The 288358-nt window shown below is 38.2% G+C and overlaps 1 protein-coding gene across 1 annotated transcript; it reads left to right on the top strand.

The window, feature by feature from the left end:
- Positions 1 to 65001: 65001 nt before the first annotated feature.
- On the top strand, positions 65002 to 231076 carry LINGO2 (leucine rich repeat and Ig domain containing 2; the record flags this gene model as incomplete). The annotated part of the gene is made up of 2 exons (XM_080362863.1): positions 65002 to 65091; positions 229220 to 231076. The coding sequence occupies exons 1-2, from the start codon at positions 65050 to 65052 to the stop codon at positions 231074 to 231076; spliced, it is 1899 nt and encodes a 632-aa protein (XP_080218989.1). The 5' UTR covers positions 65002 to 65049.
- Positions 231077 to 288358: the final 57282 nt, after the last annotated feature.

Genomic DNA, 288358 nt, shown 5'->3' with positions numbered 1-288358 from the left:
ACTGTAAGCTTTTGACACTCTCTCTTATTTCTTTTAGTCTGGTCCTTACTGACATCTTTTCCAAAGACAACTTATAGCAACTGATGTGTAACTTTAGAAGTTACCAGTATGGTTATTTGAGTTTACAGCTGTACTTGATTGTTATCTTACCTTAAGGAAAACAAGAACAACTTTATGGATGTAATTGCTTCATTTCCAAAAGCAGAATAGGAGAATACTCTCTACATGTAATAGGTACAATGATCAAAGCAATAATTCATCTCTGATATAGTTTACCAGAAGTCAAAGAAATTACATCCAAGATAAATCTGGCCAACCACTGTTTGAAGGAAACACAGAGTAATTTGATTAGAGAGCTATCTCAGACCTCAGAAGTGATTAATCTTAAAAGCGCTCCTGCCAATAAGTCATGGAACATGTAAAAAGTATTGCTAATGACCATTTAAGCCATTATTTTTATCTACTTAAAAATATCATCTAATTTCTGACATTTATCTTTTCACTTCCTGCCTGTATGAATAAGTGTTAACCTTTTTTCCTGACCTTGATCTTCTTTTGGCATTTGTAAAACACCTGTCACGTAGTAAGGAATTCATTTGCAGCTGTAACAGTGATTTATAGTCATTAGCTTTTTTGCTGTCAATGTGTTTCTAAGCATGCTAATTGGAATAAGAAAGACAAAGTGATCTGGGGAAACAGTATCAGTAAACACTATAATTAGGTATAGCATGTTGTTTATTTTCGTAGTCTAAAAATTACTATCAGTTTAATGACCAACATTTCAAACATACTCTAGCATTAAATATTCCTACAGGAAACTAGAAAATTTCATCTTAAAATATAACTACGGTCTTTTGACATACCAAAAAGCTATATGACATTAGTCCAGCAAGCAGTATTATCAAGATGAATTCTTGTTTGTTTGTTACACATTTCTGGACTAAGAAAACAGAAGTACTGAAGTTAGCTGTCTTTCCACAGGTACAGTTCCATAAATAGCTTTTGCACAAAAAGGAACTCATCTTATAAAATGCTGTGCTGAGACAGGTTTTTATTTATACCTTATCTCCTTCATGTTGTTCTGGCTGGGAAAAGTTTCTGTTTAGTGTAAAGGGTTTTCCCAGAACTGAATATCACTGTGATTCTTGAGTGTAATCTAGACTTATACACTGGCATCAGTTGTGACGAAATGTAAATATGACTGAACAAGAATGAAGGTTACTGGAGCTGTCTTGTCTACTTTCCTTAGCTGAAAAGAGCAGATAAGTCTACCTGATTATTACTGTAGTAATTATGTGAATGTATTTCTTCAAAATCAGTTTCACAGGGGACAGTTTTGCAGGACTATAAGAAAATCAGATACATATCTTCATGATCAAGATCTGCTTTTATTCCCAGATTGGTAAACTGGTATTTGACCTAACCCTGGAGTAAAAGTGCATGTCCTGTTCACAGCACTATATTATTTCAATATAGCAGCTACATACACTTCTGTTACAATATTATATTTCTGCATATTAACTTGCAGAAGGTATTTCTAGGAGTGTTCAGTTTCTCAGCTAGTATAGGTTATCAGTTCCAATGTGATCAGAGAAGCTAAAATAATTTAAGTTAGCTGTTCTCTGATCCTTTGATTGAATGTAGATTTCTAGGGCTTTTTTCTTATTTTCAGATGCTTTGAATGTAGAGCTGAGGAATCCCCTGGTTTCTCAGGTTCTTCATTATTTCAGGTTTGTTTCTTCATATTAGTTTTCTCTAGCTGTCTTTGAGTCATCTCTTTGGCAGAGGATGTGTTTTAAAGTCAGTGGGGGACATGTTACTCTCTGATCTGCTAATTTAGTAGAGGGATGAAAAGATGTTTTTGAGATGCTTTGCAAACAGTAGGTGTGGGTGGGTGGAGAAGTAATGAAAGACAGGGAGAGCCCAGGAGCTCAGAAAGTGGGGCAAGGGTTGTAGCAAGAGGAAGTAAAACAGGATACAGATGGAAAGAGAATGAAAAGTAGACTGGTAAAAATGTTACAAAGCTGGTGAAAAAGGGAGAGAAAAGCCTGACATTAAACAGCATGTAATGTACCTTTGGTATGTGATTACTCCTGCATATTAACAGTGGTTTAGTTGTGTATTAGTCCTATCATAAACATCTTAAATCTGAACATCTTAGGAGCAAGCAAATGACACATTATGGTTAAGTTATTTAACAGAATTTATCCGTTCTCCTCTGCTTAAAAAATACATGAAGCACCACAACAACCACTGTCCACTGAGCTGGACACATAATTTACAAAAAAGGCATGTCAGCATTCCCTTCCCTGATATCCTAAGAAGTGCATCATTCTCTTCTCACCAAATAAGCTTTTTAGTTTTGGGACATCATGCAGATGTGGTGTTACTATGTATTACTCTTGCCAGTTCTTGGCCTCTTCAACTGATGTGCCCTTCTGGAAAGGTTTTTTGGGATGTTCACATGATAGGAACATGAACTAGATCTCCTGTGGCTTTCATCAAATCACAGAACAGTAGAGGAGGTAATTGTTGAGCATTGATAAGGATCATGGCTGAAAACATTGTGACTAGTTCAGCCAGGAGAAGACACATTCAGGGCAGGGGGAACTTCAATCTACACATCAGCGACCAGCTAAAGAGCCACAGATCAGGCTGGCTGACTGACAGGAGATGGAGGATGTGCTGGAGGGTACATAGCCCCATCTCCTGATATGCCCAGCTCAGCAAACAAAGGGAAAAAGTTGAGACCCTTTTAACATGGCCCAGGGCTTGTCAAAACTTGTTCATCTTTTGCAATCACCACTTCCCCCTGATTTCTGCATGACACGAGGGGCAAAGGGGAGACCCTCAATGTGGCCCAGGACTTGTCGAGATTTGTCCCTCTTTTGCAATCACCACTTTCCCCTCTCCCCCCCAGACTTCCCTCTACTCTGGGAGCTATAAAAAGCTCACAAAAACCAGCACAGTTTAGGGAATACCAGTCTCCTCTAAGGGCCTGTCCAGCCCCACCAAGGGAATACCAGCTTGGCATCACCAGAGAAACCTACCACTCTCACCGAAGGGAATACCAGCTTGGCCTCACCAAGAAAATGCCAGCATCCTGAGGACCCTCACTCGGAGGACGCTGCGCTCCTGACCCCAGCATCCTCACCGTGGAACACCAAGGCTATACATCATCGTACAAGTCCTGTCATCCACACTGCGGGGCCATAAGAGACTGGATCCCTCACTCCTTTCTTCCTTTCTCTCTGCTCTTTCCTTCTCTCCTTTTTTCTATACCCCCATTTCTTTGCCTCTTCTTCCATATATATATGTTACTCTCTTTCTCTCTCCCTTATACCTTAGTTTTCCTTTCTTCTCTACCACTCTCTTTCCCTTCTGAACATATAAGGATAACACCATCTTTAAGCTCTGCTGTTGATTTCTGGTTAAATTTCCTATTATAGCTACTGACGGTTGCCAGTATATCGCTCGTAGTAGGATTTTTGCTGTTAATGTGTTGGTAAGTTCTGTTATACTTTTGCCAAGTCACCATTCGCTGTAATCAACATTCTAACAAGTACTTTTAGTAAAACTCACAATTGAATTGGACCCCAGAGGTGATTGTCTGTCATTCACTTCACATAACCGCGCAGAATTAACCCAGAGTTAACTCACACTTGGTCTCATCTGTTGAGTTAGGGCGCGTGTCGCGTCTGGAGTTAACTCATCCCTCATCCCATCTGTTGGGACGGGACAGTAATGTCAAGCATTAACAGTCTAGAAATACAGAGGTCAGAATCTTTATGTTGAAACCCCGCTGAGCTTTTCAGTTCATGTACTGTTCTTAATTTTACCATTGTTTCAGTTCTGTCTATAGGGAGAAGAGGTTAGTGCATTGTCTGAGCCCTTCTTCTTGGTCTCATTGTCCAAATACAGTCTTAATAGAAGTTCTGTGAAAAGAAGTCTGATTTGGAGAAACTCTTGTTTTACTTTTAAGAATTTCTCCATATTTTACAGGGTTGGGTTTAAACCTTCTTATTCATATGCTTTACCATATTGTTGAATTGCACCCTGTCTTTGATAGGTTGAGAGAAGTTATAACAAGTAAGTTCTGATGAGTATTTCTATGCAGCAGATGAAGAGAAGAATGTTCTGTTAAGGGAGTAGAGTGTCCCAGGTTTAACTGTGCTTCTGGTACTGAGAGACCTTTATATTGAAAAGTAGTTTTACATTTGAAGCGTTGGATATATGCTGGATGTTCTATGAACTGAGTTTAAGAATGATTTACTGTTCTTTTAGAGGAGTAGCCTTATCAGTTCATAAATACATGCTACAACAACTTTCCCAACAGATTTATTCCTACCTAGAGGAAATCCTGAAAAACACTGCTCAAAATCAGTAATTATGGTCCTTTTTGTAATTTGCCTTGTAAAATATTCTTGCTGAAATATCCTTTGTTGTACCCTGCCTAGATAGTTAGTTCTTTTCAAAAAGAATGCTTGGCTACATTATTAATAAAAATCTATGCCTCCAGCAACCATTCCTACAAGAAAAAAAAAATAATAAAATGGAGAAATGCTACAAATGAAAATTAAGTTGTAGTACCAAAACGGTATACAATGTTGATTCTTTTGATTTTACCTAACACAAAAACATTCTATTGTCAGCAGTAATGCATACAATAGCTCTCTGGATGGCAAGATGGCAATATTGAAGGAAATTGCTGACAACAGTGAAGATTTAAGTTTGCACTTCATAACTTAGCGTGCTTGATTTGTCAATAGGTTGAGATTGTTATTCAATAGTGCTATATATTAACAAATTTTAATTAAAGAAACTTTTCAGTTTGCTGCCTCATGCCTTGGTACTAGAGCTGATTTATTGTTTCTGGAGGAGTCATGAAGTACTTCTCACCTTGTAATATATTCACAGAGAAAAACAGGAATGTTTTTCCATCTTGATGATAAGGAATTTGTCTCACCATTACTGGCCAAAGTATTGCCTCCACAAGTCAATGTTTTCCAATGATATTGGGTGAAAAAGCAGCACTGCTGCCACAATAAGATGTGTTTGCCAAAGCTAAATGTAATCGAAGAAGAAAATGGAGAAGATTGGCAATATCTACTCCAGCACAGACAAGAGGGGTGGCTTTCATGAAGCGTTTTTCAGTGTTAACCTCAGTGCTGGTTTAATGAGGAAGTTCGTGGAGGCTCTTTTTTTTGTTTGTTTTATAAGCTGCCATGGGTAGCATGTATTTTTTTTTTTCTGTTATGATAAAAAATATTCTAACAACCCCAGAAATGTTTTTAATAGCACAAGAATTTTTTATCTTCATCCTTACAGCTTCCCATCTGAAAAAGGCCTAGAGTACTTTGTTTACATCGAATTGTCCCCATGACATGTTAATGCAAGGTCTAAGGAAAAACTAATGTCAAGGCAAGAGCAAGAAGCATGTTGGCAATCCATATGAATAGCCAGCATAAAAATCATTGAAGTTACAGGGCTACTGCAGAAGTGGAATCAAGAGTGAAGAAAGGGGAGAGGGGAACATCTCATGAAAGGCAAGAGCCCATCCGTGTGTCCAGGACAGTCTTGCAAAAAGGAACAGAGAATACACTCTCAGGTACTGCCTCACCCGTCTGAGCGTAGGACTTAGACCACAGGATACTTCTGCGTAGTTAATTAAGCATTGTTGACTGTGGGGGAAGTCTGAGAGTATGTAGGTAGATGTGAGGACTAGTTTTAACATGTGCCTGGTTCTTGAAGTCCTTTATGCTGCTATCCTTCCCTGTACTTCTGTAAGGTGATAGAGAAGCATTTAACAGGTTGCCTAAGCCATTTTAAAGCGTTCTTAATTGACTGTATTTAAACTGAAAATTCTGAGCTCTTCTCTTTCCTTGTTCCCTAATCATCTTTCTCTACCGAAATGGGTCTTGGCTCAGGACATTGAGCCTTATTTCTGGTGCTCCTTTTAGGGACATTCCAAGTAAACTTGTAATTTTCTTCTATTCCCTTAATTTTTATTTTCTTTTTTAAAATCTAGTGCACTCACTTGCCATCCGCTCTTTTCTTTCTAATGGACCATATTATAATCAAAATTACAAATCTGTTACACCTAAAAGCAAAGGAATTCATTTAGTTAATGCAGGACTAGGCAGATAATGTATAATAATTATGGCTAATGTGTCACAAGAGGCAATAAATATGGATAGTAAGACATACAACAGACATTTCCATTAGTGTGAAAACCACTGAATATATTACTTGTATCTTTTCTAGTTTTTTTCAGTATGTAAATTTATCCTTTTAAGAATATGCAGCTGTTGTCAGATTAAAAATTTATCTGCAGCCTACCAAGATACATCCAGATTTTCTAGCATTAAATATTACAGAGAGGAAACAAATAGAATTGATAAAATCAGAATATTCATTGGAAATACCACTCCATAGGAATCTACAGATGTCTAAAGCATATACAAACATACCTACATTCATGGATGCATGCGTATTTGCTTTTGTGAAGAACCAGATTCTCTCTAGGTTGATAACATCTTTAGGACGCTGATCAGAATGCATTTCTTCTCTGCTTGTTGATTGTGGGAAAAATATCAAGCAAAACAAAAGGAACTTTGCTTCAATTATGCAGTATGAATTTCAAATCCAAATTTAGAATTGTATCTGAAGTAAATTGGTGAAATCTTTTGAGAGTTTTTCACCAGCATGTAATTTCATTAGAATTCATTCAGTCACTGTAGAAGGAAAAAAAAAAAAAGGCAAACACAACCCCAGGGACAGTTGTTCTTTTTAGCATTTTCTTCTCCTTTAAATTACACACTTGAAATATTTTTCTGTCTCGTATTTCATGGTGGTTTATATTGCTATTGCATAGTAAGGCACCACAGTTGAATTTAAAATTTTTATCAAAATATTCTCAAGCTCTGAAGAGATAAAAATGTAGCTTTATATCTTATCTCTGCACTCCAGTGAATGTATTGTAGTTCTGTTTAACATAATGTATTTGTATGGCTGTAAATCACTGAGGATTGGCACATATTAAATATTTGCTGCACTATCAAAATTAAATCCTTCTCTGGATCTTGGTGTGCCAAAGCATTAACATTTAACTGCAAAAGTTTGGTAGCTTCATGGAGGGTTTTTTGTGCATTTTTGTTTTGCTTTGTTTCATTTTGTTTATTTGTTTGTTTGTTTTTTTCTTATTATTGCACTGCTGGTATATTCAGAGAATACTGAAATTTGAAGAAGATCAGTGTAATCTCACTTTTTATTTTTTTTCTACTGCATTATAATTCCCCTGGAACCCAAGACTGCTGCCTGAGTCATAAGGCTAATAGTAATTAACACTTGGACTGTGTGATGTGAAGGTAAATCAATCTTCCTCTAATACTGCATCTTCTTGAAAGAGAAAATTTTGGAAATAAGTAGCCAGGGAGTCTTTTGACAAAGTCCTCTCTGGCTGCAGACTTAAGGAAGTTCTTTGTTCGATACAATGGAGAAAAAGTGGCTTACATCTTTGAAATTATTTATTTATTGATATTGAAGAAGAGGCAAGAGGCTTGGTCTCACAAGACTGGTGTTGTGTTAAATTCTCTTTATTTCTGTTTAGCTTCCTTGAATTTCTTAAGAAAACATGGAAAGTTGTCTGACGGGCTTAAAATGGAGACCAAGGAAAAACTTGTTTATTTCTTTGTTTTAGAGAGTCACTTAAGTTTAGCAGATATTAAACTCAGCCCTTATACACTTCAGCATACTACTTCCTTAAATCGTATTCAGGTTGTTTTATTGTAGAGCCTTAGAACCCCAAAGAGAGTTACTTGATTTACTAAGTCAAGCAATTAAATTGTGTAAATTTGTGTGATCAGACAGCTTGGGGACAGGCACCAATTTTGTTTCGTCATGCTGCACATACTGGGGTACTCATGCTCAGTATGTTTTCTGATATGAGCTAGATAAGATGGAATTTGGTTTTTTGACTAATCAGAGTACACCAGACCAAAATAAAATTAAAAAAAAAAAAAAAAAGAAAACAAACAAACAACCCCAACAACTACCAGCTTTTTTGGCACTATGAATGTTCAAGAAACATTTCTTTGGAAATTACATGACTCTATTATTCCTTCAGGAAATACAGAGGCTCTGTTGAACATCTAGGATGAAATATTATGATGTTCTAGCTCTGATTAAAAATTGTTATAGTTAGAAGTTACAAGAACATAACAGGCCGACACACAAAAGTTTGTCAGGTAGAAGAGATGACAGCTTTGTCTTTCCCATCCCCTATGAAAAATAGGATTTTTTTCAACATTATTTTTAAGGGATATTTTAATCATAAAACAGTTTCAGCAGTCACTTGCTGATCAGCATTAGTTAGAACATTAGCTTGGATGAGAAGATAGCAGTTACACTCTCTTTTTCTATACGGGCAATATATTAATATATTAACTATAGAGTCTATGCCTTCTTCTGAAACTGCAGGAAGTATTGTGACCTTTATGTCTCACATCCCAAATTACACAAAACTGATAGCGAAGCCCATGCAGAATGTCTCCCTTATCCATGGCAATTTATTACAAAATTTGGAAAAAATAATTTGATAAACCCCTTTACTGACCTGTGATTATTTTCATGCTCTAAGAGTGCTTCACAGAATTTTCTCAAATTCTCGTAGTAAAATACAGAAATATTTTGTCATCTCCATATGTAATTTGAAGTGATACATTAGAGAGGTGACATTCATTATTAATCACAGGTATAGTTCTCCTTTCATATTCTGGCCAGCCTCTTTTTCAGGCTTTATGAATGGACAGCAAATAGCAATTAGCTTTTCAAATAGGGTCACTTAGGAGTATCGAAGCATCTAAAATTAGACCTTTAAGTTAAAAAGTCTTGCCTCAAAATTTAAACACTTGGCTTTCTCTTGCTGCTACTAATGTTATTAATAAACCTCAGGACCTTAAGCTCTCTTCTCATTTACATTTTCTCTTCTTCTCCCCTGTGAAAAGTGTGTTCCAGATGAATCCTCTTGCCTTATTAAAGCCACTGCATTCCTTCTTTATTATAACAGACCGCAGTACAACTCCAGTAATTGCTGAAGACAGCTAGACAGAAAAGCTTAAAATGCTATCTGTGGAGGCAAAGCTTCCTGACAGAGTCTTACCTATTGTCTTCTTACAACTTTATGACTACAGTTCTTTTAGAATAAGGACTACATTTGTTGGTGAGCTTGTTTCTTAAAGTTTCGTTTTTATTTTCTTGTTGGTTGATTTGTTTGTTTTGTTTGGGGTTTTTTTGTTTGTGTGGGGTTTTTGTTGGTTTGGTTTGTTGTTTTTTGTTTTGTTGTTTTTTTTTCTGACTAGGAATCTGGTTTCATATGCTATCTCAGCTTGTCCATGAGTTTTCAGTCTGAGATGTCTCTCATTCTTTAGAGGTATCAATTTAAATAAACAAATAAGTCATGTCAAATGTCAAGCATGTCTCATAGAATCATAGAATCATTTCAGTTGTAAGAGACTCTCAGGATCATCAAGTCCAAGCATAACCTAACTCTAGCATGAAACTATGTCTGTAAGAACCTCGTCTAAACACCTTTTAAACACCTCCAGGGATGGTGACTCCATCACTTCCCTGGGCAGCCTGTTCCAATGCTTGACAACCCTTTCCATGAAGAATTTTTTCCTAATATCCAAATAGAACCTTCCCTGGCACAACTTGAGGCCATTTCCTGTTGTCCTATCACTTAGTACTTCGGAGAAGAGAACAACACCCTCCATGATAAAACCTCTTTTCACAGAATCACAGAATCAGAGAATGTTAGGGATTAGAAGGGACCTTGAAGGATCAGCTAGTCCAATCCCCCTGCCAGAGCAGGAACACCTAGATGAGGTTACACAGGTAGTTGTAGACAGCGATAAGATCTCCTCTCAGCTTCCCTTTCTCCAAGATAAACAGCCCCAGTTCCCTCAGCCACTCCTCATCAGACTTGTGCTCCAGAGCCCTCACCAGCTTTGTTATCCTCCTCTGCACTCTCTCTAGTACCTCAATGTCCTTCTTATGATGAGGCGCCAAAAACTGAATGCAGGATTCAAGGTGGGGCCTCACCAGCACCAAGTACAGTGACACTATCACTTCTCTAGTCCTGCAGGTCACGCTATACCTCATACAAGCCAGGATGCTGATGGCGTTTTTGGCCTCCTGCTGGCTCACATTCAGCTGGCTGTCAGTCAACACCCCCAGATCCTTTTCTGCCAGGCAGCTTTCCAGCCACTCTTCCCGGAGCCTGTGGCACTGCCTGAGGTTGTTATGACCCAAGTGCAGAATCTGGCGCTTGGCCTTGTTAAACCTCATACAATTGGCCTCAGCCCAACAATCCAGCCAGTCCAGAAGCCTCTGTGTGGCCTTTCTTCCCTCCAGTAGATCGACATTCCCACCCCATTTGGTGTCCTCTGCAAACTTACTAAGCGTGCACTCGATCACTTCATCCAGGTCATTGATAAAGAGATTAAACAGAACAGGCCTCAATGCTGAGCACTGGGGAACACCACTTATGACCAGCTGCCAACTGGATTTGGCTCTGTTCACCACAACTCTTTGGGCCCTGCTGTCCAGCCAGTCATGGTCATTTGTGTTCCTTAGGAGGATGTTTAAATCTCCAGTTGCTCCTGGAAACACACCCTCCACATTAGCCCCTCTCTCATGATCAGCCACTTTCATGGCAATGCTCTCAGCAGCACCACAGCTCCAAGATCTCCTCCTTGTCTCGTCAATCTCCACAATCTTCCCAGTCTCAGCTCTTGTTGTAACTGCTGCTGTGCATGTTGGTTCACCGTGTTTAAATCTCCTGTGCTTGCCCTGCAGCCGCTGCTGTACTTGTCACTCATTACTGTCTTTACTCTATGACCCTATGAGCAGCCTTTCTGCCCCTGAACTAATTAGTTCTTTCAAGTTCAAATGGTTCTGGTTTTTTGGTTGTGTGGGTTTTTTTGTTTGTTTTGGTTTTGGTTTTTTTTGTTGGTTAGTTGGTTTTTGGTCTTTGGTGGTGGTGGTGTTGTTCTTGGTTGGTTGGTTGGTTGGTTTTGGTTTTATGTTTTTGGTTTTTGTTTGGTTTTGGTTTTTTGCTTCATTTTGGTGGGTTTTGTTTGTTAGTTTGTTTGTTTGTTTTTCCTGCACTAATATTTTCTGTATTTCAGACAGAAGAAAACACAGCTTAGAACTTCAGGTGTTTTCATCTGTGAAAGTATGATTGATCTGAAGGTCGTTCACCTTATAGTAATGGAGGCATGGTCAAGATAAAGTTAGTTTTGGTTATCTGTGGAATTCAGTAGCAGAAATGAAAATAATCAGAATTAAATTCAAACACCAGAATCTCCAGGTCTTAAAAGTGTAATTAATGTCCTTAAAATGTATCTCTTAACAGCATTTTTCTTCTCTACAGCAATGATTTATGTGACTGTAAATGTAGTGAAAATAAGGATAAGCTCAAGTTCTGAAAGCACTTAAACTCTGCTTAATTAGTTCTAAAGCTGTAATTACTTTAGTGTATGTGAATTCATTTATTGAGTACGGATTTGAGCTGTCATGATCTCAATCACAGTTAACCTGAGCTGGAAAAGATTATAGTTGCCACTTTTGAGCAATGACAGCATAAGCTGCAATACATAGGTTTCTAAATTGACAAGTTCCCTTTTCTAAATGCAAAAAAATGTGGTATTTAGGTACAGTTATGGTATACGGCAAATATGAGATTCCTCAGGGAATTCTGAATAGTTGACTGAGAATGTTTTTCTTTTTACTTATCTTTTTCTTTGACATAATTTATCAAAAGAAAATAGGGTAGTCATCAGAATTACCACGTTAATTTGAATTAGTTGTAAATCTATTTTTCTATTAGTTTTCAGACAATATTCTGGAACTACATATTCTCTACCATGGAGTAGTTCTTTGATTCTTCAATACTTAAATAACACCAGTAATGAGAACGTGGGTCAACAGAATCACAGAATGTCAGGGATTGGAAGGGACCTTGAAAGATCATCCAGTTCAATCCCTCCACTGAAGCAGGAACACCTAGATGAGGTTACACAGGAACATGTCCAGGCGGGTTTTGAGTGTCTCCTGAGAAGGAGACTCCACAACCTCCCTGGGCAGCCTGTTCCAATGCTCTGTTACCCTTACTGAGAACAAGTTTCTTCTCAAATTTAAGTGGAGCCTCTTGTGTTCCAGTTTTAACCCATTTCCCCTTGTCCTACCACTGGTTGTCACCGAGAAGAGCCTGGCTCCATCTCGTGACACTCACGCTTTATATACTTGTAAACATTAATGAGGTCACCCCTCAGTCTCCTCTCCTCCAAGCTAAAGAGCCACAGCTCCCTCAGCCTTTCCTCACACAGGAGATGCTCCACTCCCTTAATCATCTTTGTCACCCTGTGCTGGACTCTCCCCAGCAGTTTCCTGTCCTTCTGGAACTGAGGGGCCCAGAACTGGACACAATATTCCAGGTGTGGTCTCACCAGGGCGGAGTAGAGGGGAAGGAGAACCTCTCTTGACCTACTAACAACTCCCCTTGTAATACACCCCAGGATGCCACTGGCCTTCCTGGCCACAAGGGCACAGTGCTGGCTCATGGGCATCCTGCTGTCCACGAGGACTCCCAGATCCCTTTCCCCTACGTTGCTCTCTAATAGGTAATTCCCCAACTTATACTGGAACCTGGGGTTGTTCCTGCCCAGATTCAAGACTCTACACTTGCCCTTGTTACTTTTCATTAATATTTTCCCTGCCCAACTCTCCAGCCTGTCCAGGTCTCTGGATGGCAGCACAGCGTTCTGGTGTGTCAGCCACTTCTCCCATCTGGGTGTCATCAGCAAACTTGCTGACAGTGCACTCTAGTCCCTCATCCAAGTCATTGATCAATATATTTATGTTGAAAAGAATTAGTGTTAAAGATTTTTTAACCTTATGGCCTCATTGAAAAGTTGCTGAAGTCAGTTTGAAAGTACCCACTGACTTTAAAAGGGCTCTTTTTCTTTGTTTCTAGGCTTGAATTACATATGTTTACCTGAGCCCAGTGCAGAGGTAAGATGGATTGCAAGGCAGCCTTTCACAGTCTGGTGACATGCTTTCAGCTGGCTCTGCTTATAGTATCCTGGAAGTTTTTCCCAATAGTCAATTTTTCTGCCACAAAGGTGACAGAAGTTTTCCTCAAAAAAAAAAAAAGAAAAAAAAAATTAATAACATGCAAATAGGCCATAGATTCTCACAGTCAAATTAATTTCTGGAAGAATATATTTCAGTATATCCTGTGCCCTTCTTTGTGAAAGCCTGCTTAGAAAATCACTATGCTTCCCTTTGGGTCTTGCATGCTACTTCTCTGGCATTAGTAACTTTAAACTTGGCAAGCTTAGCTTTGTTGTTGATTTCTTGAGTGTGAGGCCTAAGGGTAATACATGATCAGTATAATTTTATGGACAGAAGAGATTCAAGTTTTTCTGAATAGTGTAAATCCAACATTTTGCAAAACTGGGCATCATTTCTTCTTGGAGGAATAGTGCAAACATTTTTTTTTTATTCCAAAAGTACACGAAAAAAGACTTTGCACCATTTTTCTGTGTTAGCACCAGGTAATTCTTCATGCCCTGCATGAAGAAGGACGTGCCTTTTACAGAACTTGGTTTGATCAAGGTTTGCACTTTCTGAAGTTGCACATTTATGTTGAAGTTTGTGGTTGTGGTGTATGGGGAAATATGATAAGCAGATTATTTATTCTGGTGTACTACTTTCCATTTCAGCTTTTCTCTTTCATGCATAATTTTCGTGTAAATTGTTCAATTTGATTATTGTTGGAATGGATGAATGGCCCTAGGAACCATCAAGCAAGAGTTTAATTTAATTCAATTGCATTTATGTAATGTTACCTATCTGATACAAAATTTCAGATACCATTGAGAACAAAGGAATGAGACAATGGTATAAAAAGATACTTACTAAGTGAGGAAAAAGAGAAAAGATGAAATCTTTATGGCATAAATGGTTTCTAATTAGTCTAGAGGGAAAATAATTGAAGAGCCCAGTGTTTTCCCACATGCAAATGACTGGATTTTGATGAAATGGTAAGACTGGCACAGACCTAAGACAGGGAGCAAACACCAAACAAGACAAGAAGTATCAACTGAAATACTAACAAAGAAGTCGGTGCAAAAGATCTTGTTATGAAACAGGCAGATGATAATTATCTGTCTCACTGTATTTTGATTGTGCTTCTGTTGGTTTGCTGTCACCTCATCTTCCTTTGTTGATTGCCTTCTGACTATTATCAGTCAGTTTAAAAAAGTTATAACTGCTTCTTGAATGTCCACTTCCATTTCTGGTGCTTCAGACAACCCTATTTCTTGGTAATACTTCAAGAAGTAGTGGGACAAGTTCAGTACACAGCCTTGAAAACCATCCAGGGACCAAAGGGGTTTTAGTGCATTAGAAAACAATACAATGAAGTAACTATGTCCAAGCTGGTCACTGAATTGAGGAAGTTAAGATAACACATGAAGTTGAAGGTGACTTGGTTTTTAAGTGTGATAAGAGTAGGTATCTGAGTTTCATCAGACTTACAGTAGAATCAGAAACTTGTTAGGAAACCTCATCTTCCAATAATTCAAAAATGTATTTAAAAAATAGTTAATAAGTGCATCACTTCAACAAAGTTCAAAAAATAAGTTCCCAGTAAAGTCAGGGTAGATGCAGTAGAATAAAAGATCTTATCTCACTTTTAATCTCTTCTTGATTAGACTTAATGGTAACATTCTTTTCATCAATTTGAGAGTTCCCCCCTCCCCTCCCCTCCTTTTTTTCCTTTTTCCTGTAACATGATACAAACTTGTTAGATGTGTCATTTACTAAAGGCAAGGTTCATTTCAGGTGTCTCTTATTTTTATGTAGGCTTCTCTCTGAATTCCAACCGTGAAACAGTTAGCATTCAGTTAGTGTGCTGATTATACATGTCTTTTCATGTGGAAAATTAAAAATTGTAGTCCCTTGCATTGTAGCCTTCTAGAAGAATTTAAACGTGTTCTTCGCTGTTTTAATTACATCAGCATTGCTTCAAGTAGATGGATGAAGCAGTAGTGATATACACCAGATGAGGTTCATATGCATGCACATCTTTATCTTCTGCTCGCCATCTCTTCATATATATAATTTGTAATTTAGATTTTGATACACAGCCCCTTCATAAATAGTAAAATACATAAAATGTATGTTAGGTGGTTTATGAAAAAAAGTCCATTGCCATGTTCATTGCACATTTCTACTCTGCTATCCTCTTGTGATCTGAGTACATTTTAGTTCCAGATTTGACATAATTCTTATTTTCATCATAAGTCTTGTTCCTGCTGGACAACTAGTTGTGCCTGTTTTGATGGAGCTGAATCACAGAGCCATGTTCTGAGATTTACTGTCCTTCATGAAAACTAACATTTTTATGAAATATAATATTTTAAAAATATTTTATTTAAAACGTGTCATATGAAATATTATTACTATTAAATATTATTACTATGAAATATCTGCCATTCAACATATAAATATTTAAGGATTTCTTATTTTGTGTTGGCAAACTTCTGATGCTGAAACTAGGAAGATTTAAATTCTCTCTTTTATCACTGTTTCATTCCCTTATGCAGCCTAGGTTTAATTTTTGCGTATAACTTTGCACCACAGCCTAATGAAACTGCTTGTTTTTTCTCACATTTATAAATAGTTATTTTTCTCTTGTGTGGCCTTACAGAAGTAGCAAGCAGGATTTTATTATACAATATAGTTTTTGCAATTCTCATTACTAATACACTGCTGTAATAAAGCTTGTTTGCTAGAGTTAACTAAATCATTCACAGCATTAATGCCCACAGAGCATCTTCATTTTGATGATCATTCCTGAAGCATTCCTGAAACTACAGAAATAAGACTGAAACAAACAATGGCAATTTTAAAATGAGCACATTTTATTTTTTTTTTCTTTTAATTAATATGAATTGATTACCTGTGATCAAAAGGTTCATTGTCAAGTTGTTTCAATTCCAGAACATTGACTGGTTTGTCTCTATTAAAACATTTTTTTTTTTAATTGTAATTTTACTGACATTTGTATTAATATTGAGTTCAAGGATTAGTCTGATCCAGGAATTTGGTCATTGAAAGCAGCCCAGAATTTTGGAAGGAAAGTGTTCCAGAATCTCACAAAAGTGAGTAAAACACATGCTAAAATGTGGAAGAAAAGTTTGTGCAAGGTTTCTGAATTTTTCCCCTTTAAATCTGTGAATTTCACACTGGTTGTGTTTTGTTTCGTTTTGAATATGGGTTTCTGGGTCTCTGAATTTCAGAGCTTTCCTGTTGCATCAGAATTACAAATTCAAAACTGCTTGTGATGCATGCTCGACAGCTTTATTGTATTTCTCTTCCCTGAATCACAGAGTGTCATAAACAAAAAGAATAGTTGGAAAAAATGTGCAGTTTCATTCATCATTTAGGAATCATTGCATTAGGAAGATGTGTGGTTAATTTGAAAATACTGTAACTAAATCAATGTAATAATTATAATGAAGAAATATTACTTTATCTGATATGTCCTTGTATAATACTGTCTTCCCAAGTTATATAATAAAATACCTGTTTTATATAATAAGTATACTATGATATATGATATACAACATGTGATATATGGTTGATATATCATGTGGCATAATATAATATACAATGTAACATAACGTAACATAACATAACAATATATGTCTGTAGTTTGAATGACCTATATTATGTGGCATATGGTCTATAAGCTATGTGTGATAATCCATTCACAGCTACTGAGCAATAACAACTTTCAAGCATTACAGATTGATCATAATTTCAAACTGACATACTTCCCTGTACATTTATGCCATATTCCTCTCAATATAGGTATAGCCTTGGTGTTTACTACAAAAGAAAAAACTATTAAAAAAGACATGTAAGTCTTGAGCTAATTAGGCTAAAAATGGAGATATAATAGGCAGATGCACTTTTCAAACAGGACTAAAAGATATATCAACAATTTTAGGGCAACATTATATTATATTAGTATGAGTTAAATGAGTAATTTTATTTCTGTACCTTTTTCTTTTTTTATATATGCTATTAATTAGAACACTTGAATGCAATAGTTACTTTGAAACTTGCACATCAGATGTTGCTTTTTAAAATTTTCTCAGAACTAGTGAACACCTTGGTAGGTAGAAGGATGTTTTTGAAAACAGATAGAACATAACTGAAAACTTGACTTGTAGTTTTATTTCTTTTGTTTTCTTTTATACTTCATATTCTGTGATATTTTGCACAGTGAGCAAATTACAGTGAGAACTGAAAATATGATCTTGAAATGTCTGTCTATAGGAAAAAAAAAAACCAACCTGGATTTTAGTTTTTGACATTTCCCTTGTTTTACCTCTTCTCAAAGCACTTATTGACTCCTAGTTTGGTGTATAGGCAAACCTAATTTCAGATGTTCAAAACAATCTGTGAAACTGGGAATTAATTCCTTGGGAAATTAAAGATCTTTTGATCAGTTAGATTGAAGAAGGTTATGTGATTCTAAATCTTAAACTGAGGAAAATAGAAATTTCCAGAAACATCATGTGAAAACTGGGGAGTTAAAAGTTATTAGCATCAAAGACACTTAAAACCTTTACCTGAAATAAGAATGAAAGCAATCCTATTTTATCAGAGAGACTATTCCTTCTAAAGTTCATGATAGTCCTTCAGAGGACAGCTTGCAATGCCTTGTTTGATTTTGAGTATCACCCACAAATATGAGCATCAGTTTCTTCGTTGGAAACAAAAGGATAAACTGTCATTAACTGAAGTAAGACAAGGATTTTAGACACAATCCTTGACCACATCTTGTAGTTTCATTGTGGTTTTCATTATTTCTTTATTAATATTTTCATAGTTAATACTTGGTCTGTAATTTCCAATGTGCTGCAGATATACCTGAGGAGCTTTGGATACTGCTAGAAGAATCTGTAGAATCAGTAGTCTATTGAATGAAAAATATTCACTTTTATCTATATTTATATTATTAATGAAGCCATGACATCACCACCCACAACAGAAGACACACGTATAAATAATCCTCATGTATGAAATCTCCTCACATTCCATATAATATTGTAAATGGACTGTATCCACCTAATAAACTACTATGAAGACTGAGATAAGATTAGGCATGCTTTTGTAAAGGTTATAAAATCTTAACTTTAATATGATAAAATAAAAATTATATTTCAGTTTTTCAGTTTACTAATACTTTGTACACAAAAGCTGAATTGCATTTTTGAAGCAATATATTGTGGCTGAACCTAGGCAGAAAGGTTTTTTGATAAGTTATTTAGAATTTTTAAAAACTTCTAAGAAACTGTACCACTGATCAGATTTAGCCTAATGTGAGATAATGTAGTTATACCACACAAATATTTGACTTTTTGTGTCTATTTGACTCAAATGTGGTTTTCAGCATTTAACCAATGTTTCCCTCTGTGAAAATGGTTCACTTTGAAACCATTGTGAAATATAGATGCATCTTTCACAATTTTTTTTAATCTATCAGGAAAAATAATAAAAGTGAATCTGAAAATCTTTTGTATGTCAAGCTTAAGCAAGAATTTTATATTGGAATCAATTACTTACAGGACTAACCATCCGATTTGCTTATGCTCAAGATACAGAAGGGTGAACCGCACAAATATCTGCAAAAGCTTTTTTTTCCTTTTTCTCAACCTCTGAATGCTGCAGAGGAAGCCCTTTCTGCTTAAAATTAAAATTTTACATACATAAAAAATATTGCAGACTAATAGAATAAAACCAGATTTTGGTACACATGGAGATTAATGAAAATCAGTTATGTTCTTTTATCCTTGAAATTAAGTCTTCCTAAAATAGAAATGTTTCCATACCCCTTATTTCCATCCTTCACTAGCAACAATTTTATTCTGTGATTTCACACTTGGTGCTATGGGATGCAAATTAAAAGGCACTTGTCAGTAAATTGGTAGGTGCTGGAAACAGATTACCAATCTCCCACTCATATTAACAGAAGGCAAATTCCCATGAAAAGGCTGACGAAACAATTTCTGCCTTTCTCAACAGACAATATTGTGATCGAATTCAACAGATAAAGAAAAGATTCTTAATATAATATATGTCTTTTCATAAAGCAACACTAAAGTTTACCTCCCATTCATTCCTAGTGGAGCGAGAGAAAGAAAGCACTTTTATTATTCCAAGCAAAAATAATATCTTTTTTGAACTTTAAAATATCTTTTAAATTAATGCTGCTAATTTTGATTTTCTTTGTCTCTGATTGGTAGAAAGAAGCCTGAGTTCTCCTTGACTTTGTAAGACAGACTTGCTTGGCAATGCAAGTTACTAAGAGGGCAACCAAATGACGTATAGGGATTAATAATGAGACAGTATCTTAAATAATTCAAAAGAGGAGTTAAAATTTCATCTCTGTAGGGGGGTAAATGAAAGTCATCAACATTGAGAAGACATTTGCTATCCCATCCATAAAGTTTGCAAACTAAAGAAAACTGTCATAAAAGTAGTCAGCATCGCTTCCATTTTTCCCTGCTGGCCATCATGGCAGAAAAGCTGAGTAGTTTTAAGTATGCAGGATTTGTATCTCTCAGTCATGTTATAAAAGCTGTGGTAGACCAGCACTGGAAGTATGGCAAGCTCCCTGGTCATACAATAACTGGAAATTATTACATCACAGGAAATAAACGTGATAATATAACGATTTCCTCATGTTTTGGATGCAAAGGCAGCTCAACTTTGTAGAAAAACAAGACAACCCAAATAGTAGAACAAAAAATGATAAATCATTACCACAGAAAAATTGTCGAGAGGAAAGAAAAGATGAAGGCTTGAGGAAAAGTTCAGTAATAGGGATTAGATCTCACTGAAGCTTAAAAAGCAAAGTACTGGGGGGGGGGAGAAAAACAGACAAACAAACAAACAAACAACACCCCACAAAGCTAAAAAGATTTGCTGGAAAAAAAGATGTTTCTGTGATTAGTGCAGCATTAATAATTGTAAAACAGCTAGACAAATTAAAAATTGTATGTGCAGAGTGCCTATACTGTTTCTTAATTTCCCCTTAAAATAATTGGTTTGACCTTTTTAATATTCACTGCTAATTTTCACCTGAACATAATTTGGAAGACAACATAGCTTCACAGAATTCTCTGCTGCAACATTCTCTGTCTTGATATCTTTATCATTCAAGCAAGTCAAGGCTTGAAAACAGTCAAGCCAGCATGATTCCATGAAGAAAGCTTGCAGCAGTCAGTGTAAACTGTTTTGCTCTTTTAAACCCCGAAACCCTGGTCTTTTCATCCCTACTTGGGATGGACAGAGACCTTTCTGCATTTCCTTTGTCTAAATGATAGAGGAAAACAAACTCTAAGTGTTGTGTTTTCACTGTCTAATGGAGCTTTCTGCATGCTTTCCAGAGCATACACAGTGTGTTCTACAGCTAGATTATAGTATATTGATTATACACGTTTTCTTGCAGCTGTGAGGTAGGCACGTCACTCCAAGATGCAGATAGATGCTCAGACAACAGATGTTTCTCCACATACCATCTGTTTTGACATCTTTCAGTGACCTTGAATGCTGCTGTTTCTTTAAGTGTCAGTTATACCTACCAGTAGATATAATGTTTGATCCAGCAGTGTTTCTGATCACTTTCTGAAAGAACTACATGAAAAAAAACATACCTTATCAATCCTGAATATATGCAATAAGCCATATATTATTTGAAGGTTGTGAATCCTAGTGGAATTTCAGTACTGAATGCTGACTCAACTAGCTAATTTAGCAGCAGATTAGCTTTATGCATGCAAATATTCCCATTGACATCTGCAGGCTTGATTGCGGGTTTACATTTAAACAGTGAGCACTTTTATGCATTAGAGACCAATAGACATTATTTATGTCTGAAACTTTGCAATTAGTAATAGTTATTATTTCGGTATATTCTTGCTGTCCCACAGGTATAGCCTATTAAATCTTCTTTGAAAGTTGATAAATTGCTAAAATATTCCATTAAAAATTGTAGTTATGACACACTATCCCCCTCTTTGTACACTGAATTTGACAGCCTGCTTGTTTCAAGATGCAACAAAAAATGTGATTCAATTGTGAAATGGATATTTTACATTTTCAAAACAAGACAAAGGGAGGGACAGAGTCATGATAATACTTGAAATGTCAAATTTTGTGTTTATCATATTTGCCAAAATAAGGCATTCATGGCGTGTACTTCTTTGAATACAGCCTCTAGATGTGTAGGATCTGTGAGGAGACAAACATAAGTTTCCCTTATCGTAGATTCCCTCTAGCCAGCTCTGAAATAGACCTAAGAAACCTGGGGATGGTAAACTAGCTTGGAATTAAGACTTCGCTGCTTTGCTAGTGTTGAAAATGTGTATATAGTGTCTTAATGAACTGAAATATCTTGATTATTTAATGTCTTTTGCATACCAGATAATTTCAGTTTCTGGCAACAGTAAACATTGGCATCCTTTGAACCATGTGAACTATATTTGAAGCATAGCCTGAACTCAGGCTACTTTACCATAATTTGTCCTTCCAGTCTTTTCCATAGAAGAAGCTGAATTACACTTTGAAATCACATACATAATCAGAGACGGTAACAAAAAAAGCTTAAAAAAAACCCAACCTGTCTCCTGAATTAAGAGGATTAAAACAAGTGGTCTAAGATTTCAAAATTTTAGGTGCCTTTTGCCAATTCAGTATCAACTTTTCATATTCCAGTGTTTTCTTATCAGTAAAAATAATGCAAAATCCCTTATATGTTAGTTATGTTCATATCTCCCTCATAAGTAACAATGATAGATTTATGACCCATATTTTTTTTTCTTTCTTCATTTTCTTCTTTTCCACATATCGTGTTCTGCTGCTTAGATGTGTCACTGCTGATTTGCCCATTCTTCTGTTGTTCCCTGCACATTTTATAATATGCATAGGAAACCTCCTCTAATTGGTAACACTGATTAGAGCAGGACTTGATCAGCAGGAAACAGGAGGGAGCTGATTTCATGTCACCCAGCAGCCTTCTGCAGTCTATCATTTTTGGTCACTCTTCAGCATCCTTTACCCCAAAGAATCATTTGAAATATTGTGTTCAGTTGCGGCCCCTCAGTTCCAGAAGGACAGGGAACTGCTGGAGAGAGTCCAGCATAGGGCAACAAAGATGATTAAGGGAGTGGAGCACCTCCCTTATGAAGAAAGGCTGAGGGAGCTGGGGCTCTTTAGCTTGGAGAAGAGGAGACTGAGGGGTGACCTTATTATTGTTTATAAATATATAAAGGGTGAGTGCCACGAGGATGGAGCCAGGCTCTTCTCGGTGGCAAACAATGATAGCACAAGGGGTAATGGGATCAAGCTGGAACACAAGAGGTTCCACTTAAATTTGAGAAGAAACTTGTTCTCAGTAAGGGTAACAGACACTGGAACAGGCTGCCCAGGGAGGCTGTGGAGTCTCCTTCTCAGGAGACATTCAAAACCCACCTGGACATGTTCCTGTGCGATCTCACCTAGGCATTCCTGCTCCAGCAGGGGGATTGGACTAGATGATCTTTTGAAGTCCCTTCCAATCCCAAACATACTGTGATAGTGTGATACTGTGAATCTAGAAGCTACATTTGCTTTTCGTGCAACATGGAGAATTATACATCTACACCGTGATATCTAGGTTAAACACAGTGTAGTTATTCTGGGTTAACTTTTTTCCCTGAAATTCATAAAACACATACTTGATACATGCATATTCTATGATAGAATAAAATATTAGTTCAGTTATGCTTCCTCTCTTCAAAAGAAAGAAAAACAAAAAGCCTTTACTGACAGTTCTGTGAGGCTTATAAAGGCAAGTTCAGATGAGCCGAAATGAATGGTTACTAGAAAGGTAACATCTGACAGCAGAAAGATTAATGTAAAATCTAGAGTCAGATAATGTTGTTTAACATAATTTTACGTAGTAGATTTTCTGTTAGATACTCTTCAGATGAGACACAAAACTCATGTTCAAATGTTCCCAGTGCTCTGGGGTGACTCAGAAGGCACTAACTGTGCATCAAAGCTGAGGTCTTGCATGAGTCTTGTAAAGGTGGTGTACATGTAAAAGACAAGTGGGAAGAAGTTATTTTAACTAGAAAGAATTGCATGGATCTTGGAGACTGTTAATTGAGCATAAGGCATGTTGCATATCTCCTACAGCATTGTAAGTGAGCAAGAAGAAGCCTTAAGAAATTATCCTTTTTTGTCAGAAGATTTCAGGAATTAGTTGGAATTTAGTATTTATTATTTCCTTTAAAACAGCAAGGAAAGGTCTAGTTCTACTTCTGGTCATACACAAGAGAGCATAGGTATTAGATCTAGTTCATAGCTAAGATTCAGTCCACAGCCTTTTTTTTTTTTTAATATTTATTATTTAACTCCTTGTATCATTGTCACATATAATACAGTCTCTTTTACAAAGAATCACACAGTATTTTCAGTATAAGAGAGGTAAAATATCCATGGGCAAATGTTGGCATGATGATACTTCTTAATAGTCTATACCTCTGGCATGAGAAGTCTTGCATAGAATAAAAAAGCAGGAAGAAATCTTACAGTTTCTATGTATAGCCAGCATTGATTCTTGAGGAGGAAGTCCTGCTTAGCTAATTATTTCCTTTTACGACAAGCCCACCCATCAAGCTGACCAAGGAAAGCCAGTAGATGTGTTTTTAGGCATTTTAGCAAAACTTTTGATAATCTTACAGCGTCCTCCTGGATAAGCTGTCCAGCACACAGTTGGACAAGTCCATAATACATTGGGTGAGCAACTGGCTGATGGATTAGGCTCAAAGAGTTCTAGTAAATGGGGTTACATCAGCCTGGCAGCCAGTCACCAGTGGGGCTCCCCAGGGCTTGAATTTCCATGATTCAATAATTCTACTGTACAAGCTCAACTACAGAAGAAAGGTAACCTCGGGAACCTGAAAAGTTATGCACAAAGTTGACACTATGTATCCTCAAATCAAATTGGAGAACATGCCTAATAATTATGACCAGTTCCACGTGTGTTTAGTCCAAACTTGGTGCAAGTCTAAATTGAGTCATCCGTGTTTAAAAGGTTGCACAATGCACTGTTCTGGGCAATCTCCCAGGATGTCATCATTTACACTGAGGAGAATGCCTATGGTAGATATTGAAGTTTAGTCAATGCAATGACACACAATAAGCAAGTGCTGGTTTGTTTTTTTAGATTACTATTAGCATGCAACTGGTGTCTTGTATAGAATGAATACAGCAAAAACCCACCTATACCTTTATACAAATGGTCTCTTTGAATCAAAATATCTTCCCAAGCCAATATGTTTTATTAAAAAAGTATGAGTCTAGAATGTGTCAAAAATACATTGCAGCACAGCTACCATATCAATATGTGTCAGCTCTATAAACCTTCTATCTCGATTGAAGTCTATATTATTTTATTCAATTAAGATAATAAAGATATAGCATAGAAAACAGTTGCTATTGATACCAACATTACGCCTGCTACCAACACCATTCTTTGCTCTTGCCTGGCAGTGTTGCAATGGGCTTTAATGGATTTCCAGCAAGAGTGCATGTCTAAGTATAGTGAGCAGTTTGCCACATTACTGCAAACAGTTTACATCACAGAATGTCATGTTTATGCCTAATCATATTTAACTCAAAAAAAATGTAAAAAGCCTGAGATTCTGCAGTATAAAAGCAGTAAAATAATAAAAGTCCAGTATAAATTCTATTTTTCCCCTTTCTGCATAATATTCAACATAAATTTGCATTGGATTTGGTTTTGATCAGGATTTATTTTCTGGTTTAGGACAAATAAAATTGCTAATGGAGAAATTAAAATTTGTTTTAGGACTTGTGTAACTGTATGCACTTTTGTAACTGTATTATTCAAAAGAAGCATCTTCTTTGGGATAAATTAGGAAAGATGGAGCAAGAAACTGGGGGCGAGAGGGGGAAGGGGAAAAATACCTAGCAAAGCAAAATAGTATCAGGAGAAAAACAAGGGGTTTATTTTTCAGGTAATTCATACGTGTCTCAGTGATTGTCATTCCTGGAGATGAAAAGGATGAGTTGCATAATTTCTAAGCCTTTTCCAATCCAGCTAAAGCCTTAAACTGAATTCTTGCACTGTTCAAGAAAGAATCTATGCTTAAAGCTTTCTGTCAAACATGATATATAAATATTATTTTTTACATTCTGATAACAAGCACTGATTCTTTTATCAATTTTAGAAAATAGAAATGTATGTTGTAGCTTTTTGAGATGACTTTTGACTGCCAGGGTAAAAAACATTACCAGATTTGAGGTTTCGTCCAGGAAATAGCTCATTGCTAAAATATATGAAATGCATTTTTCTATAAATAGTAGAGATCAAATGACTTTATGTGGTGAAGAGCTAGCATCCACATTCTGACTGTCTAGAGAATTTGATGTAGTTATAAAGTTTTCAGCTTTGATCTTGTAGCTGTGCTACAGACATATCTAAAATTCTGAATTAACTAAATATAAATTATATAGTATCTCTAGTTCATTTTCAAGACAGTATTATGTTATCTTTCTATATATATCAAGCCAAGAAACTTCTAAAGTACTTTTATGATATACACAGTAGAGTGTGGGTATATCATGAATAATATACGTATGTGTCATTTTATCATATGATGAGGTAGAAAGTGATATGGTAGAATTTCTCCATGCTGTGAAATGATCTGGTTAAGTACTTTGCATTTATTTTCTGGATGGCATTTATGTGTTTAAGATAGACTTGCTTAGATGAATATACCTATGGGAGTTCAGTGTTTCCACAATTCAATGAAAGACTAATTGGCAGAACCTATAAGAGAGAATTATAAAGTCTGTAGCTAAAAAGAAGAATTATTGCTATTTTTTTTTCCAAATAAAATTCATTATTGAGTTTAGAACTTAGTCATAGAGATAAATGTGATGCTTCTTCCTTTCTTGCCTGGAAAGGTTGTGAAACCTGTACACCTGAAGGTCTTAAAATCCTGTCTGGACAAGGCTTTGAGCAACTTGATCTGATTTGAAATTTTTAAGCAGGAGATTTAATTACATCTAGAGTTCTCCTCAACATATATTTCTCTGTGAAAATATCGTTATCTTTTCTCCTCTTCCCTTTCCCCTCCCTGCCAGATATCTACACAGCACTGATAACTGCTGCCACACCTGAAACAGTAGGTATAAACAAGTATTTATTTTTTTTCTTATAATTATATATGTTATCATAATGAAATCATTATTGACTGCATAACACATAGTGTGATTCTGAAGATGATGGATTGTAGCTCGAAGAATGTAAAAAAATTATTCCAGAAACAGTCTCTACATTTACATGAGGCAAAAACTTACAGATTATCCAAATTCTAGATTAATATAAATCAATGTCTTTGAGCTGAAATATTGAAATCATATGAATTTAAGATTTTAAAGTGGAAAAAGAAAAATATGTTTGAAGTCTATAGATTCACTATCACCTTCAAAGACATAATGGAAGAAAAATGATGTTATCTACTCTATTGTTACATTCCACACAGAGAGTGTGTCCTCACAAATTCACAGAAAGACTGAGTTTGGTGACACCTCTTGATGCTATCTGGTCCAACCCCTCTGATCAAAGCACTTCACCTGGAGCATGTTGTCAGTTAGCATGTCCTGTCAAGTTTTGCATATCTCTACGGAAGCAGACTCCACAAACTCTCTGGGCAATGGATTCGTGTGTTTAAACGTCCTCATACTAGAAAACAATTTTCTTGTGTAGAGATGAAACTTCATGTGTTTTAATTTCTGCTTATTACCTCTTGTCCCATCAGTGGGCACCACCATGGTAGTCCAGTTCCCTCTTCTATCCCTCCCATCAGGTATTTAATCAAAGGTAAGCTTCCCCTGAACTGTCTTTTCTCCAGGCTTAACAGCCCCAGCTCTCTCAGCTTCTTCTTGTATGACAGATGCTGTATTCATCTCCTTTGTGGCCTGCCACTGGACTCAGTCCAGTAAATCCACATCTTTCTTATACTGAGGAGCCTAAAGCTGGGCCCAGGACTTAAGAGAGGAGAGGAATCACCTTCCTTAAACTGCTGGCAATATTTTTCTTAATGTAGTTCAGGTAGATTCTTTGGTCTTTTTTGCTGCAAGTGGGGCTCACAGTCAACTTGTCCGCCAGGACTCCACCTTAACTGGTGCATGAGGTTATTCCTCCACAGATGCAGGGCTTTGTATTTCCTTTTATTATACTTTTTTCCATTGTCTGAACTTACAATTTCATCTTACTAAGTAATTTCTTCTTCCTTTGTATCACTACATAGTGTCATCTTTGCCATTTGAAGAATGAATTTGTTTAATTTTGTGAATACTTGACTTCTAAAAATGTAGTGCTTGGTTATAATCTTCTGTGAAGACTCTTAGAACCATCTCAGATGTGGGAAATGGTGCATATACAAAATAGAGAGAATTTATAAAGCGTAAACCCTGTAATTTTAAATCTATCATTCGGTCTGAGTGTTTCTCGTCATAATTTCAGTGCTTAATGGCAGGGTTGTTTGTTCTTTGAGCGATGCTTAGAAGTGAGTGGGTAGTTGGGAATACCGCCAAAGTTAATGGAACAGTAGACACTTCAATCTATAGGTGTTATATCTTGGCATTAAAGTTAATGAACACAATTCTTGTACCCAAAGAAGGTCTGGGTGATGCTTTTGGTGTTTGCTTGTTTACTTTCTTTTTTTCCCAGTTAAGATGAACAAAAGGAAAATACCCTGTAGGTTACATTTGCAGGATTTTATAAAAGAATATTTAAAAGTTTAGAAGATAAATTCTGGTGTTTAAGACTTTCCAGAGTAAGCTTTCTGAGTGCTTGGTATCATTCTCTTGTTTTGATTTCATAATAAAGTTTTTAACATTCCTCTTTTTTAAAGCCAGTCTAGAGACAATTTTTTGTGGACTTTGTTGCATTATCAGACCATGAGAAGCATGAAGGGACTTGGCTTTCAAAGGAAAGAAAAAAAGAATGAGAGCTTTCTTGGTGGCTTCCTTAAATTATTTTAAGAAACCAAGTAATATTTTCTATATTTGTGGGTTTTTTCCAGGGGGAGTAGATTGAAGTTCCATTAGTTAGTTATTCTAGATGTGACAAAGTTGGCAATGCCTAGCATGTTAAGAAGTCTAATCTTGGGATGTGGACACACAGTAGTTTACTTCTGCAATTGTGAATTCATGAAGGCTTGAAAACATCTGGGTGTGGATGTAGTGACACAGAGAGCAGAACAAGTTGCAAAACCGTTACCTAAAAATGGATGTCCTGTGCTGAACTCTAGCAGAGGCTGTACTGTTACCAGAGATCAGACCACCTTGGATCACTTCTGCGAGTGTGCATTCTTTCTCATTCCTTATAATTGCTTCACTGCAGTGAGGCAATTACACTAGCATGGCTAGGTTTCTTTGTGTTTCACTGCCCTCTTTTCTCAGGAAGAGTGCAAGAAGAGTGTTGATGGATGATTGAGTTGCATTCCTCTCATGAAACCATTAAAAATGTTAATGTAAACCTTTTCAGATGTCTAAGAGACTAAGTCAGGAAAAGTAGGAGGGTGATACAGTAGAGGGGAAGGAAAGGTTAAGCTTATTTGTAAAATGCCAAGTTGTGAGCATTATGCTTTTCTCAACAAAGTTAATGAACAATCTGGCATTTGGCTTGTGTGGAATACAGAATAGAAGAACGAAGGGATTGGGGTATATACTTGTAATAATCAACAGGGAGTATCCTTTCTTGCTCTACACAGAGTCTTCAAGCCAACAGATATAACACAATTAAGTAAATTGTAGAATTTTGTTCCTAAAGTGTTCTGTTGGTCATCTTCCCATCTCTCCTTTTAGAAAAACACAGTTGAGTAATGAAACAGTCTGGTTCTTTAACAGTAGTATAACTTACCTTAGCCGAAACCTTTGGGGGAAAAAAAAGGAAGGGGGGGTCAGAAAATATAAACACATTTGTTACTCAGAAGCTTTCTCACAGCTGACTCCTTTCCTCCCTCCGGCCATGTTAAATGTCACATTCTGCTGAAATACAAAGGAGTTTTTCTGCAGTGCTGTGCACTGTTAGCTGTGAGCTCATAGGAGATATACCTGCTTGTCTTTTCCCTGTCATATTTAAAGGGATATCGGTGAAGGGTTCTGGTAGGGGTACCTTCCAATAACATCTGCTGAAGTAGAACCTAAGGTATGTAGTGCTGAAAAAAAGTCAGTGTCATCTTTGCAAGCACTTTATAAGAGCTTGGGTCTTTGTTTTGTTTTTTTGTTGTTTGTTTGTTTGTTTTTAACTTTGAGAAGACACTCAATACAATACACTAATTCTGCAGAATGGTTTTTGTGAAGCATATTGTGTACCATGCCTGTCATACAAGCATGCAATATCCAAACTATTCTTTCTTTCAGAAAAGGAACTGAAGACTTAGAATGAAAACAAGAGTTCGATTATTGCTATTGAAGCATTATGTAAAGACAGAAGTAGACAGCTGATAATTTTAATCTTTTTTTTTTTTTTTTTTTTAATGCCTGTCCTGCCCTTGATTCACTGTAGTTCGAATCCATAATACTCTGACAAGGACAACAAACACATTTACTGGCATGAATCACACAGAGGGCAATTGCAACAGGTATCAAAAATACTATAAAACATCAGACAAAACTAAGTGAGAGGTCAGTAGGGGGCTAAGAGTATTTTATATTTTGACCTTTTCTATGTAGAAGGAGAATACTTGATGAATATAAAAATACTTAGACTAACCTTTGATTTTGCTATTCGTATGGACAGCAGCAAAAACGTGTTGTGGTTTTTACACACTCCCAGGGCTGAGCTGGTCAAGAGGAACTACCAACTAATTACTGATTTCTTGCAATTGCAGAGTAAGGTAGGCTGGACATGACTGCTGGACTTCATCAAGTTCAGTCTCCTGCTTAAGATAGGTTCAGTTAGACTGTGTTGCTCAATATCTTGTGCTACTAAATTTTGAACATCTCCAAGGATGGATATGCCACAGCTTCCATGGACATCCTGGTCCAGTGTTTGACACCCGTATACTGGTCAAAGTAATTTTCCTTTATATTGAGCCCAAACTCCCTATGTTCCATCCCGTGCTTGCTGCCTTTCATCCTATTGCCATGTTCCTCTGAGAAGATGTCTCCATTTTCCTTATACCTCCCCATTCCTCATCTGGTTGTTGTAGCCAACAGCAGAATCTCAGTTTAACCTCTTCTTTAAGACTGAAGAAACCCAGATCCCCTATTCATGTGCTCCAACTCTGGCCATCATGGTGACCCTCCAATGAACTCACTCCTGTACCTCAGAGTCTATCCTGTGTTAGGAGGCCAGACCTGGACCCTGCATCCCTTGTGTGGTCTTACTGGTGCTGAGCAATGGGGCAGGATCCGTGCGTGGCACTGGTGCTGCTGTGCCTGTGCAGGTGCAGCCCCAGGTGTAAGGGTGGCTTCACTCCCCAAATGCACTGCTGCCTGCTGAGAACTGGCTGCCTCCCAGGGCATTTCTGCAGAGTTGCTTCTGCTCAGTCAGTGCTAGCCTGTCCTGCTGCAGGGTGAGTCCTATCCAGGGATGTGGGGAACTCTGTGAGGTTCCCTTCAGCCTATTTCTCCAGCCTGTACAAATTCCTCCAAATAACAGCTCTGCCCTCCAGCCTGCTGTCCACACTTCAGTCTGGTGCCCCACGATTACTTGCTGGAAGTGCCTTCTGTCCCGTCATGCAGGTGATGCATATACTAAACTGCTCTGGATCCAGTTATCAGTCTCTGAGTGATGCCACTATTAACCAGCCACTATTTCAACGAGCACTGACTTCAGCTCTTTGAACCCATCTTTCCAGAGAGTTTTCTTCTCACCTTGTCATACCCATATCCAGACTAGATCTCCCCATGGCTAAAATAAGTCTATGGTTGATCATATCAAGGATGTTGCTAAAGTCAAAGCATGCAACATCCAGTGTTGTCCCCTACTCACCCCTGCCAGTCACCTTATTACAGAAACTGGTCAATGTTGCACTTGGTAGATTTCCACGAGCACTGGGGCGTTGTGGCTAATACGACTGTCTTCCAGATTTAAGCTCTCATTGCACCATGTGTGAGCAAAGCAATGCAAGGTTAATCTTGATAAAAGAGGTAACTAGCTATTTCATAGGCTGTAGCATCAGTAGCGATCAGAGCAAGAATTTTTCTCTTCCTCAGTTTTGTGCTTAAGTGGGGTACCTCTTTTATGGTTTGTTTTGCTTTGTGCAACTCAAAATTTATCTTTATAAAAACACAGATACGTTTCTGAGGTACAGCATAATGAAACAAGCAAAACTGGAACAAATTCTGTTCTCTCAGCTTTGTTTTCTGGAAATAAGAGTGTGCACTGGAAAATTTCATATGCCTCACAAGGTGCTGTGAGGTCAGTTGAGATTGACTGGTCTCAATTGCTTTGTCCCAAAGCCTATTAAATTGTCTCCTGCTTGCACTGATTTTAGAAATAATGTCAATTTTATGTCAGCCTGAATGTGGGATTTTCTTTTCTTTCTGTAAATGGGGTATATGTGCTGTGAAAGAAATGTGTTTGTTGTGTATTGTGTTTGCTGTTAAAGTACATCATTCTTTTTTATTACTTTGTTTATCCATTAAAGGGCAATAAGCTGCTGCTCACTTTGGATTTGATTATTAGGATTTTATACTTCCCTGTCAATGAACACATCAATGCACAGAGGTTCAGCAGGATAAGTTTCAGTAGCCATTATCTTTATCTGTGAATTCTGTTTCCGGCATAAGATGATAGACAATAGAAGGATAAGAAAGATAGACAATATACATGATAACATCTTTGGTGAAGACTGACTGGTAAGGTGGTCAGTGAAAAATAGGGATGCAATGTCTGTGTTCTCTTCAGTCCTTACTCTGTTACAGCCTAATTCATTTGGCTGGAGGAAAAGATGCTGCAGCCTCTCTAAGGCAATTTGTGTTCTTCTCAAAGGCAATTTACTGCTGTCAGACTTGACTTCCCAGAGCGGCCAGTGCAGTAGTATTTTATTAATGATGCTGTGGAGTAAAATGTGTTACAAATGGTGCTGTTTCATTAAACACAAAATCTTCTTGGTTCCTAAAGGTCTATGTTTCTCTAGCAAGCTGGTACTGAGTGTAACTATTTCAGTGAATGTCCCTTCGGTTTTTGTGTAACAGATATGAATATATGTAAATATGTATTTATAAATAGACAGACCTAACAGTTTTAAATTGCTCATAAAAGTTGGATTGGTAAAACCAAATTTTGTCATTCATCTTACAGCATAATCAGGAGGGCCACAACACTGAACTTCATGTAAATTATGTGTATTGAACATTTACGTATTGACTTGGTGCATTTATCCTCTGCTCAATGTTTCCCTCCCAAAGGGAATTCAGGTTCCTCAACACTTTTCATCTCCCTTACTATACCAAACCAGATCATACAAGGCCATTCTTATGCAGACCTCACTATTCTAGAAACAAGTGGTAATTTTTACTTATCTCCATTACTTGGATCCAGTAGAAACTATCAAATGAACCAGTGGTTCATGCTCTACTGAGAATTCTGAAGGCTAAAGCTACCAACCAAGTTGCTGTTTTCCCTTTCAGTACCCAGCTAATATTTATCCAGAGATTAGGTTCAAATACACCAAAAGCATCAAGAAATTTGAAGGAAGGCATTTAAGAAACATGCAGAAGAGTATCTACACAGGCAGATGCAGACAGCTTCAGGTTCACCCAAAAAGTCCATTCATCTCAAGTCCAGTGTGTTTGTTTTTATAAGCCACCCTGAAAAATTACATTGGAATACCACAGTAAGAGCATCACCTTGTAGTGTGTGAATTCTAGTTTCTCAATATGAAAGTGTTTGTTGTCATAAAATTTAGTATTTTACCGGCTGCACTGAGAGCCATGGCTTCTAATGATTTTTCCCTGAGAAATGGAGGTGTTCAATACATTCATTCTGTATATATAAAGTCACCAGATGATAATTATATACTTATGATTTAAGCTGCTGTTAGTGACGATGTATTTTTTTGGCAACAAATACACTACTTCTTTTTTATTTTTTTAATTGCTTTTTCTTCCAGGAAAGTAATTGAGTAGTCCCATTGAACTTATAACATGTTTGTGTACTTACCAGCCTTGTTGGATCAGAATAAGAAAGTTTTAACACTTTGTAGCATCGAGCCTGTCACTTTTAATACATGGCTTCCAGGAACAAACTATGCACCGAAAGTGTTCTGCAGCAAATACTAGATACAGTCAGCAGCCAATTAACATGCACGTCACACCCTTTCAAAACCATGTAAACAGCAGTGATGTTATGTAGTTGATATTTCCAAGCTTTATTACAATTATTCAGATATTTTTAGATATTTTCAATCGATATGTCAGTGCCAAATTGGAATAGTTGTGTACGATAAAGCATAGACTGCAGCTCCAGTTTTATAACTGTATTTTAAAACTTCTTTCTCTAGTGTTTTCTATTGGAACAGTTTTAAATATTGTCCTGTGAATCCAGCAAAATTCATGTAAATGATAAATGTTGCTGAAATGTGTTCATAATTTTAAAAACCTCAGTCTTCTGGTTCTTTCTTCATTATTAATCATCCCCAAGGGCTACATACCCATCTGTGTTTTACACTGAGAAGGCAATCTTCTGAATTCTTTAGAGATTTTACAGTATGGATTAAAAATAACTTAGTGCAGAGGGCTAGTGGGGTGCACTGTATTAAAGACACTAGAAGCCAAATACAAGAACAATATGAGAAATGCACTGAGGATGCCAGCACATCTGGGAACAATCTAATTATCAAATTGAACATATTGCAATGCTAACTGTATGCTCAGCATGTTCTCTTTACAGTAGGGATATTACATCAGCAGTACAGAGAAATAAAACTGACTGAGAACTGGTTAGGTCATCTGCAAATTTCAGTTTGAACCTTTCTTGCTTTTTCTTTTCTTTTTTTATTTTTGGTGGTGGGATTTGATGCCTCTTTCAGAAGAACACTGTATCCACATAGAATCACAAAGTCAGTCAATAGTGAAGGTGACTTGAGAATTTCATACTGGTCAGTCACACCCAAAACGACAAAGTCTGAAGAAATTATGGATGGGAAGAACAGTACCTGGCCAGGGATCTATGACTGTGTTCTGTCCAGGCTCATTTCAAGAGAGAGCTGATGTCTGAGACTAGCAGTTCAAAGAAAGCTTGTGGAGACAATGTAATACCAGTCTTCACTAATAAAAGTAAGTTCACCATAACAGACCAGATGAGACATCATTTTTCTCTCTAGTGAAAACTGGACTGGACACTAACAGGCCAAGTAGCTGAAAGCAAGTTAGTCGATGTAAAAATCATGTCAATTCAAAAAATAAAGGTCATCTGAAAATTCTAATTGTTTGAGCAATCATTATTTTTGGGACTAGTTCTAAAAAGTGGAAGTACCAAGCTTTAGTGTAAAGAGAAATAAAGCTCATAGAACAGAGATCGTATCCTGAAAACAGTACAAAAAAAAAAAAGAAAATCAGAAAACGTGGTACCAAAGAATCACTAATTAGTGATTTATCATATTATTTCAAGTCATTAGAAGAAATTCTTGCTGTGAGGATTGCTGTGGACTTAAATTGATCTAACTTGTTTGAATAGCACCAAACTGCAATACTTACTTGAAGATACATGAAAATGTAAATGAAAATGCAAACAAAAATGCTTAAAACTAAATCACAAACTGATGAATCCATCCTTTTGTGATTTGGGAACTCTTTATGTAGAGCTACACGTGTCTACCAACAGTCTTAAGTAGCAAATTTACTAACTTTTTGAACTCTGAATTTTTAGTGTAGTATAACATGATAAATTTTCTATCTTCAATTCTGTTTATATATACCTATTTGAGATACCTTAAGTATTTATGTTAAATGGACTCTGAAATATTAAAAATGAACTTCTAACACTTAAGAGGTTTTGAATTAATTTTTTCAGAGAAAATGTGCAACTTTTTCTCTCCTTTACAAGGCAATATCTTCTGATAAGAGCATTCTGTAAAGCCTCTCTGAAAAAAAATTTCAAGGAAAATTCTGGAAATATTGAAATCCCAAAGGAAGATTTTCATTCTGGAATTAGTTTTCCTGTCGAGTGTTTTACATGTGGCAGTATGTATGTTTCTTGAGTGGATGCATATGAGTGCAAGTATCTGCTATTAGTATTTTATCTGGTAAAATGCACTTTAAAATATATAGACAGTATTATGTTCTTTAAAACTCTTCATGCAATTTGTGCAACATAGGAAAAACCTAAAGAAATAAATTGCATCTCTGCTCAATTTAGTACATTTGGTTCTGCTAGACTGAGGGAAGAAGTGACTTCAAAGTGAATATAAGTTATTTTAAAAGGTTCAAAAATACCATACATTCTTACCTGCCACTCTGGGGTGGCCGTCTGTCCTTGTATTTATTATTGTTCATAGTACATTAGCTGTACCCAAGTTACTGTAAAATATACTTGGCTTCCTGTTCATCTTTCAGTAGAATATAAGTGTGTGGTATGTGATGTTTGGTTCTTTCAAAAGTGCACTCTCATAATCTATCATCCTATAATATGCTTCCTTCAGAGTTAATACTTATAAGACTAGCCAGCCTTAATCCTGTCATTGCGCTTCCCCTCACAGATGGCTGCCCAGGACATTCCCAGGTAGTGCTTTTCATCTACGGCTATCTTGCCATGTGAGAGTATCAATTAACAAGGATGTTGCTATACCATGTTGCAGATCAATGAACTGTGCCATGAAGAATTGACATAGTGTGCTAAATGTCATGTGTGAGTGGCAGTGGAAAAAAATGGAAAAAAAAAAAAAATCGAGGTTCCAAGTTACTTTGAGAAAGAACTTCCCAGTAGAGAAGGATGTAATGAACCTATGTGATGTTTATTTAAAAAAAAAAAAAAATAGAAAAGATGCTTGATTGTCTCGAATTATTCATACTTCAGATCTACCCTGTGAACACATAGTTGAGATTTTTTTGTGCCATTTTTAACTGAACTGAAATATGTGCCCTTGTGGCCAGGAAGGCCAATGGCATCCTGGGGTGTATTACAAGGCGGGTGGTTAGTAGATCGAGGGAGGTTCTCCTTCCCCTCTACTCTGCCCTGGTGAGACCACATCTGGAATATTGTGTCCAGTTCTGGGCCCCTCAGTTCCAGAAGGACAGGGAACTGCTGGAGAGAGTCCTGCGTAGGGCAACAAAGATGATTAAGGGAGTGGAGCATCTCCCTTATGAGGAAAGGCTGAGGGAGCTGGGTCTCTTTAGTCTGGAGAAGAGGAGACTGAGGGGTGACCTTATTAATGTTTATAAATATATAAAGGGTGAGTGCCACGAGGATGGAGCCAGGCTCTTCTCGGTGGCAAACAATGATAGCACAAGGGGTAATGGGATCAAGCTGGAACACAAGAGGTTCCACTTAGATTTGAGAAAAAACTTCTTCTCAGTGAGGGTGACAGACACTGGAACAGGCTGCCCAGGGGGGTTGTGGAGTCTCCTTCTCTAGAGACATTCAAAACCCACCTGGACATGTTCCTGTGTGACCTCACCTAGGCGTTCCTGCTCCAGCAGGGGGATTGGACTAGATGATCTTTTGAGGTCCCTTCCAATCCCAAACATACTGTGATACTGTGATAATGTGATATATATGTATCTAATATTTATTCCATATATATATGTGTGTATTTGTATATTTCCTTATGGGACAGTCATGTGCATTACACTTATCTTTGTCATGGGTGTATGGCTTGGAAATGAGTAAGACTAGAATTAAGAGATGACTACCATATCATAAATAGCCTACAGAGATGCAATTATTTTCCAAGATGCTGCATTCTCATAGGGATCAGAGGAAACTATTGATTTGGATTAATTCAATACTTGTTGTTTCCTTTTGAGGTGTAACAATTGCAATTAAAATTGCTAGAACTGGGTAAAACTTCAGTTTTGTGTTAATAAAAATTTCACTGGGAACTGGAAATATAAATTTCCCATGAATACATTAGTGCAGCTTGGAACTACTATCTTGTCTTAAGTTCAATTCTTTTAACTTTTTCATCCATTTATTGCACTTGAAGAGATGGATGATACTTATAGAATTCATAATTTTACAGTGGCTTTTTATTGTTCTTTAGGAAATTCTGAAAGGTTTCTGTGTACATTGGATCATGTTTTTTCTGTAGACTTTCAGGTTTAGGGATCCTATATCTATATATTCTTCCAATACATGCAGAGTTTACGACTTGATTTCACTTGTGAGCAGCAGCATTTTCTGTATGTTATTCTTCTCTTCTCTCAGTGTCTTTTTTTTTTTTTTTTAACGTATTTATTTAATTAATACTATTTCTCTGAATTCTTCTCTTTGTTAGCATTTGAGCAGGGAAGATATGTTATTTGCTGTACCTGAATGTCACTGTTTTTCTGAGGAAAGTTTTAACACAAGTACAATGAATTATCTAAGTATTAAGTCTTGATAGAGAAGGTCATGAAAGCACAGAACAGAAATGGTACAGATAATGTCAATATTTATTTTTGCACTCATGGCATTATGAGATGTGAAAGTAGTGGCAGGGACAGCAGCCTCAAGAGAGTTACAGGAAGGTTTGGCCTCCTAATAGATTATTTGCGCACACTCTAAGATACTAATACATATGCATACAGCACTCTATTTTATTTAATCTGTTTCTAGTGCTTGAAGCAGGTAGGCGAGGTTATTTATTTTTCAGACTGTCCTCATAGTTTATTGGTTCTAATTTTAATATACTTCTAGAAAGTAATACACTATAAATTCTCCCCACAGGTTAAAAAGCCCACTCAGGTGATGTATGTTAGCTTTCTTTTGTTTTTCAGTTTTCAGAACAATAGTAGCTTGGTGATGGCCTCAGTCTATTTTAGAAGTGTACTAAGAATCTTGTAGGGTGAATCGTTGTGGGCTTATATACTTCTTCTTGTCACACTTCACAAAACGTTCGCAGACTGCTACTTAATACCTGCATTCCTGTTCTTGTGTGGTTTGTGTTACTAGCTGGACAATTATCTTGAGTCATTTTGCAGATTTTAAATACCTTTCTAACAGTTCTTGTCTCATTCCTCTGCACGATGTATCTTAAGAGAGATTACCCACACTCCAGGCTTCCTAATTATGAGTCCATTCATCTTCTGGTTGGAATAATCTTATAGTTGGGTATGGAAAAAATATTATGTTAGGTATTAGCAGGTTATGTACTTTGAGTTAAGCATCTGCAATTGCTTTTCACTTTCTAGGGAATAAAATAATAATCAAGATGCTCACTCATTCATTTTTTTGCTCCCACTTGTTCTGTTTGTTCTCATTGTCCTTTCTAATCTCAGCCTTTGCCAGCCCCCATACATTTGTGTCTTCGACCCACCTTAGCTTTACTTAATGCTCTTTTGTTTATCCATCATCTTCTTTCTCTGATTTCTTCAGCTCATGTGTCAGTGTGTCTCCTTCATTTGTATCTCTTTTCTGCCTAATCTCTGGTCCTTTTTATTCATGGTAGTTTGTGACAAGCTGCTGCCTGGTCCACCATGTGACTGAGTGATAGGGATGATTGTACTTTGCTTTTTGCAGTCACTTGTTTCTGCTTCCCTAATTTGTCCATCACTAAGTAGCTGTCCTGGAGAAGGTAGCTCAGAGAGCTCCATTCACTCTTTTCATGTATGCTCAACTTCTCCTAGCTATCTGTGAAACCTTTTTGCTAGAAAGAAAGTGACCATCTTCCTGTGTGCTGTTGACTATTTAAGAATTGATTCTAAGTTCCTGCAGCATTTAATTATCAGTATTTACCTGGAGACTTGAATTAAGTTTTAAACAGGAATGAGAAAGAGCTCCATAGCTTTACATGTAAATATATGCAGTTCCAATACATTACAGTATTTAGTAACTATAAATTAATGGATTAAGGTTGGTCTACACTAGGCAGGATTCTGACCCTTACAGGTTGGCTTGAAAGCGAGCATGCTTGTAAATGTTTATCTGTGGCTCTAGCAGTGTCATTTTGCTGAGATCACTTCTTAAATCTTATTATCTCTTCTGATTGCAAGTATCAAACATCCAACTATGAATCAAATTGTCTAGCTGATCACATCTCCTGCGTGGATTCAGAAAGCAGGACATTTGCCTGTAAGAATTTTAGAGCATGGTTGGCCTGTTACGTTTTGTGCAGATCCTGCTGCTTTATCAGCGATTCCCTAGCCTGTTGCAGAATCAGTATCTCTTCTCAAATACCAAAAAATGACTAAGTGCCTATCTAAAGGCTGTAAATGGCATTGAAATTTCTGTGAGCTTTGCTCACTGTTCAAATAGTAATCACCACTTTCCTTTCTATCACTTTCTGCCAACCTTAATTTCCAAGGCTGCGTAGATTCATTGTTACTGGTATGTACTATGCACAAGTCCTTGTATGCACTTTAATGAAAAAGAGGATGATGGATTTTCTCCCTCAATGCCATGCTCAGCTAATGTGAATAAAACCTCTACGAGTTTATATATCCTTTGCATAGTACCATCTTCAAGTAACCTCTTTCCAAAACTGCTATTTGTGCTATACTTCAGTCTTTAGCTATATGCAATGAAACAGGGGGCACATTTTGTTTTCTGCTGCTCCAGGATAAATTATAGCTTTGTGATAGTCTTCATGGGGACTTCACTGTTATAGAACTTGGATCAAGTAATGGAATCTATGGTTAAGCAACTTGTTTCAAGAACTGATCTGTCAAAGCCCTTCTCAGGTCATTGAGAAGTTAATTGTGGAAATTTGCGGCTGAAGTCAGTGTGTGTCTGTGTTCAGCAGGGTGACTACAGGACTAATGAACTAGCTCAAACAAAATCACCTCGAACACTGCAGTCCTCTCAGTCTGTCCCAGCAAATGCATACTTGATTTCAAGCCTTCCACCTCGACTTCTTCTTGTCAATAAATTGAAGTCTTCAGTACTTTGCATACAGATAAAGTTCTGCATCCTCTTTGCAGCCCAGCTGGATAAGAATATATGAATTACCATATAGCAGTTCAAAGTGTTTTGAATTAGATTTATTTCCAAAAATGACTTTTCAAGGATGTCAGTATAGTGAATGCACTCAAGTGGCCAGAATAATGGTGTCAATTGGAAACTGAAAGTTTTATGGAGAAAAAATAAGTACAAATTCTCTTTATGTTAATTCTGTTCCCATCTACATTTGCTGGTTTAGATTCATTCTTGTAGCATATACACTGTTACCTCCTATTTCCTTTTTGGTTCTGTCTAGAGAGCCCTTCCAATTTACTATTCTAGGAAACATTTTCTCCAGTTAGTTCAAGATAAGATTTTTTTCTTTTCTTCTGTATTGTGTAGCATAGAATAAAGGATCTCATCTAGCATTTGGAATCTGCCTTGACGGAAAACTTTGGCACTTTTAAAATTTGTTTTCTGTGTAGTTAATGACCCCAGGCCTGTAAATCCTTCCTTATGTGTACTGTACTCTATTTAAATTTCCATCAGAGCAAACTTCATTATTTATATCTAAATTTGGATTTAAGCATCTTTCCTGAACATAAATGGGATGTTTTCTTCAGGCAGGAAAGCATTGAAAATGAAATACTAATAACGTAAATAAAATTCTGACAAAGAAATGTTGATGTGAATAAACAGTTAACATCCATTGTCTTTTCATTCATTCAAATCAAGTTTGAATCAAGCTAACTTACAGCCTTACCATGTGGATAACATCATATATGCCCTACTGCACTTTTTCAATGAAGGTCTGTTTTCTGCAGCTCTTTACTGGTATTGAAGACTTATGCTCAGGAGACACCAGATACATATTCCTTGTAATATGAGTTAATCAGAATCACCCTTCTTCATAGTTTTCCTGATTCTATTTATCTCTTTGGATGATAATTGTCAAACAGTTTTAACCTTCTCTTGTGCAGTGGTATTAACCTATACTTAGCAACATGTTCCCACAATTCTGCTTAACATTCTATTACTCTTCTTTTCACTAGTTCTTTGAAAATAAGTACAAAAATATCTTATTTCCTGTATCCTTAGGCAGTAGCTCCACATTTTATGTCTAACTGAAGCTGGCATGTGTCAGTTACTGTTGACCCCAATTACTGTTAAAGACTGCCAGTGAGATAAATGGGAAAATCAATTTTTTAAAATGTGTTATTAATATAATGAAGTTATGTGACCTACTGGAAGCTACTAGAAAGCCAGCAATGTTCATTTGCAGCCCGGAAGGCCAGCTGTATCTTGGGCTGCACAAAAAAGAAGCATGGCAAACAGATGAAGGCAGGTGATTCTTACCATCTACTCTACTCTTGTGAGATCCCACTCGCATGCAGTTCTGGCACTCCAGGACAAAAGAGACACAGAGCTGTTGAAAGGGGTCCAGAGAAGGCCGCCAACATGATCAGATGGCTGGAACACCTTTCCTATGAGGAAAGGCTGAGAGAGTTGGAGTTGTTCAGCCTGGAGCAGAGAAGGCTCTGCGGAGACCTTAAAAAAAGGTGGAGATAGACTTTCTACTAAGGCCTCTAGTGACAAGGGGCAATGGTATTAAAATGAAAGAGGGTAGATGTAGATTGGAAATAAGAAATTTTTTACCACAGAAGTTTTGTAGGCACCATTGTTGGAAGTGTTTAAGGTCAGGTTGGATGGGGCACTGAGAAACCTGATCTAGTGAAAGATGTCTCACCCCATGGCAGAGGGGTGGGACTAGATGATCTTCAAAGTTCCCTTTCAACCTAAACAATTTTGTGATTCTGTAACAAAATCTGCTAGAGAACTTCTTAAGTAGGGCATTGCTTTCATGAACTGAAAATCACTCAAACGAAGAGGGACTTAGACTAATTCAGACTCTGGTGCCTCTCTTTTGCACAGTTGCTTTTAGTAAATAGTTGTCAATTCCTTTTGAAGCATCTCTCAGCTGTGTTAATGGAAATAAAGCTGGCTTTCCATGAACTGCAGTAAAAGCCTGTCTTTATATCATTGAGAACTGTGCACTTCCTTGTCCTTAAAATCCTTGACATTTCATAATCCATGTCTGCAATACTGGGAAGATGTTTAAGGTTTGTCCCTCCAGCTTCAGATCTGATGTCAGTTGATGCACAAATGTGTAGAGCATAAAGACAGACAAATCATAATTGCACTGGTATCATAAGCTAGTTCTCTAGGGACTGCTTTCTACATTCCTCATGCAGCTATGCAAATTAGATGGAAAATAGCCCTCTACTTTAATGCTTGGCAAACAGAATTAGAATTCCCACCTCAAAATAGCCTTAGGCATGATTCTTCTTACCTTTTTTCTGTGTAGGATATACAATGTCCCAGCTACGTCAAAATGTAGGCAAAGAACCATCTTCCTTATCAGCCAAACTTGCAAAAGGTGTTACAGTCCCTTTCAAGGGGCATAGCAACATAAATTATCTTCTATGTGGGATGGGAAATATAGGACATATACTGAGTTATCTTGTTTACAGTGCTGATCACAAGGCATAAGACAGTCCTCTAAAGCAATTTTAGTGCTTACTACGTGGTGTCCGTGTTTGCAGTATGTAAAGCCAGTTCCTATAATGGGCAGAAGCAACTAGATTTATCCACTTTATGTACTCAGAAAACTTTTAAAAATTGTTTTATCAGCATTATCCTTTTGCTCTCACTAAAAGTGCTAACAATTAACTCCATTTGAGCAAGATTATTAAATGAAGAAAATGAGAATTTATCTGCAGTCAAAGCACAGCTCCCCGTGAACAGAGCAAAGGTAAACTGATCTGCAAGTCTACTGTGAGTCTCTTCCTCCAATGGTATTGGAAGCTCTAGGGACCACAACTTTAAAGGCTGTCTTTCCGAGAGACAGAGGAAAATCTCAGGGGACAGGGAGGAGAAAGAGCGTATTTGTTTTCAAAATCAATTAGATGCTTATTCTCCATTGAAAAAAAAAAAGAGAGAAGGCAGAAACCTAAAGGTTTTTATGGTGTCTGTATAAGTGCCTCTCTGAGCCTCTAGGTTTCCAAAGGCTTTAATATATCTGGCTTGTAAGTGCCACTGGCATGTAAATGCCATTGGCTTGTAAATGCCACTAGGTTTTGAACTTGGAGTTTTTATTACTTTTTCTTTCCTCATGAAATTATCCCTGTTTTAAATGTTCAGAATGCTGTAGGCTCCCTTGCACTTTATTATGCAGATATAATCAAAGCCAAGATTTATAACCATAATCCACCAATTCTAACCAACTGAGAATTGTTAATGCAATCACCACTCCATTCCCCATGTTCAGATATCATAACAACTTTAATCCAAGTTAATAAAACTTCTCATCTGTAGTAATGAGTCTAGTAGATTCTTTCTCCATAATATTAGAGGATTTAAAACAAATGGGAAAATATGCACAACTGAATCCTCCTGGCACGTTAAGCCACCAGAAACCACTTACCTGGGGTGTTTTGATGTTCTTCTCAAAACCTGCATTTAGCTATAAATATCACTTTACACTTCCATAGGACTTCAAAAGCAAATTCTGAGCAATGTAGTCCAAGAAGTGATCTAAGATCCAATTTCCTTGACTTGTTATTTTCTTCTTTTCTTTTTTAAAGAAGTATTATATAAAAGGTTTTTCTAAGTCAAATATGACTTCATTGCCACGTGTATGCCATGCTAATATTCAACCAGTTTCTTTTTCTGTGTTGATCTGCATAATTTCTGTGGGCCTTCTGTATTTCTATCAGTCCATGTAGATTTTTTTTTCCTGCAGGAAAACAAAAATACTGCATTTTGAGTGGAAGCACATGGGAAATAAAACAAGGTGAGGTAAAGAAGTGGCTAGTACTGAATACTATTCTTCCACCTGGAGAGTGGGGAAAGATTTTTACTTTTTCAGGAAACTTTAGTGTGACATTTGTGGAATATAACTAATATGTTGGTTGCACATTTGCAAGAAATAAGCTCTTTCCCAAAGAGTTTATGGTTCTTGCGTGGTAAAATGAAACAGTTAAAATGAAGTTGTAGTATTTCTAAGGAAGGCCTGACGCTTGTTCCCCAGTTGTGCTGCTGGCCACAGGTTGAATGCCTTTTATCTCCTTTTCCTTGGTTCCTTCATGGTCATCTGTTGTTGTGTCTGTTCCAAATGTCAGGCTTTGGTTATCCCATGCTTGACACAGTATTTTGATTTTTGTGTCCCTCTGGTACAAATAATGAGTAAGAATGGTAGGCAAGAGTGAGTTTTGGAAATTAACATAGATGGAAAGCGTAATACTGAGGTGATTACCTAGGTAGTGCCCTTGAAGTTTGTTTGGCGCTAGGCTATCTTGGGCTGTTTTGTTTTGGTGGGGTTTTATTAATCATACTACATTCTATGTTATTGCTGTTTTTATTTCTTCCCGTCAATATCTCTGTACTGTTTTCTCACCTTAGCTGTCTGTTACCATAGCATCCCAGCTCCTCCTCATCTTTAATGTATTTCTCCTCCTAACTTCAGTCATGTCATGCTATTACCTGTACTATTTTAACTGATACAAAATAAGACAGTAACTTACCTCTCTGTGTGGTCACAAAGAGAGTTTGTGTTGGAACTGGGACTGAAGCTTCTGCTTCCACATTCTTTGCTTTGCATTATTAGCTACTTAATCACTGCTCATTCACCACACTTTGGGCATACCAGGGAAAGTTACTGCCTGTCACTTGGTGATGAAAATCCTCTGTTAACAATTCAGTCTGAATAAGGGATGTTTCTTCTTCACCCCAGACTCTCCTTGAGGAGCTGAATATGCTGGTATGTCATAACATGCTTTCTACAAAAAAAAAAAGAAAAAAAGACAGTGTAAAGAAATTTTCATGTTTGTTTTTCAGTAACAGAAAAATTACACCAAAATATCTTGCAGAGTAAAAAAAAAAAATGTATCTAAATTGTGAACTGGAGATCCAAGAAAGTTTGGCTTCAGTTTGCCATCTTTGGTGATCTACAAATACTTCATCAAAAGTTACCAAGCAGCGTTTTTTTGGTTTTGCATTCGTTAGCAATGTCAACACAGTGCTGCTTCTGGGCTCCGGTTCAGTGAATCATTCCTGTTGAAGGACATTTGTGAATGTACTTAATAGTAATCAAAGTCAATGAAAGCCAAGCAAGTACTTAACTACTTACTCAAAAATAAGACTTTCAATTATCCTAACAATTGATGTCCTCTTCCCTGGGAGTTGAGGAAAAGGATTATGGTGTCTCAGTTTCAGCCTCTGTGATTATCAGTGTCTCCAGTTCCAGTGTAAGTGCCTCAGCTTTGAGAACATTCAGTAGCCAAGGTATTTCAAACTTAGCATTTGGTAGCAAATTCCAGAGAAGAATTAAAATAGAATATTTGAAGAGAGATAAAATCTTCTCTTTGTGCTATCACAGTTCATTTTAAAAATACTTCTATCCTCACTGAGTGTCTTAGGAGCCTTATCAACATCTAATATTCTTTGGTTTTGTTTCATTTCACTTGTAGTATATTTAAGCCTGCCATGGGTTAGACAGGAGCCAGTATTGCACAAATTCTAAAAAAAAACATGAGAAGGACTCAAGGAGTGAAAGAACAATGGTTACCAGAGGAGTGGATGAAAGTGGAAAGGTGGAAAGGGAAAAAATCAAATTCTGCTTCCTGCACTCTCTTTTCTGTAATAAATGGTTACACTTTTTTTTTCTCAGTTTCCATAGTGGTCATGTATAAGTATCCAGATGTAATAGCTGTCATTTAGAAGTCTAGCTGTTAGTAGTCCTCTATGTCTTAACTCAACCAGAATTATTGTCCTTGAGAGATTCCCAGTGTACAGAACTCACCTTAGGATACACAATCACCTTGAGATCTTTTCTTATGCCATGTAAATTATTACTAAGAGAAATAATGATGATCTGTAAAGTAACCTCACTACATCATTTCAGCATTGAACATTTAAAGCAAATATACATATTGAACAATGTCCCCAATTATGGATTTCTTTTTTTTCTTTAAATAGGAAATAATTAATGTAATCTTAATTTAATTTTCTTCGGCATGATGCATGATGGCAAATAAACCAAATGTCATTTTGCAATATGATCACTCGATTTGCTCCCTGTATAGTAAATTGTGTCTTCAAAGCTGTTGGAGTACACATCAATCTAGTGAAGTCCATGAACCACCTGGTGTAGACTCATTTACTAGTCTCGTGTGGACTCATTTACTTGTCTACACTAGTGCTGATACTGCTATAATTTATCTGGGCTAATTCTATTAAAATAAACTAATTACAAATCTGATAAGCCTTCTGTACCACAGATGGCACAGATTTAACTGTGTTGTGATTTTTAATATAATGTTTGTGGTGAGAAATCGTATGTAATCACAATATATGACAAACTATAAGTGGCTCTTCAATATCTCTAACAAAGGAGGTAGACTGAATGCTTGTAGATTTCAGTGATATTTCTTTATGTTTACATTCAAAATAAAAGTTAAGCAATATGAGTAAATAAGAAATAAAATAATTCATTGCCGTTCCCCCCTTTATCTGTTATAAAAGCGTTTCATAAGCTTATTTTTGTTTGAAGAAGAAAAAAAAATTTTCTCTTTACAAAGAACAACAGCTGGTTGACCAAAAAAACTCTCTATGATGTTTAACTCCAACATAGAACAAAATTTTTGTACATTAAAAAAAAAATACTCAAAGCGTGGTCTGTGCTTTATTAAGCATTGTGAACCTCTTTTGTAATATCTGAGGAAGGGAAAATGACATATTGTGCACTTTTATTTTTCCATTTTATGTTCATTTTTATGATGCATTATTCTACTTAGCATTATACTCCATCACATATTTATCTTTTCTGTTTTCCACTTAAATGAGTTCCTAAAATCTCCATGCTTTCATTAATTTTCCGGAGAGCTGTGTTCTGTCACATAAATGATATGAACCCTTCTTCTGTGCTGCCTTTAAAAGACTGACTTTTCACTGATTTTTCTTCCATTTTTGTTGTTACTGGGCTCCCAAATAATTTTCTTTCATATTCTTGTTGTTGCTGTTGGTTATCAGATTGCAGTTGTTCCTTTAGTGATTCCAGGTAATTAGTAATAACATAGGTAACTGGCAAACAGTAGGCAGTACCAACCTTTTAAAATGCATAATGGACACAGTATATAACAGCTCTAAGGTTCTTTCTTGCTAAGCAGGATTGCTGGTTTAAGCTGTTTGTTTCAAAGAGATGTCTTAAATTAATTCCATGTATAATTACAAAAAAAAAAAAAAAAAGAGAAAAAAGAGAACCCTCTTTCTCTAACAGTGCAGAATGTTTTATTTAAAGCGATGAAATGAATTATTGTTCTATTAGTACTTATTCATCTACAGGCTTACTTCATTTTATGTATTAGTATGCGAAAGTTTATATTTTAGTTAGGGCTGTACAGACTCCATCTACGAATGTGTTATACAGGATCTAAAAAGAATGGGGAAAACATATTAGGCTATATTATTCTTTTAAAGACTTTTGTCAGTGTAACATTTGAGCATCATTCAGTCACACAGCAAGTGTGTCTGGTTGGGGAGCAATCTATATGTTCACTTGTTATGACAAAGATGTTATGTCAAGATATTGTGTATACTCTTACTGTGGACTTTTTGTTTCAAGTTGATTCATTCTAGTCTGTTAAAAAAAAATTATAGCATCTGAGAGAAAATCTTATTTGCTGAAGTGGTTTAAATCAAATCAGAATCAAAGCTGTTTGTTGTTAGCAGAACATAATTAAGTGGTAATCAGTGAATTATACATTTGGGACCAATAGCAACAACAAAAGCTTATACCCCACAATACCAAACACTTACAAAACATTAGTAAACACCTACAAATGTCCAGGGATCCCTCTGTAGCAAATCCAAAGGTGGTGTAATTCACCCTTACACAAACACACATGCAAGTGTATGTGGCTGCATGCACACACAGCTGCATACACATCACCTCCCCTTGCAGCCTCTGGGTGTTGCAAACCTCCTTCTGGCCACATGGGCTCCTGCCACATGCCTGCTGAGGCATACACCAGTGAGGGAGCTCCCTGCAAGGTGCCACAGGAGCACCTCTGCATGGGGACCCTTCTCTGTCCTCCACCATGATGGCCCATAGCGAGGTGCAGGTGCCCAGCAATGCCCCACAGCAAGGCTGCTCTGTCTGTCCCAGCAGCTCTTGGAGTTACTCTTCTGCTTCATAGTTAGTCTTCTACTTCACAGAGATTCTGAGGTGGTCTTCTTGACTTTAATGAGGGGCCTGTAGTAACCACAAAATCTCACAAAAAAAAAAAAAAGGGAATTAATTCCTTGTAGATTAAAAAATTTATTTAATTTGTCTCAGATATTTTTAAGGTAGGAATAAGCATGTGCAACAGGAATTCATCTGCCTTATTTCAGAACATTCTGACAAAATTGTAATGATGGAAGAAGCTTATAAAAATTATGCTAAAAATCAATATATACAAAATAAGAGATTGTCTTATACAATACCAATATATGGGCAGATGTGATCTTGGATTTGGAACATAAATATAGATACAATAATATTCCTTGTTTGGCTTTATAGTAGGAAAGATTACATATATAAGATGGAAGAATGTAGTTTGGGGACAGAATACATTTATCTTCCTCTTAAAAGGCAATGCAACTTAATTATACTTCTATATCTCTGATCTTTGCCTCCTGAAAAATCTGTATGCCTTCTCTGGAAACTCCATTATACCCAGTTACTTTCTAAATAATCTAATTGTTTATACAGGAATATGTCCTGTTAAAATGGAGACAAGTATTCCAAGGAGAGAGTGCTCAACAGTAGTTAAGTGTAAGCCTATTTAACAATTTTAATTGGAAGGATATATTTTAATTAATTATGATTGTTTTCTAATAGTGCCGGTTTATAACAACAACAATTGTTCCCTGATACGATCTTCCCCAGCTTCTCTTGTGAAAGTCTGAGAAGTTATTCACAATGCTTTTAAAGTACAGATAATGATGAACTTTGATTTATTATTACTTTTGGTGCATTACCATCTGCATTGTTCTCTGACAGCTTATTTGTTTAAAACTGAAATCTTGAGTTGTTTACAATCTGATTGTTTCTGTTTTAATTTTGTTTTATCACCTTTTTTGGTTGTTTTCCTTATTTATGTTATTATATTTTCATCCATTATTTGCTCTCTTCATTAAAGCAAAAGTTGCTTAGCTGCACTGCTTCTAGATATAGCTGTAGTTTTGATGCCATTTCCAATTAATCTCACCATTGTGTTGATTTGGGTTGAGAACTCATTTCTAATAAGCAAGCAGTTCATTTTCCAAGTCCAAATAAAAGTACATTCAGGAGGACTGAAGGTTTGTGCATGTTCAGCTTTTCATTTCAAATCTTATAAAGCCAAAATGTATCTGGGTGGGCAGGTTTGAACATGATATTCTGTGTTTTGTAGTTGTCCTAAATGTACTGTTCATGCTAAACTGTTACTTTTCTCAAGATATATGTTTACAGAAGCCAGACAACTTCAAACTGATTAGTTAGGCTTATTGTTAATACATTCCTATTACAGGCATAGGGGTTTTATTGTATTACATACATTATTTTATTGCAGTGGTTCCTTCTGGGAAGAGGGGATGAAAGGCCGTTTAGTTCTATAAATTCTTCTGAAAGTAGAGACTACTTATAATTCAAAATGGGCAAATTTGCTTTCAAATAGCACTTTTCACTTAGATAACATAGTATGAATTTGAAGCACTATGAAAATGCGAAATCTGATTCTGATAACTGCACATTTTACTTGGTTTGGAGTTGGATGGGGAAGGTACGTCAGTCTAGATTTATGTTACCTGGGATTCAAATTAGTGGCATGGCTGCATCTTAAGAGCCCCCCGTGATCTCGTCTAAGAATCAGTGAGTAAGGGGATTATCTGACCAGTGTTCCTAAACCAGACAAAGCACACATCTATTTATGAAGACCTCTCCTCTGGCTACCTCTTTTTATTTTTAAATGCCCATTGCCAAAGTCTTTCTCAATAGGAGAACATCTGGGAATTGAGTGTGATTTCTTCTCCGTATAGGCACCAGCACCTAAAGCTCTATCACAGAATGGGCTCTCAGGAGTTCAGTAAGGCAACCTGTGTTCTTAATATGATGTTACAGGAAAGAAAAATGTATTTGGGTCCAAGTTATGGGAGAAGAAATAGAGCTGAGATTCATATGCAGCAATTCTCTATTCTTCATTCTGCGCTCAATAAAACACATCGATTATAAAATAGCTTGTTTTCTGCAAGGATACTGTAACATCAAGCACTGAATGAGGACAGAAAGTAAAAGTAAAGGTTACTCTGTTTCATAACTTGGCGCCTGATTTTAGCTCAGTTTGCCTGCTACAGTCTTCCCTAACATCACATGACTTCATATTCTCTTTCTTCTCCCAGGAAAAAGCTATGTGTATTTTTCATTAGTTAAGGGAGTATTGCAGATATACGAAATATTTTAAAAAAACCCAGAGAATAGGTATACATTTATAATTGTGTTTGAAACTGGGAAGATGTCAGTTCAGGACATATTTATTCCTTTTTCTTCTATGCTCTCAGTACAGTCCACATTAAAAATCTTAGTTATGTTTTCAACTAGTCTAAACTGTCTTCTGTAGAAGTACTCTTATTTATATCCTCTGAGGGACAATGCTATTAAGATTGTTATTCCTTTTCCTTCATCAGTTATACTAGGACGAATCCAACTGTATTGAGCTGGTCCAAAAAGGAAAAGTAAAATTGCTGATATGTCAGTAATACATATTCACATCCCTCTTCTGGTGATTTGGAGAGATAAGAGATGGAGAGACTGATCTAAATGAGTCAGCAAAACTATTTAGAGTCAGACTACTTTAAATGATTTACACTGAGGCTGTCGGCCAGCCATCAGTCTGTTGATTGACACAGAGATGCAATTCCAGCTAAGCAAAATTCCAGATCGTACTCAATACAGACTTCAGCTCTGCTTTGAAAAAAGAATATTCAGACAGATTCAGTTTTCATTCTAAAGTAGGATGGAAAAAAAAAACAAACACACACACACACACACACACACACAAAACCCCAAACTAACAAACAAACAACAACAAAGACACAAACAAAAACAAACTATGAACCTTAAAAATTATTGTTGTATTGTGTCTTTATTCCCTGGTAGTCTTTGCTAATGACTTTGCTAATAATACCTGCTTGAACCCACCCTAAAGGAATACAGGAAGGATGCTGATAATCCTTTCATCTGTTAGTTGAACTCTTTACTGTGAAAAGAATTTGAAACTTAGCTCTTTCTAAACTGTTTTTAGTGGTTAAGGTTTCCAGAAAACCTGAGAGTGGCAGAATTATTGTTGGCATAATTGCTGCATGTGTACTTTGGCAGGGAGGACTAGAACATGAGCCCCGCTGCACGCTGATACACACTGCTGAAACAGTTGTTCTCATAACTGACTGCTGGAGGGCATTGTCTTTATCCTGCTTTAATAACTCTAAAGCTAGGTGCACCTGAATCTATCAAGTTGTTTGTTCTGGGTTTTTTACATAGCATGAGGAGATACATACTATAAAGTCTTATGACAGGAAGATTTAGTAGTTTTTACAACCTCAAAATATGTGTTGGTGCCTGTCAAGCTCAGGTGTAAGTGTACAGGATGTTTCTGACAGCACTTGTAGAGACAGAATTGCAAAGATATCCTAGGAACAACTGGGAGCTTTACTGATAAAAAACTCAACTCTCGAATTATGTAAATCAGTAAGTAATGGTAATATCTCCATTTCCGAGCAGTGGGATGGCTACAGAAGTCTTTTTGCTTGCAGCATAAATAGCAGATATTACTTCTCCTCCTAGTCACACTGACTAGCAAGTAATCCAAATGCGGTGGAGTCTGGAGTGATATTAAAGGACACAAGAAAGGTGCAGTGGGTTCCTTTTGAACAGTTTAAACTGGTCTATTGTGAGTTGTTAGCAGAAGGTGTAAATTAAAGGTCAGTAGGGAATTGTTCTAACTTGCCATTTCAAATAACTTTTTTTTTAACGACATTTTTGGCCACACACTTATTTTCTGGCTTCTCATCTTTACTAACCCCAGCTTAGGTTGTGCAGGCTGCTGTAGCTTATGGAAATTTATTTGTTTTCCTGCTCAAAAAAAACGGTTCAATAATGTGGTTTTAGTTACAGTTAAGTTACTCTGAAAAAAACATTCTCGAAACTAGGTTAACTGAGGACCAGTACGAAAAAGGCTTTATAGCAGGTGTCATTCATGATGGTCTTTTGATGTCTGCAATACTGTCTGAGGAAAAGGTTCTAGAAATTTGCTTTTTTTTTTTTTTTTTTTATTTGAAAGCCAAAACGTAAGAAAACAGATGCCAACAGAAACAGTTTCCACTGCAGACCATCATCCAAGTCTGAACCTAGCAATAAGATCTTGGCTGTGACACTGAGAGCAGAATGGAAGAAAAGTATCTTCTGCCTAGGGCAGCTCCTTCACACACACGCATCCTTTCCGTTTCAAGCTTTACTACAAGTTCCTGATGGACTTCTTATGAAAAGCTAAAGGAAGAAGCTTGTGGTCTATAAGGCGTGCCTTCATACTGCACACGTGGCCTTTACCCTCACTGAAAACATTGCTATCAAGTTGCTGAAATGCACTGCTACATGTGCACTGGTGAGCAGGGGAGGTGGCCAACACACAAGCACTGTGCAGAGCCTGGGCAGCACGAGAGAAATCGCCATGCTCCCCTTTTGGTACTCTGTTCTTCTGTGGCTCTGACTGGAAAATTTCACTCTCACAGCAATTAAGTAAAATTTTGATCTCCGTATTCTCAAAAAGTTCCTTTCCTGTAGTTGTTCACAATGACATACCGCATTTTTGATAAAGGAGTGAATTTCAAAATATGTACTGTCATTCTCATGACCTCTACTTTTCTCCATTGTCTGCTAATGTTATTGATACTTTTTCAGTGTTACATAACATTCACTGATCTCATTTTCCATTACCTTGATTTAAATACAGATTTGCTTGCATTAAGTCAAACCTGGGCTTTTCTGTATTAATGCATTAATTAACTTAGTAGAAATCCATCTATAGCATACCATGGACTAAGCATAGTTGCTTTTCTTGGTGAAAGATAGAACTTTTTAGGTGGACTGGAGGTAGTTGAACATAGCATTTTTCTTGTTCCATTTAGTAATGGCATGCCAGTGGCATTGTTCTCAGCCTCATGTCAGGAAATTTCCAAGTGCAGATAACAAATGACAGTATCACTTCACAGATATGAGAAGCAGCTGTCAGTGAAGAATGAGACTAAGCCACTAAAAGTGAAGTGATAGAGGTTGTTGTATGGTTAGATAAAAATAAGGAACTAATGCCATTTAAAGCAGGACAGTATCAAAAGGGATGTGATGTGACCAGATGGGGAACTGCTGGTTGTGTACCTTCTTATAGCACATCCTGCCAGCAATGCATTCCTCCTGTGGCTGTGATGAAGTTGATGTCTGATAAAGGGTCCTGGCAATGCATGCTTTAACTTTCTGCAAAATTTTCCCATGGATGTAGAAGAGTTGACTGGGGCTGAATAACTTTATTCTTCCTATAGCTTAAAGACTGTATCCACCCTTGGACGCTAAAAGTGAATACTTACTGTTATTCCATGAAATAAACATCAAAGATTCTGTTTTTCTTGCTTTTGTAATCAGCATGCTAGACATGATTGTATATAAAATGAGGATAGGAATTCACTTATCTGTAATTATATCATCTCATTTGGCATCTAACTATATGATAAGAAATCAGTGATTAAATTTCCTTTCAAAGTCTTTGTTCATCAGTCACAAAACAAGCTCAGTAATTATCCCTTAGCTATTGTGAGAACTCTGCCTTCATTATTACATTTCTAATTGTTTTCAGTTAAGAAAATTTATTTTTATAGCTGGCTCAGCTGACTCTTTCAGACTGTATGATTCTTCATTGTTTTCAGAGTAGAAAGCAGGACCTATAGATTATGCTAAAATAAATTAATATTTTCATTCTGGTATATATAATAGGATACATACCATGTATATATCTGAGGAGACATTATATTTTGTCCTTCTATGAGGCATTTCAATCCAAAATGTTATATAAATATTCACAGTTTGCCTGAAACTGCCAAGAGCTACAACATCAAAGAAAAAATAGTTTTACGTTGTAACTGTGGGTGACATGAACCCATCCTCTCCGTGGAAATGTCATGTTTATCGTCCAGTCAATTCTGCAGACTTAATCTGTATGTTTTTAACCATTAGCTTGCAAGTCTCTTGTTGGGGAATTTTTATGGTATCCCTTCAGATGAATTAAGCACCTTGGTACTTCAATATAAACGCTTTAACACACAATGCATGGGACAGAGTCCTACTGCCACAGGCAGTTCTAAGGGGAGTCTGCACAGGTGTGACATGAGCCGATTCCTGAGGTACCCTTGCCCCAGCACCGATCCTTTGAACATCAGTGTAGGACATGTCAGCCCAGCATTGGGTCCATTTATCAGAAGCTGCAGTGTCTTTACAATGAAATAAACGTTGACATTTCAATCTGTATACAGAAGTATATACTTAAGGAGAAAAATTACACTGAAAAATCACACCTTCTTTCCAATAAGCATTCAAATGAAACACAAATATATGATTTATTTTTGAGTTAGCTACCTAGGGAGCACATTCTCAAGATTAGCTTTGTGAGTTTCAGCAGTTACCTAATAAACTGAAGATTTCAGGAGATTTGGGAATGACATAAGGTAGGATATTAAATTACTCATCATGTACATCTACAAACCTCCTATATCTGACCAGGTGCAATATGCATGCTTTTCAGGTTTTCTTGTGTCCCCTCACAAGGGAGTCACAAGTCAGGTGACTTTTCTTTGTGCTTGCCAATAAAGCAACATCTGTTGAGACAAGGTTGCTTTGACTCTTACACCATTGTGATGATTCCTACAGAGATCATTTAACAACATGAGTCTAAAGGAAGTATCATGGATGATCTCTGTAAAGTGTGTATTTTTCTATAAAGCAGTTAAGCCTGTGAAATTAAGATGATTAAGATAATTGTACTATTTATTAATATACTGTAATAAGGCAAGCTCTATAGTAGAATAGCAATACAGAACTTGGACTATAGTTCACTCATATTTCAAGGGTGACAGGTAATTTTACACTTCCAGAAAACTGAATGTAGCAAGTCCAAAGTTTTATGAATTAAAGCATCTCCAAAGGGGCAGAGAATAAACAAATATTTTCAGGTAGTATTTAAAATTATATATATGTCAATGCTATATACAGACATTTATAGGTCTGTGTATATATATAAATATAGCTAAACATCTATAAATATATATGTAGAGGTGAACAAAGGATAGCAAGGATAGGCTACCATAGGAGTAAGCTTCTTCCTAATCTCAGAAAATACGCCAGAATTGTCTGTTTGTCAAGGGGGTGTTGATGTGTTGAACTCAAGGGTTAAGATCCTCAAACACTATAAATTGATACAACTTTTCTGAAATCATTTGAGATGTAGAGGAGCCAAGGATCTGCTCCAGAGATTCTTCCACAATAGAGTATGAGAGAATATGATGTCATTCACAAAATATGTGCAAATAACAGAAGTTAGAATGGGAAAAGACTTATCAAGGTGTTCTTGTGCAAAACAAAACTGTTCCCAGTGCTCCGTCTGTAATGGTTTGTCCAATGTGCTGACACTGGTATTGGTAAACCAGAAGTCCAGTCATTATATTCCATTTCATTCCAAAAAAGCTGAGTAAGAGGTTGGTGCTAGGTATGTTATTTTCTGTCATCTATAAGATTGGTATTTATTTTTGAGCAGTGTTTGTTGGTTAACTGCTGCCGCAGTAACCAGTGCTGCAGAGGGAGTACAAAATACTGTTGATTCCCTCTTCATAAAATATTTGCTTTAGAAAGATTTCTTGCTAGGCTTTGTAACACAAAATGAACTGAAATCCAGGTTGGGAGGCTGGAGTGGAGAGGAGTGTAGGTTACAGTGGATCTTCTTCTCAGAAACCTCAAAAGAGGAATTGAGGGACTGAACAGATTACACTCATCTCTTGCAGGTAGCTTTAGGTCTGAAAGGACCATGCTGCTTGGTACTAAAGAAGCTTGCAAACTGTGCTAAGTAAAATATTTCAGATAATAAGAATTTTTATCGTAAACTAAATTAGTTGGAAAAGTTTTAACAGGTGAATTTTGTTTCCAAAGGTGCAGTGATCGTCTGCAGGACTTGAACCCACTAAGTGTTAAGGTAATGTTATTTATATTTTCCATAATTAAATAACTTTTTCTGATAATGTTTTGTATTACTGTTTTCTTTTATGTTGCAAGAAAGTTAAAAATGGAATGTTTTTACTCTTACGTTTACAAATGTTAGGATTCTTTTTCTACATGGACAAGCTGGGATGTATATTGTGTTATTTTGGTTGACCATCACAGATTGATCATAGGTCATATATCTCACACTTCTTAAATGGATGGAACACGTTTAACTGATTCATGAGCTGATAAGTTTCTTTCTGTTTATGTCTTCCACTCTTAAATCAAGAAATCTGAAAAATGAAGGAAAATATAGTGCAACTTCTGAATGATTTTATTAAGCCTTCTTTATTGAACATTCATTTTGACAGAATGTGTATAAAAGCTCGAGTTCCTGCATCGCATTATTTTAGAACTTCAGCTCTAGATCCAAGACTATGGGAAAATAAATAAATAAATGGAATTTTAAAGATTCGGGAATTAGATAGCAAATAAAAATGCAGCAACTTTTGAAATAAAAAATATCCTCTCCAATGTTAGTGTTTGATTTTATGGCTGTTAGTGTTCTTCATTCATGTTTGTGGTTTCTTGTGCATTGTGAGTAAGAGGCTAGAGATGTTAGAAAGCACACATGCATGCAACTGGGGAATTAATCAGTGAACTCTTTGGTGTTTCTTATATTGCTGTATTATGCTTCAGGTGTTCTTCCTCACACACTTCTACTCTTCAAGGCCTGAAAAGACTTTTGAAGAGTCCCTGCCCTCCCCATCCCATGCTAGTTTTATTGGCAAAGGTCTCCTCCCTTCCTTATTGGTATGTTCCCAGGTATGTTCTGGTAGAACAGAAATAATAGGTGTCATCACCAGAAATAATAGGTGTCCATGTTCAGAACTTTTATACATGCAGTAGCTCCAATGGGACTGGGATGTGTCACAACTGTTACATGAAGCAAAATATTTGCACATATATGGGCTATATGCTTCATTTGTGACCCACTGGAGTTACTACTCATGTTCAGACCAATTGACAGCTCCTCTGATGCATCTCACATCAACTACTGTAAAAACACCTGATTCTTTTCCATCCACAGGCAGTGAACCAACCAGCAATGAAAACAGCCAAGTCAGCCAGTTTTAACACTTCTCATGTTGCAGTGATAGTCAGAAAAGTTCTTGTACCCAATGGTGCTACTTAATTAATTCCAACTAGTTTGCATGCTGCACTTACCTTCACATTAACTTCTGATAACTGCCAGACACATTATTTCAATGGCTTGGGCTCAGTTCTCAGTAGGTGACTATCCAGGTAATTTTGGACTTGATTAGCATGTTTTGTTGACTGGTCAGAGAGGACAGAAGTCAAAGAGGTCATGGGGAAGGAACAACCGTATTACTTTCAAGGTTGCATATTCTGCTGTGTAGCAATTTGCTGATACCAGTCCTCCAAACCAATAACCAGGACTGCAAATGGAAATTATGCTCCTAAAACAGTTGATACTTGTAGGCTGGAGCCTCTGCATTCGATGTTAGAAACTGATCTGTTAGCCACACATATACTATAATCACCACTAAACAGGTACCAGTAGAAGATTGAATTATTTCACTCTACACCATAGCTTCAAAAAGTCTCCCAAAACTATTAGGAGAGATTTAGACAGGACCATCACACCACCTTCTTTTCTGAAAGGTCCCATTCTCTGTTATAGGACCTTTTCACTTCTTTATTTTGTTGATATCTCTGAAATCACATCTGTCACAAATGCACTGAACAAACTGAAAATCTAATACCAACATTTAAGACAAGTCATCAGAACTAGCATTATTTTGATTGCATCCATGTCCTCTTCTTTCCACTGACCTTCTCTTCATTCTTTACTTGTGCTCTTGATTTAAGTTATAAACTCTTAGGTTAGTTAGTGTCTCATACATCTACATGTCATGGTACAGCAAGAAACTCTTCTTATGCTGTCCTTCTTTTCCATTATCACTACTGAAAAAAATACTATAAAACAGAGGGAGCAATTAGTATATCCTCATAGATTATATAGAACCAGCCAAAAAGCAGTTCCACACATCCCTTATTTCTTTGTTCTTTGAGATCTAGGCATATTCATGATGTTGCAAAACAAGACTAGCAAAAACCTACTACTGCAATGAGCAGCGTAATTCCAAAACGTGAGCAGGATTTCAGCCCACCACAGGGTCTAAGCTCCCCAGGAGCAGGGAAAAGGCAAACAGCTGTCACCAGTAATATCACAAAGACTCTGGATATGTGGAAATTGGTTTCTGCTTCAGTCACACATACTTGAACAAAGAGAGTACAAAATGTAACCCCTTCATTTATGAATTTTGCTTTTATAATGGTGGAAATGCAACAGAAGGTGCAGACCTGTTGTGAGCGCTTGGCTTGTTTGACTTCACTGATTCCCATGAAGTAGCACACAGTTAGGTATTTGTTGTATGGGACTGTGCTTTTTAAAAGTATTTTCCAGACTTTGGCTTTACTGTCTCTCCAGTGTTATTACCTCAGTTCACTTTTAAAAATTGGACTGCAGTAATGATAAAAATGAACAAGTGGAGAGTGAAATTGATGTTAAATTTTAAACCTGTCTACTTAAATAGGGTTCTGGGGTGTTTCAATATAGTGTCATGTTCTTCTTGTGCAGATTCATTTTTTAAATGCCAGTTTTACTGAATATCTGTGACTTCAAAAGTCACAGCCAATATTGCACTTAAAACACTGTCTTAGCAGAATAGAGACAAGATAAGCTTTCTTCTGCTGATATAAAATAATATGCTATTATAAAGCAGATTACACTGATTTGTCTCAAGGTAATGTGAAGTAAGCAAAAACTGATAATTTTTTAAATTCTTTCTACCATTTTATAGGATTTCACAGAATCACAGAGTGGTTGAGGATGGCAGGGCATCTCTGGAGATAGCCTAGTACAGTGCCCCTGTTCAAGGCATGATCATCTAGAGCAGATTGCTCAGTGCCATGTAGAGTCAGGTTTTTAATATCTCCAAGGATGAAGAGTCCACAATCTCTTGTGCAACCTAGTCCAGTGCTCAACCAACGTCACAGTATTTTTTTTCTTATGTTCGAAGAGAATTTAATGTATTTCAGTTTGTGATTGTTGCCTCTTGCCTTGCCACTTGGCACCACTGGAAAGATTTTAACTCCACCTGTTTCAGTCCCTCCTGATGTGTATTTATACACATTGATAAGATCATCCTGATTCTTTTTTTCTCCAAGCTGAACAGTCCTAGCTCTGCTAGCCACTCCTTGCATGAGGGATGGTCCAGCCCTTCATCTTTGTGTCTCTGTGCTGGAGTTGCTCTTTATGTCCATGTCTCTGGTACTGGAGAGGCAGAGCCGAGCTCAGCAGTCCAAGTGTGTCTCATCAGATCTGAGCAGAGGGGAAGGAACAGCTCCCTCAACCTGTAGGCAACACTCATCTTAATGCAAACCCCTTTCTTTGCTGCAAGGGCAGCATGCTGATTTACAATCAGATTGTCTCCCAGGAACTTCATCTTTCCTTCTGCAGAGGTAGTTTCCAGCCAGTCAGCCTCAACCATAGCATCATTCCTCCCCAGGTGCAGGGCTTTGTATTTCCCTTTGTTGAACTTCATGAGGTTCCTGTTGGCCCATTACTGCAGCCTGTTGAGGCCCCTCTGAATGGCAGCACATCCATCTGATCTATCTGTCCAATCTAATGTTTGGACTTGATCTGGAGGGTCTCTTCCAACCATAATGATTCTATCATTAGAAGATTCACCACTCATTTCTGATGTTTTATATAATCTTCAAATTACTGGAGGTGCACTCTTGCCCATTGTCCAGGTCTTCGCAAATGGCTTAGACAGTGTTGGCCCAAATATCCAAGCCTGAGGTGAACCACTAGTGAAAGCCCTCTTTCTAGAATTCAGGCCCCTGATCAGAGTACTTTAAGGCCAGCAGTTTAGACAATTTTCAGTCCACCTCACTGTGCACTTACCTACCTCATACTTCATCAGTTTGTATGTAAGAATATAAAGCAAAGTAATTTTTAAAACCTTACTAAAGTTGAGGTTAACAGCATCTGCTCTCCATCCGCCACATTTGTCATCTCATCATCGAATGCTATCAGGTTGTTAAGAACAGTTTCCCTTTCGTAAATCTATGGTGACTACTACCAATAGACTTCTTGTGCTTTATGGGTTTGGAAAGGTGTAAGGCTAGATTTTTATATGTTCTCAAACATGATGCTACTCCATCATGGGTAAGTCTTCATTGCTCCAGACATTCCCTCCGGTCTCAGGGGTTTGGGAGTCCTGAAGGCTCCTCTTGCCAAGGAAGAATGAGGTGAAGAAGGCACCAAGTCATGCTTTTCTGTGTTCTTTTCTGTGAGATCCATGGCCCCATTTGGAGGTAGGCCCAGCCTTTACTTGGTCTTCCATTTACTGCTGAACTACTTGTAGAAGCCTTTCTTGTTGCGTTTCACATCCATCAACAAATTCAACTCCAGATGGGCTTTGGCTGTCTTAACTGTATTCCTGCTCTCTCTGACAGTGTCCCTGCTTCTACCTTCTGCACATTTCCTTTTTATATTTGCTTTTAGTCAGGAGTGCATCTATTGAGGCCTTCTGCCACCTTTATTTGACATCTGCATGTGATGATGAAAGACCCTTGAGCTTGGAGGAGGTGATCTTTGCAAATCAAACAGCATTTTCCAAAAAAAAACAAAGAGGAAAAAACAGGTAGTGGACACTAATGGGTCTGCTACAAGAACTCTTCAGAAGATGACAAGCAAAATAATTTCTATATAATCAACTAACTGATTTGATTTTATTGTTCACAGTAACCTAAATCTCATCTATGAGATTTCCTAATCCAAAGCTCTGCCATAGATAATGCAGCACAAGTTACTGGCAAGCAGTGGGTACTATCAGTGTTGGGCCTTTTCTTTTCTGGAAAATTATACCTTGTTGAATAGTCATTGTATCAACTTATTTTTAGTGTCTAGGATTTCAGCACCAAATTTGTTTCTCATGGTTGACCAGTTGTTTTTTTAGAAAACGCAGACATTATAGATGAATGACATCACAGAAAATTTGCTCATTTTTCTTACCATTCCCCAACTTTTTGTTGAGTCTTATATAAATTTATGTTATATAAATCTTGTTAAATTCTTGTCATATTTTTTCTGTTTGTTGCTCAGTATTCTTTCCTCAATGCTTGAGATTTCTCTACAGAGCTCACCTTCTCTTTAATTCCTACTGATTTTTTTCTGTTGATTTTTGTAGTGGATTTGACCTATGAAACAGAATTGACATGTGTCATGGTTTAACCCCAGCCAGCAATTAAGCACCACACAGCTGCTCACACGCTCCCTTCCCAGTGGGATGGGATAGAGAATCAGAAAAGTAAAAGCGAGAAAACTCATGGGTTGAAATAAAGACAGTTTGATGGGTAAAACAAAAGGTGCACGTGGCAGAAAAGCTAAACAAGGAATTCATTCACTACTTCCCATTGGCAGACAGGTGTTCAGCCATTTCCAGGAAAGCTGGTCTCCTTCACATGTAGTGGCTGCTTGGAAGGCAAAAGGCCATAACTCCAAATGTCCCCCATTCCTTCTTCTTCACCCAGGTTTTTATTGCTGAATATGATGTCATATGGTGTGGAATATCCCTTTGGTCATTTGGGGTCAGCTGTCCAGGCTGTGTCCCCTCCCGTCTTCTTGTGCACCCTCAGCCTATTTGTTGACAGGGTTGTGTGAGAAGCAGAAAAGGCCTTGACACTGTATAGGCATTGCTCAGCAATAACTAAACCATCACTGTATTATCAACTTTGTTTTCAGCACACATCTAAAACATAGCCTCATACTAGCTACCAGGAAGAAAATTAACTCTATCCCAGCTAAAACCAGAAAAACTAGGGAGATTATCAAACACAGCTTTCCTTTCACCATATCTTTTTTATTTTACTCTGCCTTCAGAGCTGTGCTATTTATAGGAGAACATGCAAAACCACCAGTTGCCACGTTTGACTTTTCATCCTTCAATTCTTTTGACACCTTTCACCTAATTGCCTTGTACACAGTCTGCTCCATATTCTTTGTCTCTTTCTACAGGTGAATGTACACTGTTTTTAAAGCACTGGCCCATGTTTCACCCTGACACTAGTTGAATACAACTTTTTCATTGTCCTTCTGGAAAATATTAATAAAAGCTTTACTTCTTTGTTTAGACCCCTTTATGTGTCTATGATATGACATTTCTAGGGGAAGCTTTCAGAGATGTCACTATGGAAATCACAACCAAAGAAAAAACACCCTTCCTGTATATATTGAGTTTGGTAGCAGATTTATTCAGAGACATATTAGTGTGTTCTTCCTCTGTTTCACTAAAATTAAGTTCTGCCTCTGATCATGGAGAATCATCAGTCTTTCAATGACTGAGCCAGATGCACTAGATTGGGTGAACAAGAGCCAATAATATTTCAATGCAAGATATTCAGTCAATTTTCAAAGTACATTCCACTAACCTTTCACATTTCCTACATTTGTCTGACCCTGTGTATGATGAGAAATCAGCACTATGATTCCTGATCATTTGGTCAGCTACATTCCTAAAACTCTGAACATGTTTGATCTCCCATTTGAAGTCATGGAAGATATGACAAATTTTGTACACTCAGAAACTTAGTATTTCATGGTGGTGCATCTTGCCTCAGATGCACTTAACTCTCACTTTAAAACACGGCTAAGTGAGATCCTGTCTCTTTTTTCAGAAATATCTTCTATTTGTATAACTTCTCCGCAAACTGCCAATGACTGGTGGAGGTTGAATAGCAGTCTCTCTTTTGACCCACTGGTTTTAGCTCAGTTGTTGCAGTCTAACAAATTTGATTTGTTGAGAAGTCATACTCTGTGTTAACCCAGTAGTGAAATGCTTTGCAAAATTAGACAAGAAATCTACTGTCATTTTACTTAGGACATTTCTGAATTTGGGTAGAACATGTTATTTTTATGTTGTGTACATATGTATGCATTAGCACTCACATCCATGCATACATTTTCCTGATGTCTATTAAAAACAAGCAAACAAACAAAAACCAACAACAATGACATAAGCAGCACTTGAGAAGACATTCCTATCACGCAGAAGGATAGGGAACATCTAGAATTTTGGAGATGTTTAGGAGTGATGCTCAGTCACACTTTAAATTTCAATGAGGACTGAAATAAAAAGTTGGGACTCCTTAAAAAAGCCCAGATCTGTGTAACTTCTGGATGAACTGACCATTATCATAGAATCATAACTAGTTTGGATTGGAATGGACCTTCAAAGGTCATCTAGTCCAACCCCCCTGCAATGAGCAGAGACATCTTTAACTAGAACAGGTTGCTCAGAGCCACATCCAGCCTGGCCTTGAATGTTTTTAGGGGTGAGGCATCTACCACCTCTCTGGGTAACCTGTGCCAGTGTTTTACTACCCTCATCTGGATGCCATCTGGTATTCCCCATGATATCTGTGCATTGGCCTGAATATGTCAGTGACAGAGGACAAAGAAGAGGAAAATGTCTTCATTAAGTAAATTCAGTTTACCCAAATTAATCATTTCTTTTACTGAAAGAGGTAGACGCACTGCTTTTGGAAGTCTGGTAAAACCAATAAACAAAAAAAAGCACACACACATTTAAAGATTGTAACAAGAGTATTAACTTGAATTACTAAAAGGTACTTAGAAATGACAAGAAATTTTCCCAAGGAACCATAAAACTATACAGAAGCAGAGTGCTATACAAAACTGTAAATTTCCGTGGCTGCACTAAAACTGTGTTGAAATATGCCACCTGACTACTTTACTTGTCTTCTTGCCTTTTCTTAGTAAAAAGAAGAGCACATGATTGCATTACATCCATTTGCAGGTTGTATTTTCTATTAAAGATACCATAAGAAATGCTACTCAGCAAAGCTCTCATGGAACAACTAACTATAATTTTACTGAATCCTTTCCATGACCTTTCTCAGATAAGATTCTCTTTGGTTCAGAATATGATATTCCATTTGAAATTTGTATGAAAAAAAGGACTTAAAGACCTATGTAGGAAAAGCTGCAATTAAAAAAAAAAAAATCTGTTTATTAATCCCAACACTTTCAATGACTCACTAAGTACAACAGAGCTGCATTGACTCAACAAAAGCAGATTTGCTGGAACATGAGCTTCGCACTTTCTGGTCTTGATGTTTAGCAGGTGGTATTTATGTCTTTGTACTTACTCCTTTATAATGTATTACTTGATCAAGTGCTCATGTTTCATTGTCCTTGGACATGGGTGATTATGTTTCAATAAAAATGTCAGAATATCTGTGTCTTCCAGGTTCGTTTCATGCATTTTGAGTGCAGTTCCATGAGAAATGCTGTTGCCCATGACAGGTTGGGATTATCATGATCAAGTGCTCCATTTTGACTTCAGCCACTGGCTAAAACCTTTGTATGGTAAAGAGGGAGTGCTGGAATTTTAAAAGCATTGAACAGGTAAGTCTATTGGAATCAGTTTATTTATCGACAGTTTCTAGGGTTGCTTCAATTGCAGGTTTTTATAGAATCGTATGTCACAGACTCTTTCTAACAGGATTTCTTCTTAATTGTCATCTCAGAGCAGCAGGTGTGGCTTAAAAAAAAAAAAAATGCTACTGAGTACAATACAACAGAGATCAGATTAAAATAAAATTTCAGTCATGTATCTCCAAACAGAAAGGAAACACCAAAAACATTGCACTGAATTGTGTTAAAGCAAATGCTTGTTTCAGGTGATTTGTCTGGACCATTTGCACAGCGCTGTCTAACTGCCACAAAATCTGTATTCCACAAGCACAAATGCAAAGGAACGCTGTAATTTCAGTTCTAAGCAGCTCTTTATTTTGTGCAGTAAGTCATTTTTCTTCACAAAACATATTTTTTTGGCAAAAGGAGACTGACTTATTTCCCTTCATTGTGTTAGTAAGAAGAATCTCTGCTACACACGGTGGCTTTGCACAAGTGTGAAAGCAATAGAAAAAATGTAAATAATTATGCTAGTAGATAAATATAGTGGCCACTATGTAAGTTAGCATATTAAAACACTGCTATGTTTATGAAGTTTGGACCTGAGTTCTGAGACCTGAGTGTTTATCTCAAGATTATTTTAGCCTAATATTTTGTTTTATTATTAGATCCTGATAATTCCCTTTCATCTTCAACTAAGAGTCTTGTTTCAGTGTCTAAATAATCTATCTCACTCCTTAGAGCAATCTGTAGGAACCAGTTAGTCTACCATAAAGCAATGTGGTGTGGACGTTCTTAAACATTATCAAAAATAGATCTATCTTGTCTGATTTTGATGAAAGTTTCATGAGAGAGGAAGAAAGGGGTGAACAGTTATGGTTTATTTTTTTCTGTATATTGCTATAGCTTTCCTCTTTTCAAGTCAAAATCAAAGCTGTTTTGGATTATGGGTAGGCCAGCAATACACACTTGTGCATAAATTCCAAGCTTTTACAGATGTGAGCTGAACTACACAAATACACAGTTTGGGCCAGGAAACAGGAGCGCAATGTGAAGGTGACATTATACCTTGTTATCTTGACTGTGCAACTTCCAGTAGGATCTCATTGCTAGAAGTCAGCTTAAACATAAGTGCAGAAAAGCGTCCTTTACATTCATTTTCCCAAAGTTCTGATTTTGGAGTACACTCAGATGCAGGTCTGCTGTATCTGTATCTATATCATAGCTGTGCTACCATTGTTCTCTGCCTGTTATTTGCAACAGAATTATTTTTGTAACAGGTGGGAAAAGTACATATAATTGGCTGTATAGTGCTGCTACTGGATTGTCCTCTGAATTCAAAACTGGTTATCTAAGGAATAATTTTTTTCAAAAATGTTTACCATCATAAAAGACTTAGCTTTTTAACCTTGAGTAACTCAGAAAAGAAAGGAAAAGAGAGTGGGTGAACAACTGAAATAAGATGACTACACGGTTTCAAAAACACAATGTTGCTGCTCAACTTTGAGATACAGAATTGGGAATTTTTATTGCTGATGTGTGTATGTGTATACACATGTGTGCATGATGTTGTCACCATTTACTGCAGTGCAACAATAAGCCATGGCAGACGGTACGGCTGTATTTCCACCCCGGGGCAAGCAATTCCATGTGTACTGGATGCCCCTCCAGGTCAAAGGAAACTGTGGCCTGCACTCTGCTGCCAAAGGAATAGAGAAAAACACATTACCAGTGTCAGTTGTGGCATACCACTTGGCTGCCTTTGACTCCAGTTCAAGTTGCAGTTCTAGCATATCAGGCACAGGAGTGCTCAGTGGTGGCACAACTTCATTTAGGCCACTCGTCACTAGACTTACGCACTGGCCAAACTGGGCTATTAGAAGGTGAGTGAGCCTTACTGATCACACCCTGGCTCTCCAGTTGATGAATCAGCTTCTGGGTAAGAATTAAAGAGTCTCGATTTGTGCAACGTTGTTGACGATGCACCATCGTGGTAGCAATTGGCACCTGCTGGTTGTCAACCATCAGCAGTCCTACAACAGAAGGTTCCTTGGACAGACCAGGCAAAGTAGACATATGTTCAGTATTCTCAGTATACACAGCTGCTATACCAAACACCCATCAATACTCTTTTGGGTCCTTAAAAAACCCTCTTCTGAAACAGTCTATACCAAGGATGCACGGAGCACCTGGACCAGTCACAATGGGATGCTTGTGCCAGTTTTTCCCAGTTAGGCTCATTTCAGTCTCTACTACAATCCGTTCCTGGGATCCCCTAGTCACTCCAAAAATACTGATGGAGTGTGTTCCTTTATAGTTTGAGGAGATTATCCTGCACTGAGCACCAGTGTACACCAAAGCTTTGTGCTCCTGGGGGTGTGTTGTACGAGGCCACCGGATCTGCACAGTCCAGTAAACTCTGTTATCCCTTTCCTCCCCTGAGGGCGCGGCCCCTCTATTTTGTGTTTTACACAATCTCTGGGTACAAATTAGAGGTTCCTTCAAGAGGATCAGAATCTCTTCTGCCACTTCTGCCATTTTCCTAGGAGTTTTTCCTTTTAACTTACATACTCATTCCTGAAGTTCTGAGGTAGGTCTTCCATCTCACATCCTCACATTTTCTCCCTTGTCATATAGGAAAAAACACAGTGTGCCTCTCTTTGTGGACTTCTTCTGTCCTCCCTATTAAGATTGGAAACACCTTCTCCTAATAGCTGAAACATAGATTTGTACAGGTCATGAATGGAACCTGTCTTCTCTGAGTGCTTTGTTTTCTCACAGCAGCTTTTCAAACCAGTCATCAGATTTTTCACATGGTTTCTACACAGTCAAGACACAAGCACATAGAGAGCCAGCAAGGCTGTCCTCAAAGTCACGAAGCTACTTAATCACTTCAGAAATGTTTTGTACACCTGCAGCTGTCCAGGTCATTGATGCCAGTGACTTGGCATATGCAGGTGCTGTGCTTCGTACAAACCTGTACCACGTGGGTTCTGTACGAAGGATTTTATCTGGGTCTGTCCCCTCTTAGCAGTTTGGCTCAAAAAATATGATCTCCCACGGAGCTAATTCTCTCAGTAACTGGATACCTCTCTCCATAGTATTCCATTTCCCTGGATTACATATAACATCTTCCTTGAAGGGAAACCTTGCCTTCATGGCTATCAGGAGTTGACTCCAGGCTCCAGAGGGTGTTGGAGTCATTCTCTCTTGAAAGTGCCCTATCAAGGGTGGCATCCCTTGACAGATATCCCAGCTGCTTGGCTTCCCCACCTTCTAGTTCCAGATTATCAACCAGGTTACAACATTCTCGCCTTCATGATGACTGAAGTCTTTTTGCATATCTCTCAGCTCACTTGTAGAAAAGGATTGAGTGGTCACTTCCTCTCCTCCTTGTGTTGATGATGATGCCCCTTGGCCATCATCTGCAGCACGAGCAGTCCTCCTTGTGACTCTCTTACAGCTGGCAAATGATGCTGACATGGGCTCACCATCTCTTGATTTATTTCTACCTCATCTCTCTTATCAGTCGCACAAACCGACACGCATTCAGCAAACCTGACAATACCAACAAAGTACAGTCAAAGCTCCAAGGATATGCAAATCTCTCAAAAACATCTGTAATCTGTCCTAACGTAAAAGGAAAGGTATCATTAGTCATCTTTTCTATATATTGGCTCATCCAATTAGAAAACACGTAGGTATATTTCTCTTTAATCTCTGCTGGAGGTTTCTCTAGATACAACAGTAATGAGTATAAATTCATTATTGGCTGGAGTACAATAAAATAAACCAGTGCCAAACCACACAGTAAAATCATCACCATAGTCCAGTTTCCAGATGTAACAGACTGCATGAACCTCTTAGTGAAATATGCCCAGCACAAATAAGGTGCTGCAGAACACACTGTAGAGAGTAACTGATACAATTCATGCCACAGCATCTTTAAACCAATGTAATTCAATCTGCTTTAATACTACTAGATGATGTCTGAAGCACACAGACCTGTGAGTATCTCAACCCTGTGAGCTGGCACCATGACAAGAAAATTGAAAGTGCGTCACAACAGTAAGAACACCAAAATCTACACATTTTACCCCTTTAGTGCCAAATTGTAGCATTTTTGAGCCCCATGTTGGGCACCAGTCGATCTGTCACCATTTACTCTGGGGTGACAATAAACCATGGCAGATGCTCTCTGTTAGCCCCCTCCACCCCAACTAAGGCAAGAGAATAGGAGGAAAAGGGAGAGAGACTTGCAAGTTGGAAAAAGTTAAAAATGCTTTACTAATGCTACTAACAAAATAGAGAAAATAATACAAAATATACAAAACCAATCTTGAATTTCCTGGGGCAGCGCAGTGCTGCCCGTAGTGGAGCTGGCTGCTCCCGCAGCTGCAAGGCAGGCACCCTCGGCTGCACTTCACAGCAAACCGAAACTGGATTCAGGGATGCAGGCTGTGGAATCAGGCCTGGATCACAGGGATGTCAGGCAGGGCCTTCTTCAAATGCTGGCCATGTTGAAAGAGACTGAGACCTTTGTGATCTACCAGTTCTGTAGGATGTATGACATGTATGGGATGGAATACTTAGTTGGTCAGTTTTAATCACCTGTTCTGTTCATCCATCCTTGCAAATACGCCCCTTTCACTTATGGGATATGCAAAATGTTATCAGCGACCTTGGCTACCATAGGAATAAATCTAAATCTGAGGCTCTTCTGCATACCATTGCTACTGTTATCAGCTCCTGTCTGCAAAAACATGCAGCCAAATTCAGAAAACTGTAATTACTTAGAAGAACTTAACTGAAAGGAAAATTCATTAAAAGAGAAACTGTTTTTGTTTTTAACAAAGCCAGGACAGATGTACATATATTCATGATGTGTATGTGTGTGTATGTGTGTGTGTATATATATATATATATATATATATATGAATTTTTTAAAACAAATGTGTTTAAAGAAATGTGTGATAAAATGGCATCTTATACTGGATTGTGTTTCTAGCTTCCCATAACTTTCCTACAGAAACCTGCAACCTAATATCATGTTCTTCTCATAGGCCTATATTTCACATGGTAGCTTTATTCTCTTGATAGTCATGTAGAGTTGGAGTCACTGTAGAATCAGGATTGTTTATGCTTCACTCATCTTTATGTCCTTAAGACCCAGACCTTTATCCATCTTTAAAATAAATTGTTTGTAGTATTTAACTGAAGGCCCAACTATTAAAATGAAGTCAACAGTGTTAACACTGCAAGTACATACTTCTAAGGTTTGGGAGCGGGTAGTAGGCACAAGAGGCAAAAGAAACATGAGACTCTTATTTTGCCTTTCAGAAAGTATTGCTTTTTCTTTCTTATGTCCCTCATTTGTAGAAGTCTTTTGTAGTTTGTTCTGTGAAAACTAAGTATATTTAGAAGATCATTACATTTGTCATCTCAGTAAGGGTTCATATTTTTCAACTTTTGCATCAAAGGATAAATCATGTTTCCAGCTGTGTAGCTTTCTGTGCTATTGTGCTGGCCAAATAAATGGGGGAAAAAAAAAACAGCTTACAAACAGCTTGTGGGAGGAATCATTTCTCAGAAGTCTTCAATTACATTACTAGCCAATGAAAGATGTTTGTTAATCAAAGGTCTATCATGACTCCAAATATTTTTCTTTCTGTGGTCTACAAAACCTTGTACTCCAAAATTCATCCTTGCATCATTTTGTTTTTGTTGCTATGAACTTGGAAAAATCTGCAAGAAGCAGTGGGAAAATATTACCTGCCAAAGCAATATCTATTTGCCACTCAAATTTTGCGTAGCAGCACTATGTACTTGACACCCCATGAAGGCACAGCACTTTTTTTAGGGGCTAGAGGCAGAGCAGGAGCAAGACTAGACACCTGATGCACTACTCAGATATTTTTGTAGGAGACTGTTTTCAGTGTGTGGAAGCTTAAAATAACTCCTTAACCTGTGAAAATAAGGCACTACTTATAAGTTTACTGTTTTGTGGGTGTCTTTTAGAGGGAAAAGTTGTTTTTATTAGTTTACTTCACTTTAATAGCAGTAATTGCTAGTGTATGAGAGATAAAGTCTGTGTCAGGAAGTTTCAGTGCTGGTTTTAGGCTCTTATGAGATGGTTATAAAAATATTCCACCAGACCTAGCTCAGAATTTCTTAATCTATTTTCAACAAATAGTGATACTTTTGAAAGTTTCTGCATAACAGAAATTTAAATATAATACAATTATGTATTATGAACTCTGAATATTTCAGTGACTATTAAAGAAAAAATGATAAATCTTCCAAAAGGTGATGAGTTCATATCGTGAAAGTTTTGGATTCACCATTCACAACAAAGCTAAAAGTGATATGCAGACTAGCATATCACTGCGCTTTCTGGAAAGGCCTGAAGACAAATACATATTTTAGATCTGGAGACTTTAAGTGACTGATAATTATACCACATTTTTCCTTCAGGGTTATTATGAATGTGCAGCAGACTGATAACTCCAAGTCAATCTGAGGCTGTCTGCTTACAATATCAAGTGGAAAGTGGGCATGTCTGGGATGTAGGGATGAGTTGATCAAGTTTCTGACTACTCGTGATTTTCTGAGAATATTTTGAACTTAGACAGCAGATTCAGTGCTATTACTAATACTTTGTTTCACTTTGATTTATTCCTCCCCCCTCTTCTTCCTTCTTTTGAATTTGAAGTATTTTTAGTTATTCTATGAAATAACTTGTGATTTCTTCATTTCATTTAAAGACTGGTGTATTCCTAGAGCATGTAAATACTTAAAAATGTAAGGTTCATTTTTGTCTAAGGGATGCTGTGATCTGAAGTGATAGAAAAAGATTCTTAAAGGATTGAGCCTTAAGAAATAGAAGGTAAATAAAAACCATTTCAACTTTTATTTTTACTTATCATTATATTGATAGTCTCATGAACTGGAGCCACTGTAAGCCACATCTTTAGATTCCTGAGTCCTCAGTTACATAATGCTGGACGGTTTTTGAAAGAAAACATATTTCTGTAAATATTTTTCCCTTTGCAGGTCAGATGATTAATTTTACTAGTTTGCGGGTTTTTTAATTGTTGTTATTATTATTTTTGTGGGAACAATCTGTTAAAATAGTTAAATCCGAGCAAAAATATTCAATAGATCTCTGAGAAAAACAAAGTGTTTCTTTTCCTGTGTAAACACTGAGGGAACGGGACTCACACTTTACTGATCCTATTAGTTAGTATCCTGGCTCACTGGAAAAATGAAAGATGATATCTTCATTTCTCTTTGTTCTCTTCTCCTTCTCTTCGCAATTTCTGTCATTTAACAGAATTTTCTACTTCTGATAGCTTATGATGTAAGCAAATGGATAGTGGAAAGTGCCCCTTGTGACATCCCTGCCAACTGGGAATAGATGAGTATGCTCACATTGAAGGGTGTGAAAAGGGCCAGGAGGAGCAACAGAAAGAAAAGCTAAATTAATACCTTCCATTAAGTCATTAAATGAAAATGGAAAATTGGAAGGGTAAAGAAAGACTTAAAAATCTGAGGAAAGAAAGTTTTGACCAAGTAAGAAGACTGTCCCCATCTCCATGCTACTGAATCTGGATAAGAAAGTCAGGAGTCATCTCTGATCATGGCCCACAGAGATGCCCTCCTCATTCCAGCTGCCCCTAACTGTTATGCAGTGTGGGCATTGAGGGTGTAAAGTAGGCAGATTAAGTGAGGCTGCTCTAGCCCAGCCTTCCTGAAAGCTAGAAAGACTCCTCAGACCCGTTCTTATCTGCTCTGTTGCAGGATCAACCCAACTGATAGGCAGACAAGCATAAATTTCATACAGCTTGATCAGCATCATCTGTTAATATGAAAAGGGATGGATAAGGTGGTGCTTGATTTAACCAAAACAGTGCATGATGGAGCTGGCCATTCCTCTGCTTTGTAATATAGACTGTCAACACTATTTGGCTTTTATTGCCCTTAAATTACTTAAATACCATTCTGTACAATGGCCCATATCAGCCCAGAATGGGTCAATATCCAGTGTTTGTGCCTTTTAAAATACCCCTATACACATTTTTTGAAGTGAAATCTCATAATTCTGTCCTTCAAATTTATGTTTCAATTAAAAATGAAGCAACTTATTTTGAACGTTATTTCTCTTACTCTGCTTTTATCTCTCAGGTTTTATCCTTCTATTTGTCATTTTATCACCTTATCAATCTTTAAATTTCAATTCTCTAGCAAGTTCAGTAGGCCAACAATGGAAGCTAAATGTATCTAACACCAACAAACTCACGAATAAAAATAAATGAGCTCCTAGGGAAAGTTACCAAAATTGTTTCATTACAGAGGATCTTACAAAAGATGACACAAAGCCATGACAGATATGGAGAAAGGCTTAGGGAGATTCTGAGCATGTCCACACATGTATCCTGTTGCTGATAATGGGAGCTCAAGTCCTGTAACACTGTGACTTCTTTAGTAAAATCTTCCCTGTCACAAAACAAGGTGCAGCTGGAAAGAAGAAAATTTCTAATCATGGTCAGGTTAGTAATCAATGCCCTGAATCTAAACCTCCTTTTAATGTTTTTTCAAGAATTGTTGAAATATATGGACTTTTCTGAATATTCATTGCTTCATAGAAATAGATACATTAAAAAAAACAAAAACAAAACCAGATCCGTGTGTCAAGAGAAGTGCCAAACTATTTGAGTAATTCCTTCTAATTTCCAACCTTTCACTGTGCAATGTGTGTAGATACATAAAAATTTATATAAAGTACTCTTCTTTCTTCTTTATCCCAGAATATCCTACTTGGATACTCTGGATTTCTACCCTCCTATAGGCATGTTTAAAAGACAAAACAGAACAAAAAAAACCACACATGCTTTTTCAAGGACATTTCTGTACATAACAAAGGTTCAGGTTGTAATCTGATTGTCTGTGGATTTTGTCAAAATTAAGTCACACTCTGAACTTTCCCTCTTTACAATTCCATGATTTTATAGTTAGGGTTTTATGAGAGTTTGCTTTTTTCCTCTTATTGGCTGATCTGTTGTGACACTGTAAAGAAACGCGTACTTGCACACATCTGAGATTGCACAAGCTTCATCCTGTGATGAGATGGGAATGAACAAGAGACTATCTTAATGTGATGCAACTTGATGGTCCTGCTCTAGTTAGGGACAGTTCTCTACAGATTGGAAAAGAAAACATATTTAGCAGTCAGTGTACATTGAAATATAAAGTTCCTAAACTAGATAAACAAAATAACTCATGGTCTTTCAAGTACACAGTAGGTATTTTCAGAAGTCTCTAAATAAGCATTGGAAAATACACATTTTAGCAGCTTCAGATGAGCTGTCCAAGTCAGTTAAATAATATCCATGCTCCAAAAAAAAGCAGGAGTTAGAGAGGAAAACTTATAATGTATGATCATGCAATAATATATCCTTTAAAATGTCCTTTGCAACATTTGTAGTTTAACAAATGAAGTTTCATGTATCTGTGTATCAAAATCTGTATTCAGGAGGTCTGGCAGTGAAAATAACTTTCTGTGAAAAAGCAGAAACACTGATAATGCAATTATTAATATTGTAATGCAAATTCTTCAGCTGAAACCTATGAATTCAGGGAAATACATGTGTTATGATTGTTACTAAGAATCTTTCTTAATTGTGAACGTTGAGATCAAAGCTATAAGACATTGCAAGACATTAATACGTAACATATTACTTGTGATCTACATTGAACAACAATTTTTTTTCCAACTATTTATATTTCAGTAATTCAAATAATATTTCAGTGGTGTTTTCAGAAACGTCAGTCTAGGATCTGACAATTAAATTGGAAGGGCTGCTTAGTAGAAGACTACCATAAGATAATGCTAGTCCTCATATCAAATAGCCATTCATCATGAACCGTGGCATATTTTTAGTATTAATAAAATACAGTATTTTAGGTTCCTCTCTTTAGTGTGTTTTGTTCAAAGAGTGAAAGATCAAAGAAGTATTCTGCAAATGGTCTACTTATCCATTGCTGTGGAACTAAATTTACATTAAGGCATGACTGGAACCAGATGTATATTTTTATGTAGTATATATGTTGTTTATATATGGCATCTTTATACGTTATTCTGGTATGCACAAAACTGCATTCAAATGCATGCATGACACTATTATCAATTCTGAGCACAGAATTTGTGAAGATACACTTAGTTATGTTATGATGTGAACTTTAAACTTCGTCATCTTTTTTGTGTTGCAACTCTGTCACAGTAAAAACCACATTTGCAGTTTGAAGGCAAAGTAATGATTCATTGTAACTGAGTCTGTGAAATTAGAACATTGATCCTACTATTAATTTCCTGTTATAGTTTTCCTCTAGTAAAGCAGATGAGCATGTTGGATTTCTCTTTATATCTCAGAATCTTTTTTGCGCTCGCTGATTCTGTTAGTTCCACTGATACTTCATATAGCGGGGAGAAACATCTCTGGAGTTTCTCTAGAGGTGGTAGTTGCTCCAGACCTAGCCTACAATGGTGCCATGGGTTGATCTTGGATGGATGCCAGATGCCCAGCTAGGCACTCTCTTCCTTACCCTCCTCAACAGGACAGAAGGAGAAAAAAAGATTTAAAAACTCATAGGTTGAGATAAACACAGAGAGATCACTTCCCAGCTGGAGTCATGAGCAAAACAGATTCAATTTGGGAAAGATTGATTTAATTTATTGCCAATTAAGAAGAGACTAGTGAGAAACAAAGACAAAACTAAAACCACCATCCCCTCGCCTCCCCACCTTCCCAGGTCAAATGGGGCATGCAGGTTGTGGTCAGTCACTAACACTTTGTCTTTGCCACTTCTTCTTCTTCACACTGTTCCCCTGCTCCAGCATTGGGTACTCCTCACAGGATATGTCCTTTAAGAACTGCTCAAACATGAGTCCCTTCCATGGGATGCAGTCCTTCAGGAACAGGCTTCTCCAGTATGGTCCCCCAACAGGCCACAGCTTCTGCCAGCAAACCAGCTCCAGCTTGGGCTCCTCTCTCCACAAGACCACAGGTCCTGCTAGGAGCCTGCTCCAGGGTGGATTCTTCACAGGGTCACAGTCTCTTTTGAGCATCCACCTGCTCCGATGTGTGCTGCAGGTGGTTTTCTGCTCCACTGTGGACCTCCACGGGCTGTGGGGGACAGCCAGCCTCACCATGGGCTGCACAGTGGGCTGCAGGGGAATCTCTGCTCCAGCGCCTGGAGCACCTTCTCCCTTTCCTTCTTCACTGTCCGTGTTGCCTGCAGAGTTGTTTCTCTCACATTTTCTCGCTGCTCTCTCACACAGCTGTCACCTAGGGTTTTTTATGCTTTCTTAAACATGTTATCACAGAGACACCACCATCAGCATAGTTGAGTGGGTCAGCTTTGACAAGAGGTCTGTTTGCTTTGCAGTCTGCTGGAACTTGCAGTGTCCAGGATGGGCAGCCCTGGCTTCTCCTCACAGGGGCTACTTCTGCACCCCTCCGCTAGCAAAACCTCACAACTTAAACCAAACAAAGATTGTACTGAGTTGTAACAGTACAGTAATCTTAATTGTCCTTGAATATTGAAAACTTCAGGGGAAAAGAATAAAATAATGCAGTTGACAATTTTTTGATTAATTATGAACACTGGAGTGTAAGAAATTGCATTTCTCAAGCATAGGTAATATACATAGAGCTGCATTCACATTCAGATTATGCTGTTAAAACTATCCCAGTTTGCGTAAAAATTGTAATTAAAATTGTTGCCAGTTTAACAATATATTTTCAAAATTGGAGGTGAACAATTGCACTCGTACATTATCATGCATTTAATATGTCTAAAAACAGCCATTGTGCATACACAAATCAAGTATTTGTTCAGGCATGTGACCTAGCAGAAAACTAGCTGTCTATTTTGTGTTGTTTACACATCCCTCAACTGAGAATTTGCGAAAAAGTGGCGATGTGTTACTGTTTAAGCTAATCGTATACACCTAGCTAAGCTTACAACTCTGAAAAATCAGAAGAGAAGACCTTTTCCGAAAGATGCCTCAGATTAGAATGTGTGAACATCAATGATGTTGTTTTATAGGATTTTTCCAGAAAATTAATTTGTGATACTTCTCGTGAGTTCTTAACTGTTTAGTTTAGGCTAAACTTCCAAGTTCATATCTTGTTCATACAAAACAGAAGATCATATGCGAGCTTTCTTCTGTCTAAAAAACTGTCAGAACATGGCAAATTAGTTAGAGATTCATTCAAAAAATGTGTAGTCCCATTTTCTGTAGTCCCATCTCTGGAAATAGCTTTACATGAAAACCCAAAACAAGTAGCTGGAAGGTTTGGGGGTTTTGTTTGGTTGTTGTTTTGTTTTGTTTTGTTTTTTGTAACATAACTAGACAGATTACGTAAATTTATGACCAATAGTCATCTAAATCAGTAAGCCGAGCCAAAACATGATCTGTTGCTATTCTGTGTCATTTTTGTCACAATAACAAGTGTGCTGTATATACTTAGGTTTTGTTTGCTAGGTATGCCTTACCCGGGAAATATTATTTTATGATACATTCTGTGTTAAGGCTGGGTCAAGATTTTCAAACTTGCATGACAAAGACTTAAGTAGAGGAAGCCTAGTCTATCGTGACTTCTGAAATCTTATCAGAATGGTATTTTATTTTTGCAGCTTATCAAGAGTGTATGGAGCACAAAGATTGCATGGAGTGATTTCTTTCAATTACAGGGACTATTAAATCAATTAAAAGCTTTTTCATAAGACCACAAAAAAGCTGCCAAGGCTAACAATGAGTTACAGCTTGTGCTGTGAACTCCAGGTAGCTCACTGATGCAGTCCTTTGAATTATGAACTTATAAAATTCATAAGATAAATTCTTAACTTGTTCCAATCAGTGGGATGCATTCTGTGATAGATTTCTATCTTGAAACTACATTTGTTGTTTTGAGCCATGTTTCACAATTAATCAGCTGTCAGGTATACACATTACTCTGACTTGTAAGAAACTAATCACAGTACTTTTATTTATATTGTGCTTCATCTATTTTTCAGCATCTTCAAAGCCATGTTGGAAATGGCCATAGTAATTATTTCTGCAATGTTTTGACTTGATTTCATATTCACTGATAAGCAATTTATTGCAGTTCTTAATTCACACGAAGATATAAACTGCCATAATGTCAGCATTGGTGTGATACCCCAGTAAGTTCTTCCTGGAGAAGGAAAATTATAGTTCTAGTTTATTATACAGCGAGACCTGTGCTGATATTTTTTTTTTCTTTTTAACCTACATAAGTTAAAATTATAACAGAAATTCTCTTTGCCCTTCTTAATGAAGATTTGACTGGCTCTGTGTTATAATACATTTTTCATCTACAAAATGTCACATTACTTCCTTCTATTTTGCATATATAGCAGGGCAAAAGACAGATTTACAAAATTTATTTTATGTGCGGGTTTTTTATACAGCTCTCTTGTTTTTTAATAACTCTTAGAGCTTCCCAGTTTAAAAGATTCACATAATCTAGGGGTAAATGAGATCTTAACATGAAAATTAAAGGATCTTCATTCCTTACAATTCATATAATTTTATGCAGAGTGCCAGTTGACCTACATTTTGAAACAGTAACATAACTTGTTTCAAACTGTAGGTAATAAATTCAGAAGCTTTCAGGTATCTTATTAATACAGTATAATGAAGCCACTAGTTCCTTAAATGAAAATAAATTGTAGAAATATTTACTCTAAGAAGATCTACTCGGAAAAAAGAGAAATGCTGGAGTTATGATTCCTTATTTATAAATTTTCAAAACAATAAGGAACACCCTGGGTTCAAAGTCCATTTTACTCACAGATTTTTTTACTGTTTAGATGTCTGGCCCTGAGTCTGTAAGAATAAATTCTTTTGCATATTGATATATGACAATTATCATCTGAAAGTCATCATATTTTTTCATGTCAAGACTGAGATGTTCCTGCTTCTACACCATCATTTAACCAGAAGACGACTAAGTCTTGAGGTTTTTTGGGTTGTGATTTTATTAGAATGACACTTGAAAACAGTAAATGAAAGATTTGTTCTTTGCTTTTGGTGTTCATATGGTGTGCTGATACCATTAATCTGCTTGGATTTGTGAAAAAAAAAAAAAAAGCTGGATTTCCCATTTCTCTCTTTTCATGTAAATGATCAATAAGCAACACTACTGAAGGTCCCTCCAGCTAGCGCATAAATTGTAGGAAGAATCACAGAACAGGGATCCTGCACTTGATCCTTTGCTAAAATACTGTGGGGAGTAGCAACAGGAATCGTAGTAAGAAAGGGGTAGAAATGTTTTAATTCTTTCATCATAACAATACCAAAAAGAGATATAGCTGTTTACATGTCATTCTGTTAGCCTGGCAAGATTTCAAGGGACCTCTAAATTAATTTTGTATTCAATTATACATTTTCTGAAATCATATATAAATTATGAAGGTGATTCAAGCAAACCTATTATACTTTGCAAATGAAATGGGCTAAGAACATACACATGTCCAGTTTTTACATCTCAGCTGATAAATGGTCACGTCTTAAGATGCACTAAATAAATTGTCTGTAATGTCTAAAAAAAGCATTCACTAATGCGAATGTGGCCCTGGAAGAGACAGTTCCCGCTCATAAGTTATTATATGCTAAGGCACATGGAGGACAGGGAAGTGATTTGAGACAGCCATGATGGCTTCACGAAGGGCAAGTCCTGCCTGACCAACATACTGGCCTTCTACGAAGGAGCAACTACATCAGTGGACAAAGAAAGGGCTATCAATGTCATCTATCTGGACTTCTGTAAAGCCTTTGATGTGGTCCCTCACAACATCCTTCTCTCTAAATTTGAGTGTTATGGGTTTGATGGGTGGACTGTTCGGTGGATAAGGAACTGGCTGGATGGTCTCCCACAGAGAGTCGTGGTCAATGTCACAGTGTCAGAATGGACACTGGTAACAAGTGCTGTCCCTCAGGTGTCCATACTGGGACCAGTACTGTGTAATATCTTCATCAATGACATGGGCAGTGCGATAGAGTTCACCCTCAGCATATTCGTGAATGGCACCAAGCTCAGTGGCACAGCTGACATGCCTGAGGGATGGGATGCCATCCAGAGGGACCTGAAGAAGCTTGTGAAACGGGTCCATATGAACCTCATGAGGTTCAACAATGCCAACTGCAAGGTCCTGCACCTGAGTCGGGACAACCTCCAGTATGAATATAGCCTGGGGAATGAAGGAATTGAGAGCAGCCCTGTGGAGAAGGACTTGGGGGCACTGGTGGATGAAAAACTTGACATAAGACAGCAATGTGTGCTTGCAGTCCAGAAGGCCAGTTCTATCTTGGGCTTCATGAAAAGGAGCGTGGCCAGCTGGCTGAGGGAGGTGATTCTGCCCTTCTACTCTACTCTGGTGAGACCTCACCTGAGTTCTGCATCCAGGTCTGGAGTCCTCAGTACAGGAAAGTCAAGGACCTATTTGAGCAAGTCCACAGGAGGGCCACCAAGATGATCAGAGGACTGGAAAACCTCTTGTATGAGGACAAGCTGTGAGAGTTGTGGTTGTTCAGCCTGGAGAAGAGAAGGCTCTGGGAAGACCTTATTGTGACCTTTCAGTACTTAGAAGAGCCCTATAAGAAAAATGGGGACAGAATTTTAGCAGGATGTGGTACGACAGGACAAAGGCTGATGGTTTTAAACTAAAGGAGGGGCGGTGCACACTAGCCATGAGGAAGAAATTTTTTACAATGAGGGCAGCGAGACCCTGAAACAGGTTGCCCAGAGGTGACCCATCCTTGGAAACATTCAAGGCCAGGCTGGACTAGGGGAAGATATCCCTGCTCATTGCAGGGGGTTGGACTAGATGACCTTTGAAAGTCCCTTCCAAGCCAAACTATCCTGTGATTCAACAAAGAATGACTTGTGAAGAACAGTTCAGAAAGGGTAGAAGTCACTCCCATTTGCACAATGGGAAATTGATAAAGGACGGGCTACAAAGATGATGAGGGTCTGAAGCATCTTTCTTGTGAATAAATACTGAGAGAGTTGGGTCTGTCGAGCCTGGAGAAGAGAAGGCTGAGAGGGGATCTTATCAATGCTTATAAATATCTCAAGGGTGGGAGTCAAGAGGATGGGACCAGACTCCTTTCAGTGGTGCCCAACAATAGGATGAGGGGCAGCGAGCACAGACTGAAGCACAGAAAGCATCTTACTGAAGCATCTCCTCATCTGAATATGAGGAGAAACTTGTTTACTTTGAGGGTGCCAGAGCACTGGCTGCCCAGAGAGGTTGTGGAGTCTCCTCTGGAGACATTCAGACCCGTCTGGACACATTCCTGTGTGATCTGCTCTGGTGAACCTGCTTTAGCAGGTGGGTTGGACTAGATGATCTCCAGACGTCTCTTCTGACCCCAGCCATTCTGTGATTCTGTGTATACATTGTTTTTATCCTCACAAAATATAAGGAAGACACTTGTTATCTTAAAAGGAAAAGGCAGGTGGATTAAGTAGGTTCCAGCTTGATGTTGCTTATGCTTCATCTGCTCATTAGCCTGCTTTCCTTTAGGTTTCTTTGATCTTTCTTTGTTTACCTCAGGTTATTTAAAGACTCATGCTTGAAATGCTTCAGGGTAGTCCACTGGAAAAGCAGAGTTGTGGTTTTTTGCTGCTGCATATCTTTTTTTAGGAGTTGAAGCTGTACTGCAGCATCTAAGACAAAGAGTACCACAGCCCATGCACTATAACTGCAATCAGAAGGAGGTGAGAAAGCTGAATCCTTGGATTTTCAGTCAAGGACAGCTGCCAACACAGAAACCTGCATTTCTACAAACATCAGCTCTGTTATTTCTCAATCCCCAGCACTTCAGAAGAAGCATATTTTAACCATGTATTATGTAGGATCACCCTAACTCCTAACCCCATTTTTTCTTGTATTTTTTTTTAATAGTATGAATTTTTCAGATCCTAATCAATATATATGTTTACCACTACTTATATTTTACACAGCCAGTGCAAGCTGACCTTTCTGCTGTGAAATAAACAGTGAGGAACAGGAAATTTGGGGTTTCTTCCTGCATGTGAAATATTTTATAAGATTCAAGAAAGCTGCTTAAGTAAAATCTTCTGATCTGAGTGTGATATAGGATTTAGTCAGTCACAGGTACTTTAAGTGATGGACAGGAATTAATTTTTTTTTTACATCCAAATTTAATCTCAGAACTTTCTTCACCTTTGTTGTAAATCACTAGTGATAGACTGGTATCGAACACATGGACACTCATGCACAGCTTCGCTTTTGTGGTACCACAATCAAGATGTGTAAAAGAATGTCTGGGTGACCCAGAATTATTTGGCTTTAACTCACTTTTATAGCCATGACCCAGTCCTCTGTTCTGTCTCCTTTATCTGTCATGCTTTACCTGTGTGATCTTAGATTTATTACATTGTCTCACTGAGCCTCATGCCCTCTCTGTCAAACACTAGTAATGTTGCTCCTTGCCTCCCACATCTGTCCCATTGGTTTGGATGGGAAGCAATTCAGAGACAGGACTGTCGGGCACAGCATCCGCACAGCGCTTAGCATAACAGGACTTCACTGACTGAAATCTTGCATGCTTCCGGAATGCAATCAGTGAAGAGTGATGTGTAATAAGTCTTGCATAAACCTTCCCAGAGGACTTGCATTTTCTGTTTGATTTTAAGCAGCAGTTTTGAAGCCACTGGAATTTAGTAGGAGATATAAACTCCAGAATGAGTGAAAAGAGGTGCATTTTTCTCAGCCTAACATCTGCCTCACCTCTGGATTGGAGGATTGACTTTTCTGAGTTGAAGGGCAGTTTATTTTCAAGGCTCGTTCAGCCTTGGCCTCTCAGCCATGGCCACAATCAAAGATGTCAGTCAGCATTAGCTGTAATTGTTTTATGATAGAGAACTGGAATGAGGCCACCAATTCATTTCCTATAGGCCACAAAGCAGCCATCTAATTGTTGCAATTTTCAGTCATTGCTGACCTCAGGCAATTTCATGCCACTGTCTACCATGTGTCATTACCTGGCAATAAAGCCATCTGCGCCTTCAAATTATCACTTCTGAAAAGATCTTCAGCCTGCCTATGCTTCCTCATGTCCTTAGGTCACATGTTTAATACAACAGAGAGGTGTGATCAGTGAGGTTCAGGTTTAGTCAGTCCAGTTGCCATCTGCCCCTTGCACAACATTTTTCTGCTGTGTGGCCTTAGGAATCATAATGGTTTAAAGCCACCTGAATCTTAGCCAAATAGAGAGTTGTATTTATGAAAAGATATCAACAAGAAACTGCAGATTTTTGATCACTGTTTGGAGGACTGGTACTCTAGAGGTGTAGAGAGCTTTAGCAGGCTTCTTTCTGTTAACTCAATATTAGCTTGATAGTAACTTCATATTGTATTTTAGGGGAAGATAATAGTTTTTGTATTAGTTTTTCTTTTTTAAACAGTTAAATGTTTTCTAAACGGCTGCTTTGCCTTTAGTTTTCCATTTTACTTAGAAAGATGTTTGAAAAACTCAGAAAATTTCACTCTGAGGCACTCTTGAATGCAATGCATGATACTCTCGTCTTCTTCAAGGTTGCTCTGTTGCATTTATGTGATGAAACTATCAAGATTTCCTAAACATAATGTTGTTGTTGTCAAAGGTAGAAATTCTGATACCTCTCCTTACATTTACTAGTGTTTTATTGCAAAAAGATCCAATAAAATGAAAAGGAAAGGTCTGAGCTTTTGTCAGCTTTTTCTTTTTTTATTCTTCTTTTTATTTATTTTTTTCCTTCTTTTTATTTTTTTTCTTTTTTTTATTCTTTTTTCTGGAAGTAAACATAGCAGGATCTGAGCCTCAAATTATTTTGCATAAGAAGACAGACTACATTCAACATTATATTTTCATTTTTTTCTGTAACAGAAAAAAAGAAATCCAACTTAATAAAGGCTCATTACGTCTGAGCCTAGCACTATTTTAGGTCAATATTTTCTCTCTCCTCTGAGTAATACAAATAAGAGTAGAATAGCATGTGGAAACTCTTGTGAGAATCTAGAATATCATAACAGTTTTCTCTGGTTTGTTAAATTAGCATAAGCTTAATATCAAAAATATCACTGTTGTTCTTCTGTATATTTTCTGTTGTTTTACATAATGTACCAAACAGATGACAGTAAAAAATAATTAACATCAAAGTAAGAACAAACAACTCACCCAAGAAAACTGTTTTGTGTCAAAGTCTCTGGCTTGCAACACCAAAAATTAATGAAATATTCTTTGAAATAATTAAGCATTTGTCTCAGAAAATATTTAAATAACTGGCAGGGAGTAGGCAGAGCAGTACTAATCCACTGGTTGTGGATGCTAGGAAAACACAACTGTATAGTATCTTTCCTTGTTTGTTCTCCCTATAGACACTCCTAGAGAGAGAAAAGTGGACTTTGATGGGCTACTGGGCTGATCTAGTAGGATACTTTCAGGGTACAGGAAACAGAATCTTTTGAAGGCTTCTGGCCACTAACTTCTAAAATTAAAGTACATATTTATTTGATTTATTTTCATGCATGTTTTTTAGGGCAAAATATTCTACTTCTATATATTACTTTACCTTTTCTCCACTCCACAGAGATGCTGTCTCCTTTTGTTATTCATTGTCTTGAATTTCAGATTTTCTTTGCCCTTAGACATGAGTTACTGTTTTTTGGGTTGGTGTTGGTTTTTGTTTGTTGGTTGGTTGTGTTTTGTTTTTTGGTTTGTTTTTTTTTTTTTTAAAAAAAAAAAAAAAAAGGAAAAGACAGCAGGACGAAAACAAGAAACCAACCATAGACCTTATTAGATTATAAATGGGCATAAGCTTTTTGTCTAGTAGCTCTACCCACTGAAACTGAAGTGTGGCAGCCAGGCAGATATGCCACAATACAGCATTTAGAACATTAAAGGCACTTATGATTGGAAAACTAAGTTATATATTTATTTTAAAAATATTTATTGAATTATCCCACAAAGGACTTTCAATATATTTTGAGGGTAAAAATAGAAACTTCAACTAATTTCTCTTTAATCTTGTAGAGTGCTGAATGGTTTCTGGTTGACAGGAATGGATGAGTCGTCAGAAATCAGATTAAGCACTGTTTTAGTGATGCCAATCACTCTTTGTCTATTCCTTTTCTTTCTCTTACTTCCTCTCTACTTTGATCTCTATCAGATACATGGAAATTGAAGGCTAGATGTCTTTTCTTGAACCAAAAGTTTTAAGAAGAATAAGCAGCTTTAAGTGTCACTGCATTTTGAATGGCTGAAGAATGAGAAAAGGAGAGAGTGTGAATTCAGATTTTCTGTCCTTTTTAAGAGAATAAAAAGAATTCCTATTGATTTCATCAGAAAGATGCTCAGAAGTTGTTGATACAGTAGCACAATACAACCACAGATGGGAATAAGAAATGCTCATTTTCCTCCCTCAAGCCTTATCTTTTGAAAGCTCTTCTTGCTTCCAAGTTGAACAATACTTTTGAGAGCAAGTCTCTGGAGTAGAACTGAACTCTGGCTCAGGAAACTCAAACTGGTTTGGATTAAGAATCTGCTAAAGAATATCTTTATCAATAATGGTAAAATGAGAACAACTAGAAGGAGAGATATGGCTGTCTAAAGGGACTATCTCTACTGTGTCTCCTGGATCTCAGGGATGCATGCCTAATCTTGACAGTGACCTGAGCAAAAATGGCAGTGTGCTTTGTAATGGTGGCCTAAATCATGCTCACTTAAGCTTTCTGTCCTGTGCTTTTTCTGGCCTGTTAGCCTGACTGTTCCATCATTTATTATTAAAGATGCTCTGGGCTGCAAGTGCCTAAGACTTCAAGCCTGACAATCTTAATTAACATTTCTGATTTCCACCTATATAGCCAAGACCTGTTACTCCCAGGTTGAAAGAGTCCTTCCATGACGTCACCATTAATATAGCTGAGCTCAGTAGCAACACACTATTAGTATGCAAAAAGATATCTGAACCAGTTATCCAGGAATGCTTTCCTTGTCGGGACTGAAAGGAAATGTATTTGTTGCTTCCCTCGTCTTTATTTTACCTACTACAAACATAAAAATTCCACCAGCCATAGGTGAAAAAGGGACTCTTCTCCTTACAGTGCAGTGGCGATTAGACTTCCACTCTGACTGCATGGACTGAGTTTCGGAAAAAGAGATCCTTCTGCTACTTATTTAAGAAAATGGGACTGATGCTTCAAATTTTGCTGCTTATGCAGTCCTTTATACTCAGACAAAAGCAGGTATAAAATGCAATCAGTTCAGTCTTGTTCTCTTACATCTGCTTTGTACAGGCATAAATCATGCATGAGTTGCTTAGTAGTGAAGAATCAGGTCCGAAATATCTATGTTTTATGAACTTCAGTAGTTTCCTGTGACTCAAATGTAGGCTGGGAGAAAAAAACCTTTTAGCCCGAGCACTGGGGACAAACAGCACTTCAAGGAACTCCAAGCAGGTAATTGTTGCAATCTGTTGTGTAATGTATCTCATGAGCTCTGTCAACAGTGATCTGAAACTTCACCTGCCTGAGTTCTCAAGTCTCTCCTATCAATTCTCTCTGTCCTGGGACAACATTAGCCACCACCTTTCTTGGCTTCCCTGTGGACAAAACAGATTATGAGCATAAGAATGTGCTGCCAAAAACCCTTCCCTCTGCTCATTCAAATAGCACAAGGCAAACATAGGTGACACAGTACAAGTTATTACCATAAAAATCATATATTTTCTAGGGATATGTATGACCACTGTCTGTTCCACATCTCACATGTGCAAAAGTTAATTCTGAAGAATGGGAGGTGAGTCAGAGGAGATGAAAGGGGAGTGCAGATTCTCAGCCTTCCTTTGGTGCCCCTTCCATGTAAGTTACTGAGTTTCATAGCTCGTAAAATATTCATCACACTGTTTGAGGAATAAAACAACATGCATGTGTCTGCTCCCAGCCTTTAGGAAATAGCGAAATTCCTCTGGATATGTTTTATATTCATAGTATAAACTTGTATGTGTTTGGTAAGTCAGTGAGAATAAAGATGGGGCGGAAAAAATGGCTTGAAAAAGATGTTATGTATTGTAGCTTACAGCTCCCATTGTGCTGCAGAAATCTGATTTATTTTCATACTTCACTAACAAGACTCTCTGGTGAGATGGATGTTCATCTCCACAGACTGCTTTTCCCCTGGAAAAAGAAATATTCCTAGAAGATATTTTTTAATGAGCTATAGAAGCAGCATATCCTTATCTATGCCTTATATTAAAATGAAGGCAGCCAACTTCTTAACACTATTTTACTGCAAGTTAAAGAGAAACAAGCACTCAAAAATAAAGAGTGCTTGTAGGAATATTCTTATAGGTTACTACCTTTTGATGGCAAATTTTTCCTTCTGTCTCCCATTCTGCTCCCTCCTGCTAAGGGGAGGTGGAAGAACAAGAAGGTCTCAGAAGCAGTGGTGACTGAAGCAGTGGCACCTTCACAGAACTTCCTTTCCTGTTGCTCAGTCCTCATCACACATAGATGTACAAACTGAGCTCTGGTCTTGCAGTAGCTCCAGATCTTTCATAATTTCTCTAGTAATGTAGTGCTGTTTATTTGTTTGTTTTTCTGTGCTGGTAAGTTAAATTTCCTTCATGTGAAAATAAAGGTACTCTTGTATTTTTAAACCCAGTAACTTTCACAGATAAGGTCCAATATTTTGTAAACTTTGTCTTTATTGATTATCTGCTATACTATGCTCAGTCATCCTTCTTTAGCTCTTTGAAGTCAGTGAAAAAAATCAGGGTGACCCCATACTTTTGATCATACCCTTAATCTCTTCGAACCAATGCCTTGTGCTGTCCCTAATCCTGGGATAGTTAACCTAACATTTTTTGCATCATTTCGCATCTGTCATCCTTCAAACTTCTTCCACCTATATGAGTTTTACTTTGGAGCCTAGCCCTTTTTTAACCTAGGTCTTCTGTCCTAGTTAAAAAGTATTTTCAAATGACAAAGATGATGTGAGTCTCCAAAAGATCACCATTGCATCACAGCTGTATATTGGGTGGTTTTCATGCCAGCACCACTCACTCTGATGACACATGACATAAATTGACCTATGGCATGATTAATATCAGTGCTGTGGCTTGGAAATGTGATTTCTGATGGTGTCTGTCTTTCTAGCAGTTCCTTAAGGTCACCATGGCTACCTCAGTGTCGTTCGTGGAGATTTTCAGGGTGGTGAGATGGTCCCAAGCTATGGTTATCCTGGAACAGAAGTATGAAATCCTCTTGTGATCATTTTCACTGTCAGACAGCTGAAAGTCTAGTTTTATTCTTCCATTGAAATTGGAATTACAGAGAAGCTTGCTTTGGGAAAACTAATTCTGTGCAGGTGTAAGTACTCTGTAATAACTGTTAAGAGATAATAATTCTAACTAAAAATGTGGTTTTGGGGAGAAGGAAGAAGATGTTACTTGGATGATATGAAAGAATCAGAATCTATACAGTTTGGGGGCTTTAAAAATAAGACAAATATAATTGCCTGCTTCAGGAATGTTTCTACTTTGTTCTAGTTTTTATACATTTTTCATGTAATATATTTGTATTTGTACTACCATCATACCTTGACCATGAACTAGGACTCTCTTATACTAGGTAGTATATAAGCAAAGAATAAGAATTCTCTTTCTTGTGTTGTTTACAATGTATGTTTAAGATGAGACAACAGTTGGAAACAGAAATGCTGGGGAAATACAAGACAGTGAGGCAATATTGATCAATATGCCAGTAGGCGATCTCAGCAGTACCTAATTGATGCTAGTGTTTTGTGAAAGCAGCACAACAAAGGAGAGTTTTAAGGTGGCTTTGAAAGTGTTTATAGGCAGTACTGAAGTTGTAAGAGAAAGCACAGAAACACATGTGCATCTATTATATAAAGTCAAATCCATAAGTAGAGAAATTATAATTATTTTGCATTAAATTAATTTTCTGTAGCACCAGGGCAACGTAACAGGCAGCCTGAACTGAAATGTTCTCCCACTAGCAGTAACCATACAGGGCCTTGACATAATCATTTTTTCACCTTTTAGAGTGTTATAGGACATCAAATGTTGCAGAGGAGGTTCATCTCAGCTGGCCCTTTCAGTAGCAAACTGTGTCAGCTGCAGAATACCTGAAAGGCCCTGCAAGTTCTTCTGCCTGAACACAGGCTGAAATTTTGCTCTTTATTCTAGAATTTCACTGAAGTGGTATGCCCATGGGTTAATTTTCTTATGCATAACCAAAAAAATGAGAGAAATGTGGTTCCATTTTCAGACAAAGGGCCATATCTCTAGATTCAGAATAATGGGCTTAGTAACAGTAATTGATAACAAAACAAAACCAACCAAACAAAAAGACCTCAACCACTTATATAAAAGGAAAAATTCCAACAGAAAGAACTTGGTGTGCTTTTTCATTTTTTTAGGGAAAGAAAGAAAGAAAGAAAAACTTCTCAGGTCAAAGTGGTTGATGATACTGTCACCATGTTATATCAAAGAATAATCAAGAAGTCGATAATCATATGTGAATTTTATGCAGATGAAAAAAAATGGATCATAGAATCATAGAATGGTTTGGTTTGGAAGAGACTTTCAAAGATCATCTAGTCCAGCCCCATTGCCATGGGCAGGGACATCTTCAACTAGGTCAGGTTGCTCAGAGCCCCATCCAACCTGACCTTGAATACTGCCAGGGATGGCACATCCACAGCTTTTCTGGGTAAACCGTTCCAGTGCCTCACCACCCTCATAATAAAAAATGTCTTCCTTATATCCAATCTAAATCTCCGATCTTTCAGTTCAAAACTGTTGCCCATCGTCTTGTCACTACAGGCCCTTGTAAAAAGTTTTTCTCCATCTTTCTCATAAGTCCCCTATATATATTGAAACACCACAAGATTATATCCCTTTTTTGTTGTTGTTGTTGTTTTTTTTCCTCTCAGCATAACACTATGTACTACAGTTTTACGGAAAATGTGAATGCTAATATTTTTTCTTAGTGCTTATCTGGTTTGCAGCTGAATCTATGTGATGGCCTTTGGGAAGCTTCATTTCTTAGGCAAACAAAAACAAAAACAAAACCAAACAAACAAAAACCTATAAAAACAAACAAACAAATAACAACAACAAAAAACAACACAAACAAAACACAGATGGTAATATTCCTTGAGCCCTTTGTATAGAAGTTATAGGATAGATATGGTAGAAAAACAAGGCTTCCATCCCTGTGGTGGTGGAAGTGCAATTTTAAAGACATCAAGCTCAACAAAATAAGGCACCTTTTGTCACTTAATGTCAAAATTCATATTTCTCCACTAATATTTATTCCACACTTAGATTTCATAACCATCTTATTCAATATCATTGCAGCTTTTTCACCTGAAAAAATATTAAAAACTATACTGAGACTTCTGAACTTCAATACTAAATGGTGGAGTTGCTGGAAATACTACTGTTATCATAGAAAAATTGAAACTATTTTCTAGCAATTCAGTTATACTTCCAGGAGTGGTGGGTTTTTTTGTGTTCTGTTTTGTTTTTCCACTGTGCACTAAGGTGAAAATTTTTCTAGCATACCCACTAAACACTTTAAAATATAACTGAAAAATTTATAAATATAAGAGAGGGGAAACATTTGTTTTATTAGAGACAGATATTTACAATTCCTATTTGAAGATCAATTTAAATGTTCTGCTTTCTTTGAATAAAAGATAAAAAAAAAAAAAAGAAAAAACTATTTAATGTTAATGGTCAGGGAAGAATTTTTCTTTCTGACTGAAAGGATTATGGCTCATCTTTTCTTTAATAAGAGTGGTAAGTAATTATTCATGCACGCTTACCATCTCATTAGGTGTTTGAGGGGAAAAACTCTCCAATAAAAACTCTTAAGTAGTTTTGTTGGGTTTTTATTATTATTTTTGCAAGGTTAGACTAAGGTTTATTATTTCCATTAGGCCTTAGAATTTTTATTATTCAGTCAACCTGCTTCAATCCAGGAAGTCACTTATGGTCCATTAATTTAGAGATGCTCCTTAATTTGTGCCATGATTGCTTAAAGAAAAAAAACATGTTCTAATAAGCATATGTTCTAATAAATTGTTAGTCCCTTCCAAGTTTGCCACCTTCTCTGACTCGTGTCAGTCTTGCAGCAAACCTCACATTCAGAGGAAGGGGAGAATCCCAAAGAATGGAAGCAAGATAGAGGACCCAGGGCAGACTGGTAGTTTTCCTTGAGGAAATATCAGTCTCATCAAGGGTAAATGACTAATTTTTTCTTTACATTTAAGAGCACTTTTGTAAACATTTCTGCAGACTTGAAAAGTTATCCTGGAAATTGACTTATTTCTCTGCACCTCATCTAAAGACCTTACAATGGGACTGTAGGAATATAAGGAGAGTTCTTACCTACCAATTTGAAAACTCTTTTTGATCGGTTAGTACATATCTAAAATGTTTATAAGGGATTGCATGTAAGTTTTACTATACATAGCTGCAATACAAGGTTCAGCCACTCTGGTGCATGCCTAAGACTTGAGTTTTGAAAGGTCCTTGAGATGTCTAATTCCTGCTAAAACCAATAAAAGGTTCAGTGCCTAGTCTTCTAGAACAGTTCCAATGAGGCTGTGAAATGTAGAATCATGGGTTATATAACTTGACCTCAGTGAACTGTTGTATATTAATAGCAACACTTGAAATATACATTTTAGGTAGCATTTATGGTTACTTAACAGAAATTTATTAAAAGGGAAATTAATAGCAGAGTGCTGAGGCCAACAGAAATTTTGGGAGTCCCTCCTGTGATTACAACAGGAGATGTGAGAGGGATCTCTGGCTTGCTTTTGTGTCCTGGGACACAGGTGTGCCTGTCTGCCATGGGAAGCTGAAGCTGCCAGTAGCGTTTGCTGATTCTCTGAAGTCTGGGATGGGGATGGGATGGGATGAGGAAGCAGGATAAATGAATTCTCATGGTCACTCTCCACTTGCCTGTTGTACACTTCTGGGGACCCTTCAACACAGTTTATTTCTGCTTGCACTGAAACCAAGAGCTGAGTAAGTACTGTGATCAAAGTGCTAAAGAGGATGTAAACTCTCTTGTGAACCATAAGCACCATGAAAGATGCTTGGCTGGAAAGAGTTCAGCTATGATATTTTGCCATGTTGGATTGCTAAGTAAAACTAACCAGCTGAACAAAACCTGACTGTTAATAATTGACACATTTGAAACATCTTCCATTAAATTTGTGGTTTCTTTCCTGATTCTGTGATTACAAACATTGAAATTTGCACTCATGGATTTTGGCTTATTCAGGGATCTGTTTGGTCTTGGAGGACAAAGCTGACTGACCATCAAGTGTAGGCTCTTCAGAGTACAAGAATTGTTCATCTCGATTTGTGAAAAGTTGAGAAAGTGTGACAGAAAAAGCTAGCATGGATGAATGTGGAGTTTCTGAGCTCAAACAAATAAAACACACAGTGGGTGGACTTCTCTGTGAAAGGAAGGCTAATGAAAATGTGGGACCATTGCTACATGGGTCAGGGGAAATAGTGAACAAAGACATGGAGATGGCAGAGGTACTGTTTTGCCTCAGTTTTCACTGGTAAGATCTGCTCTCAAACCATTCAGATCTCTGAGCCTCATAGTCATTGAGACCAGACAGAACGAACCAAAGGGAGTCACCATTCCTTGTAGCTGCAAGTGTCTTCAGGGCAATTCACTCCATCCCCTTCCCAGGAACTGCGATAAAGCTGAGCTACTGCTCTCTAGTTCTCCAGATATTCTTTTACCCTTCCTGATGATCAGTGTGATCTTTGTTTTCTTTACTTTTTTTTGTCATTTACAACCTTAGGTTGAACAGAAACCAAACTGGAATATAAGGTGATAATTTTGGAAAGGAGGTTAAATGTACAAAGCAAGTACCTTTTAAGAGGTTGAGGAGAACAAATTTTCCAAGTTTTCTGTAGAGTGTGGCCTGTGGGTTTTTTAATGTATTTCACCAATTTTGTCCCTGCTACGAACCCACTTCATATGTTTAAACATGAGAGAAAACCTGTTTTGAAAATTGGGATTTGATTTAATGCCTTCACAGATGAGGACCACTGCTCCCTCTTCTTTAGAAGGTCTCCATCACTTGGTCCTTTTATATTCTGAATCAGTTTCTTTCCCTGATCTAATTAGTCTGACATCCTTCTGGAGCACCTGCTGGCTTGATGGCAGCATTGCAGCCAAAATAGAGACTCAGTTTTCAGTCCAAGGGACAGAGATTTCAAACGGCATTGACCTCAATCAAATTTCTATTTCTACCCTGTCACTGAATGGATATTAGATTTCATCACTAGCCTTTGGATCTGATTGTATGTTAAAGTGTATCTTAAAATCTTCCTGGAACTCTATAAAGAAATATCATGCTGTACTGCTGAATAGTTAAGGATGATCTTTGCTGAAGAAAGTTGTTTTGATTTCTCGGATTTTCTGTCGTACCTTACTTCCTTGTTTTATTGATATACAACTAAATTAAGAACTAAACTGTAGTGCATGCATTTTAACCATTATTACGTGAAATATTGTTTCATTAGTTTCATTGTTTCAAATATCTCCCCATCTGTTCATGAGAATACATTTGTCAAAATTTTAGTTATCAGCAGCCCTGAGAAAACTGTATGGATAGAATGAAACCTGTCACAGACTCACTACAAACAAGGTATTTTTGATCTTTGTGCTTTTGTTGACAATGAGGTCTGCATTTTCTGAGTTACTGAGTTAAAAAAAAAAGAAGCAAAAACAAAAGCTTTTGCTTCCTTAATATTGATGTCTTCCTGCAGTTACGACTGAAGTGTTTTCTGTGCCAATGAATCAAAATTGACATAAGCAGCAAGACTGCAATGGTCTTCACTTTGCTTACTCCATGTGTCTCAACTGTGGTCATAACAAACCACTGTTAGGAATGACAAAGCGTATCTCATGATAGAATCTGGGATAGCAGCTGGGAGTTTGTCTTTATTCTTTGCACTGAAGAATGGTATTGGTGTAGAGAAGTCAAACATTCTTAATGTCTGGTATATATTATTAAAAAACATTGTAATTCATCAACACTCGTGCTAGCCTTAGTCATTCTTCATGCATTTGGCTTATGACCAGTGCACAGGCAGTTGCGTAACTTATAACCTGACCTAGTACAAGCATACAGCAGAAAAATTCTTGCCAGAGCTATGCAAATGGTAGGCACCTGCCCAGATCAAATTAGAGTGTATTTTGCAGATTTCACCGTGCTCCTGGATGCCCTGAATCCTCTTGCTTTTCAGGAAGCAGCTGCAGGTGGCTTGATGCTGTACTTAGATGTGCAGGTTTTATGCAGTGTTTGGGCTTCCTATCAGAGCAAAAGTTGGTGTACTGCTTCTTATAGGGCATCCTAGTAAAATCATCTGTCTGACTATAAGTAGGCATAATTGAGCATTCATTTGTTCTTCTACTCATTGTCTTTTTTAATAGAAAAATACTGTACCTCACCCACTCCACATTTTGCCTCTAACTATCTTGACATTACAGTAGTGTCAGTTACCTTATCAGTAACCTGCTAGGCCAGACAAAGAAGTTGCTGTTTAAAGTTACTCCTCCAAGCACAGTTCAGGGCTGCTATTAGAGAGCAGAACCAGATTAAACCTGCTTTCATTTCAGCTTCTTTGCAAAACTGTCAAAAAGAAAAAAAATGAGTAGAATTTGTGAAACCACAGGGGTGAGTGGCTGCAAATGTGATTTCTAAGGTGCTGTGGGGAACATGAGTGCACTACTCAATGGTGGGCATTTAACAAATCGATGTGATAGAACTGCAAGTGACCACTCCTACTGTGATCAGCTGTGTTCAGAGAGAAAAAAAGGAAGTTCTTTTTATTTTCACTATCTGGTTAGATGTTCTATTGAGCTAATGCTCTGAGGATTTGAAAATGCAGGTCAACAGCTTGTCTTCTGTGCCATAATTGTATTTCTCTTGCATGAACCAGTTTGTTGGCTGTCTTAAATGGCTGGACAGTAAGATTTTTCTTGCTTTTGCATGACCTAGTACCTGTGAGCAGATAGCTACTGCTGAGAAGGATGACTGACGACATATTGTTGTAACAGCAATGACTGTAGATAGATCTGTCTGTGAAGCAGTGCGTGAGGACAGTGTAAATCTTTTGAAGCTTTTAAAATTAAACCATATGTAGTGCATGCTTCATGGGAACAGTGCTTATTTAAGAACTACTCACTCCACAGAACAGCATGAGCAGTTCATACAGAGGCTATCAATGTTGTACCTGTTGTTGCTTTTTAGACAGAAGATCAATAAATATGAGTAACTTGAGAAACTAACAACCTTTTGATACCCACTGTTGAGGAGACTCAGAGAATTGACTGTACATTGAGAGAATCACAGGAGAAGTTTGTAGCTTTCTTTATTAATTACTAGTGTCTGTGGACAGCAAGTAGGGTGGACATACTTGAGAAATAATGATGCTTTATATAACCATTCCCATCTGCAGGGAAAAGGCTCTAGACTTCATGTCTCATTTATGTCTGATAAGCTTAAAAAGTTGTCCCAAATTGCTTCTTTGTTGCAAGTAAACAGCCAGAACACCTTTTGGCAATCAATACCTTTCTCCAGCACCAGATGAGAGACAAAATAGAACCTCATAAGGATGCATGAAAATAAATTGGTAGCACATCTCAATACTTGTAGAACTGACTTTTCTAATAGCACATCATTCCAGGGAAGCATCCATTTGTTGCTTGGTACCATAAATTGACCTGCCTCTGGTATTTTTATTTCTTGATGTGGGATTTTGATTTTAAAAATAATTTCTTTGGAATTACTGTTAGTGTTTTCACTGGGAGCTGCTAAACATTTACCATTTAAAAAAAAAATTTCATCTACAAAGGCAGTACAGTGAAAGAGAATCAGAGCTCAAGTCTTATGCTAGTGTAGAGTATTTCTCACAACTGCTTTTGTAAGAACTGGTGCACCATAATCAATAGATAACTTATTTTAAGAAAAACTCTCTTATATTAGTGTCTGATATTCTCTATTCTGTTACAATACTCATTAACATATTTTGATAGGGGTTGATTCATATAAAATACAGGCAATTAGTATATGATATAATGACAAAACCCATTCTTTCCTATACATTTGGGATATTATACAGAGTTATAATAATTTTCTATATGCTGTGGAGTCATAGTTTTTATTTGGAGTGGGGGACACAATGGAGAAAACAATAAAGGTACTGTAGTTCTAAACTAAAACTTTTTCTAAAAAGTAAATATATATATAAATACATATAAATATATATATATATAAATTGCATTTCAGTCTCACTGAAACTCTCCTAACTCAGCAAGACTTGTAAAAAGAGGCTGAAGTTGCTTATTCAAATGGAAAGGCAGACACTCAGTTGTGATTTTGTGTGCAGTGTGCAGTTAATTAGTTCTTTTCTGCATGTTCCCTCCGTGTGCTCCCGGGTCAATGGAGAATCCTTGATTTGGTGAATTCAGCTGTAGTTTTGCCACTGTTTTCAGTGAGGAAGTGTATCTCTGGTTTTACCAAAAAAAAACCCCCACAACCGTCAAATCTGATTAAGCTTTTACTCTCATTTTTGTTAGGGTGCATACATCCTTGTATGTGTAAGAACTGTGAAAACAGAGCCTGGTTTTTCACCATGAATACAGTAATAATGGTAGTCTACCTAACAGAAATGCATGTGATCAAAATGATAGTTGTGTTGAAATTACAGTGAAGTGTGACATTGATAAGTCAAATGTATAATCCAATAAAAGCAAGTATGGGCAGAAAGTATTATTGTCTCTGTGTATAGCATACATGAGGCTATTATTGATGTTCATGATTAAAAAAAGTTTCTAAAAACAATGGAAAATATTCAGGGAAAGGCTACAGGGATAAGTGAGTTAAGAGCTTACCTTATTTTTCACCTGCAGATGTAATATAAGAAATAAAATTACATATGCCTACATGAATGTATCTAGTAAAATGATGTGTAACACATAAGACTTTACAGATGAAAAGGTAGAAACATCCAATACATTTAGAATAAAAACTATTTTTAAAGCTAGTGATAGTTAATAATCAATATCAGTTATAATATAATGACTTAATAGGCAATGATGCTGGTAATTCGATTACATGAATTTTTTCTTGGAAGACTGTGCTTTAATAAAAAGTAGGCTGCAGTTTAAAGCAAATAAGGAGTCTAATGTGCAAATTAGTAGACATGTCTTGGTATGCTGGAAGAGAGCAAGATAATAATATGTTCTGTTTAACTACAGCTGACATGTATAGAGTTTTTTTTTCTTTCAGTAAAACTTGCTACTTTGAAAATATAGTATTTTGCAAGTGATTTTTCACCCCAAAAAATATAATGTGAACTATTTCCAAGTTGGTTGTTCTAGCTCCCAAATTCTCTATACCTGTTGCATATGGTGTTTTAAGTAATAATTAATATTGAAATAATTATTTTGATAAAAATTTTACTTTTATGTTTACCAGTTGTATTCCAAAATTATTATAATATTGCCACATACAAAGGGAAAAAGCTTTGATTTTAAGATTATGTAAAACAATCAAAAAAATCTTCATAGAAAAATATTTGTGAAGAATTATGCCCATCAAACCAGTTTTTGAAAAGAAAAGATAGTCACCAGCAGAATGCTTGGTAACATTTGGATATTCTTGGCTGCATTTGGATGAAAAGGAGGCATTATGTCAACTTAAATGACATCCAAGTCTTTATTTGACAGAGGAAAATAATATTGGCAGGTTTTAACACATGGAAATTTGACACATCCTACTTTTAGGGAAAAAAAAAATCCAGTAATCAAATTCAGCCTTCACATGAGAATGGCATCTATTGCTTATCAGCTATTGTTGAAGTTAGTTATATACATTTTTCTAGAATTGTGCATATCAGAAAGTACAGTTGTGCTTCAAACAGTACAGTCTATCTAAATGTCATGTGAGCACAGATTTTTTTAATCTTTTAGAAGGAAGTACAACCCCTTTCCTTCTATGAAAATATGAAAAGAATATAGCAGCCTAAATCATAAGAAAATGAGAGACCATAAAACTAAGGAGAGTGATTGTATTTTAGAGTAGTTGCAGTTGTTGTATTGTTGGATTATATTTGTTTGGTATTATTATAGCTATACTTATTAAAATATTGCAGTCCTTTGGTGGATTTACTTTCAGAGATATCTATGAGAGAAAAAAGTAGTATTACATATTCATTTCTACACATAAGCATATTGAAATATAACAAAGGCTGAATAAAAATAAAAATACTAAAAAGTTCAACATTTCCTATACTTTGTTTACACTACAGGTGTTCTGGATCACTGAGCACTGGAAGACAAAATAGTTAACAAGAAATTTTTGTCTCATATCACATGTATGATACGACTGAGTTTTGATGAGCCTCTGAGGAGCAACAGCTAAAGAAGGGGCAAGGCATAGTAGAGAATCTAAATTGGCTATTGTGACTTTAGTCATAGCAGAAGAGTAGATCTGAAATAAAACAATGTAGATAAGAGCAGTAAATTATCTGGACTACCTTTTATTCATCTGAGATGTCACAAGAAAATGAGTAAGAAGTTTGATTTCCTAATAGATGTATATGATTTTCTCTTAAAACAATCTCTTCTCTCATAGAACCCTCGTCAGCGATCTTGGAAAAGCACCCTGGCTTTCTAATAGACCTATCACTTGTTTTCAGATGGTGAAATAATATCCTGTATGTTCTTACAGGACTGAGAAAACTGCCTTTATTTTTCCTGAAAATTTTACACTCTGAAAGAGTAACATGTAAGTGTTTAACCTCCTCAGGGGAAGCCAAATCTGTTTGTTTGTTTGTTCGTTTTCCTAGGAGCAAGATATTTCTTCATGCATTTATATTTATACAGCAACTTACAATGGCAGCAGAAAGAACATCTGATGCAAGAGAAAAAGAAAAAATAATCAATAAGGGGGCAGATGAACTAGATAAATTTGATGCTCAGTGAAACATGATTCCAAATAGTCTGCAGAGCTCAGCAGAACCATGAAGACCTTGTATTAACCTATTCTTATTAAAAGTGAAATATTATTTGTTGGAGTCACATTCAAACAATGCACTCTACATAAAATCTACTGTGACCTTACTTATTTATTTTGCTTGAGTTTTGTTTGAAGGCCAATTTGAGTAGTACTAAAATTTTATAAGCATATTTTTCTTCATTACATTTGAAGGGCCTACTGGATGAAATCCCTACACATACAGGGAAAAGGCAATACCTTATTTGTTCATAGGACCCCGTAAAGGGTCTCAGTGAAAGTGAAAGGACCAAAGCTGTGTTGATCCCATCAAGAATTTCTGAAAATAATCACGTCCTGATTCAGCTCTACTCTTTCCAACATTGGCTTTATTTATTTACAAAATTATTTATTTATTTTGTTTGTCTTCTCTCTACCCAAGTGAGTTCACTTTTCTCCCCCTAAAAAGTTAATTTTCCCAGTTTATTCTCTGGTGAAAGTTCCCTGTCTCCTTCCTTCATGCTAAAAGCTTTTTGATCTGCTTTGGAGAGTTCACTTTCAGAAATGTATTATATAATTCTAAATGACAATTATGTCAAGTATGGACATTACTCCCACTAAGAGTGCAGTGAGTCCCTCACTGACCTGCTGAAAATCACTCAGTGTTTTTCAGATTTGGCTGAGCTGTGATGATCTATGGGAAAAAACATTGTTCCTCACAGTAATATCCTGTGAGGAATTCTTTTAGCCAAATTAAATTGGCTTCTTTTTTTTTTCTTTCTTTTTTTTTTCCTGAAAACTTTTTAAATAAAAGTTCATGGAGATTATGAGAAAACAAACAAACAATCAAACAAACAAACAAACAAACAACTTTAAAAAGTAAGTCTGTATGAAATTTCTGGATTTTTCCTGCTGTTTCGTATTTCTTAGTAGTTGGATTGAACAAATTAGCAGTGTTTCTACAGGTAAAAGCAGAAGGGTAAGGCCTGAAGAAATGAACTCTTGACTCAAAATAAAAACATAGGCTATTTTCTAGCCTTCACCTTGGAATGAGCAATAGGCTAAAAGGGAAAAATCATGGATAAATATTAATATGTTCAATATTACTTGTGCAGAAAAAAAAAACTTATGAACTAAAAATTAATCAATTGATTTAGGTGCCTGTTTTGATCTCAATATTTGAGATAAAACATAGACTTTAAATCTTCCCATAGCATCATAGCCATGTAGTGTTTATTTTAAATGTGCTGTGATTTATCTATGCCAGTGTGCCAGATACTTCACATGGTGTTATCACTGAAGTAAGAGTCTTTACAATGTAATAATAATATTGATTTTTTTCTATTTGCATTTTCAAAGACATACACACATATTAACAACAAGCAATACTTCGCAATATCTTTATAGAGTACATCAACAATTTTCTGTTCCTCTCAGCTTACATCCATGTAACTCATAATTCATAAAAAATATTGTTCATTATTACTCTATTTTATTTACAGGACACTTTTTTTCACTTACATCAGTGCATGCTTAGAAGAAAATACAACACAATGTGGACACCTTAAAAGACACGAAAATGAGGATCCAATATCTCCAGAATTGGATTTCATATTTTGTTTCCACTTAGAGCAGCATGCAAAATCCTATTAATAGATCAACCTCTCTGATTCTATTTTCTGTCTTAAAGTATGGAGAAAAAATAGCATTGGGTACATAAACATTACCAGATTGCACAAAAGTTTCATTTTATCAATAAATTAATTCTGATATCCAGGACTTAAAAAAATGAAAACATTAAATGCTTACCTGGAATTATCGCAGGGTAAATTCCTCTGTATAAGTTGAAAGACTTAGGCTGATCATGTACAAACGTAGCATACAAATAAAATGGATTTATGGATTTTTTTTACTCACAGATATCATGAAATGTCAGCAACTAAAAAAAAAAAAAAAGGTTTATTTGAATTTTGGATAGGCAACGCCTACACAGTGATTGTGCAGGAACTTCTGATATCCAAATTTTGTAAATTTCGTATCTGAAACACGTCACATAGTATATTACTCTTCTGTAAAACACAATTATATAGCTTCTATTGCAGGTGTATGTTTAAGCATAAACCTTTTCAAGAATATCAGGTACTCAAATATCTCACTCATGTAAATGACTAAAATATAAAGTGTTATAGAGAGGTTCAGTCTGAACTGAAATGTGTAATGCAAGGAAGTTGTCATATACATTGCATTTTAGTAGGTCTCTGTCAGTTCCGTCTGTTTTCTGCTCTAATCATAAAGACTTTCCTTCCTGCTCTCTGGTAATGCTATGAAGCCTATGCAAATAGTTATTAGATATCCACTAGAAGGAAATGAAGTGCTCTGTTGCCATTTACAATGTAGTCCACTTTTTCTGTTGAGAGGCCTGTAACATTACCACTCACACAGGGTAATGATCCAGTACCTCAGACATAAACTGGACCATTAACTTTCAAAGGATCTATAATAAGAGGGCTAGGAATTGGCGCATCATTTTCAATTCAGTCTTGCTGGATTTTGTAATGGTACTGTCTGTAAGATTTGTGTTATGTGGAGGATTTTTGTGTGTGTGTGCTAAGAGCAACAAGTACACTCAGGGAAAGTGAAAAACTGAAAATGATTTGGGGAAAATAGTTCAAATGGTGCCCATACACTTGAGAACTCTGAGGGTAGCAAGCACATACGCTAAAGTTCAAATTCCCAGTGAGACACACACACAAATCGTAATATTCATAAATTCAGAGTCTAATTTGACAGAAAATAAAGTAGGGAACATGAATGTACAAGCATACGTGTTTTGTTATAGGGATCCTTACAGCCATTTATTGGTAAAACATTATTTTTACTATGAATAAACAACTCTGTCTTTGATAACACCCTTGCTAATTTGGCATCTCTCCAATTCATCAAACTGGGGCTGCACCCTCAGGAATTACTCTGACAAAGAGGTCCCCCAGAGTCTGGAGGAATATCAGATTTCAATTTAAATAAATTTAAAATGAGGATGACTGACTAAGAAGAGATGTCTCCGACAGCATTAGGAAAAGAGAGTGTAAGATCACATGCATGTGCATGTGAGAGACTGTTTCATTTTCTCATACAAGCAAAATGAAGAGAATTATGTTTTGTGGTGGGTGGAAGCAAGGTCCCTGGTGTTGTGTTTGGATCTGTTTGCTTTCCTTCCTTTCTTCCTGTCTTCTGCTTCTCTCTCTGTTGTTGCTATGTGCAGATCTCATACTTAAATTAGAAGCTTATGTTGATTCCTATAGAATCTTTTGAGATTTACTTGAGTTAATAAAAAGGAGCTTTTAACGCAGAGGCTCTGAGGTAGTACCAGCAGAGAATAAAAGATCGCTGTTAGTCCTGGGCTGAGTCAGAGGAGCGGTAGATGGCTTCTTCTGCTGGGAACAAAATAGGTTCCAGAGACACATTATCCGGGAAATCCCACCCAGAGCAGGATCATCTGGTACTGGGAGTTGTCCACAGGAGGAGACTGCATCATCGTGCCTGGAAGGAGAAGTGCGTGGTCAGGCATTGCCACCCCACTATCATCCAAGTATCATGAACCGTGAGCTGGCACAGGGGTGCTCAACTGACATAGAAGAATTTGAGATTGACAACTAAGCCCATCTGATGTTCAGTGCTAACAGCTCCTGCCCAACTCACCCTTAGGTATGGCTGGGCAAACCTTCCTATGTAGCCCTTGTAGCTTTCGATCTGCTTCAGCCAGCATGGCTGTGAGTCAGTGAATTGCATGGGTACAAATGGGAAGCTCTGCATTGTGAAAGGCCTTATCTTGATTACTTTTTCTTGACAGAAGCTTTCAACAAGATAGCTCATTTAATGTCTGTAAAATAATGAACAGTAATGGTAACTTGTTTAGGTGTTGCTGTTAGTCTATCTTGCTTTTTGCTAGCACACATAATGATGTATAGTAGGATGCAATATTTAAACACAGCTCAGTTTAACTATTACAAGCTGGTAACTTTGATGATTCAAAATGTCAGGGTTCAAAACAAATATTGTAGTTTTGCATGCTTGTAAGCGATACACTGCAGCATCTTACCAAAAAAAAAAAAAAAAAAAAAAGGCAGTAAAGAGCAGTTGTTTAGAGACACTTGAGGGTGAAGAGGGATAACAATAATTAGCAAAAGGATTTCTTCTAACTAGACCTTATTAAAAGCCGACTGAACCTTCTGGACCCTAAAACTTGGTATACCTCATGGTAAAACTGGAATAGAAGGTTGTTTGTATATTCTTGCAATATAGTAATGTTATTGTTTGCATGAATGACTCTGACATGCTTAGTCTGACTTTTTTGACCTTTTAACTACAGAGAGATGGCTAGGCCACTAATGTTCATTTCATTTTGAAGAGTTGCCTTGTAAAAAAAAGACTGAGATACAGCAGTCCAGAGTAGATCTGAGTGTAGTACAGGAAACCATCATAAATGTCTCAGAAACATCTCAGTATGTACCATCATAATTCAAAATCGAGTAAAAGTGAGCTCTAGCATAAATTACATATATTGTTGTGTGCACACATGTATTTGAGTGTACATGCATCTTTGTATAGATGTAGACAGAATCTTTAAAAAAAATTAGATTGTTGAATGGCTTCTATACAGTAATCACAAGAGGCCAACTCTCTCCTACCAGCCAGACAAGTTCAACTATGCCTGCATATTGAGATTCACAGTACATATGTCACTGGAAGGAAACACTGATTGTAAGCAGAACCTGAAGACAAAAACTATCTTTTACCATCTTCCCTACTTTCAGAATTTATTCAACTAGGCAACTGAACTGTAATTTCCCAAAATGAACTTCCATATTTGCTGTGGGATGCTCATTGAGCATTTTTGCAGTCATGCAGCATCACATCCATACAAGGTTAAGTAAGGCTAGAAATAATATTTTATAACCATAGAGTGCTTTTCACTCAGCATCACATGCAACATGAATGTTGCACTAAATGAGTTGAGTGTAGTAAAGCTCAATGAAGTGTTTAATACCACATGCTTGCAAAAACTTCAATGTCATCTAGCACTCTGTCACGCATAACTGAAATAAGAAAGAGAAAGGCCAGTTATTTAAATAGCCTCTAAGCTTATTTCCATGTTTCACTAAATCTCTGGGTTTCTGATGCACCATACTCACCTCACATGCAATACACCTCACTTCATGCATTCACTCTCAGAGTGTTTGTGCGTTCAGGTGTTTAAGGTTTCATCAACTTATCCTCTTCTCTCTGTTCACTGTAATTTTTCAAATAGGCAGAATATCTGTCCTTTGTGTGCTTTACCTGTATTTCTTCTTTATGCCAAACACAACGGCCATTTGACTTACTTATATGCCTTTTTTATGCTTCTTATATCTAGGTATGATTGCTCCTTTCTTTAAGTTTCTCTCCGTTCTTCATGAGCAGAAGCGTTTCTTGAGGTTGAGAAGCACAGAATAAAATATGAGCTGTAAACAGCATGGAGTTTATCATGTGACAGCATAGAATGACACAAAATATTTGGTGTCTGGAAAGGGTAAATGCTTCCTTTTTATTTCTGTCCATCTAATTTTTTAGTGCATCTTAGTTTTCTTTTCTGTTTATTCTCTGTGCTGTCATGCTCACTGTGGCCTGAATTAAGACTTGTTATGGTGGTATGGTAAAGCAGAGGAGAAAACAAATGAAGATATTGAAATGCAATCTGTATCCAAATGCTTCACATTTTAAACGCATTCACAATACTCTTACGAAATTGAGTTTTATTATCCCAATTTCATACATGGGAAGCTGAAAACAAATAACAATTTACACTGATTTTATAGAAAGTGAAAAAGCCTTAGTCTTTGATAGACCAGTGTATGTGATTTACCAGGGCAAAAAAAAAAAGATACCTGTAGCACAACAAACAACTTAACCCTGGTTCTTGTGCCTTAGCCTGTCCACTTAAGAAATAGCTCATACTTGTCTTCTGAAAGTAAACTAGCAGTTTTTTCTTTTTTTTTTCATGACTACTCTGTGGAACATAAAGAATATTTCGAAACTAAAAACCAACCAGAAACCTTTATAGGAAGAATTCTAATTTGAAATTATTTCTGAGTAAGACATATGTGCATATAGGATACTTCATAATTATGGGAAGTAATTAAGTTCTGTAAACTGGAGATATAAACATTTTAGAACAACAGTTCAATAAGTAAAGGTCAGGAGGAAACATTTATAAGAGAGCTGCATCTGCATTTTAATACAAGACAAAGTGAAATAAAAAAGTTGCTGTGGTATTTAGTGTTCCTGCTGAAGTATATTCTTTCAAATTAGCTTCATCTCGTGTATGGGGTAACAAGTATGCTTTTGTGTCTCCATGCTGCAATTCAAATGACTGCAGCTTAAATTAGGTAGCCATATATAGCATTTTTGTGAAGGAAAAATAAATAAAGCTTTTTACCAAGCTTTGTATCTGAAATCAATCCTCTCAATTTAACTAACATTGAAAGCAGAATTGATTTTGCTGATTTCTCCCTGAAGCATAATTGTGTCCCTTTCAACATCCGTCTGTGTACTCTACTAGGAGCACTGCAACTAATTCAGAAGCAAAGTATCCTTTTTCAGACATAATACCTCTACTAAAGTGGCTCTGACTGGGCTCAAATTAATGAAAATTCTGGTTGCAAGACTTGGAATTTAAAATTCCAAGAGATAATTGCAGGTTGTTTTGCTGGACTGATGCTGATGCCAACCTGCATTTACTGAGTTTTTGACTTAAAGCATTAATTGAGCCTTCAAATCTAAGCATAGCCAGTGACTTGGCCAAAAAGTGAACTGAGGCAATTTGGTCATAGGTATGTATTGAGACAGGACTGTGCAGCATGCAGCACTCTGAGAAATTTCCCTGCTCCACAGGGAAAGAAGGACAGGTCTGAGGGAAATACATTGATTAACAATGAGCGTTGTATTGACAGTAACTCACCAATTCAGATGGCAAATCTAGAAGATAATGACAGAGCTGGGACAGATGTGGGCTGAGCTGTCTTCCTAGCCAACAAGCCAGGGAAACTTGATGCTGGGAGCTGTAGGATCAGAGCACATTGAGTTGATGTTGTGGATGCCCCAAGATGGGGCTGACCAGGTCTTCAAAGCAGATAGCGCCTTGCCACTGTGGCAGACTGGGCCTTGTTTCTTTGTGCACAGAGATGAGGAGCTCTTCTGGCTAGTTGCTGTTGTCACTGGGTGGGCAGCTGAGCTACAAGCTGAGCTGAGCTTTTGTGATAGGTGTTAATAGGAAGCTGAATTAGTTGCAGAAAGCCTAGAGACTGGAAGAGTAGGAACAAGCCAGAGGCATGGTTTGTGCAGGGCACAGGAAGATAGCCTTTTCACATCAAGCATAGGATCTGTGCCAGGCTGCTGATACCATTTCTTCACCATGGGGCTGGAGGAGGATCCCTGCAACATGACACGGCTTTACTGAGGGAGCTGGGAAGGTGAAGGATGGGTTTGCACCTGAGCTGAACAATGCATGAATGTCAAAGTATGCAGTCTGGGAACACCTGTTTGGTCCTTTGTGCGTGAGACCTTTCTGAATGTTTAGGTTTTAGAGAGTGGGAAGTCCTGTGTGCTGTCAGTTTGACTCAGGACGATGAAATCTTGACTCTTTTGTATCTGCCAGTACTTAAGAGTGTGGAGAATATCCACTTTTCTTCCCTGGTTTCCCTGGATAATGCACAGCTGACTGATCAAAGAGGTGCGAGTCCACAGACCTATGCCTTTGCATCTTCTCTCAACATAGTGCCTTCCACAAAAGCTCACTTGGTTTCTATAGCTCTTCTACTGATCTGGTTTTATAATCACTTGGTCTACCTCACTTGACACTCAACCCAGGACTCTTCAAAGGATCAGAGTCCTTGTGACAGTCACCATCAAAATAGGAATTCTTTTAAGTTATAATCAAAGCTGAGACATATTGATCCCTCCTGTTATTGCTCATAAGAAAAGGGGTTAGCAGCATTCCGTCTCCAGGGAGACTGAAATAGCATTTTTCACAAGCAACGAAGTAACTCTGAAAGGAGAAAGAAAAGTAAAATAATTTTGAGTGCATTAAGTAACTTGAGAAACAGATACAAAAAACAGAGTTAAGAGTTTATACTTGTAAATTAGAATGTATGAAACACCTGGAATTTAAAAAAAAAAAAAAAAAAATCAGTGAGAAGACCCAGTCAATTATTTTTAAGTAAGATAACATTTGTTAGGCACTGACTGTGTAGGGCTTTAAAGTTAATAACTACTGGTGTTTTGTACGCTTATGATTGCATTTGTAATTTAAAATAATTTTTTACAATTATAGGAACAATTGATATGATGATTTCTGAACCTGTAAAAATGTTACATTATCTGACATGCTAAATGATTTCTAAATTAATTCAAGATGTTAGTTGTATTGAGTATAGGTGGTTTTAGCTGATTTTACGTGTGTTTTCAGCAAACTTCAAGTAGTGCTTTTGAAGTGATTTTTTGAAACAATTTCCATACAGCTGGAGAAAGTAAATATCTGAGGCAAATTCCTGAGTCCAGTTTAGATTTCATTCACATCACTCCCCAGTTATTTCAGAAGTTATTTATATCACTTTATTTATTTATATTTTTATTTATTTATTTATTTAATATTTAATATTTATTTATTTATATAACTATATTTATTTACTGAGTGCATAAGGTCACACAGTATCACAGTATGTTTGGGATTGGAAGGGACCTGAGAAGATCATCTAGTCCAATCCACCTGCCAGAGCAGGAACGCCTAGGTGAGGTTACACAGGAACATGTCCAGGTGGGTTTTGAATGTCTCCAGAGAAGGAGACTCCACAACCCCCCTGGGCAGCCTGTTCCAGTGTTCTGTCACCCTCACTGAGAAGAAGTTTCTCCTCAAATTTAAGTGGAGCCTCTTGTGTTCCAGCTTGATCCCATTACCCCTTGTCCTGTCATTGTTTGCCACTGAGAAGAGCCTGGCCCTATCCTCATGGCACTCACCTTTTATGTACTTATAGACATTAATAAGGTCACCCCTTAGCCTCCTCTTCTCCAGACAAAAGAGACCCAGCTCTCTCAGCCTTTCCTCATAAGGGAGATGCTCCACTCCCTTAATCATCTTTGTTGCCCTGCACTGGACCCTCTCCAGCAGTTCCCTGTCCTTCTGGAACTGAGGGGCCCAGAACTGGACACAATACTCCAGATGTGGTCTCACCAGGGCGGAGTAGATGGGAAGGAGAACCTCTCTCGATCTACTAACCACCCTCCTTCTAATCCACCCCAGGATGCCATTGGCCTTCCTGGCCACAAGGGCACAGTGCTGGCTCATGGTCATCCTGCTGTCCACCAGGACCCCCAGGTCCCTTTCCCCTACACTGCTCTCTAATAGGTCATTCCCCAGCCTATACTGGAACCTGGGGTTGTTCCTGCCCAGGTGCAGGACTCTACACTTTCCCTTGTTAAATTTCATCAGGTTATTCCCTGACCAAGTCTCCAGCCTGTCCAGGTCCCGCTGGATGGCAGCACAGCCTTCTGGCGTGTCAGCCACTCCTCCCAGCTTAGTGTCATCAGCAAACTTGCTGATAGTACCCTCAATTCCCTCATCCAAATAGTTAATGAATATATTGAATAATACTGGCCCCGGTACAGACCCCTGAGGCACTCCACTAGATACTGGCGTCCAACTAGACTCCGCACCATTGACTACCACTCTCTGGCTTCTCTCCTTAAGCCAGTTTGCAACCCACCTCACTACTCTGTTGTCCAGACCACACCTCCTCAACTTAGCAACTAGGATGCTATGGGAGACTGTGTCAAAGGCTTTGCTGAAGTCAAGGTAGACCACATCCACTGCTCTGCCATCACCCATCCACCTTGTTACATTCTCATAAAAGGCTATGAGGTTGGTCAAGCATGACTTACACTTGGTGAAGCCATGCTGACTGCCCCTAATAACCCTCTTATCCTTGGTATGCCTTGAGATGGCACCAAGGATAAGCTGTTCCATTACTTTTCCAGGGATGGAGGTGAGGCTGAGCGGTCTATAATTACCCGGGTCCTCCCTCCTGCCCTTTTTAAGACTGGAGTGACATTTGCTTTCCTCCAATCGCCGGGCACCCTTCCCATTTCCCAAGACTTGGCAAAGATGATGGAGAGCGGTCTAGCAATGACTTCAGCCAGCTCCATCAGCACCTGCGCATGCATCCCATCTGGACCCATGGATTTAGGGATGTCCAGACTATTGCTCCCTAACCCAGTCCTCATCAACTAAAGCAAACTCCTCCATTGACCTGGCTTCATCCGGGGTCTCAGGGGTACAGGGCTCTCCAGGACAGCCTCCAGCAGAGTAGACAGAGACAAAGAAGGCATTCAGTAATTCTGCCTTCTCTGTATCTTCTGCCACCAGGGCACCCACCCCATTCATCAGTGGGCCTACATTGCCTCTGGTGTTAGATTTATCTGCTATGTATTTGAAAAAGTTCTTTTTGCAGCCCTTGACCCCTTTCGCCAGCTGTAATTCTAAGGAGGCCTTGGCTATCCTAGCTGCCTTCCTACATCCTCTAAAAGCAGCCTTATTTCCTCCTCGCCTCTTCTGCCTGAGCATACCCAATAGATTCCTATTCAACCACGCAGGCCTCCTGGCTCCCTTCCTTGACTTCCTATGTGTGGGGATGCTCTGATCCTGAGCGTGGAAGAAGCAATCTCTGAATGCAACCCAGCTATCTCGGTCCCCTTTTCCTTCAAACATCCTTGCCCATGGGATTTCCCCCAGCAATTGCTTGAAAAATCCAAAGTTAGCCCTGCTAAAGTCCAGGGTTGCAGTTCCACTTATTGCCCTGGTCCTACCACGCAAGATGCTGAACTCCACCATCTCATGGTCTCTGCAACCCAGGCAGCCCTCAACCTTTACTGCTTCGACCAGACCCTCCTTGTTAGTGAGGATGAGATCAAGCAGCACTCCTCTCCTGGTCGGCTTCTCCACCCTTTGCATCACAAAGTTATCATCAGTGCACTGGAGGAACCTCCTGGACTGTGTCTGGCTGTCTGAATGGTCCTTCCAGTGAACATCAGGGAAGTTAAAACCTCCCACAACAACCAGGGCCTGTGACTGTGAGGCCACTCTCAGCTGCCCATAGAAGGCCTCATCAACTTCCTCAGCCTGATCTGGTGGCCTGTAATAGACACCTACAACAGTATCACCCCTGCCAGCCTGCCCCTTAATTCTGACCCATACACTCTCAACTCGCTCCTCATCCGCTCCTGGGCAGAGTTTAGTACATTGTAGTTGCTCTCACATAGAAAGCAACTCCACCACCACGCCTGGCTGGCCTGTCTTTCCTGAAAAGGACATAGCCATCCATGACCACATTCCAGTCGTGTGTGCTGTCCCACCATGTCTCTGTTATTGCCAGCAGGTCATAATCTCCTACCCGAACACAGGTTTCTAACTCCTCCTGCTTACTCCCCATGCTGCGCGCATTGGTGTACAGGCATTTCAGGGGTCATGCTGAGCACACCAATTTCTCCCTAGGGGTACAGGAGGCCACCTGGTCCTCATCGGTTCTAGAATGCTGCCCCACTGGGACAAGCCCAGCTACAACCCCATCCCCACTCTGGGTTCGCACTTATTTCGGAGAGATAAGAATCTGTCCTAAAAAGTGAATTGCAAGTCGATAGAACTTTCACTTTGCTGCTATATGAAACCTGAGTTCACATAGGAATATATATACTATAATTTAATACATGCATCCCGGTCCCTGCAGTGAGCAGATTCCTTTGCGTATTCCTGGGTTTTGGTCATTCTAAGATGTAAGCTGTACAAGCCAGGTTTTGAGTTTAGACAGTAAATAATATCAAGTTGCTACATAGGGAAGGAAGTATAAACTCTACTGTGGTGGGTTGACCTTGGCTGGTTCCCAGGTGCACACCAGGCTGCTCTATCATTGCCCTCCTCAGCAGGACAAGGTGAGAAGAAAATGAGGTAGAAAAAAACCCTCATGGGTCAAGATAAAGACAGTTTAGTAAAGCAAAAATGAAGGCCATGTGTGGATGCAAAAGAAAACACAAGATTTATTCTCTACTTCCTATCAGCAGGTGATGTTCAGCCACTTATCTGGAAGCAGGGCTTCAGTACACATAGCAGTTGCTCTGGAAGGCAAATATCATAATAATGAATGCATCCCCACTCCTCCTTTCTCCTGACTTTTATTGCTGAGCAGACATCATACGATATGGATTATCTCTTTGTCAGTTTGGGTCACCTGTCCTGGGTATGTCCCCTCGTAAGATCTTACCCACCCCCAGCATTCTAGTGAAGGAATGTTGGGGTGACAGCCTTGCTGCTATGTGAGCACTACTTAGCAGTGGCCAAAGCACTGGTGTGTTGAGCACAGCTTTTGAGCTGCCACTGCAAAGCATAACACTATGAGGGCTGCTATGGGAAAAATTATCTCAGACAGACCTAATACATGCATACAAGAAAACATATGATCTTGGAAATATAAATTACAAAATATGTCTTTTCATTAGTGCACTGGACTTATTTTTCCAGGGTCCACTTGCACTGCCCTCTTAGACATTGTTAAGTTGCCTAGTTCTAAATTAACATACAAATTGAAAACAAACAAACAACAACAACAACAAAGCACCAAGAAAAATATTCACTTCATCCTGGAGGACACTCCTGTGAACTAGTAAGTGTTGGGCATGTAGGCTAAGATACTTAGCAAGGAATAATATGTTTTTTCCCCTTCACATATAGACTCAAAATGAAGAATATAACTTCCTTTCTAAGCTCCTTAATTACTTTTGAAATGTCTAGACTGAAAGCTATAAAAATGTATGGTAGGATTCAGGATTAAAACCTGTTCATAAACATAGCCTATGAATGAAAAATGTAATCCAGAAAGTGTCAGCCACAAACTGCAGTTTTTATTTTATTTTAACTACCAGGGAGATAATAAATAATTCTCAAATAATGTTGACATTTATGTATTCAGTGTATATGACAACTTACTTAACATCCTGATATATACAATGTCTTCCGAACTGGAGATTTGTTGTTATATGTACAGAACTTCCTGTGATAGTGTGTGCTGAACAGCATACTAGGAGAAAACCAGGAACTTTGCTATGCACTGTTTTTTGCCTTTCTCTTGCACTTAGGCATTACAAGGATTTCTGAAGAGTGGGTAACCAGACCTATAAAACACACATACAAATTCTCTTTAATTATATAAAACAGCATTTGTGGTAGTAGAGTGTATAATATCAGAAGGGAGACCCACAGATGTCAGGTTTTTGTTACTGACATAGGTACACAATCTAGAGGAGGTGGCAACCTATTGGCATGATGAATTAGATTTCCCACTAATTTTCTGTGTTCTTTACCTTTATCGGTGGATCACTCACCAAGATAATTAATGTTATTCAGATGTATGTCTTTATTAATGTAATATAAATCAATTTCCTCAGATGAACATTCTTTTAAGACATAGGTGGCATCTTTTTCCAAGTGTCATTTGATATACTTCTTGTCAGACATACTTCAGTATTCCCAGATTTTTCAGTGTCTCTGAAAACCCTAATTACATATCAAAGGTGAAAAACACAAATACACCCTCCACACTCACTGTTCTTCTAAGTACTTACTACCACAATTATTACCATGTGGTATATTTATATGCTTAAATTTCATTGTTTTCAGATTACAAAATTTTGCAGGCTTCGTCAAGATATGAGCTGTGGTATAATGTTCATTTATTGCACTTAGTTGTCCACAAAGAAGAGAATTACATTATTCCAAAATGGTCTTTTAGCTGCCATTTAGAAAACACAACACAACAGAATCAAACGAACCATCTTATAAAACGCTGTAGCAGGCAGTAATTAAACACACAGCAGCTAACTCTATGCTTAGAAAGCTTTGTCCTTAAGTTTTGTTGCATGCAAATGTCATAACATGGTAAACACAGCACCTTTCAGTTAGGGTCAAAGTCATATCATACAGATGCATAGGATAGCAGTAGCACCTATATTTCTCTCTTAAAACTTCAGAGGAAATTCGTATCAGTATTAGTGAGATTTTTCCCTTTCAGAAAGCCACAGGACAGGCTTAGCCTTCTTTCTGAGTGAGATGTATGGATCATTAAGTATACCGGTATAACTTGTAGGTGGAAGTTTGGCAGAAAGTTGCAGCATTTGGCTAGAAAGACTGGCAAGGTGCAGTTTGCTGAGCAGAAACCATTGAGAGGCATCTGGAAGCTTTTGCTATCTAAAAAGTGATTCAAGTTTTGTTCAGCTTTCCATTCCAGTGAGGAACTGAATCAAGCCAAGTGGATACAGTCTGTGTCTACTTTCCAAACAGAAGCAGAAATTCCAGATATCTGCTGTCAAGTATAGAGGTCTTGGTGATATTTACAACATGAAACACAGATTTTCTTCCGTTTTTGCTAAATTTGCACATATGTTGCATCTGACTCTAGTTTTGTGTGAGTTCTTTTTGGATCTACACTGCAGAGGTATACAGAATTCTAAATTATTAAATATAACTATATAAATATATAAATATAACTATACTCCTGTTGTACTCCCATGTAAATACTTATACTGAAAGCTTGTGTTTTGTCATGGAGCATGCTTGACTGGATGATTTCTAATATCTTGTAGTGTCTTTGTTTTAAAGCTAGATTTTAATCCTTAATTACAACATACTTTATCTATATTTGTTCCATGCCCCTATGAACTACATTTTATCTTTTTCCTAATGGTTCCTTATAAGTACAGTATTTTACATCAAGGTAGAAATGTGGTAACGAAGATGATCCCACATGAGAGAGGTACACAAAGTTAGAAGGCTATTTTCAGGGCAATGTACACATCTTTTCCTATTCAACTCCCTGCAAAAGACTCTACCTCTCACCACCGTTAGGTGTGATCCAGTGCTGAATCTGCTGATCAAACTAGTGTGTTCCACCTTGCTTTTTCCTTCCACTAATGGTTTAAAAGCCTGTGTTATTTAATTGGTGCTGCTTGTGAAAGGAAAAGGGACCTTTGTTACCCTCAAAGTGTTGGATAAGCCTCAGACAAGGTTTACATTCAGGTAAAAATTTGGAGATATGGATGTCTTTCGAATTCCCATGTTTATATTATTTTTTTAAGTTTATGTCGTAACTTGATTATCTTTGGAATGAAAAGAACTCTTACTCACACTGATATGTGGATTTTTTCCTCTGGTATTTTGCTGTTATGTACGAGCACCTACTTTGTCTTTTTCCTCTTCCTGCTAAGTTTAGTCACACTAATTTTCTTATGTGAACTTCAGTTCCATAGTCTGAAAACTTGATTGAGATTTTGTCTCTTTCCTTTTTTCCAAGCCTTCAAGATATTGCACAGGATGACATAATCCAAGTAGATGGTCACACTGATTTATTTCCTAATCCCATCTCCTTAGCAGTCCAATTGCATTTGAAAGCATTACAATGTAGTTTTGTTGTCCTATAGCTCTTGTTAACCTTTTAAAAGGCACTGTGACAGACCCCATGGGTATGCAAACATGGGCAACTCTGTCACTTACTGATCTTGTGTTTTGTCAGTTAATCATTCACAAACTACAGCTCCCTGGTTCATATGAAACCCTGTATCTTGTACATAGACTACTTGACTTTTTGCTGCCAGGTATTGCACAACTAAATACTGATAGAGAGGAAGATGGATGAGTTTGCTGAGAATACTGATGTTCTTTTTCCTTAGGCTTGTTCAGGCAAATCTCCCACTGATTTCAGTTGCTGGAAAATGGAAAGTTAAATTCCTTATGAAAATCAGATTCTTTATTAAAAATGTTATGGAAGTCGATATTGTGTGGGTTTTTATTGTTCCTTGATGTGCTTTTATTCCAGATTCCAGCTCTGGAAACTCTGCTAGGCTTGGTGGTAGAGTCTAGCTGGATAGGCCTTATGATTGACATTTAATTAACAGATCTGTTGATATAGACTTCAAAGTGTATTTCTGCATGCTGCTCCCTATACAGAGAGCTCACTAAATTTACAGGTGGCAAACAAATTAACAGACCCACAAAAGCACTTGATTGTACTGACAGGAATGAGGCCCAGGCAGCAGATTTTAATAGTCTAGCAGCCCAGATTATGTGATTCTTGACTCTCAGATATGATTGTTTCAAAATAGGAGAGTATAATGTGATTCCCTGAAGGGAGAAGGCCAACTCATGCTGCTAGAAAGGAGAGATGTTAGAGGGTTTGAGTTTTCAGGACACTTAATTTCTGTTTGTTGCTCTTGTTGCTAAAGTCACACTGTTTTGTTATTTGATAGAAAGCAAAATATGTGTGGAGAGCCTGTAACATTCATTTTCCAGGCTAGCAGGAGGTACAAGCAGCCACAAACACTTTAGGTTTTAGACTAAATTGATGCACTGTTGGATTATGGAAAATGCAGATGCATTTGCTAAGTCTTTCAAGTCAACAGGATCTATCTGGGAGCGTGTGGGAAAAATTCAGCTTGGGACAAATGTCAACTGAATTTTTCCTTTCTTCCAGAAAGTACATTATGTAATCTAAATGTCTTCACTTTCACTTGGAGCCAAACCTTAACAACTTATATTCACGTGAGAGGATATGTTGGTGAGAAGGCAGGCATCGTTCTTAAGTCAGTTTTATTCAATGTGAGGCAATTTCTTGAAGTGTTGTCTGTCTTGTGTGGTGTTTTTCCAGATTTGGCAAAATTATTATCTGCAATTTGCTAATTCAGGTCAGTCCTCATGCTTTATTTCTACGTTGTCTTGCAACCGACTTTGGAACTGGCATATTTGTCTTTGTATTGATAGCACATGTCCTGTAATGAGGCACTTTCTTTCAAAGTGAAAGTAAATACATCGCCTAATTTGAAATATGAAAGCCATGTTATGCCAGATTTTCACTGACATTATGTAGAGATGGAGCATCTGGGGCATAAGAAAAAAGTCAGTAAAGATGCTGCAATAGAAAGTGTCAGTACAACTCAATGCTTGTTCTCTTGCTCTGCCTAGCAAATTTATATGAAGTAGAGGTCTAAATAGGAAAAACTTTAAATTGAGAAACTCTTGGAGTTATACACTATATTTCTCTTGAAAGCTTTTACATGTACAGGCAATTGGAAATGACTCTCTCAAACATGAGGACAACTTCAATAACTGTCAAGTGTCAGTGAAGCAGACACATAAACAGAAGGAATATCACAGTCCATCAGTTTTTCCTTAATTCTCCAATCCACTTTCCATTGCTTAGTCACCTACATGTGTATAAAGACTCTGTTCGTCAGTTCTGCACTTTATCTGCTGCAGAAAAATGTTGGTCTATCTGCTTTGCACCTTTCCTGCCTGCGTAGCTCCTGCCTAGCATTCAAATTGGATTTTCATTTTGAAACTTAAGAATAATCTATCCTTGAGGTATGATTGTGGTAAAAAAAAATGCAGCATTGGTATTCCATATTTCTCCTCCAGTGATATCTATACTGAATCTGCTCACTGTACATCAAAATCTAAAAGCTTTCTATCTGAAGCAGGGACAAACTCAATTTGGTACCTGAAAGCAGTGCTGGGGGTTAGTGACACTTTTAACTGTGTAAAACTAGAGACAAATCAGAGGCACACTTGCATTTCAAACATCTGAGAAAAGAGGAAAGTAAGTCACATCAGAAACAGATGCCATAGTCAGTCTAGATTCAGAGGGACAATCTACTTATTTGCTTCCTGCAAAAGGAAGGACTGCAGAATTTTACTTTTAGCATAGGTAAATTATTAGAGGGGTAGATTAAAGGATATTTGTCAAGATCAGAGAATAGAAAAAAAAACAATAGAAATACAACTGCATTATTCTAGTCAATAAATAAGCAGTGAATGTCCATTTGGGGGTATTTAGCTGTCTGCTACAACATTTTGGTTTGGTTTCAACGAATGTTTTACTCGACTTTCTGACAAGCAGTCAACAGTAGGCTTTCCCTAAGAGAGAAAGAGAGATAAAAGAATTAATCCTGTGTTTTCTGAAGATTAGAAGTTCCGGTGTATTTCTACTATACGCTTAGTGCTTTTTTCAATCAAAAGGAACGGGATATTATTTCATCCCTTCTACAAAAGATGTTCATAGTCTCCTACTGCTATTCCAGCAGAGTCTGAACTCCTGGCTTAGGTTTTTACACTCCTGGAGATCCCATTTGTTTCAACTCCAAATTCTGACAGTCTATTAGAAACAGTGAGGCCATATTTATTCTTCTTCTTCTAAGGGTGAAGAAAACAAAAAGTTTCATCTGTAGATTTTAAAAAATCTAAATTTGCTTAATTTATATGGAACATATATGTTGAATATATATAAATTCTGCAGCAGCTAGCTTGTTACGGACTAAGTAGGGGACAATCTCCCTTAAAAATAAGGGAGGACAGGCCCCTAAGAGGAGTGTAATACTGCTCATTTTTAAAATGTACCAAGGTCTTTTGGTGTGTCAGAGTTGCAGGAAAACCTGAAAATAAGTTGCAAATATTTTCATGTGAAATTCCTATAACAGGGCTGTGAATGCTTTGTATTCTGTCTCTCTGTAAATAGTGTGTGATACCCCATTATAGCCAAGAGAGACAACAGATTCTCTCAAAATTCAAAGGTTTAATCCTTAGAGTCTAAAACAATCACATTTCATTTTTTGCTCTGTTCATAAATCAGATATTGTGATGTATAATACAAGTGACTTATAACTGTTCAAGAATACCTCATCAATTTAAATATTCGGGGCAGCAGAAAGGGGGGGAAAGAAGTGGGGAAATTTGAATCCAGTTATAAGGAATCAAATAAATGTGAGGAAAGATGGCATTGTATTATATAAAAACTCGAGTCTGAAGTTATGTAAATCCTTTTCAGAATTCAGAGAATTTCAGCTTTTCTTCTTACATGAAGATGGCATACATCTGTATGCTTACATTTCTTGATGGTCTCCTATTTTTCTCTATGCACACAAATGACCTTTAGCTGAAGAAGTGACAGGAGTGGGGTTCAGGTTTGCTTAGAGTTTTTTTCTAGCCAAAAATTAGTGTTCTTTGTGTAGGAGTGAATATCCTCAGAAAAGTAATTTAAAAATCATTGTGATGGGCAATGCAAGTTGTGTAGAACTTGAGGAGGATGTACTGAAACATCCTGATGCCAAACTCCATGAAGAAGGAAAGGCCTTTAAATTAAAGAAAGCTCCGTTTTATTACTATATCAATGAGGTAAGTATTAGATAAGTTTTGACATAAAGAAAGTCTTAAAGTACTAAGTCAGATAGAACAGATAGAAGAAATTTTTATACAGTAGTTCTTCCTCTACCAAGGGTGTGTTTGCAAAGGTGGATCCTTGTTCCTGGTCAGCTCACAGCTTTCCGAATGGCTGTGTATTTTGCCTTTAGAAACAATTATTTTCACTCTGTTGGAGGCTTACTTTTTTAGTCCCTGCTCCTCATGTTAGTTTGCCTGTCACCGAACAAGCTGTAGTTTCCAGTTTCAGGCTGGTACTCTCCTGTTTGCTGCACTCTGAAGTTTCAACTGCTTTTCCACAAAGCATTTTCAGCAAATATCCCCTCTGCTCTTCTCAAAGGAATATAGCAAAGAGCACATAAATAAAACACACTGTAATGCACAATGCTACATCTGTTCTTTCAAAGTAGACAATAGAGCTAATATTTTAAACACAGGAGATAACAAGTTACCTTTGTTTTGGAAGCTTAAGAAGCTGAGTAAGTAATACCAAGGATTTTATGTAGTAACCAGTTATTTTTTGCACAATTTGGAAAACAACTTGAATTTACTGAGCTCTGATTTGTAACTTCAGGAGACAAAAAGAAAACCAAAATTACTTCTAAAAGGAAATTTAAAAATAAGGAATGAAATTGATGTCCTTATAAAGGTTTTTCAGCTCTCAACTGAAGAATCCATTCTGTTTCATACCTTAAGGTATATTTAAGAAATCAGGAGACCTGAAAGATGCTCATATATATTATTAACATGTCTGTTTGTTTCCTAGCAATTGTTTGACTGTTATGGCTTATTGATTCAATTTCATTTTGTTGTAGAAACAGCTCCTGTGGATATGCAGCTGAACATTATGTCTCACATCTTATTAATTTCAGCTAGAACAATATGTATAGGTTCTAAATTATTTTCTTCCTTCTCTTCCCCACGTTTTGCATTCCCTGGAGGAATTAACTCTACAAGGTATTTTAAGCAATGAGGAAAACTGATAGAGAGGTAGCCCTAGGAGTGTTATGTAGCAGTTTATCTGAGTATGAGTAGACTGAGCTGAACTGTAAGCATGAGAGCACTGTGCTGTTATTGTAAGCATGAAAACAAGATGCCTTAAAAGGTGCACAGGCCTCAAGTTACCTTGCTATTACACAGTTGTCTCTGTGTTGTAAGTGTAGCAGTCTGAGAACAAACTGGGACAGGTTCTGGATTTTGTTTAGTGGGGCTGAAATTTTCTGCCTCCATCTCCTACCCTTTCAAATCAATATTGAAAAGCAGTGTAGGTTGTTGTTCTTCTCAAAAATATCTGCTGCAAGTCAAATGGACTCTTGAAAAATTGCTCTGGTCCTTCTTGCACTATGGAAACTCCTGACTGCTGAGTCTAGAGGAGAATGCTATGCACTCTGAGCACTCTGAGCCAATGCATATCTCTGACATGATTTGCCAGGGGAATTTGAGTTCTTTGTTTAAACTCTAGACAAATCCCAGTGTCAAGCTAGTTTGATAGCTATCTTAAAAGCAAAACCTTCGTCCAATGTTCACTGGCCCTGAGGGATATGGACCACATTATGTAGGTGTAAACAGATGTTGTAGATGTTTTAGGTATTGCTAAGTTTAGCTTATAGCCAAGCAGATGTATATCATACGTAAAAAAAAAAATTACATTAAAATATAAGTCAAAGACAAATACTTAGGAAACAGAGTCACAGCACAAGCAGAGGTATCCTCACCTTTTGATAAGCTATAGTATTGTCAGAAAAGAGGCAAATAGGCACTGCAGTGGGGTAGAGAGCTTTCCTTCTAACATGCTTTTAGGCAGTCACTATGTAATGCTGTGTTCTGTGATCTTTAGAGTGTTCTAATTACAAGATTACAAGAGAAAAAGGATGCTGGGACAGGACTTAGCACAGCTCATTTGGAGAGCTTTAAATTAGACTCAAAGGGGGATGGGGTTGTAGCTGGGCTTGCATCAGTGGGGCAGCACTCTAGAGCTGATGAAGGCTGGGAGGCCTCCCATACCCCTAGGGTGAAAAATGCCTGTACACCAATGCGTGCAGCATGGGGAATAACCAGGAGGAGTTAGAAACCTGTGTTAGGGCAGGAGATTATGACCTGCTGGCAATAACAGAGATATGGTGGGACAGCACACATGACTGGAACGTGGTCATGGATGGCTATGTCCTTTTCAGGAAAGACAGGCCAGCCAGGCGTGATGGTGGAATTGCTCTTTATGTGAGAGAGCAACTACAATGTATTGAGTATTGTCAAGGCACGGGTGAGGAGCGAGTTGAGAGTGTATGGGTCAGAATTAAGGGACAGGCTGGTAGGGGTGATACTGTTGTGGGTGTCTATTACAGGCCACCAGATCAGGGTGAAGAAGTTGATGAAGCCTTCTACAGGCAGCTGAGAGTGGCCTCACAGTCACAGGCCGTGGTTGTTGTGGGAGGTTTTAACTTCCCTGATGTTCACTGGAAGGACCATTCAGCCAGCCAGCCACAGTCCAGGAGGTTCCTCCAGTGCCTCAACGATAACTTTCTGATGCAAATGGTGGAGGAGCAAAAATTTTATAAAATGTGGCATGTACCACATATAAAATGTGGCAGAGTATCCAAGTGCCAAATTTAGAAGGAAAAAAAAAATGCATTTTCACAATTATTTTTGTCCTATGCTGATAAGAGAGAGGGGACATGAGGTTTGATTGTAACAGACCAATCTATTTCCGTTATTGAAGAACCTGTTGCCAAATAGACACTGCATCAGCAGTAACTGTCTACCTAGAATATGTTTCAATAGATGAGTTGAATGATCATGTATCATGTTTCCAGAACAGAACAGGTTCGTGCTAGATCTACAAAACAGGCACCTGCCTGTTCTTACACTTAACCTCAAATCAACAAGCATGAATGTAAATCTCAATCTGGGGAACTGAAAAGTCAAATTTTGGTACATTCTTAAATATATGGGTCTCCAATAGAAGAAGTGGAAGGCAGTTCTGAAGGCCAACATTGGAGAAATGGAACAGCAGGTGCCCGGAGTTTTCCATACAATGATCTAGTGTTCATCGTAAAACTGTCATATAATATCACTTTACAGACATTGTTAAGGAAAAATACAGTCAGAATTTCAGCCTCTACATTGCTGGATCTCTGTATTATACAGTAATAGACATTCAAGAAGTACCTCAACACATTCGAATGGTTCATGAGGTGCTGCCTTACAACCCACTGTGCTGTGTATGCTGTACATCCGTGACCCTAATGTTGTGTGTGTCTAAGGAAGCAATCAGACAGTTTGTTGCCTTCCTTCCCCTTAGTCCTTAGCAACCTGGAGCTGAACAGTTTGAATCAAATGCAACAGGGCCAACACCTCAGATATTCAGATTTCTGCAGGTTTTGTTCAAGTCAGTGGTGAGTAAAGAGCAGAGTCCCAGACAGATGCTCCATGAAGGAAAAGGAGCCTTGTGGACATCTGCTTTCCTTGTTACAGTGCACATGCAGGTATGGTGAGCTACACAGTGGGAGATTTTTTCAATTCTAATTTTCAGACCTGTGGGAGCAAATATGAGGCACATGGGGCAGTGAAGAGACAGCAAAAGGAGGACAAATACTGGAAGGGCTCGAGTGGCAGCAGGTTGAAGGTGAGAGCTGGAGTTTCTACAGTAAGGGAAGGGAATAAGGCACCACAGGGAACTGTGTTTCACTAGCATTGCTTCTCAGGAGAATAATAGTTTTTCCTCTGTTTTATCTCTGCCCACTGAATTTTCTTTTTTATTGTATACTTGTCAAGGTTTGATTGCAGGGTGACAATAAAACTGTGGCAGATGTACTGTTAGCCCCCTCTCCTCCCCTTCCCCCTTCAGTCCCTTCCTCTCCCCCCTTCCCACTAAGGACAGGCAATTGGGAGGGAAAGAAGGACAGAGAGAAAAGAGTTGAAAAATTTAAAATGTTTTACTAATGCTACCAATAAAATAGAGAAAATAATATAAAATATACAAAACCAATCTTGAAAGTCTCAGCAACTGCAGAGCCAGCACCTGAAGTCCTGGACTGGACTCTGCAGACAATCGGAGCTGGATTCAGTCTCTCACTAGGCCTCAGTTCTCATGGACGACTAGCAATGTCGGCCATAAGCAAAAGGGACAAGATCCTCGTGATCTCCCACTTTCATATGAAGTATTCACATGAATGGGATGTTATATTCAGTTGGTCAGTTTTTGGTCACCTGTTTCTCGTTGCCCCTCTCACGAGATGTACATCCATCCTTATTGGTCCAGCAACCTTGCATGCCATTGCTATGTCTACCAAAACATGTATCTGGCTTTCAGGAAAGTAGCTAATATGAAGGCTTTAGAAGACAGGCAAATTCACTAAAAGAGAAACTTGTTTTTAACAAAACCAGGACAGTACTTTAAATTTTTAAGTCTGTGAAAGAGGTGAAAATAAAAGTCATCAACCCTGGAGTTTTTTAAAAGGGTTTGGAAAAATTATTTGCATGGAAGAAAGAAGAATTGCTTTAGCTGTTTTTATAGTGGTTTGGTTTTATCTGTGTGTATTCAAGTTTCCCTTCATTCATCTAGCCCCTGAAGTACAGAAAGTAATTTTTGATATTTTGTTTTTAGCCCTGCATCTTCGCTTGTAGTCTCTCTTGTGAGAACTAACTGTGTAGCTTTAAAATGATTGCCAAGCTCCTGAAAAACAACGTTTCATCTGAAAACCTGAGAACAGAAGATATAGTGTAGGAAATAAATAGTTCGCTTCTGGGATTGGCATGGCATCACATTGAGTATATTGCTTTTGTTGTTGGGGAAAGACTGGTTCTTATGGGAAGAGAAAACCATTTTGCTTCCTTTCTGCCACAGTAAGAACTCACTGCTGGCAAGTTAGCACTAACTGTGTTTTGAATTACCTTGTGAGAAAAATCCCCATGATTGCGAGCTCTGGACTTACACAGAATGCACTGTAGGGGAAGCAGAAGTAATATTTCATGTCGATATTGATTATAACCTCTACATTTGCACCATGCCTTTAAGCATTCTCGGAAATACAAGACAGATTTACATACATCTGTTCTGAAGTTGCTTATCATCTGGATTTGACTTGCATACCCAGAGTTGGTCTCCTGCAGATTCTGAAAAGCACAAAGTCTTGTACCCCCTCATGCAGTATTCCAAACCCCATCCCCAGCGATAGCCAAAAAAACCCACAAATTCTCAAGAATAATATAGACCCAGACCAAGTATACAAAATACTTCCCCTCAGTATTTGCCCAGTCTTCAAACAGCTGTATTTTAGGAAGATCATGAATTGGACATATTCCTTCTGTGCTTAGCAACCCATAGTGAATTTCTTTTTGATAAATTTCTTAAGTCTTGCTTTGAAACAATGTAAATCAATTATCACCCATAGAATCTGGTGGGAAGGCTTTCATAGCTTAATGAGATTCTGAAAACAGCCACTTCATTTGTTTGCTTTGTACCTGTTAAATACAAACTTTGTATGTTGCCTCCTAGCTATGCTTCATGAAGTTGTGCCAGCCTCTTTGCTAGATGCTTATACAGAGATTTCAGGAAATTAGGCCTTTCTATTATTTATTATGCATTAAAATAATTCAGATAGTGTAAATCATGTACAACATGGAAATCTTTGCCATTATCAATGTTATCTTCCAAATCCCTTCTATCTCATATTATCTGTCCTCTCTTTCTTTCAGAAGTCAGATGAAGGACTTGAGAAAAACTGATTTGTTTGTAGCACGTAAATAGGTTGGCACTTGGAAGACATGTAATTCTCTTTTACGTTACTGAATACTTACAAAAACTGGAAAGGCGGGTTGAAAAGTCCACCTGATCACAGTAATTCCAACCCCAAACAAGTACATAACCCGACAGTTATCTTTGACAATAAGTTAGTTCAATTTAATTGGTTCATTTTTTAACTATGACAAATTAAATAACATACTTAAAATCCTAAAACATTGTTCCAGAACTTGCATCTCTTAATGACACAAGTTTGTTATCTTCCTGTAGAGCTATACAGGATAGATGTAGAGAAATGAAATACGTGTAGAGCTAAGCCATCAGTAAGAAGCAATGTGTTACCATTCTCCCACAAGAAACTTAAATTACTTTTCGTCTTTGTACTGTTCTTCCAGTCATTCCTGATAGATCGTGTTTTCTATACTTCTTGATGATTCTTTTTGATTTATCTTCTTCAGTTGCTTACCTCAGCTTTCTCTTAATCCTGCATCTTCTGTGGATAAGCACTAGCTGCAAAAGGGACATGGCCAAGCTATGGCTTAACTGATCATTCAGAAAAGTTAAAGTGTATCCCCAGCCCAGTAAGTGGCAAGATGAATGACCTTCCATCAGTAGGGTAAAACGTATTGTACCATAACTTAACTCAAGCAATCTATAAAATAGTAAACTTCCAGACACTGATTCTGTGCTGTTCTCATCCTTGCCTGAGACTGAACACCCAGCTCCTCACTATTATCTTTTGGCTTTCACAGCAGGGATATTCAGATGATGAAAAAAAGAAATAGTTGTTTCTCGGTATAGAACTATGCAGCTCTTTCATGCTTTCAGTCACGCTCTGTCAAATTTATGTGAAGTAACAGGGTATCATCAAATTATTTATTTAGCAGATTTGGTATGTTAATAAAACACATACATGTGGTGATAATACCATAATTTACAAATTCTAGCTCAAGGACATTAAAAAGTAAGAAAATGGTTAAAATCTGTTGGACCTTACCACACAGTTATGTGTAAAAGTCAAAGTAGAAGTCATGTTCAGATTTTTCTAAGATGCACTAGAGACCCAGTCAGACGGCTTATTGTAGAAAGAGCCCTTGTCAAAATGCCAGTTCATTCCAGGAACGGCCTGGGTTCTCTGGCCTCTTATTGATCATTCAAAGAAAAAGAGATGAAACCTATGTTGAATTCATGAGTATATGAAATGCCACTATAAGTTTCCTTTAGAAATATAAGCAGGTCTCCAAGGATTAAAAAATGAACTTCAGCAATATTGTCCTTGTCTATAAACCTTAGAGTCTACTTAATTAAAAGCTTCTCATGAATTGCACTGTCTAAAGCTACTTGTCAGTGAATAGCTTTTGCTTGTTTGTCAAAATTCTATTCTCACAAGCCTGTATCATTTTCTGCTAAGTAAGGGCTATTCAGCTTAGTGCTTTTAATGATGGATATATTGAGATAACTTCCTGTGAAGTTCTCCAAATGTCAGAATTAATTTCACTTATCAGTATAAAAAAGAAAAATCCAAAAGAAATTAAGATTTGCTGAAGATTTCTTTTTCACCATTCTAAGCAAGCTCTCAGAGAAATTAACTACATTTGTTGATTTATTGGTTCCTAGCAAAGAATAATGGGATATATATAGGATAGCCAGCAGTGAGCTTATTTATCAAAGAAAAGTCTTAGTTTAGTTAACACTGCTGAGCTTTGTCTACAATGAATAGCTTAACCAATGCTGACGATGTTTGTGTGAAGTGTATGTAACAGAAATGATGCTAAAAATAGTTTAACTGCAAGAACAGATGGAGCAAAATGCATTGCACACAGATCTAAAAGTCCTTCTAAATTTCTAAAGCAAATAAATTTGGGTTCACATACTGAAGACATGAAGGTGTGATTTACATCAGGAAGACTTCCTGCCATTTTAGAACTACTGTATAAAAATTTACAATGAAGTCGTTCTTATAGCTTTCTCAGTCACTAAATACAGTGTCATAAAAAATTACGTTCTGCCTGTTTATTTATAAAAGAACTAGGGGCAAACCTTTTCTCTGTTTTATTTACTAGTTCAGAGTATATTTTCTTTAAAAATTAAGCTCTTTACAGCAGTTTTCCAAAACAACAAAATTACTCCTAATTGCAGCCACATTTGCTCTTCTGGTTCTCTCATACAGTTGTAAAGCATCTGAAGGAAGAACTCTGTCCCACATAATTTGTGGCTCTTCCTCTTGTTTCTGAATATGGAAAGTAATTTAAACATTGCAGAATTAATACTGTAATATTTGTCCTAATACCCACTGAAAATAATATTTTTTTCTTCTCTTGCAGGTGTGTATGTGCAATAGGTTTGATCCATTTACATCTTACTTGTAGTCACACTTGCAATTAAAAAAAAAAAAAAAGGTTTGACATAAAGACATCTTGATTGCCTTTATCTTTTCTAATGAAATTACAATTAATGCTAAAAACGTAGCCAAGCACACTAAAATATATGCTTAAATAGGTCTAAGTAAGGCTGAATCTTCCAAAGCTAAAGGCCACAGCTGTTAAGCGTAGTCTATCATATACATTGCTGTCTCTGATGGCTGAGGAACAGCAGGCTCAAGAAAGCAAGTATTGCAGCCTTAACCTCTGATTGTACAGACTGTAAAGCTTAACTTCCTCTCAAATGCTGTTCCTATGTTGTCTTTTGTATGATAAAGGGACAGAGCCAAGACTTCACCACTCCTGACATTAAGAATTAAATCAATTTAACAAGCATTTTTACTCAAATCACTATTTCTAAACAAAATTCTTTGATGGATTGTTGGAAACATAAGTTTTATTTTACACCAATCCTGCATATTCATTCTTCATCCCTGAAATACTTGTCCAGCTGAGTATGTGTAATCTCTTTTTTAACTTTGGGTCTCAATTTGCCATTGTTAATTTTGGAGCATCTTCACTAAAATCAGTGTAGTAAACCAATGATTCATGTATTATTTAAAAGTCGAAAAGGTAAAAATATCATCCTGGGGATCCTTAAATGCATGCTACTATTAGAATGCTTCTAAAAAGCTTTTATAATATTCCTCTGATTCTAAGTAAAAATCTGAGTCTGCACAGGTAAATTGCCTGCTAGCTTACTTTGCACTTCAGCTTGTTTGTTAGTCTTCCTGTGGGTTCACTTATTTTCAGTAACACTGCTAACATAACATTAACCAGTGCTAGAGTTTCATTTTCTGCAATATTCTTGTACCATTGCAGTCTTAAAAAAACAGCTTCTGTATGGTTATAAATGCTTGGTTTGAAACAAAGATCAAGTACTTTATGCAACAGTACTTCAGAAGACTTTCTTCTAAGCAGGTTTTCCTTTCTCCTCTCGTGGCATTTTGAAGTTGTTAGATTTAGAACTCCTTTGAGAATCAGAAGTGCAGGCTAAAGAGAGAAAAGGAGTTACTGAGTAGTGGGGACAAGACTTTGCTTTTTGCAGAAGGGTGAGACCATGGCAATTGGCTAGGCTAGCACTAAGAGCTTTTTGATGTAGGAGTGATGTTGGAGGCGTGAGATGCCAATCACAAAGCGAGTGAACTTCACAAGAATACGAAACAGATAACAGACAAAAATGGCCTTTCAAGAGGGTGACTGGAGAGTGATCAGAATCTCAGCTGAGAATACAGGGAGATTTTCCCAAATGAGGGATGCTTTTTTGACTGCTTAGCAAAGGCCTGAGGCAGCCAGCCCCAAGTGCCTAATGGAAACATTTTCTCTAAGTACAGTTATGCCTTTCACAAAGTGTCTTTAGCAGAAGTCTGCTCTGCCTTTCAATCATGAAACAAAAGGTTTTCATTGATTGATGATATTCTTTTACTTTTTGCCCTTGCAGTAGTGCATGTAACAGGAGGAAGTATATGTCTTGATTGTAAGAAAAAATAGTCATATAGTCTGAGATTCAATGTTCAGTCAATCACTGATTAACTCATTGATCAATATTCTCATCATATAATAGGAAGCTGCACAGTTTAAAGTGTAGTATGTTAGAGGAGGAAACCAGTTAGCAAAATCAGTTAGCAAAATGGAGAAGATGTCTCTTAGTTCTCCAGAGGAAACAAAAGAATTAAATATTTTTAAATAGGAACAGTGTGATTGCTGAAAGCTGAAATTAGAAGGCTCAGTTTTGTTCCCAGCTGACACTTAAGAGGTAGTTTGTTGCTTTCCATAGCAGAATTTTAAAAATTAAAGATATGGGGATTGTAGCAAAGACAGGAAACAAAATATTTAAGAAATTGGGGTAAATCACACCTATTGTCTCCATTCATCACCACTGCATTTCTGTAAATACTGTCTTTTCGTTGCTAGGTAATGTTCAGAATGAATTAAGTTTGTGTTCTCTAATTACGTTTAGCAGTGAGTAACGAGGTGGGTTTGCCATCATCAAAACGCAGTTGCCTGTTTATGATATACATTTAGGTTTGTTGGAGAGGGATGAGAAGTTAATCTGATAAGAGGAAGTGCATGTTTACCTGGTTTCTTTATGTACTATTTCATCTTATCTGCCTGAAATATTGCAATGGTCTGTAGCAAATAAATACAAATTTCTCTTTTTCACTTCATCTTACCTTTATATAATTCATTTTTGGTACACTATACTTATATTAAGGGAGTGATGAATCACTAAAAAGAACAGGCAAAGCATAACATCAAATGGCCTTCATTTTGTGTTGCATTCATAAGCTAAAGTTTTTCTTCTATTTGGTAGTTTGGGGCTTTTCTTTGTTTCTAGTATACTGACTAAACAGTTCATTTTTTTTAGTTTAATTTTATTCTACGTGTATAAAGAACAGCACTGACTTTCTACTTAGACCTGTTGGTCTAAGTGCCTGAATGAATGGGAGTTACTGTTGTGGGAAAGCTTGAAACTGTAGCAGCAGCTATTCAGCTGCTCATGACCAGCCTGCTGTGAGTCTAGAATTATTTTTATCCCTAGCACTCTTACACATACTGCTTATGCTTAATTTGTCTTGTTGTTTTAATTTTAAGGAGGAAGCGACACAAAGTATTTATGCATTTCTTGTCATATTTCAGGTAGACACATGATGAAAACCTTATAATCAATAAATAATTTTTCACATTCAGAGAGTGCTTGTCCTGCCGTTCAGGACCTATTTTTAATTAAAAATCTGAGCTCTGTTACATATGCAGATATCATTATGTCAACAGTAATAGCCACAAACACATGAAAGACTCATCAAGAGTCTCAACAGAACAGAACAGGAAAGCAGTGGGATATCTTACACCTTCTTTAACTTCATGAAATGAACTTTAATGGACACAGTATAACATGAGCTCTTGGCAATGTTAGCCCTGTCTTCATAATTTGCTGGCTGTATGTGGAGGACATGGTAAAACAGAAGTGGAGAACTTGTACTGTTGATAATAGAGTTCAAACATGGCTTGCTATTTAAGAGCAGTTCAGAATTAAAAAATTAAGAATTGTTTACTTTGAAAAAATAAACACAAACTGCAAAATGAGAATGTAACCAATTCCTCCATAAATTGTGCTCTCCTTAATACTGGAATCTCTTGTTCCAATGGTGGAAAGAGGATAAGTTCATGCTTTTTTACCTGCTGTTTTAGGCAGAATTAATGTAAGAAAGCCAAGCTTATAGTGCAAGTGTAATGAACTTTATCTGAAGAATCAAGGAGAAGGTCTCCACAGTGTGAACTTTTCTGATGGTCAGATCTCACTACACCCACACTCTGTTATCTACAGATCCTGTTAAGCCAATTGTAAAGCAGAAATTCAGCACAGTCTTGACATACCAATAAGTGTGGATTTGTGTCAGTTCAACACAAGTTTGATGGACATTGTTCCTTTATTTATACCTGTGCTTATTTATTTATATTCCTTTATTTGTACCTTCTTGTTATTGATTCTTTCTGTAAAATGTGATTTTACAAAATGTATTGCTAGTGGTTAATATCAAGCTGTGGGGAAACAGATTTGCTTTGCATGGTGTTGCTGTAGCTGCATGGACACGAGCTATTGGCCTTAGAAGTGGAGCTAAGTGGAGGTGCAATTGTCACAGCTATATTGTACACCAATCCTTCTCACCCCGAATTAAGTGACAGATTGAATCTGTGGAGGGTCTAATCACACTATATAAAGATGCAGAATGTCTGTCTGAAAGCTTTGTCTTTTCCTTTGTCTCTCTGTGGTCTATACTACACTTTGAAATAATGCTGCAGTAATTGTACAATTGAACAAATGAGCAGGTGTTTATATCTGCAAATGGTAGAAGGTATAGGAGGTGAACACAGCATAGGGGAAAATCTATTTGATTTGATTTTTTATTTCTGTGGGTTTGAATAACCTAGTGAATATATGTACTTATGAATATATGGGTTGGTCTAGCTAACTCAGGAAACATGCAGTTTTCTATATCATTATTTTCTTGCACAAGATCATGTTAGCAGATATTGGTACTTAACAGTTTTATCTCAAGTCCTTCCTCCTTCTATTTTTTCCATGTACAAAGATAAGCTCTCTTGCTCATTCTCAGTTCAGATACGCTTTCCATTTAGCAAAACAGATGCTCTCTTTAAATAGGCTTCAGGTAATATGGGCATCTCAGCTTTTCCTTAATGAAACCATTGTAACCAAATTACATATGCATAAATGCAGCCTGAGTCCTTCAAGGACATACTCATTAGCTGTGTCATTTTGGATTCACTCTTTGGAATAAATACATCCCTGCGGCTGTTTGAAGCATTTAGATTCACTGATTCTATTTGAAAATACCCATTTGATATGTATTAACTATAGCCCACTTTGTACACAGGAAAAAAAAAAAAAGAAAAAAGAAAAGAAGAGACAAGAAGACAGTATTTCACAAGGGTATAAAATTAATTATCTTATATTTCACAGCCCTGTATCTTTTTCATATACATAAAATAATAAGATGCGAATCTGATCAATCATCTCTACTACTCCTAATTTATTCACAGTCTTATAGCTTAGCTAACTGGATTTTCCTTATTTATAATGAAATGACAGGAAATATTTCTAGCTATAGTAGTTGACAAATATGAACATTGTAAGTTATTGGAAATTTTTATTTCTGTCACTGTAGGTAGAGGATATTTTGAATATATGGCATACAGTAACATAACTTGGGATAAAATATGCTCAGGGAAATACCTGGTATTCAGAAAACATATAGTGAGATTCATCAAAACCAGAAAGGCTTTAGATTACTGAAGCTTTTATGTTAAAAAACAAATCTTAGAGATCTTAAACCAAGTTTTGTGTAAAATAGGCAAAATGTATAGTATGAGTTTGGATCACTAGATACAGCAATCTTCAGAAAAGAGATATTAGGTTATGCTCAGCTATCCAAACTTTGTGACACAAGCCTAATTAGTCAGCTGTGCCATTTTAAATTCCACTTTTTACACTGTTTTTTGCAATTTACTAATTTGCACTGTTAGAAACCACGAAACACTACTTACAAACAATTTTGCTAGTGTTCCTATGAATCATGGTACCGTTGAAATCAATGAGAAGCTCTCTCTTGGTGACAGTTCCAAGTAATGAAAATGTTCATGCTTTATTTCATAAACAAAATCCAGTAGTGCTGGTGATTACTGCAGAGGAGTTGCAGTCTCTATTTCTTATCTTTGCCCCTTTATCTGCTGGAAGCATTCAACCTTATTTAATTGGCTGGGGTGTGGTCCTCTTTGTTGCAATGTAAGGATCTTCTTTAAAAACAAACACTCACGCTTCACTTGGGCTTCACTTGGGAAGATGGGACAGGGACAGCCAACTACATTAACTTCAGCTCTAGGCAATCTCCTCTGAATTCTATCTTTTTTTTTTTTTTTTTTTTGGTAATATCAAGGCAATATTTGGCTCCAAGTAAAGGCCTAGTTTCTGCTGTGTTTACTCTGACCTAGCTGTAACACTTATTTCAGTGAGACTGCTCAAAGAGTAACCGCAGTAATTCATGCATTAGTGGTGGCACATCACCCAAACAAGGTGGCAAGACACCTTTTCTGCTACTATTCAAGTGCAATAGATATCTGTGATTTGTAACAGCTGTGTAAGGGAATATCAGAATGAGAGTGAGCCACTAGGGCTTCCACAGATAAGAGAAATTATTTTGACCTGTGTTTGCTTCCAAGTGAAAAGGGCTCTATGAAGCCTTTGTAGAGTAATATTTATCCAGTAAGCCAGAGTGACTGATCCACCAGAAATAAAGTCGGATTGTATATTCGAAGCTGTTATGTGTGAATGGGGAATGTAGCAAATGCAGATTCATATTTGATTATAAATTACGTTTGAGTGCTCATCAAGGCACAAGAGTGTTCATTTCATTACAAAAACACAAGGATTTAAAACAGGTAAAAAGTCATTATGACACTCAAAGGCATAATAAACTGCAAGCAATGCGGCATTCCTTCATACCAATAAAATAATAGATATTCTGTTTGAAGCTTTGCCCTAATAAATAGGCCCCAATGCCATACAATGCTCTGAACAACTGAGAAATAGAAACACAGTATTTACAGAATGGCATTTCTCTCCTCTGTTCCCTGACCCCTACTCATTTTTTTATTTCAGGCTGTTTTTCTATTGAAAGATGGTTTGAGAAGAATTTGACAGTCTTATTGCTATACTGATTTTAAGAAGTTATGTAATGCATTAATATTATGATAAAAGCATTGCTCTGTTCTAAAAAGGTTTGGTTTTTTTTTTTTAAAAAAAAAGGTGGATGTTCTTATTTGTTACAGCAAAATGCCAGTGTTATAAAACAGATTATTCAATCAGATTAAAAATAAATATCAAAGGACAACCTTTGTTCCTGTTGTACTGTATATGTGTTAGAAACATCTTTTAAGAACAAATGCATCTTTCCAGTACCGATAAATTCACTCACCGCATTCCTCTCATGTTATCTGGGAAATCATTTCACGTCTGCACTGCCAAACCCATTGTTCAGAGCTTTTCAAGTTAGCCTGAAAACCTACATAGTTGTATCACTGCAGTCCTCTGTGGTACTTCTCAAAAAGCCTAATTATCCTGTGTCAAGCACGTTACCAGTGGAGTGGTGCTAATTACCTTTTTTCTCTATTTGTTCAACTAATGGACTTAATTAGGTTCAACTTAGGCCCATTGTTTTTCACCTGTTCTTAGCTTGAAGCTTGCTGCTGCTTTGTCAGTTCTAATGCAGAGACTTAATTATTTTTTCCAAATATATTAGCTGTATCATTTAAACAATTTAACCCTCTAACAGGTAGGAGGGGCTCCGAAGACCAAGGGAAGATGCAGCCTCACTACACCTCCTAAAAACAGTCATGGAGCCCGTCCTCTTGGAGCACATCTCAGGGCATGTGAGGGAGAAGGATGTGATGTGCAAGTGCCAGCATGTCTTGGCCAATGATGAACTATCCTGCTTGGGCCAGAGGGTAGGAGAAATGTCAACAAACTGGAAGGTCTCAGGGGAGGCCACTGGGACAGCAGGGTTGAAGCACTTGCCTTCTGAGGAGAAGATGGGGGGCCAGGTCTGATTTAGTGGGAGCAGAGATGGTTTCACAGCACCTAACTGCAGCCTGGTATATACAGAATTGGATGATAAGGATGGGGAGGGACTCTTCACAGTGCTGCCTGTGGGAAAGTGGAAGATACTGGCCAAAACAGGAGACATTCAGGTTGGCTTTCAGAAAAAATTTCTTCCCCACAAAGACAACCAGGTAGCAAGGCTGAGGCTCAAGGAGATGGTGCCATCTCCTTCTTGGATGATTTCCAGACCCCATGGGTTATAGGTCTGAGCAACCTAGTCTAACCCCATGGCTGGACCTGCTCTGGGCAGAGGTTTGGACTAGGGACCTCCCAAGGTCCCTGCTGTGCTGAGGTATTGTGTACTGCGTTAGTTACCCCCAACAGCATTTTGTCGCTTTGAGTAGAATTGGATGGTGCTTATATTGCAAAGTTGGGCAAACATTGCTCTGCTAGCTTGGGGTCTGAAGAAATACATGTTAGCTGCTGCCAGTGTGCTGAAACCCCCTGTGTAGATAGATTACCCTTCCAGAGAAGATCTCTTGACTGAGTTTTTTTACTGTGGAGAAGTAACATAAAATTTAATCAATCCATTTTCCATCTAGGACAATTAGCTATGTGACCAGAAAAATGCTCTATAGTGTAGCCAGTGTATTTTCTACTGTGGTTATACTACACTGTTGAGAACAAATTCATAAAGATGCACTTGACTATGCCTTCAATTTAAGAACCTTCTCCAGACTTGCCAGTTGTGGAGGAAAAAACCTACCTCCTATCCACATGACATACACGTAATGTTCTAACATAAGAGAAAAAAAAAATGGAAGGACAAATAGCTCAAATAAATTATCCAGGATCATACAGTCTATATGATAGTTAGAAAATGGAATTTGTTCCTGATCTTATGACCTAGACATAGGACCACTTTTCTTCACTTGCTAGCCACTGAGTATGTAACAAGTTAAAACTTCAGACTGCTGCAATCAAAGTCCTCTATTTTCTGTTGCTAGGGTCTTTTAGCAGGAGTAGGAAACAGAATCCCTTCCTTTTCACCACTTACTGTAGGTCAGAAATTTTCATACCATGGTGATTAAAAGATTAAAAAAAGAAAAATGACAGCCTTTTCCAGCTGAATCAAGCTGGAGGTTTGTCTTATTCTTTGTTATACAGTGTGCATTGTCTGGTTTCGACTGCCAAATCCTAAGAAGCACTGCACTTTTTCCGATTTTAGATACACATGGAAAAGTGCTACTGAACTCAGATCACCTCGTGGGACCAGAGTTAGGCTTGGCAAGATCAGATGGGAATGTGAAGCAGTTTTTGTTGCTGCAGCCGATCTCATTCTTAGCTAGCTCCAGTCCACTGCCACCAGTGCATTATACAGCCACAGAATGGATGATTTTTGGAGTAAGGGAGCAAAATGATGCCATGGTATATCATTATTTGAATTCCTCTACAAAATTCATGCTCTGGAAGAAAAGAAATGCTACTTTTTCCTCTTCCACAGTTTCATTGTGCTGTGTTTCTCTGACTTGTTCCTTATCGTTCCTCCAAAATCAGCCTATAACACCATAAATCACATATGATTTGAAGATCTGCCTTCAACAAAAGAAAATAATAGATACCAAGATATTAAGCTTGGCAGTGGATTCCCCTCCTTTCCATGGACTCTCGTTTTAGTTAAAATTGAAATGCTTCAGACAGAGGCAGATGCAAAATAACATTTATTTTTATTAAAATCTGCAAAACTTTAGTAAGTGTAGGGGCTGCAAGCTTTGTGCTTTATATTATTTAACCTCCATTTAGCTTCAATTTTCAACTTTTGTGAACAATTCTTCCAGTATCATGGGATGCCTCTTTCATCACCATATTTTCAGTAACACCATCAAAATGCAGAACGTCAAGCCCTCTACAAAGTATTAAGGACTACTCTGCGGGGAAAACATCAGTTCTACTATGAATTATGATACATGCAAGCAAATGCAATCCTTGAATCTATTGTAATATAAGAAGCTGAGTGATTTATCACCTTAGCATGGCAATAGTTCTAGGAATAAAATGACTACGATCACTTAACTGCTATTAGGAAATGAACATTCCCTCCCACATAGAGTAAGAAAAGGTTACTTTCCTGAGTGAAGGGTATGTGTCCACATCAGCTACTGACAGATAATCTTTTGCCACAGTTGATTTAGTAGTTGAGCCTGAGCTAATGTGCACTCACTTTTATTTTTAATGTTTTGCCAGTTTTAATGGTTCTTCATGTTAAGCAGAATTTTCCAAGGTTTGTACCCTTAGAAGTGACTCTGCTTTTAAGATTTTCACCATCTATTCGTGGGTATTTGAAAAGAATGGTAATATTGTTTGAATAAGTAAATGAAATGTGGTGAAAAATACAGCACAGAATTATGCCACGTTGCAGGTATGCCATTCTCAGTGAAGTCTGCATGATCAACACACAGTTATTATGCAAGTTGTAGAGCGTGTGTGAAAGAGAAGGAATATGGAATTTAATATATTTTCTGTAATATTCAATAACCATTTAGGTAGCTGATTAGTACTGTAGATGTTGTACTTGAGATGTTGACCTGAGTTAATAGGTAGATAGAATTGAGCCCTCCTTAAGGTTGTTTTATGTCAATGTTTCCAGAATTTCATACAGAGGTTCTTTGGCTGCAGGATACAGTTTTGGAAAAGCCAGTCAATCTGTGCTCCTTAGCTGACCTGGAATGAGTAAAATTTTCTTATAGTACGTTGTGCATTTAGGCTGACTGGTATTAAAAAACCTGAAGTGGAAAGCATTGTCAACTCCAAACTAAACTTTCTGTATGTTACCATTGTTGTAGGTCACAGTATGTCTGCATTGATGTCATCTTTACCTGTTGTCAGAACTTCGCAGAATTTTCTTTTTTAAAAAATTAGGTTTGGTTCAGATTTTAACTGTATCTGTAATCTCAGCAGCATACACAGAAAATGCCTGAGGATGTTGTTAAAATTTATTTTCTTAAAATAAGATACCTATTCTCTCATTCTTAAACCCAAATATCTTTTGATTTCACATCTACTAATAACAAATGAATCTGAATTGCAGATATTTGAAGCCAAATACCTAATGATGCCTTCATGATAGTTTTCTGGTGTATAAGAGAGATTTAATAATAGCAAAATTACTCAGAACGTGGGATGCAACAGGAAGAGCAGAGAAAAGCACTGAGATGATTTTTGAGAAGGAACAGAAAGAGATTATAATAGGCTGAATAGTTAAGGGTATATGAGACCTGTTACTTTGTTTACATCATCCCATTAGTTACCATGTGTGCATTTTCTGCAGAATTGCCCTGCCTGCATTTCCTTCCCCTGGCATACAAATTGTCCCCATTTTTCACACACTAGATGCCTGAGAAGGTCACTTTACATTTTCACACATACTTCCATTCAGAATTTGAGCAGGATACAGAGACTAGTCCAGGTTATACTATCCCATTGTGCGGTTTGGGATTTTTTTAAAGTTTTGTTTCTTTTTGTTGTTTTTCTGTTGTTGGTTTTGGGGTTTGGTGGGGTTTTTGAGGGTTTGTTGTGTGGGGTTTTTTTGTTGTTGTTTCATTTGGGTTTTTTGGGGAGAGGGTTTTGTAGGGGTTTCTGTGTGTGTGTGTTTAGTTGTTTGAGGGGAAGGGTTGGGGTTTTTGTTTTTGTTTTTTTTTTATTTTTCACTAGTACAGCCCTTTGTGCCCATTTATAATACTCCTCGAGCTGCTGAATTTGTAACAGCTCAGAATGGGGGTCACATATTCATTCTCACTTTTGGCATACTCTGGTTAGGAGTTTATCTACAGTAAGAATCAATTTCTGTCTAAAAAAGAATTTGTAGAGACCACTTGGAACTTAACTATTACTTTTTACATTGTTAACTTATTGTGTGCACATAGTTCTATGGGTGCTGAATATGCTATAGAGGCACTAAAGATTGGCCTCTCACATTGTTCCCAGTTACTTCTTCATATAGGTTGAATTTTCCTTCTAGCCTAAAAGAATTTCAATACAGTAATTTTCAGTGTACATGTTTTCTTCAGTTTGTTGATCACCAGACTAATTCTAATTGAAAGCTGTACTTTGAGCTCCTAAAATACACTACACAGGTCTCTAGGTAAAACAAAGAGATCTAAATGTTATTTATATTCCATTTAGAAAGAAATTCTTTCACATTCATTCAATGTGAGTAGTAACTAAGAGTAGCTTAATAAGTGTCCTTGAAAAGGCATTGTGCAGTCTATGCAAGGGAGGCTTATTTGTACCATAAATTAGAACTGTCTGTTTGGAAACATGGTTACTGAAGCTATCACTTGATCACTAGTTGCCCTTATAGTCTTCACATCTGCTCTGTTCTCTGATCCTGCCATTGTCTTGTCTTTTCTTTCTGAGCAGAAATAATTTCGTTTTCTAGAACCGACCTGTAGAAAGCTGACAAAATGCAATTCAACTGATCACTGACTCAACAATCTGAATCATGTCAGTAAGTCACTGCCCTGCCAAATCTGTTGTAGAAACCCTTGAAGAGTTGAAATAATTAATCATCCCTGCCTGGTGTGGTTTACTATGTTTTGTGTTGTGATTTGCTGGTTGTTGGTGGTGGTTGGTTGGTTGGTTGGTTGGTTGGGGTTTGGGTTTTGGGTTTGCTTTTGTTTTTCTTGGATTTTCATTGGTTGATTGGTTTGGTTTGGTTTTTTGTTGAGTGGTTTGTTGTTTTGGGGTTTTTTTTGGTCTAAATGCTAAGCATTTGTCTGTGCTGCTTTCCTCTTTTTCTGTGGCAATGTTGTTAAAAATAAATGAGGTATGCGCATCAAGCATGCATGGCACTGTTAGTTCACTTCAAGAACTCTGAGGTTACCACTTGACCAACTGAAGTGGCAGCATGAGTCAACATAAAGTCACACAGCAATTGCAGTTGGCCTCTCAGCACTTACTGTACATTGCCTATTGTTTTGGGGTTGGCCTGCTTGACATGGAAGATTTGCAACAGCTCATCAGAAGTTTCTAATAATTTTATTTGAAAAATCTATGAAAAAATGATAAACAATCTGGCCAGAGAAGATAAAAAAAGCAAAGAAGATCATTCTTTTGTTGTTGATATATCAGTACTACTTTACATTATTACATCTTCAGAGATGAAGAAGCATTATTAATAATTTCTCATGTCATCAGTTATTAGGGTGTCATATATCACCAATATTCTCAACCTCAGTTTCTGCATGCTTTTGCTTTTCCTAAAGTGATCTCACTCAGCAGGGTCAATATGATGACTTGGATGTCAGTGGTCTTCTGCAGAAAATACAGAAAGGATGATTTGCTATGGAAATCTTAAAGAAAAGATTAAGCCTTTCTAATTCTGAAGATAAAAGATACACAGATACAAAGAAAAGTTTTTGATAAAGTTTTCTGTTTAGGAGAATAGCATAGGAAGCTGCAGGAGGAAAAAATCCTACTTAAAGTTGTGGTGAAACTCATCTGCCAAGCTTCTCATGAAAAAACGTAAAGGAACTAATCTAGAATAGCCTGTCTTTGTGATTCGGTTTATTTGTTCACAGAAAGGCTCAATTTCAAAGCCTGCCTTGTGATAGTTTCACAAACTAGCTAAGTATCATGGTTTTGTAGAAAAGTCTTTCATCCTTTATTGAAACTGTCCACCTCAGTATTAATAATTTAAAAGCTGCTACACAAGAATTTATAAGGTAAGGTTCCCAAAACACACTTTTAACTTTCTTCATATCTGTTGAACTTCTTGCCTGCTGAATGAGTCCTGTACTTGATAAATAATTTCTTAAGAATTTTTATCTCAAATTACACATTCCCTTCAATAGCTTCTAATTTCAGGAGTGCTTCTGGTTTCGACCAGAAGCCATTGGGTTAAAAAAAGCTTGGTCGTGTCTATGCAGGAACATCTCTGCATCCCTAAATTCTCTGTGATTAATCTTGATAGATTTACTCTGATGTCAGGAGACATCAGTGTTAGCGGTAATGCTCACTTACATACATAGGCCAAGAAACATGATGGATGCATTTAAAAATATGAATAATACAGCTGAATACATCTGTTACTGGAACATACTTGCTTTGCCTCCCAGCCCCATTAAACTTCCCTTCAGACTCTAGACTCTAGTAATTTACTGCTTTCTTGCAGTTAGAGGGATGGAGAGAGGAATTAATCTCTAAACTTGTAATTTTAGGGAAAATTAAGTTTTACTGGTACTTCCACCAAAATTATACAGCTTTAGTTGCATTTTGCCATCTGCAGTTGGATTAATCTTCTCCAAGCTAATGAAGTGTAATGTGTAATTGAACTGTTCGTTTCTCTGGGAGGATCACTCCAGTCGTCTAGCTGTCCAGTCTCCTCCAAATGGGTACATTGTTAATCAGGGATGTCAAAGTCTAGCCTTTTTGAATTAGATTGGCTTTCTGGGATCATCACTTGGCTGGGCTCTTTAATGGAGACTAGAGAAGGCAGGGAAAGCTTTTGGTTCTGTTTTTCCTTAAAGCCACAGTGAAGCAGAGGTGTGTGCTGTTATAGGTCTTCCTTTCATTCAACGGCGTAAAAAGGGTCTTGGTGATCAGATCGTACACAACATTTTCCTGTTACACATTCATCATGCTGTGGTATGACAGAGGTGAAAGTTATGAACAATTGCTTTACAATTATAAAAAAGATCAAATATGAAAATTGCACAGGATACTTTTCATATTAATGATAACATGGTACAAAGTCCTGGGATTGGTTAGCCCTGAATAGATTTAAATTACCATTTTCTTAGTCATCTCTTTCTAATGTTTCTCTTGTTAGTGGTTTCTGAATCAAGAAATCTCAATTTGTAGTGCTTCTTTCAGCTTTCATGTAATATATCCTTGTTCTTAGAAAATACAATTCTCGCAGGCTCTGATACAATTATCTCTGTGTGTTTTGGGTTTCAGTTTTGTAAAAGGGAGGGGGCTGGGGTTTTTTACATAATAGCAGCAGCAGCTAATCTTGTTCTGAACATATATACACTCCTCATAATATAGCTGAGGTGGTTTACGCATTTCCAATAGCATTTGTCTAAAGGGTTGAGCTGAGCTAACAGTTGTGCTTTTGTGGGACTCCATACAGAATGCGCAGTTCAGGATGTCAAAACTAATATTCAGATCACTTTTGTTATATCAGTTCCTTATTTCTTATATTACTCATGCTTCTGAACTTTGAGAACAAATTGCTTTACTGCAAGCTCTGTTTTTTATTCCCAATTTGTGACTGTGTATACGAGCTCCAGAACAGCATTTCAGACTCTTCTGTATGAAAAAGTAAACTCGTTTGTCAAACGAGGTCTAAGATTTGTAATGTTTTTTAAGGCCCAGAAGTATTTTGGGGTTACTTATTATTGCCAATTCCGGTAGTCGGGTATTGCTTACACCTGGTCTTTTTACTCACAAAGAGGGGTGCCTTTGAAGGCAGAAGTAGAAGGTCAATGAGATAAATTAATGCAGCAACAGCTGAGGTGCCATTATTTGAACTTTTGATCCTGAGTATCTTTAAAATCTAAAAGATGCTGCTAACCAAAAGTCAGAAAAGAGGAAAAAAAGTGAAATGTGTCAGAAAACAGAACTCACTGATATATTCTCTCGTCTTTTCCTAAATTGAAATGGCACTCGTTTTCCCCTGTCATAACTTGAAAGCAACTAAATTAATTAGTTATTTAACAGTTTTGTCTTTCTGTTAGTTTCTGAATTTTCCATAAGTTATGATATTCTCATATCTACCTTCAAAATCTTTATCTCGAAGAGCTGCTAGGGGAGTTTAACCTGGAGAAAAGAAGGCTGAGGGGAGAGCTTCTTGCTCTCTACAACTGCCTGAAAGGAGGCTGTAGCACGGAGGGTGTTGGTCTCTTCTCCCGAGTAGTAAGTGATAGGACAAGAGGAAATGGCCTCAAGTTGCATGAGGGAAGGTTCAGATTGGATATTAGGAAAAAATTCTTCATGGAGAGGGTTGTCAGGCAATTGGAACAGGCTACACAGGGAAGTGGTGGATTCACCATCCCTGGAGATGTTTAAAAGGCACATAGATGAGGTTCTTAGGGACATGGTTTAGTGCTAGAGTTAGATTATGGTTGAACTCGATGATCTTAAGGGTCTCTTCCAACCAAAATGATTCCATGATTCTATGATTTTGTATGTATTTCCAGAGCATGTTTTTCTTTTTGTACAGATAGGTTTAGTGTTATTTTGGCATAGTTAGTTTTTAGCTACCAAAGTCAGGCCACTGATCTTTTTCCCCCCACTCTGATTAAATTATTTTAGCAATATCTAACAAGGAATGAACAGTATCTCTTAAAATCATGTACGTCTTTCATATAGGTGAGCAATGAAGCTCATGGTTCACTTGTGTTTGTTCATGCTAAAATGGTTTGACAGCTCAGAAGTCTGCAGAAAGCAAACAAAAGGCACTAAAACATGCCAAACTGAAAATTAGTTTTGCATTTGAACAAGCACTAATGAAATATGTTCCACTACTATTCACTTTGCTCTGCATTCTGTGACAGTTATACCACATTTTTCTGCAATGCAAATCTAGGCTTGATGTTCCGGCAGAGCAAACCCAACTTTCCAGATGGGCATCTCACTTCAGTGATTGCAGCTGCACTGCCAGACTCATATTTCTACCTGAAGTTCCGCAAGAATTCTTAAGAATAACCTTTGTATTGATGTGTGTACAGTAACTTCTTCAATAGCAAGGATCAGATAAAGGCACTGTTTGAACTGGTGACTATTTTTTTTCCTGCTCTTTACATCAGTTAATCTTGTGTCAAGAAGGGTAGAGTAAGTTATGTCCCTTTTCCTTCTTTAACTTGCCATGGCACAGCTTATTTCATTCTGTGCTCAAGACAGCTACTCGTAGAAACAAGGCTCTACCTTTTCCCACTTCCCAGTTTGTGCTCTCTCCAGTCATGTTCATCTGCCAAAGGACATTAGGCAGGCATTTCTTCTGTTCTCTGCCAAGTCCAAAACTTAAATAGCATTTTTAAACAAAGTTAAATAACTTTTGTAAGATGCAGTGGGCAGAACATATTAAGCAAGAGCTGTGTTGTTAACCTGAGTACCTAAGATTTATGAAGACCTAAATCCAGCACAATTTTGCTAGACAGAGATCACATCCAGGAGCCAGCTGATGAGTAGAGGGATTTTCACAAGGGAGCTTTTACTGCAATTGAAGGAATAAGTGTGTTGGCAATTAGTGACTTTGGGGGAATGTAAAAGCTCAGCCCCTGGAATTGTCTGTTTTATGTGACTGATCAAGCTTGTGCAATGCCTCAGCTTTTCATTAATATCATCGGCCAGATTCATGGGCTCTGCCACTTCAGCAGAGGGAAGGCCACTCGAATTCTTCTTCCATTGTCCTTTCCTTGTTTCCCTGCAGTTCAAGGCTCAGCAATCAAAGTGCACATTAGCCAGTTGGAACTGAAACTTTTCTTACTTATGAGCGGACTCTGAAAAAGCCCTGCTTATGTGGGTCATTTATATTGCTACTTACCGTTGCTATATATCTTACAAAGAGAAGAAAAATCCATTACCCACATTAGTCTGGGCATCTTTTAGGGTACTCTTTCTCATGCCTGTGCAGACAGGTATCCCTGTCATATACTTACCCTAAAATAATTCATCATTTTCTTGGTGCACGTGTCTCTTTCAAATACATATAAATGCTCTTTAGATAGATGGAAAAAAACTAGCTTAGGTCAAGGGTGATCTTCAGTTATCGAACAGAGTATGAGTCATTTATTTCCCCATAAGCCAAAGGATTATCATGCTTACTGGACCATTGAAGGCCTTTCAGAATTTATTGCCAGAGCTTCCTTTGGGTCTTATGAAAACTTTAATCATGACAGTATCTTAAAAAGAAAACAAAACCAAGCAAACAAAGAAACAGTAACAAAAACAACAGAGAAGCAGCACTTATCTTCCTCATAAAGTTTCTGGGAGTCAGCTGGCTAAAAATGGAGGAGAATATAACCTGGCTTTTTTTTTAACCTACTCCATGATTTTTGCCTACTATTAGTATGAGTATTTGTAGGCAAATATTTATGTTATCCGTGGCATTTGAAGTGTAAATAATACACCGCTGTCTTTTCCGACACAACATGAAATCACCTTCTAAGGATTTTTTTTCTTTCAGTGTTGCTGTTAAGAAAAGTACAGCTGCTTTAGTCACAACATGATAAATGATTGAGTGAAACTGAACAAAGGAAATGGCATATTATGAGTGCCAGAAAGGGCAGGTAAAGAAGTGACACATCCTCTTATTCTTTCTTCTGTTTTTCTTTTGACCATCTATCTCCAGCAGCTGCCCCTCGCTTTGTACTGCTCCAGCTGCTAATGAAAGTTGGCAGCTGTCCTGCTAGATGCCTTATTCTTTGGTTAGACAGTTGGACACTGTTGACGGAAGCAGCAGATTTGAACACAGAGGCATACATTTTCACCTTCTTGGTGTGCTTGGGCTCTGCCCGCCAATGATCTTGAAAAAACAATCCCAGATTCGTATTGCCAGCTGAATGTTTTGTATTATTTATACGCATATACACACAGGTACACATGCTTGACAGACCTTTTATACTCCTTAGTATAATAAATGAGCAGATGGTTCAGTGTGTACTTGTATAGAAATTGCAATTTATAGAAAAATGGGTTAAAGATGTATTAAAAGGGAGGATGCCCACAACTGCCTGTGCATGAAGCAGTTTGTTTTTGCTCTTACTTCCATGTTTGACATTTTATTTAGATGATGTCCAAAGAACTCTAGTGAATTAGCTCAAGGAAACAACACTAAACTTTAACTTAGGTGAGGTAATGAGATCTGCAGTTGCAGTTGGCTTCCCTGGGTGATTTAGCAGAACAGCTTTATGTTTTCTCTTGGCCTTGGAAATCCTCAGGCTTAACTCATAAACTTTCACTTGAGCACTCATAGTATCTGCTGTCTAACTGATAAATTAAAAATGACAGAAGATGAGAAGTGGAGAATGAGTTGGCTATTCTGAGGATAGCACTAAAGGACAGTAGCTCGGATGATTCACCTTCGAGGACCAAAGGCAGAAAGAGCATCCCTTTAGATGATGAAAGCTGAGTGCTCTCCCCAAAGGGATCTACAACTCAGTGTGGATTTAAGGGATATAGCATCCAAGGCTTGACTTCCACTGAACCGTGAGGGTCAGTGCTGAGCAGTTGGGAAGAGTCGCTTGCCAGCAGGAGTCGAGCAGGCAACTGGCAGAGGTAGAGGAATGGAGGCAGAAGCACTCTTTGGGTCACCATGGGCACACAGTGCATGCATGCACACCGCTGCTGCCAGTTATGCTATATACTGGTGTTACACTGCACCAAAACAGAAGTTAACTGTATTTTCAGCAATAAAGCAACAAACAGTTTCTTTGCTTCTTTTTTGTTAGTGTATGTTATCTAAAAAATGCAAAAAGAGGAAATATGATTAGCCTTTGTTCATACCATTAGCCCAGTTTGTTACACTGCTTTAAATCCCCAAGGAGCTTTACCCACTCTTTCCTTTTTTGATCAATAGAATATATCATATCCACTACTGGTGCAGCTGCTTCTGCTACGTTCCTTTTTTTTCGGACTTTAGGGCTTGCTTCTTCTTTCAGATATTGAAAATTACTTAGTGTCTTGGTTTGAATATGTCATTCTTTAGCTTCTTCCTAGAGAGTGAAAGGGAAAACTACTGAAACAAAGCAATGTCTTCAGCAATTTGTTTGGAAAAATGCAGAAGAAAATACTTTATTTTTCCTGTAAGAATTAATTAAGAAAATGTTATGACCAAATAAATAAATTTTTGGAAGCAAAATAAGCTTTGCATAGTGGAACTTTCAGATTGTTCTCCAGTCAGGATTTACATTATTTATTTAGTCATATGGAATTTGTCTCAGGAAAAAAATATAATAATTGAAATTGGATTCCCCAGACCACACAATATGTCATTATCCCATCTCACATTTTTTTCACTGTTGTCATTCCATTTTATTTTTTTTTAATGAAACAAAAGAGATTTTTTTTCTCTGTGTAAGGATGTGTCACTTCTGCCTATCAGTGCAATATCAGAGGCTATATAAATCCTAAAGAGTGCCAGCCTACCGAGTTGGCTTAAAAACTATGTTGATCAGATACTAGATGCACAGAAATGGTGCTCAGCATAGGTAAATTCTTTTTCAGCTAGATGCATTTCCGGTGTGCAACTCTGCTCTGCCATGCAGTACTATTTTCAGTGCTAATGGTATTTTAATTATGTTAGATACCCCTGTACAACACAAAGAAGATGGTACTTCAAATCTCTCATGAATATCTTAAAATCAGCATCTCTCTGGCCTTTTCCAGTTCAGAGGAAATGTACTGGGGGGGAGCCGAAGAGGGTGTATGAAAAGTCATAGGTAGGAGTTAGATCAGTGGAGGCTTATTCTAAATGTGTCACTTTCTTCCATTTAAATAAGATATCTTAGCAGCTATGAGCATGAATGTTTGGTGTGTATATATACATTAAAATGTTTAAAGTATGACTATTTATATTCATGGCTACAAATATAGTGTTGGGAACAGCCAACATTTTTTATCCTGCCATTTTTTATCCAAGTTTTGTATAAACACCCTGCATTGAGGTAATCAGGATGTAGAAGGAAAGGATTGGTTTTGTATTCCCATCTGCCCCAGGTGGCTGTCTAAACATTAGTTGTAATGTAGCACAAATTGCGTTCCATCAAATTTAATTCATAACCAAATATTGCAGGATGCTCAATTTGAGTGATAGGTATTGAGGAAGAAAACAATTTCAGAACATGTATTTAATCTGCCATCCTTGTGGATTAAAAAAAAAAAAAAAAAATTACAAGTGAGAAGGAAATGATTCAAAGAAATATGACTTCACTCTTTTATAAATAAATCATGGCACTGTCAGTATTTTAAGATGACAAGTGCTATCTAAGCAAGATAAAATGGCCACAAAGTTGAGGTTACTGTATAAGCTCATTCACTTACATAGGCTAAATTTTAGCTGTTGTACATTATAAAGGAAATTAAGACAGAGAAACTACTGCCTAACAGCACACAGAGCAATCAAAGCTGCTTAAGTGTACATGAAATCTCTTGGCAAATGCTTCAGAGCATCAACGCTTGTGCAAATCAGAGTGATGTGGAATATGTCACATCAGAGATGCATCTCTGTATTTTCAGTACCTGAAACCAACTTCAAGAATCGGTCACATGAAGTCTGTTGAAAAATCCTGTTCTGAAAAGTAGTGTGGGCCAAACTCCTCCAAAATAATTTGGTTTTAATCTCAACAGAGCAGTGATATGTCTCTGTAAGTCTTTTGAGAAGTGGTTTATAGTTCTTTCAGAGATAATTAACACATTCTTTATTTAAAAATGCACTGCACAGAAGTAAAGTGGAAGTATTGTTTCCTCAAGGTGTGCTGAGCTGTTTTCTTTAGTGAAACCTGGGAACCATTAGCATTTATTATTCAGAATACAGAAAAAGAGAAAATACCAAAAAATGACTGTGTGGCTGCTGCTTCACCCAAGGCATGCTTGTCTCAAAGCATGGGCTCATTTGACTCGTGCAGGGCTCTTCCTTTTACAACCTATGTTTCCATCCTTACTGTTTCAAAGGAAAACAACAGGAATAGTGTCACCTTGGATTTATTTTACCACAGACCTAAAATTGCTTTGTAAGAGTGTTCAGTGTCATTATTCTTTGTCATGCAGAGTGGAAACAGAGGCCCAGTATAGTAAAAAGTACTTGGGCATGATTAATCAGTGGAGCTGATAATTAAAGGTAGTGCGTGTGACCTGCAGACTTAGACTTGGCCATGTTGCTTTTCAGCATATTGGCAAAACCTCTGCAATAATGTTAATTAAAGGTCTAATGTCCTAAGTGTACATTTATTTACATTTAAGCAGCTTTCCTTCTACCTGTATGTTGGTGAATATGCAAAAAAAAAGTAAGAAGACAGTTGTTAACTCTTTTGGGTAGAAACTGCCTGCTTTATTGAATTTTTGCAGAGGAGGAATTAGTGCTGCTAGTTAAAGAGGCTGGATATGTGGCTATACTAATTAGTAATAAGTAATAAATATTTATACCTTTAACTAATTATATGATGCATAATTAATTGTCTACTGTATAATTACACAATGCAAATATATAACGTATTATATCTATCTATAATATAGAATACTTATTACACAATTACATATAATTATAGTAGTTATTGTAACAGCTCCCCCTCAGCTTATGTACTTCGGCTACTCTAGGTTATAATTCAGCAGTTTTATCAATGCTATATACTCAATATCATTTAAATACATTTTAAAGGCAATCAAAAGATGTGATTTTTGCATTTGAGAGTCACTTCTAAGGTACCAAAGGTTACAGCTCTCTAATATTCTGTGGAGCTTTTCTGAATAAGGCTCTATAGACTTCAAGAGACCCTGACAGCCAATACTTCAGCTCTCTTTGCTATCACTGTCATGCCAGCCATTCCCTCCTAATACAAATGGCTCAGGAGGCTGTTTGAGAGAGAAGTCCAGGGACTTTACAGCCTTTCCAAATTCAGGAAATTCCTAGGAGAGAGAGGAGGCATTTAGGTTTCCAGACATAAATATTTTTAAACTAATTCCACAAATTTTAACTGATATTAAAATGCATGCTCCCTGGGAAGCTCTGGGATATTTAGCTGTACACAGGTTTGCTTGTTTTTCTGTAAATGTCCTTAGTGCCCAAAATGTTCTGCTCCCAAATCTGAAAAAAAATTTGTAAAAAGGGTAGTGCAGGTGTCTGTCTTTGAACAGCTGACAGATAGTGTTATTCGTCTATTAACAGTATCTCAGGATTTGTCAGACTCTTGTGCTTCATGTGGAGACAACAAAATACTGAAGTAAAACTAGCAAGCTCAGGAAAGAAGTCATGGTAGCCTGAGCACTGCGGTTTGAAGGCTGTATTGGCACCAAGAGAAAACCTGATCAATACTAAAGTCAAATGGCAATTTTATAAGTCGAATTTCAACTCCCTTGGATCAAGACAGATTACTTTTGGCACTGTTCTCCAATTTTAGCAGATAAGAGCACTTCTGAGTGGCATGACTTCCGTGACTGGGAGAGCTAACAGGGCTGCTGCTTGGTTAGTGATATATTAACTGGATATTTTAAAATTTATTTGTGTTATGTCTCATAGAGTGAAGAAGGAAATCAGCATATGGACACTACTCATCCCCTCCCCTCAATTATATTATTCAATTAGGTTCTACAAAAGAGTCTGGACAGGCCAGATCATTGGGCTGAGGCCAATTGTATGAGGTTTAACAAGGCCAAATGCTGGGTCCTGCACTTGGGTCACAACAACCCCAGGCAGCACCACAGGCTCGGGGAAGAGTGGCTGGAAAGCTGCCTGGTGGAAAAGGACCTGGGGGTGTTAATTGACAGCTGGCTGAACATGAGCCAGCAATGTGCCCAGGTGACCAAAAAGGCTGACATCATCCTGGCTTGTATCAGGAATAGTGTGGCCAGCAGGACTGGAGAAGTGATCATGCCACTGTACTCCACACTGGTGAGGCCCCACCTTGAATCCTGTGTTCAGTTTTGGGCCCCTCAATACAAGAAATACATCGAGGTGCTAGAGAGAGTTCAGACAGGGACAACGAAGCTGGTGAGAGCAGCTGAGGGAACTGGGGCTGTTCAGTCTGGAGAAAAGGAGGCTGAAGGGAAACCTTATCACTGTCTATGACTACCTGAAAGGAGGGTGTAGCATGGAGGGGGTTGGTCTCTTCCCCCAAGTAACAAGCATAGCGTAAGAGGAATGGCTTCAAGTTGTGTCAGGGAAGGTTCAGATTGGATATTAGGAAAAATGTCTTTACAGTAAGGATTGTGAAGCAGTCTGCTCAGGAAAGTCATGAAGACACCGTACCTGGAGGTGTTTAAAGGACACGTAGATGAGGCTCTTAGAAACATTGTTTAGTGCTAGAGTTAGGTCCTGGTTGGACTCAATGATCTTGAGGGTAAAGCAATATAGAATGATTCTATGATTCTATGATTCTATATTGCTTTACCCTCAAGATCATTGAGTCCAACCAGGACTTAACAGTTTTGAAATAGTCTTCTCTGATAAACTCACTTCAGTTCTGGCTAAAGATGGAAATATGAAAACAGGGAGGGAAGAACTTCAAACATCAAGGTTTCTCCCTACAGCTTTGGGAGAATGCGTACCCCTTATTCTTTACTAGGGCCTCAACATTTATAAAACGTTAATTTTTTTAATGAAATCATTTTAATCCTGAGAAGTGTTGAAATCCCTTCAAATCTTACTCATTTTCTGACATTTTATTTACACTGATATCAATGGGAATTATGGATGTTCAGCACATTTTAGAGTCAAGTCCTTCATCCCTGCAATGATAAGATGCTCCACTTCCATCTTCTGTGCTGCATGCTGTTTCTGCTTCAAAGCTACTGTTCCAACTGCATTTGTTGTGTGTTTTCCTCACAGCAATCTGAATCTAGTTTTTGTGGGTTTCTTTCTTTCTCTCTCTTCCTTGATTTCTGTGGTACTGTGTCATGACATGGAAATGAAGTATCAGTTTCCCTGGCAACAATAACCATATGAAATGTTTAATATTTCCAGGAGGTGGGTGTGGTAGAAGAGATGGGATCTATCCTTTCTAAATTGCTAAATTAAAGCTAGCTGTGGAGTAACCACAGCAGGTACTAGTACAACTTGAGAACATAAAGGCTCATACAATAGACACTCTGACTTGGTCGTACAAACTACTTCCAGCTAGCTGGACTTCTGGTCCCTTCATCTGCCTGCCAGTGCTTTCATTTCGGTTAACAGAGCAGCGAATGAGACATCCCCTCATTTTCCAAGGAAGTATGGGACTGAGAGGATATTCTGGTCAATTTTTATACATACAGAAATGTTTGATTTGACACCCCATTAGGACTGGAATTCCAGTTTTGTCATTTTTTGGATGATTCCTTGTTTCTTCCTTCTCTTCATACCTCTTAGAAATCAAACGTTTCTGCATTTCCACCATGAGAAAGCTCGTAAGCAAATAAAATAAGTCAATATTTTCCTGAATACAGTATTACAAGGATCTATTTAATGTAGTTGGATAGCACCTGTTATACCAAAACTAAACAGTGGGGAGGAGGGGACTTAACTCCCCTGGTAATCAAACATTCAGAGGCTTTGTGGGTTGCTGTGCAAGCAACCTGCAGCCAGGAAACTGCATTATATTCCATTATCCCAAGGACAGTGAAGACAGTCCATAGCACAGTGAGGATTGTTCTGGTTTTGCACTCATTAAAGCTTTGTGAAGACTGAATCAGGAGTACAGAAGTTCTTTATATTTTTCACAGCATGGAGAAGTGCTGGTTATCAAAAGGCAGTACTGACAATGATTTTGAAGAAGGCTGCACAACAGGGCTGGAGATGCTCTGTCAGGCACTCTCAACCCCACACTGGATGTACTCCATTCATCTGGAGGCAGGGGAGCCTTGGCACCAAACCTGCCAAATCAGCTGCCACTTTGAAAACAAACTTTTTTCCACTGTGCTTTCTTAAAGGGGAATAGTATACTAGATTATTAGCTTGCTCCATTTTGGAAACTACACATTGCTATAGCAAATGAATATTGCAAACTTTCTAGGCTCTCTCCAAGTTATTAGATGTCCTTAGCTAACCCAAGAGTAATTTTTACTACCTTACATTTTCTGCCTCCAAATCTATCAGGTCATTACCTAACTCTTGTTTTTGTAACATTGCTGAAGTTGTTTTTACCCTTTTGGACAGCTTAATGTTTCTTTGTATTATGTAAGTAGTCACAACGTTCTTATGATTCAGTGCATACAGAGCAAATTACAATAAGACTCAGATCTGAGTTATCTAAGTCTATCTCAACTAGACTCTGAATATGCCCCTGGCTCTTCAGTTGTCTCTCCATTACCGATGACAGTGAAATCTTGTCTCCATTAATCTCATATCAGCGTGCCCTGCAGTGAGACTTAAGGGAGAGCTCATCAGAAACAGATCCCTAGTTAAGACTTCATTGCCTGAAATAGTAATTGAGTATCCATAATTGTTTGTTTCTTCTTACATAAGAAAAATACAAAACATCTGTCATTTGTTGATAAAACATGTAAAGATGTGGTGACTGGGAAAACCTAATTGTTCCTATGAAATAAGTTGTATTTGTATCGCCAAGGTTTGAGAGGAATATATATCACTTAGATACAAGAATATGTATCGCATATATATTTACTATAGAAATATGTGTTCGAATTACTTTGGCGTTTTGTCATTATGATTCCTCAGAAAAATAATATGTTATGAAAACTGAGTAATGTTATCCCAGAATTGCATCATTCCTCTGAGTTGCTGAGGGGAATTTATAAATAACTCTCAATTTCAGTGATGGCAAACATTTTAATTCTGGCACACTTCTCACATGGATTGTGTGATGTACCTTTGCCTTAGTTTGTTGTAAAGGGGTCAACAAGAGACTCTCTGCCTCAAAATAAAGCACATGAGCAAAGGGGAAAGCCAGAGGAACAGAAGGTTAAAATGTCATGAAGGAGATTGAAGTGGGGAGATGAGATGAGATCAAAAATTTAACAAGACAGATGAGTGGTGAGTTGATTTATTCTGCTAGAAGGTAATCGTATTGTACTTCTTTGTTTTGGAAGGATTATACTGCTTTTTCTGTTCTTGATGTCGTGCCTGAGTAGGCAGTAGAGATAAACTCTCACAGATTATTTCAGCAGTGACACACCACTTTGCTCTGCAAGTGCAGAAAGTCATCTGTAGCATATTGAAAACATTTAGCTCTGTTTAGGTCAGAGGATTTGCAGGGTGGCCATAACATGCTTTAGCAACTCATTGAGCTTTTCCAGACAGAAGCCAAGGCAGAGACTGCTGGGTTTTTACTGGAATGGTTTAGAAAATTGTAATGTAAAAGTATTGGGCCTTAGCTATATAAAGGTATTCTTGTAAATGTTTTACATGTTTATCCAAAGCCTTTTTTCAAGTATTTATTTCAAACTAACAAAATATATATTTTTTTAATTTAAAATTTTGATTTTTGCTAATTATACTGAAGGATGGGTGATTTCAATACCATTTTCTGAAGAATGTTTGCCATCACTCTTAACAAATTACTTTTGGGGTTGTTAAGGTTTAAGGCAAGGCGGCAATAAACTGTGGCAGATGCTCCTCGTTACCCTCCCACCTCCTGCCACCCCTTCTCCTTTAGATTGGAAAAAGGATAGGAAAGATAAAAGAGCAGGAAGAGAGACTTAGACTTCAAGTTCGAAGGTTTTAAAGAGTTTTACTAATGCTTCTAATAAATAAAGAATATAGATACAAAATATACAAAACCAATCTCAAGTGCTCATGTGGAGCTGGCGTCACTCAGCAGCAGAGCTGGGTGTGCGGAGCTGGCGGCTCCAGCAGCTGCAGCTCAGGACCCCAGAAGTCATGGGTGGGACTTCACGGCAAACCAGAACCTGGTTGTAGGAATGCAGGGCCGGAGGCCTGTAGACCACAGGCAGACAGGCAGGGTCCTCTCTAGATGCCCGCCATGGTCGAAGAGAGAGTGACCCTCGTGATCACCCTCTTATATAGGGGGTATGACGATTATGGGATGGAATACTTAATTGGTCAATTTAAGTCACCTGTTCCATCCACACCTCCTCAAGCACGCCCCTCTCACGACGGAATGTGGGAAAACCGATCAATCTTTCTTGGCTATCATAATAATAAATCTAAACATGAGCTTCTTCAGCATTCCGTTGGTCTCTTATCAGCGCTGAGTACAGCATCCGAGGAAAAATATGCAGGCTAAAACTCAGAGAAGTACAGCCACCTAGAAGAACTTAGCTGAAAGAAAAGTCACTAAAAGAGAACTGGTCTTGTTTTTAACAAAACCAGGACAGGGGTCTTTTTTAACATTTTATTTTCTTGGGTCAAGATTGTTTCCCCTTTCTTTAACAATCATAATAGCTGAATCGGAAGGGCTGTTCATAAAAATCACTTTGAGTCTATAAATACCATTTAGAATTGTGGCGTCTATGTGCGAATTGTAAGACACTGAATGAAAGTTACAACTTATCTCTTCAAAATCTTTGTGATATTTTGACAGTTGAATTTAAATGAAATGCAGAATGTATACACAGTTGTGTGCTGTCTTGTTATTCTTCCCACTTCACTACAATGGAAGGAATAAAAGAGAGATTTATTTTTTTTTCTTCTACTTTTAATTCTGTTCATTAGGAGTCAAGGGAAGTCATTAATGCCTTTTTCCTCACTAGTTCATGCATTGTCTTGACCTCAAGCCAATCTAGTAACTGAAGCGTGCAAGTAGCTTTTAATTCATGGTAAAATGGTACATTCCTGATTCTTTCTGTTTTAAGTTGTGTGCTAGGAGGTTCAGCTACCAAAAAAAAAAAAAACAAAACAAAACACAACAACAACTACAACAACAAAAACAACAACAACAAAAAGTAATGTCAGACTCACACTTGCATATTTCTTTATTCCTTGTGCCACTCCTTTCTTATACTGCTTAGCGTAGTTGTGTTGCTTAGATAGCAATGCATAGGCTAATCAAATGTGTATCTACTGTTCCGGTTTCTCTTAGTCACCAAAGTACATCTGTCTTAAGAGCAGATTAGTTGAAGGAAATAAATAATTTTTAGGAGTTCAGTTAAAGACAATTTGTATGTTGTTTTGTTTGTTTTTTCCCCTAACTGCTTTTATAAGTGTAAGAGTGATGGCAAGATTGCTTTTTTTTTCCTGCCCACAAAAGTAACAAAGGAAATATATCCACCAGCATTTCCAGCACTGCAGGTTTGCACAGGCAGATTCGGGAAAGTCTTTACATGAAGAAAAAAACACATTCTCTGTTTTCAAGATCATGAGCATTTCAAGAGTGGAACAATTTTTTGGAACTTTTTTTTTATCTGATCTCCATAAGTGACGAGAAATGTGTATTTTCCCTGAGTAAAAAAAATGAACTTTGCTCACATCTTCCCTGAAAGACCTCAGTCTGATTCCTGCTCACCTCTCAAAACAAATATTATTTCCTAGCTCCTTCAGATGCCCTATATGAACAGGCATGGAGCCTCATCTACACGATAGTTGCTTTCTGAATGTAGGAGGTTATCATCTCTGTTTCTTTTACGTTTAGTGAACAGCCAAAACAGAACTAAAACTTCCCACAATCCCTGGTCTTCTTAAAATGCAGCTTGTGGCACAAAATGGAGATCCCAGTCATCTGCTTCAGGGGAAACACGAGGAGAGAAGCACTGTTAGTTTTCTCTCCATCACATCAGCAGAGATGTTGAGTTCTTCAATGACCACCAGGTGAACACAGCCAAAGCATCTTCATGACTAAGGTCAGTAAATCAGTCAGGGAAATGTATGACTAACTACTTCTTTTGCTCGTGGCAGTTCATACTAAAACTCCTGCTCTTGGCAGTAAATGAAAAAAAAAAAAAAAGTATAGTTTTAACAAAGTTTATGGGGGCTGTGTCCACAGAATTACACAAAGACTTGGGTAGTTTTCTGAATCTGGGGTATATGTCTTCCTCTCTCCCATGGGTCAAACTGCTGTGCCTGTCCCAAAGCAGAGTTACCCTCTCTGGGAGGCAGACTACTGAGTGACTCAGTAAGCAATACTGTCTCTTGTGCTTAAAGATTATCTTTACAATGCGTACTGCATGTCATTCTCTCCAAGCAAGAAAAGCAATCATTTACATTTTTAATCAAATCCCTCCAGGAGCCTTAACTGTGGAATTATCATAGCAATACCCTGGGCAGTATATCAATAATGAGTCTGGCATCTCTTTAGTAATAAAACTGTGTCTGTCTTTAGCTCTGACCTTCATTTCACATATAAAAGTTACACTTTTGTAGCACCAATTATACCTATCTGTCTATCTATCTGTATCTATGCAAATTTGATTCTAATGACTCAGACCTCATTAAATAAGGATTAATTTATATTAAACACATAATTAATTGGTAAGGATAAGGATTCTTTCACTTTTAATCATGACCAATCCATCTTTCACATGTATCAAAATGGTACTGCACTTTCATTCTTTCTTTCTCTTCTTGGACATTTTAAGCACACATCACTGGCAATGGAGAACAGACTATTTCAAAAACACTGAAATTACCTCTTTCAAGAAGTTGACTTGCCTCCACAGCAGACTAACGTACCTACAATAAGGATGCCTACAAAAGTGAAAGAACCTTTAGCAATTTACCCTGCTTCTTACACAGGGTTAATGTCAGTATTTCTTCTCTGCATTGCAGCCTGTGGTATAGGTTTTCCAACAAGCCTCTAAAAATTAAAGCAGAAATTCTAGTGGTGTGAGGTGGGTACATGTTTATCATAACTGGACATTGGGACTTCAGTTCCTAAACCAGGTTAGCCATAGGAGGCGCTTATGTCCACTTCTGAAACACCTGTGAAGGTTTAAGAAGGTAACTCTCTTGAAACTTACTGTCCCTTCAGTTTTGAAACAGCATGAAGTCAGTGAGAAATACAGAGGTTTTTTCCTTTGTTCTTTAATGTCGGTAAAAGTCCTTACTCAGCTATGTCCTGAGGAATGATAGGAGCTCTAAAAATGCTTTCTTTTGTCTCTTAAGCACACCATACTCATTAGGAAGTCACAGTTTTGTGTTAAATTTTGGTGTATTAGACCTCACTAGATTTTTCATGCTGCAATGTTTAGTTGCTTTAAAAAATGTTTGTGTCTGCTTTGATGTTCTTTTGAGAGACTTCTACTCTGACACTGGATCGAAGACAGTTTGTTTTGGAAAAGCAAAATCAAAAGAAATACTAGTATATGTTTGACTTTCAAGCTGTAGGATTTGATTTCTGATTTCTATTCATACTCAAATATGTGCTTATATTTTAGTTAAAATAATTGGGATTTTTCTTGTATCTTACCTGTCATTCTCTGTTTTAAAGCAAGAGAAATGGTCTTGTCTTAAGGTGGCATATTTTTTCTCTAATTCCTACGGAGGAATTATTTTATTATCTCTGGTTCTGAAGTAATGACAAAATATGTATCCATCCTAATTTTTACCTTACTCCTGGCTGTCAAGTCCTAGTCAATAATTTTCCAGAAATAAGAACAGCAATACTTAGGAACCCAAATAAATTTTTGCTATGATTTGAATACCATGTAATGCAGAGTCCTGCTAGTGACTTATTTTGCCTGGGCTGGATAATTTTTTTTTTTCTAAATTCAAATGAATCTTTATGTAATTTAAATGAGAATGAATGAACTTGAATTCATTTTAAGGAGAAGGTACTTGTTAACAAATGAGGTAAATACGTTAGAGTAAAGAGGAGGTATGAAATGACCTCCCATGGGGACTAGACAAGACTAAAAGAACGGCACGGCATGGCACGGCACGGCACGGCACGGCACGGCACGGCACGGCACGGCACAGAACAGAACAGAACAGAACAGAACAGAACAGAACAGAACAGAACAGAATAGAATAGAATAGAATAGAATAGAATAGAATAGAATAGAATAGAATAGAATAGTTCAGTTGGAAGGGACCTACAACAATCATCTAGTCCAACTGCCTGACCACTTCAGAGTTCATCAAAAGTTAAAGCACGTTGTTAAGGCCATTGCCCAAATGTGTCATAAACACTGACAGGTTTGGGGCCTCGACCACCTCTCTAGGAAGCCTGTTCCAGTGTTTGACCACCTCTTAGGAAAGAAATGCTTCTTAATGTCAAGGTTGAACCTCCTCTGACACAGCTTTGAGCCATTCCCATGCACCCTATCACTGGGTACCAGGAAGAAGAGCTCAGCACCTCTATCTCCTCTTTCTCACCTCAGGAAGCTGCAGAGAGCAATGAAGTCACCTCTCAGCCTTCTTTTCTCCAAACTCTGAAAGTGCGAAGTTCTCAGCTGCTCATCACATGACATGCTTTCCAGACTTTTCACCAGCTTTGTTGCCTTCCTTTGGACACATTCAAGTATCTTCATGTCCTTAAATTGTGGGGCCCAGAACTGCACACAGCACTCAAGGTGAGGCCACCACCAATGCTGAATACAGTGGGATAATCACCTCTTTTGACCAGCTGGTTATGCTGTGTATGATACACCCCAGGATGGGGTTTGCCCCTTGTCTGCCAGGGCACATGCTGCTGACTCACACTGGGCTGCTGACAACCAGCACCCCCAGATCCCTTTCTGCAGGGCTGCTCTCCAGCAGCCCCTTGCCCAAATCCTGCTTGTGTTCAGAAAAGTCAGACATTAGCCATCCCACCTCCTGTCATTCCAGTCCACTCAGAAATTTACCCATTCCACCCTCTCATTAATTTGTCTCACCTTTCAAGTCTCCGAACAAATTCTCTCTCTTATTTTCTAATTTTCTTCCACTGCAAGGCACACACCCACAGCTCTGATGTTCTGTGCTCCTCCATCTTCATATCAAGTTTTTACTCTCATAACTTTCTTCTTCCATCTACCACAGTCTTCTTAACCATTCAGTCAAAAAGCCATTTTTCTACTCTCTAAAATCCTTTTGAAAAGTCGTCTATTTTTTCTTTTTTTTCTTTTTTTTCTTTTTTTTTTTTTAAAGCAACAGCCTACCATGGCTGTTAATTTACACTGAAATCCTTCAATCTACTTCCAACTGGGTAATAATAATATCTTACTAGCTTGGAAAAATCTCTGACCTCTCAAAACTGATTTTGTTTCCTTCAATAAGTCTGTTCCATTGCTGTGTATCTTCTATCCACTAATAAAATATATGGAAGCTGTAAGGTGCCACTTTTACACAGTGAATGTTTATAAACAGTACCAAAGAATAGTTAAAATCTAGAGTACAATTAAATTAAATTAAATTTAGTCCATCCCAAGGTTATTTGCTTCAGCTGCCCCCTTTCCTTTCACTGTTTGCCTATCTCCCATTTAATTCTCTTCATCCTGACATTTCTGCCCCACTCTTCTCTCTGATTCTCTTTTCCTTTTCTATTTCTGCAGCATTTTCCTTCATTCTGTTTTCTTTATTTCTTATCCTGTCCCATTTTTTAATTTGCCTGTTTCTTTTCTCTCCTACATATTCTTTCCTACGTAAGTCGCTTTTCTTTCCAATCTGTCATGTCTCAGCATCAGCCAGTTTTCCTTCTGTCTTAGAGTGTCTCTTCCACCCCACCCAGTTTAAGCCTTACAGTGTTTCCTTGTTTATTTCTCCGTTTGATTGCAGTCTTCCTTCTGAGCATTTTTGCCATAATTTCTCCTTTCCTGCAAGCTACTCCATTCTCTTACCTCCTGCTTTTTTTTTTTTTTTTTGCAAAACTCCTCTAGATCTCTTTTTATTTGCACATTGTCTCTGTTCTTTGTACCACCTCTTTTCCCCATCTCTGCTGTTCCTGTATGCATCAAGAATAGTGTGGCCATCAGTACTAGAGAAGTGATCATAGATGAGATTCTTAGGGACATGGTTTAGTGCTAGAGCTAGGTTATGGTTGGACTCAATGATCATGAGGGTCTCTTAAAATCAGAATGATTCTGTGATTCTACAAATGTGGGGAGAGTGGAAAAGCTTTATGCTGGAGTTTGCAGGACAAGAGGAAGCATGTGGGCACCTTGACAGACCCTAGTAGTGGATGGCATATGAATTGAAGGTGTTTTGCATGAACCCAAGTTGTAACATTCCCTTGCACCTTTGTAGGTAACCCTCTCCAACACAGTTGGCCAGATAATAATAATTCATCACTGAAAGATTAGTAGACGGCATGGTTGTATCCTGACTCACGGCTCAAGCATTGCTCACTGTCTGAGGAGCAGGAGGGAAGGAAGATGGAGTGTGATTTACTCTAGACACAGTTTGCCAGGACCAGGACCTTCTGGAGAGCCCTTTGGAGGTGGGAAGACCCACATGTTTTCTGGCTCTTCTGCTCTTTACATCTCTACATGCAGAGAGTGAACCGGAGGATGGCCTGACAGGGTAATTGACAGGGGAAGATGATGGTATGAATTCATACCAGCCTACAGTGACTTGCTCACTAAAGTTTGAATTGCCTGTGAACAGCTCTCGACAGCTCTCATTTAAACCACAAAAATGTCAAAATATTTTATTCAGTGCAAAACATAAGGGACTTATCAAGGCTAACTGTCTCTGAGTTCATCCCTTTTAGCAAATAACTTCTGAAATGAGTTCTTCCTCCTCCCCCCAGCTAGCAGTAAGCACTTCATTTGTTTGAGGTGGTGAAAGCTTTTTTAATTTTTTTTTTTAAAGCTCTACTTTAAAATAAGGTGGTTCTCACGTAGAAGGACTGATCCTTTTCCTAGTACAGTGAATGATAAAACTACTGTGGACTATGAAAGGACAGTATAGTAGTCTGTCTTCAGCTATGTAACGTGTCTGGAATCCATCCATTGTACTACTGGGAAATGGAAAATTTGAAAACATTAAATCAGCAAGGAAAAAATGCAAGCAGGAAAGAACAGAAAGTATTTGCATTAGAAAAAATAATCTATTGCCATATGTATTCTGTACAGAGAAAAATATTTAAACACTCATCACATTAAAAGGCCTGGTTTACCCTTTCCTAGAAATAGTCTTCTACTACTTAGATAGTAGCTATAGTAGCTAGATAAAAGGATGCCTATAATTTATCTGCAGTTCTTCAGTCCCTTAATTTCATTTCAATGTTCAAAGTCTTTCCAATACCTTGAACAAAAGTAGATTTCTGCTTAATTCTCAGCTACAAAAGATGAAAAATGAAAAAGTTATTGCCTTTTGCCTTCTTGCTTGTTCTTACTCTTAGTATTTTTTCTTTTTTTTTTTTTTTTTTGCTTCTTTTTCTCATTCTTATTCATTACTTCGATTTTGAATTCTGTTTGTCTCTGAGGCTTTGAACATCCACTTCAGACTTCAGGGGCTGCTAGGAGCCATAAATGCTGACGTTTTTTTCAAAATCATGTCATCTAAGCATCTTGTATCTTAATTTTAGAGGCTGAACAATGCAGAAAATGTTGTCAGTGCTTGAAGTTACTCGTCCTTGTTTTGTAGTATTTTGCAATTTGCATTTTTGTGATGGCTGAAAGTAAAGGATTTATTCACAAAGGCCTCTGTATTTTTATATTTTATATGTCAATAATACAAATGCTTCCTAGTTGATTAGGCTTTTTAAAATATTGATTGATTGATTGATCTAAGAACAGTAGCCATCATCAATTTAAAGACAAAAGCAAATAAATATGTAGCAGCGGTGTGTGTTCTCAGATTATACATGATGTGAATGGAAAAACTCACCAAAAATAGCCCAAATTTAGGATCTGCCTGCTGATATCTAAGGCTACCTTATTTTTGATGATAAATCATCCAAAGTCACCACCCCTATCTGTTTGGTTTTGTTTGCCCCTCTATTCAAACTAGAATGTTCCTACAAACACCTGCAGAACCTCATTATCCTTCTTCCTGTTCCACCACCATTCTCATGACAGCTTTGCAGAGGAGGTAATGCTCCCATGCTTGTGATAATCCTCTTATTCTCTGACCGATTCCTCAGCATTTTCTTTTTGAGCACCCTTCCCTTCCAAAGACATTTGCTGTCTTCTTCCATTTTTTTCAACTTATACATTCTTTGGAACAAGTAGCTGTGATAGCCTCATTTCCTAAACAAAAGATGCTATGCTCTCTAGCTATGGATTGGTCTCTTACCAGCAAAGTCTGAATAAGCTCCTCAGTTTCAGGCAAATTTCACAGAGGCTTCTATTTCAAAAGCTAGTAATTTGCTATTAATTTTGCACAAATAAACCTACAAGAAGAGAAGGATCCTAATAAAGCTTTCAGGAAAGTAGTCATCGAAGAATGCACATGGGAACTCAAACATGAAAGAGAACACTGTTTATTAGACAGAAGACCATTAATTCTGAAGGTCAAGAAATTGCTTGTTCTGTGTTTCAAAAGATCGTAACACAGTATGATCCTGGTTCATCTGTGTAATACGTAGGTAGTATTATGCTACCAAAAAATAGTAACATGTAGGAGAATATTTGAGGATCTGCTGTAAGACACTTAAGGAAAGTATAATTCACTGAAGATGAAGACAGCATGAACTAAAAAAGAACTCCTTTGATTTTTTTCTAGTCCCAACACAATATACAGGCAAACCGTGATAGCATGCTAAAGTATAGAGAGGGACATTGATCCAGTCTAATATTCTGTGGCACATAAAGCTGAATCACATAATAGAGGACATTATAGGTTGATATGGAAGCTTCTAAGATCATTAAACTGTGGAACAGCTGTGCCTATTCATGGCCATGTCCTATAAGCTTCTGCACCAGGTATCTTACTTTCATACTGTCAGCATCTATAAGTCCCTTAGACACAGGAATCCATTGCATTGAAAGACCTTGTAGAGTATCCCCACCAAGTCTGGATACTGTCAAAATTTCATGGTACCCTTGTTTCCCTTATATTTAGCCAAAGTGAAAATTCTAATTTTTCATCACACTTTAGTCACAATAAACTTCTGTTCTTTACCACAGTAGGACTGAGCTGTAAGTCTACCAGAAATAATTTGCAGCATAGAAAGAGAGCAGAGTTCAAAAATGTTCACAATCCTGTTAAACCTAAGCAATTCAGATTGACCAAGAACAAATCTCTTTTCTTTTTTTATTTCCTTATGATGCGGGTCAATTATGTTAAACTGAATTCATTCTCATCCTGTGACTTGAATAAAGATACAACCTTTCCAAATTGTATTACTGAAGTGAAAGGGAGAAAAGACACCCTTATTTTTCCAGAAACAATGATTACCCTACCAGTTGTAACTCATTGAATCTGAAAGAGCTTTTATTATTATAATTATCTTCTGACTGAATTTTTTAGACATCTATCATTATAGCAATGCAGCTTTTGTTTTCTTTTAAATCATAAATTTCATAAAGACAAACACAATGGCTGACATAAAACAACAATAAAGAAAAAAAAGTAGGGGGTTTTGCCAGAATAAAAACAAAAAGAAAACATTTTTTGTTAATCAGAAAACAGCAAAGCATAGTACATCATCTTGAAATCTTGCATTGTGCTTTAAAACCTCCAGCCCATTTGGGAAAATTCATTTCCTAATGGAAATATAACTGTACCTTGGATTATTTTTTCTTCCTCTCTTCCTAGCCAAAATCGAAAGTCTTATAGTTTATGTTTTATGCTTTGGGCTGTTGTGCAATTGGTTAAAGGTGTCCCTTTCCAGATAAAAAATCACTATGATCTAGTTTTGAGTAACTATGATTCCCAGCAGATCGAGTTACTTAGTAAAATCTTTTTAGATGGAAACTCATGTGTCATATGCAGCAGAGAAGCAAACAGTGGGGCCTCTGGCAGTGGATGCAAGGATAGAGGAAATGGTGACACCAAGACAGTTGCAACACTTACAGGCAAAATACGATCTCGTGCATCTGCATCTCATGCACCTGCATTTCATGGACAGCTGGTTCACCAGTTTGTCCACAACACAAGAGTTCAATCTACTTAGAAACTCCAACTCCAACAAAGTCACACTGCCAGTCTCCATGCAAGAGTTATACTTAATTCTGCACTGTCTGGAACACCTAGTTTTATTTCAGTGTATATTATAAGTGAAAAACAATACTATATACCACTGTTTATCCTGTGTTTTTAAATGTCTGTTTCCTTTTATATGACCAGGTAGGATCACAGGTCATATGTGTAAATTTTTTTTATCTTTGTGAGGAATCAAAATGGTCGTCAAAATTAACTGAAGTAAAAATATATCAAAGGAGAAATATGTAATTGACAATTAAAATATAAAATTGAAGGCAATAAAAAAAACATACATAGACTAGACTAGACTAGGCTAGGCTAGACTAGAATAGAATAGAATTCTTCACTTGGAAGGGACCTATGGTGCTTGTCTAGTCCAACTGAGCAGCCACTTCAGGGCTGACCAAAAGTTACAGCATGTTGTTAAAGAAATGCTTCCTAACGTCAAAGTCTGAACCTCCTGTGACACAGCTTTGAGTCATTCTCATACATCCTTTCACTGAGTACCAGGGAAAAGAGCTCAGCACCTCCATCTGCACGTCCCCACCTCAGGAAGCTGCAGAGAGCAATGACGTCACCTCTCAGCCTCCTTTTCTCCAAACTACACAAATTCAGAGTCCCCAGCTGACTCTCGTAGGACATGCTTTCCAGACCTTTCATGAGCTTTGTTGCCTCTCATGGCACGATAAATGTGATCTAATATTTTTGCTGAAACTCATATCAATTCCTTTCTTCAACATGTGATTCTATCTGCACTTCTTCAAAAAGAATGGGAAAACTACCTTAATGATAAATTTTTCTTTCTTTTTTTTTAATGACCCTTCAAATTCTAAATATATACTTCTGCAAGAAGACAGTTTTGCTGGAATTACTTTGTCCACAGGAGCAGATTTGTTTCTTTGCTATGAAATCCTGCATATGTTGACACAGGAATACAAGGAGATAGAAAAAGTATCCTGTGGTAGGTCCTGATCCAAATTCGTCAAGATTTTGAGAAAATATAGGAATAGTGAACTGCTGAATTTTGTATGTGGATGCTTTTTTACATCCACAGTCTTGCACAAAAATCTGTATTTAAATCTCTGTCTATCAAATCTTACAAGTTTGCCTTCTTTTTGTGCTGAGTATTGAAACACTGATGGTCTTCTTTCTCGGAGTAGCTTCTGGAGGAATAGTCTATAGGGCCATCACAACAACGTCACCATGCTATTTATATTGTCATTCCTACAGTATTTGAAGAGTCACAGACATCTTTCCAGGTGTCAGGTTTCAGAATAAAAAAACTCCTGTGGTTTTGTGCTAGATATGTTCTGATGGACCTGGAGAATGTCCTTCAGAAATTCTCTGCCGCTTGTGGTGTAAACCTGGCCTAATGTCAAAGTCTGAACCTCCTATGACACAGCTTCTGTACAGAGGTTCATAATGGAATTACACACAGACCTATGCTGTCAGCCCCTGAAAACCAGAGGGAACAGTGGGAACAGAGAAGCAGTTCTACATGTAACAGATCTTGGCTGTGTGGTGCAAAGGAACAGTAGCTGCAAAGTTGATGCAGGTCCTGTGTACTGTATACAATTCCTCTCTGCTGCTATCCTGTGCAAAACTTATGGAAATTTGAGGGAAATTAACACATAAGTCCATTGCACTCTTTACACTAAAGCAATGCATACAGAGAATAGATTGTGTTAACTGTGTGATAAAACAAGCATAGTGTGGTTTTAGTCATTTAGTTAATCAGATATTTTCTTAAATTCTTAAGTGGAAATGTTAACTTAAACAAAATTAAATCCGTTTTGGTGTCTAAGTTCTCCACTTAAGATGCAAAGAATTTATATCATATTTTCAGAGGTTGTAGCTAGAAGAATTTGGAAGATCTATGTATAATAGATAATGCAAGGAGAAGTCTGTCAATTATTTTGTTTTAAATATTTGTTCATTCCCTCTTATTTATATCTCTAAATAATATATTTTGATGCACATTTTTTGGCACTTGAGGTGCTACCTAGCAAAAGATGAAGGCTGAAGAACTTACAATATCTAATTTGTTATTCTGTTCATGCCTCATGATACTTGATCTCATGCATGCATGAGAGGATGAATGCAGGTCTGCACACTGCACTGAACAGACAATATAGCAGGAGAAAATTCTGTTCCTTCTGTGCACTGAAATCTGACAAAACTGAAGTGTTTGATTTGGGCTGTGCTGGGGCAGCCTGCCCTAGAAAATATTAATACTTCATCATAAACCTATAATACTTTAAATAAACTCTCAACATAAGGGTAAATTTATAGTGTAGATTATATTGGCACAGAAATGTCCCCTCTTGTGTGTGAAAATCCAATCTGGTGCAAAGCTATGTCAGCATAAAAACAGGCATCGCTATGATATTAGCAAACTGTAGATAAAAGCAACTTTGCGTATTACACAATACTAAGGGCTTAACTCTCACTCTTCTTTCTTACCCCACTGTGACTGTGCTGACATTGGAGGCATTACTCCTTATTTACACTGATGAGACATTATCACAAGTGAGTCTCCACCAGGAGCTAAAGCCAAAGGGAGGAGAGGTAAATGCCCCTTTGAAGGGAGCATCTGAGCAATTCTACAGTAGAAAGTATTATTTTAAAAACAGTTGAGTACAGTTAGAAAGAATGTTATTGCACTTTAAATCTCTGGAGGAAAGGTGATTAGATGTAGTTGCTATTTTTTCTGAAATATTTTTGAATAGAAAATGTTAGTTGCACACACTGCAGAAACTGAGCACAAATTGCCTCACTAAGCTCTATTATTCTGGGGAACTGTGAGAATAACAAGCTGAGACACTGATGAACTCAGAGAAATATGAATAACACATTAACACTCAGGATGTATCAATAGCATGCTGCCTGACACTGGGGATACTGGAGGATGCAAGGAATGCAAGAATGGGTTGCCAAAAGCAGGTCTGGAGATGGGAGATTTTCAAGACCACTTCTGATGACTCTAGGTAAGACAGATTCAGCTGCAGGGGTAAGAAATCTTGCCAATAAAAAACAAAGGGGTTTTGTCTCTTAGATATCATTAGACTCCATGAAAAAACTGTGGAGAGGCTAAGCAGGAGGAATGCTTTTTATTTTCACACACAGAGAACGCAGTTTGGGGATGTTTATCATACTCAAATGATTATATCTCAGGCTTACTGCTCCTCCAACCTGATTTCCAGCTTAAAACTCAGGAGAGTATGGTGCATGAGAAATCTTCAGGGGAGGGAGGGTGAAATGCTGCTGAAAAACATTTCCCGGTTGGCCTTATTATATCACAGTACAATATAGCCAATGCTGTTGCACAGAATTCCAGGCACAAAAAGAAAAAGGAAAAAAACAAACAAACAAACAAGCGAAAATAAAACACCAAACAAACAAAAAAACCATTCTTTATTGAGAAATGTAAGAGTACGTTAAGAGGATTTTTTTTTCTCTTTCAAGAGATTATTCCTTTGTCTGCATTTGGTACAGTCTGCTGGATTAACAGCCCTTACACCAGAAGTCCTCTTACCAGAGAACAAGCAGCCTGTTCCTTTTCTTGAGTGATAGGCCCTTGAGCCATCAGGGCTTAGCTCTATCTGTCAAGTTACAGTCCTTTCTTCTGAAATTGCCCAACAGGATTCAGCAGTAGCTGGACTGAACACACCAGCTTAAGTCATGTAGCTTACATAATAGCTACAGTAATGCCAGGTTTGTCACTTTCAGCCCAGCATCCATATCTCGCTCTGATTAAGGAGGAACTTGAAAATTAAAGAACTGAATATGTATGTCAATGGGAATTTAAGATGCTGCATGCTATAATTTGCCATTGATTATAGTCAATCAGAAAAAAAATCAGTTTCCACACTTGATCACTGTTGAAAGCTACGCTGTACATGGCAATCTAATTTGCTACTGAAGGACAGGAGCAGGAAATTATACTGTACTTCACTGACACAGACAAATGATATAAGGAATCCAGTAGAAGCTCATAAATTCATAGCTCTGATGTTGTTATTAACCTGGGGGCAGTCTGAGAGCTTCTAGTACTATAAAAGCCTATTTAACTGAATGTTAGTGCACTGTCATAGTGAAAAAAGTGCTACTACAGTTTGCACATCTATTTAGTTAGAAAAGAATTGCCTCTATATCCTAAATTATTATTTCTGAGGCACAAAGAGGAGCAGTACCTTTGTAGCTTCAGAAACTAAAAACATTGTGTCTGTACAATCAGGAGTATGTGAGATATTGGGGCATTCTGTGAACAGGGTCCAGCCTTGACAAGAGAGAAACGCAGGTTCTATGGGTTGTGCCATTGAGGTAACACTCAATAAGTGCAACATAAGTTTCATGCCCTCATTTCAGTGTTTTGATGCTTTCCACAAAGACTGTGCTGGCCAAAGAAGGGAGAGTTGTCTCAGTATCTTCACCTTTACCAACCCAGAATTATGCTTTTGTGGGAAAGAGGGCTCTGCAGTGTCTTGAGGAAATCTTGGCCTGTTGGGCTCTCACCTTGAAGGAAAGCAAGTAACATCTAGAAGATCTTCATTCCTTGGCAGATGAGACAGCCACCACATTCCAGGCTAGCCTTGGATCACTGCTGATGCTGGTAAAGCTGGGAAATGTTTAACATGGGTGTAAAATATCAAGCCACAACAAAACAAAAAACCCACCAAAATATAACCCTAGTAACAGTGATTGAAAATGTGACAATGAAATAATGACCTGATTTGCTTTGGTTTAGCTTAAGATTGTTGCGTGCACTATGGAACTTAAGTTATAAGTAAATTAGGAGTATGAAAATCAAGTTTGTCTGTTAGTTCTAACTGTGGGTTTTCAGGGAGGTGTCTGTGCACACACGCATGGGACTAGAGTCATTAATGTGGGGGGTCCGAGCCAGTTGTCAGCACATATGAGACAATGGTCTGGTTAGAGGCAACGGACACACTTGGAACTGGGTGACTGACTGAACCTTCACAGTGGAGTCTTTGATTGCTACAGGGGCCGTGCAGGTGGGAATTTCAGGCAGATCTTGAGATTTTCCCCAAGGAAGCTGCTGCTGTGTCACTCTTATTTGTATGCTTTAAAATGTTAACTTAACTTCCTAGACAGAGCGAACCAAAGACTTCCCTAGGCCATTCCTACTGCAGAAGTAATCAAATAATAAATTTGTAAAAAGACAATAGAAACTTTTCCTTCAGAAGCAGTCATGTAGAATGGTCTTTCATATGTAGCTGAGAAAATGTATAACAGCAGATACTATTAGACGCGGAAAACACTTCTGCTGGGGTGGTTTTGTAAGACCACAGCCAGATGAGTTAGAAGAACTGTGCAGAATGAAAGTATGGGCAGCACCTCCTCATCCAGCTGAAATCCAGCTGTGAGTATACTTGTCATGGAGACTCCCATCACCACCAGACAGAAAGCAGCCATCTTGCTCAGTAGATTACATTTCCATGCAAGCATTATTGTATGTCAGGATCTTAATACATTAGAGTGAGGTTTTGTTTCATCTTGTTTTGTTTTCCTCTTTAGAAATACTCTGACTTGAATGTACAACAACACATTCACTTGTCATATTCACCTGGCAGACTATGAGGCTGGGCAAACAAGGATAAGTCACACAGCTATTATAGCTGTGGTCTGGGTCTCAGATGAGATGCTTCCTACATACAGTGCCTTCTTTGAGTGGAGAACTCAGTAAGTTTTTGAGGTATTCTCTTACCTGCAACAACTGAGTCAAGTGGCTCTTCATGTCAAGAATGTAATTCTTTCAAATGGATCTTGACCTGAGGTAAAACCTCCCTTTACTTTTCCCTCACTGTGCCAACCTATTCATACAAATTCCTTATAACTCTCAGTATCTCAGGTGTGTGATGGTTCTTTCAGAAGGCAATACATCTGTCAGATGAGCAGATTTAATGCTAGCTGTATATTGAGGTGCTGGAGTGATTTCAAAGAAGGGCAATGAAACTGATGAAGGGTCTGGAGCACAAGTCTGATGAGAAGCAGTTAAGGGAACTGGAGCTGTTTAGCCTGGAGAAAAGGAGGCTGAGGAGAGACCTTCTCGCTCTCTACAACTACCTGAAAGCGGGCTGTAGCATGGAGGGTGTTGATCTCTTTTCCCATGTAATAAGCGTTAGGAGGAAATGGCCTCAAGTTGTGCCAGGAGAGGTTTAGATTGAATGCTAGGAAAAGCTTCCGCACAGAAAGAGTTGTCAGGCATCGGAACAGGCTGCCCAGGGAAGTGGTTTGAGTCACCATCCCTGGAGGTGTTCAAAAGACACACAGATGAGTTTCTTAGGGACAAGGTTTAGTGGTAGACTTGACAGTGTTAGTTTAATAGTTGGACTTGATGATCTTAAAGGTCTTTTCCAAGCAAAACAATATAGTGATTTTACGAAGCAGTTAAGTAACGGTGCATCGATGAACTTCTTCCCACCAGCCTGTGATAGGTCTCAAGTTCTTCTGAATTACTCCAGAAGTTTAACTTTAGTACAAGAAGACATTGTTAGAGAAACATGCATGATGTTACACCATTTTTGTACTCTAGTAAAAGCAACAAAAACTTCTCCTTCCAGTTAGGCTGATCTGGTCGTATGTTATATATGTTTTTTCTGCCACATATTCTGTAGGGATATATTCAAGTGGGCTCCTCTCCCATTGAGTTAAATGCAATTAATAGAACTAGTTAGTCCTCTTTTATATTCAGAAGTTGAGGTCAGACATCTGCTTATATTAGATTGAAGGTAGTTATACATCTATTAGTAATGCTTAGTTTCCAAGCAAATAGACATTCTTCTCTTTTTAGGTCCTTGGTAGTACCTAAAATTCACAGAACTTGAATGTAACTTGCAGTCACCAAACCTCCCCCATTCAACTGAGTGACTGATTAGCCTTTTCTGTAAATTCTCTTGTCATTAAAGACATGCTTTCTGGAACATTATGTTACTGCGAGCACTTCCTTCTCCCTGATGCTATTACATCATGTCACATGCGATATACCTTTGGGAATGATGTAATAGCACAACAGTTTGGGATGCCACAAGGAGACGCATTTCTAAAAGGCTGCTCTGGTGATGGAATGGATATCTATATGAAAATGTACCTTTAATTACCAGCAAGACTTGAAGCATGAGGAAAACACTATTAGGAAATGCTTTGTTGAGGAAAAGCTAATATTTCGGTTCTCTGTGGATTAATCAGAAAAGAAGCCTCATCCAGGACCCACGATTGTTTACTTGAATAGTTTTCAAGTAAGCTACAGTGTTTCAGCTGGGCTCTAATTGTGCCTGATGGACCCATTACTTTATATTTGGAGTAGCATTGTACAGTTTTCCCCGATGATTAATTAAACTGATGAGGCAGTGCCCAAATCTTGCTAGCAAGCAAGACCACTTGAATTTTTCACAATCTCTGCCAGAGGTGTTGCATGGAGATTGTTCAAAGCCAGTGAGGTCTTCTACCCCTCGCTTACTAGGTTTACGATACAAAGACAAGGCAGACTGGTGTGCACCTTCGCTTGCCATCATGACTCGACCCTGCAGTTGCCCATAGGGGATCTCATAAGGCTCTGGTAAACCACAACTGCTTTTCAGTTAGGCTTATTTCCTACAAAGGTAGTTTTCTGAACAAGGTTAAATGTACAGCACTTGTGAAAATGCCTGTGCCTGCAGCCAAAGGCACTTAAAAGACAGGAAAACTGTCACTTAACTGCTGTCCACTTCAGAAAGCACTAAGGGCAGCAGGAAGCCAAAATGAATGGTAAGGTGATTGCATCTTTTACAATTTCTTTTCAATGCTGCTGCTGCTGCTGCCCTCTCAGTGATCTGACCTTTTATTATTTGATCTTTTTTTCCTTCCTTTAATGCTGAGTGTTTCTGCAACAGGATCATCCCAGCGAATTTGGTTGTGTAAGTGCAGCAAATGCAGGGGAAGAAAGGAGGGATGGGGAAAGAGAGCTTCCTGAAACTTTACATGGAGACTCACAGATGGCTCAAGAAAATAAAGAAGAAAAGAGTAACAATTTAAAGGCTGCTCTGTGGCTCTTAATGCGTTTCTGAAAAGAGTGAATACTTGCACCATGTGGGTTCTGAGTGAGAAGATAATGTACCTGCAGTCTTTAATTGAAATTGTTACAACATTTGAGCTAAATTGATGTATTTTCATTTTTAGTGTTAATAGAACTAAGATACTTCTGTTCATACTTGAAGTAGCCTGAGTTACAAATGTATTTAGTTTTGAGGGATGCTAGATCTATTTTTCTACAGACACATTAAGAGCTTTATGAGAGGTCAGGTACGCTTAGTCATATTATGTTTGTAAACACAGCCACCTCTGATCAGCAAAGCATTAAATGAAGTCTTCATTCACAGTAAGTGAATGAAGACAAAAATTCTGTTTTGACAACTGACCCATGCTGTGTGCATCTTGATTTGCTGAGTCAAAGGCCAGTGATGTTATGATTTGTGTGTTATCAAAGTCTTGTCAAACTGGTGTTCTTGGCCCCAACCCATTTGTCTTTCTGTGTGATTTTTGTACCAAACCCCAAAAGACTATGCAGAATCAGAGATCAGACACACACTGTGTCCTGCGTGGTGCATTATAGCCAAACCCAAAGTTCTTTAGTCTGCACAGAGCTGTGTGCTCATGTGATTGCACTGCTTACAGGATTGAAACTACGTACAGACCTGTTATCACCCAGCTTCACAAGATCCAGTCTGAAAGTGTTCCATATTTTAAAATACATGTAAATGGACCCACAGCAAAGTTTAAAAGAGAAGACGTAAGGGAAAGCTGTCAGTCATGGTATACACACACACACAAAAAAAGTGATTTTACAGCCTCCTGTTTTATTCTTCCAAAGCACTGGTTTTGTTCAGTGCTTCATTTTAGCATTCATATAAATAATTATTTATTCGTAACAGTATGCTTAGGAGTAATACCCATGGATGAGTTCTCCTTTACAGTGTTAAATTTATGGAGAACAGGACTTCTGTGAAAACCCAAATTTCCTTAGGAAACTTAAGGAGTTTGCAATTTCAGTGGCACTCTTTACCTAACAAAGCTTTCATGATCTGCAACAAAGCCTCAGAGCAAGAAAACAAGAAAAGTGTAAACTAAATTCAGAGTCTGCAGTTTGATTTGGCTCATTCAAGCTTTCCAACTTCTGAAATTAAAATCAATATAGATATTCTTTCTTTCTGACTAGAGAAGACTGCAAGATGAGTATGAAAGCCTGGTCATTCTTGAAAATGTTAAATGCAGTAAGAAGAAGGATAGGGGAAACCATTCAATAGGACATACGTGAAATAGGTTATATTTTATAAACAGCACAATCAACTGTGTCAGACTGAACTTTTTGGGCATTGAGTTCATGTCTGGTAAGTTTTTATCTTTTGTCTATTAAAAAAATTTGCAGACTCAAAAAAGACCACACTTTTCAAATATTACCCCACAGTTGAATTACAGGAAAAAAAAAAACATGTTCCTGGAAGGTGCTAATATTTTTGACACCTCAAAAACCATGAAACTACAATAATAAGCTAATCAGTGAGAAATACTGATACTCCACAGGACATTTCTCCACATGGAAGACAGTGTTAATCTTTCAATAACTGAAAATAATTTATTCATTAAAATATTATTTGTAATCTGTCAGCAGCTGTAGTTCCCAAACCAAAGTAATTACCACCAGTACCACTCATTGTCATACACATAACAACAGGGAAACCCTCCAAAGAACTGGCACTCAAAACATGTAGTGTACACATAAAGGTTTATAGGTAAAAATTGCTGGAGTGTTGAAGAATATAGACAGGAATGTGATCTCCTTTGCAGCCTAGTAGAAAGCGATGAATCTGTCCATGTCTTGAACCACGAGGCTATCTCACCTCAATATTTGCAGTACCATAAAAAACGTTGCCATTTATACAATTTCTGTATTGCAGAACTAGCAGATTTTTCTTTGCTCAGTTGCTATTCACAAAGCTGGTCAACTATATCAGGAATGGGAATGGGAATAGGAATGGGAATGTGAACAGAAACAGGAATGGGAATGGGAACGGAAGCAGGAACGGGGAGTGAACACAAGCAAGTACACCAGTGATTTTCTTTGAAACTGTCTTCCTATGTGTTTTGCTTGAGTTTTGTTCTGTTTTGTTTTGTTTCAAATTTGTGAATAGATGCTCCTTCCATCTGTAAGTCAAACATGGTATTATTGTCTAGGTGGTCAGTAGGACAGACTAAGACCTGCCAGTGAATACACTTGTCTTATTTCAAGGCCAGATTAGTGCATTTTCTCATTGTCAACAATGCCCCATTTTATTACCTCAAGGATGCAGATTCATCTAACAACCATACGTGTTTGCAGTCATCTTGATGTAGCCTTTCCATTTCATAGCCAAGTTGTATGGACTTCCTTCTTGTAAGAGTTTCATGTGCATTACAATGATAGTTTGTGTCCTTGGAGAGCAGGAATGGGAGGAATGATGGCCAGCATCACCCTTGAAGCCTTTTATGAAAACCAAAATGTTGTGCAAATGTGCCTTCTCCCACAGTGTGGTTCAAATTGGGTCTGTTGTGTGAGAACATTCTAATGAGGAGGGAAGCCGTTGCTGCATCCTAGTTGTGTGTTTGGGGAAGGGATTTCCCAGGCTTGAGGAACTGAGCCTTACAAATGGTGCCAGCAAGCGGCACTTAGCTTCCTGCACTTAGCAGGGGAGCAGTGGTTTGAGTGATCTCATACAATCGATTTGCTGCTGTTCCCTGACAAATGAGCCTGCCCTTTATTAGCCCTACTCATAGTCTCAAAAGGCAAAGCACTGCTCATGTAATTCCTCCCAGCACTTACAAAGTGCACTTGTTATCTTTCAAAGTGCTCTGTTCTTTTACAGCTTTTAAAAATTAATGATTAAATTTGTTCTTTTCCCCCTCACCTTTTTTTTTTTTTAAAAAAAAAAAAAAGTTAATTTGCCTTTTACAGTTGAAATGTCCATGAATACAATTGAAATGTGCATGGACCTGCAAAAATTTCAGAGTCTCTTTTCATTTATTGGGATTTTGCTGCAGTCTAGGAAGTATGTTCTACATGCTATAGAAAACTGGAGGAGCAGTCTGCCAGCTGAGCTGGAGGAGCCTGAGGTCTGTTGGTGGAGTCCCATTTTACCCCTGGTGTCACTGCATGTCTCATACATCTGCCAGGCAGATGGAGAAGCAAGATTATAGAAAGGGGACTCTCCCATTTTCCCATTTTCGTGGCTACTTTTGATCTCCCCCTCTGATTTTAGTTCACCTCCTCTGGGAAAACTGTAATACTATGAAAGGACTTGACATAAACCTCCTACTTTATACTACCCTTGCTCAGTCCCTTCAGCAGGCCCACCTGCCTCCCTGCAAAATTTCCCAATATTTACTGTCTTGGGTACCCACTATGTCAATAAATTTGTCATCTGTGATTCTCCAAAATTATCTGAATTTCAACTGCTGAGAAATATGCATCTCATTGAAAGCTGTGGCAACTGTCTGCATTTTTCAAAAAACATAGTTGCAAAAAGACCATTTTTTGAGAACAGAGTCTAGACCACGTACTGTCCTTGGTTGTACTGATGGAACCCTTTTTCTCCCTAGAATGATTCCCAAAGCATAAATAAAGTTTTAAATCTTTATGTTATTACTGCTACAGCAGGTTTTGAGGTTTAAAAAAAAAAAAAAAAAAAAAAGGCAAGTCTTTTCAGGATCAATTATTGCAACTCAAGAGAACAAAGAGCTGTAGAAAGATTACAATCCAGAGTAAGAACCAGAGTCCAATAACCAGGTGTCCCTGAGAAAAAGAAGCACTTCTTTTATTTCTGAGCTCTCTCAGATAAGAGGTAATGGCAAGTCACTTCAAATTTGCCATATAAATGGCCAGAAAAATTAATGGTTAAGTGCTGATGTGAGAAGGTGCAGAGACTGAACTCAGAAGTTGTTTGCTGGTTTAAAAAAAATGATCATGATTAAAAGATCTGACATCTTAAAATTCCTGGAAATCATAAATGAATCAGGTTAACTGGTTGATTTGATAACAGTAATTCATCTTGAGAAATAGAAGTTAAGAAACTCAGATAAGTTTTACAAGGATGCTTGAGCATTTATTTGGCACTCAGAGCTCCCAGATTGTCTCATACTTGGCACAGAACTGGAAAGCAGATCTGCTTTAAAATTCACAGGTATAAAAGGAATAATTTTGCATTTGTTCTGGTCTGAAACCTCTCAGTTCTTCCACATCTTTTCTCCCATCTGAGGTCTGTTAGAAATAGTAATTTTTAACAGCTGATATAACTTTAAAACACAAATTTTAAGTTAATTCACAACAGCAGACTGGGGCAACTGACTTCTAATTATTTATGCTACGTCCTTATGTAGCCTCTCTGTAGCATAAAAAAAAATCCATAAGAGTATGCTAAAAACAAAGTTTTAAAAAAAATAAAAAATAAAAAATAAAAAACCCACCATGTGTTTTTAGATAAGTTGTGAGATAATTGTGAAAAAAATACAAGGCAAAATTCATGTCAGAAGGAAGTTAAAATATTTAAAGGGACTATCATGGAAGTAATGCTCAGTTATGGGCAGAGCCAAGAACACAGAGTATTTATAAGGTTGTGTGCCATATTCGGTGTATATTGTTAAATAAAATAGGTCCAGCCAGCAAATTGGAACACTGGATCACCAATACTCTTAATTATTGCTTTCTCCCTTCATCAGCTAATTGTGAGAAAACACCCAGCTGTGCTTTGAAATGTGCACGTGCCACAGACCATTCTCATCAGGCAACAACTCTATGGACAAAACTTTGCAAAGTTCAGCTCTGCCTTACAGTGCCTCCCATCACCATCCCACGGCTCTGTCTCCACTCCAGCAGTTACTCTCTTATCATGAGAAGACCCCTTTGAGACAAGTAAAACCAATAGCACAAGTCTGGACAAGATGATATAGGCAGCATGAACCTTACGCAGAGTCTCGGGTTACCTGGGCATGAGCATAAAGGATGGAGTAGAAACCAAAACCAAAAACTGATATAGAAGTGCAGCAAAGTCCTAAATCTAATGAGGGATTTGTGATAGGGAGACACAGACTGACTGAACAGGAACAACACTTTATAAATTATTCATTTAAAATTTGGTTCCTGTGTTAGTGAGACCCATTAAAAAGATTTATTGGCAAAAAAAAAAATGCTTGTGTTGTAAGCAAAACTTGGGTATGTTGGTAAAAGCGGACTATGGAGATTCATATTCCCTAAGGAGTTAAGTTTTAAATAAAACATAGAACAGATGCTCTTAAAGGAAGCATTTTCTGCTCATTTACTGAGTGCTCAATATTCTTTGTGGGGAAAAAGTATTCTGTCATAACACAAATACCAAAAAAGGAGGTACTCTGGAAACTTTGCATCTACTATTTCCCTGCTTTTTAGTGTTTTTCTTTGCAATGTTGAATTCTTCCTTAAATGAGATGAGGTTTTGAAATGAGTGTAACTCTTTCTCCTTCAAAATATTTTGTGTTGAGTTTGATTGTAACACAAAATTCAATGCAAAGTAGACTTGTATAAGTCTATATTTTTATTGGGGGTCATATATATTAGCTTAGGTATCAAATTAACTTTAAAGAATTATAGAGGAAGCAATTTGCCCTGCCAAGAAATGTCTCTTAATTATAGTAGCAGTATTGTGGAGTTTGAAACAAATTATTTCTGAAGCAACCTGACATCACAAAACCATGAATGGGAAAACTGTTATTAGATGAAACATGACAGGAGGCTCAGAACAGGAGTGTTTGTGTCTGTCCTGATGTTTTTAAGGAATTATGTATTCATGGCATGGTGAATTTTTCTGAACTTTTAGCACATGAGACTTAAGGGACTACGTGTCAGAGAGGCTGAACTAACAAAAGATTAGTGCTTGATGTTAATGACCATAATCTTGAAATTTTAAAGTGGGTAAAAGACATTTCACTGTTTCTAGTATGTAAGCCAAAATGCCTTGGAGAGGATAACACAAGTAGTTGCAGCTTAAGAACACAGTTGATTTTTCATGAGAGACATAAAGGACCAGCATGAAATCTAAATTACCTATAAGTTTGAACAGCTACACATGTTTTTGAAAATAGTTTGATGGTTTAGTTATTCACAACATATACTTTTAATATTAAGTTGGAGATTACCTCCTACCATCTCAGCTCAGCCAGCGTGGGGTTGAAGGGTCAAGGTTATGGCTTGGTCTGTTTCTGTCCAAATAGAAGGAACTATTTAAAACAGTATGTGAAGCATTGTTGGTGGATGTATTCTCTGTTATGCTGAAAAGTCTGTGCTGTTTGAATTCAGAATATTAGTTTCCTAGATATATTGATATAAGTGGAAGACTTCCTACTTGAGGCAAAAGGATGTCTATGCATCCAATACTCAGACCTGCAAATATCAGAGAATTGATAGGGTTGCTATTGCTCACATGTTACACAAGATATCAGGCTGCCCAGAACAAACATTCAAAAATCAAGTTGGGACTGCAGCTAAGATGAGCTTCTGCCCACTTTTGAAGACTTGAAAATTTTAAACCTGTTAAAACTGCAGTCCCCAACTGATCCTGTAACTTGGGAGGGTCCTATATGAAAACAGACTTCTATGACAGCTGTGATAAAGTCTCCCCTGGATGAGCCTTACAGAGCACCTATATAAGGACTAAAAAAGAAAGAAAACAGTGAACAGGAGACACAGATAGAGGTATAAAGTAGAAAACAAGTTTTGGCTGTCTGCTAGCCATCTGCATCTAGTGGGTAGAGCTGCATCTGTGGTATAATTATGGGATATTCAGCCACTTCCCCAGGGTTCTTCTCCAAGTGGCCTCAGTGGCCTCTGCTCCTTTCAACTGTATTCAGTTCAGTCACAGAGAATTTAGTCCTGACACGCCAAAGAACTGAGACCAAAACCACCTTTAATTGAGTCGCCGCACCTGCTGTTTTCCATGCATATGATGTGCAAGGGTGCTTTGTGAACAGCTGCATAGCATGACTGAGAAGAGGTGGGTATGATCTGAATTGTCCTCAGGTTACTACATAACCAGTAGCATCTGTTAGCATTGCAGTACCCAGCCTCATCAGTGAGGATATTTCTTCACATTTCATTTCATTCTGGACTCACATTAATCAAAAGTGAGTCCTGCTTGTAGTCGCCCTGGACCTAATTGGCCACAATTATCCATCATAGTTGATTGATACTGAATTTCACTCAGTTGTAACAGTAATCTTGTCTCGGTATTGATTCCGAGAAAAAGAGAACATTGATGGCAAATAACAAAAGAAGTGGCATAATAGTGTCGATAAGCAGACAGTAATAATAAAAACAATCTTGATGGGCATGTAATTTTACCTTTAATAAAGAGTCAAATAATAGTTAAAGAGAGGTCAGGTTATGAACTCCATTCTGTCTTGGGAGCAGCTATGTGAATGGGGTCTGACCCAGAGCTGCTTTCAGCCACTGGAAATCACCTCCTGGAAGAGCAGCAGCAGCATATGGCTCCTCAAAGGGATTTTGCAGACTCCAAAGAGGGAGAGTGGATTGGTTTTGATGAGATTAGATCCCATCTGCTGGAACTATGTTAGTTCAGTAAAGCTGACTCTTGAGCTCAAAATTCAACACTGATATACCATGCTGCCCTTTGGATTTCCAGTGTTATTATTTGATCTTTGTGAAGATCTTGCCTGATGAGCAGCAAATTGCTCCTGGACTCCTCCAGCATCATATCAACTAGTTTCATCTCTTTGATCTGTTTTTTTCTTTCCACAATTTTTAGGTAAATTAAAAATGATCAAGAGGTGGAAAAACAGGAAGACAAACAAAAAATGCTGCCTCCTTCCTGTTCTTCTTAGTAGAGATGTCCATGAAATAAGTTCTAAAAACTGCAGCCCCGAAAGTTGAGTGTCATTAGAAATTAAAACTTCTCTATTTTCTTATATAAAAATTAGATTTTTGAAGGCAGATTTTACTAGTCATGTAAGTCTCTGAAGCTCAGAAGAATAAGATGACTTCAAAAGGAAATGAAACTATAACCAGCACTGATTTCCCAGTGCATTTTTTCTAGCACATCTTTTTGGTTTTCTTTCCTTTTTTTTTTTTTCTTTTTTTTTTTTTTTTTTCCCTCCTCCAGTGGACACTATTGAGTAAAAACCTAATCATATTCCACTCTTCCTTTTGTGTTCTCTGGTATATTTCACAAGTTCCCCTTAGAGTATACTCTTAATACTATGATTCTTACCACAAATTGGGAAGCAATGACTTTGCCTGTGTTATTCTATTGAATTCAGGAAATGTTTCTATTAAACACAGAAGTCTTTATGCATGTGCATACTACTGCAGTACATATCTTTGCCAGTCAGTACTTGGTTTCACTCATGGGCATTGCTAGCTGTGGTTGGAAAATTCATTCTGCATATGCCATTGATATTTCTTTAATTAGAGCCATTGTCATAATTTTATTCAAAGTAATTCACCATGTGATTACTGATACTTCTTAGGAGAATGAGAGAGAGAGAAAGGGTAAGAGATATTCTTTCCTGCAGAAATGGTAAATGTGAAGACTATGTTGTGGTGTCACAGGACACTGTCACTGTGGCAGTGGAGACTGAGAGTTGCAGGTAGAGCACGGAAGGAGAATGATACAAATATAGTAAAAATTCCTGAGGAATACCTGCATTCTTGTAAGTATAATAGTAAAAGCAAGGACAAGATGCTAGAAAGCAGCAATACATATGTTTCTTCTCTAGGCCTCAACTTCCAAGTGTCCCTTTCTTAGCAGAAGCAGGTCAATGGACAGAGCCATCCATTCATTCTCAAACAAATGTATTTTTGCCCATCTCAGAGACAACCTTTCTATCTGCCTGACTAGCTCATCTTTTCTGTTTATCAGACACTCCAAGTGTAACTGACTAGTTTTTTCTGGAGACGAAAATGCAGTGTAAGCACGCTATATGAAAGGAAAAGGCACAGTAAGAGAACATAAAGAGTAGCTTTGTGGTAAATCTTATTTAATTTTATGCAAGTAAATGCTGATATTTTCTTCAATCTGGCACCTTCTGAGCACATGCATGCAAACTAGTATTCTTATGACAATGTCAGCAGTCATATTAGACATTATCCAAATTTTGATACATTCCACAGCAACAAGAAGTCATAGCTGTGCTTGGTCAGAGAAGACATATGTATAGCCCTAGCATTCTGACATCCTAGAATTCTTTCTAACAAGCTGCACTTTTAATTATGCAATTCAGTGAAGTGCTGTAAAATGGCCAGTGAAATTGAGAAATGAAGGAAAAAAAAATAGCAATAATCTATGATTCACAGAATTTGGAAAACTTTTTCTACTTCTAATTTGTCATTGTCTGTCTTATCCATTATCCTTACGTCTTCACTGTGGAATGTATCCTCACACACCCTTAATAACTTTTTTCTGCAGTTCTGCAGTTATCAGGTAGAAATGCTTTTGTTATATATTAAGTTTAAGGCTGAATTTTAAACTATATAACTGCAAAAAAATAAAGAATATAAAGGCTATACTTTTAATACTTCAAGTATGTCATTTGCATATTTTAAGGAAATGCTGATCTCTCCCCTTATGGCAAGCCATCACACACATTATGCTTTTCTTTTAGGGCAAGAGTGAATAAGAAACAGCTAACATACACATGCAAGTTCCACATGTATAAAACCCAATAAAACTTGTGCTATTAAAGTAGGAGGTTAGTTAGAAGACATTGTAATAGAAAGGGAAAGAAGTGCCTTTTACTGTATAGATATAGATATAGATATAGATATAGATATAGATATAGATATAGATGATATAGATGATATAGATGATATAGATGATATAGATGATATAGATGATATAGATGATATAGATGATATAGAGATAGAGACAGAGGCAGAGACAGAGATAGAGACAGAGACAGAGACAGAGACAGAGATAGAGACAGAAACAGAGACAGAGATAGATAAAAATTGCCACAATTTCTTAATATCCCCTATGACATCATGAAATCTTGCCTATGCCCTTTCATAAAAGCACACACATGTCTTCTCTGGATGTGTCCTTTGCCTTTTTGTACCTGCTTGGCAATTTCCAGAGAACCACTTCAATCTCTCAGATAGTACCAAAAAGCAAAAATTGGCCAATTACTTAAGAAATAACTTGATAAATTTCTTGAGATATTTTTAAACTATCAGTTGTTACCTGATAGATTTTTCTACATTCTGCTTTTTTGAGCACTTTAGCCCTTGCTTGTGAGACATCCAGCTGCAACCCAAAACCTGGAAGCAGCTACCTTTTAGCTAGGAGATGCATTGAATGGCAGTGGCATGCTTAGATTGCTATAGCAAAATTGCTGTTGTGATTCTCCTTAGGCTCTGAAGGTAGTGTGTATGTCATAGAATCATAGAATGTCCTGAGCTGGAAGGGACTAACAATGCTCATCGAGTCTGACTCTTGTCCCTGCATATATGCATATGTATTATTGAATGTATCCTCAGTATCAGACTTCAGAAGGGACTTTTTTTTTCCCAAATATATGATCAGACCAGATGACAGAGTTCATCTGAATTTTCTCTATACTTTTCACACTAACATAGAAAGAGGGAATTGATAAAAGTGCAGAAATAACCACTAAATGGGTTAGAATTTTGTTTGATCTTGGCCTCTGTGAAAATGAAGCTATACTGCTTAATGAAACACTATCCTCTGAAAATAAGGATTATTTGGATACATATGTAGGTGCTTATTTGGTTATAGAATAATGCTGGGCTTTATTTTTCTCAGGAATTGATGGGGAAAGGAGAACATAAGGAAGCATGTTTCCACAAGACTGTGAGAACCTCACCTTTCTCAAATAATTTTGCTCTAAGCAGAATGCGAATCTTACCAAATCAGTTGCCTAAAACTTTGCTATAGAAATTTAAAATGTCCATCATAGAATCATTTTGGTTGGAAGATGCCCTCAAGTCATTGAATCCAGCTGTTAACCTAACTCTGACACTAAACCATGTCTCTAAGAACCTCATCCATATGTCTTTTAAACACCTCCAGGCATGGTGATTGAACCACTTCCCTGGGCAGCCTGTACTAACCCTTCACAACCCTTCCTGTGAATAAATTTTTCTTAATATCCAACCTGAACCTCCCGTGGCACAAGTTGAGGTACTTTCCTGTTGTCCTATCACTTGTTACTTGGGAAAAGAGATCAACACCCTCCTCATTACAACCACCTTTCAGGTAGTTGCATGGCAGTTTTTTTCATGAATGAACACTCTAAGTCTCAAAACTGAGCCACTCAAAGTGGCTTAAAAACTTTGCAAGTACTGCCCCAGCAAATAGATAGATAAATAAATAAATAAATAAATAAATGGGAAAGCACTTTGCACTTTCCCAGTTGGCTCACTTAGGAGCTAAGAAAACACATACCTTATGACTAATTGAATTTATGTCCTTTTGGAATATATCTTGTATCAAATTCTAAGAATCACTTCGATTTTTGCAGTAAAATTCACCAGTTCAAAGCTCACATTATAAAGAAGTCCTTGCAGCTCATGTAAAGCTCCAGATGAAATTTAAAAATATTGATTTTTTGACTCAAAGGCAGGCTTCCTTCAGGACCTTGAAAGAAACATTTATCTTACCTTGGTGTCGGTTCGGGAAAGGAGAGTGCGTAACCTTAGTAGTATAAAACATAAACAATGATGCAGCCACAAGAATTTTAATGGAAGGGTCCAAGCTGAAAACACGGGGCAGAATCTGCCAAGACCTGCTTGTTTTCAACTGTGAGTGAAATAGTTAATTACTTGAATATGTAATGAAATTAAAACCTGGCAGGATTTTAAAATGACCTGTACTGAAGTTTAAAGATACTGGGATTTGACAGTTGTCTGAGACAAACTGAACCTGAAAAGAGGTTCAGCTAATTCACTAAATGCTGTACTGCTAATTCCTTGCCAGCTCGAATAATAACTGTGCTTTGAGCTATATCAACTAAGCTGGCATGGTATAGGTATGAGCAAAGTGCGAGTTCCTCTCTTGGGATCTGAAACAAGTTAAGAAATTTGTTTTGCTGGAACTTGGAGGATAGAACAGAAGTCGGATTAAAAGGTCATAATGGTCCCTACCATCTTTAAATTTAAACTCAATTTTATAGATTAAAAAGAAATTAACATGGGCTTTGCATTCCAGTATTTAACTAAAAAAAGATCCAAATATTAATTCAAAGACTTCAAACAAGAAGGGGTTTCCTATACACGGATAAATGAAGGTAAAGGTTGATCCTCCCTGTTGTCCCAATAAATGGCTTATTATGGTAATATTAAGCTTCCTATTTCAAGGCTTGGTGGCTTTTAAACAAGTTATCTGCATCACAATACATAAGTTATCAAAAACTTACACTAACATGGTTATGCTTTGAAATTTCAGAGATGAATACTATCAGTTGTCTGTTTTCAGGAGTGCTTTTGTTCTGGATTTTGGGGTTTTTTGTCACTCATCAAAAGACACAAATTCCTTATAACATGATTTGAAGTTCCACAGAGTTTTCAGAAGGGTTTGCTTTGAGGTTCTTTTGCTATATCTGACTAAGATGTTGAATAACTGGCCACTTACACTACTTGTATGTTTTAGTAAAAACACAGTTTAAATATTCTTCCATCTTTGCAACATCTCTGTGCTTTCTTCTTTCTAAAGTTACCTGTTAGATTTAGCATTTGCTCTTCCCAGAAGCAGTATCTGGCTGCTCTCTGGCCCCTGGTCACCAGTAGAGCATCTGTAGCTTCTCTTTTCCCTGTCTGTGATTGACTGCCATTTTAGGAATGTGAGGCTGCTGGGGGCAGGCAGATTACATTAAGATAAAGCTTTATAGTCATAGAATCATTTCGATTGGAAGAGACCCTCAGGATCATCGAGTCCAACCATAACCTAACTCTAGTATTAACCATGTCCCTAAGAACCTCTTCTATGCACCTTTCAAACCCCTCCAGGGATGGTGACTCCACCACTCCCCTGGGCAGCCTGTTCCAATACCTGACAACCCTCTCCATGAGGAATTTTTTTCCTAATATCCAATCTAAACCTCCCCTGGTGCAACTAGAGGCCATTTCCTCTTGTCCTATCACTTGCTAATTGGGAGGAGAGATCAACACCCTCGATGCCACAACCTCCTTTCAGGCAGTTGTAGACAGCAGTAAGATCTCCCCTCAGCCTTCTTTTCTCCAGCCTGAACAGCCACAGTTCCCTCAGCCGCTCCTCATCAGACTTGTGCTCCAGACCCCTCAGCACTTTTGTCACCCTCCTCTGCAGTTTCTCTAGTACCTCTTATGATGAGGGGCCCAAAACAGTACACAGGATTCAAGTATCAATCACAAGTATCAAACAAGGATTCAACACAAGCTTCACCAGAGCGGAGTACAGTGGCACAATCTTCTCTAGTCCTGCTGGTCACACTATTCCTGACACAAGCCACGATGCTGTTGGCCATTTTGGCCACCTGGGCACACTGCTGGCTCATGTTCAGCCAGCTGTCAATCAACACCCCCAGATCCCTCTCTGCCAGGCAGATTTCCGGCCACTCTTCCCCGAGCCTGTGGTGCTGCCTGGGGTTGTTGTGACTCAAGTGCAGGACCCAGCACTTGGCCTTGTTAAACCTCATACAGTTAGCCTCAGCCCAACAATCCAGCTGGTCCAGATCCCTCTGTATGGCTTTGCTACCCTCCAGCAAATCAACACTGCCACCCAATTTGGTGTCATCTGCAAACTTGATAAAGAGATTAAACAGAACTGTTTCCAATACTGAGCCATGGGGAACACCACTTGTGACTGGCTGCCAGCTGATTTTGACTCCATTCACCACAACTATTTGGTCCCAGCCCTCCGCCAGTTCTTTATCCATCGCAGAGTACACCCATCCAAGCCATGAGCTGCCAGCTTCTCCAGGAGAATGCTGTGGGATATGGTGTCAAAGGCTTTACTGAAGTCTAAGTACACAACATCCACAGCCTTTCCCTCATCTACTAGGTCGGTCACCTTGTTGTAGAAGCACATCAGGTTGGTCAAACAGGACCTGCCTTTCATAATCCCATGTTGACTGGGCCTGATCACATGGTTTTCTTGTATGTGCCGTGTGATGTCTCTCAGGATGATCTGCTCCATGACTGAGGTTAGACTGACAGGTCTGTAGTTCCCTAGATCATCCTTCCAGCCCTTCTTATAGATGGGCGTCTCATTAGCCACCTTCCAGTCAACTGTGTCCTCCCTGCTTAGCCATGATTGCTGACAGATAATGGGAAGTGGCTTAGTGATCACCTCCACCAGCTCCCTTAGCACCCTTGAGTGTATTCCATCTGGCCCCATAGACTTTTGGGTGTCCAAATAGTGTAGCAGGTCGCTAACCATTTCCCCTTTGATTACTGAGGCTTCTTTCTGCTCCCCAGACCTGTTTTCTGGCTCAGGGGGCTGGGTACGGGGAGCATAACTGTTCTGACTAATAAAGACAGAGGCAAAGAAGGCATTTAATACCTCAGCCTTTCCATCATCACACAGTATCACAGTATGTTTGGGATTGGAAGGGACCTGAGAAGATCATCTAGTCCAATCCCCCTGCCAGAGCAGGAACGCCTAGGTGAGGTCGCACAGGAACATGTCCAGATGGGTTTTGAATGTCTCCAGAGAAGGAGACTCCACAACCTCCCTGGGCAGCCTGTTCCAGTGCTCCATCACCCTCACTGAGAAGAAGTTTCTTCTCAAATTTAAGTGGAACCTCTTGTGTTCCAGCTTGATCCCATTACCCTTTGTCCTATCATTGTTTGCCACCAAGAAGAGCCTGGCTCCATCCTCGTGGCACTCACCTTTTATATACTTATAGACATTAATAAGGTCCCCCCTCAGCCTCCTCTTCTCCAAACTACAGAGACCCAGCGGCAGAGTAGAGGGGAAGGAGAACCTCTCTCGATCTACTAACCACCCCCCTTGTAATACACCCAGGATGCCATTGGCCTTCCTGGCCACAAGGGCACAGTGCTGGCTCATGGTCATCCTGTTGTCCACCAGGACCCCCAGGTCCCTTTCTCCTACACTGCTCTCTAATAGGTCATTCCCCAGCTTATACTGGAACCTGGGGTTGTTCCTGCCCAGATGCAAGACTCTACACTTTCTCTTTCTTCTGTCACTATGTTTCCCCCTGCATCTATCAAGGGATGGAGATTCTCCTTAGCACTCCTCTTGTTGCTAATATATTTGTGTAAAGATTTCTTTTTGGGTTTAACAGTGGTAGCCAGTCTTAGCTCCAGTTGGGCTTTGGCCCTTCACATTTTCTCCCCGCATAACTTCAGAGAATTGTTGTATTCTTCTTGAATAGCCTGCCTCTCCTTCAAAGGTTATAAATTACCTTTTTATTTCTAAGTTTCAGCCTCAGCTCTATATTCAGCCAGGCCGGCCTTCTTCCCCACCAGCTCACCCTCCAGCACATGGGGACAGCCTGCTCCTGCATTTCTAAGATTACTTTGTTGAAGAGAGACCAGCCTTCCTGGACTGCTTTGTCCTTCAGGACTGTCTCCAAGGCACTCTGACAACCAGCCTTCTAAACAGGTCAAACTCTGCCCTTTGGAAGTCCGAAGTGCAGTTCTGCTGACCACCTTTCTAACTTCTCCAAGAACAGAAAACAGTCCTTCACAATCACTATGCAAGGCGACCTCCAGCCGACACATTGCCCATGAGTCCTTCTCTATTTACAGACAGCAGATCCAGTGGGGATCCTTCACTAGTAGGCTCGCTAACCAGCTGTGTTAGGAAGTTGTCTTGCATGCACTGCAAGAGCCTTCTAGGCTGCTTCCTCTCTGCTGTGTTTTATTTCCAGCAGACAACTGGTAGGTTGAAGTCCCCCATAAGAACATGGGGCCAGTGATCTCTATGCGCTTCCATGATGTCCCCTTGACTACAACTCTTGATGTCTGAATCTCTTTGCCTTGCAATTATATGTGCTTTGCCAAATTTTCTACTGATGACAACCATTCTTCTTTTTTTGCATCTATGAGATGGAAAGTAGGAAAAGGAGCAAAACAAGCAAATATTCTTAAAACTATGATGTATCTTTGAGTACTCCATGAAATCCTTTGCTACTTTCTCACAGACATCTGCCTTCATGATTCTCATGTATCTTATAATTTTGAGCTCTTGGAGTGAATTGACTCAATGGATTAGTGTAGAAGACACAGCCCAAAATGCTCTCCTCCAGCACAGAAGTCTTTTTGTCTGAATTTTCCTCTTTATTAAGATATTTTATGCTGAAGTCCAGCATCTGACCCTCATACTCTCAAATCACCATGATTTCAGTTAAGTACTTTTCAACCTCATACATGCTTTGCCTCCTTTGGTCAAGCAAAAAAAATTGCTTGTGGTATCAATTACAAGGTCATTTAGCATTATTTTTCATGCTGAACTGGACATCAGGTGCAAACCTTTTGGGATGAGATCTGTATTTATGGTTAGCTACTACTAGCAGATCAAAAGATGTGTGCATTGAACTTTACACTGCTTATTATAGCTATCTGCTTTTAGAAAAGATTGTTGCAGTATTTTCAGCTGCCAGTAGTTGAAATAGATACAGCTTGAACTATTCTTAAGTAAACCCTCAAATCAAATCAGTGCCCAATGGATTTAACTCTTTCATTTGTATTCATGTTGGTAGGTCATAGTTGTTTACCTAATCCTTCATCTACATCTTTAGCTTCTGAATTATTTTGTATGATAAGCAAAAAGTGTCCTGCTACTGGATACTGTTAGTCTTTTGATTTTAATAAGGGTTCTCAGCACATGGGAAAAGAAGGCAATGATCCAGATTTTTATTCTTATCCCTTAAAAAGTATAAAAGCAAAAAGTGTATCCCCACAAAAATTTATATACAATGTATTCAATGACCTGAATTACTGAGCATCACTTGAAGAGGTGCAAGTAATTGTTGCATGATCATTATTCTCATCAGCCTAAAGCATGAAAGCAATTGAGTGAAAAAAATCCTCGTATTATGTAAAATGATTACTGCCTGTGAGCCATAATAAACAATGATGTTCTCACAGTGGTGATGTTAAGCAGCAGAACAAATGAGAGCAGCCTGCTGATTGTGCAATGTCTTGATCATTACAAGTTGCTGTAACCCCCAGTAAGAAAATTATTTAATTATTGGGGTGTCTGCGTGATCCATTTCTAAAAAGAACAAAGAAGAATGCTGAGAATGCACCACAGTTGCCTGTGGCACCAAGTGGCTCAGACATCTACAGCCCTAGGTGTTTATCCTTGTTGTGTTTAACTTCTGCTCTGCAGGATGTCCAGGAGGTGTATTAAAATGCAACCACAAAGGAATGCAATGCCAATTTATATTAAAGAGGTTAGAAATCATGATCCAAGGTATAACTGATTAAAAAATCTTCAGGAAAGCAGGAGGGAGGAGATAGGAGGAAAGGCTAGGTTTTATGCACACAATGCATGACAGTAGCATCACCAGGACTTCACAAGGTTTATTTATTTATCAATCCTACAGACTGAGCTTCAGCCAAAAATTCATAGGTTTAATGGTGTGATTACTATATTTAGAAATTCAACTAAATTCTAATCATAGAGCAAAACTGCTGTAAGATGTCATCGAGTCCACGCAGAAACAAGATTTCCAAATATTCCATGAAAATCTTCCTTTTGCAAAGTCAGTGGGCAACCACGATTTACAAGCTGAATAGCAAGACATCATTTTACACCTAGGGTGATCCAGTTTGTAGCTGTATTGAATAACGAGTACTGAAAATCAATGAAAATCTCTTTCTGACTAAGGTAAATTTGCACTGGGCACTGCAATATATTATAGCACTGAGAAGTCTCCCTCTAGTTTTAACTTTGCTTTTACCCTTCCAAGAGACAGAGTAAGTAACTCAGTACTGCACTGTAGCTGGCAGTGTGCAAGTATACCAGATAGCTTATGAACTATAATGCCATTTTCAAAAGGACATTCAGCACTTAGGAACTGGGCAGACAACCCTCCTTGTTTCACTTTTCCCTTTGTGATCAAAGTGACATCACCTCTTCAGTGCTGAATGCTTCCTTGCAAATATAAGTCCTGAAATCGCAAGGTTTCTTAAATGCTTTTGAAAATCTTAATACTCTGCCTACTCTGTGGATTTAAATAGTTTAAAAAGGAGACATGGAAAACAAAACAAAACAAACAAAACAAAACAAAACAAACACACAAAAAACCAAACCAAACCAAAAACAAAAACAAACAAGCAAACAAAAAAATAAAAACACCCCAACCCAGACATTTCTTACCTGTATCATAGATTCTTTGCACCAGCCTTTCAGTTTTTAAGGACAGACACCTCAGGCAGGAACTATCTGTCTCCCTGTGTAAGGAAGATGTTTAGCATAGGCTGGTTGTTTTAGCTGCCAAACATATTGGATTTCTTGTTGTCTTTATAGAATAGTAACAAGCATATAAGGTGACATTATCAGTCCCAGGGAATACTACTTTCTCTCTCTTACTCATTCTGAGTAGATGGCACCATTCTTCCTCATTAGACTGTAATTGCTCTGCAATTATTTTAACTACACCTGGGACAATAAGTCTTGATGGAATAGTACCTTAAAAGGAGCACTGAGGATTCAAATATCATCTCCTCACTTGTTTTTTATTACTTTTCACCTCCTCCTGCTGGAAGAATCACAAAAGGTCACAACAGCAGAAAGAAATAGGATAGATTAAAGAATTTGAGTCAGGATGATCATCCACATACTGTTCCAACAATGTATCATCTCCAGAAAATCTATATGAAAAGCCACATATTTCTGGATACGTTCTCAAACAAACAAAGGAAGAGTAGATTTTGTGTCATGTAGTGTTTCAGGACCTGTCCCAGACAGACCCAGTCGCACTGCATATTATATTTGTTTTCACTCAGAACAAAGGGGTTTTTTTCCTGTGACTTAGTCCATAAGCCTTTGTCCCCTTCTCCTCAGCAGTGCTCAGAGAACCAGTTAACTACAACCATCCACTTTTCAAGTGACACATTCCTGCAGCAGAAGTCAGGCAGATAAAATTTGCAAGATTTTTTTAACTATTCACATTTTAAAAAAACAAGTACATTACCTTTGGAACTATTTCCTTTTGGAAAGTTTAGTTCCACATGTGTTTGGATGGAAATTATAGGTTATTCTATTTTTGCCTAAATTGATGTTAACTAATCTTGCACTCTTCATTTTGCCATTTGTTATCTTTTGTTCCCTGTTGTAGTCTGTCCTGTCCACATACACTGCAGTCTTCCATTTTGTATATATGATTTGAAAAAAAGTCACGTTGCAAAAAAAAAGGTGTTAGAAATCAGCAATGTGTCTTCCAAAACCTGCAAGCTAATATCAGTACAACAAATCTGACCATCTGAAGTCTTATTTCTTTCTGTCTGTTTTCCACATGTGAGTAAAATTCAAAGACCTAGGAATTTCTTATCACAGTTTTTCTTTTATCTATACTTTTTTATCTTATGCCAGCTTTTCTTGGAAAACCAGCTGTTTTGGGTTTGAGTGGTAAGTTTTTGGTAGCAACAGGATTATTAAGGGTGGCTTTTGTGAGAAGTTGCTAGAAGCTGGCCCCATGTCTGATAGAGCCAATGTCAACCATCTCCAAGGTGGACCCATCACTGGTCAAGGCTGAGCCCATCAGCAACAGTGGTAGAGCCTCTGGGCTAACATAGTTAAGAAAAACCAGTGCACAATGGCAGCTGGATGAGAGGAGTGAGAATGTGTGAGCAACAGCTCTGTGGAAACACAGGCCAGTGAGGAAGGAGGGGGAGGAGAGGCTCCAGTTGCCAGAGCAGAGATTTCCCTGCAGCCCATGGAGGTCCACGGTGGAGCAGAGATTCGCCTGCATCTGTGGAGGATCCCACACTGGAGCAGGTGGCTGCCCAAAGGAGGCTGATGACCCTGTGGGAAGACCATACTGGAGCAGATTTGCTGGCAGGACTTGTGACCTGTGAGGGACCCCGGCTGGAGCAGTCTGTTCCTGAAGGACCGCACCCCGTGGAAGGGACACATGAAAAGCACACATGCTGGAGCAGTTTGTGAAGAACTGCAGCCCACAGGAAGGACTCACATTAGTGAAGTTCATAGAGAAGTGTTTCCCATGGGAGGGACACCACACTGGAGCAAGGGAAGAGGGTGAGAAGGAAGGAGCGGTAGACAACATGTGATGAACTGACCACAACCCCCCTTCCCCATTCCCCTGTGCTGCTCAGGAGAAGGAGGGAGAGGTGGATAGAAAGAAGTTGAGCCTGGGAAAAAAGGAAGGGTGGAGGAGGGTATATTCAGAGTTGGTTTTATTTCTCATTATCTTACTTTGATTTGATTAGTAATAAATTACATTAAATTAAATTCACCTAGATGAGTCTGTTTCCATACAATCATAGAATAGTTTGGGTTGGAAAGGACCTTCAAGGCTCATCTAGTTCAGCCCCCCTGCAATGACCAGGGACATCTTCAACCAGATCAGGTTGCTCAGAGCCCCATCCAGCCTGGCCTGGAACGTCTCCAGGGACGGGGCATCTCCCACCTCTCTGGGCAACCTGGGTCAGTGTTTCACCACTCTCATTGTAAAAAATGTCTTCCTCATGTCTAGCCTGCATCTCCCCTCCTTTCATTTAAAACCATCACCCCTCATCTTATCGTAATAGGCCCTGCTAAAATGTCTGTCCCCATCTCTATTATAGGTCCCTTTTAAGTACTGAAAAGCTGCCACAAGGTCTCTCCAGACCCTGTTCTACTCCATGCTGAACAATGCCAACTCTCTCAGCCTGTCCTCCTAGGAGAGGTGTTCCGTTCCTCTGAGCATTTTTGTTTTGCCCATGGCATTAATGGCTGAGTGATCTCCCTGTTCTTATCTCAACCTACAAGCCTTTTGTCATGTTTTTCTCCCCGCTGTCCAGTTGAGGAGGGGAGTGATAGAGCAGCTTGGTGAGCACCTGGCAACTTGCCAGGGTGAACCCACCACATGGGCCTTCCAGGCACTGGAGCCAGACATTCATAAGCTTTTTATCAGTGTACAGCAGTTAACAGAAGCTCATACTTGTCCTCCTTTGTTTCTTCCATAAAGTAACAACTTGCATTCATATAGTGTAGATTTATTTTCTTTAGAACAAGGACAAGTAAGTCCTCTAATGTGAATTGCATGGTGATTCCTGTCTCCTCCGCATCTCTCATGATTCAAAATTCTGTTTGTGCAGAATTGCTGTCTTATGGGCACCCCAATTTCTCCCCTTTTATTCCTATCCCATTCATTAAATGTAGTCCAATACACGTGTTTGAACTGAATTCTTAATTTAATGAGTCTTCTTTTAAATACCAGGAAATCAGGAACAGATATTTGTATGAAGTTGTCAGGTAACCTTGCAATCTGAATCTCTTAATAGCAGTTTTCTTGTAAGTAATTTGCTTTTGAAAGTGGTGTGTTTACAATATATTATTAAATAGCTTGAATACATCTTTCATTTATTACTAAATTCAGGCATCAGATTAATTTTTGTCGTAACTCCACAGTTTTCAGTGATGGATTTGCCTAGAGAGCCTATAAGAATCCTGTTCAGCTTTATTGCTTTAGTATGCCTTCCAGAATGGAAGATCATGTTCAGAAAGCTGTGCTGAAATGAGTTTTAACATGATAATGCAATTGCAATTATGTCAGACATCTTGTTTTTCTTCTGTGCTACTATCACAAAAAGAACAACTATGTAAGAGCAACAGGGATATCAGTGGAAAAAGGTCCTTGTCGCTGTTGCTTTGCTGTGATACAGACATACCTGTAAATGGCTACTGAGCTGAGCCTGCTGTGGAATTCCACTGCTAATTCATCTGATCTTATGCCTTGCAAAGCAATTACAGGATATGGCAGCTTTCTGCTTACACAGCACTACTGCCTGAGAAGTCACAACCAGCATGCTTCATGTTGGCTTTATTTGAAGTCTAATATGTATGTCTGAGATTGTTATAATATAATTTGAAATATGAATGTTGGTGGCAAAGGGCATCTTTCTTTTCTGAGTCACATTAGGGGCATTTTGAGTGCTTATTTTAGCAGTGCTGAGTACTCTTTTTTTTTTTTTTTTAAATTAATCAATTCCCTCGATCTTATTTTTCAGTTTCTTCTTTCCTCCAGTTGATTCCTTATTCTTTGTGTGTGCTATGCAGTTGGTGGATGCTCACCAGTCCATGCTGTGTTAAGTTGCACACAAGTAGTGTCTTTCCTTTCCCGTTGCTCCAAAATATCATTTCAGCTTTTCCTTACATACTGCATTATAAAGAATATGCCCATGTTTCACTGAAACTTGGTATACTCAAGCAATCTGAGCATACAGGGTCCCAGAAGCTGTCTGTAATCTACCTAACTGAAAAATAGTAATGATTATCCCCCTGCTGCAGGCAAAAGGGAGTAAATTTGAGAAGTATTTTGACTAGCGCCTACATGCTTAGCACAAGAAAAGTCACAATGGAAGGAATGACGTTTGTGAGGAGCATGTATGTACCCCAGCTGACATGTGAGCCTAGTCACTGTATCAGGTACTGGTAAAGGAAGCCAACCATTAGCTGTGCCATAGTAAAGATGGACATTGAGTGGAGCTCTTTGTAATGTGGCAAGAAAGATGCCTCGAAGCAACATACAAAGCTCAATTAAATACTATGGGGAAAAGACTTGCTTGCTTGCTTCCACATAGTGTTTTCTTGAAGTTACTGCAAAAATGTACAGTCTAAGAAGCCAGCAGTGAGATTCTCATGCCAGAGACTTGCTCTCAGCTCTAGGCCAGATGCTGGACACAATCCAGAATGATACAGCCACAGCTGACGTGAGAGCTATTTGTGCTGGATGCGCTAATCCCCTGTACACAACACATTGCAGTTGGTCAGTAAACATGTAGTGCTGCCTTTTTGATAAGAATGACAGTGATAAAATCTCACCTTTTTCTGTATGTGCCACGTGTCACAGGGAACTTTTACAGACTGATAAATGTTTTCCCCATAATGGAGGCGCTGCCAATCCAGAAAAAGAAGCATCCATAGAGACACTTCTTCCTTGCTGAAGATTTGCAAATAAGATACATAGCAGTTCTTTGGAAGTGCCAGATATTAGCAAGAGTTTACTGCTGGTTCTTGCCTTATGAGTATTAACCAAGATAAAAAGTTGCCCCTCACCTGCAGTTAACACTAGGTAGGGTTCTCAGCCACAACAAATCACTCTCCCTTTAAGTGTATATGATTAGGCCTCACAGACAGAATGTGGTCTACAAACCTGATTGTAAAAAGGCTTAATGTAGTCCTTGATCCAAAGCCAATTAAAGTCAATGTAGATCTTGAGTAAAATCAAAGTACTGAATCTTTCTTCCAGTTTATGACTGAACCAAAGCTCTACAAAGACTGAATTATTCCTACCCATTTTTCTTTGTGATGAAGTACTGGTAAGCTCTGAGAGCATTAATGAACTAATATCCTTCCAAATTATTCAGTCCTCTAGAGCCAGTGTAGGACCTGAGCATTTTCTCCCAATCAATCACTCTGCATTAAATTGGGCAGAGCTGGGGAGGAAATGTCTGTATTAGCCAAATTGTTTAATGTTTCTCAGGCTTAGAAAAAGCTTTTTTTCCAGATGTCTTAAGTTTCAGCTTTGTTAAAACGGTTGACTTTTTGGTTTTTTTAAATAATGCTTACCAAAAAAAAAAGGAAACAAAAATCCAGTGTGGCCTCCTAGAGCTGTGTTACAGATTGCTGTGAAAATTCTAATTGGGAGAAAACCCCTGGCTTTGTAGAGTAAAGAAACAGGCTGTTTTGTGCTGATGAAATCCCTCCAGGATTCTGAAGGGCACCACCTCATTTTTTTTGCATACACATTATGTACTCCTACTGGTTCCATTAGTGATTCATGGAAATTATACCTATTAAATGCAAAAATATTCATGGATCTGATTGCTGACATGGATGTATTGGTTGCAAAGACACTAAGATACCAGCTGTAAATTGAACGAGACCTTGTTGTATGAAGTTAAAACATGGCAATAGGATGGTTATTTTCGTTGGACATTTAAATCCCTGCAAGGTAAAATTATTTCTTTTCGAAAACAGGACATACTAGTTTAATATGTTTTGTTGTGATAGTAAATGACATAGGAGCAGATTTCCTAGCTAGCATAAACAACACAGATCTGTAGAGTGCAATACTTTTCCATTATTTCACATGAGCTGGGGATACATTCCTTTGTATCCATAATCAGTGTTTGCAGATACTTGCAGCCTGGCATCTGCAGGCTGGGCTCTAAGCAGAATACCGGCAGCATCTCTTGTTTACAGAGATGCACAAAGGACATGTGAGAGTATAAAAGAAGGGACTAGAAGAAAGAATTGAATTATTAATACAGTAAGCTCTTGTCAGGCCTAATAAAAATTGATAAAAAAGATAAGTGAGATCATAACAGAAAGTTGAGTAAGCATCATGGTACATTGAATCTGCTAAGAGACATCTGCATGGCAGGGAACCATGACTGATACCTTCTTCTCACATCTTCTGGGAAGATCTGTTTGAGTTTGACACTCTTGTCTCGGTTCTGTATGGTGATGCTAACAGGGCTCGCAAGATAACATTGGTACCCAGATTGACTGGGTCTCTACTGCTGAGATTTCAGACATCGCAGAAAAGCACATTCCTTGTATTTCATTTTGAGGTCTTGAGTCCATTGTAAAAGCAGAGGTCCACAGAAAAAGCCATCTTCATATTATGGCAATTACATGCTAGGTAGTTAGATATTCATGATCTTCTGTAATATGAAGATGACAAGGAAAGATTCTGCTAGCACAAAAGACTGGTCTTGTGGTCACCTAAAATTAGACTCCAGACACTTAACCACACTGAAGATGCTGAATTTTGCAAAGCTCAAGACAAAAATTTGGATAATTATTAAACAGATGAGAGCCTCCAGCTGCTAAATTGGGTATTGCTTTATATAGCATATATAACACCTTCTCTGGACTTACTTCTATGATTCTTGGCAGTGCAAAACTAGATAAACTGAAATAATGAAAGTGACACAGAAAGAGATTTATATTAAGTGGCATAAGAGTAAAGCTAAGCCTATCATATGTGACAGCTATGGCAAGATTGGATGCTGGGATACTGGCTGCCTTGTTCATATATCCATACACATGCCTGTGGATGTTCAATTCTGCTGACCTTGCTTATAAGAAACTGCTGTCTGAGATGCAGATTGTCTGGCAGAACATCTCAAGAAAAAGTGTTTAGCTAGATTATTCCAAATCATTAACTGCAATCAAAGGTACAATCAGTTTTTTGAACTAAATATAATATTTTTACTGAAAGGGTTCTCTCAAGGAAAAAGATGGCTAGAGCGAAGTCCTACACATGTCTATACCACAGCTGTAAATGTGAACCAGCAGATGTGGATTTTGCATTTCTTGACTATGCCTTTTAGCAGGGCATTGGATCCACCTGTCACACCAGACAGCTAGATGTGATTGTTGGTGCCTAAATTGTGATTACATTTTATGTTTTCACTCAGAAGAAGGAGTGTGATATTGTAGCAGAACAATTTTCTAAAACTTCCCCATCCCTGAAGTTACTTATAGGAAAATGGTGTCTGCTTGGGGTTTGTTTGGTTTGAGTTTTTTACGTCACTTATTTGGTGGCAAAGTCTGCTGTTTATAATTAGGGTTAAGTATTTTCATCCTGAAGAGACCAAAGGTTTGAGATACAATGTGGTCTACATATATCATATGTAGAGATACTATGGTCTCTCAGTGAAGGAATTATTGAGATACACACAGGAAAGCGAAGTATTTTAAACAAGAAGAAAGTGAATATATAGTAATATCTGTGCAACAACTTCCCCTGTATTAACTATACATTAAACCTTCATATTGAAAATCTCGCTGAGTTTTCCAAGTTGAGTTGTTTGACATGGCGCCATATAATCCAAATCTTTGAATGCAACTCTATAAACTTCCTATATTGCTATTCGTTTCTAAATATTAGATGTATAAAATATTTCAATTGTTGTGAGTATTTTTTTCATGCACATGGATTATTTTTCACCTTTTTTCTCTCTCCATCCTTTTTATTAGCCTTCTGTTTCTTGTGCTCAGAATATTTCTGGGACAGCTCCATTTTAAAATCAATAGCTTGACTCTGCTTTCAGAAATTCCAGAGGAATTTTGTTATTAAAGCTCATGAAAATGTGATAATGGATTCCTTTCTTGTGGCTGTATTTAATTTGCATTCAGACTCCTTATTATGCTAGATAAATATGTTCAAGCACTCTAACTTCCCATGTGTTTGCTCCTCAGAAGTAACTACTCTGAAATACTGATAACACTGAGGTGAATGATACTGTCTTTCTGTCCTATAGACCAAGACTTTATCTTCTGTCCTTTCATCCCAGTGATAATTGCTTATTAACAGAAGCAGGCTTCTTTGTGTTACTCTGAAGCCACCAAGTTTGTGGTCAAACAGTAAAGATACATTAGGAGCTGGATCCACTGTATCAGTCATAGTGGTTCTAATAGAAAGTGGATGATGAGGAAATGTTGCATGTGGTTGACTGTGGTGTTTGAGGTTGATAAATCCCTTCCATGGACTTGTTTCTTACTCCTTTGAACCCTTTCCCATTCTGATTCAGGTATAGTGATGACAACATGGGAAAAAACAATAAGAAATATTTTCAGTGGAAACAAAAAAATAAATATTGCATTCCTCATTTTTCCTGTAAGAATGTGTCTGACTGCAGTGCAGCTTTCACCTCCTCACAGGATCAAAGGCACAAAGATAAGAAACATCCAAGTACATGTGGTTTATGTTAATAAAGTTGCTATTATAGCATTGTGTGCAGAAAAAGCAAGAGCAGCACTGACTTTAGTGGAACAAAACAAGCTTTCAGTACAGAAACAATCATAAGATTTAGTTTGTGGCTTGTAAATGGCAGCAACACTTGCATTTCACCATTACTAATATGAAAGAAATTGTTGTTATGCAAGTACAGGAAAGTGAAGGTTTATTGGAAATTAAAGTGGCCGGGGATGAGAAAGGGATCTTTCTGTCCCCATTCCTTAGTTAACTCCCACTTAAAGTCAACCAGCCCTAACCAGCAGCCATGGCCCCGCACATGGGAGCTCAGCAACAGGGAAACTTGCAGCACAAGAGGGAACTGTGTCTCCTTCTTGTCCCATAGACCTCTGCAGTCAAGCATCCCTTCCCTAACACTCAGATGGCTCTAGCAGCTCTGGCTCACTCCCTAGATGAAGTTGGTCCTCACACAGAGCGTAGGCTGACTGCATAATACCGTGTGCATACGTGTGGTGGGTGATACCGGTGCAGACTGTCCTGCACACATGCTGAACCAGTCCACAGTCCATCATCAGCTGCATGGCACAACGTGCTGAGCAGAGTAAAAGATAAGAGTAATTTTTATGTGAGTTACGGGATTCTGAGAAGGCAGCAGCTAACACTTAACTGAGAGGTAGAAGGCTCTCACAGCAAGAAGCTGTCAGTTCCCAAAGGGCTTAGAGATCAATTACACAAGTGAGGAAAGTGGTGAGAGGAAGGCAGTGTTTAAGAACTGAGAATGACCCAAGACCAAGAACTGAGATGGATACTGACCCAGGTAGAGAATCAGCGGCAATGTACATACCTCTATTTCCTGAATCTCAGTCTGAGCCTTGAAACTTTTTTGCACGTGCCAGTAGCCTTGCTATGAGACTACATCATTTCCCAATCTGCAAAATTTGCTGTTAATGAAAAGTATGAACATATTTTTTCTTCTCTTTGAATCACAGATTTTGCCATAAATACTCTGCTGTTAAGCAATACTTTTCTTCCTTTTTCTGTTTAATTTAGCTAGGGTGGTAAGTCCTATTTTATGGATGGAGCGTTATTGGGTTGTATAGAATAGGAATAGTTTGCCCAACAGAGCAATAAATAAAGTGTCGAACCTGGAAAAATGCAGTATGTTTCATCTTTCATCTCTTCTCTTCTGATCTTTTTACATTTTAGAAGAACAGCCATTCTTTTTTCTCTAGCTGTCTTTTTCCCCAGCTCCCCTATTTTTTAGTCATAGGCTTTCCTGTGCTACTATTTTTTTGCTTTCATTTTATTCCCCCTCCCTCTTTTCTCTTCCCTTTGCTATTTTGTTCTCCTGTTGAATCCTGTTGCTTCTTAGCATACAGATTCATTCTTGCAGGAGGGTTTCCTCCTGCAAACAGTGATCTGTCTTCCCTGTAGCTTGGTCCCTCCCCACAGCTCTGCTCCTCTGAAGGCCATGGAAATCTGCCTGACCTTTGAAAAAGCACCACTGAGAGGTTGTCAATCATGTCTTACCACGTGCATGTGGACTGGAGCAGCAAACAAAGAAAGGAAAAGGAAAAGGGGAAAAATGGCTCTAGGAACTATGCTTCTGAGCCTGATGTTTGTACACATCAGTTTACAAACCTCTGCAGTTCCTCTGCAAGGAGGTTAACTGTTTTCTTAGCAGTGTTAAAGTTGACTCCCAGAGAGATTGCTTTTTAGTGTGTTGATTTTAGGCTGCATGGTACTCTGATAGCACGGCATGCCTTGTGCTAACCCTTGAACTAACACAGCTGCTGAGTTTCCATCTATTCTTTATTGTCTTATATTATTCTTTTTAAATGTTATGACCTGAATTTCACTTGCATTTGATAGTAATGCAGTTAGAATATTCTTCCTAATTGTCTCAGGTTTAGCAATATGTGAATGATGACAATAAACTGAGAGGACAGCTTTGGCCTGGGTAGGGAAGGTTGTGCCAGGTTGTTTGTATCATAGTACATTTGTTGTAGTGATTTAAACAAAGGATGGTGTCACAACAGCATACTGTTTTATAAATATCCATCAGGAGCAGAACAATCCAACTGGTCATGGCTCTCAGTTAACCACCATCAACCAAAGCAGGCAATACAGTTTTGCATAATGTTAATTTCTGGTCCACCCCAAAGAGAAAAAGGCATTAAAAGCAAGAAAGGCTTTGCAGGAATGAAGGAAGATATGTGGCTTCTGGACTTTTTTAGTCTATTGATGGTAGAAGTCTTTGGGTAACGGTTTACATTTTTTAAATTGTGGTGACAATTATAAGTCTTCTTTGGTCGGGGTTGATAAGTAGCATCTCTCTACATTATAGAAAGAAGGTAGTTCCTTTGTATGAGTAATGCATCCTCTCTGCTTCCTTGCTTTGGCAACATAAAGAAATCAAGGTCAAGATGAGCCTGAAATAAAGTGATCTCCATTGTTCCTTTATTTTCTCTGACAATGGTTGAAAATTTTCTTAAATAATAGTGATTTCTTAAATGTTTCAGTATTCCTGTTTAGCCTGAGAATGATCTGTTGCATAAAGACAGTATTGAAAACCTGACAGCATTCATTAAGCACTTATCTCCATTGTGCTTTTACTATTGTGTGTGCATTAAAGAGCACCAAGAGGGCAACCAAGAGTATGGAGTAAAAATGTATTGTGTTTTTTGCTTTTACAGCCATGGAATTAAACTCTACTGCCTTCCAGATTTAAAGGGCTCTAGTGTTTTAGACAAGTAGGACATGGACTCCTGAAAAATTCATGTTGAATTTCTTCAAAATTTCCACAGCAAACTAAATGAGAAAAAATTGGAGTACAGTAGTGAAAATGGGAAGATTTTCCCAGGGGATAAAGTACAGTCTATAAGTAAAAATCATCACTCATGAGGAAAAATTAACAGAATATATTCTTAAGCCTGGTATCAATGACCCCGAACTCTAAAACCAAACACCCATATAAAAGTGAGGGGGTGGGAAACAAAAAGGCGTCCCATTGAACTATTTTTGAAAAAAACAATCTCATGAACATCATTTGTTTTGTAAATAACATACATATACTTTCAATGCCCCGTTAGAAGAAAGCTTTGAGCAAAACTTGCCATTTTTCTTTCTTTTGTGTGTGGGGGGATCTTCAGTTCTGTTGCGTTGTATTACAATGCTTTTCTGTAGCTTCATCTTTCTGGCAGAACTATTTCTATCACAATGTAATGTAATTTATTATTCTTATAGAAGAAACCCACTCTTTTCAGGAACATATAGTGATGCCTCACAGAGGGAAGCAATCCAGCTCATAGAAATCCGAGCTCACAGAAGTAGGATATAGCAAGATTGTAATTCCAGTGAGGGACCGTCATGCCTATGCATTTTGGCCATCAGTAAAAATGCCAAAGTTTTAGTGAGAAAGGAGAGGTGTTCTTTGCTGTTTGGGGTGGCGTTTTTTGGTTTTGGTGTTTTTTTCTCTAGTGAAAAAAAAAAAAAAATTCATACCTAGGGCAAAAATAGACCCAAAGGAGAGGTATCTGCTATTGTTTGAAACTGGCAACACTACATTCAGAAAGCAAAGATCATTATTTATCTTTCAGTATCAGAAGAAAGATAGACCGCTCAACGGTTGCGTAGAGAAGCCTCTAGAATGAGGAAAAAGCACAACACTGGGTGACGACTGCTCCCAGTAATGCCAATAATAAAAATCTTACTTAACTGAATGTGAATATGAGCTCTTTAAAAGTAATATGCTGCGATCTTTCACAGCTGCTTAAAGGATCCCTAAATCTGCATCTGAAATACTACAAAATGTGACCCTTCCCAAAACCAAGCTTTTAAATCAAATCATACTTGACTCAACTGCTTTAAAAGGAGAGAATGGAAAGAATGGAGAAGCAAAAAAATGGTCCCTTAATATATTTGTCTTAGTCAGTCAGCACTAAAAGATTAGCATCTGTGCCCTTTTCAATAAATGCTACATTATTCAGTTTGATGCATCCGATGTGATGGACACAACAGAAGACTTCCTGCCTTTTGATTGAGAACCATGTGGTCTCAGAAAGCCTGCAGTCTCAAAAAACATTTGCCAAGGACATACGTGGTTTATTTAATGGACAGGAAACTGTTCAGTAGACAAGTATTGACCTTGCCTGCAGGAACCACATTCCTGAACAACTGCAAGGCAGAAGTTACAGACAGTACAATGAAGTGATGCTGGGAAGAACAGTTGCCAGATTTGGTAGTGCTGTATTTTCTTTGGACAGGTTTATGAAGTGTGTTTGTGTCTTGCAGCACGACCTGGGATTGCTGCCGCTGCCGTAAATTGGCAGGGACACCTAGTGGCTTTGTTTTTAGGCTGGGATTGCTTCTGCCACTTGCTAATAAAGTCACAAGGTTTCTGAGGAAAGGCTCTCGGTGCTTCTCTGCTTCAGTCTTACGTCTCAAAGTATTTTGCACTCCAAACCTTCGCTGCACTTTTTTCTGTGAAGCAGGGAAAGAAGAAAGAGGGTTGTTGATTATAGCATGACTGCTGTATCAGGGTTTCCAGAAACAAACAAGCAGGAGGTCACTTAAAATCATGAATTCCACATGTCCCTTTCATTATTTTATTAGTATTAATGCAGAGAAATGCTGTTTATGCCTGTGGTTCTGGTTGTTTAAAGTTAAATTTAAATGTAATGCAAATAGTTATTTTCTTTTGTCATATAGGTATTATGCAGGTCCACATTTTTCTGTCTCCTGGGACTAAATATTTCTCACTAAATCAATAATACATACGAATGTGAGACACTTAAATGACACTTGAGAAATCTTTACATGTAAAATGCTTTTCCTGTAAAGCCACAGATCAGCTTCTAGGTGAAATTTAAACCAGTACATGCCCAGTGTACAAGGTCACCTTCTACTGCAGCTGATGAAAGCAGCCATACCACATCAGGCAAGGATCCATCTGGCCCAATATTGTATCTCATTTTTGGTGGCAGCAACACCAGAACTGTCATAGTGATAAACGTGAGTGAGCTGCAGTTAGCCAGGGTCCTGGCTGCATCCTGAAGAAACCAGAGAAAAAAGATGTCAGAAGGTTAGCACGGTTCACTAATCACAAAACATGGTTTGCTGTGCTGAGGTGCTGCCCTGAGCTGGAGCTGCACCCCACGCTTGTCACCTCTGCACGAACCAGGAGCCTCTGTGTCCCCCAGCACAGAGCAGTGTCACAAAGCCATTTTGGTGAAGGCAACTCAAGAGTTGCTCAAACAATGCCAAGATAATAAATAAAAAATAGGACAGATGGCCCAAACCTTGTGGTGGAGAGTTTAGGGTTGGTTCCTTCAGTCAAGAGCTTTCAAGTGAATGCCATTACATTGCAGAGAAAACCAGCTCATAAGCTTTTAAATCAAAAAGCAGAAACAGGGGCTGATCCCATATGTCTGGAACTGGACTTATCGAAGACCTGTGTGGGTTATTTTCAAACAAATAATCTTTCACAGCAGATACCATTGCCTATGCTGTTCTAGGGGTTTGTTGCTGTGTCACATTCAATAATGATACACAGTAATTCACATGTTATTAAAGTCTGAGGCCACCCCTTTACCACACAAAGTACCTTTCCTGAAATGAAGTAGTCAACAGAAGTTAAGGTCCCATAATTTCATTGATTATCAAAGCTAGAGATGACATAGACAATAGTTGATGGCAAGCCTTGTAACAAAATCTGTTTCCACAGATGGTAACAGACTGGTTAGCTGTGATTTTCCCTCCTCTGGCTTCATCATATGGCATAACACAGACCCTCTGAATCCTCTTCTTTCAGCGTATGTATATTAATGTTAGATAGAATAAATTATAAGCATCCTCTGCTTTCAAACAGCTGAACACTGAACAGACCTGTCCTGGGCAGGTTTCAAGATTGCTGACTTTGCTGGTCCTCAAAACCACATAATTTTCTTTTACACTTTTCCAGTGCCACAGTATTTTGTTATACAGCTTCTTAAACATCTGTCCACTGTTCCACATGAGGGAGAGAGGTTTTTCTCCCAGGTTTGATCCAAAACTTCCCCAAGTCGGTTGAAAATTTGCCATTGACATTTATGATCTTCTGATTAAACTTCAGCCTTTATTACCTTTTGTGGTTGTATTGTCAACTCAGTTTTACTGAGTGTCAACTCAGTCCTACTGTGTGTAGGATGATGAAGGGCTCCACATATCATCAGGTAACCAATGACTGGAGTTCAAAAAACACTACTCCAAAGTGCTAGTATTGTAGTATTGTACAAAGATGCTCTCCTGACTCCTGAATAATGGCTTTTTGTTCTTTGTCTCTGCCACAAGGGGCTCTGAAAGGAGGCCTGAGAGAAAGCACTTGGGAAAGAGGTTGTTAGAAGATTTGTATGCTCATTTCTTGCTCTGACTACATCCAGAAACATTTTAAAACTCTGCATTTTCCAAATTACAACAAATATACTTCTTTCATTACGTATTCTGTTAGCAGCACTTTGCTTCTGTCTTTATTTTAAATGTGAAGAAAGTTCAGTGTGGTCCTGAACCACTACCATACAGTAATACACAGTTCATTAAATTCTCAAATTTTTGGTCTGAATTTTGCTTTAGGGCTTTATGTATTTATTAAGATAATAAAAAGTTTTAGAAAAAGGAGTGTATTCAATTCTTCTTTGCAGTATTCCTAGTTCTTAGACAAGTATTACGTACCATTTGCTGAAATTGTCATTGCTAATGTGGCTTCATTCTGTTCTTACTGTGCTCTACGAGAATCAAAAGTTGTTCTAGATATCATTGCCAAATAATGAATGGCTTCTTTGCATTAAAAATTTGATTTGCTACACTTGAATTGGAGAAAATAAACTAGAATAGTTGTTCTGAGATTTCTTTATTCTCCTCAGCCTGAAGGATTCACTTGCTTGCTTGCTTTATGTTCATTTGTTTCCATTTGCCTTAAAAATTTTCAGTGTCTCCAGTGGTGAAAAGAGACTTTGAAGTCACATGAGAACCAGGCTGCATAGATGTATGGAAATACTTATTCATCAGTGTCTTGCTAAGTCAATGATAAAGATATTTCAAGTAGTATAGCAGCTGTTTTGAGAAATACGGTCTAAATCAGAACTGAGAATGATGTATTCAGCATTTCCTCAAATGGCACATGTAATTTCATGCAAATATAGGTGTATATTTCCAGATAATTTGTAACAGAGTTACTTAAATATATTTGAGGGTTTTTGCATTGCTTCTGGAATTTATGGCAGGGAATGGATATTCCTGTTGGTACATTAACAGTATATTTCAAGTAGAATATGACAGAAGAAAAAGTTTATAAATTATATACCAACATTAGCTAGCAAGGGAGTTGAGTGCTGAGAAGGCCAATGAAATGGCAGTGTGAAATGCTGACCTCTAGTGCTATCTTAATTAAAATTGCCTCTGTTAAAGTCCTTGTGTTTCCAGAAGGTGACTGCTACAGACACTTCACACATCACATTGTGCAAGTGTAATTTAAAATCCGAAACAAGAGAGCAAAGCTATAATTTCCACTGGAAAAGCTATGGATCATACATAAGTAAAAAAAGCAGTGTATCACCTTGGCAAATTAAAGTAGCAGCATGCTAGAGCAGCTTTTAGGGTCTCTGTTACAGATGTTTAGTCAATTTTATTGACCATACCTCAGACCAGCAAGTGTGATACATACTTTTACCCATTTAAAACCAGTTCCTGAACACATGAGAAATACTTTGCCTGAACAACCAGCCAACACCACATGGCACGGCAGGACACTGTCTAAAACTTTTATGAACTAAAACTGCAAAGATAATATTTTCTGCAAGGAAGGAGATACCTAAAACTCCTCATGTAAATTCAAATAAATGCCTGATTTGTAAGGTGTTACAGTAGAAGGTCTTAGCAATAGAAGCCTTGTTTGAATTATAACTGCTTGGGTTTTGCCCCTTGCTGGCTGGGTCTGTGCATTATTGAAATTACAACCTCAGCGTTAACGCACTTACCCAGATTTGAGACTCTGTGAATTTGAAATGTAAATCTCACAAGAGATTGGGTGGTGGGTTTTTTTTCCCATTTCTAGAGCAATTATATACATTTCAATTATTTGTATCATATGGTTTGTGTGAGGCTTGTTATTTCTTCAGAAACTGCACTTTTCATATTAATATTAGTCACAATATTTTTAATTTGCAGATGGCTTTTCTAGAAAGAAAGGCTCTAATAAAAACAACTTTTTTTTTTCCTCAAGACATTAGTAAAATTTCAAGGCTCTCTTTGGGTTATCTTTTTGAGAGATGATAGAGGCAACTTTTACCAATCAGATGCTGTTGTGTTTATGCTGTCACGTCGTGCCGGGCTTGTTCCATAAATATTATCAGGTCTTTTATCAGTGTTGTGAGTGCTAAAGCCATCCAATCAGATAGAGTTTGACCACGTCTGAAACGTAACTAAGCATAAATTTACTGTCTAGGCTCCTTTGGTCAGATGGTATCGTATCGTGGTTGACTTCCATAGTTAAATAAAACATTTGCATTGTTTAATAGTTAATAATACAGGTAGAGTCATTAAAAGGGGGGAAGAGCACTGAGCTCTTGCTTGAAATGGTGATTCAGTAAAGGAGGCAGGTTTGGGAAAGCTGTTCCATATGGTAGAAGCTCTCAACCAGAATGTCCTCCCACCAGCACCGCCAGATTGTGCGAAGGGATGCAGAGGACATGCATGCTAGCCAGGCAGTGGGAAGTGGATCAGAGACTGATACATTTAATCTACTCTCCACCCACCTCCCATGTGCTTTTGTAAGGATGCACAGCCATTCCAAATTACAGCCATTAGCCAAATTGCTGTTTGGAACTGCTTGGGGGCATTTGGTGTCTACGTTCAGATTGCCATTTCATTCTCTTCTTTACCTTTTTCCCCTTCATCCTACTCCATGTGAAGTCAATGATTCATTCTCTTTCCTCCATATGGCAGGATGTTTTAGAAAAGAGGGAGAAATGCTCAACCAGAACATATTCTTTCAGTTCCAGAGAAGGCAGAGGGGAATAAACAGTATTTGGAGCTTGTGTTCTCATCTTTATATTTGTGCATAAGCCAGAAGGCTTGGGCTGTTTCTTTTCCCTTCCAGTGACAAGAGCTGGTCACTGAGTCCCCACAGTACACTTATCTGAGTGACAAGCAGATAGCAGCACTCTTTGCAACTACCTGAAATCCTCTTCTGTGCAGCTGATAGTGCAGAATTTAGTAAAATGTTGATCGAACTCCAAATTGCACTCTCTAAACATCTGCCTGATGCTAACTTCTTCTTATAAATTCTTGTTCATGAGATCTTTACAGTCAGTGCTTACACTTTGGTATTTGAATGTAGTTGCCATGCAGAAAATAAATTAGCCAGACCAAACATTTCTTAAAGAAATACATCAATAAAAATCAGTTTTTAAAAAGAAAAAAAAAATTAAAAAAGTAAACCAAACAAAACACAAAAACAAAGAAAACACAAGAACAAATCCAAAAACAAACAACAAACAAAACAAAAAACCCCACCAACCCACCAACCTTTTTATTGACAGTTAATATATATCAATTAACAAAACCCATGTTTGTAGACAGATATTTTTCATTTTTGTAATCAATAAGAAGTTTTAAGCCACAAGAATTTGAGTCAAAACTTCAGAGAAGAAACAACGTACTCATTTGTACATGGTGTTCTCATGGTTCTGTCTCAAATGCCACGGTAGTCATCTAAAAATCCTCATTTCATTAAGTATTGAAGTGACCTTCCCACTCTGGCTGATTCTGCACATGACAACTTTGAAATAAAAAGGGTCCCAGAATCTTTTAGGCTTTGTAAATTTATGTGTTGCATTTCAGAGGTGATGCAAAGTGAAAGCCTACACGTGATCTGTTGCAAAGGCTCAGACTTCAAGCTGTCACCTTTTCAGCCACAAAACTTAACTTCCCTTGATAATGCACCTATAAGTGTATATTCTCCCACATCTATGTTGCTTTTGGGAAGACTAGTCTTCAAAGTCACTTAAGCGTGGTGGTCTCTGACTGTAAATGCTTCACCTGCCCATCTGCCCCTCCCTAGATGTAAATTAAAAGTATGTTTAACAAATGAGTTATTTTAGTTTCCAAATTATCTATGGGTTACTTAAAAGTTGCAAACATATATGCATTAAAATAATGTATATGAAAATTATTCAATTTCCTTTCAAATGGCTTGGGCTTTAATTAAGACTTAGTAAGAATTATTCACCTAATGGACTCCAAAAGGAAAAAATGCAATCCACCTAGCTGTGGTAGCTGCTATTTTGTGCTATCAGCCATTTGACATCATGCTCCTTTCCCTTGTCCATACAGTAAGACAAAACTAAAGGACAGCCTAGAGACCAGGTGCTGTAGTTGGTCCTACTGCAAATCCTGTGTCACTGCAGAGTTCTGCCTGGATAATATCAAGGGATGTTAATGATCCAAATCCTTAGTCTGGGAATCAGAAACATGGACAGCAGCAGCTGCCATTCTGAACACATTCTTGCGTCAAGGATTTTTCCATAATGTTGTTGTCCTTACAAATGTAAAAATAAATTACTAGTTTTTATGAATTTTCTCTCACTTCTACCAGCTAAGCTGCCCATAAAATAGGACGCTTATCTTCACTGTGAAGGATCTTAGCAGCAACCCTGTTGAAAAATACTGGTTGAAAATTTCTTCCCCTAGTAATAGCTGAGAACCCTTTTTTCCTAAAATGTGTGACTGGTGTTAACAAAATAAACATGGAGCTTCTGTTCCCCAAATTCAATCAATACCAAAACTGAAAAGGATCTTCAGCGTTACTAGTCAAAATTCCAGTTTATGGCTTTGATCCAGAAGTTATTACAGAACATGTCCATTCAGATATGAATTTCCTAGAAATCAAGAAGCTGGAGCACAACAGGTGGCTATTTGCTCAGCTACGCTAGCCAAAGTCTTCATCGCTGACGTAGCTTTTTTTTTTTTGGTAGTTTTCAATGCTATATAATCTGTGTAACCTAAACTTGGAGCTAATTTACCATTTTCTAATCAGAATAGTATATCAATTTTTATTTCATTTTATTTTTAATTAAACTTCCCACAGAGTGGCCAACTGCCTACCAATTCCTGGTTCTGTACAGTAGTTTTCTTAAGTCTTTTTGGGAACAATCAATTCATCAAGACCTGCAAGCAGAATGCAGAATAAGGCATTCTGAATCACTGATTCAAAAAATGGATATAATGCCCGTTATTAACTCTGTGTTCTTCTCTGTCAGACTTTGGAAGATAATTGAAGTGTGCAGCTTTCCTTACCAAAGTGGTTGTCAGAGCTCCCAAAGACTGAAAATGAAGCTTGGGCAGGAGAGTTCTAAATCACAGTACTGAGATTTAGCCTGTGCCATTCTCATCTATCAGTTTTCTACAGAAGAAGCTTTTATTTTATACAAGCACAGATAGCACCCTCATTCTCTGCTGTTTACTTTCCACCATTACCACGTTGTCCCACAGTGTCACTGCATAAGCAATGCCAGACATTAAGCCATCAATAGTCAGATCATCCTTGTAAATCACAAATTTAGCATGAAGTAATCCTTAAGTTTTATAAAAATAATATTGTATTGTTTCCCTTTTTTTGTTTGATTTTTAAAACTTCTTTGGTGTGTCATTGCTGCTATATTTTAGAGGTCACAGTTCCTAAAACTCAACATACTGAAATTACATCTGTAAAAGTGGGCTTCATTTCTCTAACTGGGATCCAGCAGCTTAGCTTAAAATCTAGAGGCTCAAAGTTTATGAGAACTGGCATTATTATTGGACTAAGTCTATCTATGCACTTAGAGAAATGCATTATTTTTTTCTGTTTCTACCTCCTAAGAGTATGCTTTGTTTTATACTGATTGATTGAAAAAGGAATGGCACAACATTTTTTGGTTTGTTGTTTTGTTTTTTGGTTTGGTTTGGTTTAGTTTGGTTTGGTTTGGTTTGGTTTGGTTTGGTTTGGTTTGGTTTGGTTTGGTTTGGTTTGGTTTGGAGCAGAAAGGATTAGTTTTAAGTGACTCTATTAAAAAATAAACATTTTCTATCATGGAGGGAAAAATCAAAACCCCAGACAGTTACAGAAAGGTTAGAGAGACAGAAATTGAAAAAGACGCATAATTTGTTGAGCGAACAGTTATCCTAACCTGACTGACTTCATGTATATGAGTCATCCTGTCAGATTCAGTAGTTCATCTGCTTTTAAGTATCGTGTGATACCTTTGAGGGTAGAGGAACCTATGTGGAAGTGAAAGAGCTTTTTATTTGAACTCAGTTTATATAGGAAGGAAGGAAGGAAGGAAGGAAGGAAGGAAGGAAGGAAGGAAGGAAGGAAGGAAGGAAGGAAAATCCAGTGTTCTGATCTGAGATATCCACTGTTGGTAATATTAAAAAAGAGAGTATTTCTCTGTCTTCCTTAATTACCTGAGGAAGTCCCATGTAACTACAGGAGATTGTTCCAGATGCATCAATGCTGCAGAAAAGCTTCCAGGCTTAGGGAAAGCCTGATAATGGGTAAAATCTTGTTATTAATTAGTGTGTGTCTGACCCTGTACTTTGTACAGAAGTGCACAGCCATTGGCAAAATTACTTGCTTGAGGAAATTAATTGGAATTTGGTTCACAGTATTTCTGATTACAGTGATACCACTGGCAAACTGCTTTGCCTGCAATGGGAACAAGATCCTTTTCATCCTCTCACCTAATAGAAGAGGTAGCTGGAAGTGAAGCTGCTCTGTGAGACCTAACACTCAACTGTCTTCAAAAGCTGCAACATCATTTTAGCAAGCTGTGACTGTATTCAATGGTGGAATTCCCATCTGACAACATGCCCACGCAGATATGAGCGCACCAGACAGGGTTCTTACATCCATGGTTGCATGAGACCCACACCCAGGTTTTAGGTGTCCACCTGCAAGAGGCACAGGGGTCTCAAGGGTTGTCAGTGCAAGCCACAAGTTCACCTTTTGCAGTGCTGAAGTGATGCACAACTTCACATGTTCCAGCCCAAACTCCAACAATCGGAGCCCTCCCCAAGAAAGGGGAGGCACAAAGGGGTACACATGTGCACCAGAGGAGAGAACAGTTCCCAGCACTCTGCTGGAAGTCTTTTGAAGCCATCTTTGACCAGCTCTTTTTCATGTAGCACGAAATACTAGAGATATGTTCTCACGTGCTGACAGAGGGTCATTTAGTAAATAGACATTTACTGTTGTTACCCATGGAAGCTTGATTTGACAGTGCTGTAAACCTGGCTTCAACATTCAAAGCAATTATAGTAAAACCATAATTTTATGATTAATATGAGGTCAGATACTAAAATTTTAAAAGGAAAAAGAGGTGTTTTCCAAGAAATAGCAGGTCTTATCACAGGTGTGCATAGAAGGTGGGGAATGTCCTTTCAGCAAATCCTCCATGTCCTGAGCTTCAAGTTGAAGTATCCAGTTCTTCTATTATGGGATGTAAGGCATAATGGCACAAAAAGAAAGAATCGTCTGAATGTAATGTCTCGTGTCACTGCTTGGTGAAATACCTGGATAGGTTGATACAGTGCTTATTTATATCCCAGATACATTAAATATAGAAGAAACAGAATAACCTATGAGAATTTCTGTATTTTTCACATCAGCTGCTTTCCAAAGTGTTGTACAGAGTTAAAGAAGTTGTAGATGGGTAGAGGAATACCTAGACTTTATTCTGATGGAACTGAATTGGTTATCCTTTTAATTTTTGGTAATGAAGTGTTATTTTACCAACCACAGCGATTCAACAGTTTGTGTTCTGTCTGTTTCGAAAGAGACTGAAAGTGGAGTTTGGGATAATTGCTATATTATTCTTGCCCTCATTCAGTTATGGTATATACATGCTTATAAGCAAGAAACCTTAGGAAAGGAGAAAAACAGCAAATAATTTCTATTTTTAATTAGCCAGTAAAAACAATATTGTTGGAACACTGAACACCTTTTACAGTTTTGTGTACTCTGCCAGGGTGTGGTATTGATTTCCTTTACAATTTATAACTCAGTTTTGTGCACCTATAATTATATGCAATAAGGCAACATATAGTCATTGCTCCTTTCCCTTTCCAAAGGAAAAAAATAATGCACACCAAACAAACAAAAAGAAAACCCAAAGTGTGAATCCTCTGAATTTTGCACAGCACATGGTCTTTTCATTTCCCAGAGCAGTGTATTCAGGGAGAGAGACCATCTTAAGAGTCTATCAGGTGTTTATTTGTGACTCTTCTTATTCCTATAGCAGCTGTGTCAGTAACAAGCACAGAAATGGTCATTGCTATATTTTTTTCCTCCCCTGCTTTCAGCTAGTGAAGTCACTGAGCCGCATCATTGCAATGTTTTTGATACACTTGGATGCAGAATCAGGGCATCAAATGGAAAGCTTTGAAAAAAATTATCATGTGGAAGAAAGAGAGCTGGTTTTGTATTTCTGGCATACCGAAGAAAAAGGACTATTGCTTTAGAGATGATTGCTGGGCTGTGAATTGTGTAAAAGATGTTGAATTCAAATCTGGCCACCCCCCCAAAAAAAAATATGTAATGGAGGAATCTTTGCATCCCAGTTGTTCCTTTTGGAGTAGCATTCTTCTGCATTCTTAAATACAAAAGCTGAGTTTGGCTGAGATGCAACTGTGAGAAACATACTGAGCATAATATCTTGAATGATGTTGTTGTGTGAGGCCCTAAACACCAAGAGCAAGTCATAAATGTATGAAATTTTTTGAGAACTCTGAGTTTGGACACAGTCAAAATATTATTCTGAGGCTTATGGTTTCTCCTTACAAAGTACATGTGAACAGTTAGAGGTCATAAATACTAATATGGCATATGCAAAAAATACTGGCACACATAACCATTTTTCAGTAGTTCTGCACAAGTGAAAATAGTTGTTTTTACAGGTTTTATTGTCTTTTTTTTCAGTCATCCCACTTACCAGCTCCTGGCCATGAATAGTTGCACAACTGGCAACTTCATACCATATGGAAAGTCAAACAATGGTAATTCCAGTGAGATTTATGGCAACGTGCAGAAAAGTTTCTCTACGCTTCTGATCAATGAAATTCAGTTTGTTTGAGCAGTGGAAATCTCCATCTGAGTGTGTGCATTTAAAGGATAAAATCTTGTCTGAGCACCTTTGCAAGCTCATTGAGATTAATAATGTATTTTTTTCTATCTAGACCTCTCAGTTGAAACAGACAGTTGCTTACTGCATGTGTGGCTCTGGCCTGCCATTTTCTTGTTAATTATTTCTCAAAACAAAGTAAATTTAAAAAAATTCTAGGGGAGATTTTTGTTGTTGTTATATTTTAACCCCCACACTACGTTTACAGAGCTAGGTCTTAGTGCCTCTGAATAAAGAAGCCAGTAGATGTGGGGGTTTGGGATTTTAGCAAAGCTTTTGACACTGTCTTGCATGGCACACTTCTGGACAAAATGCCCAGTTCACAGCTGGACAAGTTTGTGATACGTTGGGTGACCTGATGGGTTGGGCTCAAAGAGTTCTAGTAAATGGGGTTATATCAGGCTGGCAGCCAGTCACCAGTGGGGCTCCCCAGGGCTCAGTTTTAGGGCTAGTGCCTTTTAATGTTTCTATAAATGGTCTGGATTAAGGAATCAAATGTACATTGTTTGCTGATGATACTAAATTAGGAGGTACTATGGGTTTTCTCTAGGGTAGACAGACTGTACAGAGAGATCTTGATAGATTAAAGAGCTGGTCGGTCACCAAGTGTATGAAATTTAACAAAAGCAAGTGCCAGATTCTGCACCTGGGATGGGATAATCCTGGTTAAATGTACAAATAGGGTGGCAAGAGGCTGGACAGCAGCCCCATGGAAAGAGATCTGGGGGTTTGGGTTGATGTCAGATTGAATATGAGTCAACACCATCTCCTGGCAACCCAAAGGGCCAAGCATGTCCTGCAGTACATCAGGCACAGCATCACCAGGCAGTTGAGAGAGGTGATTGTCCCACTCTACACTACACTGGTGCAGCCCCACCTCAAGTCCTGTATGTAGTTTTAGGCACCTCAGTGTAAGAAGGGCTTTAAACTACTAGAGTGTGACCAGAGGAGGGTGACCAAGATGGTGAAAGTCTTCAAGGGTAAGACTTATGAGGAGCAGCTGAGGTCACTTGCACTGTTCAGCTTGGAGAAGGCTGAGGGGTGAACTTATCACAGTCTACAACTTCCTCAGGTGGGGCAGTTGGTGGGGGAGGTGCTGATCTCCTCTCTCTGGTGAACAGCAACAGAACACAAATAATGGAATTAATCTGTGTAAGAGGAAGTTCAGATTGGACATTAGGAGACGGTTCTTCACCAAGAGGGTGATCAGTCACTGGAACAGGCTGCCAGGGAAATCATCATGGCACCTACCCTGTCAGAGTTCAAGGACTGTTTAGACAACACTTTTAGTCATATGGTTTAGTTTTAGGTTGTTCTGTGAGGACCAGGGAGTGGACTCGGAGATCCTTGTGAGTTTAATCCAACCGAAAGCAAAATCACAGTAATTAGCCCTAGTTGGGGAACTGCTTGAAAAGAAAATTTTAATTGCCAGATAACTGATATCATCCTTACACATACATGTACAAATAAAGATGGTTCTTATGATCATTCTTGAATTCTAGATCATTCTAACAATGCTTGTCATTGGGATGAGTATCCAAGCTTAAGACTGCAGTGAATTTTCCACATCAAATAAATTATCACTAACTGTCAAGGAGCTTGGAGAAAGTCATGTCCCATATTTCAGAAGAGAGGGAAGTTGCCAGCATCCTTTGCTTTGTGGATATCCTTTCACCTCCAGATTCAGAGGGCGTATTTTTCTCTTAGGATACAAGCCAAATGAATGCATCTTTTCTTTTTCCTCAGTCATGACACAGATTTTGCATTTACGGAGTTGTCTGCTCAGAAATGCACAGATGTGCAAAATATCTTCCACTGGAGGAGATGCAAGGAATATCTCCTGTACGCAGGTCTGATGATATCCCTCCTGTTCATACACCCTCTTTGTTTGCATCACCCTCCCTGCTCCCATGTCCAGTGGTACTTAAAATATGCAGTGCTTTGAGAGTGAACCCATTACCCTCCTTCAGTTATCCTCTTCATTTTTTACATCTACTGTTTGGCCCAAGTGGCATTTCAGAGCTAGAAACTAACTGAAAGAGTGAAATATTACATACAGCCTTCATCAAGAGGTATATCAGTTCTTCCTGTAGTATAAAATTTTATTTCATACAGCACCTACATTAGCTTTTGAATAAGTGAATCTCAGTTGATTGCATGGGTGCCTTCAGTCTTAAGATCCCAAATGACATGGTCTCATCTGGATTTCTTACAATTGTCTTTGATATTAATGAGCTTTTAATTAGGAATAAAAATGAGACATCGTTATGAATAGATGTATTAATGCAGACTGAAGCATTTGGGTTTTATTTTGTTGCTTGTTTGGATTTGTTTCTTTTTTTTTAATTAGGCCATCTGAAAGTGCTCTGGCAACAGAAAGATATTTTAACATTAGTTTTATTTAGGACAAGTATGCTATTCTCATAAAGCATTATTACGGATGGCATAAACAGTCCTCTCCTTTAAAGACTTCTAAGCATATGTGCATTTTTTGCATGCTAGTATGCATGAACATAGAGCTAGTTGAAAATTACCCATTGAAACTGTTTCTTGATAGAATATTGTGGTTTTAATTAAATACAACTGTTGTAGAAAATGTCTTAAGGTGGAAAAAATAATTATTGGAAAATAACTTTTCAAGAGAAAAAAACTTTTTATTTTTGCAGAGTTTTACTGTACAGTTATGGAGTGAGATAGAAACCATATTGTAAGCTAAATCTCTGTCTTTGAGATAAGCCTGTAAATCTAAACCAGGAAGAAAACTACTGCAGGTGTGATGTGAATGTAATTCAGGTTTATGACTCAACTTGCAGAGGGAAGTGTAGCAGTGCTATGAAGAACTGTTGCAGGTCTCCCAAGAGACAGAAAGTCAGTAGATGAGCTCATAATAGGTGGAAAAGAAAATGGACAATGCAGCAATACAGTATTTGTAGCTCTGCACCAGCTCATTGCTGTCAGGATCCAAGTGTCTTCTTGCCAGCTGTCAGTCACTGGAAAACACATGTAGATCAGGAAAAACTGCAGGACAAAGCACCACCCATTGTGAGCACGAGAAGGGAAGGGAAGGTAAGGGAAGGGAAGGGAAGGGAAGGGAAGGGAAGGGAAGGGAAGGGAAGGGAAGGGAAGGGAAGGGAAGGGAAGGGAAGGGAAGGGGGAAGGAAAAGAGAAAGAAGCTGTGCTTTTTATTTTATTTTTTTTAATTTTTATGTAATTAATCAAGAAAACAAGTGTTCCTGGGATATTGTGGAATATTGTCTTTTACTAATAATTAAAGGAAATATTTACCCAATATAGACTAAATCAAGCATCAGAGATTTTATCTTGTACAAAAAGTGCCTTCATGAGGTCTGACAACAGCGGAATGAAGTGCGGATTTTGAGAAAAACACTCTAACTTCCAATGAAATGTACAAATACCAAGTCAAAAGAGTAATGAGGCAACAATCTCCATTGCCAGGATTTGGAAAGGTCTTGGAAAGTTGCTTGTGATACCCTAGCAAATGTGGGTAGGGATTTCAAGCAAATAGGTGACAGTAGATGCCCAGAAGAATGGGTTTCCAATACAAAAAGAGTAGTTTGGCTGTGAAGCACACAAGAGTTAGCTTCTTTCTAACTGCATCATTTGGGAGCTACCTACAGCACTGTTACGACACCAGGAGCTCAGCAATTGGCCAGGCTCAGATTAAGAGCTTTATTATGACTCTGACACAGCTGAAAAATTCTGTCTACAATATTTCAACTATTCTGTTTATTCCACATCCTGTCTCTTTCTCTCCATCTTTCTCTCAAAATAGTGGCTTAGTTCAGCTCATGCTGACACCAGTAGCTATCTGGAGTAACATTTATGAAGTATGGGTATGACTAAAGGAAAGATTAATGATTGTGTCTTGTTCACCTGTCAACATGTCAGGTCTTATTTCTGAATGTCCTACCTTGACCCTTCTGTAGGCTGATTTTGAATCTAAATATATTTTAAGAGTGTCTTTAGCAAACAGGAAATCCCCAAGGCAGTTCACTGTTTTCTTTTTTTTTCTCAAGTGTATACATTATCATCAACTCTATTTTAATTCAAATTAAATTATTGTTGACCAATGTGCTGAAATATAACCCTTCCTTCCTTTGTGCCACCCCCAAGTGCTGACCACAGTTTTCTGCTAGGATAGGCACTCTGAATTTGACAGTGTTGTATCAACAAAGGCCCTCTGACGAGGACTAAGAAATTTGTGTACTCTCTTGTGGTTATTTTTAATGGACCAAATGTAATGCTGTAGCTCCTGTACTGCCTTTACAGACTCTGATTACTCCTGCAGTCTACAAAGAGCAGCATCAGATAGCTCAGCAGCTTGCTTCCATGCCATGCTCTGAAGGTCTTGCACATGATGATATGAAGACTGTTCCCAGCGAAGATGCTCCTTGTTTTGACTGATAGGGTTTCAGTGCAAGATACAAGTAGAACAGCTGCAAACATGCTTATTAAGGTGGAAAAAAAAAGACAGAGCTGATGGGTTTCATTTTTCCTTGTATGAGCCAGATAAATTCTACTTAAATTATATGTTACGGCTTCAATAAGTGTATTTTGTCTCCCCACCACCATGTTCACATAGTTTTGAGATTCTTGTCTTAGCACAAAAGAAAATGTGTGGATTTAAATTTCTTCAGATTTTGCATTTAATTCCATTTTTAGCTAATTTCAAACAGATGGAGCTATAACCTTTAAACTGTATCTGGCTCCAGTCAAGATGGATTGCTACCCTTTTAAAATATATTTGGCTCTCCAGATGTACTTAGCTAATAAGATTTCTTAAAAATACAGGCTCTTGAGTATTCAGAGGCTTTTGGCTAAACAGGCTTTGAGTTGTGTTATGAAGCAACACCAACACTTGTAGTACTAACTGATTGATAGCTTACCTTTCCCAGACACGTTCTGTGTGCACTTGCTTTATCCTCTACATTGCATGATCAGTCACCAGGTTCTATACTGCTGCCATAATAAAAATTTGCAGGGACCCAAGCCAGGAGAAACCCTCCCTGGTTACTGGACTCATAGTTTTGTGGTTGACAATAAAAACTAGCTCTGTGAGACCTATACCCTATGGAGTACCATGGAGTTTTGGTCTGCCCTTTGTTCTATTCTGTATTTACCTAGAGCTGCTAGGGAAAAAAAGTTCTTACCTACCTTCCTTATACGGATGGCACATTAATCTGTGTCTCTCCTAACAGCCAATAAGGTCACTGTCACCTAGCTTTAGCATTGTGTTTGTGGATAAGATAACAAAGAAGATCTTTTGGTGTTAAATCTGACAAAAATGAAATTTTGCAAATGAGGACAATCTTGCAAAATATATGGTTAAGTTTACCACTGAGTGTCTCTGTTTACAAAAGGTGGAAGTCAGCACATTACAAGAACAGTTGATTTTTACTGACAGCCATAGAGATCTCTAGACTTTCTCATGCAGGTATTATAACAGGTTATATGTCCTAGATCCAGTGTAGGCTGCTTGCGGCTTCTTAAGTGGACTATTGAAGTGAAATTCAATTATGTTTGAATGTACTAGCCCTCAAAAGTCTGCTACTGGCCCAGATTTAAAACATCTTCCCTATTTCTTTTCCCCCAGTAGCTTTCCATCACTGAGATCCTCACTCACTGAAGCTGAAGAACAACTGTATGTTAGATTTAAAATTTCAGAGGGAATTCTATCCCTGTTTTTCAGTATAGGAGATACTGTCCAGGCAACAGGGGTGTCATTTTTACTGCCATGCCTAGACAGTTTTAAAAGAAAGTCTGTTTTATAATCTTTTAATGTAGAACTTCTGTTGACAAAAGCTTCCCTTCCTTCTCTTTCATCAACGTAGTTTGCCTTCCTACTGATGTAGTTTTGAGACCATTTATTCAGACTTAGTGTAGATATGACAAGCAAGTATAGTAGTTAAGACTTTCACATCCTCTTGTTCAGTGTCCTCTTCATAAGAGCAGAGCCTTCTAAGCTACACCTACTCAGACATACTATGAAACGCAAGGTCCTCTTTGAGACAATGAATCCTAACTTGCCAGAGATTTTAACTCTTATTCATTCCCCAAGAGTAACAACTTCAGCTCTTTCCTTGTTGTCATATGGTTCTCCATCCTGTATTACAATAACTTTGATTTTCTTCACCTGTGATAAGTTGTTCTCAATATCTGGAACATTCAAATCTTGCACCAATCATCAGTGAAACAGAGTTTGATAGACTTATACTTAGTATCAGTTAGGGTTAAAGCAACTTAATAATAGTGTGAGCTCTTAAAATACAATATGCATAATTTTTCAGTTGACACATCACTCAGTGGACTACCATGCAGAGATACTTAACACCAAGTCCAGATACGGAGTTTAGCTATAATAGCTGGATGCTCTTCCAATACTAAGCAGCCCCAACAAAATGTAGTACAAAATACCAAGAAGCTGCACTGTTTTCAGAGACATAAGTCTGTATCTTTCTCTATTATTGCATTGTCACATCTAGGTGCATCAGCGCACCTAGAGTCATACTAATTGTGCTATTCTTGTCTTTGCCACTGAATATTTACCTGTTAGTAACATAACTTTTCACCAGTGAAATAGGGATACTATTTGCTAGAGATAAGTGAACAACATGGCAGAAGCAGTTTTCAGAATTTCACATTTTAAAAAATTGCTTCTGCATTCAGAAGGAATAGATGGCAGACAAGATACGCTATTCACAATAATTCACTAATTTATTCAATTTAGAATTCTATGCAAATATTTGCAATTTTTATGAGGTATCTGATTATGCAGGTATGATAGTAGTGTTACTTTCCCTGAATGCCTGACTTGTATCATTAACTTATGCAAAAAATTCTGAATTGTACTTTACTTTCAAGCCTCTTTTACAGTCTTCCACATAATTGTTCATACAAGCTTTTTGTAAATCTCTTCCCCTTCAACTTACTGACGTCAGTAGAAGTATCATTTTGTCTACAATTATTGCAAATGTCTCCACTTTCTTTTCCTGTTAGTTATGCGTGGATTGTCTTCTGTGAGATAGTCCTTAAGATTTATTATCTTTTCCTTCAGTTTCATCCCAAGATTCACTTTCTCTGTGACAACTGCAAGAAATTGATAAATCAATCTTTAAAACATTGGGTTAGAAACAGAAGGTGTACTGGTGATTTCATTTATTTGCTTAATTTCAGATTATCTGGATTTCTAAGACTTGTATAGATAATTTGTATAATCATATGAATTCATCGTTGTTATTTTCTTACCTTCTGTTGTTTGGCACACTTGCTTCTTTCACTTTGATTCAAATAATAATCTAAGCATTTGAGGTAAAAACTGTACCCACTTGTCTAATTTTATAACAGGTACTAAGATTTTAACTAGTCTCACAGTAATACTGGTGGGTAAGCCATTCAAAGTGTTCCTCTGGTTGTTATTTTTGGTTTTTTTTCTATTTCTGCATCATGTCTGTTATAATGGGATGCTGGTCTGGGTCTCAGCCTTAGAAGTATAACTAGGGTGCTGTTAGAAACAAGTATTATTTATTCTGAAAACAAACTCAACTTGACTGTAGTTTCTGAGTTGATGTTAGCCCATTAAACTTTTCCTGATGACTTATTAGTAGAGAATGATCACAGGACTTTGATTCAAAACTTTGTTTCTGATTCAATGAATTGACAAACTAGTGGCTGTTGTTGCTGCTGCTGCTGCTACTCAAGGTTTCTTCCAATCTATTAAATTTTGGATTGCATATAGACAGCTACTTAATGTTTTGCAGTTTATTTAACTACTGAGATGTTTAAGAGATCAAGGAAGGGAAGGAGAACAAAATCTGTCTTTAAGCAAAGAAGGCTTGATTAAAGAGGCAGAAAAGTTAGTACACCATAGTTCAATGGAATAATTTCTGAGATGCGCTAATTTAAAGAAAAATCCTCCTTAGAAGAGTATATAGGAAGGCTTCACTTGGCCAATGATAGAGCTTGGGATCGGTACAGCAAGCTTAGATAATTTGCCAGTGCAAGACCTGGTAAGGTAAAGCCTTTGCTACACATTGGCTCTTACATTGAAAGTCCATATTGTGGGAATGTCAAGATTGCACAGTCTAGTCAGAAAACGCCACAGTTGTGATTTTATTCATCTTCCTTATGCCATTGTGTCTGATTGTAGTAACAGTCCTAAATGTCTAATATATTCATGCTTCTTTTTGACTGGCCCTAAAACCACCTCTGTTTGTCTCTGTCTTCTTTCCAGCCTGTTCATGTCTATCCCCTGGACAAAACTGCCCTTATCTGGTCTGGTCCAGCATCACAAGAGAGTGCTGGAAAGCCAGAACAGCTGGTCTTCCAAAATAATTGCAATAGGTAGTTGAGAGATAAGGTTGTGAATAAAAACCTTCCCAAAACACATTGAGCTGGATAAATTTGCACCACACAGGTAAAATTTGCGATAGTTTTAGCTGTTCATATTCATTAACTGTCAGCTGAGCGCACAAGCAAAGGTGTTTTCTTGCAAAGGTATGAAAAAGATTTTTCCTTACTGCTTGCTGAAGTGTGACACATACATACAGGATCGCAAAGACAGGACTCTTCATACTCCTCAGTATCTGTTCCCTGCTCCAAAATACAGGAAAGCTAAAACTCAGCAAGCTAGAGGAGAAGGAAACAATCTTCTACAGGAAGAAAAATTTACTTTCCCTGAGCACAGTCTCACAAAAAGTCCATCTTGATGCCTTGTGCCTTGAACAATGCAAAGGACAGATATGGTTTAAAACATCTGTATTGGGTTTGTATGTCAAGGTTTTGGTAGTGGTGAGGATGCAGGGGTGGCTTCTGTGAGAAGCTCATAGAAGCTGTCCCTGTGTCTGACAGAGTCAATGCCAGACAACTGGTGGTAGCATCCCTGGGATAACATAGTTAAGAAGGGGAAAAAAACCCCACAACTGTGCAGCAGCAACTGCAGCAGTCAGGAAAGAGGAGTGAGAATATGTGAGAGCAACAGCTCTGCAGACACCAGGGTCAGTGAAGGAGGGGCAGGAGGTGCTCCAGGCACCGGAGCAGAGATTCCCCTGCAACCCGTGGTGCAGACCATGGTGAGACTGGCTGTCCCCCTGCAGCCCATGGAGGATCCCACACCGGAGCAGGTGGATGCCTGAAGGAGCCTGTGACTCCATGGGAAGCCCATGCTGGAGCAGGCTTCTGACAGAACCTGTGGCCCTGTGGGGAGGGGAGCCCATGCTGAAGCAGGTTTGCTGGCAAGACTTACGACCTTGTGGGGGATCCACACTGGAGCCGCTCATTAGGAACTGCAGCCCATTGGAAGGACTCAAGGTGGAGAAGTTCATGGAGGTCTGTTTCCCACGGGAGGGACCCCATGCCGGAGCAGGGAAAGAGTGTGAGGAGTCCTCCCGCTGAGGAGGGAGCAGCAAAGACAATGTATGATGAACTGACCACAAACCCATTCCCCGTCCCCGTGTGCCACTCGGGGTGAGGAGGTAGAGAACTTGGCAGTAAAGTTAAGCCCAGGAATAAGGGAAGGGTGTAGGAAAGCGGCTTTGAGATTTAGGTTTTGTTTTCTCTTTATCCTACTATGATTTGATTGATAATAAATTAAATTAATTTCCCCAAGCTGAGTCTGGTTTTCCCATGATGGAAATTGGTGAGTGATGTCTCCCTGTTTTTATGTTGACCCACAAACCTTTCGTTATATTTTCTCTGCCCTCTTCAGTTGAGGAGGGGAGTGATAGGGTGGCTTTGGTGGGCACACAGCATCCAGCCAGGATCAACCCACCACACACATTTAAAACCAAGATTTCATGTAGTTCTCCGGATTAGCTAGTAGCATTTAGGTGAATAATCAGAATAAGTCAGATACCTGTCATGCAACATTTCATCCTAGAAAGTTTATTTAATACAGTTATGTTATTGAAAATGGAATCTTAGAAGAGAAATTATCAAGTAACCTCAACATCAGATAAAACTGTCACTTCTGATATGATGCGCTGGAATTTTAAATTGTCTGAAAGGCTGAGAGAAAGGGATGGAAATATGAAATCAAAAGTACCAAGTCAGAGTATCAAACATGCAGCTAATGACAGTGTCCTGGTTTTGTTAAAAACAAGTTTCTCTTTTAGTGAATTTGCCTGTCAGCTAAAGCCTTCATATTAGCTGCATTTTCCTGGAGAACCAGATACATGTTTTGGTAAACATAGCAATGGAATGCAAAGTTATTGATAAGGACAGAGTCACATCTCACAAGAGGGGCAACGAGAAACAGGTGACCGAGAAACTGACCAACGGCATGTAACATCCCATTCACGTGAATACTTCATATAAAAGTGGGAGATCATGAGGATCTCACCCCCTTTTCCCTTTTGCTTATGGCCAAGATTAGGAGAGGATCTTGCCAGTCATCCCTGTGAACTGAGGCCCAGTGAGAGACAGAATCCAGCTCCGGTTGGCTGCAGAGTCCAGTCCAGGACTTCGGGTGCCGGCTCTGCAGTTGCTGGGACTTTCAAGATTGGTTTTGTATATTTTGTATTGTTTTCTCTATTCTTATTAGTAGCATTAATAAAACATTTTTAATTTTTCCAATTCTCTTCTCTCTGTCCTTCTTTTCCTCTCGATCACCTATCCTCGGTGGGAAGGGGGGAGAGGGAGGGACTAAAAAGGGTGAAGCGGGGAGAGAGGGGGTTAACAATACATCTGCCACAGTTTTATTGTCACCCTGCAATCTAAACCCACGACAGATAATTGGCACCCAAACAGGGACAAAAGAGGGGGCGAGATCCTCATGATCATCCACTTTAATATGAAGTATTCACGTGAATGGGATGTTATACACCATTGGTCAGTTTCTCAGTCACCTGTTTCTCGTTGCCCCTCTTGCGAGATGTGAATCTGTCCTTATCAATAACTTCGCATTCCATTGCTATGTTTACCAAAACATGTATCTGGTTCTTCAGGAAAATGCAGCTAATATGAAGGCTTTAGCTGACAGGAAAAATTCACTAAAAGAGAAACTTGTTTTTTAACAAAACCAGGACAGACAGAAACAGACCTTCTGACTCTCATCTCTTCTGGCTAAAGCCTGGTCCCACACAGCTCTAGAGCATCACATTGGACAAGGAAAGGAGCCTCGTCAAGTGCACTCTGGCTTTCATCTACAAAAGCTTCAAAATTAGTCTAAGGGAGTGGAAGCAGTGATACAATATACAGCACATTTGCATGGCTTGACACATTCCTATCTATGATATTCAGAATTGCACAGCATTTTGAGGGAGCATCGAGTTGCTTTCTATTTATTTTGTATTACAGTTCTTCAATGTAAAAGCTACAGGGTACTGATATGTACACATCCTTGTAAAGTATTTACGAGTAGATTAAAAGCTGCAGAATTTTGTGAAAAATTATTTGCATTTCAAAGCAGTAGAGAAGGCTGTTCTGGGTGAGATCACACAGAACTATTAACTAATAACTTTAATGAGCTTTCTTAATTGCATAGGTGAACTTTGACTCAGGTCCTGTGTTGAAAAAGAATATCAGCCAGCAGTAACTTGACTCTTGGCTTTGGGCTTAAACAGAGTCAGAGAAAGACAAAAAAGTAGCTAGTTTATTTTTTAACCAGGAATTCTGTGATATATTTCATTTTTCAGAATGTATAAAAATGTGATAAATACCCCTGAAAGGTCAGGAAAACAATTTTACGTGTTCTCATTCACACTCGAGCATTTAAATACTGCTGGTTCATAATTGTTCATTACTTCATTAGAATTTTTGTGCTAGCAAGCTATAATTTTAGACAAGAACTTCACAGTGCATGCATAGTGCAATCATAGATGCTTTTTGCTTATGTGTATGTATATATGTATACTTGCATGCATGGATGTTGCTTTCTTGTATGTATCACAGTGAAGAAAAGTTGCACAGGGAGATGAAAGGAAGGATAGTGAGGTAATCCTGCAGATGTTTTAGAGGAAATTCCTGCACTGGCAGAAAATAAAGTATGCAGTGCTGGTTGTTTAAGCAGGAATGAAAGGTGTCATTTTGAATAGCGACAGTTCATCATGGCACCAGTGAGGTTGCCAATAACTTAACATCCCACAAGTCTAAAGAACTGTGGGAAATCATTTTTCACTGCAGAAAATCATCTTGCAGTGAAAAATATTTTTAATGGTGTAATTTCTTTCATATTTTTAAAGAGTAACAGTTTTTAATGGATGTATAATAACCAATGGTGAACACATTGACTCAAAATATACTTTAGAGATGAATATGTAGCCTTTCAAAATCTTCTCAGACTGAAGGCCCAAGGGAGTTGTTGCTAAAGGCATGACCTAAAAACACTGCTTCATATTCATTAAATTCAAATTGGACCATATGCAATAACTGGTCAAAGTTTACTGTAGGCTTCTCCTAACATTCACTTTGTCCTAAAAACAGTCAGAAATCTTTAAGTTGCTCATATTTCCTTTGCTAGACCTTTTTACCTTTTTTCATTATTTATACAAGAGGTAAGGTTACATTTTTTTTCATATTGAAAAGAAAGTCATTTTTTCACAAAGCCATTCAAAGCTAAGGTTGTAGTCACAGATGTGGTTAGCAGGAAGCATATAGTATCATCTGGGTCAACGTAAATTGAAATAATGAATTTCATTTATGTTTACTTCTAGCCTGTATTATTGAAGCAAGCAATCTTTGTTTTTCTGACTTGTGATTTAATATAATTTATTATTTTTCCTTATTAGTGTGTAAAGCACTCCAGCTATGTCTCAGTTCTGAATCTTGCTTGCCTGCAAGTGCACACAGGTGCATGTGTGCAGCCTTATGGATAAATGCATATCCATCTTCATCTATGTGCACAGGCTCTTGCAGAAAGCAACTGTTAAAAGTTTGAAGGGCTTTACTAACACTATATTTCTTTATTCCAACCACAAGTCAAAAGTAAAAAAAAATTGTTTTGTCATATTTTGTACTGACCATCTTCTATTTTGTACTCCTCAGAAGTCTTAGTTACCAGGTGGATTGAATAGCTGCAGAAAGCATTTCATATTTTTGCTATCTAAAATGAACACTCCAGAGATGATAGTCTTCCACTGAACCTGTTTACTTTGTGCTTCATACATTGGGTGAATAAGATAGGAAATGAATTGCCTGCATGCTAGAAGTATCAGTATGAAAGCACTAACCTCACAGACTGAGCTTTGAAAGCAATGATCAGAGAACCTGAAAGCCCGTTTGATCTGAATTCATTGCAAATACCTAACTCACAGACCCCTATAGATTTCCAGTTTTAACTTAGTGCCTAATGAAGTGAAGTTTATATCTAAAAACTTTTGTCACAGCTGGACATAACTAGTAATAGTTACTTGCAAGACTACAACTTAAGGGGGAAACTAAATGAATCTCAGCAGGTTGTCCTTCTAGGACGAAGTTGAAATGTGCTTTTATAGGTAGTATAACAAAGAAAAGTCTTCATCCAGATCTCCAGAGTACATCACAAAACCAGCAAGCAATTTGTCTCATCTTATTAGTCTCTGCATAGAAGTGTCAGAGTGGAAAGAAGCCACGATACTCAAGAGTGAGATTCTTCCCCAGCTTTCCAAGAGGAATAATATGCGCACTATTCATTTATGGTCAAAGAAGAAAATTTATATGCAGCTCCAAGAGAATTTATTGCTCACCAAATTATTATTTTAACAATCAAAGTACAACAGCTGTTTATTACTGAGGCCAGTTACAATAAGGGTAAAGATTACAATCCAAACCATTTTCTGTTGAAAATTGCTCATGATACAACAAGACCAGTAGATCCAAGTATCTGTTCTTTGTGTCTCAAGTTGAATCCTCACCCTTCTGATCACTCATAATCTGAGAGGGCAGCCCTCCTCTCTCAGGCAGGATGATTAGATGAGTTATATCCAAAGTCATTTGCCAGGGGAGTAGGAAGTTGTTGCAGCAGAGTTACTGATGGGAGTTTCTTCTTCATCAGTCTGGGATTTACTCAGTATTATTTTTATGTGCTTCAGACATCTTATTTGCTAGAACAACTATCTGCATCATAAATTTAGTTATGCTATATTTGTTTAAATCTATGACTCCTTCTTTCTTTTATAATACAATTCACATGACTGCACACACATGAACAAAACTTGACTCAAATTTGAGTTAAAAACTTCTTAAGCACTAGCCATATGGTTCTCAAAGTCCAAAGAAGGTCAGGCAGTGAATGGATGCTCATTGGGTAATTTTGTCACTATAGGTAGGAGCAGCTGGGCAATAGTCATCTGTCTACACCTGAGAGGAAGTTACAGGCAGGACTTATGTAAATAATTTTACAAGTACGGCTAAAATGAAGCTCAAATTAACCAATCTGGAAAAGGCCTCAATATGCCGGAGGCACCTTGGTTTATTAATGAGGTCCCTTCCAACCTTAACCATTCTGTGATTCTGTTATGAAGCCTGTCTGCCAGTACTACCACTTGGTCTCACCAAGTTGACTGTACTGCAGGAGTTAAGGCACTTCCATCGTCCTTGCTTGCAGTGTGCCTTACTCTGCAAGTGTCTCAGGCAGACCTTCCTTTGAAGAGAACCTACATTATTCTTTTTTTAATTCTTCTTCTTTTGAAATGGGTTATTGAGTGTCTTCATTTAGTAGCTAACCTTGAAAAACTCTCTTGCCTTTGATGACTAAACCTGTAAAGTACAGCCTTTGGAGAAGGGTAGTTAATTTAGCAAAGGTTATCTTGTCTTCTACTATCCTCAGTTTTAACCTGAAGACAGAAATTAATAAACCTCTTACTAACTGTGATTTCCATGCAATCTGTTGTGCTTCTTTGGACATTGTGCTGCTTAAACACAGGCAGTTCATATTATTTTGTTTTTCGCAGAAACACCTCAAAGCTCGTTTACATATCCTGGAAGTATAAAGATATATTCTGTAAACCCTTCTCAGGTCATTGGTTCTAAAAATCTCATAAAATCTCTCTGTGTAGTATAACAAAAGAATCATTTTTCCTTAATACAAATTCTAATCAGAGATGCACCAGTTCTACATTCCTCATCTGAGCCATTAGGTATGTGTACGTGCAAAAAAATTACACCTATTTATAGCTGTAATGTATACAATAAATATTAAAGGAATGTTTTTATTGTCAAGGAGCTCCTTTTTCTTGAAGATAATACATCATTAAGGTTTGCCTTAAAACATTGATGTGAATAGGAAAGGCAAAAACCTAGTTTCATAACACCTCACAGAGGCCCAATGCTGTAAACTTATCATAAACATAATTAGCCCTATTTGCAGAGTGTATGGTATTTATCTCTGCCTACCACTGTCTTGAGGAGACCTACTGAGAGCGGGAGAAGAATAATACCTAACCTCCTTTACTGTTCATGGTAGGAAAAGCTGTTTCTTCTCTGATGTCTAGAGGCAAAATACTGGATAAACAGATCCTTCTACAAGCCACATAATAGTGAAGGAAAATCTGAATTTATTGCTGTTGCCATTCACAATAGGTTTTATTGTTTTATTTCAAACGACAGCACACATGTCTGTTTTGCAGTGGTGCTGTAAAATTCACAGAGTTCTCCTTTTGTGGCAGTTTTAACTCTTTTCCTATCTTCACCCCCACAGGCCTGTGACGGAGGGATAGACCGGATCAGTGGAGTCATGCATCACACAGCTGTATCATGCTGGCAGCCATTCCTGGGTCTGGCTGTACTGCTGGTCTTCACAGGCCCCACCATAGGCTGCCCAGCCCGCTGTGAATGCTCGGCACAGAACAAGTCTGTCAGCTGTCACCGAAGACGTCTGATGTCCATCCCAGAGGGCATTCCCATTGAGACCAAAATCTTGGACCTCAGCAAGAACCGACTGAAGAGCGTCAACCCTGAGGAATTCACGTCATATCCTTTGCTGGAGGAGATTGACCTCAGTGACAATATAGTTGCCAATGTGGAGCCTGGAGCCTTTAACAATCTCTTCAACTTGCGCTCCCTGAGGCTGAAAGGAAACCGTCTGAAGTTGGTCCCCCTTGGGGTGTTCACTGGGTTGTCAAACTTAACAAAGCTTGATATAAGTGAAAACAAGATTGTCATTTTACTGGACTACATGTTCCAAGATCTGCATAACCTAAAATCCCTGGAGGTTGGGGACAATGATTTGGTTTATATATCACACAGGGCCTTTAGTGGACTGCTTAGCCTGGAGCACCTTACCCTGGAGAGATGCAACCTCACAGCTGTACCAACAGAAGCTCTTTCTCACCTCCACAACCTCATCAGTCTGCATCTGAAACAGCTCAACATTAATGTTTTGCCTGCTTATGCCTTTAAAAGACTGTTTCGCCTGAAAGACCTAGAGATAGACGCCTGGCCCCTTCTGGACATGCTTCCTGCCAACAGTCTGTATGGTCTCAACCTTACTTCTCTCTCCATCACCAACACCAACCTGTCTGCAGTACCTTACTCTGCTTTTAAACATCTGGTTTACCTGACACATCTAAACCTCTCGTACAACCCTATCAGCACCATTGAAGCAGGCATGCTTTCAGATTTAGTGCGCCTGCAGGAACTCCACATGGTGGGGGCCCAGCTACGTACCATTGAATCACATGCTTTCCAAGGGCTCCGATTCTTACGTGTGCTTAATGTGTCCCAAAACCTGCTAGAAACCCTAGAAGAGAATGTATTCCATTCCCCCAAAAGCCTTGAGGTCCTCTGCATTAACAACAATCCTCTGGCCTGTGACTGCCGTCTCCTTTGGATTTTACAGAGACAACCCACTTTGCAGTTTGGAGGCCAGCCACCAATGTGTGCTGGCCCAGACAGTGTCAAAGAGAGGTCATTCAAAGACTTTCACAGCACAGCTCTTTCCTTTTACTTCACCTGTAAGAAGCCCAAGATACAAGACAAGAAGTTGCAATACCTGGTAGTGGAGGAAGGGCAGACGGTGCAGCTGATTTGCAATGCTGATGGCGATCCACAGCCCACCATATCCTGGGTTACCCCACGTCGGAGGCTGATCACAACTAAATCAAATGGAAGAGCCACTGTGCTGGGAGATGGAACCCTGGAGATCCGATTTGCTCAAGACCAGGACACTGGGATCTATGTTTGTATTGCGAGTAACGCAGCTGGGAACGACACCTATTCGGCCTCCCTTACGGTAAAGGGATTTACTTCAGACCGTTTCCTTTATGCCAACAGGACCCCTATGTATATGACAGACTCCAACGACACCAGTTCCAATGGAACTAATGCAAACACCTTCTCTCTGGACCTTAAGACAATATTGGTGTCCACAGCTATGGGCTGTTTCACATTCCTTGGAGTGGTTTTATTTTGTTTCCTTCTTCTTTTTGTGTGGAGCCGAGGGAAAGGCAAACACAAAACCAGCATTGACCTTGAATATGTCCCTCGCAAAAACAATGGTGCTGTGGTTGAAGGGGAGGTTGCTGGACCACGAAGGTTCAATATGAAAATGATTTGATGGTATTCTGCTAGCAGTGCTTTTTCTGTGGCATTAAAACCAATTAAACCAGCCTGGCATGTGGACTTGCTAGGCAGAAGCAGCTTAATGCAGCTGTCACTGTATCAAAAGGTTACATGAAAATGGAAAGACTATTTGTGGTTATACAGCAGAGCCTCCAGACCTTGAGGCAGATATGTCAGGGCCTTTCATAGAACTGGTAAATTGTACTAACTGTTTGCATTGCAAATATTGGCATTCTGGGGATATCAGCAATGAACCGCTGGCTCATGCTCATGGACAATTGTTCAACATTTTCTACCACTACAAAAAGAAAAGAAAAAAAAAAAAACAACACCTACAGTGTAGGATTTACATACTTAAAGAAAAAGACACATTTGTCTAAAACATACTCTACAGTGAAATTTGTATCTATAGATCTCATTTGGTAAAACCTTGCATCATCCCTTCTAGTTGGTTCAACACCACAAAAAATTGGTAGTTTTTTTTAATCTACATCTATACTGTGTACATTTTAAAGCAATACAAATGAGAGGTTGTGCTTTTAGATATCCACCAATACTGACCCAAGTGTGATGTCACCCTCCTTTTAACCACCATCCTATTCAAATTAGACTTCTGTAGTTACCAATTAGAAATAACGTATTTTTCTCCACACGTAGAAGACCAGAGATGAGTAATTGAGAGCAAAAATGCTCAGCTCTGTTGATCTTCTCTTCATATAAATATAAGGCATGTGCCTAGTTTTGATACAGAATGGAATATTTTTTATATCTGTGATATCACACTGGACCAGTTTACTGTAACATAGCCCTGGATCTCACCCAGGGAAGGCAACCCACTAGACATGCTGGCACAGGGGACTTGAGTTCTGCCTTGAATAGAGAGAGCTGGTTTTGTTAGCCCTGATTTTAATTTCAAAGCTACTGTTGAAATGTTAATGTGTCCTGGGCAAAAAAGAAGAACATAATACATTCTGCATGCTCCTTGGTAAATATGGTCATATTACTATTTATATGAATGAATTAAAACACACAAAAGCTCTGCTACGAGGAATGAACTCTTCTCCAATGCCAAGTAAACGACGGTTGTCCATGCGTAATATGGGGATTATAAAACTAAAGTAATGTTTAAAACATGATAGCCTCAAAAAGGCTAACAAACTGCCAGATATAATGAACCTCTAGCCACAATCATTCTCATCTTGTATATTTGTAGATAACACACAAACAAAGCTAATTTCCAATAACAGATTACTTAGCTATTATTGATGCCATTTTAATAACAATGTGGTTATGTTTCTTTCAGGGGCATTATCTTAGAGCAAGAGGGGCAAGTTATTCCAGTTTTTAGGAAGTTTTTTATTGAAAAGAAAACAGAAGTGGAATGTTAGTTCAGTACAAGTAACTGTTTGTTTTATGCCCCTAAACAAATTGTCAAAAGGCTCAGAACTGAAACTTTATTCTTTATTGTTGATACCACTATTCTTATTTTGAAATTCTCAGCAATGGGAAGATACGGAGTTGTGCAACCAGTTCTCAATTTTCCAGCAATTATGAGCCATGGGTTTGTTCCTAAGTGATTGATAACAAATACAATTTATAAATGATTGGCATAACTGGACTAAAGATAATACTGACTCTGTACATATTTAGCCAAAATGAATATGAACATACTTTAAGAGAGAATATTCAGATTAACGCGATTTCAGAGCCTGTGTCCAATCTTAAAATGAGATTTCAGCACTTTGAAACCAAAGTCAGGCTGACCTCTAATGGGATGCGGGGGCCTCTAAAATTAGTATCCACATTCTTTGACAGAGGTTTACTAAGCAAGTTAAAAATCTCTTGCTCCTGTCAAGGGAAATGTGCCAAAAGTTGTAAAATCCAGCTGCGCTGGAGTATCACTAACATTGCTATAAGACCCAAGGCTAAGCAGTTTTGAGAATCTCTTTTCTTTCTGGTTGATCTTTAGTTGCATCATTGCTCCATTTTAAGTTATGAAACTGAGGAGAATGCAAGGGTTGTTAGAATTTTCTTCACTTCAGTTGGTTTTACGTTTAGATTTGGGTTTTCTTGCTTCCTTTTTTTATGCACTGAGCTAGAGAGCTGGAGATTTATGGAGATGCTTGAGACTGATCCTCTTTGTTTTATGACAGTTTGTAGAATATTAATGAAACGGGATAACCCCTGAATAAATTCTAACACCAGGGAAATTATTTTTGCTGATATAATAACCACAGCACTGAAGTCCAAAACTCTACTGTACCTTAATGAGGGCAGTTACAGAAACAAATGGGGATAAAACAAATTGTTTCTGAACTGCCCATTGAAGACATTTGCATGTGCCTTTCCCTTGTAATTGTCATTTTTTTCAATGAGTAATCTATTGCCCCTGCAGTCATTTTGTGTTTAATGTTAAAATCAATGTTAGAAGCAAAAATTATCCTAAATTCTAGACCATTGCAGCTGACCGCTTCATATTAAATGACAAAAAAAAAAAAAAAAAAAAAGTGCTTTTAGAATTAATAATGAGTTGCTGAATTCCCCTATTCCCTTAGAATGACTCCAAAAAGTGATTACATTGTTAGTGCACTGCAAGGATTTCTGAGCAGTAATGTGCTTAGTTACCTATGTGAAATGTGTGCTGGTGATGAAAATCACTGCTTGCTCTTGCTGAGCACCACCTTGCAGAACTGTCAGTGTTGTGTGTATCGCCTTCAGTTCAGTCAGTATTCAGTTTTTAAGAATCAGTGTTTGCTCCCTGCCTCTAGTAATGTTCTACTTTTTTGCAGCCTACTTCTTTCACCATGGACTTGGCAAGGCATATGTCATCTCTAGTGAGGAGTGAGGACAGCATGACTCAGAGACATAGTCTTCTTCATATATATTCATGGGACATACGCTCACTGTGGCTGTTTAGGGTATATAAGGAACACAGTGTCAGGCTTAGACAAGCACCTTTTTGCCAATTCTTTTAAGAAAAGATTGGCTGAATGCCTACCTTGTCTTTTAAAATAATCACTACTTCTTCTCTGTTAGAGGTCAAGGAGATACCACAGTTTATCTTACTGCAAGGGAGAAAAAGGACTGGGCTGTGAGGAGGCATCTGACCCACATGGCTCTCTTACTGTATATTCAGAAACCAGTGGACAATGCATACCTGCCACCAAAAGAGAGAATGATGGTTTTCCCCTACCTCCAACTTGTGTACTAGTTGCCCCCTTCACTGGCTCAAGGCCAAGCCTGAACTTACCTGGTAGTCAGTGCAAAAAAACTCTGAGGAGCAGCAATAGTCCTGCAGAAAAGGAGAAAACTGAGAATGTTGAAACCAGCAGAGCCACTTGAGAAAGCAGATACCACAGTATCCTTGTCAATAATTCCTATAAGAGCAGTGCAGAGCATCCCACAAATACATTTTGAAGTCCACTTGCATAGAGCAGTACTCCTCTTCCATAATGGATGGATGTAGAAGTGCTTAGATTTCCCATGACTGAGTTAAAGAGGACACTGCAGCAGTGTATTAAGAAAAGAGTTTGCAATGACTTAAGCGACAGTTAAGCAGCATCCTACCTCAGCTTTGTTTTCAGGTTTTGAGCTGGTTCTCTTTTTGTTTCTTTGAGGGTTTTTTTGTTGTTTTGTTTTTGTTTTTCTCTGATTTGCATTTTGGTTGGTTGGTTGTTTTTGTTTGTTTGTTTGTTTTCCCCTTCTTCCTTCCTTATTAACTTGGAACTGTTCTTTTCAGAAAGGCTTAATTCTCACCATCAGCTCAGTTAGATTCAGACTGGGAGAATACTTTTGCCCTCCTTTCCCCTTCCTCACCATTCACATGGGTTCCCAATGCCAACAGGGTCAAGAGCTCCAGATACAACCAAAATCAGCCAAGAGACTCTGAGCCCCTAGAGAACTGTTGACACAAGCTAGTGTCACTAGTTTTTGTTTTATTTTCTTAACTAAACTTTGGGGTTTTTTTAATTATGTTTATGCTATTCTCATACTGTCATTAAAAGTTTCCTTTATTTATGTGAATGGTAGGTATCTCCTTTTCCTTATTTCTTGCGTCATGGCGTTGCATTACCTGTGATGGTAACAATAAAACCGCCATAAAGAAAATTAAGAAAGAAAGCCACATTACGCCCTCAACACCACAAATTTTACTGAGACACAGTAAGAAGTCAGTGTTAATATTTTATAGAAAGTCTTATCTTAACCTTGTGATACAGGAAGACACTGATGTGGAGGAACTTTGAAATGTAGGACATTTTGCAACTGAATCACATCTGAGATACATAGAAATAGATTTTCCCACACCATGCATAGAAGTCTGGTTTAGATATTGGAATTTTCCCAAAAATTTTTCCGGGTGTGCGGATGCCAGAAGCCCACATTTAACCCATAAAAAGAAAAAATATTGGCTGAAAATCCAGTAGCGCAAGCAGCTTCTGGCTGCCCAAGGACAACAGTAGCTTCTAGAAAAGACAGCCAAAAAAGCTGCAGTTATATAGTTACTTTGCCTCTTCTGCTACTGCATCCTGTTAAAAAAAGGGTCCATTAGACAGTAACAACATGGACAACCCTTACTAATTTTTCTTCAAAGAGGGCAACATTTGTGTAAATAAACTAGAGTCTCTTCTGCCTCCATCCCCAGCAGTGAAACATCCAGCAAGAAGCAAGGAAAGGGAAAACATTCTGCCCAGCTTGCTGATTATCATTTTCCCCTGAATGATTCTAGTCTGCCTGGGGCTAGCATGATGACAGCTCTGTCCCTTCCCATCCTCTTAGCTCACAATGTGGCTTGACATGCAGTAGCAGGGAAAGGAGAACATGGTCAAGCTGTGCCTCCTCCCTGAACTGTAGCTCTGGTTTTCTCAAATAACAGGAGTGTAGCAGCAGTGTCTTAGAAATTGAAGTCTGTTGCAGCTTATCTGTAGTTTTGCCATTGGACAACATGTGCAAAAACACTGGATACAGGCTTTTTGACCTAATTTCAGTACCTTAGGAGATTTCTCTTTGTGCTAAATGAACTAAGAAAGCAAGCCTAAAAAAACTTTCATAAAATAATTTAAAAGTTAATAGTGCCTGAAGGAAATAAAGGAACATCTTTGGAAAGGGAAAGGGGCCTGATTGCTGGAGAATGACTGAAAAAAAAGAAGAGGTTTTTCAAATTAGCTAAGCAATTTGGATGCCCTGTTCCTATACCTGTAATAAGAATTACTAACTCAGTTTCCCCTGGCAGCGTATACGAATGAGAGCCAGTTGGTTCAGTGACACATGCTCCCTTTGTCTGTCTCCCGGCTCTGCCCTCTTCCCTTCTCAGTTTCAAATTACGGTGATGCCAAATGAAGATCTCTGGATTTGGTTTAGTTTCACTGCATTTTCACATGGCTTTTGGAATCTAAATCTCAAAGCAGGATCTTAAACCGTCTTCAAGCCAAAAATAAAAAAGCACGATGAAGCTTGAATTAACTTCCTCCTGCAAATTTAATAAACCAACTTCTGTAAGGTTCTTGCTACTGAATGCCAAAAGCAATCTGCAGGTTGAATGTCTGAGTCTTTTTTTTTTTTTTTTACTAAATGCAGGTGGTTTGATTTAAGGCCAGCTGGAAATAAAAATCTGTATTTATAGCCTCAGCAGAATAAGGAAAGAGCTGGCACATTCAAGAAAATGTTCCATGTTATTTCAACCTAAATTTAAGGGTACTTAATCCTCCATATTCGAATAACTCATAAAAGAGTACAAAAGAGCAGACTTTCACCTCATAATCTGATTATTTGTATTTATTCAAACTGGTACCAAAATTGTCATGAAGCAGAAGTTTTGAAGCAAGAGACTGAAAACAGTTTTTCTGCTCTAGTCAGGCAGTGTAAATCAGGATAAATCCTCTTGATACCATTCTGTTACTCCTTAGCTACACTAGAAATTCGATAAAGTAATCTAGGTTTTTTGCTTTCTACTAAGTGGGCTACAGTGGAAAATAAGCAGAACTTATGTGGTAATTATTTTCTCACCTTGTGGTATACCTTCTGTTCTGGATTCTTTTAATACTTACCACTGCTAACTGAGTTGGAGAATGTGAAATGTAGATTCTGGGAAGAAAAGGAAAAAAATGGAAAAGAAAATCTGTAACCTTAAAGAAGTCTGTCTATTTCTATGTGTGGTATTTGCAAGTCATTATCTCCTCACACATAAGTCAAGAGCAATGGCTTGAAATTTCAAGGCAGCTATGAAGATGGTTGTCAGCTTGTACACACATTAATAATTTTGATCTTTCAGAAGACAAAACATTATTACTTCTTAAATAATTAATTTTCGTCATTTTGATACATAAAGCAAATGACACTTTGGCTTCATTACACTGAGCACTGTGTAAGTAGGAAGTAAATGACCCTGATCTGGTGAGCTTACAGCCATATAGTAGGAAGTTGGCTTCTGGGCAAGTATATATGATAGAAAGTCTCTCATTGTTTAGGGAAGGAATGCCATAATGCATATATATTAAAATATCATCACACTTACTGAAATCTATTTGCAAGCACATGTAGTTCATATGTATATGTTTGTGTGTGCAAAAAAAGAGTTATATTTGTTTTGACCTTTTCTTACTTCGAGTATTAAATGTATATTGTTTTGAAAAGGTGACAAGGTTAACCAGAAAAAAATGTGTTGTAGTTTATTTTAATATATATGATCATGAATATGGATGGGAAATGAAACAGCCTTGCTGTTATGATCCATGAACAAGTCGGGTTTATCCATAAGTTCACTTCATTCATGTTTGAGCAAAGTATGCTGATATAATGAAAAAAAAAAAAAAAAAAAGCTTTGTTTGTCGAGACAGTTGTCCTGAATGTCATTTTAAAGTTACTTTAGGGCTTATGTCATGATATGTATCATACTTATCCAAAATGAAACCCAAATAAATCATTCCATGGAGTGGTAAAATTTACTGGGAAAAGTGAAGAAAATTTACATTGCTTCCCCTGTTGTAGCTAATCACTTTTTTTTCAAGGTTTAGTGGATGAAACTAAGATGAGCAAAATCAAAATACTGTTTTCTCAGCACCAGATCTGAGGTCCTTAGTGCCAAGTCTTCACAACAGGTAATCTGCTCATACCCACCTCTCTTGAACTGAGAATATAAACATTACAGTCAGAAAGAGAAGAGTCTCACAGGTATTTTTCATCTATTCACTTTCACTCCTCCTTCATTGTATGGAGCCCTCAGACACAGATGAGTTTTGAGATTTATTCTCCATGAAAAGTGTCAGTCAGCCTGTTCCCTCACTTTCACTTGCACAGTGTGTATAGGTAATCGATGAGGATACCAATCAGCCTAATGGTGGAAGGAAAAAGCTTGCCACTTACCAGCACTGTGGAGAGCACAGCAGGAAATTAGATTTCACCAGCTGTGTGTCACTTGGAAGGCAACCAACACTGAGAATCTGCATCTGAAACATGATTTCAAAGGAAATTGCCAGTATTCAAACTCCACTGTAACTGCACCAAAAAAAAAAGTGGTGGAAAGTAGGTTCTGTTGAGCTTGAAAGTTGCTCCAAACCCCTCAGGCTTGCCCCAACCCACCAAATCAGCTTTGAAGGAGGACGCTGGCCATAACCCAGAGTATTGCTACTCCCATTCTTCCACAGCTGTTTACTTTCATCAACAGAGAATTTCACTTATGCTTACTGAGATCATCTGAAAAGAGATTTATCAACCATGAACCCATTATCCTCTAAACCAGGGTTCTATTTGCTAGAAGGGGAAAACAAAGTTGTTATTGCTACCTCAGGAAAGGCAGAAGCAGGTTGAAATCCTGCTGGATTGCTGGGAGAAGAGACACACAGGGCCTGAATCTGAGCTCTCTTGTGCCTCCTGAAATCTGTTTTATCTCTCTGCATTTGCATTTGACACCTCCAAAAGTTTTTGGCTGACGTGCACCACTGTACCTTCCTCTGTAGAAAACATCAAACGCAATGAAACTGTGGGCTAAACTTAACTATAGTTGTGTTGAGAATTTGCTTTATTTTCATGTTCCTTTGGTTTTTTAATCTGTTAATCTGAGAGACGGTCTGCAGTTTACTGCAGTACTACCTTCAGTATGACATGAAAAAAGAGCCATTGCTTCTACCACTGCATTGAGTTAACAAAAAATACATTGAGTATGCTTCTTCGAAGGGTTCCTCTACCCTAAACTTTAGATTTCTTTTATGCAATTTAACTTACTTTTCTGAACTACCTGGCACGATTTCAAGAGGTGGAACCTGTTCCTATAACACAGGATCTAATGTGTAATTTCCATTTCTTACAGTAGAAGTACTAGTTTTCTCCATGATAACATAGTAAAAAAACACCATCACATCAGGTAGTCACTGACAAATTGATTAAAATAATCCACTTAAGGCCAGAGTCTAAACAGAAAAGAACTTGTATGCTCCAGAGATACTCTTTTCATAAAATTTTGTAATATCTATAGATAACTCTTGAAAAACACCACCTCAGCTTTAAAAAGCATCCACAATTTTCCAGAGCATAGTCGCAATTGTAAATTTATAAGAATATTTATACTTTTACAGATCCACTATAGAAGATTTGTCTCAGAGTTAGTAGCCCTATGTTGGATGCCATGGTAACCTTTAAATAAACAAATCTTGCCATCCAAAGTTTATTTTAAGAAATGCCCAGGTTTAGTATTTTTGTGTTTGACAACGGTAATGGGAAATGGGAGATCACACTGTTTACCAATTAATAAAATCAATTCACAGAGACTGAGTTATCCTCACATGGGGAAATGCTAACGGTGAATTTTCTGCATCATAAAACCTTCCCACACACAGCTGTAGATGACAAACTATAAAAAGGGCTTTATTCATCTCCTGTACTACATGGACTGGGGGAGAGGCTGGTAATTCATGCTGCAAAAGCATGATTAACTCTGAAACTACTGGATTATGAAACAGAGTTATTGCAAACCTTGCTGTCTACAGACTCAGCAGCAGTCTGGGATATCTAGTCTAAATTCCTTCTTTCCTAGATAAAGGAGATTCCCCGTGGAAAGCCTTATTTTGCCTCCATTCTTGGAAGGGTAAGTTTCAACCTTAGTAATTGATGGAAAATATAATACAATAAGTTAGTAAAATACAGGATTGGATACTAGAGCAGAAAATAAATTAAAACTTGCATAAAAGATGACATGACACTGACTGTAGCACCTTGTCTAAGTAACTTTGAAATTATTTGGGTTTGCAGGAGCTGGTTTACTAATTAATTGCTAGGGAATACATTCAGCTAGTTAAAGCTGTAATCACCAGCTGGAAGATCTTATTTACCTCATCAGTCCCTAAGTGGAAGTTATATTTTTCTGAGCTATTTTCCAATAACTTTGCTATTTATATTACTCAAAAGCACAAGTGATGGAGAGCACACTTATTTTATTATGGGAAGACAATGATAATAAATTTAATCTATTACTTTTACTATGAGAGCTCTTTGCTGTATGTACAAAGACTAATAGATTACATCCATTATGTAAAGTATACTTATCACTGAAACCAAACAATATCTTGTCTTAAAAAAACTATGAGCCTTTGGTGTGTCTGTGCAGTGCATCGGTTCTAATGCACTGCAGATAATACTTGGTTTTTACATAGAACAGGCATGCCATGCAATGGACTTAGAGAAAATATAGCACTCTGACTTATACAAAAGCTTGCATTTTAATGGACCTTATGGAATTTTGTGTTGGCTTTTGTGAGTTTGGCGGGCTGTCACATTGTGCTAAAAGATATCAATCAGCATTTCCTGACTATGAAGGCATAACTGTTGGCTAGTAACACAAGCAGAGGGCTGGAACTCAAGATTCCTGAGCTGTAATCAAAACCCCTGGGCCTCTAACTCTCTGGAGAATACAATAACAATATTTACCTTTCAAAAGGAAGATTCTGCCATTTTTCTAATGATTATAAAGCCAAGGAGTTATGGTTCAGCCATCCCTGCATGAGAAATGATAACTTTGTGTGTAGGTTGGTGTGCAGTAATAGGTATTTTTATTAGATAAAGAAACCCCTTTTTTTTAAGAAATGTAACCTCTACTGCTCAAAGTGCTCCAAAAGATGATGGCAATGTGGTGACGGCAGTGGTCTACCTTGTAGTCGGCATTTCCAACAGCTGTAGAAGAGTTCCTCTTGCAGAGCAGTGGCAGTATGTGAAAGAACACTGTCATGAAAGATGCACACCAACTAGACTGTCTTTTTTGCAGTTCAGTGGTATATTGCATGAAAGGATCTCTTAATGCCTCGTTTAATTAGTGTTTTTGCAATGCTTGAAAAACATGATTCATCTCCTAAAGAATCTATGAAGATTTGTATCTTTGGCTTTGATCATAGATGAGAGATGCTGAAATGAATGCAAACCACACATCAGTTATCAGATTGTCAAGTGTCACACCAAGCACTCAAACTACTACTACAAAAAACATTTCCATTTGGTCCTTCTACAAGACAGCCAAAAATAGATCCCTTAGTCTCTCTACTCTCTAATCAAAGTTTATTGAAAGAAAGCTAGCATTCCCACAGTTTCTGCACTCTTTAACGGATAAAACAAGTATCCACTTCTCAAATTTCTGCTGCCAATGTTTATCATAGGGAATTTGTTCTGACACTCTGTTTACTCTAATTGCTGCAATACTAAATCATGGCCAAACTCATCTTCATCGTTTAATCAAGACTGTTTTGTTTATACTTGAGCCAAACACTTGGAACTTCCCCATTCTCAGCTTCTGCTTTAGCACTGCAGCCAGAAGAATTTGCTGTGAATGTCAGTGAAGCACATTTGATAGTTAATGGCCAGTTATCGCCTCACTTCCAGCAGTCATTGGGAACTATTTCAGAGGTCCAGGCCTATCTGGCATGATTAAAAATAGCAGCTGGTCCTTGGGAACAAGATTAACCAGCGTACATCCATTTTGCCATTCAAGACTACCATCAGCTCCAGATACTGGAAGGTGTGTGTTCCAGTCAACGAGGACTGAGGGGAGTACTTGCTGAATGTGCATGCCATCTTAGACAACTGCACACAAAAAGACAAGTGAGAGATCAGTTTGTCCTTTAAGGCTTAACATACTGAAGGAGAAACCCAAACCACTGCAAACAGGAGGAGGGTGTGCATTAAAAAAAACAAAACAAACAACAACAACAACAACAAAAAAAAAAAAAAACCAACATTTTGCTCTGATGGGCTTTACAGTGTAAGAAGGAAAAGTCAGAAATATGGGTAAGAGTTGTACTTGTTGATGGGAAAATTGTTTTCTCAGTATGATAACATGCTTCCTCCAGATCCTGTCTTAACACAAGGATTTTTATCTCTCCTTGTTCAAAAGGGAAAGTTATAAACCACCTCATTTCATTGCAAATACTTTTTTAAAATCCAGTCTGTTCTGATAAAAATACCAACCCTTCCTGGATTTTCAACAGCTATTGTAATTGTTTTTCATAGAAATTGATTTTAATTGTAACATTGTTCTGCTACAGCCCTATTGTCTGTGTCCTTCCAAACTGTCAGTTACTTAAACAAAGAAATAAAAGCTTGAAAGCACATTGTTGTAATTGACTTCTATGTTTCAACTGTCTTATCAGAAACAAGTTTATGAATTTCATCTGTTGAGGCATAAAAATGAAATACTTTCCTTAAAAAAATAAATAAATAAAGATAAAAACCCGTTACCGTTTCACTTGTGGTATTTAAAGCAAAAGTTTGAAGCTGTGTGTGGCAGATACACTCTCTGCCCCTCCCCAGACCAAAAGAAACTTCTAGGCTGGTGAACAGCTACGGTCATGCATATGATCATCTGTTGACAGACAAGCCAATGAGACACCTTGGCTGAGAGAAGTTTGTGGACAACTACTGTAAGTGACCACATCTCAGATTCAACGAGGGTATAAACTGAGCCGGCGGGAAACCCCCTTTGAATTGGTCTTCCTTGGAGCAGTGAGTCTGAAGTTGAAGACTCTTCTCCTTATACTGGCCATCTAAGGAATATTCCCCAGCAACTGAGACATCCTACCAAACTGGTTAACTGACCTGTATACCCTTTAGAGTCCTTGCTTTGACACAGAGTGGGAAAATGCGCATTTTGAGTCATCACTCTAGAGTTTTGGGATCTAATCCCCTTTGAGATTTAAGTCATTTGTGTAGTCATTGAACTCATAACTGGTATCCAGACCTTTGTAATATGATGTTATTGGAGTGCTGAATAAGCGTGGATAAATCCCATTTGTAGTTGGTTTCTATTCAACAGATCAGGTTATAATCAAGTCTGTTCAGAGCTTGTTATCTGCCTGACTTTTGGAGTACCTCCATAAGACTGTCATTCCAGTCCTCTGTTTCAGAAATATGCATAGCATTCCAGTGAGTATATCTATTATTAAAAAAAAAAAAAATCTAATGATGTCACATTTCCTGCATATATAAGTCTAGTGTCCCCCAACTAGGACAGCATTTATCAACTCAGTGTCTTCCATCCTGCCATTTCCCCACACTTTCCAAACAGTATTTCACTGGTAAGTTCAGCCTATGGTGTCCCCACCCAGTCCCAGCACCACCGAGTATAAGGATTTGTTCCACTACCTTGTCCCCACACTTGCCTGGGGAGATAGGACCTGGTTCCTAAGTAGGTGCTGGTGGACCTTTAGCTGGTCCCTGTCATGCTGCCAGCCCTTTCCCTATTGTCCACCCCTTCCTTTCCTGGTTACCATTGCCATAGAGGAGACACATCCACCCCCACAGAGGGAAACAACTTTTCTCTGCTTTGGAAATGGACATGCCCTCAGGTGGCACCCAATAGCTTTCTGTCCAGGTACCGACGCTTCTGCTCTACTCTGGTTTATCTCTGATGTGTGGCTTTGACCATGAGCAGGGCTGCTAGGGGTGCGAGGATAGCAGACAGAAGCACCTAAAGCATAGAGAAACTGTGTATTCAGCAGCTACAGAGTGATTTCTAACAGCAAAATCCCTTACCAAGAGGAAGAAGATGCCAGATGGACCTAATGAGGCTCTGGGACAACACAACCATATCCTTGGTGACTAGAATAAAACACCAATACTGAGCAGAAGACAAAAAATTAGGGAAGAGAGTGGAAAAGGGCATTGTGAGGGGCCCCAGAGGAGTGTGCAGAGGCACAAGTGCTGGTGCAGCCAGAGCGCTGCAAGGGCAAGCACCGCTGTCATGGCCCATGACAACAGACCCGAGCAATGAACTGTGACCAGACCACACGCAATACTCATCCACAGGCAGCAGCAGAGTCTGGTGCAGACTGGTTCACACCTGGACTCCTGCTGAGTGTGTGCATAAGGCCTGAAGACTCAAGTGAAGCTTTGGGTAGTACTGGGTCCTGCTTTCGGGGGCTGCTGGTGACGGTTCTTAGTGCCCATCCCTGCAGCTCTCACCTCTGTTCCCTGGCCCTGCCTGGTTCAGGCATCTGGACACCTCAGGCCATGCTTGATATGGTGGGCCAGTAGGAAACTAGACTGCTGCCTCTGCAGGTTCCTTATCCAGCCTATCAAATTCTCAGCACAAGCAGAAGATGACTTCAGAGTAAAACAGAATGCCTGCCACAGAGCCATCAGAGCTCCCAAACACCCAGACACCTGCAGCCCTCATTACCCTATGGCATCTCTGCCATCCTCTCCACAGCACATATCATTGTCAGCTGAGGAGGGGACTGCAGGGATGGTGCCCAGGGTTCCAGTGGTAACCTCCAATGCAACATCTGGGCAGCCCTTTCCAAGGCCACCCTCATATCCGCCAGCCGGTGATGCAACAGGAGCTCCATGAGGTCTACAAAGCCAAGTAAGCGTCCGCCTTTTGTATCTGGGATCTGTGTATTTCTTATGCCAGACAGTTAAGGGCAATGCTTTCTAAAGAGCTCTTGTAAAATTTCTGCAGGCACTGAAGAGAGAATTACTGGCTCAATAATCCCTGTAGGGATGGACTTCTGAGAAGTGATACTTTTGGGCCAGGAGAAAGGAATTGTGGCTCTGCATTTCCATGAAGAACAAAGATGTTATTATCAAAAATGTGCCACACAAGCCTGCGAAAGAAAAACTTTACAGCACAGAGTCCCAGACCAGGTTGGAACACAAAGGCCAGCTGGAGTGAGAACAGCCAAAGCAATGTGTTCTGTGTTCCAGAACAAGGCCTTGACTTTTCAGGGACTGTAAAGAATATATCCTGTGAGTGTACTCAAGGTTGCCAAGTAACTGCGTTCGTCTTTGGTCTATGTGCATCACAAATCTCTTGGAAGCTGGGTGGAGTTTCATGCCAGCTAAATTAAATAAGTGCTACTACAAACAGTTACCTGTTTCAGCTTAAATCCATGTTAAAGAAGCAGTACATTGGATTTCATACCTGCCACTTTTATTATCATCTTACATCCTGGTGGGGACCTCTCAAAACTCAGCGAGGTCTTATACAGAACTGAAATAGAATTATACAGGAAGTTCTTTGTTGGTGCTTTGTTTCATAATTCACATCTTTTTCTGTGTTTGATATGTTTAATTGTTGCTGTGTTCTCCTCAAATGAACTTTACAGGAAAATTTTGAGGCAATACTCCTCTTGTTTGTACATTTTTAGGTATAAGCATACTGTGCATCAAATGAGGGCGCTAACAATTTTTATCTCTATAGTACCTTTGACCTCTCAACAGAATTGTTGTTTCTCCTAGATGACTGGCTGTCTTTCCTCATGACAGGCCACGTGAAACTCCTCTTCCAGAAAGACCCTACTGAAACCACTCAAGCCCACTGATGTTGCTTTTATACAGAACTCACTTGCCTTAAATTTTTGTACTTAATTGGCTTCAGGGAAATTTTGTAATTTGCCAGCTCAGAAAATCAGTCTCCTTTTTGAAAGATCACTAGTCTTTTTCTTGTGTGTTCGTTGGTTGGTTGGTTGGTTGGTTGGTTTTTTTAATAAGGTACTCACTTTTGTTGAGAAGAGCATTACATTGCACCATAAATCCACCATCTTAGCTGGTGCATACAGAAAAGAATATTTTAGCCCTTCTGAGGATACTGTAACATGTCGCATAGCAGTTCACAATGACTGTACCTCACCCACCCTCTCTATATGATTTAGGGGAGAAGCAACTATGCACCACTACCCAGTATTACATTAATTTCATCTGCAGTGTTAATCAATGTCACTGCCATGGCTCCCATCACTATCCCTCCTCCACCACAAACATTCCCTCCTATAGAATTCATTTGTCCAAGCCAAACTCTTGCTTTCTGTTTCCTGCTGGTACTTTGGTACACTCCCATCATCAAAAGCAAATCACCCTTTGCCAGTACCAGCCTCACTTCCTGTCATGCTGATCCCTTCTGCAACTTTTTGCAGTTTTATCCTTGCCATTATTGTATCTATGTTGAGTTTCAAACAAATGTGATTTTATATTTAGAAATTCATTAATATTCAGATTCTGTGTACTGCACAACCTTCTTATTAAATAATGAGCACATAGCACACAGAACTCCCACTCGTTCTCTTGCATTAGTAAGAACTGGTTGTGGCAAGCATTAGTAAATTTAATAAAATTGTTATTATGTATTCACCACATATGCCTTTGAAGCCTGTTCATGTTGTGCCATGAATGCATAATTAGCATAGGGAACACAGACTAGTACTCCACAAGCCTCTCTCTGGGACTTTATAACACCGTTGACTATAAGAAAGAGTTCACTCATCTCCAGTCAGCAAGAAATTCAATTGAATGAATGTCAAATGTAAGTACATATAGTGTACAAGGCTCGAGTATAATTGTAACTGTGAGATTTAGTTGCTGGCTAGAACTCAAGTTTGTGCACAGGAATTTAAATGTTGAAAGACAATACCAAATTTTGAAATTAAATTCAACTACTTATGAAAACTGTGAGTGCTATAAATTTGATCTCAGGACATAATTTGCATATACGGGTCTCATAGAAAGGGTTGGACAGAATTTCATTTGAAAATCTTGCTAAAGCTTTAACTGTGCATAGCACCTAGTTTAGAAATCCTGATCCCATTCTTACTACTGGAATGATTTGGTTCCTATACACTTGAGTCATTTGGAATAAATTCCAGGCAGATTTTAGAAAGGATTGGATAAGGGGAAAAAAAAGCCCTCAAATCATCCTGTCATTTTTCCACGCATCCAGATAGTAATAGGAAAAAAAAAATCCAAGAAAGACTGTTTTTTACGGTATTATGATTGAATCAATGTAAGACCATCTGTATTACCTGAACAGCCCTTATGAGGTTCACTCAGTAGTTTCTCCTCTCAACACTATCCTATTGCAGTTCACAGATCTATAGCCAGAAGTGGCACTCCACATCTTTATCAGTTTAGAATAGTACCTTGGTCTTTAATGTTATACATGTGCATACCTTAAGGTTCAGTGCTTATAGTTTTGTGGCTGAAAAGAGCACCACTTTCTCAGCTTTCTCCACCAGGCAGTTACCTGTTTCTCATACACAAAAACAGTACTTCCTGGTTGGATACGTATTGTTTAACCTGATTATATATTAAGATAGTTTTAAACAAGCAAATGGAGAGCATTTGCACTGATCAGCTACTGAAATATCTACTGCAGTTTGATTGTTTCACCTGAAAACAATGAGAAGATGGTCACTGAACTGTGGGCAGGTTGTCGTGTGCATTTCCTTGTCCAATGTGTCTGGCTTCTTAACAGGAAATTGCAGGGCACTTTTGGTTTCACTGGGTGGTGCAAGAACCAATATCTTTAAAGCAACGACACAGGCCTCAAGGACAGCAGGTCTTCATCAGTCTTCACATCTGTACCATCCACCAGCCCCCAGTGCTCTGCTTGTGTAAGTATGTGAAACATGGCATTCTTCCAAACATATCGTGGTGTCACTGCTTTGCCAGAAGCCTGTCATGTCCTTGTGGGTACTAAGATCATAAATGTATCTAAATGTCAAATGAATCACAGTGTTGGTAATATAATCGTACCTCTGATTTTTTAGACTATTGATAGCTATTTTTGGTTTGCTTGGTTTGACTTGCAGAGATTGCTTTGATGGCAAAAGAAATTAAGAAATGCTGCTTTTGACAGCATCTCCTTCAGAATAAATTTGTAGTGGAGGTTAGGGAAGGGTGAGGCAGTGTACATTGCCAAGGAATTTATACATCAAGCCATACCACTGAAAATAAGAAAATGTCAGCTTGATTGTCATGCCCTCTTTCTTTCAGTGCTATATGTAGTGAGTGTGGGGCTCTATTAACATGCATTTGAGACGCTACATCGTGCTGTCTTGGCACAAGCTTTTGGGTATGGAAGTAACTAATTGAGCTGTTTCTATCTTCTCTGTGCAAGGACTTTGAGACTGCTTGCTGCTTTTCTTTCCTTTGAGCCTTCTATTTTCCTGTAAACAAGCAAACAGAAGACAGAGAAGCAGAAAACAGTAGAGTCAGATCCTGCATAAGCATGGTAATTTATGAAATATACAATCAGATTTTGCCACAGCAGCCTAAGAAATAAAAGGAGTTCCAGAAGGGAAATAAAATAATAGCAACAAAACCCTCTCCCACACTCCCATACGCCTAGCAGATCACACTGTAGGGCAGCGTGTTATCTGTTTATTACAGCACTCAGAGTAGCAGAGCAAGTGGGTTAGCTACAAGATTGTAAAAAATTACTTGAGAAGACTCTTGAGTTTATCTCAGAGGCTTAAATCTAATCATATATCTCTCTTCAGCTCTGTAATGCCTAAGAAGAATTCAGCTGCTCAGACAGGTTTTTAATTGTAATACCCACAGGAAAGAGTCCCAGAAGTCTGAACATGTACCTAAACAATTTATTCTACCATAGGCAGCTTTATTTCCATAATAGGTACATTATTATGACTATCTTGCAGTTTACGGTGTGCTTTTCCAGCTAAGGTGATGTGACAACCTTGAAGCACTGCCCCCCATCACAATTAAAACAAAGAATGGTGTTATGCCTTAAACATCTAGTTTTTGATACTTTGGGCAGAAAAGACAGATGGTTGTGGAGGCAGACACCTTGTCTTTTCTTTCCCAAGGTTTTGTGCAATTAACAGTGTTGCTGTGAAGGCCTTATGGCCTAATTGGGATGACAGAGATGAACCATCTGGTGGACAACCAATTACCAGAAGAAACCAAGAACCAACAGCTACCCCTGATGGGCAAAACAACTCACTTCTGGGCAGGATTGTGAACTTTCCCCTAGTTTGAAGACTCCAGACCCATTTCCAGAAGAGTCTTCCTAATTAGCATGAAGAGTGAACAGAGAGAGGAGACAAACCATCCTCTCCTATCTTGCATGTAAATGAACTGGGTTATAAAACGACCTCATGCATGACATAAGGTATGTACCAAAATCTTCAACGCATCCAGAGGATGTCATGGGACTGATTGACCTGCGGAGCAGTACAGTGGTATCTCTCTCTCTCTCTATCTCTCTGAAATCTTAGTTTTCCTTCTCTAGCTCTGTCTTTTCCTTCTTCTTGAACATATAAAGGTAATATCATTGTAAGTTCTGCTGCTAAAGTCTTGTTAAGTTCTGTAATATAATAGCATCGTTTTCCCAAGTCACTAATCGCTGTAATTTGTATTCCACCACGTGCTTTTAGTAAATTCATAATTGAATTAGACCTCTGGAGTGACTGTCTGTCATTCACTTCACATTACCACGCAGAGATACCCGGAGTTAACTCACACCTGATCTCAACTGGTGAGACAGGGTGCATGTCATGTACAGCGTCAATTCATCCCTAATCACAGTATCACAGTATCACAGTATGTTCGGGATTGGAAGGGACCTCAAAAGATCATCTAGTCCAATCCCCCTGCTGGAGCAGGAACGCCTAAGTGAGGTTGCACAGGAACATGTCCAGGTAGGTCTTGAATGTCTCCAGAGAAGGAGACTCCACAACCCCCCTGGGCAGCCTGTTCCAGTGCTCTGTCACCCTTACTGAGAAGAAGTTTCTTCTCAAATTTAAGTGGAACCTCTTGTGTTCCAGCTTGATCCCATTGCCCCTTGTCCTATCATTGTTTGCCACCGAGAAGAGCCTGGCTCCATCCTCATGGCACTCACCTTTTATATATTTATAAACATTAATAAGGTCACCCCTCAGTCTCCTCTTCTCCAAACTAAAGAGACCCAGCTCCCTCAGCCTTTCCTCATAAGGGAGGTGCTCCACTCCCTTAATCATCTTGGTTGCCCTACGCTGGACCCTCTCCAGCAGTTCCTTGTCCTTCTTGAACTGAGGGGCCCAGAACTGGACACAATATTCCAGATGGGGTCTCACCAGGGCAGAGTAGAGGGGAAGGAGGACCTCTCTTGATCTACTAACCACCCCCCTTCTAATACATCCCAGGATGCCATTGGCCTTCCTGGCCACAAGGGCACAGTGCTGGCTCATGGTCATCCTGTTGTCCACCAGGATCCCCAGGTCCCTTTCCCCTACACTGCTCTCTAATATGTAATTTCCCAACCGATACTGGAACCTGGGGTTGTTCCTGCCCAGATGCAGGACTCTACACTTTTCCTTGTTAAATTTCATTAGGTTATTCCCCGCCCAATTCTCCAGCCTGGTGGGACGGGACAGGTGATTCATCTTATTTTCAAAATTTACTGGTGTTAGCATTGGAAGCATCCACTCGAATTCTGACAGGGCAACTGTTCCACTCATTCCCATGACCTGCGGCAGCTGACAGATGCAGACATGAGCTAGGACTCGCAGTTCCCCAGTGTCCACACATCTGTTCTTGCCTCATCACTGCAAGTCCAGTTTCAAGGCTGGTGTTGAGTCACTTCCAACCAAGCAGTGAAGGTCTAGATCACATGTGAGCTCTCAGAGGGCTCTTGCTAAAAGACTTAAAGTACTCTTTTGAGAAAGGGCATTTCTAAGGGCTGAAGGAACGCAACTGTGATGTAACCTTACAGTAAGTAAACTTTACAGTAAGTTCCTTTCATTTCTTGACTTGTGAATTTTATAAATACCTATCACTGTGTTGTCTGTCCTAGATGTCATGAAGCAATGCTTGCGTTTTTATTTTTACCTTAATCTATCTGGTGCTAGATGTGATCTAAAGTTTGTAGATATCTGCCCATCTTCCTGTCAATACTGAGAAGCTGCACACTCTGACCCTGGTGTTCCCCAGCACACCTGTCAATGCTCACCAGGGAGCAAGAGAGGTGAGGTGTGTGGCAGGTAAAGAGCTGCACCCAGGAGAGGCAGTTGCGACTACCATAACCACTGGTGATGCTGAAAGGCCACTAGCATGCAGTAAGATACCAGGGTGCTGGGCTGTTATGGAGGAATTACAGCAAGTTTATCAAAATCCTCTCCTTGCCATGTGTTGTTCTCTTATCTCATCACAGCTGCCTAGGCCCAAGGAGACAAGAAAGACAAGGATTTGCTGTAGAAACTTCATTGAAGTAAGTTATTGCTGCCAGAGGTCACTGTGTGAAGATGTGAAGTATTATTGGAATATAGGGCTATGATAGAGGGGAAGTGAGGAGTGGCAGGATGCCTCTGCCCACAGAGTGCTGTTCCAGCATATTGTGAGATAGTATCTCCTGTCTACAGTCTCTCTGATGCCTATAATTTTCTTTCAGCAAACTAAGGCTGCAAGGTGGGATTAGGATGGTTGAGACAGATTTTACACAGATTGTAAACCACAAGGAGCACTTTCCATTTGTTACAGTTTCTTCAGCTGCTGGCCATTTTCACCTTGAAAGTGCAGCAGTAGGAAATTCAAGTCCTGTCTGACTGATAGGGCTGAAAAACAGCATAGTTTCTGTCAAAAAACATTTTGCTGCTCTCTGTTGTTGCTGTCCTCTCATATGAAAGAGTACAGCATTTAATACATGCAAGCATGCTATTTTTTTTCCTCTTGACTTTACATTAATACATAGCCTATATGTTGGAGAACCTTAAAAACAGCTGTACAGTTGTAGAAGTGAGAGTATCCAGCGATTCGCCTTTATTTCTAATCAACTTTTTAAAGTTATAGTGACACAAATCAAAACTAAACAAACCTATGCGCTCTATCTCTGAGTCCTATTTTCTAGTCTCAGCCAAGAAATCCATTTCAAGTTTTGGTTAGTTTGTATAACAGTATTGTTAGGCTTGTTATTCTTCTAAATAGGGTCCAAGTCTCTATAATAGCATTTCATAATGTAAAATCACATCAATACATTTGACATAATGTTTAGTCTGATGTGCTTTCCAAAGAATAAGATTTGTTTTTGTCAGTCTGCTTTGGACATTTTGTGGGTGAAGATTTCACTGGCCGAGTAACTGATTTTACCCCTTAACCCCAAATTCAATACTGTCAGCAGCAGTACAGGTAGAATATTATGCAAAGATTTTGTAAATGCAGCCATTAATAGTATCATAGTAACATCATAGTGATATACCAAAGGCTATACCTAATAATGGGGCAGAGGGGAGAAATCTTAGGAAAAAAACTTATTTATATAATTGAGTAAAAATATTGGGATTTTTAGTAGTCTTTCCTCAGTTTAGTAACTATGAATGCAGCAATCTTAATGTTACATTTAATTCCTAGAATATTTCTCCTTTGGGCAATGGAAAATAGGACAAATGTGTTTCTGAAAACAAAAAATATAGGAAAAAAAAAAAAGAAAAAAGAAAAAAAAAAAGGCTGTTTGTAAGCCAGAGCATTTATTTCATGGTTCAAAGCTGCTTTAGAACAGTCAGAAATATCTTTTGCAGTATGCCAAACAACTTTTTCACTGATATAAAATACATCCTAAAGTGCATGTATGATCACTTGAATTCTGGATAACCCAACTCTGTGGAAAATTACATCAGTCTCCTTAAATTTCAATCCTGACTTGCTTTGCCACAAGCCACATTTCTAGTGTCTGTCACTTATCAATTATACAAGGTTAATATTTTCAAATGTGACCTATGAGAAAAGTGGATTGTTTTCCTGCTTCAATGGATCAAAAATGGCTGAAATACTTTTGTTAAGGCCTAAAACAAACAAACAAACAACAAAACAAAACAAAACAAAACCAAAGACAAATAAACAAACAAACAAACAAACCACAAATATATAATCCCTTATGGCTAAGATGAATGATGAAAGTAACGTTAAAAGAAGTTTGCACTTGTACCTGAAACTTTAGCTCCACCGTGGTGTATGCAAGCCCTGGCTGCTTAGTATATACACAATGGTGCAGTCAGTATATTTGTGTACAAAATCATTTGAACATAACCAATATATCTTACTTATTTTAAATGGTGTATAGCACTTGTTCCTCCCCAGCAGTGTGATGATACCTTATGTATCTTTTGATTTTATTTTTCAGGAATATAAACAAAAATTAAGACATTCTTACTTAAGTAGCTCATGTTAAACTTCCAGAAGGTTACTTTAATTTTTACTCAACAAATAGCCAGTACTTTCAAACAGAAATCTATCAATTTGGGACCAAAATCCAGCTCTGTGGATTTCTATGTAAACCATGCTTCTGCCCCACTCTCAGGTGAATCATGTCACCAAGAAAGAGTGAGAAATTCAACACAGCTTTGCACCTCCCTGCAATGTTAAAATACTTTATTTTTTAACATTGTAGAGATAGAAATAAAATGCAAACACTAATTCTTACAGACCCCACCCTGAAGATTTTCTATTAAAATTAATAGGTGTTAACATCCTGCCGATGACCAACGTCAGCAGTGTAGGCAGGATGATGCCCACCCTCTATGTAAGGTACAGTTCTCCCAAATCACACTACCATCAGTGGAGCCAAGGAGTGCCATGACTCTTACATTCAAAAGGTATTTGTACAACTGGTCACTGCTGCCAGATGACCTCGACACCAATTGTTCCTGGCAGTCTGATGGAGCCATGACATCACTTATTATCCTATGTTTGCTGTCAGTGATTGGGTGAGTTGACATGTGAGCACATTGTTGTTCCTGTTTCCTACTGTGTCATTAAAGCTTTGTCTTACAGCATGTTCTCAGACTCTGTTACTGTTCAGAACACAGACATGTAACAAATAAACTGGCTATAACACAGGCATGGATCTGTTAGATCAGTGTTTCACTGCAGAACTGTTTATCATCAGTTAGTTCTATGATGATTGGGATATACAGATGTGGGAAATTACACTGGGAACAACTTTCCCAAACTCTGTATGATCCAATGGCTCCCTCTATGGTCATTTCTCTCCAGATCCTCCATCATGAGCACCACCACCCTCCCTAGGGACCCAAGCTAAGCTCTCACTTGACTCCTGCTCAAAATCAGATTATCTGGAGTCTAAAGGAGAAGTGAGCAGAGTTGTTCATAAATATTAGCCTGAATTGCAAACTATAAGATCAGTTAGCTGACTAGCAACAAAATTCAAAGCCAAGTAGTTGAAATATCCAAAGCAAGAAGGAGAGAGGGAGAGAAGGGCAATGTATATCACCAAGTGTTTTCCAGAAAATTGCCTAAGAAAGGCTGACAAAAAGTCTTGTTTCAAGATTTCCGTTAATTCAGCTAGGGCTGACTCACCACACTTACTGGGTCAACTATTGTGTTCCCTACTGCATAACAGGCACACAAGGTATAAAGAAAGGTCTCTGTGTTCCCATCAAGCCTGTTGCTGTCTATACTGCACCTTCAGGCTGATTTTCAAGTTTAACTAAAATCCATTGCTTTCTGAGTGATCTCTGACTCTATAGTCTGTTTAGGCATCAGTGGAGCACAGGGAAAAACAGAAAACTCGGTCACAATAGGGCAGAATACCCAATCCAAGACTTCAGGGGAAAGCACCCCCAAGAGCTCATATGGGCTATCACAGAGATGCAGAAAAGATTGCCAAATGTGTGGAAGGAAATAGTCATAGTGGCTTCTCTCTGGAAGAAATAGTCTAGACTCTCTTAAGTGTGGCAAATTCTGGAGGGCACCTGGCTTTCATATAATTTCTAGCTCTAAATGTACCACTGATTTTCTCTCTGACCCTTTCACTTAAAGTGCAGAATTCAAAATTATCCAGAAATATGCAGCATATGCACAGTAAGGTTATTATTCTTCTCTAGCTAGTAATTTACATTTGAAGTTGATGAGGGTACACATCAGCTGCTTTCATCCTGAATGGGGCAGATTGTGTTCACCTGTCTAGCCCACAACACAGCCATGCCTCACAGCAATTGATAACTTCGTCTCCTTTTTCTAATTTGTGGTGCCTGGAGTGGCAAGCAAGGAGCACATGGTGACCTGAAAATGTATTCCAGGGACATGCTGGATTTATGCTTCTCATGCAACTGTTTGAATGGTGTTCAGAGGAACCAACCTAAGAGCCAGATGTTGGAGGCTAGTCATTGCAAATTAACATCTTTTTAAAACCTCAGAGTTAATATCTTAGCATAAACTGAAGGTGTTGGTGTGGTTGCAAGTAAGAAGGTTTGCTTGGTGGGTCTTCTTCAAGTCTAACAGAGAGAAGGCCTGAGAAAGAGTCAGAGGGCATGTTAAAGCAAGCCTGCTCAGAAAAGGGCTGAGATTTAATGAAATATCTGAGCAGACACTTCTCTATATGGCTTTGGAGTTAAGAAAAAAAAAAAAGTGGAATGTTAATTTATCCCCAAATGCAAATGTAAGTCAAAAAGGGATTTCAGTAACAAAATAAGCACAACCTATTCTATGAAGTCCAGAACACTGTTAGGCTTTCTCACAGCATGTTTTAGAGGAGGTGCAGATTTGAGGGTGATGTAAATCCACAGAACTTCATCAAAATCAGTAGGGTTCCTCTAATTTAAACCAGCCGAGGATCATGTCTCAAATCTCTTAGTCATAACAGCATGCTGTAAGCCAAGAGAAAATTAGTAGAGGAAATAACACACAAAATTGTTGCTGTGCTGATTTTCTGAGATAAACAACTTATCATAAATATTTAAAATCCATTATAACTTTTTATTTATTCTTAAATACAGTATGCTAATTTTGCAATGCTAAAATCATTCAGTCCACTTATTTGCATAATTGCCACATGGCAGTTTGGTAAAAGTTTTGATTCAAGATACTTATAAGTGATAGCATGACTGTGTGTTCAGTTGAATCAAGAAAAAAATAAAAGAAACCTTTCAATGCAAAGTACATTATAATAACTAACATAGATAAGAGGAAAGAAAAATTGCGATTTGGTTGAGGGCAGAGAAAAGCTTTCCATAAATTAAAAATGTCTGCTGGGTGCTAAAACATCATAATAGTCTGAGCAAATGTTGAATGTGATGCTCTGGGTAGAATGAATAGCGTTGCAGTGATTAAAATATTAACTGGTGGTTAACTGTAATTGGCAGCAATTCAGCAACAATTATTTTTCCTAGAGACAGGAATAATGACATCAGCTAGGAAAAGAAAGTATATGTGTGTACATATATATACATAATCTGGGAAAATAAATGAGCGATGCACATTTTCTGTCTAATTTACCTGTTAAATGTATTCTACAAAATAGTTAATCCCTGTGCTAGGTCTGTGTACATGGCACCTTCAAACCTTTGGGCTCTTAGAGCAAGCAAGCTGCAAACGCAAGCATCTAACAACCAGCTGGGCAGAATCAGATGAAGCAGTGGTTCATAGTCTTCTATGTAACAGGCTTTACCAGAGTTTCATCATTCCATGTTCTCACACATACAAATGAATTGTAAACTCCTAGGGGAGAACTGAGCCCACAAATGGGTCTAACTCAGGTCACAGAGTCCCTAGCCCCACTTTTCCAAGGCTCAGAGGCACCTCAGCCCTGGAGAAGCGCAGGCACCAGCCCTTCTCTGCAGGCTTTACAGACCTGCCCATGGAAACACACCATGTCCAAGACTACCAGGAGCCAAAATTTCAGGGTGTCCATTACAGCCCTGCTTAGAACCTTTTACTGTATAATACTTCAGAAGAGCAGAGAACACCAATGAGGAGAAGCAATTCTTTCAAACACTTATTCAGAAAAGTTTATTTTAAAAATCTCCCTGAACACCTTTCCACATACCAGATGACAGCAAGGTGACCCATGAACAAAGAGATCTGAGCGGAAGTTCTCGTGCTCAAAAATCACACTAAAAGGGCAGTAGAGTACAAAAATGGGACCTTACAAAATGTTCTTGGAAGAAATTACAAGGAAAAATTTCATTGTGAAAAAGGAGAAGGCTGCTAGACTGGAGGACCCCAGATGAGACTTTGGTGAATACATATCTACAAAATCTAAAATGCTATTACCAGGCAGTAAACATGTCGCTGGAAACTGCAATATCTGATACACAAGAAGCAGGTTATGAGATGACCTGAAATATTCTGGGCAGCCATGGTGGCGTTGAAGACGTGCACATAGGTCTGCTCAGTCTGTAGACCAGCAGTCAAGTCCATGTTATGTTCATCACCAGCAGGGATGACCATAGTTGTAAATACTTGTAGCACAGAGGTAGCTGTGTAACTTCAAGAGATACAGGTCTCTAGTATATAGTATAATGTTCAAGAGCATGGCTGATCCCAAAGACAAATTAAATCTATACCTCTTCACAAGTGCTGTCAAGAGGGTGTTGCTTAGGCTTCGGTTTGCAACATGATCAAAAAACCAAAAGTGTAGGTCTGCTGGGCTGCACCTCACCCTTGAGGGGTAAAAAGGACTTTCTGTGCTATCTCCCATTTAGCTAGAGTATTACCTTTGAGTTCACTCTTACATGTTTGTACAGCACATACTGCAGATAAACCTTGGACCTTGACAAATCTGGCACAGGTAAACAGATATTATGACAAATCTGGTTATAACCTGCAAAGACTGTGTTTACAAATTGTGTAAGGGCAACAACACAAAACAACCAGTGGTTCTGTTGATTATAATGGTATTATTCATTTAATAGTCAAGCAAAGAAGGTGGCATTTCAAAGTAATATTTAAACATACTAAAATCAAAATTTTGAAAGGAAGAGGATGATGACAGCTGTGTAATCTGAGCTTTCTCTTCCTCACAGATACCAGAAACAGCACTGATCTGCTGTGAGGAGCAGAGAAAATTCTCCTTTTCAGAAACTTTAATTAGTGTTTGTCTGACTCACTTCTAGTGCTGAAAATAAATTACTTTTTAAATATGTTTATTGTTAAACTACAACTCATAGCAGTTGTCATTCAATACCTAACAGAGGTACTAAAATCATATACCTAGAATGTCGTGCATGAAAGCTGCCTTCCTGGTGCAAGAGTAGCCATATAACCTCTCTCCAATTCTATTGCTTTTCAAACTATGGAAAAAGGAAAGCTTTAAAACAGATGTGCAGTACTTGGATACCCTGTCAACTGATGCAGTGAAGCAATGACAGGTCTGAACTGGTTGGACCCTTTCAGTTTTAGGCTGGACTTCATATTACATGAGAATTTTTGGCAGCTACAAGGCCAGCAGCTATCAATGTTCTCTTTGCTTGTGACAGAATCAAGAAAGCCTTCCATATCAAAGTCTGTCAGCTGAGTGCTTTTCCTCAGCCTTACTCACTCTCTCCCTTTTTTTTAAAGGATACTCAGAAATATAGAGGGTTTACAGAGAAACTGACAGAAACATGGAGGCTAGAAAGCCAGCCAGATGTTCTGGGGCTTTGCTTGTTTTACAAGCACTAGATTCTTGTGTGTCTAAACTACTAATTCTGATTTTAATATTGTTTTTCTATTAGCAGACACATTGCTTCTGGCATAAGACTTACAGTGCTCACTTGAAGCAGTTTTTATCAGACGTTGTCTGGTACAGTCACTGGAAGCTGCTGTCACCTCACTTTGCTCAGTGGCACCTGGCAGATGTCTCCATTTCTCAGTGAAAGAAAAACTCCTGGATCTTCACAGGCATCTTCTCACTGAACTTAACTCAATTATCCTCATTTGTTTTGAACAGGAGTGGCATCTTTCCTTGTCAAAATGCATGCATGACTCCTGAATTTCACTCTGAATTTATTTCTTTGAATGGTTAAATGCTGTATGAAACATATCAATTGGGATCTGTAGTCAGTTCTTGTTAGAGACAAGCAAAACCAACTTATTCCAAATTTGTAAGTATTTTAGCTGAGCAAAGAACCATAATCCTACATCAAGGAAAATATATTCTAGATTAAAAAAAAAAAGAAGAAGCCTGGTGCTTTGAGGGTGTCTCACACAGCAGTTGTGGTGTACAGTCTCAGAGCTGAGACTACTTCCTTCTTCTCTGGAGAAATACTGGCTGTTCTAAAACAAGTAGCATCCATTGCACTAGTTAATAATTCAGTTTAACAGTGATGTGAACTTTGTGATTAGACAGAGGAGAACATAGTGTGGCAGATGTAAAAATCAGCTGAAATGTCAGCAGCATGACAATGTAGAGACTTTTCTTTACTGCCTGTGAATTCTGTTTGACAGACGGAGTGGTTAAGAGAACACAGTACTTTTTAATACCTAAATAAAAGTATTTATCTAACTTGGCAAATGAAGTCAGGAACAATTCTTCTTGCCTGCCAACCGGGAAAGTGCATTGTTAAAACTTATGGGCCACCTACAGAAACACTCTAGGACAAGGGATTAAATGGCATGAGGAGAGTTGATTTCCCTTTTTCCATCCTAAGAGAGAGGGTTGGAGAACAAAGTCTGGTTTTAAAAGGAAAATGGCTAAATAAATAAAGTTACATCTGAATTTCAACAGTGAATAAGGGTACAACATGAAGGATGTGGCGTTTGGTTGGGTTATTGTTAAGTTCTTGGTTCTCCTACATTGCTTTCAGATAATGTAAGAGTATTCTGGAGCAGAAAAAAACCTACTTGTTGGAAAGAGCCATGGAGCAGGATAAACCAGGGAAAAGAGCTACTGTGTGTTGTTGAGGGGTTGTGATGGAAGCAGAGAAGCTGCTGATAGCAGGAGGAAGTAGGTAGGACCCACAGGGGAAGGAAAAGGCATTTTCTAGGCTGTGGAGGAGGGTGGGCAGATTGCTGTAAGCCAGAAAGTGTTTCAGCTGGCTGGAACCAAGTCTGACAGCAAGACATTTCTTCTGAAGGGACACAGTACATTCTAAAAGAGGTGCACGTGGACTATGAGGAGAGCTTGAGAGATTTGGGGTCTACAAAGACATTACTGTGGCCATTTAATAGTTAAAGGGGGCCAATAAGAAAGATAGAGACAGACTGTTTAGTAAGATCTTTAGCAACAGGACAAGGGCTGATAGTTTTAAACTGAAAGAGGGGAGATTCAGACTAGATATAAAGAAGAAATTTTTTACAATGAGGGTGATGAAACAGTGGAATGAGTTGCCCAGAAAGGAGATAGATGGCCCATCCCTGGAAACATTCAAGGTCAGGTTAGAGTGGTCTCTGAGCAACCTGATCTATCTGAAGATATCCCTGCTCTTTGCAGTGGGGTTGGACTGGGTGACATTTCAAGGTCCCATCTAACCCAAACTGTTCAATGATTAAATTCGTCAATGGTCAAAGGGTTCAATTGCCCTGCAGAGCTGGCCTTTTAGTATTGTGAGGCACATACCACAGTGTTTCCACTATTACAAGAAACCTCTGTAATAATTGCTTAGTCTGTTATCTCAGAACATGTATTTGTTTCCTAATCTGAGGAACCTGAGATTATGAGAACCTCAAAACTGTGCTTTAATCTCTCTTGGATCCTTCTTTCCCTTTCAAAAGGTCATTCATCAATATTTGCATAATGAAAGGCATAACAATGATTCAGTGAAGCCACACCATAAATCCGTGGGACTATTTCAAGCAGATATTCTGCACAGCAGACTGCCCCACAATTTTCAGGTCTTTGGGGGGTTGTTTGTTTGTTTGTTTGTTTTGTTTTTTACTGAAAAGAACTTTAAATTTCTTCCTATGCCAAATAAGAAACTTCTACTAGTGAAAAAGGAGTGGTTCCTGACGCTTCTCATGCATTCACTAAGCTCTATGCCTTGTTTTGAAGACACAAAGCATGTTACTTGTGTAATAAGTTGCCCAAATTAGGTCCACTGGGTAGATAAGGATATTGTTTATTCTCTGTTGATTTCTGCAAGAGTTCTCTGTTCTTAAAGCAGATCCAGGGCAAACTGTGGCTATATGAAGCAAGAAATCCTCAGCAGCCTTTCCCAGTAGTCACCAACATAATGAATGAGAATGTGAACAAGGGCCCTTCAACTGATTGCTTTGTAAAAGAGGTTAAACAGTCTTTCTCTGTAACCACTCTAAAATCAGTAACTGCAGCTTTATCTTGCCAAAGTAGATCTACGAAAAATAACTTGGTCTCCTGATTTGCCAGGGTCCCACTGTGCACCCTGCTGAGCTAGACTGACATGGAGGCAGGTACATGGGCACTGCTATGTAACATGGCAGCCAAATGTCTTTGAAAGCAAGACCCAGAGAGTGAAGAGACTAACTCCCCAAGGAAAAATTTAAAGTTTTCTTTTAAAACATTTATGCTACAATCTTACAAGTGGACCTCAGAAGGCATGAGATGTTTCCTTTACACCCTTAGCAATTCTTTGTGAAATGAGTCTGAAAATCTGTTTACTAAATAAAGTTATAAACCCTCTTCACATCATAAACAGCACTCCACACTCCCATGCAGGACTGAGCTTGTTCGTGACACGTTTCTCAAAGTTGGAAGAATCACTGAGTTGAAAAATAACGTTCAAGTCGTCAAAATCTAAACCATTTCTGCAAAGCTTTCAGAGAGAAGACTTTCTAGGCTGATTTATTCTCTACAGTTGCAACGATCATTGACCTTGCAGGCATTTCTGGGATGCTGAAATGCACCACAGACATTTAAGTGCTAATTCATTACAGTAATTTCAATCCTCTGAGTTATATGAATTTGTTTTTCTTGAAAATGGCTGTGCATTCTGCTTTTGTAGAATGATATGCCCTAGGAATGCCATCCAGTTGTGTTCCACTTAAGGTAGTCAATAATCACTTCTTCTCAGATCTTCTTTCCTAAAGGTTTATTCATATATTAAAAACATGTATTATCCTCCGAATCTATATACTTACATGGTGAGATCATCATATGGTGTATGTTAGGACCATGGTTTCTTTATATGTTATCTGATGAGCTGATGTATGGATTTCAAGGCCCAAAGAACCTTCTTTGACCAGTTTCTCTGGCCTTATGATTAATACAGGCCGTAAGATTTTCAAACACTCGTGAATTCCAAGAGAAAAAAATATGTCAGGTAGCTGGCTCAGTTTCTAACCACTTTACTTAAAAAATAATTTTTTTTTTTTTTTTTTAAAAAGAAAGGTTTTGCTAGATTTAGTGGCCATATTAATAAGTCAATATAGAGCAATGCATCCCCCTCTAAGAAAAATAATTATTTTCTAAACTGTCATATGTGCCCAAGCCCATAAGGTTGCTACTTATAAACCAGAAACATCTGCGTGCCAAAACTATTTTAGTCATGGCCCAAACTAAACATGACATTTTAATACTGTGTCACTGCATTCCCACAAAACATACTTCGTTTTCTACTCCAGATAATCCATTTCTGCCTTCTGCTGGAAGCACATCACTTCAGTCACACAGCAATTTGTCATAGAGAAGATAAAACCGAACATAAATAAAATATTTATGTTTCTAGGGACATTCTCCTTGGGTATGTGTAACTTTGATATGTTTATTCAAGAGGCAAAAAATTAAAATTTGAAAAGAGCTCCCTGTGACATGCTTTTCCTCCAGTGAATTCTGATTTACAGAGAAGTCAATGAACTGATGCTAATGTAGCAGGAACATCAGATTTATGCTTGTGGCCCTCTTTTTAAAAATACTGCTTCCTTTTCTGACATGAATGCAGCTGAGGAAACTATAAGATGGATTCTGGGTGTACTTAGTGCCAACTGCTATGCACTAGTCTTTAAACGATGCAGATGGCTAAGCAGTGCCAACATCCAAGGGGTTCTGTCTCAAAATACAACTTTATAAAAACAGCTCAAAGGAACCAAACAATTTTTATTTTATCCAGTGCTGTTTCTGCTTGCTGCAGGTTTGGTACAGGTCCAAGCTGTACATCTTCCCAAGAATAAAAGCTTGCCTGTGTGTTGGAGAAAAAATGGATAAGGCAGGTAGAGCTACTGTAACAGTCATATCTGCAGGATGACTCCTGATTTACACCTGTACGAGCATTAGACACACCGTCTATAATCTACTGAAGGCACAAGTGAAATCATGGCTTAGCAACTCCTGAAAATATTCAGCTTTGAAAATACAGTAAATCATATAAAATATTAATCAGACTCCCTCAAAAAGTATCCTTATAGGTAGGGTTGAATGCTCTCTAAAATTATGTCTTTTGAATTACGCTTTTTATTGGCAATTTAAATTCCAGCAAATACAATGTTTAAGTATCTCAGTAAATTTCACTCCAAAGCAATCAAAATGGTATGCTGCTACTGGTGATGAGAATCACTGTGAAGAGAACCTAAGACTCAACATGTTTTTGCAAGTTAGTCAAAGCTCTGTGTGGGAAGAAGCCACAGAAATTTATTCAAGCTCCTACTTTAGTTCAGAGCACAAGTGTGAGTTACACCAGGAAGTGAAATTCGGTCTAGATAGAGAATCTTGGCATCTATCTCACAGAATAATAGAGAGAAGATTTAAGAATTTTGAAAATTTGCTTCTGAAAGACAGGTATACAGGTGTTTCCAAGCAAAGGTGTGCTTTTCTTACAATAATCTCTTTCAGAAGTGTGCTGAGGAAGGTGGTAACATGATGACATATCCTAGACAAATCTTCAACTTCTTTGCCTTTTGCTTCTCCCTTAGTGACTGGATATTTCATCTAGAGTTCTCTTGGTTCCAAAGACACTGAATTGTCTTGCTGAGTGGAAACTGAGAACACTGAGTTTCAAAGGACTGGAAAGAAGAAAAAAACAAAAAACAAAAACAAAAACAAAACAAAGACAAAAACAAAACAAAACAAAAAAACACCAAAAAACCAACTAGAACCACTTAAAGATGAGGTAAGTTTACAGAGGAAAGAGGTAAGGAAGTCAAGGTCATAAAGTGAGTTTCCAAATCAACCATATTTGCTGCAGAATTATATTCTAGATGCCACTTTGCACAGTGGTTAGTGCTCATATTGCAATAATATACCTGCATAGGGCCTGATGCATTGTGCTTTGCCTTTTTTCTCTATAGTAATATATCAGTAATGAAGACAATAGAACTCCCCAAATAAGTGTAGAGTCCTACATAGAAAATGTATAGTCAAGTCAACATCAATATCAGTAAACTATATCAGTAAATAAACTATATGCCACTGAACTAGTGTAAGGCTTGAAGATGAGGGCATGATGAGTATACAACTGTCAAAATATTTAATGTATTATTTCACCTGTAAATTGGAAAATTTTTATTTGACAGGTGTTTTATACAAATCCTTGAGGAAAAAAAAAAAAAGAAAAAGTATTGCATATTTTTCCAGAACTTCATAAAATAAATATAAACAATGGGTATAACTTCAAAGAGGTGCTTTTAGAAATAATATAACATTATCTTATAGCTATTCATAGCAATATGTAAGCCCTGCTGGAAAACTAATCCTCTCCCTCACTAGCATTTAAACCCTATTTACTACTCTAGTTAACCTGGCTATGGAAGTACTTAAGTATGTAAAGAGGGCATATTTCATAAATTCTTAAGTCCTAGATAGCATGCAGTCAAAATGGATGCCAATCCCAAAACTCTGAATGCATGCTTCAATTATTTGAGAAACAGAGTATTCAAATCAATAGAAAGTAGTAATACCTACAGCTATCAATATACATGCAAATAGCTGGCACTTCACTAGTGTCTTTCTAATGTTCAGTTTATTTTAAAATGTCAAGGCATAACTTAAGCATGTTGTTTCATTCTTGCAGAATAGAAAAGCACTAATTCAAACATCTAAAGGGAAAATGAGAGAGACTGTTTATGGAGAAATCACATGGCAGAATTTCTGTCTTGCACTTCCCTTAACATTTGGAGTCCAGGTGATACAATATAAAGGAGAGCGGCCATAGCACAGTACAAAGAGTTTATACAAGAAATGCTACTTTTTCCAATGCATGAGACAGTTCGTATAACCTAAAGTATATAACTGCTAGAGAATCAGCTCAACTATATCATTGACTGAGCATCAAATGAACCCTGATATATACACATAATTTTCATTTATTGGCCTTGAATTTTAACCCAAGTTAACCCATTCTTGTAAGCTTGATGACTTCCAAGTTGAAAGGCTTTACAGGAAGAATAAAATGCACCAGCAATTCTTTGACTAACCTTGCCTGCCGCTACAGTTCAGAGCTGCATTATCAACACTTAAACGTTCAGATAATGATACAACATGTTGTTCCGTGGTATAGTAAGAGGCTGATCAGGATCTCATGACCTACTTTACCTCTGAGAGAGGAGGAGTGGACGTGGTTTACAAAGGATAAAGCAGGTAAGAATCAGGGCACATGGCAAACTCAAATTGAGATAACTCAAAGGGTTTCTAACACATCTGTAGAGAACATACCTCTTTACTGACTATCATTGCAAACAAAGGAGTCATATAAATGCAACATTTCAGCAGAAGAATGAAAATATAGTTGGTCTTTAAATATACAGTAATACATAACAGAGATTTGGGAAAGGATCCCCAGTCTGATTCGTCTTCTCCAGCACTCTCTGACTTACAGTGCTAAAGTTGTGGTCCACAGCTTCAGTACCAGAATGTTATTTGTTTCTTTGTGGAAAAAAAATCCCTCACAATATAGTCTGTGGTACTGGCAAACTTGCATTCAGCAAAATCTGCAAATATCAGATAAACTACATAGTATTTGCTGTTTCATTCTCTTTTGTTAATGAACTCCATTCAAATTTGGTTAAATACATGCATGTCTGCTCTAAAAATGGCAGAAGCCATTCTAGAACACCCCTCCCAAAACTGCAGATTACTTTGATGTGGCCCAAATTATTTCTTTAGAGTGCATTGCTGTGTTTCAGTTTACTATAATTACAGGAATAATTTGTGATTCTCTACAAAGAGGTTTCCCATGGAAGAGAAAATATTTTATTTGACCAACTTATGTCACAGGGAAAAAAAAGAAACTTTCAGACATGCAAGTCTGTTAAGTTTCCATGTATATATTAGTCTAGTAAAAACAATGAGAATTCAGTTCTACTGGTTCTCTTCTCAAAGAACATTCATTTGGATTTGGAATGCTGTTCACAGCTGATTTTGATGTGTACATTACCTAAAGTGTTACAAATAATGAACTTGTCGTTTTCTGAGGCAGTGTAATTAATATCTCCCAGAGCCCACAAAAAAAGACTACAGACAACAATAGCCCACTTGTTTAATCTCATCCTGCAAACATCAACAATTATGGTACATTAAGTCTGGAAGCTTGAGACCTATTTCATCACATGGTCCCTTCCTTTCCTATTCTGCAACCAGCAGGCTTGTTTGCAAGTAACTAATGACTGGTTGTGAGCGGCGGCAAGAGCTGTGTGTCCAACACTGTGCCCAAACACAAATCCAGGTTTAGTTCAAACTCTTTGTTTTGGAGAGCACAGACTTCAGGATATCAGGGCAAAAACCTACTTATTTGTGTGAATAGTCTCTCTGAAGTCAGGGGATTCACTTGTGTAGCTGAAATTATTGATCTGAATGATATCAGCTCAGCCTACAGAAATGGCATTGGCGAAGATCAAGCTGAATTCATGTCCCTCTTGCACACCACACTGGAACATAAATTATATGAACCATTAATGCCCATAGCTTTATTTATTAGAATAACTGATGTTCCAGAGATATAATAATTAATTCAACCACAAGATGATTGTGTGAAACTTTTGACAGTATCAACATGAAATACATCACATCTATTAAACCATTACTTTGTTAAAAGTAGTAAATTTCATTGCTTATATAAGCACTTGGGATTCTATTTTACTAGATTGCTAGCAGATGCTGCAAAGCAGATGACTTACATAGTCAGACCACCTGGAGAAATTCATGTGTAGCATTCTTTTAATCATCTTTCTATATTATAGATCTGTTTGCAAGTAACCAAACAGTTCAGTATCTGAAGTACAAACTAAATTTCTGCTATGAATTATTTTCTTCCAACTCCCATTTTCCCACGGTGTTATTATTACTAGTTTGTTTGGTTTTTTTCTCCATACTACAAGGTACTTAGCTCAGTTTGGAAGAGACAGTGCCAGCAAGGACTCTGCTGGCCTGTAAATTGGAGAATTTGGCCCAGCAGTGCTGGTTTGTGGTGGTTCCAATTGAGCAGAACAGTCCTGAGCAGAAACAATAGCAATAAGACCTTGCAGATGAAGACTTGGCTTTGTATTGGGAATATATAAGTAATGTGCAGCTAGATGTGCCCTTCTTACCTGGGTTGATTCACTTTTTTTGGTACAGGTGTATAAAAAACACCCTTGTGCCAGCAGTCTGGATTAAGAATGAATACCAATCAGATAGTCCTAAAGATGTTGCTAGTTCTACACGTGCTAGTGCTGTAGCTGGTGGAAGCAGTTTTTTGCAGATCAGGCCAAGACAATGATCTCAGTGTTGTCAAATCAGCACGCAGCACTAATGGTAGTTTTAATTATAGGGTATTGTAGAATGAGAATACACAAGCTGTCATAAAGCCTGCTGGGACAAGTTTACCTTTCCTCTCCCCAAAAAAGCAGATTTCGTGTAATATATCTGAAACCAAATTATGCATTTGTTCCCATTCAACATTTCACATCCTATGGCCAAGCATTTTCACTCTAGTACTAGGCTTCTAATCCCAGATTTATTAGAAGGAACGAGGGCCCTGGAGAAGGACTGAAATGGCAGCAACCCATAGAACAACTACTGTTTCTTTTGGGCTGGAATGGAACTATCTACACAAATGCATTGTGTAAAAAAAAACCATTATATATGTGTTTTGGAAAATTCTGCTTTTTACACAATCGCAACAAGTCATTGAAAAAGTACAAAATGCAGCATACAGTCCAACAATAGACAAGGGTGGCAAAACAATATTATTCTGTCTTTGGAAGCACAGTAACTACATGAGTGGGATTTTATATAAAAGGGTTCTTAATTTCAGGTTCAATTTAGCTGCTTGGTGCCACATATTTCATTTTGCCTTTTCCAGATGTCAAGGTTTAAAGCAAGGCAACAATAAACCATGGCAGATGTCCTCTGTTAATCACTCTCACCATAAAAGGTGATAGAAAGATCAGGAAGAGAGACTTCGAGTTGGAAAGAGTCTTGCAAGTTGGAAAAGTTTTAAAGGCTTTACTAATGCTACTAATAAATAGAGAAAATTATACAAAATATAGAAAACCAATCTTGAATGCTTGATATGGAATTGGCGTCACTCCAGCAGCAGAGATGGGAGCTGGCATGGCTCCAGCAGGTGCAGGGCAGGCACCCTGAAGTCATAAGAGGGACTCCACAGCAAACCTGAAACTGGATTTCAGAGATATGGGACCTGAGGCCTGTAGATCGCAGACACACAGACAGGGTCCTCTCTAAATGCCAGCCATGGTCGAAGAGAGCTAGATCCTCATGATCTCCATCTTATATAGGTGGTATGACGATTATGGGATGGAATACTCAGTTAGTCAGTTTTAGTCACCTGTTCTGTCTGCTCCTCTTGGCAAACACGTCCCTCTCAATTATGGGATGTTATCAGAATTCTTAACTGTCATAGCAACAAATCTAAACATGAACTTTTTCAGCATTCCATTGGTCACTCTTATCAGTTTCAAGCACAGTGTCCGAAAAACATGCAGGCAAAAATTCAGAAAAGTACAGTTACTTAAAAGAACTTAGTTGAAAGGAAAAATTCACTAAAAAGGGAACTGGTCTTGCTTTTAACAAAACCAGGACACCAGATTAAAAGGCTTTCACAACAGGGAGTATAGCATCATCCTCTTAATTCCTCAAAAACAGAATGAAGTATTGGCTACCAAAAAATTTAAAGTAGTGTATGCAACAGGAGCAGGACTGCCTGCAAAGGACACTCTTTTTTGTCAGTTTAGAAAGAGTGTTACTGGCCTATGAAAAATGATGAAAGCAAAGCCAAGAGAAAATCCAACAGGATAAATACAAACTAGAGCAAGGGAAATTTAACACAGAGCCTTAAAGTTGAGCAGTAGAGGTAAGAATTAGACAAGTGGGAGTCAAGGCAATGAGTGATGGGATTTTTCACTGTTTTAATCATTCTGTAATTTCTCAAGTATTTGAGATAATGATCAGGGCTAGACTATGAATGATTGCCTATTAACTGCAAGGCACTTATAAGCTGTCCAGGGAGAGCTGCCTGACAGATATGAAGGTCTTCTTTTTGTGTAGCTGTGCTGATTAATAATATTCTGAGGATACATGGGCATAGATTATCTGTGATCAAGTGCTGATAACATTCTCTCACCTGTTTATACCATTTACAATTTGATTAGTTGCTCTCTTTTTTCTGTGAGCTATATCTGACATTATCCTTTAGAACGAACACCCAGCAGTACTTCTGAAGCCATATCTCTCTCCTAGACATTGTCCTTTTCTCTGATATGATGAAGTAGGAAAACCTGAAACTTGCAAAATAAATTCTTGATTTGCCCTTGGTAGTCTGTAGAATGTCTTTACCAGGAAGTTTGAACAGGGACTGATACCTTAAAATTTTTTATCTTCAGAAATGTTAAAGTGAGGATAACAAACTATGTGCACAGTGCAGCAAATATTATTTACAGTCTGTGAATTTGTCTTTCGGCAAGCTTACCTGAGCTCCGGGGATGCAATGATGAGAAGCATTATGCAGGAGACTACAGAAGGTAATATGTGCATCTTTGCATGGGTCATGGTTTGGGGTGCTTCACTAGGCTACACTTCTCTGATTCGGTCCCTGCTAACTTGGAAAAAGCATCCTTTCCATCTAGATACAGAAGAGAAATTGTAGGAGGGAGTCAGAACTACCTTCGGCATCAAGGTGGCTTTGTCTGTGTTCACACTACAAAATGAGTAATTCATCAGATGAATTTAGGTGAAATCCATGAAGCATAAACTATGTCCCTAGGCCAGACACTCTGACTGAAATTGCCCCATAAATTTGAAAGATTTTCTGTGTGTAACAGAGAAGAAGAAAGGTTGCAATGCAGTAAGAACATTGAATAAGGGAGCCATTTTCCTTTTAAGGTATCTGAAATCTTTTGAGAATAATGGTTAAAATAGTAGTATAATTTTCTTTTCTCAAATAAGAGGAATGTAGATGTTTCTGGGGTATTAATCTGGTGTATTAAGAACTTTTTGCAACCCAACAGATGAGAAATAGCAAAGTTTCACAGTGATAGTAAATGTAATGAATATTTAGCTGGGCTGCTCAGTTCTGGAAAAAAGAGTATATTAAAACCCCAGACATTCACTAATGTACTAAAACTGAATACTGAGCATTAAATGGAGTAAAAAGTCCTCAGGAAGTTTCTAAAAAAGAAAGGAGTCATGATATGTCCTTCTTCAACAATATGAAGACAGGCTTTTTTATGCTCTGAGTTGCCTTTTAAAACTATCTAGAAAACATCATCAGAGTACTAAAGTATATTTTATGTACGCTTGCCATGATTCTCAACTGGTCAGCTAGGAGTGTTACTAGCCCAAGTTTTGCCTATGTAAACTTTCTTGACTGCTTAAGCCATGATACTTATGGGGATGTTATCCCCTGACTAAGGGTAGATGTCTTTGATAGCATCAGGAAAATAGAAAGAGTATGAGAGAGCATGCACATGCATGTGAGAGGCTGTTGCACATTCTCATGTGAGTAAAGTGAGGAGAATTAGGCCTGTCCTTAAGTTTTGTGGTGAGTGGAGACAAGGTTTGTCATGTTGGATTTGGACGTGTTTGCTTTCCTTCCTTTTCTTCTACTTTCTCTCTGTTGTTGTTATGTGCAGACCTCACACTTACATTAGAAGCTTACGTTGATACCCATAGAGCCTTTTATGTGTTAATAAAAACAAGCTTTTAACCCAGAGGCTCTGTTTGGGGTAGTACCAGCAGAAAATAAAAGATCACTGCTAGTCCTGGGCTGAGTCAGAGAAGCAGTAGGTGGCTCCTTCTGCTGGGAATAAAATAGGTTCCAGTGACACATTATCCGGGAAATCCCACCCAGAGCAGGATCATCTGGTACTGGGAGTTGTCCACAGGAGGAGACTGCATCATCGTGCCTGGAAGGAGAAGTGCGTGGTCAGGCATTGCCACCCCACAGTCATCAAAGTATCATGAACCCTGAGCTGGCGCAGGGGTGTTAAATTGACATAGAAGAATTTGAGATTGACAACTAAATCCATCTGATCTTCAGTGCTAACAGCTCCTGCCCAACTCACCCTTAGGTATGGCTGGGCAAACCTTCCTATTTAGCCCTTGTAGCTTTCGATCTGCTTCAGCCAGCATGGCTGTGAGTCAGTGAATTGCATGGGCACAAGCGGGAAGTGCTGCGTTTAAGCATGGGAATTCAAGCAAGTTCTCATCAAGGCAAACTGACATCCTTTACAAGGCTTTTGTTACCCCTGCATCCTTTTGGTTGCAAGTTCAGGCACAGTTATGTAAAAGGAACTTCTTGTTCACACTTCCGTGACTGGCCATTGATTTAAGTCCTATTAAAAATAGCTACAGGAGGAAAATAAAATCCTTTAAGAAAACTGGCTTATTTCTGCTCTGGATTATTCCCATACAGTGTTGGACTGAGGGAAGATGATGAATTTAAGGGCGAAAAAAACCATAGCTGGCAAAAAAATTAAGAAATCATTCTTTGATTTTCACTAGATGCAGAAATAACATCAACTGGGGGCTGCTTCTGTATTGTTAGCAGCTGGTTTGCTGTAGTCCTACTCTAATCTTTGTTTCACTCATCACTGTGTCCCAATGAAAATAATGACTGCTACATGCCCGGTAGTTCTGAACAATGAAACCCATGCTTGCAAATTAATGTTGTTTTGAGTTCAGCAGCTCCAGCCTTGACGGATTTTTCTTATTATTTTTTCAGTTTTGAGCACTGTGGTAAGCACTTGAGTCAAAATTTACTAGAGTAGTCTTCAGTGATTCTCAAGGAAATTCTGACTCTGTCATGGGTAGCAGTAAGCAGGGCAAACCAAGTATATTTAAAACTCTGGGCTCCTCTGTTCATTTATTTTAATGAGAGTGTGATCTAGTGGCTCTGTAAGCAGCTGAAAAAAGTTGGATTTTATATCATTAATATTTTATGTTACAAATGTCTATCTGTGCTGGCGTGGTACCTTACCTTTTCTTCCCTTTCACAAATGGAATCTGTCTGAATACAATGGGTATTGGCAAAACACTCTCTGCTCTAAAGGAAATCACAGGAGGATCAGCCAGCCTTGGGTGGGGGAGAAAAAAAAAAAAAAAAAAAAGAAATTAAATTGATTTATATCAATTTAAGGGGCCCAAGATAGCTGGGTTGCATTCAGGGATTGCTTCTTCCACGCTCAGGATCAGAGCATCCCCACACATAGGAAGTCAAGGAAGGGAGCCAGGAGGCCTGCGTGGCTGAATAGGGATCTGTTGGGTATGCTCAAGCAGAAGAGGAGAGTTTACAGGTCATGGAAGCAGGGGCTGGCCACTTGGGAGGAATATAAGGCTGCTGTTAGAGGATGTAGGAAGGCAGCTAGGAGAGCCAAGGCCTCCTTAGAATTACAGCTGGCGAGAGGGGTCAAGGACTGCAAAAAGAACTTTTTCAAATACATAGCAGATAAATATATGACCAGAGGCAATGTAGGCCCACTGATGAATGGGGTGGGTGCCCTGGTGGCAGAAGATACAGAGAAGGCAGAATTACTGAATGCCTTCTTTGTCTCTGTCTGCTCTGCCAGAGGCTGTCCTGAGGAGCCCTGTACCCCTGAGACCCCGGATGAAGCCAGGTCAATGGAGGAGTTTGCTTTAGTTGATGAGGACTGGGTTAGGGAGCAATTAAATAGTCTGGACATCCCTAAATCCATGGGTCCAGATGGGATGCATGCGCAGGTGCTGATGGAGCTGGCTGAAGTCATTGCTGGACCGCTCTCCATCATCTTTGCCAAGTCATGGGAAACGGGAGAGGTGCCCGAGGATTGAAGGAAAGCAAATGTCACTCCAGTCTTCAAAAAAAGCAAGAAGGAGGACTCGGGTAATTCTAGACCGGTCAGCCTCACTTCCGTCCCTGGGAAAGTAATGGAACAGCTTGTCCTTGGTGCCATCTCAAGGCATACCAAGGATAAGAGGGTTATTAGGGGCAGTCAGCATGGCTTTACCAAGGGTAAGTCATGCTTGACCAACCTCATAGCCTTTTGTGAGAATGTAACAAGGTGGATGGATGATGGCAGAGCGGTGGATGTGGTCTACCTTGACTTCAGTAAAGCCTTTGACACAGTCTCCTATAGCATCCTAGTTGCTAAGTTGAGGAGGTGTGGTCTGGACAATAGAGTAGTGAGGTGGGTTGCAAAGCAGCTTAAGGAGAGAAGCCAGAGAGTGGTAGTCAATGGTGCGGAGTCTAGTTGGAGGCCGGTGTCTAGTGGAGTGCCTCAGGGGTCAGTACTGGTGCCAATATTATTCAATATATTCATTAACGATTTGGACGAGGGAATTGAGTGTACTATGAGCAAGTTTGCTGATGACACTAAGCTGGGAGGAGTGGCTGACATGCCAGAAGGCTGTGCTGCCATCCAGCGGGACCTGGACAGGCTGGAGAGTTGGGTGGGGAATAACCTGATGAAATTTAACAAGGGAAAGTGTAGAGTCCTGCATCTGGGCAGGAACAACCCCAGGTTCCAGTATAGGTTGGGGAATGACCTATTAGAAAGCAGTGTAGGGGAAAGGGACCTGGGGGTCCTGGTGGACAACAGGATGACCATGAGCCAGCACTGTGCCCTTGTGGCCAGGAAGGCCAATGGCATCCTGGGGTGTATTAGAAGGGGAGGGGTTAGTAGATCGAGAGAGGTTCTCCTTCCCCTCTACTCCAACCTGGTGAGACCCCATCTGGAGTATTGTGTCCAGTTCTGAGCCCCTCAGTTCCAGAAGGACAGGGAACTGCTGGAGAGGGTCCAGCGTAGGGCAACAAAGATGCTGAAGGGAGTGGAGCATCTCCCTTATGAAGAGAGGCTGAGGGAGCTGGGTCTCTTTTGTTTGGAGAAGAGGAGGCTAAGGGGGGACCTTATTAATGTCTATAAGTATATAAAAGGTGAGTGTCATGAGGATGGAGCCAGGCTCTTCTCGGTGGCAAACAATGACAGGACAAGGGGTAATGGAATCAAGCTGGAACACAAGAGTTTCCACTTAAATTTGAGAAGAAACTTCTTCTCAGTGAGGGTGACAGAGCGCTGGAACAGGCTGCCCAGGGAGGTTGTGGAGTCTCCTTCTCTGGAGACATTCAAAACCCACCTGGACATGTTCCTCTGCGACCTCACCTAGGCGTTCCTGCTCTTCCAGGGGGACTGGACTAAATGATCTTTTGAAGTCCCTTCCAATCTCAAACATACTGTGATACTGTGATATATGCAGGGGAAGATGCTTTTTCAAAAGCATTCATATGGAAATATTAATTAAGATATATTGACTGATAAACAGATCTCGTTAAAATGGTGCTTCCCACAGCACTTATTCTTAACATGTGTTTTTGTTGAAGAAATAGATAGTTGCAAATATAATTTTTTTCACAAAGACAAGAACATTAGAAAAATACTGTGCTGTCCTGCTTCATCAGCAGTCAAGGTTTTTGCAAGTGTAGTCTCCATTTTGGATTTGTGTGAATAATGAAGTGTAACGGGAGCCCAATGTGACTGTGCAACTACCTGGAGCAGAACAGCTTCCTCCTACACAGATGGACTCGAAGACTGTCAGTGCTTTTATGTCTCTAAGCATCTTTCTCTTACCTAAAAATGAGATAGAAACTTTTCCTCACCTTGCATACAACAGGTACATTGTAAGCTAGCAAATGCTCTTGAGATCCATTTAGATTTGCCGTTTCGGTGGTAGTTGATATACTGTGTGAGATTACTATTGTCACTGTCTTTGCATAATTTAAGCAGAGGCTGGTTTGTTCTACATACATAGAATAACGTCAACATTAATGTACCGTAGGCTATACCACTGATGGCTCTCTCCTCAAGACAAAGGATCACTACATTATAAAGCATATATGCTTTATAATCTTTTCCTGCAATCTCATTCACAGCCAGTGGCGAATATGCTTCTAAGCAATAATGAAAGAGAGGGTAATTCGAGCAGATGGAGTGCAATATTCAAGCCATTATACCAAATCACACCTAGAATATGGTATGCAATTCAGATTATTTGCATTCAAAAAAGACCTGACAGAATCAGAAAAGTTTCAGAAAATTATGATTAGACTAATCAGCGGTTTGAGAGAAAAATTGCAGAAAGTTAAAGGAACAATTATGTAATAAATAGCATAAGGACACTAAGAATTAAGGACCCCAAAAATTCCTTGTAATTCAATCCTGATAATTTCCAGTCCTTCAATTCTTACTTTCATGTTCCTGCCTACTTTGCTATATAGACAAAACCTATTAGATTTGTCTGCTAGTTTCCTAAAAACTTAGAAACTGTTGGTATGCAGATTTCAATTGGCCAAGGCATGGAAAGATACCAGAAAAGGAGCTCCAACAGATCTTGAGAAAATGGGTGGCTATGTGGAAAAGAAAAATTCACGTGGGTTATCTGCAGCAAAAGCTGCAGGGTAAGGTTATCACACTGATCATCCAGCACATGTACAGCTTGACACCAGCATTGACACATGCCTCATGCATCACAGCTGACAGTTAAAGGGTGTAACTGAACAGTGGAAAGCAGCTGAGCAGGAGTGGGACGTGAAGGCCCTGGGATATCTGCCTATACATCAGAGAATACAGGGTGGAGATGGAGGGCAATGGAAGGTGCATAGTGACAGTGGGACCAAACTCATGGGGAAAGAGAACACATGTATTGTGCTGCTCTAAAAAAGTCATCTCTCTCTGTTAAAATTGCTGTGAAAGAAGGCTGTATATCCACCAATCTTTCAAATTCTTGGTTTCCAAATATTTGGCGAAGAAACCAACCTTCAGTTATTCTTTGCCTTTAAGATTTCTTTTTTGTATGTTTGTCCTCAGCTTTACACAATTCTGCCAGGGAATCCTCTCATAAATCATTTATTCTCTACCTGCAACCTTTATTTTAAGTCTCTCTAGGAACACAGTAAAATTCTGAACTGAATTTAAGGTTCTGTTACTGCATTACTGCCTCTCTGCTCACAGCTGGCCTGTATGGTAAGATTAAAATCCTATTTAATCCATTTTCCAAAGAAGCCTTATTTTCAGCCGGTGACAGAGGAACGAAACGTTTTGTGAGCGAGTTCAAAATGAAGCATTTTTTAAATATGCATATCTTCTGCAACAAATACTGTGTAAATGGAAGGCACCACAATATATTAAGACCCGCACAAGACATGCAAGGTTTTACACATTCTGCAAAACGATTTTCTGCAAGTAGAAGCTAACTCTAGCCTGTTACAAAGAAATTCTGTCTCCAGAAGTAAAGTTCATGAAGATATCATGAGATACAACAACATCTGGTACCAAGTGCCCATTTGAACACCCTTTTCCTGGTCCTCTTAGGGCAACCCAAGTGAGTGACCAAGAGAAGCATTATATGGGGTATATAGTACGTGAGACTTGCCACAAAAGATCAAAGATAACATTTTAGAATTTTTTAATCTTGTTATGCTCTGATCTTTGATAACTTCTTGGACAGCAAATTCCAAAATCTGATGACATAGTAAATGAAACAGAACTCTTTTGATGTAAATTTTCAGTTTGCTACAGCTAAACAGTTTCAACTGTTCTCTTGTATTATAAGGAGAGTGGACTAGCAACTCAAAATTAAACCATACATAGTTTAATTAAACCATTAAACCATACATGTTTTTTTAATGCCTTGCTTTCATCGAGTGCTCTTGTTCCACCCTACTCCTAGAACAAAGACCCATTTATCCTCCTAGTAGAGTTTTTACAAGCTCTGGGAACTGCTGATGAGATCCAAATGCAAGTGTTAAGGCTGCAAATGGCTTCTGCAGGATGGGCTAATGTGAGCCTTTTTCTCTCTGCTTTGTTTAGATAATCAGACAGCACTGAAGATAAGATGCTCCTCAGTTTTTCCAAAATGAAAGGAGAAACAGAGAGACTGATTGTGAGAAACAGAAGTCCGTACCAGCCCCTGTGGTAATCTTGATGGATTTTTTAGCTAGTTCCTCTGGCTATGTAGAACGCGTATGCAGTATATATTAAAATATTCATACACTGGGCAATAACCACCTTTCAAGACTGATGTGAGATTGACTCAGAAACACACAGCTCTTGAGGCTTGGTTCATGTTTCCTTAATGTTTGCTGTTGGCAAGACTGCTCCCATTGATAAATTCTCAAAACAAACTTGTGAGCCAAGATTGCTTTTCCCTCTATAACTGATATTTTCTTACCCACAAACTTTGGTAATTTTACTTAATAGGTAAATTTTATTCATCCCTTCTAGCACTAATTCTCTGTGAAAGAAAGGGAATGCATAATTTACTCTGATATATTTGTCTTGCTAAATTCCATCTTGTATAAAATGCATGTCAAAGAATGCTTCTCAGATATCAATATCACTTCATATACTACTATAAATGCTATCTGGTTTGCATAAAAGTAATAATAAATGATGATGCAATCAGCACGTAAGATCCTAAAAATTTGTTGATTACTTGAAAAAAAATCTCAATTTCTGAAACATAGATCAGATTAATTTTTTACTTCAAGTTTAGGAATCTGTGACATGAACATTAACATGGAGGTGTTAGCAAGGATAAAAGAGGAGCTGAATATTTATGGCAATATTTACACTACGATAACAGAGATGGGAAACAACTTTCAGAAGGAATACAAAGCCAAAATTACAGGGTTTAATTTTGGTGTTACACTACGTATCTTCAGTTCTCCTACGTGTGACAACATTAGGGCTTTCTGTGAGGTAAGCCCTTGCAGGAGTCCCACTGACCGTACCCCATTACAGCAATTAGCTATGACTTACAGTTGGAATTTCGGATTTGCACCTTTGAAAGTCTGTAGCAAAATAAACTACTTTAACAATACTTACTACCACACAGCATGACTCTTTTCATGTATTTTCAAATTGCCAAGTAAATAAATATTTCCTGAAACATGGAAATATGAAAGGAGCTGTATATATATATATATATATGTTATATTAAGTTGTAAGTTATAGACAGAATGAAATTAGATGAAATTTTCATGTTTGCTTCCTTCTTGCACCCCTAACTATGTTCAGGTTTGTAGAAGCATCAGTGAGTCCAGAGGAGGACTCTGCTTCAGGTTCTGAAAATCAAGGGGGAAAAGTAAACAGAGAAAGCAAAAGTACAGAACAATCAAACTGATCTGCAAGCTGAAACCATCTCCCAGGCCCACACTGAACCCTTCACCAGCTCAGTTTTGGTGAGCTCGTTTTGCTCTATGCATGTATTATTTCCTCATGTCTTCTGGGGTTTTTTTCCTCAGTGCTCTGTGCGGAAGCCTTGACACACATTCCATAGCTAATTTCATTGCAAAATAAAGAAATTTTGAGTTTATCAAAAGGGTGTGAAACATAAGACACATAATATTTTAAATATACTGTATTAAAAATCCACATAATTTGTCATGTATTGAATTTTTTAAGCCTTCGTCCTTTGTTCAGTAGTCTCAAACTAAAGGTATTGAAGGCCTGGGACTATGACTCTGCTGCCTGGCCATTATGCCTGTAACTTTTGTGTCATTTTGTATCCCTGTCTCCAGATAGGGCTTAGGAATTTATAGAAATGCCTCTTCAAGAAATTCCTGTTAAAAGAGCTTTATTACTATTTCAAAAACATCTTGTTGCAGACTTGTCCCTTTTTCAATTCGATCTCTAATTTCCCCTAAAAACAAAACATATTGCAAAATGTAACTGCAAAGAAAAATCAGTATGTAATTTCTAATAGTAGGTATTCCCTGAACATCTACATAACTGATAAATGAATATCAGATTTGCTGCACTGTTTACTTCCTTCATTCTTTTAACAGTTTTTGGTATTTTTTAGTGTTTCTTCAGAAGTAATAGTTCTTAATTATTCTATGTTACTGAAGTGACTGAAGCAAAGAATTACAGATTTCCAAATCAGACATTCCATATTTACAGGGTGCTTTGGACATAAAATATATCGCATATTGCATGGGTCTTTCATTTAACCTTCTGGATGTCATTTTAATGCTGTTCAGTGGTACACTGTCCTCTACACTTTTCCTCCTAAGACCACTTGATTTTCTGATTCTGAAACAGTCAAACACATAGCTCTTACATGTTTCATTAGCATAGGAAAATTCACTAGTCAGTGGCTACTGAAAGAGAACTCCTCAATTTCAGTCCTCATCCATTGATTTGCATAGCTATTAGGTCTTGGTTTTGATTTGCACTTCTTGTGGGAAGATGTCTGATGTGTGTGCAGGCCCTGGATTGAATTAGAGATTAAAAAACCTATGAAAATTGTAAAAAAAAAAAAAAACCTACTTTAACAAATGCTAAACTTCATTATGTTTACTTAATATCTCTTCTTCAATCTTGCCTTGCAGTTTACCTTGACCATTTCACTGTTTTGTCATTTGTTTACTCCTCTGGAATATTTTTTTTATCATAACTAGTATATTTTAACAGCATAGGAGGACAAAGGAAGAGACAATTGAGTACATCTCAAAACTGGAATGAGAACTAATTTGTCTTAGAAATGGTACTCTAGTTCTGCTGCATTTGTTCTTAAAGAATTTTTAGATGATTGCTCTAAATAGTTCTAGTCAGAGAAAAACTTCCTTACTCAACAACATGTTTAAGAGAATGTTTGCTAACAAGTCTTCCAGAAGACTCTTACTGTGTAGGAGCACAGATGATATAAGAGCACATGGCCACTTTCAAATAAAAAAAATAAAAATAAAATAAGGCCTCGGTTTGGTTTGGTTTGGTTTGGTTTGTTATGTTTTGTTTTGTTTTGTTTTGTTTTGTTTTGTTTTGTTTTGTTTTGTTTGGCAGGGGAGGGGAGGGGAAGGGAGGGTGTGGTGGTAATGGTGGTTTGGTTTGGTTTGGTTTGGGTTTTTTGTCTGTTTTTGTTTTTCTAGATACGAAGTTGTTCCAGCTATGATATTGGATTATAACTGCCATGGTGAGATGCCACAAAGTTCATCAGTGCTCTGGAAAGGGTGCTTTGGGCACTTGCACTATGTTGCAGTTTGCAGATAATCCTACCAGGTAAGCACCATTTCTGTTATCTTTTTTTTGATCCCACAACTGTGTCTTTTCAATATAGTCATGTTAGTTTGCTTTTACACTCAATTATAACAGGCACAATACAAAAGAAAACTATGGTTGGTCTCTTGTCTAATGGAAATCACTGAGATTAAATTATGTGAAAAACCCCCATTGGGATCTATAAACAGCAGATCAAAATGGACTATGTTGCATGTAAACCCTAGTACTATAGATAGCATGCATGCAGATGGAGTCCATGCACACATCAGAATTATTTTGTTTTATTTTGCAACGTTACTTGTATTTCTGTATAATGGAAAAAATATAGTTCTGTAGCAAATGGTACATTCACAGAGAATTTGCAACATCAGTATAAAACTCCCAGAGTCATTTGGGAAATATTCATTAAGAACCTTCTCTACTGCACTTCTGTTGCTCCTTAAATATTCTTTTTCTTTTTAATTCCATTATAGATGTTTTCCAAATTCACAAGGCTGGCTATGGGACTTTTATATAATTCTCCTAATCTGAACAGCAGTCCACACCACTTTTGCTGCTTAGAGACAGTAATGAGGGAAAGGCTAAAAATTAATAATAATTATTAATAATTATTATTTTGATAATAATTAATAATTTAATCGGTGGTGATGATGATGACTATGATGATTATTATTATTATTGTTGTTGTTGTTGTTGTTGTTATTGTTATTGTTATTTCTAAAGGGCAACACAGGTCTGGCGATTACACATTGAGGTCTTAAACTACATAGGAGTCTTGCCTAGTCTTAGTCCCTAGGGCTAAGTGTCACAGCCAGCTTTTCCTTTCAGAATCAGTAATCCCATAGCTTCTTTCCCATCCTTCACTAGTCCTTTTCTGGCCAGTTGGCATCACACTTGTGCACTGGGAAGAAATGTGAGGTGCAAGTTCCAAGTTCTTCAAACATAACCCCATGGCTTAATGCCCCGTGGCCAGAGATGACATTGGTTTTGCTGGAGGTACAGCTTCCACAGCAACAACTTCCCCAACACAGCAGCAGCACCAGGGTACCTCTCTAGCTTGCCCTTTCTAGGTCAATGCAGACAGGTTTTCACTTCACCAAAAAAGACTTTTAAAATGTTTTCCCTAACCTGTCCTCACTGGCTTTACTGTCCCTGTGCTGCAGGGGACATGAGTAGTCTCACACTGATCTCTGGGTTGCTGTACATACACTTTCACAGCTCTTGCACAACACCTACAGAGACAACATCCAAGACTTACAACATCGGATCAGTGAGGGTGTAGAAGAAACTGCAGAAGGGTCATTCATATCTGGTTTTCAGAAGTTTTTTCACAAAGTGCTACGTTGACTGTAAGAACAACAAATGGATTAATCTTCATGGCAAAAACACAACCCATCAGTAAACCCTTCACTCTGTGGCAAATAATGCCAACTGTTTTTCTGTTGTTTTTTGGCATTAATTCTTAGATTACATGCAGTAAAAAGGAAGTTTAGTTTATGCTAAGCTTTACTCACTCTCACTCTCTGTGAAGCTGGATAATCTGCTGCACTATGTAGTGTAGCACAAGGTCACATTTCTCCTCTTTAGAATTCAGCCCAGTCCCTTACTTCCACCAATCCAACCTGACAAGTAGGCAGCTGTCTACCACCTGAAATACAACTATTATGTATTATAGCTTCATTTACATTTATTTTTAGAGTTTTATCAGCAAGCCTAAATTCTCTCTACAGTAGTGCCCATGTCTGTATTGGTGTCTTTGCTGCAAAGAGATTTTTCAGTTGGATCAGTTAAATTATTGCTCATTTACACCTCTTTGTTTGCTCACCATGTACGACGGATTTGTTGGTGCAAATGCTACATATATGTATATAGTACTCATTTAAAAACTTGGATATGAACTCATGGATTATTTGCATTTTCATGGTGTAGAATGGCCTGGCAAGTTTTCAGTAGTGGAATAAGCTATTGAAGTGTTTATCATCATTGCATGACTTCTGCCTGGCCTTTCTTTTTGTCATTAGGACATTGGTACACATAATGTTATTGGCTGGTGTCTGAAATTAAAGGATTAGTATATCCAGTGACCATTGTCACTTGTGCTGACTGTGATGCCTGTGGACATCAGCCTTTCCTTACGGCCGCGGACATGTGGTGAGAAATGGAGGACCACATGGGTAAGTCATTTAATCCAAGAGAATACAAGGTATCTGGAAAAAAAAAGCCTGTCCATACTGTTTTGTAAGATACCATATTCCTGTAAGAGGTGGCAGATGAGATTTTTTTGTCTGTTCAGTCACAACTGACTGACTGTATTCCTCTGAGGGGCTGGGCCAGGGAGGAAGGCTGCCAGTTTCTTGCCTGGCTGCAGCACATTAGGGGCTGGAAGCTTTGGCAGGGGAATATTGTACATTCCCTGAGTGGAATCACACAGCCCCAGGAGAAGATCAGTGAGAGCCACTCCTCCCCAGAGCTTTGTTTGGCATAAGTTCAGCCACAGTTGCACACACCATGTTTTCTTCCTTGGTAAACCAGATGAGAGCTTCCTATCCTTTACGAAGTACATCAAACAGTATAAGACTACCCAAAAAACCTGTCATTTAAAGGCCTTTTCCTTCTTCTAGTCATGGACTTCACCTACAGATTAGTCAAATGTTTCCTAATCTATTTGGTCCCAAGTCACTTCACAGGGTTGTAACACAGACATACTGCTCTCCATGCACAGGCTTTGCCAGTGCAGCCATCTGCGTGCATGAGAAGTTGTGGTCGGTTATGTCAGAGCTCTCTTTTTCTCCTTTTCCTATTCAGAGAGGGTCTTTTAGTGCTCAGTCTTTCCTTGCCTGGAAAGGAGACTCCAGTCCTGGATGAAGCTGGCTTATTCCTCATTATCACTATTCTAATAGACGCACCTTTCACAAGTGAACTGTAAACCTAATTGTGTGGATGGAATCCAATAAATCTAGTGTCTCTACAGCTTCAAATAAATGCCACATTCTTCTGAGTGCTTTGGCCCACCCTGAACTTCAGCATTTTGACAGCTATCTGCTCCCTCCCCTGACCTAAAACAGCTGCAGTTTACATGATGCTATTCCATCGCTGCCTAATGAAAAAGAGCATCAAGATGAGAAATGGTATTCAAACTTCTCATATTACTGTCATCACTGATGCTGCTGTAAAGTGTTGTTAGCAGCTATATAGATTTGCTTTCATAGAAGCAGATGCTTTAGTTTCTCTCCTCCTTGCATGAGCATGGAGGTCTGTTCTCTTTCTGATGTGATCAAGGGCTCTTAATGGGTCTACATTGAGCTGTTATAAGGCACTGAGAGAGTTATTAGGCTGATAGCCTTGACTGGCTGGCAAACATAGAACAAAAATCCATCCCTCTGTATGGTAGTCAGCTGCCAGTCTTCAAGGGGCTTTCATGGTATTCTTTCAACTATGTGAAAATTATCTGTTCTGCAAAATGGACTGTTCTCCTGAAGGATTAGGCAGCTTATCATTACCATATAATTTCCTCAAAGAAGGGCTGGCTCGCTGTTCTTTTTCAAGCCATTAATGCATTTCTCGAGCCAAAAAGCACAGCTTGTAACTATGATTACATTAAAAACGTGTTGTGAAGATTCCTCTAATTTTCTCTAATAACAAAATAGACAAACTTTGACCTGAAAGGATGCCTTCAACAGTTATCTAGTAAGTCTGTCTAATTCAATATGAACTTGCCACAGCCAGATTTCAGACAGATTCTGTGGCATGCCGTTAAGTTAGGCATGAGGCGTGTGATCATGTCTTCCTGGTGTCCACAAAAGCCTCAATACTGACTTGTGCTGAATAGTGAACTGTGCCTATTGCTTGTTTATTAGCCTGTTCTCATTTACCTTTCTGAGGGAGACTGTACCACCTGTTCTGATTGCCAGAGTTTAATTTGAGAAAACAAAAATACACTGGAGCCACACAAGGATTATCCCAGGTAAATACTAGCAAAAAAAAATGTATTAGAACTTGTTAACCCTTGTGAATTAATTATTTATACTTAATAATTATTATTAATTATTTATACTCTTTCCTAGTAACACAGTTGTGTAGCTTTATTTAGTTGTTATGAAGACTTGGACAAAGTTTTAGGTATGACAAAAGAAAAATCTGGAAGGTGGTCTCAGACAATCACCTTCTTGTGAACACTTCAGTGAAAACTGAAGTATGGAATTATGAATAACAGAACTTTAAATTAATTTAAAAGCAAACTATAACAGTATTTTAACCAAAGAGTTACAGAAACATGGCTTTTGAGAACTTGCAACACCACATAATTTTCTAGATGTTGGATGAAGTTTAGTCCTGGTGGCAGTCTAAGTTTGAGGCATTGATGGCCTAAACTGTTCAGAATCCCTAAACATCTGTGAATGTCCTAATCTTAACATCCTAGAAGAAACAACTTTGATGATATGTTCATTACTCTGATCTGCACCCATAACCTGTTCCTGCAGCTTTAGTACAGTAGCCACTTCTCTGACTGGCAGACTATTTTAAGCCTTCATCATCTATTTAACCAGAGATGGAGTGCATAATAATTCTATTCTTTCCTTCTTCATCAAACCACAAGAATCCAAAGCAAAACCAGGTGCAGTTTTGCTGGCATCAGGCTGCATTGAGCTATTTTTTTTCACTAAGCTTCTGATTTTGAAAGGACAGATCATGAAAAATTAGTACAAATGAATAACTATTCCATTGCATGCATGAGAAAATCCTTCCAAATTTAGGTACCCTTCAGCTCCTGAAAGATCAAAATAGAGTGGCAATGAGAAGTGGTCATGGAGATCAATTGAATCAAAGCTACATGAACAAGCATTTAGGAGATGAGATGCAGACAAAGTAAGAACAACAGAAATCCTTTGCTGTTTAAAACAGGAACAAAGCTCTTTAAGTACTTCTTGTCAAAATATAATACAGATGGATTTATCTATTACTACTGAAAAGTTCTTTCTAAGCTATGTTGCCAATTGTCTCTCAAGAATATTCACGAGACAGTGAGTGTTACTACTATTTTTGCCTTCTTTCTGAATGCATCTTCATTAAAACAATTAATTTTTTGTCCCAGAAACTAGTCTGCTCCTGCTATTTGATGCCCTTTCTAAACCCAGAATCTCATAACAACACAGGTTCTTTGAGTGGGTAAGTATACATCAGATATCAGGAGCTGAGGAATGAAAGGTATTCACAGCAACAATCTTAGGCTTGTACAGCTGTGCTGTACTTAGAAATGGTTTCACCTGGTTCAGCCACCAAAGGTTGATCTGGAGCCTGGAAATAAAGAGGAGTGGTAGAGGTGATGGTTTCTGTTAGACTCATTCATAATTTGAGTTAATTTATCCAGTGAGATGGCACTACTTTACCCTTCTTTACATATAAACTCTCTGTATTTCCCTTTTCTTTCCCTTTCTGTGCCCCCGAACACCAGGCAGTAGGAGAAGCCTGACTCCTTTGAACAAGATTTAGGCAGCAGCAACCCCCTCCAGGTGAGGAAAGAGTCTCACCCCGGCAGTTTTGTTCATTTGCATAGAAAACAACACATAAACCACAAACCTTTGCATTTGGACAAAATCTGACATTCCTGCCTTTGGCACAGAGCAGCCCGTGGAGTTTCTAAATTCTTCTATATTATATCTATGGAAGCTTTAGGGAGAAAAAAGAAGAGGGCAAATCAAGTTCCAAAAAAACTTCTATTGCTGCTTTCACTAAACTTTCCAAGGCACAAAGATCACCTCTCATGACCAGCCCTCCGTTATAGACAAAAAGCAGCTGCAACACATTTATATTCTCTGATGCTAGGCTCATAGTCTTGCTGCAGGTGCTTGAAGACAGAATGTGCCTGAGAGGCTTACCACCAATGGCCTATTAAAGATCAATTTGTATTCAAAAGAACAACACAGAATGAAAACACTTGTTTGGTAAGCATTGACAATGTCACAAAAGGACTTTTTCAATATTGTCAGCCAAAAAAGAATTCTATAAGACACACAATGTTCAGACTCTTACAATTCCTTGCTTCCTTATTTTTACAACTCTTTGGTGGACTTGGCGTTGCAGGAGGAGTTCTGCTTTTATGATTTTCAAGTTTTTCAGTTGTCTTGGCTCAGAAGTAAAATTTGAAAAAAATGCACAGACTTCTATCCTGCAGGCGCAAAACTCTCTCAAGTCAAAGACAAGGCATCCCACCTGAAGTTTCAGAAGAATTTCAGAGCCATCTTTCAATAGTTTACATGTTGATTCTTGATTTTGAACACTCGAGATGCTATTTTTACACAGATGTTAGAGCTACCTAACCATTCCAAACAGGAAGTTAAATAGCATTATTTCTACCTAATTAATTGCTAAAGTTCTACCCAGAAAGTGTCAGCACGATGCTGGAAGGCCGTGAAATTCAGGTCTGTTCCAAGGAACCAATGGGAGGTTATTTATTGCCCACTAAAGCCACTTGGATTGTACAGAACTAGGTCTCCTTTGTAGCCATCTCAGCAGTCCTTCCTACACTGACAGTAGTTTTCTGGTTAAGTCTTGAGCACTTTAATATGCCCTTGCTAATGCCATTGAACTTGATAGAAATCTTAGCTACTGTTTCAGACAACCAGAACTAAAATAGTTTAGACAACATTTAAAAGCAGCCTCTTCATCCTTCTTCAAAGTGAGAATTTTTGCAGGACTTTGGTGAAATGGAAGTATCTTACATTTCCACATAATTGATTTAAATGGATGCCTGTTGTATGAATGATGTTCTTTACACTATGATGCTATGCATCTCTGATATACATTCACTTTGCCTGGCATTCCTGTACATTCTGAATAGTCATTTACACTTGTAGAACAAAGATGTAAAGCACACTGTCTGATATTTTCGGTGGGTTAAGTGGCTACATAAGACGATAACCTAGGCAAAAGTGGAATTTATTATGTTGCATCAGTAACAAAGATTGATACCAGATAAACTGAACGACAGAAAGTGCTGGCCAGCCTGGCTGGAGTGAAAAGCAGAGTCCTAATTTTATCGTCAGCAATTTTCTCTGTAAGCAAGGGAAATGATGAAGCATGATCCTTGTCATGTTACCCCAAATTGTTCTATTCTCTATAGAATATGTATTCTATGCAGTTATCAAGGTGGATCATCAATATATATTCTCTATAGTCATCAAGGTTAACTGAAACTGGACAGCAGATTAAAAGCTTTGGGGACAGGGAGGGGAGGATACTTAGCAGTAGGTGAACATTGTAAGAACATACAAATAACTGTCTACGTAGGAACTTTGGCTAAGAACATCTTGGTAAGACAGCATGAGCTGTTCAAGCACAAAAACCACTTCTTTTAACTCAGGATCTCACCAATAACTTCTTGATTTACTATTTTGGTCAGTATTGATACCTCTCACTGTTCATTAGATCACAAAACAGAATATCAACCAATCTCCTCATGCTCAAGAGCTTCTAAAAGCAGATCTGTCCTAGTATAAGTTTGATTTTTTTTCCCACAAATGTCTTATATTCTCTGTCAAATATTATGTTTTCTGTAAGAACAGTTCTGGGGTTTTTTAATAATATTGCAGATCTGCTTGCTTTTGCTTTTTTTGTCAATAAAATAATAATTTAAACAAAAAAAAAAAAAAAAAGGAGCAGGTAATTTCTATGTTTGCATTACTAGGGAAACAGGACTTGCTAAACTGTGTGAAAATACCAAACACTAAAATTTACCTGTGAAATTTTCATTCAACCATCACACCTTTCCTTTGAATCTTTGAGATATCCAGAGACTATATTTTATGCTTGCTGGGGGAAGAAGTCAAAGAAAGAGGAGTGGAACAACGCTTTGAAGAATGTTATTGGTCCAAATATGTACACTTTATCCTACTATTAACCAACAGAAGTATCAAAAGAGCAGTAAAAGAATTGCATTTTAGTACAGAAA

This window comes from Nesoenas mayeri (assembly GCF_963082525.1).
Source record: "Nesoenas mayeri genome assembly, chromosome: Z".
NCBI lineage: Eukaryota > Metazoa > Chordata > Aves > Columbiformes > Columbidae > Nesoenas > Nesoenas mayeri.
This window is presented reverse-complemented; position numbering and strand designations above follow the sequence as displayed.